General features: G+C 42.2%; 3 protein-coding genes and 2 pseudogenes across 8 annotated transcripts; 2 read left to right on the forward strand and 3 right to left on the reverse strand.

Annotated features, from left to right (window-relative positions):
- Positions 1–18,533: 18,533 nt before the first annotated feature.
- Positions 18,534–27,465, forward strand: Ggct (gamma-glutamylcyclotransferase). 2 transcript variants are annotated; one of them, XM_042695126.1, is made up of 4 exons: positions 18,534–18,729; positions 23,187–23,332; positions 25,347–25,482; positions 26,855–27,465. In XM_042695126.1, the coding sequence occupies exons 1-4, from the start codon at positions 18,589–18,591 to the stop codon at positions 26,993–26,995; spliced, it is 564 nt and encodes a 187-aa protein (XP_042551060.1). In that variant the 5' UTR covers positions 18,534–18,588; the 3' UTR covers positions 26,996–27,465. The 2 variants fall into 2 exon arrangements, with proteins under 2 accessions (XP_042551060.1, XP_042551061.1); XM_042695127.1 differs by lacking the exon at positions 25,347–25,482 and having other exon boundaries at positions 26,855–26,997.
- Positions 27,466–30,830: 3,365 nt separating this feature from the next.
- On the forward strand, positions 30,831–74,311 carry Nod1 (nucleotide binding oligomerization domain containing 1). 2 transcript variants are annotated; one of them, XM_042695135.1, is made up of 12 exons: positions 30,831–31,130; positions 51,166–51,461; positions 53,168–53,342; positions 56,649–58,500; positions 59,230–59,313; positions 60,223–60,306; positions 61,242–61,325; positions 64,221–64,304; positions 65,143–65,226; positions 67,534–67,617; positions 71,857–71,940; positions 73,364–74,311. In XM_042695135.1, the coding sequence occupies exons 2-12, from the start codon at positions 51,264–51,266 to the stop codon at positions 73,434–73,436; spliced, it is 2,886 nt and encodes a 961-aa protein (XP_042551069.1). In that variant the 5' UTR covers positions 30,831–31,130; positions 51,166–51,263; the 3' UTR covers positions 73,437–74,311. The 2 variants fall into 2 exon arrangements, with proteins under 2 accessions (XP_042551069.1, XP_042551070.1); XM_042695136.1 differs by having other exon boundaries at positions 51,166–51,449.
- Positions 74,312–87,337: 13,026 nt separating this feature from the next.
- Positions 87,338–176,538, reverse strand: Znrf2 (zinc and ring finger 2). 4 transcript variants are annotated; one of them, XM_042695073.1, is made up of 5 exons: positions 176,049–176,538; positions 140,189–140,284; positions 107,219–107,324; positions 89,188–89,326; positions 87,338–89,156 (listed from the first exon to the last, which is right to left on the reverse strand). In XM_042695073.1, the coding sequence occupies exons 1-4, from the start codon at positions 176,473–176,475 to the stop codon at positions 89,212–89,214; spliced, it is 744 nt and encodes a 247-aa protein (XP_042551007.1). In that variant the 5' UTR covers positions 176,476–176,538; the 3' UTR covers positions 87,338–89,156; positions 89,188–89,211. The 4 variants fall into 4 exon arrangements, with proteins under 4 accessions (XP_042551007.1, XP_042551006.1, XP_042551008.1 ...); XM_042695074.1 differs by lacking the exon at positions 87,338–89,156 and adding an exon at positions 97,259–97,338 and having other exon boundaries at positions 89,239–89,326; positions 176,049–176,527; XM_042695075.1 differs by lacking the exon at positions 87,338–89,156 and adding an exon at positions 97,259–97,338 and having other exon boundaries at positions 89,303–89,478.
- LOC122120785 lies at positions 103,385–104,617 on the reverse strand (annotated as a pseudogene).
- A 76,296-nt stretch (positions 176,539–252,834) lies between the features above and the next one.
- On the reverse strand, positions 252,835–253,349 carry LOC122120833 (annotated as a pseudogene).
- Positions 253,350–288,358: the final 35,009 nt, after the last annotated feature.

Here is a 288,358-nt window from a genome sequence, read left to right on the forward strand (position 1 = left end):
TTTTTTTAAATTTGTTGGGCTTGAACTCATGGCCTGGGTGCTGTCCCTGAGCTTGTGTTCAAGGCTTGCCCTCTACCACTTTGAGCCACAGTGCCACATCCGATTTCTGTTGTTGTTTTGAATGGTTAATTGGAGGTAAGAGTCTCTCAGGGACTTTTCTGCCTTGGCTGGCTTTAAACTCTGATCCTCAGCCTCCTGAGTAGATAGGAATGAGCCACTGGCTCTAGGCTTCTGTTCTTTTCAAGATGGTAAGAAGACATTGCCTGTCTTTGGGGCAATTTACTGATCACAAGATGCTTATCAAGGGGCTGGGAAGGTGGCTCAGTGGTAGAGCGCTTGCCTTGCATGCATGAGGCTCTGGGTTCGATTCCTCAGCACCACATAAGCAAAAAGGAAAAAAGCCAGAAGTGGCCCTGTGGCTCAAGTGGTAGAGTGCTAGCCTTGAGCTGAAGAGCTGAGGGACAGCACCCAGGCCCAGAGTTCAGGCTCCACAACCAGACCCAAAAAAAAAAAAAAAAAGGTGCTTATCAATGGTAAATCCTTGTCTGGAGCCCAAGATGATGGCAACCTAACTTCAGGAGAGAATGGCTCAGATCAAAGTGCATGGATGAGCGGGGAGCTAGGAGCGTACTTGTGCAGCCAAAATGACTTTTAAGTTGCCTTGTACAGCGGCATGTGGGAAACAAAAAGATTGTGAGTTTGAGATCAGCTTGGCATATTGCTAGATCCATAGATGGAGAGATAGATAGCAAGCAATGTTGCACAAGCTCAGATTTTCCACAGACTTTTTTCAGAATCAAAATAGATGCTCTACTTGTGAGTTAAGTAGAGACAGAACTTGTGAATAAAGTAGAGACAAGGTAAAGGGGCAAAGAAAAATTCTTTTACAACACTGACCATTTGGGGTGTTCTTAGTGCAGAGAGCAAAAGAGACCTGCCCCAGTGATGACAAGCCAGATGAGATGGGCCTTTTTCCTATGTTCCAATATAGACAAGTCCAAGCAGCTGACTGTGTCACTTGTCCCAGGAATCACCTCTGGGGCGACCTCAGTGTATCTCCTTTCCCTCTCCACAAAGTCCATTTGTGTCTCTGAGCTGTAAGACATTTTTTTTGGGGGGGTCGGTCATGGGGCTTGAACTCTGGGCTTGGGCTCTGTCCCTCAGCTCTTCAGCTCAAGATGAGCACTCTACCGCTTGAGCCACAGCACCACTTCCTGTAAGACAATTTTGAGGCAGCAGCCCCTGTAAGCATAAAGAACCCAGCTACACTGCCACCCAGTGAAGACAGTGACTCAAGTGACAATGATTCTAGACAGCTTCATTAGCAACCATCCTTGGGTGGAATGTGGGTGCCATCTTCCAGCTTACCAGGAGTGGCAGGTACAGAAGCTCCTATGGGGTTTGAGGCAGTCTAATTTTATCCATATCCAGGTGGACACAGGAATCAAATTTTCTTGGCATAATCTTCAATCGAAAAACAGCCAGACATTTAATTACAGTTGCATAGACCATTAAGATGGCAGAGATTTTACATGTTTTTACAAGAGCCTCAGTGAAGGTGCTTGCAAGATTAAAATGTTAGTTTTATTAACAAACTATCATTAAGTAACAGATGTATAACTTGGGTACAGTCAAATTGCATATTCCTTTATAAGACATCTCAAATTCAGCCAGGCACCAGTAATACATATAATCTCAAGAGGCTGAGATCTAAGGATCATGATTTGAAGCCAGACAGGGCTAGAAAAGGCTCTGGGTTCGATTCCTCAGCACCACATAAGCAAAAAGAAAAAAGCCAGAAGTGGCCCTGTGGCTCAAGTGGTAGAGCACTAGCCTTGAGCTGAAGAGCTGAGGGACAGCGCCCAGGCCCAGAGTTCAGGCCCCACCACTGGACCCAAAAACAAAAACAAAACAACAAAAGGTCTCACACCTGCCTTAAGTGAAAAAGCTTGAACTCAGACTCTGAGTTCAAGGCCCAGTAGGGGCACCAAAAAAAAAAAAAAAAATTAATTCCCTCATTACCTGACTCAGTCTTGCAAAACTTAATGCATACATGACAAAAAGCTCCTGAGGATGGTAAGGGAAAAACAAAGAAGGAGGCAACAATGCTCGATAGGAAATGGACTCATTACCTTGCTCATGTAATTGTAACCCCTCTGTACAGTATCTTTACAATATAGAAAAGCAGCTGAATGCATCTCTCTGCAGAGATATAGAAGTCTAAGGGAGAGATGGAAGAAGGAATTTCATGACATGACACCCTTTCTTCAACTCACCAGGAATGACGCATGGGAAAGGGGCTGTGAGTATTTGACATTTTCTCACTGTAATGAGTAAAGGAATAACATTCTAACTAACAGCATTGTCCACTGGCATTAAAATCTCCCAAAAGCCCCATTTGTTAGGAAATAAAGACTTGAAAAAAATTATATTAAGTGAAATAAGCCAGGCCCAAAGAAACTTAGGTCCCCTGGTTTCCCTTATTTGCAATAACTAGTATATATCTGAGACAAGCAGAAAAGGTCAGATAAGATGATGTTAAGTGAAATGAACCCCAAAATAAGGACACAAGTGGTTTTTTTCTTTCTTGCTATTGTTTCTAACGTATTTATAAGGTACCACGTGATTTTTTGGTTGCTTTGTATGTCCCTCCCCATGGTATAACCCCTGTTTTCACTGTATTTGATGTTGGTATAATTTGGGGAGTAAAAGGGGGAAAATTTTGTTTAAATAGGGACACAGGTTAATCATTGCTATGTCGAAAAAACAAACTTTACAATTTGTTGAGGGGAGGGAAGAATGTAGTTGTGGAGGTGGGAGGGAAGGGATGGTAGGGGAAAAACAAAGGAGAAGGCAGCAATGCTTGATAAGAAGTGTACTCATTACCTTGCTCATGTGATTGTAACCCCTCTGTACAGTATTTCCACAACAAAAAACTTACTTTAAAAAAAAACTCCCAGGGGCTAGGAAGATGGCTCAGTGGTAGAGCGCTTGCCTTGCATGCCTGAGGCCCTGGGTTTGATTCCTCAGCACCACATAAGCAAAAAGAAAAAAAAAAAAAGCCGGAAGTGGCTCAAGTGGTAGAGTGCTAGCCTTGAGCTGAAGAGCTGAGGGACAGCACCCAGGCCCAGAGTTCAGGCCCCACAACCGGACCCCAAAAAAAAAAAACTCCCATAAGGGAGATAATAGAAGAGCAATCAACCTTATATATCTGACCTGTGTTAAAGTTGTTGGATTTCATTTCATTGACAGAAGATTCAGAGGAACATTTAGTTTAGTGAACCTAGTCTCCAACATTGCTTAGTGATGTTCTAGGAGATTAGAACAAGTGTGTTCACAAAATGGTATACTGAATACTCAGTCTTTTAAGTAGCTAGGATTATAGGTGTAAAATGTATATATTATCTTAAATCCCACTTTGCTATATGATAAATATCAGAATATTGGGCTTGCTTTATTTCCTCTTAAGACTTACCAGGATGTGGGCTGGGTAGAGTGCTTGCCTTGCATGCATGAGGCCCTGGGTTTAATTCCTCAGTACCACATAAGCAGAAAAAGCTGGAAGTGGCTCTGTGGCTCAAGTGGTAGGGTGCTAGCCCTGAGCTGAAGAGCTAAGGGACAGCACCCAGGCCCAGAGTTCAGGCTCCATGACTGACAAAAAAAAAGACTTACCAGAATGTTCAGCTGGTTTTACACAGACAGAGGAGTGGCACTCTGGCAGTTAGGCCAAATGCCTTATTCAAGCACTCATCTCTCATCATATCCCAGAACCATAACTGCTTTCTCACTGCTGAGATGCTAAGTGTGGGAACTCAGAATGTTTCACACCAGCCTCTTCTACGTGGTCTCCATGTACTGTCCAGTGCTGGCCGTCTTGGGAGGCATTTCTCCCTCCTGTAACTGGAGATGGGGATGAACCTCTGTGGCTCTTTCCTCCTGCTGTTCACCTCCTTTCCAGAAGTCTCTGGCAACTTAATTCACTCTTTAGGAATCACCATCTGCCCTCAGATAACCCAGAGAGAGAGAGAGAGGGGAATCACTATCTTCCCTAGATAACAAAGAGAAAGAGAGTCTAGGGAGTTTGGGTCTGCATCTTGTCCATAAACAATCCTTATCTAATGTCAGCATATGTGCTATATGACCTAAGCAGAATTTGGGGAGCCAAAATACCAGGACTAGTCTCCTGTATGAGACTGACTTCTCTAAATATATATGCCAAGTGAGAAGGGAGTGGGCAAAGATCGTACTCAGGAGGCTCCTGCACAAAAGGAAAAAGAGGGAGGAAGCCACAGAAGACAGAAGAACCACCAGACCACATTGTAAGCCAATCATGAGTGTAGAGGGAAAGGCAGTGTGAAGGAAGCCTACTAGCCTGACATATATAATGTAAAGCAGATTCAGCATTCATTGTGGGGTTTCTCCTGATGTCTCTGCTACACACAGATATCAGCAGGGGCAGCTTGGGGAAGGCACACTTGGGTAAAAGTCTTGTCTGTGATCTCATGGATTCAATACACTCCTTGTAACAGGAGGTCTGTGAGGTGTGTTCTTGTATGTCACATCTTCCATCAGATCAATACTTATTTCTGTGTATTTCTGTTTGCAAGTACTCATGCCAGCTCAGGGGCTTGAACTTAGGCCTCATGCTCTCTTTGGCTTTTGTGCTTACAATAGACTTTCTACCATTTGAATCAAATCTCCAGTCCCAGCTTTTTTTTTCTGTTAAAATTGGAGATAAGAATCTCACAGATGTGTTTGCCTGGGCTGGCTTCTAGCCTCAGTCCTTAAATTGGCTACTCAGTCTTCTAAGTAGCTAGGATTATGGGTGTGAGTTACCAGCACCTGGACAGATCAACATTAAACCCAAGTTGAGCCCTAAATGTTCCTTTTCTTTTATTAATGCTTTAATTTCTATAATAGTACTTGATTGCACATTTTCCATTCTGGCCTATAAGAACTGCCAGATGTCATCCATCCTTTCTTCTCTGTTGGTTGGATGTCCATGCAAGGTCCCTGGATGACCTTGTGGAACAATGCCCATTGCACTTCCATTTCTAATAAGCTCTTTGGCATGAGCAGAAAGTAAACTTACATTGCATTTGAGCTACTAGACATTGGGGATTTGTTAAAGCAGTCTGCTTACCTTAACTAGGATACTGGGAATATATGATAATATGGAACAGGTTTGAAGATAACTGGATACTTTTGTTTTTGTTAGTATTTTGTGCTGGTACTGGGGCTTGAACTCAGCACCTGGGAACTGTCCTTTAGCTTTTTGGCTCAAGGTTAGCACTCTACCACTTGAGCCACAACTCTGCTTCCGGCTTTTGTGGTTAATTGGAGGTAAGAATCTCACAAGCTGGGTGCTGATGGTTCATACCTATAATCCTAGCTACTCAGGAGGCTGAGATCTGAGGATCAAAGTTCAAAGCAGGAAAGTCCATGAGACTCTTATCTCCAACTAACCATCAGAAAATCAGAAGTGCAGCTGTGGCTCAAAGTTGTAGAGCACTATTCTTGAGCAAAAAGAGCTCAGGGACAGTGCTGAGGCCCTGAGTTCAAGCCCCATGACAGAAAAAAAAAATGTCTTACAAACTTTTCTGCTTCAAACCCTGATCCTCAGATCTCAGGTTCCTTAGTAGGAGCCATGGGCTCCCAGCTGGATAGGTTTAAAGATGATCGACAAAGATCAACATGACTTTCTAAGGATTTAGAATTAGGTGCCACAGGATCACTCACAGAGCCTGGCAGAGAGTAGTCCTCTGTGAATGGACCAACCTGCTGGCTTCGCTCATACTTCTCTTCCTGTGTTAGGATCTCCTCAGGTTTTGGTCTCTAATAGAAGTTAGCTACCTTTTGGTACCCTCTCCTTTCCCAGTTTCCCACAGGCTAAGGTATGCAATGCCTCCTCTGGTACTCAGCTCTGGTTTTTCTCCCAGACTACATACAGCTCCAGGATCCTGTGCTTTTTAGACTCTAGTGTGGAAAGCAAGGTGGCCATTTCTAGCCCCAGACCCTTCTCTAACTCTGTGTGACCTTAAATAAGGCCTTTCCCCACTCTGGTCTCAATTGCCCACCTGGACAGTGAGGTAAGGTGATCCTGCTGACCTTCTGTCCCCTTTCTGCTCTGTGGGTTTGCGAATTTGCCACCGGGAGTGACTAAATCCTTAAGAAATAAGAGAAGCTCTTAACTCTGTCCAGCAGAGGGGAGCAGCTACCTATAAATCAGCACCTTGGCAAAGTGTGACAGAGCTGGGCACACACTCTGCCCTCCAAGGTCTCAGTGTAGAAAACTTGCCACTCAGCCAGAGTTCTGGCAGAGAAGACTGTCCCTGGAAAACAACTCAGGAAGTCCTCCAAGCCCCTTCTCTGCTCTTATTTAAGATAGCTTACACTCCCTGTGCCTCTCCTACAGGAACAAACAGAGTTGGTCACTAAACCGCAGTGGTGTTTTGCCAGATTGGTAGGAAAGAGAAAACTTAATCAAGGGATAAAATAGACAAAAACATAAATAAGTAAAAGGCCTCCAAAAGTGAAGCATTAATTAAGTTTCCATTTGTATGGACCTTACACTCTCTTTTACAACTTTAATTACATTTCCCACAAATATCAGGCCACTTCAGTGTGACTTTATTTGAGAATGTTCATTGCTAGGAAATTCATACTGAATTAAGAATTCATACTGAAGGAACTTCTCTCTGTAAACTGTTTACACTGCTTAAAACGGCTTCTCAATTTTAGGATTTTGATACCCAAATCTGAAATGGAATTTATAAATTATTTATTTTGTTGCCAGTCCTGGGGCTTGAACTCAGGGCCTGTGTTCTGTCCCTTAGCCTTTCTGCTGAAGGTCAGTGCTCTTCTACTTGAGTCACAGCTCCATAATCAACCTCTAAGTGGTTAATTGAAGATAAGTCTCATAGACTTTCCTGCCTTGGCTGGCTTACTTCCTGATCCTCAGATCTCAGCCTCCAGAATTGTTTAAGATTACAGGCATGGGCCAGGCACCAGTGGCTCACGCCTGCAATCCTAGCTACTCAGGAGGCTGAGATCTGAGGATCACAGTTCAAAGCCAGCCCTGGCAGGAAAATCCATGCAACTCTTATCTCCAATAAACCACTAGAAAACCAGAAGTGGTGCTATGGCTCACGCAGTAGAGCGCTTGCCTTGAGCTGAAGAACACAGAAGTTCAAGTCCCATGACTGACCAAAAAAAAAAGATTACAGGCATGAGCCACTGGGGCCCAGCTGAAAATTTTCATTGTTATGTTATTACAGGAGAAATACAGACCATTTACTGGGCTAGGTATTTTTGTGTGGATTATTTAGTCCTTCCAGAAGTCCTGTGATATATACTCATTTTTACAGATTAGAAAATGGAATTTAAAAACCAGTGAAGTATGGAAGTGGAAAATTTTATCTGGATTTAATATAGATAAAACTCCTTTAGGAATAGAGTTATCAGACATTTTTAAATGTGTGGAATTCTTGGCTTTGTGAAACTATGCCTGAAACGATGACTATGTTAGCAGGAATTTCAAAAATCAAGTTCTGAAAAAAAGCAATGTAATAAAATAAATCTGCAATAGTTATTTTTTAAAAAAGAAACTGGTGAAGTAGTGGAACATTCTATTAGTGTACCTAGAAATTATGCCTTGATATGTTTCTAGTTTTCATTTTGAAAATAATGAACTACCAGATTTCTCAGATATAAGAAATTTCTCTGGGGAGGGCTGGGAAGGTGGCTCAGTGGTAGAGCGTTTGCCTTGCATGCCTGAGGCCCTGGGTTCGATTCCTCAGCACCACATAAGCAAAAAGAAAAAAGCCAGAAGTGGCGCTGTAGCTCAAGTGGTAGAGTGCTAGCCTTGAGCTGAAGAGCTGAGGGACAGCGCCCAGGCCCAGAGTTCAGGCCCCACAACCGGACCCCAAAAAAAAAAAATTTCTATGGGGAGAGCCTGGTATGGTAAAAAGGATCTGACACATCAACCTAACTAATCTGATCACTATTGTTTTTGAAAAAACAGTAGCTCAAATTTGACATGCAGCTTTAATAATGCACTCTTTCTCTGTTTTGCTCTTAGGGTGAGTTCTCAGAGGTATTTGTTTCCAAACTGAAGCTGAACATTGAAAAGGCAAATATAAACTACTGGTAAGGAAAATAGCTATACAACCTTTACAAGAAAGTCAAGGTAGCTATATACGGTGGCTCATACCTTAGGAGGCTGAGATATGAGAATTGTGGGTTGAAGACAGTCCAGACAGGCAAGTCATTGAATCTCTTATCTCCAATTAACTACCAAAAAAACAGAAGTGGAGCTGTGGCTCAAGTGTCAGAGCACTAGCCTTGAGGGGAAAAAAACAAAAAACAAAGCTCAGGGACAGCGCCCCTGGAGAGTTCAAGCCCCAGGACTGGCACACAGGCTCATGTGCATGTGCACATGCATGTACACACACACACACACACACACACACACACACACACACACACACACACACCGATGTAGATCATATGGACTGCTGAAGATGCCTGCAAATATTCTGCAACCAAGAAAATCATATACTGTTCTTCCTGAAGGGCAGCAATTAACCACTCATCGTGCTGGAATGACAATGCTAAGATAAACTGCTTTTCCATTTTCCAACCTCTCTCAAGACATTCCCAGGAAGGAACAGGTAGCATTTTCCTGTCTGGCATAGTCAGGGAACACTCAGGAAGATGGCAAGGAAAGAGTTCTTCCTGTGGGATGCTGGGTGACTGTCCTCTGAGCACTCCACCTGTCTCATCAGGGGTGTGGGGGAGAAAGGGGGGGCTAGGTGGTGCTGGGTGCCAGGCCTACCTGAGCCTCCACTGCCTCTTTTGTCCAATCCCATCCAATAGTCTCATCCCTTCTCCAGTCTGTAGCTTCTCTTCTTCCTCTGATTTTTAAGACGCTGCACAGGGACAGTAGGGAAAGAATTTTGCAAAAGAGGTCACATACACATAATGTAGAATCTCAGCTCCTACAAATATGTTTCCTACAAATATATCCACCGACTCAAATAATAAGGGCAAGGAGTCTTTATTAGCCGCAGCAACTATGCCCTACTCATCTGGTAGTGAAACAGCAACCATGCTCTCTCACTTAGTGATTTATATAGCAAAGAGGCCATGCCCAAGTGGCAGTGTATGGAAAGGGCCCCATGCAGGTGGCAAGTGTACTTGACAAATAACAATTTCCAATAAAACGAAGCATAAGTTGAAAACAAAGACCATATTCTGGGGTTTCCCTTTGTTAGGGGTTTAGCAGATGTTTACCAAAACATGTTCCAAGCTTCCTATTTGCAAAAACATCTTTCACACCTCCCCCCAAAATATCCTATTTACTATGTCTAAGGCCAAAGTACCTTCTCGGTTTCTGTGCTTTTCCTGAGTTCTGCTACATTTCAGTAATCTGGTATCTAACTTCATTATTTCATTCTTTGGGTCTTTACCTCTGGAATTTCCCTTTAATGCTTTCCCCTATTTTTATTTATTTATTTATTCAGTTCAAGGCCAGAGCTCTACCGTGTGAGCCACAGCGCCACTTACGGTTTTCTGGTGGTTTATTGAAGAGTCTCACGGACTTTCCTGCCCGGGCTGGCTTTGAACCATGATCCTCAGATCTCATCCTCCTGAGTAGCTAGGATGACAGGCATGAGCCACCGGCCTGGGGCTTCCCCTATTTTTAATAACTAATGCAGGGCTGGGAAGGTGGCTCAGTGGTAGAGTGCTTGCCTTGCATGCCTGAGGCCCTGGGTTCGATTCCTCAGCCTCACATAAGCAAAAAGAAAAAAGCCAGAAGTGGCGCTGTAGCTCAAGTGGTAGAGCACTAGCCTTGAGCTGAAGAGCTGAGGGACAGTGCCAAGGCCCAGAGTTCAGGCCCCACAACCGGACCCAAAAACAAAATAAAACAAACAAACAAAAAATACATTTGTTCTCTCTCTCTGATTTCACATTTTACCGTAATACCAGCACTCGAGGCTGGAAGAGCCCGAGTTCCAGGCCAGCCTGGGCGCAAATGAAAAGACTTACTCGCAACAAACCAAAACAGCATTTTAAAACAATGTTCAAGAGGAAGTGTACTCATTACCTCACTCATGTTAACTGTAACCCTCTGTATAGTATCTTTACAATAAAAAAAATAGGAGGCAGAGATCTCTATTCAAAGCCAAAAAAAAAAAAAAAAAAAAAACACTTCTTGGCAGGTTTTAGATGTAATTTTATATGTCATGTACACGGAGGCCTGAGGCAACGCGAACGGATCCGCGCCGCTTCCGGACCCGGCGCGCCGCGGGGATTTCCGTTCCTTGGCTTCTCTTTCCTTCCGCCGTGGCCTCAGGCCGACTAGGTCGGGACGGCACCGGCGGAGGCAGTCAGAGCTCTCCGTTCTTGTGCACCTGGGACCTATCTGGGGCTGGTGATTTATACTTTTTTTTTTAAAGGAGAACTCGACAACCACTACCACGACTCGGGCAGACACCAACGAGAACCACGACTCGGGAAGCTGGCAGGAGACCCACCCCTCCGGCTGCCCCAGGGAGTGGCAGCGTATGCGCGCTGCAGCGGCGGTGCAGATCGGTGGCGTCGTCACGTGGGCGCGAGTGGCGGCGCAGAGTAGTGGCGTCATCACGTGGGCGCGGGCACGAGTGGCGGCGCAGATTAGTGGCGTCATGGGGGGGGACAAGCCTCCCCCCCTTTACCTTGATATGACACTCCTCTGGGACAGCTACAAAAGCCCCTTAGAGTGATCTTCTGGGCAGCTGCAGGGCAGCAGCCATAAATCCTAGTCCACTATGATGAAGCCCGTGGTCCTCAGGTCTACACCAGGGTCTCCACCTCCTAGTCCCTTCTAGCCACTCCTAGCCTCAGTAGGTTACATAGGTCACCTCAGACAATAGCCGGTGCTGCTTCTCACTCATTGCTTGTGAGAAGGGGTCTTGCTGGTCCCTTCACCTCAATAAACCTTTCATTTGTTCTTTGTACCTGGATGTCTGGGTGGTTTTCTGGCAAAGTCTAATATACTCTTAACACTTTCCAAAGCATATTGTTAGGAACATATCAGAGAAGATTGTTTATTTAGTACTAACTACACTGGAACACTTACTAGTATTACTCTGAAAATAAGAATATTGGTTGCCTGCCAACATTCTGAAAAATTATGGCCTACCAGGCTTTTAGTACATTGTTTTCTCCTCCAAAACACTGCTGATTTCCTATATTCTGGCATGCTTCTTGACATGTGCCAGACCATAACCTAGATGGAGGTGCAATACAAATGCCAACTATGTCTTCATAAAATTTATGCAGAGTATGCTAACATACCTTATACATTTTCAAATCTTAAGTTAGATCTAAAGGACCATTCTCAGTAAATCAAAGAAGGCCGCGGGGAGGTGGGGGGGGGGGGGGAAATCATGGAAAGGAGGATTTTGCAGCCAGTGTGCAGTAGGAAAGATTTCGACTCTGGACCAATACAAGATGTGGTCCCTGCTTCCCCAGGGTTTTCCATCTCCTGAGAAATCAGTAAGGCACACAGAATGGAGTCAGATAATGAAAGGTTTGCACAGAAGTCCCAGTTTGGTAATGAACCAAATTAGCCTCCACAGGTTTTTACAGACAGGAGGGATATGATAAAAATCAAATGAGCAATGTTCCCACTCCCTTCTAGCCAAACCACTGCCCTGGCTCTGGCTTGCCTAGACCTGCCTATTGAAACGAGCTTGTATCCAGCGCTCTGCTGCCTTTTCAACCATCCTCAACCTAGCCACAAGATTGATTTTTCCAATGCTGTAGAAGGATCCTCCCTCCCAATTAAAAGTGGAAAAAAATGACTCTTTTGGCCAGTATCTGAACTTCATAGCGCAAAATTCAAGGCCCTCCCATAAACCATATCCTTTTCCAAGTGTTTCTAGTCTCCTAATAAGAACTTTACACTCTACTCAAATTTGAATCCAAGCCCACCTTATGTCAACCTCATGTTGTTCTAACCCCTCCTTAACCATCCTTGAATCACTGGGGCCAAGCAGAGTCAGAGACAGCTCTAGAGCTGTTTCAGGGATCTAGCTGTGATGTGACCAGCTAGAGAGAGGGTAGGAACCACTGAATGGAGAGAAGGGCAGAGACAGGGATGCAGAGCTCAGACTGGCTCAGAGGTCATTCTAGGTTTTAGACAGCAAATGCAATACTGTGTGTGTGTGTGTGTGTGTGTGTGTGTGTGTGTGTAATTGGAAATAGTCTCACAGACTTTCCTGCCCAGATTGGTTTCAAACCCTTGATCCTTGTATCTTAGCCTCCCAAGTAGCTAGTATTATAGGCATGAGCCAACCAGTACCCAGCTCATCTCTCTATGCTCCGCCCCCCCTCCCCGCCCCTTTCTGTAACTCAGGCCCTTGAGCTTTCTAGACTGACACTCTATCACTTAAGTCATACCTTTACCTCCTTTTACTCTGGTTATTTTTGAGATAGGATGTCTGAGACTATGATCCTCTTATTTATACTTTCTACTGAAGATGGGACAATGGGAGTGTACCAGTTTTTTTTCTGTTGAGATGTGATCTTCACCATCTCAGCTTTCCAAGTTGCCAGAATTACAGGTGTGAGCTACCACACCCAGAAGGACACTTTCTCAATAGCTAGTTCATATCCTCCTAGTTAATGTGTCATACTGTCTGGAACCTTATGGATGGTTTCTATATCTTCTAGATCATTAATGTATATTTACATATTTATTTTATGCTGTTGTTGTTTGAGACAGTCTCACTATGTACCCCAAGCTGGTTTCAACCTGACAATCTTCTTGCCTCATTTTCCTGAGTGCTGGAATTGTGTGTGTATATAGACATACATATATATATATATAGATATATACATACATATATGAATATATCTATATGTAAAATACATGTCTTTAAACACACTTTACTTTGGGAGCTAGAGGTCTTTGAAGCACCATTGTGGCATTAAATAAATGCATTGTTTCCACTTAAGCTATATACATTTTATAAACATTGTGTATTTCATCAAGTGGAGTTTTGAGGAAAAGACTGGTGAAGATATCCATCAACCAAATGGAAAACTCTGACTGGCTCTTGGGAACAGCTGAAGTGGACACTGAAATGGCTTAGGACTTTTACCCCACTTACCTCTCTACCTCCAGACTGCTTTCTTCTTTGTTGCAGGATCATCTTCCTCCATCATCCATCCACATATCCACATGTCCAGACAATGCTGTTAAAAGCAATAATCATAGCTTACAGTTTCCTAACCCTTTCAGACTCAGTTTCAGTTCTTACAGAGAAAAATACATCTCTGTCTTCCTCAGGCAGTGCTTCCTTCTGAAAAGAAAGCTACTGAGGAGATGCATGGCAGCTAGAAGATAGTTTGGTTCTCAGGTAACCCATCCATAATCCTTCAGCAAGGCTGGTCTGCTCCACTACTACAAAGAACCCACATGGGTCCTTTTCTTCCCATATTCAGTCCCACGGCCATAGTCCTAACATCCAAGTATCAGAACCAGTAGAGCAGCCAGCTCTGTGAGAGTGCGTGCCACCTGACCTCCAAGTACAGTTCAGGCGTGCTAAACTCGTGGTTCAGCAGGATATGGTTTGTCTGTTACAGTTTTCACTTGTATCACAAGTGTACACATTCTGATGTGTGCATCCATCTCATGTGGGTCCAGTCAGGGTGAATCTGCAGGCAAGATTGCATTTCTCAGCCCACTGAGCTAAAAGATAGAATCTTTGTTCCACTGCAATACCACTGTGTCTGGCTGGCTTTCCTCAGTATCAGCTGGCCTTCCCCAGCAGGCACATGGCCTTCTTTTCATACAGTTCATCCAAGTTGCATGATATGTAAATTCTCCCCTAGAAGCACTATTGAAAATGATGAATGCTCAAGTTGGCTATATCAGAGGTACTCAGAATGGAGGAGCTAATGGGTCTGCCAAGGTGTGAAAAACAAAATGTTCTAAACCTAATCTAAAATATTAGAATTCAATCTAAAATATTAGAATTTATTTTCCTGTACTCTGTTGAGTATAATAAGTAAGTTTGCCTAGTAATGTAGGGATTTTTTTCTCTACTGTAACTTTACAGCCCTAACCAGCTGACCATCCTTGTTACAGAGAGGTGTGAGATGTCCTGAAGTGGGAGTGCTTCCTTGAGGAGGGCCAATTCTCATCTACACACCTTTTACTTCTTGAGATTAATTGTCACTTGCCCCTTTCGGGTTAAATGGATTTGCAAAGAATTAACTTTTTTTTTTTTGCTGGTCCTGGAGCTTGGGCGCTGTCCCTAAGCTTCTTTTTTTTCCTCAAGGCTAGCATAGACTTTCTCATGGATTTTCCTGCTCAGGCTGGCTTCAAACCATGATCCACAGATCTCAGCCTCCTGAATAGCTAGGGTTGCAGGCGTGACCCACCTACACCAACAAAATTAACTGATTCTCACCAAATGGAAGCATAATTTAAAAGATTGGTGTAGCCAGGCACTGGTGGCTCATGCCTATAATCCTAGCTATTCAGGAAACTGGAATTTCAGTAAGAATGATGGTTCTAAGTTAGCCTGGGTGGGAAAGCCTGTGAGACTCTTCTCTTCAAATAACCACTAAAAAGCAAGAAGTGAGCTGTGGCTCACAAGGGTAGAGCACTAGCCTTAAGCTAAAGGACAGCAGCCAGGCCCTGACTTTAAGCCTGAAACACATACACAAACACACACACACACACACACACACACACACACACACACACCACACACACACACACACACACACACACACACACACACACAGTGGGGGAGGAAGAGGAGAAGAGATTGGTGTAAAGGAATACATTACTAAATTTGCAAACACAATGAAGAATAAAGGGACAGGCCGGGCGCCTGTAGCTCATGCCTGTAATCCTAGCTACTGAGGAGACTGAGATCTGAGGATCACGGTTCAAAGCCATCCTGGGCAAGAAACTCCGTGAGACTCTTTTCTCAATAAAGCACTAGAAAACCGGAATTGGCACTGTGGCTCAAGCAGTAGAGCGCTTGCCTTGAGCTGAAGAGTGCAAGGACAGCACCCAGGCCCAGAGTTCAAGACCCACGACCAAAAAAAAAAAAAAAAAAGAATAAAGGGACAGACTTGGTATTTTTTAGGCTTTGGTGAAATCTCATCACTTTCAGTATGGTGTGCATAATGATTTTCTAGTAAGATGTGTTAAGGTCAGGCAGACACAGACAATTTACAAAAAGTCTATCTGATCCTCCATTAATTCCTATTTATAATTAATTTTGACCTACATGTATATTTGCCTTAAAATTAGTCCATGGACAAATCACAACAGTTAAAACAGCTTAGTTTTTAATATTTATATATAATACATAATGTATTTTATTACTATACTAATCATATTAACATAATGCTACAAATATGATATAGTACTAAATATGTGTATGTTAATGCATGTTACTATATACATAATTGTACATATACATGCTCAAGAATGCTTAAGAAATTTTAATAATAAAAACCTGAAGACCACTGGGTTAAAAGACAATATTTGGAAGAAATATAACCTCATTATTATCAAGTGATTGAAGACTAGAATCATTATTTTGTAGTATTCCCTCATCTAGCAAAGAGATTGCACCAAAAGTGGGTATTTGTCAATAGTTTCTATCTAGAACATCAGGACACACCAATTGAGAAAATTTGAGAGGCAACACCCAGGTGTGACTCTAGAGATCAATGGCCTGATAGACTACAACCGGAGGCAAGTTATTCTATACCCTGAGCTCCAGCTAATGGAATGGGAGGATAATATCAGAACTTCCTTTGTGAGGACATTTTCAGGATTAAATGAACTGATACATACAAGAGTTTGACCAGTGCCTGGAATTCAATGAACATTCATGGAATGTCGTGGTTTTGGCTACATCTTATAACTTAAACAAAAATATAACTTAACTTTACCATCATACTACCCCTTGCCAGCCAACATGGATCATTACACTACAATTTACACAGAGGAGCTAAAAGAATGCTTGGAGTGGTGAAAGTTTTTCTGTAAAGTTTAAGGAAACACCAATGCTCAACTTCATAAATATTCTGCAAAATAGTGAGAAAAATCAATTGCCATAAAATTAAGCAATTAGCGAGACATGTAGAATTAATACCATTAAAATAATTACATGGATGGACTTGGAGGTACATACTCAAGAGACTGAGGCAAGAAGACTGAGTTTGAGGCTAGCCTCAACATTTTACATATTTGAAAGCAATTTTAGAAGCAGGATGTCTTAAATGATAACATTCTAAAGAAGAGATCTTGAGAATACATGATGAAATCGTGTGTGATTTGCTAAGACAAGCAACTTGCTCCCTGGAATACCAAGGTATGTTTCAATTTTTGCCTTGATCTTGGGGTTGGGTGGAGGTATGAATCTTCCTACTTGCAGATTACATAACATGTAATTATAATGTTATATCAATTGATATTGCTTACTGTGGGCTCAATACTATGTTGACATACAGGAGAGAAATAATACAGTAAACATCCACATATACATCATTCCATTTAACATTTAACACTGTGTTTTTCAGAATTATTTTAAAAGTAATATTTCACCCCAAATGTCAGGATATGGTCTAAATTACATTTTTCTACATTATTCTATTAGTATTATTATTATCTATAACCCGTTTAAAATGTTCAATTTTCCCTAAATTTACTTTATATTTGATTAAACCAGAATCAAGTTATTGTGTTTATTCTCTCAAGTGTCTCTTAAGTCTTCCTCAGTATTGTGTTTTATTTGCAATTACTGTTTTGTTTGAGACAAGTCTCCCTATATATGTCCAGGCTGGCTTTGAAGACTTAATCTTCCTGCTTCTATCTCCTGAGTGCTGGGATTAAAGGCATGTGCCACCATGCCCAGCAAGAATTCACATTTGTTTTGAAACTCTGCAGCCCAGGTTGGCTTCAAAATTATGAGCAATCCTGCCTTTGCTTCCAGAATGAGCCTGACCATTTTCATTTACCTGGCAATGACATTTAAGAGCCTGCGCCATTTTTCAGTAGGATGTCCCAGTTGTTCTGGGTTTTTCCCTTTGTTTCCTTTTGATGTCTTTTTATAGTTGTAGCTCCTCAGGTAGGTAGATTTAAAGGGTTATGCAGAGAGTACAGATTTTGGGAGACATTTACAGATAGATCACATCAGGAGACACACAGTAAGGCTGGCCCTTTTTCACTGGTGCGATTGATCTGGGATAAAGTAGGAGGATTATGTTTTCCCTTGATGACCAGGAGAAATCCCTGAGGATGAGCTGATACCCAGTAAAGATTCCCTTTAGCCTTTTTCATAGATGGTTTCATTGATCCTGGCATGGATCTGTTGTTTCGTTAGGGACTGCAGAATGGAGGCCTTCCATTTCTATCATTTCCTCTGCACCACTTAGTGAACAGACATACTATACAGATGAAACTGTTTCCTTATAACCCAGTATTGGGAAGGCAGTGACCTGGATATTGCCATTTTTCAGAGTAAGAATGGGGGTGATAGTCACAATAGTGTAGAAAGGTTTGCTTTCCCTTTGCTCTTTAATTTGGCTTACTCTTTTCTTGGGTGGAGGGGGAGTAGCCTTTTCATGTACTTAATATGTTTTATCATTCTGCAGTGACTCTTATCTTTTTGATGCTCCAATTGTCAGAAGGCTGTTCTTTCTTGAGATTGACTCCTAAGCTTATGACCAGGCAAAGACATTTCTCCAAGAGGCCCTGGTGCCTTCTGGAGGGAGGGGGATTCAGGGTCCACACCTGAGTGCTAAGCAAAAGGGCCAGCCATTGCCTCCCGGCTCTTTTCAACCAACAGTACAAAGGTGGGCACAATGGTGCAGGACTGTACTACCAGCGTTTGGGAGGTGGGTCGCATGTGGTAGGCCAGCCTGGGCTATCTATGCAGTCTCTGTCTCAAAACAAGACAACACGCACGCAAATCAGATTAGCCACGGAGAGGTGTTTACCCAAGACCCTAAGTTATTTTCAGGCCCCGGTGGTACTCCGTGTCGTGTGCACGTCAAGTGGGGCCTCGAACTCGGCGCCAGCTTCCCCAGGCCTCCAGAGGCAAAGGCTCGGGTGGGGTGCGAGGTGGTGACCGCAAGGAGTCGGTGGGCGAGGGCGCGGTGCGGGGCTTCAACTGCACGGTCATTCCCGCTCCGACAAGGGCTAGGACTTCCCACAACCCGGAAACCGCTTAAGCCACGCCCGTGAGACCCAAGGGATAGACCCTGCAAGTACCCATTGGCCCTAATACCTGCCAGTCAGAGAGCGTTTGGGGAAGGAGGCAGAACATCAGAAGAGCATGTCCAATGAGGAATGAGCCTGGGTCGCCACGTCGCTAGGGTGTTTCCGGGACCTAGCGGAGGGCAGGAGGTGGGTGGGGAGGGACGGGCCAATCAAAGGAGGTGGGTCTCTCAGGTTTGCCGCAGCCAATCAGAAGGGCGCTGTCTCGGCTCCGCCCGCCCCCGCGTAGCGGTCTTTCTCTAAGCCGGGTGGCAGCGGGTTCAGCTGGCGTTGCGACTCTGTCAGCCATGGCGAGCTCGGCCTACGAGGACAGCGCGGGGCAGCACGGGGACTCCTTCCTGTACTTCGCCTACGGTAGCAACCTGCTATCGGAGAGGATCCACCTGCGAAACCCTTCGGCAGCGTTCTGCTGCGTGGCCCGCCTTCAGGTCAGTGCCCGCCGCCCGCGGTGTGCGGGCTGAGCGCACCTAGGCTGGGTGCGCGGCCCGCGGAGGGCATGCTTGTGTCCACGCCGGCGAGGCCTGCAGCGGGCAGGGAGCATCCACCCCGGCCTGAGCGGGGCTTCTGCCCCCCCACCCCCTCTCCGCCACCCGTTCCCATATCCTCCTGGTTCGGGCTCGCGTCTCCTGGACTGGGCTCCCCCACACCTGGCCCCTGGCCCCGCGTCCTCCTAGACCAGGCTTCCTCCACCTGTCCCCTACCCCTTGTCCTGGTCCGCGCTCCCTCTTTCCGGTCCCCAACCCCGCGCGTCCTGGGATGCGGTCGCTTGCCCTCCAGAGAACCCTTCTCTCGGGGAGGGAAGTACTGGCGAGTCCTTTGTTAGAGGATTTGTCAAATCATAGTGTAGAAATTGCTTCCCTCCTGTTAGAGAGGTCCTCCTCAGGCTAGAGACTGGATGGTTTTAACCACTGTTGCTACATCATTGCCCTTCAGTACAACATGCACATCCCATTTCGCACATATTCTTCAGGCAAAGTTGGCAGTTACATTCTAGGTTGAGGACCTCCAGCCTGTAGGAGAATCCTGCGCAAAATCTTTGACACCACTGAATTAAACACACATGATCTCTGCTAACTTTGTCAGAATTTTTAGCTGGAAGCAGCAGAAATTGGCTGATTTAAGGGGGAAAAAAAGTTGAAAGGCAGTTGGAGAGCTAAGAGTGACCAGAAAGGCAGGAGCAAATGCTGACTAAACAAGCTTAAAGGGGTACAACCAGCATTCTAGCACAACTGGCACAGTCAGGATGCCGCTGTGTACCGCTACCAGTGGCAGACATGTCTGTGTCATGATGCATTACCATCACCATCTGTGCTGCACTCCTGTTGCTCCTGAGACTAATGATGCACAGTCAGACCAAAGCAGAGACCCTGATGACCTTGAACACTGACTTCTAATTCAAAACCACAGGTAGGATGCCCTGATCTGTTAAGTCTTGGCCATGTATCATGCCCTGACTACAAGAAAATCTGAGAAAAATCTGGCTTCTGAAGCTTTTGGAGCTTTAGAAATTGGAGTTGGGTCTTGATACTCCATCTCCATCGCCAAGCTCATAAGATAGGAAAGGTCTAAAATGTAGAAGGAAGTCCAAGTGGTTATATCAGAGGTGGGAGAAGAAGTAACACATAGATAATTGTTCATTTATAGGTGTGGTCAATCAAATGAGATATGCAAGGTGCATCAATGTCTGACCAGAGGACCCAACCAGGAAGCCCTCCAGAAATGGGACTCCTCTCCTCCTCCTCCTCCTCCTCCTTCTTCCTTTCTTCTTTCTTCTTCTTTTTGTTGGTCATGGGGCTTGAATTCTGGGCCTGGGCGCTGTCCCTTAGCTCTTCAGCTCAAGGCTAGTGTTCTACCACTTGAGCCACAGTGCCACTTCCGGTTTTTTGAGTGGTTAATTGGAGATAAGAGTCTCTCAGACTTTCCTGCCCTGGCTGGCTTTGAACTTCAATCCTCAGATCTCAGCCACCTGAATAGCTAGGATTATAGGTGTGAGCCACTGGCGCCCAGCTCTTTCTTTTCTTTTCTTTCTTTTCTTTTCTTGTCTTTTCTCTTCTCTCTCTCCCTCCCTGCCTCCCTCCCTCCCTCCTTTCCTTCCTCCCTTTCTCCCTTCCTTATTTCCTTCTCTTTCCTTCCCTCCCTCCCTTCCCCCTCTCTCTTTCTCCCTCTCCCTTCCCTCTCTTCTCCTTCCCCTCTCCCCTCCTTCCCCCTTCCTTCCTTCCTTGCTTGCTTTCCCCAGTCCTGGGGCTTGAACTCAGAGGTTTAAACTCAGGGCCTGAGCACTGTCCCTAAGCTGCTTTTTTTGTGCAAGGCTAGCACTCTACCACTTGAGCCACAGTGTCACTTCTGGCTTTTTCTGTTTATGTGGTACGGAAAAAGTGAACCTAGGACTTCATGCATGCTAGGCAAGCACTCTACCACTAAGCCACTTTCCTAGCCCTTTTCTTTAAAAAAAAATTATTATAAAGGTGATGTACAGAGGAGTTACAGTTACATAAGTCAGGTAACGAGTACATTTCTTTTTGGACAATGTCACCCTCTTCCCTCACTCAAAAATGGGACTTGTTTTTGATTTTTTTTTTTTTGTTGGTTGTGGGGCTTGAACTCTGGGCCTGGGCGCTGTCCCTCAGCTCTTCAGCTCAAGGCGAGCACTCTACCACTTGAGCTACAGCGCCACTTCCAGTTTTCTGGTGGTTTATTGGAGATAGGAGTCTCACAGTCTCTCCTGCCCGGGCTGGCTTTGAACCGCGATCCTCAGATCTCAGCCTCCTGAGTAGCTAGGATTACAGGCGTGAGCCACCAGTGCCCGGCTTTGTTTTTGATTGTTGTTATTGGTTGTGGGGCTTTCTGAACTCAGGGCTTAGGTACTGTCCCTGAGTTCTTTTGCTCAAGCTACTTAGAGCCACAGCTCCACTTCCAGTTTTCTGGTGGTTAATTGGAGATGAGTCTCACCTGGACTTTCCTGCCTCGGCTGGCTTTGAAGTACAGAATCCTTAGATCTCAGGTCCTGAGATTAGCTAGGCCTTGGCACTCAGTGAAAATGGGACTAAAACTTAATATGGTATCTGAATGATTCAGGAGATGGGAAGAAAAGGGAACCAAGGGAACAGTATGTGCAAAGGTCCTAAAGAAAGATGTAAGTGAACTCCATGAGATGTAGGAAAGGGCCATACATTAATAGAATTACAGTGGCCAGTAAGACTTTAGCCTGTCACTTAAGCACAATGGAATGGAAGCAAATAGAATGGAATGTCTTTGAAAGCTCACTCTGGTTGCTATGGAAGATAGGTTTGAAAGGGACAGAGGTGGGTGTGGGGAACCCAGTTGTAAAGTTTTAGTAGCACCCATGCCAAAGATAATGACTGGCACCTTGAAGTAGGGTAGCAGCAGGGGAAGATAGATGGACTTGAGAGATAGGAGATAGCTGGAAAAGCTAGATGATTGGTTGTGAAGTAAGAGACTCAAGGTTTTGCACAACCAGGCAGATGATGGTGATGTGTACAATGAGGAATATCTTTTTGGCAAGTGAAAACTTGTAAGTTCACTTTGAACATACTGAGTTAAATGCTTGCTAGATGGCTAAGTAATAGCACACTATTAGATAATATCTGTTAGGTACCTACTATGTGCTAGGCCATGTCTTAATCACTTTTGAGGCTCAGGAGCAATCTGTACCTATTTGAAAGATGATGAAAGCACTGTGTAGCACTTGAAACTGCTGGCATTTAAAGATCTAGTAATAGAGGAGGAATTGTCAAAGAGGATGGGGAGATCAAGGAGGAGCCTGAAAATCTAAAAAGAGGGCCTGGCAGAAGAGGGTGCTTATTCATATCCTAAATAGCCAAGAAATGGAGCAAGATGAGAAATGAGAGCTGTCTGTTGGATTTAGCAATAGACAGCCAATCCCTGTGTGATTGTAGCTTTGATCAGACATACCAATGTCTTGCCACAGGTGCTTGGTGCTAGAGATAACTCACTGTGCCAGTTCAAGGTCCTGAGCTCTCAAACCAGCCTATTTCCCAAAGTGTCTGATCAGATTTTTGAGAAAACAAATGAGAGGGATAAAATAATAAAACTAAAAAAAGTACTCTAGTGTTATTATTGATTCTAGCCTTTTTTTTTGGTCTATTAAGAGAACTAAGCCCTGGAAAGATGGAAAGAAATCTCCCCACAGGAATTTTATTCTTCCTCTAGACCCTCATCCCAATTGTTCATGTCATGGCTCCAACAGTCCTGAGACCTCAGGCAAGTTGCTCAGTCTTTCCAGGCTGCAGTTTTTCCTTGTTATAAAATAAATAACCAGTAATGTTCAAGTTTTAGCTGCTACTATAGTTATTGTAGATAGATCAGTACAATTCATAAGTATACAAATACTTATTTGTATGCTTATAAATTAAGGATACAGCATTCTTAAGTCTACAGTCTAGAGAAATGCTAGCTCCCTTAGGGAAAATGTGGTGGGTGATAGAGGTTGTTGGGGTGATCTCCAGACATCAAAGCATATTATAACTCATGAGTCCATTACCTAGCAGGTCTCTAAGTAATGTACACACATGTAAGTAGACTGGGAAGTAATTTGCAGAAATGAAAGTAATAGTGTTAAGATATTAGAGTTACAAGATCTTTTTCCTTATGACTTAAAATGTTAAGATGCTATACATATTCAATATACATTTTATTTTTAAGGAAAATATGTCCTTGAGACCTGGGGTCTCTGTCTTTTTTTTTTTTAATCTTTGTATTTCCTACAGCTTCTACACATAGGAGGAACTTGAAAGTTTTTTGAACAATTTATTTACATGGAGTTCAAGGTAAATCCTTTTTATTTTCAGAAGGGAAATTTGGGTTCAAGTGAATATTGATTCTATCACTTTGGTTTCCTTTGTAGGATTTTAAGCTTGACTTTGGCAATTTCCAAGGCAAAACAAGTGAAAGGTGGCATGGAGGTATAGCTACCGTTTTTCAAAGTCCTGGCGATGAAGTGTGGGGAGTGGTATGGAAAATGAACGAAAGCAATTTAAGTTCCCTGGATGAGTAGGTGGCTTCTAATTATAAGTTAACTAATTCAGAAAGTGGATTTTATGGAAGGATGTATGCTTGTGTGTTAGTTTTTCAAAACTATACATTTCTACTTCCTACAGACATACTCTTTATACTTCAGGATAAACAAATCTAGGAAGAAAATATTTTGTCATTCTGATTTGGGGGAACGTTTGTAATCTCTTATGTTAAAAAATGGAAGCCATCTGGGCACTGGTGGCTCACACCTGTAATCCTGGCTACTCAGGAGGCTGAGATCTGAGGATTGCGATTCGAGGCCAGCCCAGGCAGAAAAGTCCATGAGACACTTACCTCCAATTAACTACCAGAAAACCGGAAATGGCACTGTGGTTCAAGTGGTAGAGTGCTCATTTTTGAGCTGAAGAGCTGAGGGATAGCACCTAGGCCCAGAGTTCAAGCCCCAAGACCCATTAAAAAAAAAGGAAGCTGTTATATTTGTTCATAGTTTTAAAAAATTATTTTTTGCAGTTTTTCTTTTTATTTAAGATTGCAGCTGGGTGTTATGGTACAGAACTGCAATCTCACCTACATGAGCAGGATAGGCAGGGGAATCATAATTAGTCCAAAGCTGGCCTGGGCCAAAACTATGATACCCTGCCTGAAAAAAGTTAAAGGAAAAAAAGGGCTAGGGGTATGGCTCACATGGTAGAATGCTTGCTAGCAAGCACAGAGCCCAGAGCTCAAATTCCAGTACTGAAAAAGAAAATGATTTGCAAAAGATTACAGTTGATGCAATTAACAATTAATAAGCAGTTCAGCCAATAAGTAATCATTTGTAGAAGAATGGGCAACATATTAGAATGTGTGGATAGTTTTTATAACTAGAACTCTGAGTTGTGTGACAGAGCATTTAATTCAAAACAAGTTGGCAGAAACGAGTAGGACTTGAGAAGGATGTGTTATCTGACTCATTTCATCCTTGCCTCATTCAAGCAAGAATAACCTGCCCTCGCAGCTTTTCTCTGGGGAGAGACATTCTCTTGCTGTCAGAGGATGCAGTCTACCTTTTATAAGAACAGTGTTTGAGGGCATACAGAGCAATAAATATACTTAAGCAAGTGTTCAGACAGGAGAAATATGCAGATCTATCTTTTAGAAACCCTGAGCCTCTGTATCCACAAGGCCTTGGTTCAGGACACCAAGAGTACTAAAGCTACATAATATGTATAAATAATCTGTGCATATCCTGCTTTGTGTGCTTAGTCATCTCTAAGTCACTTCAATACCTAACACAATGCAAATGCTGTGGGAGTAATTGTTAGACCTTATTTTTAAGGAAATAATGACAAAGAAGAAAGTCTGTATGCATTTGGCTCAAACCCAATTTTTGATCAGAGGTTGGTTGAATATGTGGATGTGGAACCTGTGAATACAGAGTTGACTCTACCACCAAGTCTCAGAGTTGACTCTACCACTAAATTTCAGAGCCAGCTGAACCACTAAATCTAGGACTGACTACCACTAAGCCTCAGAGCTGACTGTACCATTAAGTCTCAGAGTTGACTCTAACACTGAGCCTCAGAGCTGATTGTAACACTAAGCCTCAGAGCCAACAGTACTGCTAAGCCTCAGAACTGATTCTATTAGTAAGTCTTAGAGCCATTTGTACCACTGAGCTTGTATCCCTAAGCCTCGGAGCTTACTGTGCCACTTAGTCTAGGGCCAGCTGTAACACCGAGCCTTAGAACTTATTGTACCACTGAACCTCAGAGCTGATTGTACCACTGAGTCTCAGAGCTGACTGGCTATACTGTTAAGTCTAGGACCAGCTGGACCACTGAATTTCAGGCTCCCCTGCTAAAATGCTAAGTGTGCTTTGGCATGGTATTATTTACGTGTTCGCCATATTCCAAGTTATGCAGGGAGAAATACATCCTTATAGGCAGTTCAATTACTAGTCTTGTACCCCCAACTTGATTTAAGAGATTTGAACCAGTAAACCAACTTTCCTGGATTAATGGTAATTATTTGGCTGTTCTGGTTTCAGACAAGAAGGGGTTAAACATGGAGTATATGTTGTAATAGAAATTAAAGTTTCTACTCAAGAAGGGAAAGAAATAGACTGTCGCAGTTACCTGATGACAAACTATGAGAGTGCTCCTCCCTCGCCACAATACAAAAAGGTAAGCTGCTTAGGTGTTCAGCGAGTCTTAATTTTCATTGAGATAAATTGGAGAATGTCTTGTTTTCCCAAGGCTTTGTCCATTTTAAATTTCATATGATATTTTAATAAAACAATTAAAAAAAAAGATAGCTATTTACTTAAGGGGCATTTCTCAAGTACTCTCCAGGGGCTGGTGATTTGGTTTAGTGGTAGCATGAGTGAGACCCTGGGTTCAATCCTAGCACCAAAATGTGTGTGTGTGTGTGTGTGTGTGTGTGTGTGTGTGAATCTAAACTATATACATTTATGTCTAACAATAGAACTATTTCTAAAACTTTGTTTTAAAAAGCTTCTACTCGGGGCTGGGAAGGTGGCTCAGTGGTAGAGCCCGTGCCTTGCATGCTTGAGCCCCTGGTTTCGATTCCTCAGCACCACATAAGCAGGAAAAAAAAAAAGCCGGAAGTGGCGCTGTGGCTCAAGTGGTAGAGCGCTAGCCTTGAGCTGAAGAGCTGAGGGACAGCACCCAAGCCCAGAGTTCAGGCTCTACGACCAGACCCAAAAAATAAAAATAAATAAATAAATAAAAAGCTTCTACTACTCGTATTTCTTAAAGTGCAGGTGTATGTGTATATTTTAATAGGTTTAGTTTGCAGTTATGCTTTTATAATTTTTTTCCTCACAAAACAGTATTTCATGAACACTGTTTCTTTTTTTTTTTTTTTCTTGGAAAAGTAGAATTACTACTGTCAACATGTTTTCCACCCTACAGTGGAGACGAAATGGTACACTTGAGGGTCAGGGTTAAGGACCACTGGCATTCAGAGTCGGAGAAGCCACCCTTGCATGACCAGGACAGGAATAGGGGACCTCTACCTCCTTTTCAGTCAGGATGCCATTCACAATGTGTAGGAAGTTCCAGGTGTTTCCCAGTGTGCTGCCTATATTTTAATCAATTTAGCCTGATATGGGTCTCCAGTGTGCCCCTAAACCCGGTTGCCATTTACTGCCATGTCTAATTCAGAGCCGAGTAGACCAAGGGACTGAGGTCAGAGCAACTTCTTTCTGAAGAATGGTGGTTTTCCCTAAACGACTATGCAAATTCTGTAACATAAGGTAGATTTTTGTCTTAATCTCAACAAAATCTGAATTGAAGAACTTGTTCACGTTATTAATATTACCATTCTGTGAAGATGCTTCAGGCAGCTTTGAAAACTCCTGTGCTTCGTGTCAAAGTGAGAGAAAAAGTTATGTCTAATTTTTTCCCCAGAATTACTGATTTTGGAATTCTCTGAAAGCTATTATTTAAGGTTCTTACCATGCAAGTAGAATTGTGGCATTCTATTATGTTCCTAACTAAAAGCATTATATTTGTTTGTTTTAACCATTTCTAGGTTATTTGCTTGGGCGCAAAGGAAAATGGTTTACCCCTGGACTATCAAGAGAAGTTAAATGCAATAGAACCAAATGACTATAATGGAAAGGTCTCAGAAGAAATAGAAGATATCATCAAAAAAGGCGAAGCCAAACTGTAGAACCTAACAGAATACAACTGGACATACTCAATGTACTATTAGGCAGTACTTTTAATATTTGGAGAACAGGGCTCTGGGAAAACTTCTGAATTAATCTGCTGATTATTAACAGTGCTGGGAAGGGTGTCTCACTTGGGTGATTCCCTATTTTCTGACTACCTGGGTCTTGAATTAGACAGTTACAAAGGGGTGAGTTCCTGGAATGCATGGGTGCTTGGTGTGGGTTCTCCTGAGAACACCTAGAACAACTATCTCAAGTTGATCATGTCTTCCTGCTTTGTGAGGAAGGGTAGATTTGCATCCCACTGGATGACAGTGCTGGTAAATTGCTTTGCTCTGTCTGACCATTTCTTTAAATGATCAACTTCAGAAGAGTAAGGAAATTGAAGAGACAGTTGATTAAAAAAAAGTTTAAAAATTGAAAATGGCTTACTGTTCTTAGACAAATAAATGTATTTGTGTTTAATCTATTTTCCCTATGAAAGTGCTCTGTTGTGTCATGTTGTTAAACCCAAATCATCACATATTCTGGAACCAGAGGGGTTGGTGCCACAAGAACCTGGTGGCCTAGGTTCAAGGCCAGCGCCACTGCTTCCTGTGAGACTCCAACTTTATTCCTGACTCAGTGTCCTCACCTGTAGGCCAGGGATAATCTAATCACTTATGTTTTAGGATTATTTTGATGGTTACGGGAGTAAATAAATGTATTAAGATTAGGACTGAGGGGCTGGGAAGGTGGCTCAGTGGTAGAGCGCTTGCCTTGCATGCCTGAGGCCCTGGGTTCGATTCCTCAGCACCACATAAGCAGAAAAGAAAAAAGTCCGGAAGTGGTGCTGTGGCTCAAGTGGTAGAGTGCTAGCCTTGAGCTGAAGAGCTGAGGGACAGTGCCCAGGCCTAGAGTTCAGGCCCTATGACCGGACCCAAAAAAAAGATTAGGACAGAATGCTGGGAATGTGGCTTGGTAGTAGAGTGCTTACTTCACATGCATGAAGCCTAGGTTCAATTCCTCAGTAACCACATAAACAGAAAAAGCCAGAGGCGGTGCTGTGGCTAAAGTGGTAGAGTGCTAGCCTTGAGTGAAAGAATTGGGAAGACTGATACATGCAATGGCCTGGTACATCTTTGGAGAATTATACTGCAAGGGAAACAGCTATCCCAGAGTTACCTAGTAGATGATCCCACAGCCTTAACATTCTTGAAATAACAAAATTAGGATTGGATAAGAAGGGGCATGTTATGGGGCTGGGAAGTTGGCTCAGTGGTAGAGTGCTTGCCTTGAATGCATGAGGCCCTGGGTTGGAGTCCTCAGCATTACATAAGCAGAAAAAAGCCAGAAGTAGTACTGTGTCTCAAGTGGTAGGGCACTACCCTTGAGCTGAAGAGCTGAGGGACAGCGCCCAGGCCCAGAGTTCAGACCCCATGACCGGACCCCCCCCAAAAAAGAAGGGGCACATTAGATCAGGGACACCACCAGGCATCTCTGTAGTGCTGGAAATGTTTTGTATCTTTACTATGTTATGCTCTGGTTATAACAATGCAAGGTGTTACCAATGGGGAAAATTGAGTTCAGAGTGGATTTCTGCGTTTCTTCCGAGTGCATTTATAATACCTTAAAGTGAAACCTCTTAGAAAAAAAAATGATTTTTTAAAAAGTGGTAGATTCAGACCCAGGCACCAGTGGCTCATACCCATAATCCAAGCTACTCAGGAGAATGAGAGCTGAGGATTGCAGTTTGAAGCCAGCCCAGGCAGAAAAGTCTGTGAAACTTACCCCAATTAACCACCAAGAAGTTGGAAGAAGAGATGTGGCTCAAGTGGTAGAGTGTTAGATTTGAGCAACCAAGCTCAGGGACAGCACCTAGGCTCTCACGTTGAAGTTCTGGGACTGGCAAAAAAAAAAAAAGATGGATTCATAAAGTGCAGTTCACTAAGAATAGTGGGTCTGGGATACAGCTCACTGGTGGAGCATGTGTTCATGCATAAGCTTCTGCGCTTGATCTCTCCAGCATTAGTTTTAACAAATGAATGAAAAAGCTAGGTGCTGGTGGCTTTCATCTGTAATCTTCAGAGGCTGAGATCCAGAGGACTGAGGTTCAAGGCCAGCCCCAGGCAGAAAACTGGGACTCCAGCTACAAAGTAACCCAGACAAAAGCATGTCTGGAGGTGTGGCTCATGTGGAAGAGCACCAGCTTATCAAACAAGCTGAGTGAGGAAGGGGCTCCTGAGTTCACACCCTACTACTGCAGAAAGGAAAGAAAGAGGAAAAGCAACAACAAAAAGCTAGGATGGAAAACATCTTAGAAAACCCTGTCAAGGTTAAGAACTCCGATGGGTGTGTGTGTGTGTGTGTGTGTATTTCATTCCTACCATAACAAATTATCACAAATTTAGTACCCCAAGACTAGGGGTACTAAATTTCTGGAGGACAGAATTCCAGAGAGTCTCAGTGGGCTAAAATACAAGTGTGAGGACTGCACTTCTTGGCTCATAACCATTTCTTCACCTTTAAAACCACTGGTGGTGTTAAAGGTACTCACAACTAGCCGCTTCTCCATCTTCTGCCTCCTACTTATCTAGACTCTTCTGATTACTTTAGACCCAATCTTAAACCCAGGTTATTTCTCCATCTCAAGGTGAGCAGATAAGCAATTAGAGTTCCTGTTTGCCATGTTCATGGGTTCCAGGGTAGGTATGAACATCACAGAAGAGAGGGCTAGTCTGCTTACTGCAGATTCAGTATCTTCATTATATTAACACAAATTCACACTTTGAAATCTTGAAAGACAGAACTAAAGTTACAGCAGGAGAAACAGGACATGGGAAATACAAATGAAGCTTAAAAGACATGAATCCTGATTTTCAGAAAGAAACCTAGGGCTGGAGTTGAGCTCAGTGACTGCCTGGTAGCTGCAAGTGATGGCTTTCATACCTAGCACTGCACAAATGGTTCTGAATCTTTTCCTTCAGATTTGTGGCAGGGTAAGTGATGAAGCTGAATTCCAGCTCACACATTTGCAGTTGAACATACTTTGTTTTTTCTTTTTTCTTTGCTGGTCGTGGGCCTGAATTCTGGGATTGGGCGTTGTCCCTGAGCTCCTCAGCTCAAGTCTAGCGCTCTACCACTTGAGCCACAGCACCAGTTCCATCCAGCTTTTTCTGCTTATGTGGTGCTGAGGAATCGAACCCAGGGCCTCATGCATTCAAGGCAAGCAGTCTCCCACTGAACCACCTTCTCAGCCTCCCATACTTTGGTTTTTGAGAGCAGGCTTTGCTGGGAAGGTTCCTGAATAGATGTGGGCACATGATTTAATACACTTTTGTGAGAGAAGTGACTTTTTTTGTTTAAACAATTGTAAATATTAAAAACATTTTTGGTCGGGGAGGGAGGCGGTGGATTATCAGTATGTTAAGAGTTCCTTTACAAGGCGTTACTGTAAATGAAAAGCATATGAAGTGCACACTGCCGAGAGGACTTGAGTAGAAACAGAAAGGCTTTAGGTTTAGTTGGACGACTTTCTGCAGTTTTCTTGGACAACTTTCCAGGTCGGGTCCTAGCCTGGCTCTGGCTGGGGTGTTGGCATTTCCCCTGGGCGGGCCTTGGCACCAGTCCCCGAGTGTGCGTCCCCTCCGCCGGCCCCGCCTGGTTTCCCGCGAACCACAGTTGGGTTTGAGGTCTCCCCTCTGCTCGGCTCCGCCGCCGGGCCTGCGCCTCGCCGGTGGCCTGCAGAGCCCCCGCCACCAGAGGGCGCGACTGCCCCGGCTGCCGGGCCAGTTTCCGGCCCTGCCCTCGCCGAGCTGCGGTCGCCGTACTCGCAGGACCCCCGGGTCGCCGCGATTGCTGGGCACCCGCGCTCCCCGGCCACCGCGCTCCTGCGCCCCCGCCATCATCGGGCCACTTCGATTCCCAGGCTGCCGTGCTTCCCGGGCCACCGCGCTCCCCGCCACCCGCGGGCCCCTGCCATCTCCGGGTTTCCGCAGCGCCCGGGTCCCCACGACCCCCAGGCCACCGCGGTCCTCGAGCCCCCGAGCCCCCGGGCCACCACGACCCCTCGGTCCCCGCGATCCTCGGGCTACCGCGCTCCTGGCATCACCCGTCCGGCTCAGTCATTGCAAGTTCTGCAAACTTGGTTGTCAAGTAAGTCCTGGGGTTCTGGCAGGGCGGCCTCAGCTTTCCTGGGTCCCGCGCGCCGCTGGGCTCCGCGGGCGTGAAAGGCGGCGTGGACTGGACCGGCAACCGGGGCTGGGGCTTATTCCGGGGCGGGAGATCGGGGTCGGGGGCGCAGAGTGGACGGGGCCGGCAGCCCGGGCCTGGGGCTTGTTTGGGGGCGGGAGGACGGGGTCGGCAGCCCGAGGCTGGAGCTTGTTGGGGGGTGGTGGTGCGGTGGACGGGTCCGGAAGCCCGGCGTGGACTGGGCCGGAAACCCCCTGGTTCGGGGCCCGAGGCTGCGGCTCTCAATCCCGCCCTCAACTAGAATCACTCTAGAGCACTTCTAAACCGCTGACACTGGACGTGTCCTACACCGAGCCCACCCAGATCTCGAGGGTTGTGTGTTTTCACCCCCTACCCCCCTTCCCCGCTTGATTTCAGTGAGCAGCCGCCCAAACTACCGGCGGATGCGGCTGCCTTTCCTCGGCTTCCAGGGAGGGAGGATCCCCTTGGGCGTCAGGGACCACAAAACAGGGAAAGAAGACAAACACCACTTCTACACAGTGATGTTGACATATTCTGTATGTGTGGTGTGTGTGTGTGTGTGTGGTAAATGACAAATCAGGAAGCCCCCCACCCTGCATTTTGTTGGCATTTTTGTAAAGACATGGATTGTGGGTTTTTGAGATAACATCTTGGGAAGCCATTAAATCCTCAGTAAACCCTGGGCAACTTCCGTCCTTTGTTTTTTAGAATGAAGCCAGAGATGTACTTGCTTGAAGCCAGGCCTGTCCCTCCTCAGGGCTCCCTAAGTCACCGGTAGGGAGAGGGGACTGGGGGGGGGGGGCGGTAAGTCCTGGGACAGTAGCCACATCAGGTTCTCTGTTCCCATCTGGGAAAAGGAACCAGCAGCAGGGGGCTGTAATGCAGGCTTGCAAGGCCATTCCACCAGGCAGATTTGAAATCCACAGCAGAAGTAGAAGTGTTTTAAAGGAAAGAGGAATGGAAACAGAATGTTAAGTTTTGAACCCAAAGCCTGGGTTCCATTGTGAGCTATGTGGCAATGGGCACGTTATTTGGCTTCTCTGAGCCTACTTTCTTACCAGTCTTGAGGAAGATGATGTATACCCACCTGGCAGTCCAGGTGGCACATGGTTCTATCACTGGTAGTTGTTAGATGCAGTACTGGTGATCTGTATCTCACAGTTTTTCATTTAGTACAGCACTCCAAGCCTGTTTCTCCACTCTACTCAGGGCGGGCCTTCTTCCTGTTGGGTCTTTGAGCCTGTAAAAGGCAGCTTTGAGGCTATTAACTCTACCACAACTACCACATTGGCTTATTAATAAGATGCATTTTACAGCAAGAGATAGGAATGAATTTCTTGACAAAATAGAGCTTTCATCTTTCAGATTTTCTCTACCCACTGCCACATACATACAAATATGGCCTCCAAGAAAAATGGGCTTTGATAGAGATGAAGAGAATGGATGTGGGACATTCATGGCTCTCCTACTGAGAGCAGTCTCACATCAGGGGCCTACAGTTGCTGTTTTGCTCCTGGCTATTTCCTAGTGACCAAGAACAGCCAGGAATCTGGGGATAGAGAAGCCAAGCCCTACAAATGCTGATGCCCCATGTCCCAGCAAGACTTTCCCCTGCATGTGTGTTGGGACAATGGCTTTGATAGTAATGTCCTCAGAATATAAACAGAAAATAATGAAGGTATAATGAAGATTGTTTTCAGTTTTTTATTATTATAAAGGTGATGTACAGAGGGGTTACAGTTCCATAAATCAGGTAATGAGTACATTTCCTTTTTGGACAATGTCACTCCTTCCCTTGCTCTCTCCCAGTTTTTCCCTCCTAGCCAATATCACTGCTGCATTTGTTCTCTCCTTGCCCTACCCTTTCTGTGTCTCCCCTTGTCACCACCCTCCTCCAAACAGATGAACTTATAAACAAGACACTAGGTACAGAAAACAAAAACAGCAACAAAAAAAACCCCTCCTGTTTCCATTTCTTGGAGTTCATTTTGATAAATATTTATATGATTATATGCACATAACTATTGAGCCTTTGGGATCTTCTCCTAAGAATATCCTCCTTTGGTCTCACTGTCTAGAGAGCTGCATAATTTATCTTGTCTAACTCTTCTACATTTCTTTTGGGAGATTTTAAGCAAGATGAAATTAGAAAAGCTAAGGTTTGTGCCTGTGCTTGATTTTTGCCATAGTGAGCTGTTCTCTGTGACATTCTGAGGAAGGATGTGGCATGTCCCACAAGGGTCTTTTTTGGTCATCCATAAGGTCTGAACATGTCTCTAGGAAAACCTTTTGGCACACTGAATGCCCATTGAGGATAAATGTTTCTTTGAAATTTGACCTTGTAGGAAGAAGTGAGTAGTTTGCTGCCAGATTTTGCTGGTTTTGCTGCTAATAGGCTGGGCAAAGTATGGTGCCCTGGCTCGGATTTTTATTGAAACTTGAGTTCTATCTGGAACCACCACACACCAAACTGTTGGCAGAGATCACTTTGCATAGTTGGACACTGCAAGCTCACTTGCTGCCACCACCACAACCACTGCCATCCTCTTCACCTTCTTCCCAGTCTTGGAACCCAGGAAGCCAGTGGGTTGCGGTCTTCTTCTGGCCCTCTGAAGGGAAGCTCTTCCTGCCAGAGGTGAGTGTCTTGAGAGACAACAAAGCAGTTTTGTGTTATGTTTTATTAAAGTCAATAGGCCACTCTCTAGGAAACTATCACACAGGAATTTGTTTTGCTGAGAAGTAATTTCCTCTAAGCATAAGGGCTAACAAATGGGTCAAGACAAAGATGACCCTTGGTGATTGTGACCCAGCTTAGCACCAGGTTTTGGTAGATTAATATTTTAATAAAACATGAAATGTCTCCCTGACAGATGTTTGTTTGGAATGTTAATGTGCCTTGTCTTTCTGTGTGCGGTGGCCACCTCAGAGGTTATATCAGGATTGTGAAGGTGTGATGACATATAGATTTTTTCAGAGCCGTGTATGGCAGAGGCAAGGAGTAGTGGGAGAACTATAAGCAGATGATGATTTACTGGGGAGAAGGTTTACGATATTCTGTTTTCTAAAAGGTTAATGATAAGAAACTGCTGTGTTTCATTTTTGCACATTCTCAATTGCTCTTACTTCTTAGACAGCAAACTCTTTGGAAGGAACTGGACATAAAGCCAGGCTTTTCTTTGAGGCTGCCCTAATTCTTAATGGTACAGAACTGATGGCCCTGCCATTAGCAGGATGATTCCTGACTCCATATTATCAGGCCAACCACTTCCCATGGAACATAGAATCAGACATGCTGGTGATTTGAAGTAGAGACAAGATCTGTAACAAATACAGACAGGATTGTGTTACGTGGAAGAAATCTTGGGTTGTGGAGTCAGAGCAGAGATCATACCCTTACACTGTACCTTAACTAACCATGGGCTTCGCCAAGGTCTTCAGCCTCTCCAACTGTGCCTTCCTGTATAAGAAGATAGTTGTAATGATTCTTTCCTTACAGGGTGTTCTGAATACTTGAGCTAATTAATCTGGGTGAAGTGCTAAGTAGCCTCCTGGTACTCAGCAGGTGAGTATTAACGGTGATAATGGCTATGTTGACTACCTTAGTAGCATGGTGCCCATCTCTTTCTGGCATGACTTGGAAGAAGAATTCAGCTTTCCTGAGGCCAAACCTTGGATCTGTAAAGTGGGGATCACAATCCATACAGAAAGCTTAGGGTGAAGAAATGAAATAATGGTGTGTCTGACAAAGTAAACCCTAGATTATAATAACATACACACAGACATAGTGTGCCAATGGATCTATGTGATTCAGCATAGGCTTTTTTTTCTTTTCCTTTCTGTTTTTTTCTTTTTAGTTCCTTGAATCTTCTCAACAACTGTGCAGTAGTTATAATTTCCTCCATTTAATGATGAGCTAGCTATGACTCTGTGAGGTTATATTGCTGTGCCCAGGACTTAATGGGGAGCTCTTCAACCCCTACCCCAGCTGCTCATGGAGAGCCCCTCCCTTTCTGCTTGCTCTGCCTACCTTCCTCAGTGTGCCTGCTCTGTACCAGGAGTGGGGAACCTCCTGGACACCAGCAAGAGGGATGAGGTTCTTGAAATTATTTGGTCTAGTCTTGTCAAGGCAACTGTAAGTATGACTTGGCATTCAGTAAATCTAAGTGCTTTTTTTTCAAGGTGAAATGTGATAAATATAGGACTTCAATTCATTTTTATAAATGTCCAAATGGCTCTTGGTAGGAGAAATGTTCACACTGTGTAGAGCCATATTCCTGGGCACAGGGCTTTGGAGTCCAGAGAACTGCCTGCTTAGAGAGTGGAAAAGGGGGCCTTTCTTTCTGCCTTCCAGATGATGTTTAAACCTCAGCCATTGCTTAGGCTAACTTAATACCATGAAAAACATGAAACATGAAAAAACAGATAGACCTGATAGCAGTATTGACTAATGCTGTTGAGGTAGACTATGATGTTTGAGGTGCTTTGAGGTCATTGCCTGGGTACAGTAAAGCTCACCCTGTCCTGGCCCTGGTGGGGGTGTTTGGGAGCACAGAAACCAGGATCAGATTTCCACAGGTGGGGTTTGAGCATACAGTGTCACTGTTCCTTCACCAGTACAGTGGCCTACTAAGTACACCCCTTTTTGGAGATTCCTTGCTCATCTTCATACAGCTTGCTCCTCTTCTGCAGATCTTCCCAGAGGCCTGTCAGTGGACCTGGGCTGGATACAAAAAAACAAATTCTCAGTTGAGTGAGTTGTGGGTGTTCTACATGTGTTCTAAGGAAACGGCAATTTGCAGGGATGCAGCCAGCAAGTTAGGGAGCAAAAGCTGTTTACACTCTTGGTTCCTTTTGGCTCTTTGGAGCTTCTTCAACATGTTAATTCAGTGAATGTCCTCAGAAGGGTGGCCTTGCTGGGATGCAGCAGTGAATGGAACAGTGCCAGCTTCAGGCCAAGTGATTGGCAGGCTAATGGAGTTTGCCTCTGGAGCAAACTACTGTAGACAGAGGCTTGAACAACAGACTTCTCACGGTTCTGGAGGCCTGGAGCATGAGGTCACAGGTTGGTGGCCTGTTACTCTGTCCTTGTGCAGCTACCAGAGACAGCATGACATCTCTTGGTGTCTCCTTCTAGGAAGCCAATGGTCCCATAGGTTTCATCCTCAGGATCTCATGTAAACTTGGCGAAGGCCCCCTCCTCCAGACACTATGGATTAGGACCTCAGAGCTCTGAGGGGACTCACAGCAGGGATGGGCATGCAGACATATAAGAAAATGTATGATTGTAAACTGTAGTAAGTTCTGTGACTGGAAACAACAGCATCAGCGAACAGCAGATCAGGGCCTATGAGGATTAAGAAAGACTAGAGATGTCTATCCAGAAAAGAGTCTTTTCAGGTAAGACTAGAGATGCACAAAAGGCAAAGTCTAGGCATGGTAGCCCTATAACCTAACCTATTAGAGAAGCATAGATAAGAGAATCATAGTTTGATACCTGCCTGAGCCAAGCATGCAAGATCTTATCAATAGTAACAGAAGCCAAAAGGGCTGGGTGCTATAGGAATGGTAGGGCACCTGTGGAAAAGCCAGCATTCAGACCCCAATACTGCATAAATAAATAATAAATAAATATGTTTGAAGACCAGGGGTGGGGAGGAGGAGCCAGAATGTAAGTAGTGGGGGGTGAGGCTGCTTTAGCAAGGCTGGGCTTGGAAGACACAGAGAAGACAGACATAACAATGTAATCTCAGGTCAAACAGAGCCTCTGGCCTGGGCAGGGAGGCAGGGTTTTAGCTAAAGTGCTGTAGGAAGCTGTTGGAGAGCCTCTTGCCGCTCTTCCCTACCAATTTATTAGGAAGAGACAGCTAGCAGCGTTGTCTTAGTTTGCTATTGATATTGAGTAATTTATAAAGAAATTTATTTCTTACAGTTTGGGAGCTGAGAGGTTCAAGGTAAAGGAGCCACGTCTTGTGAGAGCCGGCTTTCTGGTGGAAAAAGAGGAAAGGGAGCCCACAAGAGCCACTTGTTTTTCAAATTAACAGACCTACTCTTGTGATAACTAATGCAGTTCTTTTTCTTTCTTTCTTTCTTCTTTTTTTTTTAGCAAATTTTTATTATGATTATGTGAATACATAAATTTCACAGTATTGTGGGATAGTGATACTTAGTTAAAGTCACAAACACATTCTAACCATCATGGGGCAAATTGTCTTTATCATGGTCTATAAAGTTTATGAGTTCTATGAGCTTTGACAATACAGTTATTTCTTGTACATCGGGTGATATGTACATTTCTTTCATTTTGCTTAGTGTCAGCTGTTCCTTCTTTCTTGCTCATTCCCTCTCTCCTATCGCTGCCATTGAGTTGCTTAGTTTGTTTTGATCAATGACCAGTACAGCTGATGGGTCCCACTGTTGTATGTTTTTCCCTGTTTCCCTCTGTTTCTGTGTCCTCCTAGTTTCCCTCTGATACACACGCGCGCGTGCGCACGCGCACACACACATACACACACACACACACACACATATACACCATATATGTGGTCATCAGCATGTAACCCAGTTGGTTGGTCAGTTTTCCACTGCAGGTAACGAAACACTTGAGAGAATCTATTTAGAAGGAAGATCACAGAATGTAGTGGGCTAGGGAAGGTGCTTGTCGCATTGTGGCTGAAGGCAATGCAAGATGCTGGGGCCCCAATTTCCTCTTCAAGGCCCATCCCTAAAAGATGCCACCACTTCCCAGTGGTGCTGCAGGCTGCAACAAAGATTTAGCATTTGGGCTTCTGGAGGACATTTGAGATTCAACCCTGAACAACTCTAATTCTTTTTTTTTTTTTTTTTGGGTCCGGTCGTGGGGGCTTAACTCTGGGCCCGGGCGCTGTCCCTCAGCTCTTCAGCTCAAGGCTAGCGCTCTACCACTTGAGCCACAGCGCCACTTCCGGCTTTTTTCTTTTTGCTTATGTGGTGCTGAGGAATCGAACCCAGGGCCTCATGCATGCAAGGCAAGCGCTCTACCACTGAGCCACCTTCCCAGCCCACAACTCTAATTCTTTAATCCTCTAATCTGTGAATGGATTAAATCAACAGGAATTGCATCTGGGACCCAGTCTTCTCTCAAAGATCACCTCCAAATCCCATTAATACACGATATTGGGGATTAAATTTCCCACATCTGTATTCTGGAGAACATATATTCAAACCATAGTAGCTCTTACTTAGCAAGCTTTAGAAATACCATGTTAAAATATGAAACAATTCTGGAGATAGAGCTAATAGTTTTATTTGTTCTGAGACTCTGAACAAAATCAAAGAGGGCAGGATTGGGATTGGGCCCACCTCAGGTGCCTGTGGGCAGCCTGGCCTGCCTGTTCAGGCACTGTCAGGGACAGATGGGTGTGATTGGGTAGGGTTTGCTGGGCTACCTGGCACTCTTCATCATCAGGCTCAATGGATGACCTCTGGGAGTTCAAGTCCATCTTGACTCCTAGAAACATGAACAAGAGGCCCCAAGAAGGGAGGGAGTTGGAAGTGTGGGGCTGGGGGTCAGGATCTACAGTTTCAGAATGCTGGGACTCAAGGCTAAGGGAAGGATTAAGTAAGGAAAGGGAAGGCTGCCCAGAAGTCCCCAATGGAATGTTTTTCTGCCCTGTTCACCCTTGAAAATCGCAATGTATTTATTGACATATACTTTTTTTTTTTCTAGTTCTGGGGCTTGAACTCAGGGCCTGGGCACTGTCCCTAAGCTTCTTTTGCTTTACTACTTGAACCACAAAGCCACTTCTGGCTTTTCCTATTTATTTGGTACTGAGGAATCGAACCCAGGGCTTTATGCATGCTAGGCAAGCACTCTACCACTATGCCACATTCCCAGCTTTGGCATATACTTTATAGGCACAGGTATTTTGCCTTTGGTTTTGTTTTTGCAGTGCTGAAGAATCCAACTTAAGGCCTCCTGCATGCTGAATGTGCACTTTACCAATGAGTTACACCCCTTCCCTCCTGTGTTTGAAAAAAACAAATGATTTAAAGCTTTCTAAGGTCATAGGAAAAGCCTCCAGTGGTATGGGGCCAAGTCTTGACTGTGGTGGCTGGCTTGTTTCCCTGCATCTGCAGGGACTCAGTTCTCTATCATGGCTAATTGGACAGAGCTCCTCCATAGGTCAAGACCTTGCTCACTGAAACTCAGAGAACAGCCTGGCCTATGCCATGCCTTCTCTGGGATGAGGACCCAGACTTTGTACTTTTGTCATTTTCTCAGTGTTATTTCACCCCTCATTGCACAGAAGTACCATGGTGTCCTTTAGCTGAGCTCTGTGACAGATTTGTGCCTTAAATGTTGCTGGCTGTGCACATGTGCTCAGATGGGGCAAGACAAATCCTAACATAAGTTCTCTGGCCAGCAGTCAGCACACTGTTTATTAACTCACAGCCAAGTTCAAGTTCAAGCTTCTGTGGTGACGCATATATTTTGTTCTTGTGAAATGGCTTTCATTTGAGAAGTCTTAGATAGTTTCCAACTAGTCCTAAATGCCTTTCCAGATGCCCTCTGGCTTCAAGATCTGCTCCTCCTATAATCCTGTCTTCTAAAGCCTTAGTCCCTGTGTAGAGTGCCAGGACCCAGATTCTAATCCTGAGCTCTGTTGTAAACTGTTGACTCTGCTTAAAATCTTTTCCTTCACTGGTTCCTCAGAGATGAACACCAAGTACAATGATTTTGGATTTTTGCTTTTTTTTTTTTTTTTTTGGCGGAGGGGTCCAATCGTGGGGCCTGAACTCTGGGCCTGGGTGCTGTCCCTCAGCTCTTCAGCTCAAGGCCAGCGCTCTACCACTTGAGCCACAGCACCACTTCTGGCTTTTTTCTTTTTGCTTATGTAGTGCTAGGGAATCGAACCCAGGGCCTCATGCATGCAAGGCAAGCGCTCTACCACTGAGCCACCTTCCCAGACCATTGGATTTTTGCTTTTTAAAGCCTGGAAAACATCAGTCAACAGCTTATGGGGGCTGGGAAGGTGGCTCAGTAGTAGAATGCTTGCCTTGCATGCCTGAGGTCCTGGGTTTGATTCCTCAGCACCATGTAAGCAAAAAGAAAAAAGCTGGAGGTGGCGCTGTGGCTCAAGCACTAGCCTTGAGCTGAAGGGCTGAGGGACAGCGCCCAGGCCCAGAGTTCAGGCCCCACAACCGGACCCCCCAAAAAAATAAAAAAATAAAAAAATAAAACAGCTTATGAGCCTTATAAGGATGGTTACCAAGCAGGAGGTGATTCGCCATGAGCAATTATGCAGACAAAGCTCTAGAAACAGAGAACTGGGCTCTGGTTAATGTTCTGAAGGCAGCAGCTAATGTGAAAGACGTATAGCAATAGGAAATGCTACCAGGCAGATCTGAACTTGTCCACTAATAAACTGGGCAGGTACCTGTCCCTAAGTGAGTCTGAATAATGGAAATGCACATATCAGTCAGTGATCTGAACACCTGCTCTAAGCAATGTACTAGGCCATTCGTCTCGTATGTTGATCTCATCTCTCCTAAGTGTTAGGATGCAGTAACAACAGGTGATACCATGGCTTTTAGCTAGATGCTGGGCCTCTAAGACAGCAGATGCGGTCCTTGCCTAAACTGCATCTTTAGATTGCTGCCAGTGTTGTTCTAGCACACAGCACTCCTACCAGATAGGTGCTGTGGTTTGTGCATTTCATAGGTAAAGGAAGGTAAGCACAGATGTGGTCATTGTGTAAGTCACACAGCTAGTGATCAGAGCCTTTAGGTTAAAAACATTTTTAACTATAAGGTTAAAAAACTTATTAGCATCCCTTAGTTGTACAAGGTGGGTTTTGTTGTGACATTTCTACATGTGTAGACAATATATACAGATCAGTTGCACCCCTCTGCTGCTTACCCCACTCCTTCCTCCTTGAAATAATTTCAGCAGGTTTCATCCTTCTGTTTTCATACATGCAAATAAACTTCATCAATCAGATTCATCCTTATTCTCCCTTCTTTTCCCCTACCCTTGCCCCTTTCCCATCCAAGCCTGTTTTGCTTTCCTGTCATTCATTTTTTAGAGTGTATGAATTATACCCAGGTGTTTCAGATGTCCTTATCTTATGCTTTGCTCAGAATAACCCTCTCTGTTGATTCTCTTCTCTCTCACCCGTGTGGATCAGCAGCTTTCATTGAGGTTCCTTATGTCTGCTTCATACCTCAGCTTTAGAATATGGTTCATTGTTAGTTTTCATGAAAGAGGATAATCAATTTAGAAAGATAGTGGTAGCTAGGTGCAGTGGCTCACGCCTGTAATCCTAGCTACTCAGGAGGCTGAGATCTGAGGATTGCAGTTGAAAGCCATCCCAGGCAGGAAAGTCTATGAGAAAACTAGAAGTGGCACTGTGGTTCAAGTGGTGGAGCACTATCCTTGAGCTGAAGAGCTAAGGGACAGTGCCCACGACCAGAGTTCAAGCCCCACAGCCAACGAAGAAAGAGAAAAAGAAAAGAAGAAAAGAAGGAAGGAAGGGAGGGAGGGAGGGAGGGAGGGAGGGAGGGAGGGAGGGAGGGAGAAAGGTAGGAAGGAAGGAAGGGAAGAAGGAAGGAAGGAAGGAAGGAAGGAAGGAAGAGAGTGGTAAGGCTAAAGTGCCATGGGAATTCCAGTGGACAGTGAAGGGTTTGGGGAGGGATTCTGCCCTTCCTCTTTTCTGATGGTGTGAGGCCCCTCTGGGAGGTGAGGAGACTAAAGGCTAAGGGCCCTCTCCAGACAGAAGTAAACAAAAGCAATTGTCTCCTTGCCAGGAAGCCTAGGTTCTCATTGTAGCCAGACTTGTCTGTTCTGCTGAGGGGCCTGAGTGGAGGACAGCATCCATTCCAGTCAGAAAGCCCCAGCGCCAGCAGAGTGGTGGTGCTGGTCCTCAGTACGCTCTGGATGGGACATTCTGGCCAGAGGAAGGGGCTCTTGGCTTGGGAACAGGGGCTGCTGCCTGGCTTCTTGGAAAGCCAGCACTGAGAAAGGACATCTGTGCATCATTTCAGACCCACCCTGAGTGCTTACGTGGGCTCTGTCTGCATTCCTTTCTTTGTGGGCAGGGTGGCAGTGTCTATATGTCTGAGGTTCAAATTATATGGTGTTTTCTCCTGAGAGAAGAGGGCAAGGAAAGAGAGAAAAGGAAAGAAAAGGGAGAGAGAGAAGAGAGAGATGGATAGGGGCTGACTCATACACTTAAAGTATATGAGTGACAGTGTTGCTTCAAAGGTCCAGCATGACCTTGGTTTCTTTTCCGTGCTGAAGGGCTGCTGGGGAGATGAACTACCTGGCTTGTTTGCCAGCTTACTGCCTGAATAAATTGATCACAAGAAAAAATAAAATAAAATCTGGGTGTCAGTGGCTCATGCCTGTAATCTTAGCAACTCTGGAGGCTGAGATCTGAGGGTCATAGTTTGAAGCCAGACTGGGCAGGAAAATCCATGAAACTCTTATTTCCAGTTAACCACTAAATTGGAAGTGGAGCTGTGGCCTAAGCGGTAAAGTGCTGAGTCCTGAGTTCAAATCCCAGGAGTGACACAAAGAAAAACCTAAAACAAAACATGGACGCAGCAGAGAAAGTAGCCCATCTTGAAATAACAAGAAGGATACGGAGGGAGGTGGGTGATCCTGTACAGCTTGGGCAGTAGTATGTGAACAGACTCTGGCTTAGTCCAGTTCCCTGCTGGACCCCTGTAGGGATGAGTTAACCCCTTCCTCCCCCCCCCCCACTCCCTGCTGAGAAAGGGTGAAGCCCTCACTTCCGAGTGTCCACACAGTTCACCATACAGATATAGAATTATTCTCATCACTTATAAAACTTCTCTGAGGAGGAAACTATGCACCAAGTTCAAAATAAATCCTATTCAGGACACAAATATTTTCTTAAGAATCCAGGCTTGTTCTTTGGCATTCATGGATATATGCATTCAAACGTGCTGGGGGTTATGGCCAAGTTGGTGGAGCCGGAATGTTTTGTTATTTGCCCTCTGGATAATATTAGCTTTGAGGTGGGTAGGCACCTGAAGTAGCCAGGGAATAATGGTTTTAACTTATTTCAATTCAGAAGTAAATTCCCACCATTTATTCCTTTTTGTCTAGGACTGTGGTGGCAGAATGCTTTGGGAGCTTGTATTGCCTTGATAAGTTCTGGCTGCAGATGTTATTTGCTTGTTAGAGTTTGCTGATATGGTGTTGGTGTAGGGGGTTTTGGGGTGGGGTATTACTTGCTTTTGGTGATACTAGGTTTGAGTTCATGGCCTGAGTTTGCTAGTTTGCTGTATCACTTGAGCTGCTTTTATATGTACACACATGCATGTGCACACACATATACCTATATACACATGCATACACAGCCTAGAGGGTAGTGGAGCTGAGAATGTCTCACAGTGTTTAGACATGTGTGTTACATGGAAAGAAGGGGAAATACAAGGTTGATAAAACATATTGTAGTCATGGAGCATTGCTTCAAAGTGGAATTGCTTGAGTTTCAAGGATTTAAGACTCTCCTTGGAGCCCAGTGCTACTTAGGAGCCTAGCTACTTAGGAGGCTGAGATCTGAGGATCACAGTTCAAAGCCTGGGCAGGAGAGATAAGAGTCTCATAGACTCTTATAGACTTACAGAGAAAGTTGGAAGTGATGCTGTGGTTCATGTAGTAGAGTGCTAACTTTCAGCCAAAGGAGCTCAGGGACAGGGCCTAGGTCCAGAGTTCAAGCCTCAGGACTGGCTTTAAAAAAATCTCCATGGGCTGGACACTGGGGGCTCATGCCTATAATCCTACCTACTCAGGAGGCTGAGATCTGAGGATTACGGTTCAAAGCCAGCCCCAGCAGGAAAGTCCATGAGCTTCTTTTTTTTTTTTTTTTTTTTTGGGTCCGGTCATGGGGCCTGAACTCTGGGCCTGGGCGCTGTCCCTCAGCTCTTCAGCTCAAGGCTAGCGCTCTACCACTTGAGCCACAGCGCCACTTCCGGCTTTTTTCTTTTTGCTTATGTGGTGCTGAGGAATCGAACCCAGGGCCTCAGGCATGCAAGGCAAGCACTCTACCACAGAGCCACCTTCCCAGCCCAGTCCATGAGCTTCTAATATCCAATAAACCACCAGAAAACTAGAAGTGGCACTGTGGCTCAAGTGGTAGAGCACTAGCTTTGAGCTGAAGAGCTGAGGGACAGCGCCCAGGCCCAAAGTTCAAACCTCATGTCTGACAAAAAGAATTTTTTTTCTTTGAAGTCCACTTTGTTAACTTTTGCTCCAAATTATTTCTTTATTTATTATCATTATTATTAGCTTGCATACATTAATTATGCAGGAAGGACTTCTTATTTACATTCCCACATGTGGTGTTCTACATTTTGTGGAGAGATTTTTTTTACTTTCAATTCCTTGTTTTAAACCAGGCTATGAGTTTCTATTTTATACAATAAATCTGTTACAAACTCACCATGTTGACTTTGCTATTTCACCAAACCAGGAGGAACTTGTCAATCATTGACAAGGACTTAGTCTTGGCTCATCCAAGTGTGTATGGTTTTAGAAAACCAGTATATAGTTTAATTGGTGCCATTTTCTTTCAAGGCCAATGGAATCTTTGAGTTGAAAGAGTTTTTTGGTCTGGGAATGTGGCTTAGTGGTAGAGTGCTTGCCTAGCATGCATGAAGCCCTGGGTTCGATTCCTCAGTACCACATAAACAGAAAAAGCTGGAAATGGCATTGTGGCTCAAGTGGTAGAGTGCTAGCCTTGAGCAAAAGAAGCTCAGGGACAGTGCCCAGGCCCTGAGTTCAAGCCCCAGGACTAGCCAAAAAGAGTTTCTTAAACAGGGTGATTATGAGATGCACTTTGCCACAGCAGTGTCTACTCTAGGAACTGGAGCTGGAGAGTAAAGGACAGGGCTGAACAGAGCACCCTGGCAAGATGTCTGCAGTGGTCCTGCTTGCCTGGCATCTCTAGAAAGTTCTCTTACCTTCTGGGCCTCAGCTTCCTCACATACTGAGTGCTTTTCTTGTCTAAAATGGTTGTTTCAATCAAATTGTTGGGTAATGCTGTGCCACAGTGACAGATAATTCATTAAGTCTTGGTCATGGCTCATTTCTTGCTCTCACTCAAGAGGCTCTGCTCATTGTGATTACTTGTGGTGCTCACTGGTGGATCAGCCTCTGTTTTGCATGGTTCCTGAAGAAGAAGATGGGAGCATTCTGATGAATGCTGCTGTTCCAGGCCCACTGAGTCACTCTTCCTCTGTTTCCAGTTAAAGAAAGAGGTGGGAAGGCACTCTGGGTCTTCGGAAGGACTTGAGTCATTTAATTATCAGCATACTTCTACCACTGTGTTGATCAAGGAAGGGTGGGAAAGGCCATAAAAATAATCACCTGGTCAGCAAAGTCCCATTGTCCGTGCCAGTCTTTTCTATGATGTGAAACTGTGGCCTCTTCTCATAGCTTCCAGGGCCCCTGGGCTCACATCCCAAGAAAAGGATGGGTCAGGAAGTGGCGCTGTAGCTCAAGTGGTAGAGCGCTCGCCTTGAGTTGAAGAGCTGAGGGACAACGCCCAGGCCCAGAGTTCAAGCCCCACGACCGACAAAAAAAAAAAAAAAAAAAGAAAAGGATGGGTCAAATGTGGATGGTGAGCTGGATCCCAAAGCTGGCCTGGCCTTTGCCTTTGTATTTGTTTCCCCTATAACAGCAAGTCTCCACAGCAGACAGATTTGCAGCATGGACTAGCTGAATAGAACTCACTGTTTAGAATAAAATGAGGCAACTCTGCTACATCGCTCAAGGATGTTTTCCAAAAGTCTCAGAGTGGTTGGCAATCTTATCTGCTGGTATTGCAACACTGATTTACAGAAAGCGAGGCCACTTGTTTGGAAATACATGGAATCTGAAAAGAATGAACGTTATCCAGCCATTGGTGTCTATGAAAAGAATTAAGACTGGAGGGGAGGTGGAGATGACTTCCCCAAGATTTCCCTTCTCAATCTAGCCCCAACAGATGGGGCTAAATTCTGCCTGTCCACCCTGGGAGGGCGTGGTCTGCTCATACTCCATGTGGGGACCTCTGGCATGGGCCATTGCTTGGTGGTTTTGTATTGCTAACTGGGCTGTGTGTGCTGGTGTTTTCCAGGCTGTGAGGAACAAGGACACACTGAGGTTATTCATTTGTTCATGGAGTTATCATAAGGATACACAGAAGAAAAAAGGTGCCAAGCCAAGCAAATTAGACATCCTAAGAGAGAAGGGCACCAACTGTATCTCCCCACCTGTCCTCCCCTTCCTTCTTTTCTTCCTCCTCCACTTGCAGGGCCCCCACAGGACAGCCTGTCTGAGCATGGTATCTGAACCCAGGGGCTTGAGGATACCTCTGGCTTTCTCGGCTCTGTCTATCTCTCACTGCACTTGGAGTTTCTGGCTTTCCCCAGGTACACTCTTTGAGGACAGGAAGCTGCTTGAATATTATTATGCCTCAGCCTCCTCCTGCTAGCAATGACCTCTAGTGCTTGGGCTGGTTGTGAGGATGAAGAAGACGCACGGATGAAGTGTTTTAACATTTCAGGGGTCTCCAGGCCTGGTCTGCACTTGGGACACATTAGTGTCAATCACTTAACCCTAGCATCAGCAAAAAGAGAAATGAATACAACAAGCTTGCCAGTGAGTGGTGCTCCTGATAATGAGATCTTTGAGGGAATCTCAGAAACAGCTGGTCCTCTGTACCCCTCGCCCTGCAAACTGAAAGGCTCTGGCTCACAGCCCACCTAGCTGGGTCCAGGCAGCTGGAGCTTCTAACTCACTGACCAGACAAGAGTAAATTTAGCTTCTAACTCACTGACCAGACAAGAGTAAATTTAGCTGGGAGGGCTCCAGAGGCCCCGTACCTGCACCTTAGGCTGTCCTGTCTCTTGCAGTGTGCAAGCATTAGTCAAGTGTGAATCCCTACCTTCATGCTTCCTAGGTGTTAGCTTTTCTCGCTTGTGCCCTGCTGGTCCCCCACGCTGGTGGGAACACTGCTCACTGGAGTTCTCTTTAGAAGGAAACAACAAGGTGTGGCATCACGTAGGCTTGTGTGTGGGGGTGTTGTGGTGGAGGAGAGGTCTCCCATTCCTCAGACCACAAGCCACAGGGAGAGTGAAGAACCACTGGCTGATGACAGCTGGCTCCAGCTGCTGAGCAAGGTGTCTAGACTTGCTGGGGGCAGGGTGGTTAGGCCATGTTCTCATTGGGCATCATCTTTGAAGCTCTCGCATACATTTTCATGTCACAAATTTCCTACAGAGATTTTTACTTTCCTCTCATAGTGGAAGAAATATTAAAACAGAAAGGCTCCCCAGAAAATGCCTTCATAAAGTGCTTTTTTTTTGTCTTGGCATCGTTTACGAGGAAATGTACCTCTCCTATCAGGGTGTAGTGGGGTAGTGGCCTGGATAACTCTCTCCTTAGAAACTGTGACTGTGGTTTCTCTAGGGCCCTCCCCAGGAGTGGACCACAAGGCCAGAAGTCAGTCTCCCTCTACAATTGTTCTCCCTTCTCTGTGTGTCCCAGTGACCTCATTGTGGGCTGTGACTCTGCTGAGCAAGCCTGAGATGTCTTCCCTTGGTCTTTGGCTGATAGAGACTACCCTTTAGTGCAGGCTTACCTCTCATCTCATGTGCACTTGTTGGCAGATAATTTGGGATATGTCTCTCAAAACCAAAGTGATAGAAATCACCTGCAATCTCTCAAAAGTAATCACAATCTGAATTTCCTTCTGTTTTACCTTTACCAGAGTTCAGGCCCCATGACTGGACCCCCCCACCCAAAAAAAAAAAGTCTTACAGAATTTCCTGCCCAGGTTGGCTTTGCACTGTGATCTTCAGATCTCAATCTCCTGAGCAGCTGGGATTACAGGTTTGAACCACTGGTGCCTGGCTTGTTTCCTACAAATTTTGATACACTATATTTGTAAGCACCGGCCCCCAGAAAAACCTCTTGGACACACAGTCACATAGAAGAAAGAAGCATTTAATGTCAGCTAGAGGCTGACAGGCCATCTCTTGTGGGATAGAGAGTAGCAAACTTCTCTCAGAACTGTAAAGGTAAATTATAGTATCGGAGTCTGAAGACATGAGAAGTGGCCGGGGCAGGAAATCTTCAGCTGGACAGGTGATATCAGACAGCCATGGCAGGACATTCTATAGCTGGCTTGCAGCCAGGGAAAACTTGCTATCACAGAGATAATATTCTATATCAGACAAAGTCAATATATCTTACAGCTGTCATGTAGCCAGGGAAAGCACGCTACAGCAGAGACAATACATTCTATATCTGGTATCTTGTGATTATACACTAGTACCTGTGTGTGGCCGGGACTGGGCATCCGGACTACGTTGCTGATGCAGCTGGGGCTGGTGGGAATAGACAACTGTGATTGGGCCTGGCTTATGGATGACCCAGGGTGAAGGCTGTCAACCCAAAATAGTGAATAAGCTTACAATATTTCATTAGCACATAGCTCAGTGGGTCGCAGTGCTGGTCTTGCAGGAAGGGCTATGCCCCCATGGAATGGCCTAGCACACCTCTAGTAACATTGCTTCATCATTCCCAACTCTTCAGACCCCTCTGGGGCTAAGATTGTTTATGCAGTGTTGTTGCTTGATCACTCGTTCAGGTCATGAAAGGAAAGTTACTATGTAGTTTCTACCTGAGAATGTCTGTGGAGATTTAGCAAGTTGATAGGCAAAGCTGAGAAAATGGATTAGGAAAGAGCAAAAATTGTCAGAACAACTTGCTGGAAGAAAATGGGAGAAACACTGGACTTAAATATTAATCGGCATGACTCATGAAATAATGATACAGTGTTCAGGTGTCTATAGACTTTCCTTTTTAAATTAATTCTTTTGAGGTATGAAGTTTGATCTCAAGGCAAGTAAGCAGATGCTTTACTACTTGAGCCATACTCTGAGCCTATAGATTGTTTTTGGAGCTAAACAGAAACATTTTCCCCTACACTTTTTATTAGCATCAATTTGTTGTATTTGTCTGTGTACCTTGATTGGACTCATTCCCTTCATCTTTCTCTTATCTTCCTTTCCCTTCCCAAATCAATCTCAGCAAGCTAAACTGGTCCATTTTCACACATGCACATAAAGCATTTTGGCCATATTCACCCCCTTCGGTTACCTCCCTCTCCCATGAGTACCTGGACAGGATCTGTCTTACATTCCTGTTTTTTTTTTTTTCTTTTTCTTTTTCAAAAGTGTATGTTAAGGGCTGGGAAGGTGGCTCAATGGTAGAGTGCTTGCCTTGCATGCATGAGGCCCTGGGCTCGATTCATCAGCACCACATAAGCAGAAAAAGCCAGAAGTGGCACTGTAGCTCAAGTGGTAGAGCGCTAGCCTTGAGCTGAAGAGCTGAGGGACAGTGCCCAGGCCCAGAGTTCAGGCCCCACAACTAGCAAAAAAAAAAAAAAAAAAAAAAAGTGTATGTTAATTGTTCAAAGGTGTTTCACTGGGTTATTTCATACATGTCTACAAATACTTGAATCAGATTGACTCCCCTCGTCAGATAGATAGATAGATAGATAGAATGTGAAAAAGCTTATCTATGTGTTTATCTTTTAGGAATAGAATCCACATAGCTAAAACTTTCCTTGTAGTACTGCCTTTGCTGTCTCATAAAGGTTCTGGTAGGTTGTGTTCTCTGTCATTAGATTCTAGGAACTTGGATTTCTACCCTTATTTCTTCAATGATCCACTTGCCAGTAAACAATGTATTGTTCAGTCCGTACATGTATGAATATTTTCTGTAGTTTATTTTGATGTTGTGGTCTAATTTTACTCCATTAGGGCCTGAAAGAACATTGAGAGTGATTTAAGTTTTCTTATATTTGCTAAGACTTCCTTTATGCCCTAAAATATGATATTTTGAAGAAAGTTTCATGGGTTGTTGAGAATGCTTGCTTTTTCCTGCCTAGACAAAGGATCAGAGGTTTATTTGGGGTCTTTCTCTTTCCAGATGACTCATTCTATACACTTGGATGCTAGAAGTTAGCTAAATGATCTTAGCTTGTACTTGTTGTTACAAGAAAACAAATTAGTGCAATTTTGGGATCCTTCAGAGGAACCAAAGTTACTTTCTAATAAAATAGCTGAGCTCCCTGCTCTGCCCAGATAAGAAGTTCAAGCTTCCTATTCATGGAGTCCTGATGTTGCCACACTGTACTCCTCTGTGCTCACTTCAGGGTATCCATAGCTTCTCCTTTTCCTGAGGTGCCTATGCAGAGCACATTTTGCTGAAGGTGTGAAGAATGCAGGAATGGAGTGGACCATGGCTCAACTCAGGAGGGGCAGTTATGACTGAGGCATTGCTCTCTTCTGGTTCTTCAGCTCTGGCTACTCCAGATGCCCTCCTGCTGGGTGTCTCTCTCTTCTACCCCACCAATTGAGAACAGTTCCTCTGCTCTCAATTCTGGGTGACAGAAACCGGTAATCCAGTCCAGCCTCAATATGATGTAAGGAATACTCCCTCTCCATTTCCATGTCATTTTACATTTGAGGCTCACTTTAGTGTTGTACTTGTGTGGGTATCAGTCTTGGGGGTTGAACTCAGGGCCTGGGTGCTGTCTCTGAGCTTTTGTGCTCAAAGCTGGCATCCTATCACTTGAACCACAGTTCTACTTCTGGCTCTTTGGTGGTTAATTGGAGATAAGAGCCTCATGGACTTTCCTGCCAGGGCTGGCTTTGAACCATAGTCCTCAGATCTCAACCCCTTGAGTAGTTTGGGTTACAGGCGTGAGCCACTGGTGTTTGGCCCACACTTTTGCTTTTTTAAGAATAATAATAGGCCAGGTGCTGGTGGCTCACACCCATAATCTAGCTACTCAGGAGTCTAGGATCTGGAGGATCATGGTTTGAAGCCAGTCTGGGCAGAAAATTCTATGGTGATGGAGAGGGGACCCCTTCCCTGACTCTGCTTAGTTGATGATATCATTTCTCTCTTCAGGGAGAAGCAGAGGTCTGGAGGACTCTAAATCCTTTTGCCTAGAGGATACAAGTGGCTAAAGATGAATTTGGAAAAAGTAGTTCCTCGATGCTTTAGCCATGGAAAAGCAGGATGTTATCACATCACATTCTGACTCCTACATTAAACTACTGAAGACCAATCGAGAGCTGCTGGTCGCCCACATCCACAACACACAGTGTCTGCTGGACAACCTGCTGGAGAATGGCTATCTCTTGGCTGAAGACGTGGAGATTGTGTGTGCCTGCACCACTCAGCCTGGCAAGGTGCAGGAACAGGTGTGGGACTGGTACAGACAGACCTCAGGGGCCAGAAGCAGCCTTTCCTGACTGGATGTGGGAGTTTAGTACAGGGCAGAGTTCCACAGTAGTAGGATTGTGATAGAAGGAAAAAGCCCTGGTTACTGGCTTTCTGCACAGCCAAGCACTTCTGTATGTGGTAGAACAGGTTGTCACCACTGCATGGTGTATAGATCCCAGGCCACCACTTTTAAGTTCACTTTAAATGAACAAGGGAGGACACAAATGGGCACAGCACACTAGTAGCCACTCACTCAGTGCTTCACACCCAGGGCCATGTGGGGTGAGGCTCAGGATGGCCTCCTGTCTAGTTTAGGAACAACAGCTCCTCTGGGTGGAACCACAACGAAGAATTTCCCACATTCCACACAAGCTCAGTGGAACTTTCTAGAAGATGAAGTGGAGATCTGTAAGTCTTTCTTCATGAGACAGACAGGAACTGTTGGTCATGGATGCTGCTGTTGAGGAAGCCCAGTGACAACACTGGAGTGCTTTGTTTTTTCTTCAGTTTTTCTCCTAGACTTCAAAAACATTACTACTATTACCTTTAAGTAGTTGTACAAAGGAGTTTCGTTCAGCATGTAGTTTATACCCATCTTGCTCAGTGTCACCACTTCATCACCCCCATTCTATCTCAGCCAACCCTTCATGTTACCTGCCTCCCCTTCACAGAGTTTATTGACTGTGACCACCATTCCTCTCTCCACTTACCCGTCAAGTCCCAACCTCCTCAGACAAAAGATGTTTTTACTTAGGGTATTCATTTTTTTAATTATTATAAAGGTGATGTACAGATGTTACAGTTATGTGAGTCAGGTAATGAGTACATTTCTTTTTGTTTGGGTTTTTTTTTAACTGTTTTTTTTTTTTGTCTTTTCTTTTTTGGTACTGGGGATCGAACCCAGGACGTTGCACTTACTAGGCAAGCGCTTTGCCACTGAGCTACATCCCAGCCCGAGTACATTTCTTTTTGGACAATGTCACTCCTTCCATTGTTCTCTCTCAGTTTTCCCTTCTGTCTCCACCCACAAGTTGTATAGTTCATTTTAAACTGTCAGGTAATTGTTGAAAGGAGTTAAACCATTGGAATACTCCCCTGCCTGTATCTTCTGTAGTGTTTGGTTGTGTATATATGCATGTGGCCCTGTTATGTGCTTTCAGATATGTTTATATCTTAGATCTAACTTCCACATGTGAGAGAAAACATGTCCCCTTTGTGTCTCTGAGCCTGACTTATTTACCATAACGTTTTGTCCAGGTCTATCCATTTCCCTGGAAATGACGTAATAGTATTCTTCCTGATGAAAGAACATAGATGAGTGTCAGCTGCCCTCTCACTCTGTGGTACCTGCCTGCCAGAGGCACACATGGTCCTGGATGATGCATCCAGGTTGAGAGAGAAAAACAGACAGAACTCCATGGTTGAATATGGCTCCAGTACTGAGTCTCATTTACCTTTTTAAGTTTACAGAAGCACACTAGGGCCATAGCTCCAGCATCATAGAGCCATGTGGTTTTATCTCTCACTGAAGACGTTCATTTCATACATTCTAGGATTTCAACATAAGAACTCATAGCTGGGTACATGGTTAGGCTCATGGCTGTAGAAAGAAGCACCCTGGGTAAGTCTTTCTGGTGAGTAGTTGCCCCTCTTACTATTGTTCTTATGTTCCTGTCACCACCAGGTTCGAAACCTTCTGGACCTGGTACAGAGCAAGGGCGAGGAGGTGTCTGAGTTCTTCCTCTATGTGCTCCAGCAACTCACAGATGCATTTGTGGACCTCCAGCCATGGCTGCTGGAGATCGGCTTCTCCCCTTCCCAGCTAATTCAGAGCAAAACTATTGTCAACACTGACCCAGGTATGAGTCAGCTCAAGGGGAATGAGCAGGGATACAAGCAAGGCGCAGGGATCCAGATCTGCCCTCCTACTGAGGTCCAAGCGGGTATAAAAGAGTGGCTACCACAGCCTGCTCCATCCCAGGAATCAAACCCAAGTATTGCTGCAATTTTAGAAAGGAAGTTGTGGTTCCTATCACCTGTCCAACTCAGATGACTGCAACCAAAATGACCACGTGCGGCTTCCTATTTTTTGAGTATTTTTATTATTATAAAGGTGATGTATAGAGGGGTTACTATTTTATAAGTCAGTAATGAGTACAATTCTCTTGGGACAACGTCACCCTTTCTTCATTCATTCCCAGTTTTTCCCTCCTGTCCCCAACCACAAGTTGTATAGTTCATTTTCAGCCTAGTGTCCAGTGAGTACCACTGCTGCATTTGTTCACCCTTTATCCCTTCATTTCTGTGTCCCTCTTCCCCTTCCAAAGACAGATAAGTGAACAAATAAGACAAAAAGAAAACAAAACAACAGCAAAGAAAAAAATTTTGTTTTCACTAAGCGCTAGTGGTTCATGCCTGTAATCCTAGCTACTCAGGAGACTGAGATCTGAGAATCATGGTTCAAAGCCTAGCGGGGCGGAAAGTCCGTGAGACCCTTATCCAATTAACCATTAGAAAACCAGAAGTGGCGCTGTAGTAAAGCACTAGCCTTGAGCTGAAGAGCTCAGGGACAGCACCCAGACCCATAGTTCAAGCCCCATGACTGACGAAGAAAAGAAAATCTTGTTTCTTTGAGCTTGGGAATGGAGTCTTTTGGGTCCTGTAGATACAAAAGCATGTCATCTGCAAATAGGGATAACTGACTTCTTTTGCTATGTGAACTCTTTGTATGTCTTTTTCTTGCCTTATTGCTCTGGCTAGAATTTCTAGAACTATATTGAAGAGGAGTGAAGAGAGTGGAGATCCTTGTCTTGTTCCTGATTTTAGAGGAATGGTTTCCAATTTTGTTTGTTCATTAGCTTTGGCTCTGGAGTTCTAACCAGAGTTTTCCGCATGCTAGACATGTACTCTACCATCAGCTATAGCTTAGCCCTCTCATCTGATTTCAACAGGGCCTAGAGAAGTGTGGGAAGAGCCTCCATTCTGATTTTTTGCTCACTTCCTACACTGCTGACATATGTAGATAAGCTAATGCTGTACAGATTTGAGGCCGTGTGTGTGTGTGTGTGTGTGTGTGTATGTGTATTTGTGGTGGTACTGGGATTTGAACTTATGGTCTTATAGGTGTTCTACCATTTATTCCTCACCTCCAGCCCTTCTTGCTTTATTTTTCTTCTTTTTTTTTTTTGGGTCAGGTCGTGGGGCCTCAACTCTGGGCCTGGGCACTGTCCCTCAGCTCTTCAGCTCAAGGCTAGCACTCTACACTTGGGCCACAGTGCCACTTCCAGCTTTTTTCCTTTTTGCTTATGTGGTGCTGAGGAATCGAACCCTGGGCCTCAGGCATGCAAGGCAAGCGCTCTACCACTGAGCCACCTTCCCAGCCCATGGGTTCTGCCTTTTTGTTCCAGCTCCCCTGACAGCTATATCCCTGTCTACATTCCCGCATACCTGGGATTAGAGACATGTACTCCCTTCCCCTTTCCCCCAGACTATGTATTTTTTTTTTTTTTCCTTTTGAGATCTTTCCGGGAGGTAGGGATATAACTCATTGACAGAACACTTACTTAGCACACAGGAAGCTTGGATTAAATTATTAGTATCATAAATAAATTAATAATAAATATCTTTTCAGGAGATAACCTTTCAAGGTTTGATTCTAGGTCTGGTATTCTCTGTTACCCTGGTCTAGTCCTTATCTGCAGAGCACCAATGAAAGTACTAGTTAACCATTCTTTATTGGTCTCTTTGATGTACTCACCACTAAGGTGCTGTGCTGAAGGCTAGGGATAGAGGGTGAGCACAGAGGATGGATCCCTGTCCCTCAGGTTGCTCAGTATAGAAAGGGACTCCCACAAATGTGACCTTGCACAAAGTGATCAGCATAGTAGCTGCCCAGGACGGGTGATGAGTGGGTCTACTCTGGGGGAAGGGGTTTGTCTTTCCTTTGGCAACAGCACCAAGGCCCCATTCTCTGAATTTTAAAGAACCCTGGTTTGGCTTAAAGACAGAAGTGAAGGATGTACCCAGCAAGCAAAGCATCTGTTTAGGGAGAGCCAGGCCCAGCAGCAGTGTCAGGACTGAGTTTGTACCTGTGGTCCAGCATCAGCTAGTATCTTGCTCTTACAGGCACTTTCTTTAACTCCAGGAAAGCGAGAGAGTACTCTTTGGTCTTGGGGCTTGAACTCAGGGCTTGGGCACTGTCCCTGAGTTTTTGTTGTCAAGGCTAGTGTTCTACCACTTTGAACCATAGCACCACTTCTGGTTACCGGTGGTTAATTGGAGATAAGAGTTCCATGGACTTTCTTGCCCAGGCTAGCTTTGAACTGTAATTCTCAGATCTCAGCTTTCTGAGTAACTAGAATGACAAGGTGTGAGCCACCAATGCCCAGATATTTGCTAGCTTTTAAAGTATAATTTAGTCTACAAAAAGCTACATGCAAAACACATTTTGAATCGATACCATTTATATAAAATACCCAGAAAAGACAAATTTGTAGAGAAGGAAAGCAGAACAGTAGTTGTCTAATCTCCAGGGTTAGGGCAAGCACTGGAGGCAGAGAGTCTCCAGAAATGTTTGGGAGGGTGGTGGAGATTTCTAGAATGAGACTGTGTTTTAAATATATAAATAACACTTGTAATGAGTAAACACTATGGCATAATTTTCTCCGATAAAGCTGTAAGTGGAATACAGCTTACTTGGCAATGACAAACTTCCTGGGAGAGAGGCTTTCTAAACACTGGTCATCTATTGGCAGAGGAGGAACCTCCAGTTCCCAGTCGCAGACCCTGGAGCACTGGGCTCTTTGAGGTTTGAAGAGGCTGCACTTGACCGCAGGGTCAAGGGAGTGGGTTTGGTTGGTTTGTGCTTTGGCTTCTATTTCTTAGGACCTTCTGTGTGATGTACTTTCTCTTGTCTCTCTCCTTCTCTGCCCCCTCCTCCCTCTGGTCGCTGCTCTCCCCCGTCCCCCTTTCTCCACGTCTCTATCCTACCCCTTGCCCCTTACTCGTCCTTTCCCATGCGCCCCTCTCCGCCCTCCTATCCCCTCTTCGGTCTTCCTTCCCTGTTCCCCCCCCCCCCCCGCCTTCCTCCTTGGGTCTCCCTCCCACTCCTCCCCCCCTTTCTATTCTTCCCCCCTGGCCACCTCCCACCCCCCCCCCCCCCCCAGTGAGCAGGTACACCCAGCAGCTGCGGCACCTGGGGGACTGCGACTCCGGGTTCCTGCCGAGTTACGCACAGGGCAGCGAGCGCGAGCTGCCGCTGGAGGAGGTCTACGAGGACCCGGTCCTGGAGCTGCTGGGCCCCGATGACGAGAGTCTGGGCCCTCTGAGTGGCCCACCCTGGCTGCTGGACCCCGATCCTGGCGTCCTCGGCGGGCAGGGGGAGGCTGTGCTGGTGCTGGGCGACGCGGGCGCGGGGAAGTCGGCGCTGCTGCAGCGGCTGCAGGGGCTGTGGGCAGCGGGGCGCCTGGGCGCCGAGCTCCGCTTCTTTTTCCTCTTCCGCTGCCGCGCGCTCGGCGGGCTGGGCGCGGGCGCTGCGCTGCGCCTGCAGGACCTGCTCTTCCGCCACTGCTGCTTCCCAGAGTGCGGCGCCGACGAGGTCTTCGCCTTCCTGCTGCGCTTCCCGCGCTTGGCGCTGCTGGCCTTCGACGGCCTGGACGAGCTGCCCTCCGACTTCGATCCGAGCCGCGCGCCCGACAGCTGCAGCCCCTGGGAGCCCGCGCCGCCGATGGCGCTGCTGGCGGCGCTATTGAGTGGCCGGCTGCTGTCGGGCACGCGCAAGCTGCTGACGGCGCGCACGGGCACGGCGCTCCCGCGCAACCTCTTGCGCGCCAAGGTGCGGCTGCGCGGCTTCGGCCCGCTTCAGCTGCGCAACTACGCGCGCCGCGTGGTGCCGGACCGCGCCGCGCGCGAGCGCCTGCTACAGCAGCTGGACGCCCACCCCGGCCTGGGCGGCCTCTGCGCCGTGCCGCTGTTCTGCGGCCTCGTCTTCCGCTGCTGCGCAAGCCTTTGCGACACCCGGGAGGACTCCGGCGTGCTGACTCTGACCGACGTCTACCTGCGGGTCGCCGAGGTCCACCTGCGTCGGGCGCAACCTCGCAGCCTGGTGCAGCACCCGGCGCGCTGCTCGGCCGAGACCCTGCGCGCGGGGCGGCACGCGCTGCGGGCGCTGGGCCGCGTGGCGCTTCGCGGCACCGAGCGCGGCCGCTTCGTCTTTGGCCCCGACGAGGTGCGGGTGTCGGAGCTGCGGGAGGGCAGCGCGCAGCTCCTGCCACTGGGCTTCCTTCGGGCCCTGCCCGCGCCCGGGCCCGAGCCGGGCCGCCGCGTCTTCGAGTTCCTGCACCTAACACTCCAGGCCTTCTTCGCTGCCTTCTTCCTGGTGGTGGACGATGGGGTGGGAACCCGGGAGCTGCTGCGGTTCTTGGGAACCGGGACGGGGGCGGCGGATGGAGATGCGGACGGAGATGGGGACTCAGATGCCTCTGCAGGCGCCTGCCACCCCTGCCTTCCGGCCCCGTGCCTGCGCGACTGCATCTCCGCCGGCCTCGTGCCCTCCTCCGGCAAGGACCACCTCCAGTTCACCAATCTCTTCTTGTGCGGGCTTCTGGCCAAGGCCAGGCAGAGGCTCCTGCAGACCCTGGTGCCCGCGGCTGCCTTACGGAGGAAGCGCAGGGCCCTGTGCACCCACCTACTCAACCGCCTGCGCGCCCACCTGCAAGGGCTGCCACGGCTCCAGTCCGGCGGCTTCCGGCAGGTGCAGGCCATGCCCGCGTTCCTCTGGATGCTGCGATGCCTCTATGAGACGCAGAGCCGCAAGGTCGGGTGGCGCGCGGCGCGCGGCATCCGCGCTGACTACCTCAAGCTGGCCTTCTGCAACGCCTGTCCGGCCGACTGCAGCTCCCTGGCCTTCGTCCTGCGCCACCTGCCCACTCGCCTGGCCCTAGACCTGGACAACAACAACCTCAACGACTTTGGCGTGCGTGAGCTGCAGCCCTGCTTCAGCCACCTCACGGTCCTCAGGTGGGGACCTGCCCACGGGATGGGGGGGGGGTGCAAGCCAGGATTCCGGGCCCCTCACCCGCCCTAGGACTGATGACTTCTGGTCTGAAAATGCCTTAGTCTGTATCTCAGGGTGGCAGAGGGCAAGGAACAAAGCAGGTCAGGTGGTGCTAGATCAGCCCCACTGCCTCTCTGTTCCTCACCTAGAGAAAGATGTCCTAAAGCTAGCAGTGCCAGCGCTCATGTGAGTGATGAAGTACCTCTGAACAGAACTTTGCCTGTTGCTCTTGACCCTGTAAGGTGGGACTGCCCTTGTCTCCGTTTGACAAATAAGACAGCTGAGGTACAGAGTTGATGGCCTGCTCTAGGCCACACAGCTGAGACCCAGCATCTCCTGAATAAAATGATTCTGAGGCTCAGGTCTCCGACACGTGGGAATGTTTATCACTGCAGGAAAAACAGCAGGAGCTGATCAGCATTCCTCTCAGGCCAGGCCTGCCACCTCCTGCTTGGGAGGCTAGGAGGGAAGGGAAGCTAGCCTAACTTCACCAGTTAGCATTTCCTGCAGGACACGAGCCTGAAGCCTGGCTCCAGCATATCCAGGCTTTTCAGGGGCTGTTTGGCTGGTCCCAGGACCTCTTTACTGGATGTTTATAACCAAGGAGTCTCCGAGGTCCACAGACTTCTGGATTCTAGAGATGAGAGCACTTTCATATGACATACCTCCTGATACTTTCTGTCCTGTTTCAGACTCAGTGTCAACCACATCACTGATACTGGGGTGAAAGTGCTGAGTGAAGAGCTGACCAAGTACAAGATTGTGACATATTTGGGGTATGTCTTTCTCAAGAATACTGGGTCAAAGAGCCGGAGAGCCCTCAGTGTGGGCAGCTGGCCACTATTTGAGCCAGTCACAAAATCCAATGTGGGGAAAGGTTTTGTTAAGATAACAATACTACCTATGCATTAGAATTTACCATGGTGGGAACCTCCATCTCTTTCCAGAATCCTCAGGCTAAGGTATGGACTTAGTGCCTGTGCTGATGGTGATGTGTTCCCAGGCCTAGGACAGAACCTTAACCCCAAATACCTGTACACACACACACACTTTTAGGGCCTTGCATTCATCTTTGCTTACTCAAAACTGGATCTCTGTCACTTGAGCCACACCTCCATTTCCAGTTTCTTGGTGGTTAACTAGAGAAAATAGAGTCACAGACTTTCCTGTACTGGCTGGCTTTGAACCATGATCCTCAGATCTTAACCTCCTGAGTAGCTGTGAATATAGACTTGAACCACCAGTGCCCAGCCTCAAGAAATTTAATACTTCCATAAAAAAAGAGAGTCTGGGTACCAAGCTGCTCCTGGGTCCGGGAACCTGGCAGTTGCTCAGCACCTTTGGGCCCCAGATTCCTCCAGTGTTAGATGAGACCACTGAAGCAGAGGTTCCAAGCTCCCATCTGCTTCGCAGTCCTGGTTGACAGTGCAGCCCTGAAAACCTCAGCTTAGGTTGTTACTCATCCCTGAGAGGCACTGAGGTTGTCACTGTACTGCAGAGAGATATGGAAGCACAGGACAGGGCCGCAGAGTCACAGGGCTACAGAGTCACAGAGCCCAGCTCCTGTTTCCAGGAGCCTCCTCTCAACTCAGAGAATGAACATCATTAGGCAGAAAATCCCACTTAGAGAAAGGGGTTCACAGCACACCAGACTCATACAGTCTCCACTGTGTTTTCTCTCTAAGTTTGTACAACAACCAGATCACTGACATTGGCGCCAGGTATGTTGCACGAATCCTGGATGAATGCAGAAGCCTCACACACCTAAAGTAAGTAACTGAGGTCAGTGGCACAGGCTCCTTAGTAGCTGCTTTTCCTCTTCAACTCTCCATTTTAAAGAACAATGCTGAACAATTTTAAAGAACAGTTACAGGTGTCTCACACCTGTAATCTAAGTACTCAGGAGGCTCATATCTGAGGATAAAGGTTTGAAGCCAGACTGGGAAGGGAAGTCCATGAGGCTGTTATCTCCAGTTAACCACCAAGAAGTGGGAGTTGTGGTTCAAGTAGTAGAGCACCAGCCTTGAGTACAAAAGCTCAGAGACAGCACCCAACACACACACACGAAAAGAAAAACAATGTACTGCCACAGCTGGAATCCTGGGGGTTCTGCTTTCCCTACACCATACTGGTCAGATTAAGGAGACTTGTGTGGGAGGTGAGATTGTCTTGTGGAATATTTATATGGCTGGGAGTTTGTAAGGACAACCTGTTGGGAGAAGGGGGCAGAGTAATGGCTGTTTGAGTTCTTCACTGACCAGGAAGAAATGCTATGACTAAGTCCCTTTATGTAATGCCAGAAACAATGATCTTTCCCCCTCAAAGAAGCTTGATCCTGGGTCCTGCCAGACACACTCAGCCAAGAGTGGTAGAGAACCTGATCCTAGTCCAGAAATGGAAATATCCACAGTGACTATAGGTAATCAACACGGTCGTTTCTCTGCCTGCCAGTGAGAGAATGGCATTTCTGAGGTTGCTGAAGCCCAGAGAGAGCCCAGAGGCCAAACACCTGCAGAGGCTGGGTTGTCTGGGAGGAGCCTTGATAGTCTGTCTTCAGGGCACATGTCTCTCACTGAGGGCCTGGTTGCCAGATCACACGGCAAGAGGGGCAGGCTGGGAGGTTCTATGGTGAGGGGCAGATGGCTGATTATAGGTTTCTACTCACCTCGGGGCTAAATGTACATGACTGTCTACCTCTCTACAGACTGGGCAAAAACAAAATAACAAGTGAAGGTGCAAAGTGCCTGGCCCAGGCTGTGAAGAACAGCACGTCGATCTTTGATATTGGGTGAGTAGAGGGGGATGCCCAGGTGGGGGCCCATGTCCTGTTATAAAAGGACCCTTGGGGTTTGGAAGAGGCAGCGAAGATGCCCCTGTGACTTCAGCATGGGCGGTGGTGGAAAGTCACAGGAAAATGTTGACTGCCACTGCACAGGCCTTATGTCAGAGGGCAGTGTCTTCACCACTAGAAACTGGAGAGCGCCATCCAGGTTCTGGATGGTCCTGACTTCTGGCTGATAGTCTCCTTTTTAAGAAAATGGTATGGGCTGGGAATGTACCTGAGTGGTAAAGTGCTTGCCTAGCATGCATGAAACCCTGGGTTTGATTCCTCAGTACCACATAAACAGAAAAAGCTGTAAGTGTCGCTATGTTTCAAGTGGTAGAGTGCTAGCTTTGAGCAAAAGAAGCTCAGTGACAGTGCCCAGGCCCTAGGTTCAAGCCCCAAGACTGGCAAAAAAAAAAAAAAAGAGAGAAAAGAAAATGTTATATCCTCTGGAGGAATTGTTTTTCTGATTGGTTTTTATTGGGGTGAAATACACATAAAATTAATCATCTTAACCATTTTTAATTGTGCAATTCAGGGATATAAGTGCATTTATAGCATTATGCAACCATGACCACTATTTGCCCAGAAACTCCTTTCATATTACAAAATTTAAACTTTGTAGCCTTTGAACATTCTCCTCATCCTGCCCCCCCCCCCCAGCCCTAGCTCCTGTAAGAGCCCTATGTGAGTAGACCATATAGTAATGGCTTATTTTACTTTGCATAATATTCTCAACATTTATTCATATCCTAACACATCAACACAATACTCTATTGTGTATATTCACCTCAGTCTGGTTTTTTCATTCATCTGTTGGTGGACATTTGGCTTACTGTGTTTTGGTTATTGAGAATAATGTCAATGTGTGCACATATCTCTTCGAGACCCTGCTTTCACTTCTTTTAGGTATCTGGTCAGAATTGGGATTGCCTGGCCATGTATTAATTCTATTCTTAATCTCTTGAGGAACCACTGTACTATTTTCCATAGTGGATGCAACATTTTCATTGCCCAAGGGTTTCAATTTCACTTTGTCCTTGCCAGCACCTGTTATTTTTGTGTTTTGTTAATAGTAACCAATAGTAACAGGATGGGAGGGTAAAAAGGCTTTATATCAGAACGGTGTTTTTTGTTGTTGTTGTTGTTGTTTTTGTTTTTTGGGGGGAGGCCGGTTGTGGGGCCTGAACTCTGGGCCCCTAAGCACTGTCTGTCACTCTTCAGCTCAAGGTGAGTGCTCTACCACTTGAGCCACAGCACCACTTCCAACTTTTTTTTTTTTTTGCTTATGTGGTGCTGAGGAATGGAACCCAGGGCCTCATGCATGCAAGGCAAGTGCTCTACCACTGAGCCACCTTCCCAGCCCCTCATAAAAGTTTTAGATCGTAATCTTCATTGGATTATAAAAGAGTGTAGATAATTTTACATTGAAACTATGAGATATAATAAAAATCATCTCAGATGGTTAACATGTGTGGTCATGCAAACTGGCTCTGGCTCGTATTCTCTTGCTTCTGTTTGCTTTTTCTTTAACTTGCAGAGGTTGCCCTACACATGCAGGGTTTGTCTTCTGCTTTTCACCTAACCTTATGCCATGAGAGCTTGACACTGTTTAGGCTTATGCCAATCAATGTAGAGTGCATACATCTTTAAAGTGAAGTACTGAAAGCAGTACTTGAGTCTTGAGTCTCACTGGCTTTACCTGGAGGCTGGGTGTGAGTGCCTGCCCTGGGCTGCCCAGTTCTGTTGTGTGTGGGTTGAGCGATGGCGCTTCTCTTTATGACAGAGCCCCCTTGTCCTTTTAGGAATAGTTGACACTTATTACAGGCCAGTGGCCTGTAAGTGTCTCTCACCTATGAACTCAGAATGGTCATGGCTGCCCTATGTGTGTCTCATGTATGAACTCAAGAATTGTCATGGCTGTTCTATGTGGTCTTATGTGTGAACTCAATCATCATGGCTGCTCTATGTGGTCTTATGTGTGAACTCAGAATCATCATGGCTGGTCTATGTGGTCTATGTATAAACTCAGACTTGTCATGGCTGCTCTATATGTGTCTCCTGTATGAACTCAATTGTCATGATTGTTCTGTGTTTTCACATATGAACTAAGAATGGTCATGGTTGCTCTACATGGTCTCATGTTTGAACTCAATCATCATGGCTGCTCTGTGTGAGTTTCACTTATGAATACAGTTGTCATGGGTGTTCTATGTGTGTTTCACGTATGGACTCAGAATCATCATGGGTGCTCTATGAGGGAATGGTCTTTTATTCCCATTTTACAGAAGACACTAAAGTTCAAGTATGTGTCCTATGGGTGGGAGGTGGTGAACATCTTGCCATGCAGGCTGTGTGAGCCCAATATTCTCAGCTACTCCATGGTTAGTGACAGTGTTTTCTGGGGCTGTAGCAGTGGGCAGGGCGTGGCTCAGCAACAGCTTTTCCATGCACCAGGAGCAAGGCTGCTGCCTCAAATCTGCTCCATGTCGGGAGGAGTGGCCCCAGCCCTAATGCAAAGCAGAACAGGGTGGGGTGCAGTTCTGCACTTAGCCTTCCTTTTAGGTCAGTGTGGCCCTTGTCCTCTGCAGGGGACATGTGGGTAGTTTCTTCCAGGACAGTTGTGAGCTGAGGCTTTTTACTGACAGCCCTCCTGAAAGGAGGAAGGGAGGGAGAGAGAGAGAGAGCATGCGTGCAACTTGCTGATCCACATCTATGAGTAGGGTTTCTGCTGCCTTTTTTTTTTTTTACAGCAGTTCCATAAGGGTTTCCTGTGGCCACCTTTTGGCACATGCATCAAGCCTGGGCCTCTGGCTGTTCTGAAGGGCCTGATTGTCACTGCCTTGCTTCTGTCCTCAGGATGTGGGGCAATCAAATCGGGGATGAAGGAGCTGCAGCTTTCGCAGAGGCTCTGAGGGACCACCCCAGCCTGAACAACCTGAGGTAACCCTGCTTTGGGAGCCAAAGGTCTGCCTGTATTGGAGAGGAATGGCTCTAGGGGCCCTGGCAGAGTGGCCCAGCATCCCTAGTTGGGGGATTTGCTTGTGTGATTCTATCTCTTCTTAAAAGGTTTTTCTTGATGTCTAAGAGGCATTCAGGAAGGTGCAATTCTTTCATGTTCAGCTCAGTTTTACCCTCCTACATACCCACACCTCTCACATTACAGTGTGACCACACCCAGACCCCTCCCCCCCCCAACACAAAGTGTCACCACACCCAGATCAAGAAGGGACACTTTCAGCCCCTGGGTCATTGCAGGCTTCTTGTGGGGAGGAGGGATAAAACTGAAAGGATGCTGGCTATCAGATTGCTGCCCCTTCCTCAGAATGAATGGCCGGGACAAGGGACCCTTCTCTGAACACAGCTGCTGCTTTCCAACCCTCCTTAGGCTCCACCTAATCCCAGAACTTTGGGTCTCCTGAGGTGAAAGGTAGTCTGAGGTAGGGGAGGGCACTGGCAGAAGGTATTTTTTTTGTGTCTTTCGATGGGGAACCTTCTCCATGTCTTGTCAGTGGGTCCCTAATGAAACCATCAGATGAGGCACATCTCCCAGATGTCCTTGGTCCCCAGCCTGAATGTTCTGCATCCATTTCTGCCTGGCCTTTCCTGGAGCAGTTTCGTACTTGCTCTCTGCTGACCGTGCAGAGTGCTTCTGCTTCCTGCAGAGGTTGGCCAGGCCAATACCACATCCAGATGGAGACTGCCCAGCTGATTGGGGGTAACACAAAGGACAGATGTGGAGGTGTTTCTAGTAATCCATCTCAGGTGTTTTCCTTCCTAGTCTTGCGTTCAACGGCATCTCCACAGAAGGAGGGAAGAGCCTGGCACAGGCCTTGAAGCAGAACACTTCTCTGGAGATATTTTGGTAATGATCACGGTTATTTTCCAGGGTTGGGTCTGGCTCATAAAACCCTAGGCTGTGCACAGTGAGCATCATAGTCAAAAAGATGCTCTGGGAGGTCTGGCTCAAGTGATAGAGTGCTAGCCTCCAGTGAAAAATGTTCAGGGACAGCGCTCAGGCCCTGAGTTCAAGCCCCAGGACCAGCACACACACACAGGGAACAAAGACTGCCTGCATTTGACGTGTTCTTATGGCATGGTCTCTCATTCTCCACACTTGGCATTTGGTTTGAATATTTTTTTGGTTGGGAATGTGTGGTACATCTGTGGGTGTCCATGGCATCTTTGGCCTTTACTGTTAAATACCAGGAGCCTCCATCCCCCAACTACGACCATCAAAACCGTCTCCAGACTCTGCCATGGGTGAGTGTGAAATGCCTCGGTTGAGAACTGTTCTGCTACATGAGCAGTGATAATGCCTGGTACCCAGACTAGTGAGCACTGCATGTGGTTACCATTCTATATCTTCTGCGTGTGCTTACTCAGTCTCACAACCACTCATGAGGGCTGTGTTGCCACCATTTATATCTAATTATGACTAAGCTCAGACCCAGAGAAACTAAACCTCTCCTGACCCTATACTGCTGACAAGTGCTACAAACCCAGTAAGCCTGGCTCAGCCTCCCAGACACTGCCCTCTGCTGCCTCCTGACTCTGCCTCACCACCTCAGGGCTACACAGAGCCCACAAGTGGATGTTCAAGGTCATGTCTTTTTATTGACAGGTAAATTATTACTCAGATTTTACACTGTGACAGTACACAGTGTGAACTGCAAGGTAGAAATCTTTTTTTTTATTGTGAAAATACTGTACAGAGGGGTTACAATTACATGGGCAAGATAATGAGTACATTTCTTATCAAGCATTGTAGCCTCTTCCTTTGTTTCCCCTTCCCTAGAAATCTTCTTTGAAGCTTTTTTCCTAGTACTTTTGAACCCAGGGTCTTGCAGATGCTGTACAAGCACTCCTCCCCTGAGCTCTATGTCCCCAGGAGCCCCTTATTTTGGCAGTATTGGGACTTGAACTTAAGACCAATGTCTGTTCAGCTGTCTCTACCACTTGAGCCACATCTCGAGCACTGCTTTTTGATGGTTATTTTGGATATGGAGTCTAATGGACTTTTTCTGCTTGGTAGACTATAGAAACTCAATCCTCTGAATCTCAGCTTCCTGAGTGACTAGGAGTATAGGCATAAACCACAGATACCCAGCCATCAAAAAACTGTTGAGACAGGGCCTTACCAAATTGCTCAGGCTGGCATCAAACTTGTAATCACAGAGCCCCTACTTCCTGAGTATGCGGGAATGAATGTGTGGCCACTTGTCCTGTTATACATCTTGCGTGAGTTGGTAAATGTCTAAATCTGATTTTGTCTTAAAATTTATATAAGGCAAGATCAAAGTACCCTTCAGTGAATGCTTTTAAATGATGTTCTTTTATTCTGGTATCCTTGGTTAGTTGTCACTGTACTCAATTGACTTACATCTCCAGCCTAGCATTTGCTGGTTATTTTAAAGTGGGGAGTTATTTTAAAGTGGGGAGCTCAGTGCCCAGGCTCTGAGCTTAAGCCCCAGAACTAGTGGGCATGCATGCACACACACACAACACAGACACACACACAGACACACAGACACATAGACACACATACACACACACACATGAGTCTCTCAAGGACTTTTCTGCCTGAATTGGCTCATCTCCAGATTGTATCCTCCTAAGTAATTAGGCTTACAGGCATGAGTCACAGGGGCCAAACTATTCTGATATTCTCATTTTCTCATCCACTAGAAGAAAAGAGCCCAATGCTTTGGATGTGCAGGGCTTCTTTGCCTTTTCAGAGTACTACTGGTTTTAGATACTGGAGATGCTTCCTGAGCTCTCAATTGTGAATTAGGTCCTTGGCAGCTGGCCTCCGTGCAGTGCTGAACACATTTTGTGCCCTTCCAAGTCTCCAGTCTGATTGCATAGCATGCTCTCAGTGGCATTGAGGTACCTGAGGGCTGGAGACTAGAGATGCAGTCCCTAGCCCTCAAGAATAGATTTTTCTAGCCTTACCATACCCAGTTGCTGTCCTCTGCATACAGAAAGGCAGGATTTGCACTTGCACTGAAGCACATGTCTGCTGCACGGTGGTGAAGCTGGGCTAACCCTGGCTTTCAGCACCTGGGGGTCTGTAGGGCTGGAAAAGCCTGGCCTGGAGTGCCACTTGTGTGAACAAATTTGCAGTCTGCCTGCCCAGCACTCCAAACTCAACACTTTCTCTCTTCTCTAGGCTGACCAAAAATGAACTGAATGATGAAGTGGCGGAGAGCTTTGCAGAAATGTTGAAAGTCAACCAGAATTTGAAGCATTTATGGTAACTTAGGCTGTATTACTTCTAGTTGTTGTTGTTGTTTTGGTCATGGGACTTGAACTCTGGGCCTGGGCATTGTCCCTCAGCTCTTCAGCTCAAGGCTAGAGCTCTACCACTTGAGCCACAGTGCCACTTCTGGTTTTCTGAGTGGTTTATTGGAGATAAAAGTCTCATGGGTGGGTGGCTGGTGGCTCACACCTGGAATCCCAGCCACTCAGGAGGCTGAGATCTGAGGATCACGGTTCCAGGCCAGCCTGGGCAGGAAAGTCCATGAGACTCTTATCTCCAGTGAACCACCAGAAAACGGGAAATAGGGGTGTGGCTCAAGTGGTAGAGCACTAGGCTTAAGTGAAAAAGCTCAGGGATAGTGCCCAAGCTCTGAGTTCAAGCCCCATGACTCACAAAATGAAAACAAAACAAACAAAAAATGTTAGTGGGAGGATGGGAAGGTATGGGAAGGGGAAACAAAAGAGGAGGCTACAATGCTTGATAAGAAATGTTCTCATTAGCCGGGCGGGCGCTGGTGGCTCACACCTGTAATCCTAGCTACTCAGGAGGCTGAGATCTGAGGATCACGGTTCAAAGCCAACCTGGGCAGGAGAGACCGTGAGACTCCTATCTCCAATAAACCACCAGAAAACCGGAAGTGGCGCTGTAGCTCAAGTGGTAGAGTGCTTGCCTTGAGCTGAAGAGCTGAGGGACAGCACCCAGGTCCAGAGGTCAAGTCCCACGACCGACCAAAAAAAAAAAAGAAAAAGAAATGTACTCATTATCTTGCCCATGTAATTGTAACCCCTCTATACAGTATTTTCACAATTTAAAAAAAAGAAAAAAAAAAGTCTCACGGACTTTCCTGCCTCGGCTGGCTTTGAACTGTGATCCTCAGATCTCAGCCTCCTGAGTAGCTTGGATTAAAGGCGTGAGCCATCAGCGCCCAGCTTTCTCCTAGTTTTTGAGATAAAATTTATATACCACAAAATCTGCTCTTTTAAAATATATTTGTAGTGTAGAGGTTTTTCATATATCTGTCAAATATAACCATTAGATTATACAACCATTATAAAACATTTTCACGACTGCCCCCCACTAAAAGCCTGCATGGCTTAGGTAGTTTCCCCCTGCCTTCCCCTTGCCATGCCAATGACTGACCTTCCTCAGACTCTATGTTGGGCATTTCATGTAAGTGGAATTGACGTTTCCTGAGCTTGTTTCTACGTTCTGCTACTAAGTTTCTATGCTCGATCTATATTGTGGCATATATGTGTACCACTGCTTTTCTGCTGGGGAATGATCCTCCATTGAAAGGATATGTGACATGTAAGATATTGGGGTTGTTTCTACTTTTTAACTGTTAGGAGTAATGCAGCTGTGACAGTTCATGCACATATTTTGTGAGAATATGTTTTCATTTCACTTGTCTCTCTCTATACTTAAAATAGACTTCTAGGTGCAATGGCAATTCAATGTTTGTTTAACATTTTGAGGAACCACCAAACTGCTTTCTGAAATGATTTTACTGTTTTATATTCCCATCAGCAGTTAATAAGGATTCTCATTTATCTGCCTCCTTCCATCCATGGTATGATTGTCTGTGTTTAATTTTAGCCACACCTGTGGGTTCTCAGTGACACCACATTGTGGTTTTGATTTGCATTTCCACGGTGCATCTTTCCAGGCATCTGTTATTGCCTTCACATCTTCGAAGAAATGTTTCCACACCCTTTGCCCATCTTGCAATTGTGTTGTCTTTCCATTGCTTCATTGTTGGCATTCTTTGGACTACTAGACTTTTATTAGGTTTACATATATTTTCTTTCTTACTGTGGCATTTCCTCTTTCTTGATATTCACCTCTGAAGTACAGCAGCTTTGGCCTGTGAAATCTGATTTACCTACTTTAGCTTTGGGCTTTGAAGTCTGATTTTTCTTCACTTGCTTGTGCTTGTGGACCTTCCCTAAGATTATCATGTTTAATCCAAGATCACAAAGATTCACACCTAAGTTTGTGGTTAAGTACTTGGAGCTGATTTTGTGTGTCATTCAGAGTGAGAGTGTGGCCCATTGCTTAGCACATGGATGTGCAACTTGAAAAGACTCTGTTGGGTGAGCTTGACACAAAAATGTATGTCCAGACTGTATTCTAGTTGTTCATCTATGTATCTTATTACAAGGGTACACTTTGTTTTTCTGACAGGAGCTTTCTTTGTAGCCTAGGCTGGCCTTGAACTCATGATTTTCCTACCTGTACCTCCCAGCTGCTGGGATTGCAGGTGTGTGCCATCACACCTACCTGATTTGTCTTATTATTGCTTTGACATCAGTTTTGAATCCAGGAAGTGTGAGTCCAGATTTGTTCTTTCTCATGATAGTTTTGGCCTTTTTGGATCTCTTTCATTTCCACGTGAGTTTTAAATGACCTTGTCGGTTTCTGCAGAAAAAGCCAGATTGTGCTGCTTTTCTCTTTCTTCCTTTTCTGTTCAGTCTGTGGATATCTTCTCTGCCCTTCCCCAGGCACTAGGCCAGCCGCTCTTGGAGCAAAGCCTGAGGGGCTGGAGAAGTTCTGGCTACTTGGTGCATGCCCACTGGATGAAGTCACGGGGGAGAGGGAGCAGAGGTGCCGGGCACTGCCTGACTTCGCAGGCAGCCTGCCCTACCACCATTGAGGTATGGGGCTGGCAGTGGCAGCTACGGTGAATATGGTAACTAGAAAACAGGAAAGTCTAACTGGATGCAGCACTCCATATCCACTTCTGTGGCCATGCTCATTGGAAGGCTATCATCTCTGCCACTGAGGACAGGGGGTGAGGTGGGACATGGGTCCCACAGCAGTCCAGCTACCTGTGGTCCTGTATGTGGGCAACAATAGTAGGATGGCAGGGAGGTGGATTTGCCAGAGTGCCCTGTGTGCATGTGTGTGCAGGTATGGAAATAACAGCACAGATAAGCTCTTCATAGTACAAGTGGACACTAACTAAAAACAACAATAGCAACAACAAAAGAGCTCCCTCCATTGGGTCCTGGGCTCTATGTTTTTGCTTGGCTTTTTCCCTCAAGGCTGGTGCTCTACCATTTAAGTCACATGTCAGTTCTGGTTATTTTGCTCTAATTGGAATAAAAGTCTCTGAGATCTGTCTTCCCAGGCAGGCTTTAAACTATGATCCTCAGTGTCGGCCTCTTGAGTAGCTAAGATTATGGGCATAAGCACAGGTGACTGTCTTTGGGGTTTCTTTGGTAGGGAGTTGTTTTGTTTTTGAGACAAGGTCTTGCTTTGTAGCCTGGCTGGCCTCAAACTCACCTCAAACTCTTGCTTCAGCCTCCCCAGTGCTGGGATTAAAGCTGTGCACCACCATGTGGGGCTTTATGCTGCCTCTTTGAAGCAAAGCCTCTCACCCTGGTTCTGTATCCCTATCAGTCACAGTTGCATCTCTACACCTTCCTGGCAGGGCTTCTTCTAGGTCAGTATAACTTCCAAGAGCCAGGTTTGGTGGTAGCCTGTCCAGTAGACAGCTGGGAGTGAGGAGCACTCACTCCTTTACAGACACCTGGTGGACCTGGCCTGCACCTGCTCTCAATTTGGGTTAGGGCTGTTGTGCTCAGGTCAGCTCCCAGCAGTCCTTCCCAGCCACATCAGAAACCTGGCCCCATTGGATTGGGGTCATACAGTGGCACCTGCACTCTTAAGAGCCCCATGCTCTGCCTTCCTACTGCATCCTAACAACTGCAGCAGAATCATTTTCAAGTCTTGGATGTAGAAGTTGGGGGATGTGATGCAATCTTAGAAGCTTTTTGGTACCACAAAGAGCGGGAGGAGGCAGCAGAGCCTGTGCCCTGGTGACATGTTCTGGAATTTGTGATTCAGTCTGCACCTTCTGTCCTTAAGGACACACACACACACACACACACACACACACACACACACACACACACACACACACACGCGCGCGCGCGATTACAGCCACACACACACACACACACACACACACACACACACACACACACACACGCGCGCGCGATTACAGCCAGCATAGGAATCTTGGTATATTCTGCTCACTATAAAGATTTGAAACATTTTAAGGGCTGTTATTCTCGTGTACTTGAGAGATACCCTTATCCTGGCAGGGTCATGAGCATTGGTCCCCGATTCCCACCCCCTCTCTTGCCCCAGCAGGCACGACCTTCCCCTGTGGAAGAGGCAGAGGGGACTCAGTGTTCCATCTTGGACACAGGTCTGCTCTTCTTTCAGGCTCATCCAGAATCAGATCACAGCCAAGGGGACTGCGCTGCTGGCAGAGGCCCTGCAGGAGAATAGTAGTCTCACGGAGCTTTGGTAAGGCCACCTGCCTGTCAGAACCACAGTGACAGTGGACTTTGCATGGTGCCAGGCACCCCACAGGGCTGCTCATGACAGATAGAGAAAACAAGGCTCAGACTAGACCAGTAAACCTTGCCCAAGGTCAGGTATGAGAGCAGAATAGAATTCACCTAGCCTGCCAGCATCCTGGTGGGTAGCATGGGAACACCAACGTGTGACGTGTTCCTGCTGTGAGTTGCCTGGCTATGAGCAAGAGGGCCTATGCAGGCCTGTGGGGATGGGCCTGGCTCTGCTCTGGGCATTCTGGGGTGCAGAAGTCTCCCTCAGACTGGGGTATATGTGTAGTTCTGGAGTTTTAAACTCAGGACATTACATTCTACTACTTGAGCCAAACCTCCATCTGTTTTGGGGTTTTGTGGCAGTTTTTTGCTTTGGTTATTAGTTTTTCTCTGTCTAGTGACCTTTGTCCAGGCTGCAGTTAACTGTGCCTGGAGACCTGTGCTTGGCTTTTGCAAACACAGACTGAGTATTCTAGTTAATTTCATTCTGAAGTTTATTCCAACCTCATTTCCCCCAAAGAGCTTAAACCCTGAGTCCTTGGTACACTGTCTTCTAAGTGGTATCTGTGGCAGTCATATGTAAGTCCTCCAGGTGTTGTGTCCTCATTCTTTCAAGCAACTCGGTGCCTGAATGCCAGGTCCTATGATGGCACAGAGGACAAGTACTGAGCGCTATGGCCTCTGGGGCTCACCAGCTAGACAGGGAGCTGCATAGTAAGGGGATGCAGACGTTTGCAAGATGACTTAGTTGTAACCATAGAGCTCCATATAGGAAGGTGAGGAAGGGCTCCCTGAGGAAGGGGTAGTAAAACAGAGCCACAGAGCCTGCATGAGAGGCCCTAAAGGGGCTCTGGGGCTTTCCAGGACTTGCCAGATAGAACAGAACTTTGTGTTAAAAGGACGCTGAGGATGGAAGAAAGGCATATGGGTGGACTCTGGACACCATGACAGCCAGATAAAGGGAGACCAGAGTGTGGGAGATGTCCTAGGGGAAATGTCCCAAAGGAAACTCGACCCCCTGACCTGCAAGTATCAGAGATGAGAGGTGAGAGGTCCAAGCCCTGAGGGGGATAGACAGGAAGCTGAGTGAGCCTCCCGGTGTACAATGCCAAGCTGAGGGAAGGAGGTGCTTCAGGGAGGAGGCAGGACAACCAGATAGATGCCTGGGGAAGTCCAGAGGAAAGAAAAGATCTGAGGAAATGTCATTAAAGCTTGCCTGGCAGAGGCTGTTGGTGAAAGAGATGGTGGCTGAGGACCAGTGGCAGCCCCTGAAGTAGTATCAGAGTACTCATGAGCTGAGGAAGCCCTGAGGCCACCACCAGGAAGGGACATCTGCCAGCCCCTAATGCTTTGTGTAAACAATGTGTTTTTCCTTCCAGTCTAAATGGAAATTTGATAAAGCCAGAAGAAGCCAAAGTGTTTGGAGATGAGAAGCGGCTCATCTGCTTCTGAAGGATGTTTCGGGCTGGATCTCAGCCCTGTGTCAGCCAAAGGCATCTTAGCAGCCAAAGGCACCTTGTGCAGTCTGCGAGGTGGAGTGGAGCAAAGAGGCCGTCAGGAACTCCTCTGGTGGCTTGGACTGATGCCTGCCCAAGTTTCATGGGCTGTTGTAGTCACTGCACAGCCAACAGTACTGTGTCTTATTATACTGTGAAAGGTGCACAGTGTGTGTCTGTGATTATTTCCCCAGACGCTGAAGAAGGAAGACCACAGAGAACAAAGAGGCTGAAGAAGGAAGACTGTGGAGAACAAAGAGGCTGAAGAAGGAGAACTGTGGAGAATAGAAGAGGCTGAAGAAGATTACAGAGAACAGAGACTGAAGACAACTTTGGAGAACAAAAGCAGCCTCAGGCACACAGCACTTGGCCAACCTGTCTATAGGAAAGTGTGAACATTGGGTGCAGAGCCAGGCTACTTTGTTAGAGGCCAGGTGCTGAAGAACAATGTCAGTTCCTCCCCACTGATGGCTGATGTTTCTGTGACAGCTGAGGTTGGTGTAAGATCATCAGAGGCATCTAAGAGAAAGGTCAATCCACTCTCTGCCCTGCAGGAACAAGGCCTGGTTGGCTTGAGGGCCCTGGCATCAAAGGGAAATCCTCTCCCTGCTTCTGAGAAGAGAGGTCTCTACTTCCCCCAGACATGGGGAAGCTGAACAAAGCAGAGACTTAGGGGCTGCTGAGAACTTGGCCCTTACAACACATCAGACATCCACTTTCATAGTTTGGGGGGGGGGGTGTCCAATGGTGTGGGTGGTGATAGTATCATAATGCTTGTTTCTTTGCAATTCATTTGTTAATAAAATACTGCAAATGCTTACTTTTTTCTTTTGTTGGTCCTGAGGCTTGAACTCAGGGTCTGGGCACTGTCCCTGTGTTTTTTCATTCAAGGTTAGTGCTCTACCACTTGACCTACAACTCTGCCTCTGGCTTTTTAGTGCTTAATGGGAGATGAGGCTCATGGACCTTATTGCCTGGGTTGGCTTTTGACCATGATCCTCAGATCTCAGCCTCCTGAGTAGCAAAGATTACAGATGTGAGCTACTAGTGCCTAGCTAATACTATTTCTAATGGGATTTTTTGAAGGAACTTGTCTGTGAGCTTGAACCCCACTTTAACTTGCTGCACAGGGGCTCTTGGGAAGTGATTGGATCATGAGGGCTCTGACTTCATAAATACATTAATAAATTGATGTTTGTAATTTAAAGGGACATTGGGAAATGAGGCAGGCTCTAGGAGGCAGAGCCCAATTTGGAGGAAGGTCATTGGTGCATGAACTTGAGGGGTATGATCTTGAGAGGATCCTGTTCCTCTCTCCTGCTCCTCTGTCTTGTCTTCTGTCTCTCTGCCTCCCTCCCTCTTCTTCCTCTTCTCTAGCCTTCCTGGCAACTATGAGATGAGCAGTAACTCTGCCACAATGTTTTGCCTCACCCCAAGCCCAGAAACAACCAAATAACCATGGACTGAAACGATAAACCAAAACAGCCCTTTTTTCTTTAAGTTGATGATTCCTCTCAGGCTTCATGTCACAGCGATGGAAAGCTAATATAGCTGCTAAAACAGGAGTGTGAGGTTTGTTGGCATGTTGGTCCACATCTATTTTTGACCATACATCTTCTACTCCCAGAACGAGTCTGGAGCAAAGGAGGTGAGTGGGTTAACTCCAGGGAGCGGAGGTCATATGGGAGTGAATTTTCATTATGAGAGCAGCAGATATCCAGTCCTTAATCCATTACATGAAGTAGCCCAAAAGAGTTGGCGGGCATGGACCCTGAAACGTTGAAGTAAGTTCAAGCCAAAGCATACTGGGCTAATAACCATGTTATCTTAAACCCATTCATCGATGAGCTAGATGTTATTTAGGGCACAGACATGAGTGAGGCCACAGACACTATAAGATAGTATTTGTCATGTTCTCTAAGTTTGAGTGTCTGGGTGCAAATTCCAGTGCTACTATGACTGTGTGACCTTGGGGAGATGACTTAGCTTTTCTGTACTTGTTTCCCATCTCTTAACATGGGTTGATAAAGCAATGATCCTGTGCAGAGTTCTTTGAGTAGATGAGTTTATAGAGTGTGAAATACTTAAAACAGGCTCTAGAAGCAGCAACTCATGTTACCTAGATGGATCTTTCCCCTCCAGCCATGCAGAAGGGAAACTCAACTCACCACCACAAGGAGGAGGAAATGCTCGCTCCTAATGCCTCAAGACAATATCACTGCTCCACATGGAGAGCAAAGTCCAGCCAAGTCCAGATGGCACACCCAGCGCATGGGGTAGGCAAGCCAAAGCCCATTTGCATTTGATGGTGGAATGTATGATAGTTTAACTTCTTCCTTCCTTTCCTTCCCGTTAATGTCCTTTTCTTGCCTTATTGCTTTGGCTAAGGATTCCAGAACTATATTGAAGAGGACTGGGTATCCTTGCCTTGTTCCTGATTTTAGGAGAATTGGTTGTTTTTCCCTGTTTAGTATAATATTGGCTATTGGTCTGTTGTATATGGCTTTTACTAAGTAACATTCCTTCTATTCCTATTTTCTTCAGAGCTTTTAACATGAATGAATGTTATATTTTATCAAAAGACTTTTCTGTGTCAAAATAGAGATGATAATGTGGTTCTTGACCTTGAATCTGTTATGATGGATTACATTTACTTATTTACGTAGCCTACTTGCTCATACTGTATGATTTTTTTTGATGTTTCTGGATTCTGTTGGCTAACATTTTATTGAGGAGCTTTGCATCTGTGTTCATCAAGGAGACTCATCTATAGTTCTTTTTTGTTGTATCTTTGCCTGGTTTGGGGATGAGTGTGATACTGGCTTCATAGAATGAGTTTGGGATTGCTCTCTCTGTTTCTGTTTCTTAGAAGAGCTTGAGGAGTATAGGCATTAGTTCCTCTTGAAAGGTTGTATAGAATTCCGTAGTGAATCCATCTGGTCCTAGGCTTTTTCTTGTTGGAAGTCTTCTGATTGATTCTTCTATCTCATTGTGAATTCTTGGCTTATTTATTTCTTCATTCAGTTTGGGCAATTTGTATTTCTGTATAAATTCATCTATTTCTGTTAGGTTTTCCTTGGTAAATAGAGATTCTGGAAATAGTTCTTTATAATTGTTTGGATGTCTTTTGTAATTTTTCCTGTAGCATCTTATTGATTCGGGTCTCCTCTCTTCTTTTTTGTTTAATCTTGCCAGAAGTCCATCAATTTTGATTTTTTCCCCCCACAAAAACCAACCTTTTGTTTTGTTAATTTTATAGTTTTCTTAGTCTCTCTCTCATTAATTTCAGCCCTTATCTTGGTTATCTAGCTCCATCTAGTAACTTTGGGTTCAATTTTTTTCTTGCTTTTCTAGCAGTTTTAGCTGCATCGTGAGCTTACTTGGTCAGTCTCTATTTTCTTGATGTGTGCACTGAGAGCAATAAATTTACCCCCTCAGGATTGCTTTTACCATGTCCCACACGTTTCTTTTTTTTTGGTGGGGGGGGGGGGTCCGGTCATGGGGCCTGAACTCTGGGTCTGGGCACTGTCCCTCAGCTCTTCAGCTCAAGGCTAGCACTCTACCACTTGAGCCACAGCGCCACTTCCGGCTTTTTTCTTTTTGTTTATGTGGTGCTGAGGAATCGAACCCAGGGCCTCATGCATGCAAGGCAAGTGCTCTACCACTGAGCCAACTTCCCAGCCCCCCACACGTTTCTTGTAAATTCATTTTCATTGAATTTAATTTCTTTAATTTCTTCTGTGACCCAGGTGTTGTTCAGAAGTGTGCTGTTCAATTTCCATGTATTTGAGTAATTTCTACAGTATGCTTTGTCATTGAGAATTAGCTTGATTCCACTATAGTCGGATAGAATACAAGGGCTTATGTTGATCCTCTTGCATTTGTTTAAATTCTTTGTATGAACTATGATACGATCTATTTTGGAGAAAGTTCCATGGGCTGCTGAGAATAATATGTACTGGGTTGTTGGGTGGAAAACTCTATAGATGTCAATTAATTCCACTTGAGATATGTCATCATTTAACTCGGAGTCTTGTTTGCCAATCCTCTGGTTGGTAGACCTGTCTTTTGGTGAGAGTGGAGTACTAAAGGCTACTAGTATTGTATTTCCATCTATTTCTTCCTGTAAGTCTGAGAGTATTTGCTTAACGTATTTGGGTGCTCCAATGTTTGGAGAGTATAAATTGATAATGGTGATATCCTTTTCTTGGACTGTTTGCTGTATTAATATGTAGTGTCCTTCTTTGTCTTTTTTGTATTGATTTTAATGAAAAGTTTATTTTGTCAGATATCAGGATGGCATCTCCTGCCTTCTTGCTGGGAACATTTGCATGTTAGATTTTATATCTTTGGCTGTGAGATGGGTCTCCTGAAGACAACAAATGGTTGCATCTTGTTTTGTGATTCAATCTGCAGTTCTTTTTCTTTTGATTGGTGAATTGAATCCATTAATACTTATGGTTTTATAGAGGTGCAATGTGTTCTGTCATTTTCCTGCTTTCCTAAGTTTTTCTTCTTTCCTTTCCTCCTTTGCTTGCGAAGTTGGTCTTCTAGTGATATCTGTCTGATGTGAATTCCCAGTCTTGTTTTCTTCAGATTTTAATCCCCCCTTAATATTTTTTAATAGTATGGGCTTATTGTTTATGAATTCATTTAGTTTCTCTTTACTATTAAAATTTTTAATCAATCAATTTACATCAAATGTGAATGCTAGCTTCGCTGGATATACCAGTCTGAGTTGGCAGTTATACTGGTTCTCAGGGCTCAGATGGTACTTTCCAATCCTTTCCTTGCATTGAGTGTTTGTGTGGTACAATCTGCAGTGATTCTGATTTTTTCCCCATTGTAGTATAGCTCCCTTGTTTTTGCCATGTGCAAGATCATGTCTTTATTGTTCAGATCTAGTGTTTTTACTATGATGTTTCTGGAAGTGTTCCTCTTAGGTCCTGTTTGCTAGGTGTTATGTATGCTTCTGTTATGTAGGTAAGACTTTTCTCTTTTAAGATTGGGGAAATTTTTAGAATCTTATTGAATAAGTGTTGCATCCCTCTGTTCTGGTATTCCTCACCTTCGTTGACCCCAATTATATGAAGCTTAAATTTCTTGGCACTGCATGTTCTTGGGCTTCTCTTTGGCACAGTTTAAGTGTTTTTCCCATATCTGTGACTTTTTTTTCCCTATTTGCTGCATTTCATCTTCCTTACCTGATATTCTACTTTCCATTTCATTCACTCTATTAACTATGGCTTCCATTGAGTTTGCATGGAAAAAATGGAATCTTTATGCTTTTTTTTTGTCAGTCATAGGGTTTGAACTCTGGATCTGGGCGCTGTCCCTCAGCTCTTCAGCTCAAGGCTAGCACTCTACCACTTGAACTACAGCGCCATTTCCAGATTTCTGGTGGTTTATTGGAGATAAGAGTTTCACCGACTTTTCCTGTCCGGGCTGGCTTTGAACCACTATCCTCAGATCTCAGCCTCCTGAGTAGCTAGTATTATAGGCGTGAGCCACCGGCGCCTGGCACCATTTATGATTTCTATGTCAGTTCTCAAAGTATTAATTTCATCTTTTAAGGAAGTATGTACTGCATCTTTTTTTTTTTTGGTCGGTTGTGGGGCTTGAACTCTGTGCGTGGGTGCTGTCCCTCAGCTCTTCAGCTCAAGGAGAGCACTCTACCGCTTGGGCCACAGCACCATTTCTGGTTTTCTGGTGGTTAATTGGAGTTAAGAATCTCATGGAAGCCGGGCGCAGGTGGCTCACGCCTGTAATTCTAGCTACTCAGGAGGCTGAAATCTGAGAATCGTGGTTCAAAGCCAGCCCGGGCAGGAAAGACCGTGAGACTCCTATCTCCAATAAACCACTAGAGAACCAGAAGTGGTGCTGTAGCTCAAGTGGTAGAGCGCTTGCTTTGAGCTGAAGAGCTGAGGGACAGCGCCCAGGCCCAGAGTTCAAGCCCCATGACCGACCAAAAAAACCAAAAAAGTCTCATGGACTTTCCTGCCTGGGCTGGCTTTGAACCAGGATCCTCAGATCTCAACCTCTTGAGTAGCTAGGATTACAGGTGTGAGCCACCAGCACTCGGCTGCATCTATTTTTGAGTGCATATCTTATTTGAAATCCTAGATCTCTTTTGATAATTCATTTCTTTGTTCTTTAAATTTCTGATCCATTTCTTACTTTAATTCTTGGGTCACTGACATTCTTGGCAGGGCATTCTTGGCATTCTTGGCAAACCCAGGTGGGCTAGATGTATTCCACCAGTTGCTGAAGCCTGCTCACAGCCAGATGCTTGAGCTGCTCGATCATCAACTTGGGATATTCTATTTGGGCTACTTCTGCCACTGGCAACTGAGGTCCATGAGTACAGGACTGGCTGTTAGAGCTCCCTCCAGGGGCACTCTTGGTCAAGCCTGGTGGGCTGGGTGTGCACCTGTTGCTGGAGCACTTACACAATTCCCAGCTTCAGTGGGAGCAGTAGCCCAGGTGGCAGGGGGAGGGGTCTGGGTCAAGTTCTGGGGGTTACCACCAGCACTGGTCTCCTATGGTGGTGGGCATCCCCCATGGGGTAGTCCCACGTGGGGTACTCACTTATCCTGAAGCGGTTGGGGGCTGTCCAGCGGTGCTGTGGGACTGAAATCTAGTGACACAGGCCCTTCCCTGATATTAGCTGACTCAAAGCCTTATCGGGTGACACAGGCAGCTGCAACCATAAACCTTAGTTAGCCCCACCACAACAAATCTCCTGCTCTCATACACCTCACAAACTCCATGTCTCACACAAACTACAGTGTACGCCCCCTCCCCTCCCCCCCCCCCCCCCCCCCCCCCGCAGCCCCTAGTAAAATTCTCCACCTCCGGCCCTAGCCATATAAACACCCTTGCTCAAGGATAAGTGTTGTCCCTGCCCAGCAGGGTTAACCTGTCAGCTTGCTGACAAACTTTGACAAACTTTTGTGTCATGTGATTTTTCTGGGGTGAGACTTTCACATACAATGTCTACCACCAACCTTACTCTCTCCCTTATCCTCCCCTCTTCTTGAAACAATTGCAACAGATTTTGTTATTCCATTTCTATACACACATATAAAATACTTCAACCGTATTCATTCTTATTCACACTCTCCTTTGGTCCTTCCACCTCCCAAACAGAACCTGATTTACTTTCATATTCAGCAGTAGAGCATCTACCTGGCAAGCATGAGGCTGAATCAACCAAGAACAAGTATATTTTTCTTGTTATGCCTATAAGCTTCTCTAAAGCTAGAATTGCCCTCCTCCAGTCTTGCCTTTCATTTTATTACTGCTCTTGTTTTGTTCCAGGCAGTGTTGGGCTATATAAAATGGTCCAGGCAGGCCTCAAATTCCAGATCCTACCTCTATCTCCCAACATGTTGGTACTGGGGCTTGAACTCAGGCACAGGCTGTACCACTTCAGCCACACCCACAGCCCACTTTTGCTTTCCTTTTCAGATAGTGTTTCATGTCTTTGCCCAGGGCCATGTGGCTGGGATTAGTACCTGGCTCTGGTTAGAGCCTTTATTGATCAGCCAGAGCCTGTTCTGAAATGTAAATAATTCAACAGGGGTGATGCCACTAGTTTTATTGTATTCTGAATTAGTAAATTCAGTATAAGGTCCTCATAGTTATCTGAGCTTCACAGTAATTGCAGGGGGTGGGGAGGGGAAGGGAGGACTGAAATGGGAAGTGGGCAGCCTGTGGCACAGAAGCCTGGCTTTCATTTCAGAAGGGAAATTTTGGACATCATGTTCCTCTTGGAGGGGACAGGGGAATCCAGGAAGTGAGAAGAGGAAGTGGGGCAAAGGCTGAAGCTGGGGGCACAGCAGGAGAGAATCTATGAGATGTTTTGGGCTGGTGAGCTTCTGAGGATGGTCTTCTCCTCCCTTCCACATTGCTATGTACCAATCTACTTGTTAAAAAGGATGTTAGGGACTGGAAAAGTGGCTCAATGGTAGAGTGCATGCCTTGCATGCATGAGGCCCTGGGTTCGATTCCTCAGCAGCACATAAGCAGAAAAAGCTGGAAGGTGTGCTGTGGCTCAGGCTTGAGCTAAAGAGCTGAGGGACAGCTCCCAGACCCAGAGTTCAGGCCCCATGACCACAAAAAAAAAAAAAAAAAAGGAAAAAGGATGGTTGTCATTATGTCACCAAGTTGGGAACAGATACTTCATTATGCAGCAGAAATAATCCACAGACTAAATACTATATTACCAAACCTAATGTACGAGCTGGGTATGGGACCCATATAGTAATCCCAGACTTTGGGGGACAGAGTCAAAATGACCCTAAGCTTGACGCCAGCCTAGAGGACTACTGAAACCCTGTATTTAAAAAAAGCTGAGTTTATTTTGCTGTTGTTGTTTTCAGATGTAGGTCTTGAACTCTGGGCCTGGGCTCTGTCCCTCAGCTCTTCAGCTCTACCGCTTGAGCCACAGTGCCACTTCTGGTTTTCTGGGAGTTAACTGGAGAGTCTTACAGATGTTCCTGTATGGGCTGGCTTTGAACTGTGATCCTCAGACCTTAGCCTCCTGAGTAGCTAGGATTAGAGGTGTGGGCCACCGGCACCCAGCAGGTGTATTTGCATGTGTCTGTATGTATGTATGCATACACAACATGTACATACATCTAAATGATTAAAATCAGACACATTTAAATAACTTGATCATTTTAAGCAGTAAAGAGGTAAGATTACATGGAGCAACATACTTAGATCTCAAAAATAAATGTGGGGGGAGGATGGGATGGGAAGGGGAAAAATAAAAGAAAAAACGAACAAAAAATTTTTTTTAAAGATTTAAAAAAATGGGCTGGGAAGGTGGCTCAGTGGTAGAGCGCTTGCCTTGCATGCCTGAGGCACCGGGTTCAATTCCTCAGCACCACATAAGCAAAAAGAAAAAAGCCGTAAGTGGTGCTGTGGCTCAAGTGGTAGACCGCTGGCCTTGAGCTGAAGAGCTGAGGGACAGCGCCCAGGCCCAGAGTTCAGACCCCACGACCGGGCCCAAAAAATTAAAAAAAAAAAATGTATAGTGAAAATGGTCAGAATGAGATAGATAACATTTTAAAAACATACTCAAGATATATAAAACTCAAAGATATCCTATATATTTTTCAAATATTCATAAAGGCTTAATCACATGTAAGATAAACATAAAAATACAATGTAGGATATATGCCTAAAGGGTTGGGAGTAGGACTAAAGAGATAACTAAAAACAAATAAGCTTGGTACCAGTGTTCATAGCTACTCAAGAGGTAGAGACTTGAGGACAAAGTTGTTTCAAAGCCAGCCTGGGCAGCAAAGTCCATGAGACTCATATCTCTAATTCACCAGCAAAAACCTGGCAGTGGAGCTGTGCGGCTCAAGTAATAGAACACAATCTTGAGTGAAAAGGCTCAGGATAGCACTCAGGGCCTTAAGTTTATACCCTAGCACTGGCACATGTATGCACACACATATACACACACAAACAAAACTGTATATTCAGGCCTTCTTATGTGCATACGACAATTTTCCAACATTGTGTATAGGTAGGTATGGCCATATGGTTTAATTCTAAGCAATGAATGTAAGAAATGTTATTTTCATCCATGGTTTCTTAGTAAGGAAAAAAAAATGGCTGTCAACTTTTAAGACATCAGGGTAGATCAGATCCTAGTCTCAGCCATTAGATAACCTTTACCACCCTTAAAAGCATCGATATTGCTACAAACCAGGTAGCTGAGGTCCTTCTGCTCCACCTGCTACAAACTCAATACTACAGCATGAAAACTGCTTTAAAAGATAATTTTTTTTAAACCACAGTGGATTGTTACTGAATTCAAATGAAACTTGTAAGTTTTCTAATCATAAAATTTAGTTTTTGGTTTTTTTAATCAAAAACTTCTTAGTAAAGAAGATAGTAAAAAACAAACAAAGCCGGGCACCAGTGTACCTACCACACCTGTAATCCTAGTTGAGATCTAAAGATTGTGGTTCCAAGCCAGCCACGGCAGTTAAGTCCATGAGACTTATCTCCAATTCATCACTGAAAGAGCCAGAAGTGGAGTTGTGAAGTATAATGTCATCCTTGGACAAAAAAGCTCTGAGACAGTGCCCAGGCCCAGATAGAGCCCTAAGACCAGCAAACAAACAAACAAAAGCAAACAAACAAAAAACCACAAAGAAAAACACCACAAACACCTCTTTGTCCATTGTTCCTAAAGTCATTTCTTAAGCTAATAATAATTAGTAAATTTTGGATTCTATTTTGTGACAATGGGTATACAGCAGCTAGGTATTTCTCAGTTTTATTATAATGTCAACTTAATAGACATATGGTAGGATAGGACAACTTTCCTTGAAAGCATTCTTTTATTTTCTAAGACTAAATAACAGGATAATTTAACAAGATCACTTGGATGTGTAATTAAAATATCAGTAACAAATTTCCCATTTAATTTAGAACATACAAGCTATACCTAATACATTTTCTCTATTTCTTGCGATTTGTTTGCAATATCGAATGTAACAGACATTTTCTATTAAGGGAAATTGAGAGGTATTACAGAAGAGTTTTGGAAACCATAAATAAAGCAATAGAGGTAAACATTACCCCTATGATTTTCAAGCTTTGAAACTTGCCAATAAATCTAATGAGCTGGTAATATCCTAACATGCCTTCTGTATCTCCCTGTAGACTCCATTAACTGCATTATGTGCATTCAAGTATTTGAAAGTTAATTGGTAACAAAACTGTTTTCTCCTTTTGTAATACTTACTACATAGCCTAGGCTAGCTTCAAACTCACCACCCCTCTGTTCCAGCTGTCTGAGGGCTAGAATTACACATTTTTATAATAAAACATTTTTAAGACTCTACTACCAGGCTTACCACAGAATATAGGCAGAACTCTTTTTTTTTTTTTTTTTTTTTTACTACAAATGAGTTTACTACAAATGAGTGCCCAATACCTATTGAAAGGAGAATAGTCATTTGTAATGTCAAGTCTTGAGGTCCTGACAAGTGCTGTCTAGGGCACAACTAAGAAACACAATAGGTTACTAGATAGTTTAGTATCACTTAACAGTTTTTCATTTATTTGGGATATTTGTTTGTTATGCTGTTCTTTGCCTCTCTATAAACAATAACAAATTGTAGTATTATCCATTGGCCTAAACTGAGTGAAAATAAACCAACTACTCCAAGTACAATAGTGGTAGGTTCTTAACCAAAATGAAATATCCACATATCTGATTTCTTCAAGGTTCTTATTCCACAGAAAAGCAACTTAGGTGAACAGGTATTTCCATTTAATACAGGAATTCTTTAATTAAAATCTCCTAGTTTAAACAGATTCACAGGATATGGCAATCAAAGCATTTTTATCAACTGTTTCTGAATAGGGATGGCTGCCAGGATATACCAAGTAGTTATTTCCTGTAAAGAAAATGAGGCAGCAGCAACTTAGTTTCAGGATGAAGAGTTGAGAAGAGCTGGACATTGGTGGTTCACGCCAGTAATCCTAGTTACTCAGGAGGCTGAGATCTGAGGATTGCAGTTCAAAGCCAGCCTTGGGCAGGAAAGTCCATGAGACTTATCTCTAATTAACCATCAGAAAACTGGATGTGGCACTGTGGCTCAAAGTGGTCAAGTACTAGCCTTGAGCTGAAGTGCTCAGGGACAGTACCCAGGCCCAAAATTCAAGCCCCACAACCCCCCTCCCCCCAAAAAAAGTTGAGAAGACACTAATAGTGAAATAAATTAACTGTTATTCATAACCAAGAAAATATCAGACATTACATATTCCAGGAAAAAAAAGAAAATGTACTGACATGTTACATTTTTTTTTAAACCTAAGAAAATATTTGCACAACAAGGGATACTGAACAAGCAACACTTCACACTTAATCACCACTGTCAATATATTCTGAGTTTGCCTCAGGATACCAAAAGTGCAAGAAAATGGACCTAATAAAGTAAATGTCTAGCAATGAACAACTATCCACCTATTTAATAAGCACCATTTTCCTTTAAGTAGTTTTACATAGTTCCTAGCAATCCAATTTATATGAAGACTTCCTCTGAAAGAGGTGAATATTATTTACCAATGCTTAATGTGGGTATCAATTAAATTTCACTAATTAAACCATTCTTGAATTTATAAAAAAAAAACGGTATTATGCTTTGTTCAAATGTAGCTTATTGCTGGGTAAAGGCCCTTCTTCAGTCAGTACATAAAAGCAGATAATATTTACACTGAATTTACAGTCTTTTCCATTTAAAGAAGTATTTCTATGTCTTGCTACAATATATTAACCTAAATGATTGTTCTTGAACTTCATTATATCCGAACTTTGAAACACAGCTGTGAATCAAATAAGCTTTGGAAAGGATTTTGCCATTTCATTAACTCATTCAAACTGGAATCTTTTTGAAATACATACTGCAGATATACTCTATGTGGTCTTTATAGTCGTTTTGGGGGTGCATTCCAGTAAAGTGTACAGAGTAGGAACACTGAAGTAATCATGTAACATTTAAAAGAAATGTAAGATTTGCACTAAGAAACTGAAACAACAGCTACAACATGAATTCTGTTGTTTCTGAGACCACACACACAAACCAGTTGTAGAATTCACTGTTCAGTGTCAACCGTAATCTATAATCTGAATTTGAACTAGATCTGAAAAACATAAATGACTGAAAATGGCAATAAATCCATTATAGAGTGGCACCAAAGTCATTTATTATTTTCTGTATACTGTATTATTTTCTACATACTCACAAATGACCTTTTCTGGAGATGAGTATTTGCAAAGATTCTTAGAAGCTACAACCAACTTCCTATGAAGGCTGTTTTCAACCTTTGTTATGACTCTATAAAACCTGGTCACCAATAGTTCCAGCTGAGTATTTAAATGCCTAGTATGATTTCATGTCCTATACTACTATCAACATACTACTACAGATTTATAACTATTATAAGTAATATTATATAAAATATCACTTACAGTATTTTCCAGAATAGTACTTTTTATGTTTGTGTGCTGGTTCTGGGGCTTGCACTCAGGACCTATGAGCTCTCCCTGAGCTTCTTTTTGCTCAAGGCCACAGCTCTACTTCTGGATTTTTAAGTAGTTGTTTGGAGATTAAGAGTTTCACAGACATTCCTGGGCCAGTTCTGAACTGTGATGCCCAGATCTCAGCCTCCTGAGTAGCTAGGACTGCAGGCATGAGCCACCAGTGTGCAGCTCAGAATAGTATTTGAATTGAACAAAAATGAACATTTCAGCTTTAAAAACTTTTTTCTTTTTGGTGCCAGTACTGGGGTTTGAACTCAAGGCTTGGGTACTGTACCTGAGCTTTCTCACTCAGAGTTAGTACTCTCCCACTTGAGCAAACTTCTGTTTTTTTGGTAGTTAATTGGAGATAAGAGTCTCATGGACTTTCTTGCCTGCTGATTTTGAACCGTGATGCTCAGATTTCAGCTTCCTGAGTAGCTAGGATTACAGGCCTGAGGTACTGGTGCCTGGCTAAGCTTTTAAGTTTTTTTTCAAGTTCAAATTTTTTTTTTTAATTATCAGGGACCAGATTTAAAGTAAAAATGCCGACTTTGTTAATTTTAACAAAACTTCAATAAACACTGTTTTAGGCAAATATAATATGTAGTACCTGACACCTACAAACACTGAACTTTCTTTAAAACCATGGGAACTTCTATTGTAGCAGCTGTAGCACAGGGTTCATGACAGAGTGAGAGTCAGAGGAAGGCAGGGAGAGTTAACACATCACCTATCTCAGAAAATCAACTTCTAGGAGAACATAGTTAATTACGATAGCTGTAATAACTCTCTTAAAAGAATGGAAGACAACCAAGTAATTTTTAATCACAATATACAGTAGAAAACAAATTATTCACATTCCAAGAGGTTTTTCCTTCAGGAATTATGAGAAAGGGGTAAAAAGCTTGTAAAACTGAAAATGAGTATGAAATAAAACAAATTCAAATGATAATTTCATAACTAAAAAATTTTAAGGAAAATATATTTCTCTTGAAAGAATAATAAATTTCCATAACTGTTTTTTTTTTTTTTTCCAAAAAAAAGCACCTAAGAAACTGTGCTGTCAGCTGTCACAATGGAGGTTTTGGATTCTTTCAGCAATTGCAGTGTACCAAAAAGCATTTCACAGCATAACTTCAGGGAAAATGTTATCTAAATCACAAAGGAAATAACTAAAAATTCCATTAAGAATGATTATGAAGCATTACATAAATGTGTCCGGGTACAGCTGCTGCTTCTGTACTTACATTGTAGGAAACAGAAACAACAGCAGGGGGAACAGGCTGGGGGTTTGTGGTGTAGTGTGGTGTGGTGGATGGTATGTGTGTGTGTAGCAGCTTTAAATCAAACAGCAAATACCTCATTATGTTGAGGGAGCCAGCATGGTGTAACTGTCAATCACACCAAGGGAGGTGCCTAAATGCTCATGGATAACATTTTCCCTATGTTGAAAATGTGAAATTGACTTCTTGGAAATATTTTCATGTTAAAAAAAAATACATTCACTATCATAGCCCTGATAATCCTTTTCCAGTATTCTTAACCATTCAGATGTATTTTGTGGGAATATTTATTCACATAATTTTAAATACATTTCCATACAAGACTCAATTTAAAGTCTTTGTAATGTTTTCAATTACAGTAGTAACACATTAATAAATTATAAATTAACAAAACCTTTGTATTTGCTTTAAAAATTGTTTTAAAAATACTAACTTCCAGATTATCTGGAAAAATTAAAGATGCAAATTTGCTATAAATCTGGCATCTCAATTAAATTCTGATTTTTAAAATATATAAAAATCCCTCCAATTATTCCAAGTTCCACTCCAGAAAAGTTTATTTTACCCTTACTATAAGTTGTGAAAGTTATAACATGCTAAACCCAAATGTGGGAAAAATGCCTGGAGATGCAAAGCAGAATAATAATTACATGAAAAGAACAAACCAAAAAATACCCGTTAAAGTTATTATAGCTGGCAGCACTTAAAATTGGTAATTTATATCTTTTTTAAAGTTGCATAGCTCACGATGATTCAATGCTAATTAGCTGTTGAGCAGTTTTATTTAAGAGGAAACAATATATTTCATAAACTGCAATTCAGTAGACAATTCTACATTTAATTAAAATGTAATTATGTAACTTGATTTATTCTTTGGATGGCATTCTGGTAATATTAAGCCTCTAATGTAAAAATATTAACATTTTAGCTTTCTTATGCAGAAGTCTATTTTCCATACTTGGAGAAAATGGAATAACTTGAGATCATGGTCTCCATCCAGACAATGTTTTACTGCTTGATTACACTTCTTGGTTTCACATTGAAGACTTTATAAGGAGTAAATTACGTAGTTTTCAATTTAAGGAGATGAATGCAGAAACATCATGTTGGGGAAAATAAAGAGACCCCAAACTAAGCAAACAAAACAAATGAAAACACAGCTAGTTTTGAGCCCTAGAGAACTTAAAAAGTAAATCAACTTTTAAATCAGTTAACTTTGGCGTCTGAATACAAAATGTTTATCAGGATTATTGGTGTGGATGTCTGTTAAGGGATGTGCAGCATTTTCAAAATCCCTGTGTGTCCTTTTATGCAAGTTTGGTGAACTGAGTTCTATGTGACCGTCCCTCTACTCAGCAGGATATTTTCCTGTGCCACTGTCCATTTTTGTATTACCCACTTTCACAGAACTCAGAGTTCTGGCTGAGTAAACCTGCAATTTTGTTTGTCCAGAGACAGATCTTCAAATCCTCTATATTTTCAAGCATCTTGAAAAGACAAGAAAACCTGTGCAAAAACAGATAAACTTATTTTAAGTCATGGTCCATAATAATAATACAAATTAAAACCTAACATCCAAATTCCCAAAAGCATTATTTTCATTACTGTAAACTTTCATATCCTTATTTACTGTTCCAAAAGCTCACAGAATCAGTGTTCTGCAAAAAAGCACATCAAGACACAGAAGGGCTTAACAATGTCATTAATATATACAACATCACTATATATTTAAATATATATATTATATACATATATATGTGTCATTCCTTTCGTAAAACAAAAAGGATATGAGTAAGTATCTTTCTTTGCTAACACTGAGGATTAAAGCCTAGGGCATTACACATGCCAGGCAAGTACTGTGTCAGGTGAGGCATGCCCCCAGCCCTTTTATTTTTGTGTTTGAGACAGGGTTTCACAGCTAACTTTTACAGGCTGACTTGGAACTCACACTTTTCCTTTACTCCACCTCCTGAAAAGCTAGGCAAACAGGTTTGTACCAACATGTCTGGCTCAATTTTTAAAAATCTCCCCGTAAAACTAAAAATCCCAAAATGAAAATAGTAAACAACACTTGGGTCCTGGTGGCTCATGCTTGTAATCCTAGCTACTCAGGAGGCTGAGATATGAGGATCATGTTTCAAAGACAGTCTCAGTAGGAAAATCAGTGAGATTCTTATCTTCAATTAACCACCAAAAAGCCAAAAGTAGAGATTATAGCTCAAGAGGTAGTCTTGGAGGGGACAGGAGAAAGCTATTCAAGGACAGCAACTAGGCTCAGAGTTCAAGCCCAGAACCAGCAACAAAACAAAAAACAAAAAGACCTGAGACACAGATGTTATTCTCTATTTTGGGTTGGTAAATTAAAGAGCTAAAAGTATTTTTAAAATGCTGGCCCTTGTTATATACTGTTTTAAATGTCTTAACAGCATTGAATTTTCTTAAAACCCATATACTTTGTGTAGGACAAAAGGACAGAATTTACCATTTGCTAAGTAAGGGCAGTCAGAACAGAAGCAAAAGATTTAAGTGAAGCTATTCCATATCTATGTCCTTTCAGATAAGTCAAAGAGACAGAATCCATTGGTTCAGCTTTCTATAAACAGCTGGTGGGATTCTTCAACCTGTCCTATGTAGGTTAATTTTAAAACCAGGTTTTCTATATAAAAGGTCCTACAAAGATAACACTGATATGCAGTGTAACAAAACACATGCTAGTTAGGACTAACAGAAATGTGTTTCATCTGGCCAACTAACTGAATTCAACAACTAACAAAAAAAAATAATACACTATGATCAAACAGGATTCATTCCAGGGATGCAAAGCTGGTTCAATATATGTTAAATCAATTGATGTAATTTAACACATCAACAGAAACAAGGACAAGAACCACAATCTCAATAGATGCAGAGAAAAAGCATTTGACAAGATCCAACACCTGTTTAAGATAGAAGCTATGGAGAGGCTAGGAATCCATGGAATATTCCTCAATATAATAAGAACTGTATATGACAAGCCTACAGCCAGCTTTATACAAAATGGTGAACAGTTAAAACCATTTCTTCTAAAATCAGGAATAAGACAAGGATGTCCACACTCTTCACTCCTCTCTTTAGTATAGTACACATAATGGAATACCTAGCCAGAGCAATAAGGCAAGGGACAAACATAAAGGGGATCCAAATAAGGAAAGAAGTAAAACTATCCCTCTTTGTAGATGACATGATCCTGTAATTTAAAAACCTTACAGAGCAGGGCATTGGTGGCTCATGCCTATAATCCTAGCTACTCAGGAGGCTGAGATCTGAGGACTGCAGTTCAAAGCCAGCCCAGGCAAGAAAGTCTGTGAGACTCTTTATCTCCAATAAACCACCAGAAAATCGGAAGTAGCGCTGTGGCTCAAGTGCTAGAGCACTACCAGAGTTCAAGCCCCAAGACCGATAAAACCAAACAAAAAAACTTATAGATTCCTCCACATTACTTGAGATAATCTGAAACTTTAAAATCAGTAGCTTTTCTGTATGACAACTATGAGGATCATAATGAGGAAAGCAACTCCACTTGTAATAATCTCACAAAACAAAACAAAACAAAAACAAAAACAAAAAAAAAACCAAAAACAACCTAGGAATTAAAGATGTGAAGGATCTTATGGAAACAATAAAAATCTGAAAAATGAAATTACAGCATATTTAAAGAAATGGAAAAGCTTTCCATGTTTCTAGATTGAGAGGATTAATATTGTGAAAACAGCAATACTGCCCAAAGCAATTTACAAATTCAATGCAATGTCCATCAAAATCCCAACATCCCAACAACATTCTTCAATCCAAAAAATATCATATGAAATAATAAGACTATGACTAGCAACAGCAATTCTTATCAAGGAAGAACAGTGCTGAAGGAATATCAATACCAAACTTCCAACTTGGTAACAAAGCCACAATAATAAAAACAGCTTGGTACTGGCACAAGAATAGGCCTGAGGACCAATGGAACAGAAGATCCAGAAATGAACTCACAAACCCATAGGTACCTAGTATTTGATAAGGAGCAAAAAACACAGGATGGAAGAAAGAACCTCTTCAACAAATGGTGCTCGCAAAACTGGCTATACACATGCAGAAAAGTGAAACTAGATCCTTGCACCAGAATCCATTCTAAATGGATCAAAGACTTCAATGTAAGGCCAGATACCATGCAGATTATTACAGGAAAGCACAGGTCAAAACTTCCTAAGAGCCAGGTGCCGGTGGCTCACGCCTGTAATCCTAACTACTCAGAAGGCTGAGATCTGAGGATCGCAGTTCAAAGCCAGCCTGGGCAGTAAAGTCCATGAAACTCATCTCCAATAAACCACCAGAAAACCGGAAGTGGCATTGTAGCTCAAGTGGTAGAGCGCTAGCCTTGAGCTGAAGAGCTGAGGGACAGCACTCAGGCCCAGAATTCAAGCCCCACGACCGACAAAACAAAAACAAAAACAAAACAAAAAAAACAAAACAAAAAAAAAACTTCCAAAGATCCAGAATCACAACAAATCAAAGAAAGACTGGATAAATGGGACTGCATCAAACTGAAGAGATTTTGCATGGCAACAGACATAGTTAACAAGATAAATAGCCCACAGAACAGGAGATTTTTACCAGCTAAGCATCAGACAAGGATCTCATGTCTAAAATATACTTAGAGCACAAAAAATTAACCCACCTCTTAAAAAACAACAACTCAATAAATGGGCTAAGACTTAAAGAGAGACTACTCAGAAGAAGTAAGAATGACCAACAGACACATGAAGAAATGTTCAACATCTCTGGCCATAAAAGAAATGCAAATCAAAACATTGAGATTCCACCTCACCCAAGTTAGAATAACCATTATCAAGAAAATGAACAATAATACATGCTGGCAGGGATGTGGCCAAAAGGGAATGCTACTACACTATTGGTGGGAATGTAAAGTTGTTCAACCACTATGGAAAGCAGTATGGAAGTTCCTCAAGGAACATAGCGTCCCTATGGCCCAGAAATTCCAGTCCTGGAATTTTTTCAACAGATCACGAAGCAAGCCACACTAAAGCTTCCAGCATAACCATGTTCATTGTAGCACTGCTTACCAAAGCCAAGATACGGAATCAATCCAGATGCCTCTCAGTGGATGAATGGATAAAGAAAATGTGGTAGGTAATATATACACAATGGAATTTTATGCTTCCATCAGAAAGAATATTGTACAATGAATTTGTAAGGAAATAGGAAGACTCGAAAGTGATTTGCCAGTAGTACTTTGGCATATAAAATTCCAAGATAAAAATTTCCTCCATTGTTCTTTCTACTCTCTTCCTAAGTCTTGCTATCTATGTAGCCCAGACTGAACTCAAATTCCTAGGTCTCCTGACTCAGCATCCTGAGTGCTGAATATCTGGATGATAGTCGTCCTACTGTAATTTGTGACCACCAATCAAGTCTATCACAATTTTATTTTATTAGTATTGGTTTCTAGTATTTCTCTTAAAATACATTTTATAATTTAGCCAGAATTTTACTTTATTGGCTCAAAAACAAGGCAATACTGACAACATCTCATGGCATCCACCCCTAAACTCTTTCAAGAACTAGGGGTGCAGCTCAGCAGTAGAGTGCTTTACTAGCATGTCCGTGGCCCTCAATTTGATCGCTAGGAACACAAGTGAACCACCAAAATCTTTTCCACTGTGGGGCTGGGAAGGTGGCTCAGTGGTAGAGCGCTTGCCTTGCATGCCTGAGGCCCTGGGTTTGATTCCTCAGCACCACATAAGAAAAAAGCCAGAAGTGGCGCTGTGGCTTAAGTGGTAGAGCGCTAGCCTTGAGCTGAAGAGCTGAGGGACAGTGCCCAGGCCCAGAGTTCAGGGCCCACACCCAGACCCAAAAAACAAAACAAAACAAAACAAAAAAAAAACTTTTCCACTCTGGAACAGAACATATATGCACACCCCTGTACCACTATACTACTCTTAACCAAACTTATCCCAATTCCTATTGTAAATGTGCCAAAGGGAAAGAGTAAAAAGCTGGGAGTCTTTTAGTACCCTATACTTTAGCAGGCTTTCCTCTGTTATATACAATCCTACTTTTATGTAAAGTTTTCTGCTGTAGCTCTCATTTCAGTTGATATGGTTCAATTATTCTTCTATGTCAAAATTCTAATCTACTATGTTTAAGTTACACCATCAACAGAGTAATTGCTTGGTCACATTTTCAACCTCAGGACCTATACTTTTTTTTTTGTTGATCGTGGGGCTTGAACTCTGGGCCTGGGCACTGTCCCTTAGCATTTCAGCTGAAGGCTAGTGCTCTACCAATTGAGCCACAGCACCACATCTGGTTTTCTGACCGTTTATTGGAGATAAGAGTCTCACAGACTTTCCTGCCAAGGCTGGCTTTGAACTGTGATCCTCAGATCTCAGCCTCCTGAGTAGTTAGGATTACAGGTGTGAGCCACCAGTGCCTGGCTTGAACCTATACTTTTAAATCACTTTTTATTGAGATTAAGTGATTACATAAATTTCACAGTATTGCAGGATAGTGATACTTAAAAGTCACAAACACATTTTAACCTTCACAAGGCAAATTGTCATCATCTTGCTCTATAAAATTTGTGAATTCTACAAGCTTTCACAATACAACTATTTCTTCTGTGTTAGGAGATATGTACATTTCTTTCCTTTTGTTTTGTGTTAGCTGTTCCCTCTTTCCCTCCTATTCCCTCCCTCCCATGGCAGCCCTTGAGTTGCTTAGCTAATTTTCATCAATGTCCAGTGCAGCTGATGGGCCCCTCTGTTGTATTTTTTTCCTGTTTCCCTGATTCTGTGCCCTCCCCCTAGCTTCCCTTTGATACACACACACACACACACACACACACACACACACACACGCACACACACGTGCGCGCGCGCACGCACGCACGCACGCACGCACGCACACACACACACACACGTGAGGTCAAGAACATGGAGTCATTTAGAAATTATATGACAAATTAAGTAGATGTCCTGTTTCTCGAGTCCTTTTTACTTGGTCATATCTCCTTGCATTTTAGATTTAACATCCACATATCAGGGAGACCATATGCTGACTACATCTCTGCTCTTGGCTTACCTCGCTCAAAATGATTTGCTATAGTTCCACTTCCCTGCAAATACCATTATTTTGTCCTTTCTAATGGTTGCATAATATTCCATTGTATGTAGGTACCACAATTTCTGGATCCACTCATCTGTAGTGGGGCATCTGGGTTGTTTCCATATCTTGCCTATTGTGAATAGTGCAGCAATGAGCATGGAGGTGCATTGTGTCCTTATATCCTAGTTCCTGTTGCTCAGGGTAGGTGTCCAGGAGTGGGGTATGGCTGGGTCATGGGGAAGGCCTATATTGAGCTTTCTGAGGTACCTCCAGACTGCTTTCCAAAGTGGAAATGCAATAGGAACCTATACATTTTTTTTGGGGGGGGGGGCGGCGGGGGATCGTTCATGGGGCCTGAACTCCGAGCTGTTCCTCAGCTCTTCAGCTCAAGGTTAGCAAGCACTCTACCACTGAGGTACAGTGCCACAGGGCCACTTCTGGCTTTTTCTGCTTATGTGATGTTGAGGAATGGAACCTAGGCCTCATGGATGCAAGGCAAGCACTCTACCACTGAGCCACCTTCCCAGCCCTGGGACCTATACTTTTAAAGAGCGAGAATTATTGAAATCAAAGGGTTATGATTCAGGACATCACTACTGGGCTGACTTTGAAACATGATCCTCAGGTCTCAGCCTCCTGAATAGCTAGGATTACAGGTGTGAACTAACAGTGCCTGGCTGTAAAACTTGATGTTGATGTTGATGTTGGTCGTGGGGCTTGAAGTCATGGACTGGTGCTGTCCCTGAGCTTTTCACTCAAGGCTAATGCTCTACCACTTTGAACTACAGCGCCACTTCCAGTTTTCTGGTGGTTAATTGGAGGTAAGAGTCTCATGGATTTTCCTGCCTGGGCTAGTTTCAAACCGTAATCCTCAGATCTTGACCTCTTGAGTAGCAAGGATTAAGGTGTGAAGAATCACTGGTCCTGGATATAAAACAATATATTCTTAATTTGATTTTTAAACTAAATTGTTTTGCCTATTATATAAACAATAACATGGAGAGAATCCAAAGGTGAATGATAAACGTGATTAAGTAATACAGCCAATGATGCAACTTTTAGAAGAAAATGCTTCTACAAAGTACAGAAAAACTGATGAACAAACAAAACTGTCTTTAGAGAAAGAATTACCTGTCTGTAGTGGAGTTTAAATCCCAACTCCAGGGCTGGGAATGTAGCTTAGTGCTAGAGTGTTTGCCTAGCATGCATGAAGCCCTGGGTTCAATTCCTCAGTACCACATGAACAAATCTCAACTCCACCAACAAACTAGCTCTATGATCTCAGCAAGTAGGACTGAGCTCAAAGGTTGTTTTGACTATTAAAAGAGTAAAGAGGGCTGGGAAGGTGGCTCAGTGGTGGAGTGCTTGCCTTGCATGCATGAGGCATGGTTCAATTCCTCAACACCAAATAAGCAGAAAAAGCTGGAAGTGGTACTATGGCACAAGAGGTAGAGCGCTAGCCTTGAGCCGAAAAGCTGGGGGCTGTGCCCAGGCCCAGAGTTCAGGCCCATGACAGACCAAAAAAAAAAAAGTACATAAAAGGTATACAATGTTCTTAAAGCCTTGCACACATTGCTCAGTGAGAGGGGACCATGATTTATATATTTACATAAACTTCAGGTTTTCTTCAGTATTAAACTATAATAAACAAATGTGTTTTAAAGTGCTAAGAATGTAGTATTCAGAAATCAAAAAGCCTATTTTGTATTGTTTTCTGAAGATTATTTTTGGTTCTGGGGATTGAACAGAGCTTTGTGTATGTTCAGCATGTGTTAAACCATTGAGCAACACCCTCAGCCCCTCCAATGTAATTTTATTCATTTAGCAGTACTGAGGATGGAACTGGATAGGTTGGTACTCTACTACTTAAACTATGCCCCCACTCTTTTCGCTGTCACTACTTTCTAAACAGGTTCTTACTTTTTATCTGGGCTGGCCTGGACCATAATCCTATTTATGTTCCCAGATTTTTATGACTTGAAATACATCTTGACCATTTTTTGTCTAGATTGGCCTTGAACTGTAATCCTCCAGATCTTAGCCTGCAAGTAACTAGATTTAACTAGAATTGTAGGCAAGAGTCACCACATCCAGTTCTTCAGTACACTTTAAAATATGAGTTTCTCTAGTCTAAGTATCTGTAACATACACATATAGATACATTTATATACACAGGCACATGAATGTTCCTCAGTGAAGTGAAATAAATGAATACATGGCGGCTTTAAGTGTATATTTCAAAATAGTATTTTTTAAAATAATCAAAACAAATGGGAAAAGTACCTTTCGAACAGGAATCTGATGCTTAATCTGAAGGGTGCTCAGGGCAAGATCTATTTACTTCAAACCATTCATCTATACAGCTAGAAAATAAAAAAATAAAAAATCATAAATGCTTATGTCTAATTGTCTATATAATTATAGCCATAATAAAATATTTATACCTGACTTTTACATCTTAGGAGCTAAAAAGCAAATATGCATTTTTTTTTTTTTTGCTAATCCTGGGGCTTGAACTCAGGGCCTGGGCACTGTCCCTGAGCTTCTTTTGCTCAATGTTAGCAATCTACCACTTGAGTCACAGCACCACTTCTGGCTTTTCTGTTTATGTGGTACTGAGGAATCAAACCAAGGGCTTTGGGCTGGGAAGGTGGCTCAGTGGTAGAGTACTTGCTTTGCACGCATGAGGGCCTTGTTTTGATTCCTCAGCACCATATAAACAGAAAAGAAAAGGCTGGAAGTGGTGCGGCTGGAAGTGGTGCTGTGGCTCAAATGGTAGAGCTCTTGCTTTGAGCTGAAGAGCTGAGGGACATTACCCAGGCCCAGAGTTCAAGCCCCACAACCGACAAACATAACAAAACAAAACCAGGGTTTCAAGCATGCTAGGCAAGCCACTAAACCACATTCCTAGCCCAAATTCTTTTTTTTTTTTTGGTCAAGGGGCCTGAACTCTGGGCCTGGGCGCTGTCCGTCCCTCAGCTCTTCAGCTCAAGGCTAGCAGTCTACTACTTGAGCCACAACGCCACTTCCAGTTTTCTGGTGGTTAATTGGAGGTAAGAGTCTCACAGACTTTCCTGCCTGGACTGGCTTTGAACTGTGATCCCCAGATCTCAGCCTCCTAAGTAGCTGGGATTACAGGTGCCTGGCCCAAATCCTTATTTTTAATGATCACATTTTGCATATGTAAGTATTGTTTGTTATGTTTCTATTATTCTAAGGTTTCAAGGGGAAAAATCTTTGTAAAATTATTCTATAAAGTACTTTTAATGAAGGGCTGAGAAGTTGGCTCAGTGATAGAGTGCTTGCCTCACATGCATGAGGCCCTGGGTTTGATTGCTCAGCACGACATCAGCAGAAAAAAGCCAGAAGTGGTACTGTGGCTCAAGTGGTAGAGCGCTAGCCTTGAACTGAAGAGCTCAGGGACAGCACCCAGACCCAGAGTTCAGCCACTACCAACTTAAAAAAAAAAAAAAAGGGACTTTTAATGTTAATGTTTAAGTAGAACACTATTTCCTAAAGACAAACAAGAACTATTACTTAATATTCAAAATTAAAGAATAAATTTGGAAAATGTTTTTCCTAAAGTACCTTATACATCAACAAATTCATGTCACCTTATCAATGTAACAAAAATTGCTTAAAATTTCCAATACTTAACAACATTCAATCACATATTGTATATTTGCTCTGTAATCGATATACATATGTAAATATAAAGATAACATCATCCACATGCACTTACAGACTTTATCATGATCTAATTTTATTAGAAATTAAATATCAGAGATTAGTGTAAACCTGTAATCCCTAGCACTTGGGAGGCAGAGGCAGAAAGAATGAATTTCAGGACAGTCTGAGACACATGGATCATGTTTTAAAAAAATTAAACGTTAGGATGCAAATAATTATCCTTAATGTAAATCTTCACTGTCTAATGCAGCAGGAAAGAATCACGTGTTTATATATAAAACTATGTTAAACTGTTTTAATACAGTTTTTCAGTCACAACCAGCACATTTGAAGTGTTCAAAAGTGACACTGAGGGCTGGGAAGGTGGCTCAGTGGTAGAGTGCTTGCCTTGCATGCATGAGGCCCTGGGTTCGATTCCTCAGCACCACATAAGAAGAAAAAAAAAAAAGCCAGAAGTGGCTCTATGGCTCAAGTGGTAGAGTGCTAGCCTTGAGCTGAAGAGCTGAGGGACAGCGCCCAGGCCCAGAGTTCAGGCCCCATGACCGAATCCCCCCCCCCCAAAAAAAAAACTTGACACTGATAGTGGCTACACCAGGCAGCAGAAACCCAACATTTCCATCTCCATGGAAAGTTCTAATTCATAGTATTGTAACAGAAGATAAAATCAATGTCTTGAAATGTTAAGTAACTTCCCCAGCAGTTAGTCTGTGACCAAAATAGGATTCAAACTACTGAGCATTTTCACTGGTAACACATATCAAATTTGCACACACCACAAAGCAAGAAAGGTTAGATAAATGTGTTGAAGGGTAAAGCTAGTATTTATCACTCTTATATCCCGACAGGTTGGTTTGTTAAGTGAAAATGTCACAGAAAAAAGGTAAGATACCAGCCAGGCGCAGATGGTTCACACCTGTAATCCTAGCTACTCAGGGGGCTGAGATCTGAGGATCACGGTTCAAAGCCAGCTGGGGCAGGAAAGTCTGTGACTCTTATCTCCAATAAATCACCAGAAAACCAGAAGTGGTGCTGTAGCTCCAGAGGTAGAGCGACAGCCTTGAGCTGAAGAGCTAAGGGACAGTACCCAGGTCCAGAGTTCAAGCCCCATGACCGACAAAAAAAAAAAAAAAGTAAGATATCTCACTTACCCATTCTCTCAACTATCTAAAACACTTTTTGTTACTATTAAGAATGGTTCTTGAGGGCTGGGAAGGTGGCTCAGTGGTAGAGCGCTTGCCTTGCATGCCAGAGGCCCTAGGTTCGATTCCTCAGCACCACATAAGCAAAAAGAAAAAAGCCGGAAGTGGCGCTGTGGCTCAAGTGGTAGAGCGCTAGCCTTGAGTTTAAGAGCTGAGGGACAGCGCCCAGGCCCAGAGTTTAGGCCCCATGACCGGACCCCCAAAAAAAAAAAAGAATGGTTCTTGATGCTAAGTGAAATGAACCCCAAGATATGGACACAAGAGGGTTTTTTTCTTTGCTGCTGTTGTTTATAATGTACTATGTGATATTTTTTTTTGTTTGTTTCTTTTGTACGTTCTTCCCGCTATGGTAAAACCCTGTTGTCACTGTATTTGATTCTGGTGCCCTGCTTCTTGTATATATATTTTTCTAATTTGGGGAGGGGAAGGGAAATAACAAAATGCTGAAATGTTGACTCATTTTAACAATAAAACCTAGAAGACACTATGTTGGAAATGAACTTTACAACTTGGGGAAGAGGGAGGAATAAAACCTACAAGACACTATGTTGGAAATGAACTTTACAACTTGGGGAAGAGGGAGGAGCTGTGGAGATGGGGAGGGGAGGGATAGTAGGGGAAAAACAAAGGAGGAGATAACAATACTTGATAGGAAATGTACTCATTACCTTACTCATGTAACTGTAATCTCTCTGTACTATATTAAAGAATGGTTTTTAGCCAAGTGCTGGTGGCTCACACCTGTAATCCTAGCTACTCAGGAGGCTGAGATCTGAGGAAAGTCTGTGAGACTCTTATCTCCAATAAGCCACTAGAAAACCGGAAGTGGCGCTATGGCTCAAGTGGTAGAGCACTTGCCTTGAAGAGCTGAGGGACAGCACCCAGGCCGAGTTCAAGCACCATGACAAAAAAAGAAAAAAAAAAAAAGAAAAAGGAAGTTCTCTACATGTATCTGATTTGACGTATAACAGTTTTCACTCTGTTCATTATTTAGCTCTAGAAGTCCCTGGATCTATGAGAACAACATTAAAACAAGTATTGAGAACTGGATAAAATACTCCAGGTGTAACTAATTCATGGTGTATCAGAACGTATGTTATCTAAAACAGCTATTTATTGTACAACCACATGGTATTTAAAACCTCAGGCGCTTTAGTATAAAGTGGTACCATTACCTTACTCATGTAACTGTAATCTCTCTGTACTGTATCTGTACAATAAAAATAATATTAAAGAATGGTTTGTAGCCAGCTGCTGGTGGCTCACACCTGTAATCCCAGCTACTCAGGAGGCTGAGACAGGAGTGTGGTTCAAAGCCAGCCCAGGCAGGGAAGCCCGTGAGACTCTTATCTCCAATTAACCAACAAGAAACCAGAAGTGGCACTGTGGCTCAAGCGGTAGAGTGCTTGCTTTTGAGCTGAAGAGCTTAAGGACAGCACCTAAGCCGAGTTCAAGCTCCATAACTGATTAAAAAAAGAAAGAAAGAAAAGATCATATTCTCTTTCCCTAGCTCCTGACAGGAAATCTCACTTCTGTATTTGGTGCTTACACATTTCCTAACTCCACAATATATATAGTTGTTTTTTTTTTTTTTGAGTCCGGTTATGGGGCCTGAACTCAGCCTGGGCGCTTTCCCTCAGCTCTTCAGCACAAGGCTAGTGCTCTACCACTTGAGCCACAGCGCCACTTCCAGCTTTTTTTCTTTTTGGTTATGTGGTGCTGAAGAATCGAACCCAGGGCCTCAGGCATGCAAGGCAAGCGCTCTACCACTGAGCCATCTTCCCAGCCCCAATATATGTAGTTTTTAACTCAGGCTATTTTTTTTCTTTCTTGACACCAGCATTTGGATTCAGGGAATGGTGCTTACAAGGTACGTAAGCCATGCACCCAGCCCTTTTATTTTTTTTGCCTGTTCTGGGGCTTGAATGAAGGGCCTGAACATTATCCCTGAACCTCTTTGTGCTTAAAACTAGTGCTCTACCACGTGAGCCACAGTGCCTCTTCCAGTTTTTTTGAGTAGTTTAATGGAGAAAAGAGTCTCACAGAAAGCTGCGTGCTGGTGGCTTATGCCTGTAATCCTAGCTATTGAGGAAGCTGAGATCTGAGGATCAGGGTTCAAAGCCAGCCCAGGCAAGAAAGTCCTTGAGACACCTATCTCCAATAAACCACCAGAAAACTGGAAGTGGCACTGTGGTTCAAGTGGCAGAGCACTTGCCTTGAGCTGAAGAGTGCAGAGATAGCACCCAAGCCCAGAGTTCAAGTCCTACAACAACAGCAACAAAAAAAGTCTCACAGGGACATTTCTGCTCATGACCCTCAGATCTCAGTCTCTTGAGTAGCTAGGATGTGAGCCACTGGTGCCTGGCTTACCCAGCCCTTTTTGCTTTAGTTTTATTTACTTGCCCCCACCTCTTTAGACATTTCTGCTCAGATTCACATGGACCCTGGTCCTCCTATTTATGTTTCCCACACAGCTGGGATAAACAGCTATGCACCACCATGTCCAGTTTATACTGACTGAGGTGTGTGATCTCTTTTTTGCCTGGGCTGGTCTCAAATGGCAATCCTTATGATCTCTGCCTCTGTAAGCCACCATATCCAGACAAAACTTTTTTTTGGAGGGGTCAGTCATGGGCCTTGAACTCAGGACCTGGGCACTGTGTCCCTGTGCTTCTTTCCCTCAAGGATAGCACTCTACTACTTGAATCTCATTCCAGCTTTTTTGATGTATGTGGAACCGAAGAATCAAACCTAGGGCTTCATGCATGTTAGGCAAGCACCACTTAGGCACATTTCCAGGCCCCAAAACTATTTTTTTTAACTCACTTTTTTGGTCCACTTTTGAGATTCTAATTGTTAATAAAGCCCTCATTTTTATATTCCCACTGTGTAGAGCAGTCTGTTATATAAACATACTAATAACCATCTATAAACGTATTGTACCAATGGACATTTTCAATGATCTATGAACATTCTTTGAATTTCTATTTCTGGGCAAACATAGTGCACAATTTCTGAATTGCAGCATGTATACTGTTCATTGCTGCTGTCATTATCTACCAAATATCTCACTTCATGTTTCTATATTCATGGGCTACTTGGGGTTTATTTTAATGACGGACTAAATTTTTGCAAAATTTTCTCTGTTGGTTTGTCTTTTTCTTACGGATATTTACAATGCTATTATTCAGGTACTTCATTGTATTTACTTATTTATTGGTTGACTGATTTATTTATTTAAGGTTTTCTGAGATATGTAGCCCAGGCTGGCTTCAAACTCGCGAATGCTAGAATTACAGGTGGTGCCATCAGGCCTGACAATATTTATGCTTTTGATAAACTGTGCTTTCCACAAGATTGAAGCAAAATGGAATTATGGGGGGAAAACCAATTTAAAGGCAGTCTACTCAAATCATACAATTTTACAACCAGAAGCAAGCATATTAATTTCTTACAAATGTTATTTCAAATACATAATTGTTAAAAAAAAATCTGAGAACAATAATATGTGCCTCTAATCTCAGCACCCAAGAAGCAGAGTGGGGAGGGCCACAAGTTCCAGGCCAGCAAACTCTCCTTCCTCCATCCCTTCACCCACATACCAGTGGACAAAGGCACACTTGGCATACATCAGGACAAACTTGTGGTCCAGGCGAGCCTAGCAATGGCTGTGGTGTTGCTCAGCATGCATATATAGCTTGCTGCACCAGGAACCACAGTGGGAGGCTGGTAATTGATGCCAACCTTGAAACCAGTGGGACACCAACCCACAAACTGGATGCTGTGCTTGGTCTTGATGATGGCAATGGCAGCATTGACATCTTTGGGAACCACATCACCACAACCACAGGCAGCAGGCCATGTATTTACCATTGTGAGGGTCACATTTCACCATCTGACTGGCTGGCTCAAAGCAAGCATTGATGATCTCCGCTACAGAAAGTTGCTCATGGTAGGCTTTCTCAGCAGAATGACAGGGGCCTATGTGGCCAAGGGGAAGTGGTCTGGAATTTTATCAGGTCAACATTCAGTACCCCATGAAACCTCAGAGAAGCTATGATGGAAGACTCGATCTGGCTAATAAGGTGGTTCAGGTTAGTGTAGGTTGGGTGCTCAATATCGAGGTTTCTACAACAGATGTAATAGCCTCATTGTCCACCATGAAGCCACAAATCAGAGTGTTCCAGTGTGGTGAGGATGGAGTTGTAGGGCTCAATTACAGCTGTGGACACCTGGGGGGCAGGGTAAATGGATAACTCCAGCTTGGACTTCTTGCCATAGTTCACAAGAGAGACGCTTCATCAGTAGGGAGGTAAAGCCAGAGCCAGTTCCCCCATCAAACCTGTGGAAGACTAGGAAGCCCTGAAGACCTGTGCACTGATCAGCCAGTTTTCTGATCTGGTTTAATACGAGGTCAATGATCTTCTTGCCAATGGTGTAGTGACCACGGGAAGTATCTTCCTTGCCTGTGCCTTTCTTGCTGCTCAGGGTGGAAAAGTTGACAGTAGGTGCCAATTTGAACCTCATCAATGACTGTGGGCTCCAGGTCTACAAACACTGCCCAGAGCACGTACGTGCCAGCACCTGTCTCACTGAAGAAGGTATTGAAGGAGTCATCTCTCCCCTGATGGTCTTGTCACTTGACATCTGGCTATCAGGCTGAATGCTATGTACTAGGCAGTAGAGTTCCCAGCAGGCATTCCCAATCTGAACCACCAGCCTGGCCCATGTGGATGGAGATGCATTCATGCATGATGACTGTGGATTTGGTGGCAAAGGTGACAGGAGCAGGAGCAGGCACCGCAAGTCCCAGTTACGTCCCTGACAAGCTAAGAGTTGAGGTAAGTAACGCACTCCAGAATTTAAGATTTTAAACATAGTTTTTCATGGATCCCTAGAAAAATTTACTGCCTCAACTGTCTATGAAGTCATTTTTAGAATTTTCCTTTTACATATTAATTTTGCAAGGTTAGTCTGAACTACTTATAATAGCTATTAGTCAATTTGGATTTTCAATTTCTTTTTGAATAACTTTTGATGACATTCCCTATATATTGGTTGGGTGTGGGGCTTGAGCTTTTTTGCTGAAGTCTAGTGATCTACCACTTTGAGCTAGACCACCACTTCCAGTTTTCTAGTGGAGTTGAGAGTCGCACAGATTTTCTTTTCCAGGTTGGCTTTGAACTGCAATCTCAACCTCCTGAGTAGCTAGTGAAATTATATGTTTAAAGATATTATCCATTTATTCAAATTCCTAAATATGGAACTTTCCAATTGTTTTAAATTTCTTTTTCTTTTTTTTTGTCGGTCATGGGGCCTGAACTCTGGGCCTGGGTGCTGTTCCTCAGCTACTCAGCTCAAGGTAGGCACTCTTGATCTACAGTGTCACTTCTGGTTTTCTGGTGGTTAAATTGGAGATAAGAGTCTCATGGACTTTCCAGCGTGGGCTGGCTCTGAACCATGATCCTCAGATCTCAGCCTCCTGAATAGCAAGGATTGCAGGCGTGAGCCATGGGCACCTAGCTTTTTTAAAACTTTTATTGTAAAAGTGATATACAGAGGGGTTATAATTATATAAGTCAGGTAATGAGTAAATTTCCTTTTAAACAGTGTCATCCTCTCCCTCATGTTGAATTTCATATTTTATTTGGACAGATTAGGTATATAAAAACAGAATTTTATATATTTCTTGTTATATAGTAACTACTAATTCCTGGTAGTGCTTTCTGCCATTAAGTTCACTTTTTCACTTTGTCAGTTTTCTTTTAGTACTAGACTTCTAATCCTTTCCCTTTCATATTTGCCTGTTATCTTTAAGGGTGTTTTTTTTGTTTGTTTGTTTGTTTTTTGCTAGTCTTAGGGTTTAAACTCTGGACCTGGGTGCTTCAAGGCTAGTGTTCTACAACTTTGAACCACAGTGGCACGTCTAGTTTTCTGGTGGTTAATTGAAGGTAAGAGTCTTACAGACTTTTTCTGTCGAGGCTAGCTTCAAATTGCAATCCTCAGATCTCAGTCTCCTGAGCAGTTAGAATTATAAGCATGATCCACTGGTGCCCAGCTTGAGTTATTTCTTTAAACAACACAGCCAAACTTTTTGATCTGTTTGTTGATGGCAAGCTTGTTCTTCAATTTTATTATAATCACTGAAATATTTGGATTTCTTTTTGCCTCCTTATTTTGTATTACTCTAATTTCTCAAAGCTCCAAGTAAAATTCTACCTTCTTTCATTAACTTTTCATTAACTCAAATAGCTTTTTTAGTTTTTTAAAAATTATTTTCTTGGGCTGGGAAGGTGGCTCACTGGTAGTATTTGCCTCGCATGCATGAGGCCCTGGGTTTGATTCTTCAGTATCACATAAGCAGAAAAAGCCAGAAGTGGCGCTGTGGCTCAAGTAGTAAAGCGCTAGCCTTAAGCTGAAGAGGTGAGGGACAGAGCCAAAGCCCAGAATTCAAGCCCTACAACTGACAAATTATATATATATATATATATATACTTACTGTTACTATAAAGATGATGTATAGAAGGGTTACAGTTACATAAATCAGGCTATAAGTAAATAAATTTCTTTTTGGACAATGTCACCCCTTACCTCACTCTCTCCCAGTTTCTCCCTCTCATTCCCATCTACAAGTTATATATTTCATTTTCAACAGTGTCTAGTAATTACCATTACTGATTTGTTCATCCTTTGTCTCTCCCAAAATAACTTTTAAACCTAACCCTTTTGTTACTGCTCTGTAAGCAAGAAGAATACACAAGTCAAGCAAACTACAAAACTTCTGTAATCAAAGCTCTGCCATTTATCAGTAATGCAATCTTGGAGAAGCTCTTTTTTCTCAACTGTGAGTTGTTACAAGGTTTATGTGGCTTAACCTACGTGAAAAGTGCTACAGTAATGGTAGCCATTTTTTTTCCCCCCTCAAGGAGAGGGGCTTGAACTGAGAGTTTAGGCGCTTGTCTGTCCCTCAGCTTTTCTTCTCAGGCATAGCACTCTATCTTTTGAACCATAGCTCCATTTTCAGCTTTTTGGTGGCTAACTGAAGAGTCTTATGGATTTGCTTGCCTAGACTGGCTTCAAACCAGGATGTTCAGTTCTCAACCTTCTGAATGGCTAGCAGTACAGACACGATCGATCCTGTGGCTCCTGACTTTAAAAATAGTAACATTTCGAATACAATAGATTATGGGTTCAATTTGTATCTTTATAGGAAAAAAAAGTCCATTATTGAAGCTGTAAGTTGAAAGGAAGAGTTTTAAAAATAAGAAACTTTTCAGCCCAAATTACAATGTTTGAGACCATGAGAGCTATCTTTTACTGTAGTATCACCCAGTTAACATAAAGACACACGTACCCTTTATGATATATGCACAGGCAAGGCAGTCGTGCTATTGTGTCTCCCTGCTGTAATTCTTCAAGGCATATTGCACATTCCCCAGTGTCTTTACTCAGCACATCCTCTGTAGAGAAATAACGAATTCAGGACAAAAAAATTAGCCATTAAATTTTTTAAAAAAGACTTTTTAAAGTTTACAGTGTAGCAATCCCAATGTACTTTGCATATTTTACCATAAAACTCAAAACTCAGCAAACTGTATTTGAAATATTATTCACAATTGAGTGAATAGTGTTTCCCGTACTTTGTGTTATGCATTTCCATCTTACTGAGGCATTACAGGAAGTAAGAAATAGGCAAAATCTCCTATACGTTAAGGATTTTCCTCTAAAACCAGTAAGTAAACCATTTGCAATATGTAATTCATTTTGTTTTTCCTACTAGTCATTATCGGTTTGGTGTTCAAGATAGTTCAGAAAAGTTGAGTATAAAATGATTGAGAAGACCTGAAAATGCTATTATCCCTTTCAAAATTGTAAAATACAAAACAAAGCATCCTAAATATGAAACTTCTAAAAAGCTACTTAACTCAAGAAGCAGAAGACAAAAGCTTTTGTATAAATTTTGAAAGACTTTGGAAGGACCGATGATGGCACTGGCTGTAGTGATTCTTATAATCCTTTTCCATGACAATACTAAGCCCACTCCAGACAGCACAGAGGCTTCAGAGAACGCCCCAAGGTATTTCAAAACTCTGTGGTGTTCAAAATACTCCCAGGGAAATTCTTATTATAAAGCAAAATTTCCTTAAAAGAAAGTTCTCAATTCTTGTTTTATACTGATTATTTGAATGTTCTGTATATTTTACTTTTTTTTTTTTTTTTGTCGGTCGTGGGGCTTGAACTCTGGGCCTGGGCGCTGTCCCTCAGCTCTTCAGCTCAAGGCGAGCGCTCTACCACTTGAGCTACAGCGCCACTTCCGGTTTTCTGGTGGTTTATTGGAGATAAGAGTCTCACGGTCTCTCGTGCCCGGGCTGGCTTTGAACCGCGATCCTCAGATCTCAGCCTCCTGAGTAGCTAGGATTACAGGCGTGAGCCACCAGCGCCCGGCTTGTATATTTTACTTTTTAAAAAGATCTTGCACTATAATAGAGGCAAGGCAGCTAGCTAGCTAGCTTTTGTGACTTTTAAAATGCAGAATAACCAAAACATGCAGTTGCTGAAGAGTATGAAGAAGAAAACTGTTTGAGAAGGTATAGTTCCTCATCCCATTGTTCACTTTGAGACAGTAAATTTAAAGGAAAGATTTCTATCTTGACCACAAAAGAGAAGGTACTATCTAGAGGTGGGAATAAATGGACAACTTCTACAAAGTAAGAGAAGTCTCCAGAAAAGAAGAGTTTATACAACCAAGCCTTGAGAATATTAGGAGTGAATTTTTTAGCTTACTACCGGGTAGCTCACAGGCTAATATATTAGAGACTTAAGTAGGAAAATAATTTCTGGATAAACAAAACTGTATAAATGTTCAACACTGTTTATTAGACTTTCTTCAAGTTCCCTTTCACATTTTTTCTTCTGTTGACCCTGGAAGGTCTCATATACTATTCCCACCAGACACAGGATTCCAAGCAGTGAGAACAAAAAGAAAATGGAGCCTTGCATGGCGGTCCATACCTTTTAAAAACAGCTGCTCAGGAGGCAGAGAGGAGGATGGCAGTCGGAGGCCAGTCCCTAATTAGTGCAAGACCCTACCTGAAAAACAAACTAAAAAGCAAAAGCACTATGTAGGAGTAGCAGGTGATAGAATACTTGCCTCATAAGCACAAAGCTGAGTTCAATCCTCAGTATTGTCAAAATGTAAAAAAGAAAAAAAATACTGGAAAACTATATTGTATGAATATAATTTCTGTAACAACTTGAAAAAAAAATCCACTATTATCTTTCAATCTAACTCTAGACCTAAGATGCTACATTGGTTTACAAATCACTAAGAAAATCACCCTCTAGGAAACCATGATAAGTCAACTTTTAAGGTGTGTGTGTGTGTGTGTGTTGGTCTTGAGCTTGAATTTAGGGCCTGGTGCTGTCCCTAAGCCTTTTGTTTGTTCAAGGCTAGCACTCTACCACGTAAGCCACAGATCTACTTCTGGCTTTTTGGTAGTTAAGTGGAGGTAAGAATCTCAGACTTTCTTGCCCTGGCTGGCTTTGAATTGTCATCCTCAGATCTCAGCCTCCTGGGTAGCTAGGATTATAGGTGAATCACCAGTGTCTGGGTAGCTAGGATTATAGGTGTGAATCACCAGTGTTTAGCTATATACATCTCATTTTTAAAGTTGCTGAATTTTTACAAGAATATCATAAAACTCATCCACTAGGCTACATTTTCCACCCTTGGGAATACATTAACAACAGATTCAGATTTGTCTCAATAAATTGTCAAATCCCATTTACTATAAATTAAGAGATAAACCAGCTTTCAAAAAATAAATAAGATTGCCATTTTTTGTCACATAAACCTAAGTAACACATTCCCACTACTAAATAAAATGAAGTAGAAATTCAATAAATGCAGACTTTACATATAACTGTTAAGAGAAAAATTACATTAAACGTTTAATATTTAAAAATTAAAACACCTTGCTAAATTTAGTATTTCTGAATTTTCAAGTATTTCTGAAAAGATTAAATTCAATCTATATAATTAACACAGTTTAAAAATAGAATGCTAAACTGGGGGAAGAGTGAGGGAAGGGGTGACAAAAATGAAAATATATATAATGCTATTTTAAAATCAACAGGGGCAAGAATTATCCTTCAGAGAATTTGCAGGTACTAGGTTAAAAATTTAGCTTAATGTTTTTAGCTTAATTCAGAACACTGTATTAAAACCAGTCATTTCAGTCAGAAGTTCTTTTAAGAAGGAAGGAAGAAGGAAGAAGGAGGTGGAGAAAAAGAAGGAAGAGAAAACAAGGAGGAAAGTATACTTATAGACAAAAATAGCCCAAGATACCAATTCCAAACAAAAACAGCTAATATCCACAGTAAATAACATCTAATAAAATTATCTCTGCTGAGAAAATTAAAAGCCAAGGTTGCCAGGCCCTGGTGGCTCATGACTGTAATTCTAGCTACTCAGGAAGGTGAGATTTGAAGGTCAAGATTCAAAGGCAGCCTGGGGAAGAAAAGTCCATGAGACCCTTATCTCCCAATTAACCACTGAAAGTGGTTGTGGCTCAAGTGGTAGAGCAGAATCCTTGAGAAAAAAAATAGAGAGAAAGCCAATGTTAACATAAAAGCCAATTTTAACTATGGGTTGCTCAATTACATTTACATAAAATACCTTAGAAGGTATTTTATTCATATTATAATACTTTATGATTATTGCCTCAAAAAGCAAATGCTTTTTTTTTTGAGGGGGAGGGGGTGCTAGCCTGGGTCATGAACTCAAGGCCTGGGTACTTTTGTGCTCAAGGCTAAAGCACTACCATTTGAGCTACAGCTCTATTTCCAGCTTAGCAGATCTAACAACCACTGTTGGCTAGTCTGGCAAAACATGCATTAGAGAGAAATAAACAGAACTGCCACAGTTGGCTACTCTGGATTTGCCCTTCCACAAGCATGCATCAGTAAACAGTCCTAAGACTGGAGATGAAAGTGTTGGTCACCATCCACCTAAACATCTATGGCAGTAAAGTTAATTATCTTTAATTAGAAATGGCACTAGAATCACCTGGAAGGAATATTTGCCTCAATATAAAATAATAAAACAAGGAAACTACGTACCTAGAGACTTTACATTATATGCCTGACTCAAGAAATGAACTTGAGGGCTGGGAATGTGGCTTAGTGGTACAGTGCTTGCCTAGCATGCATGAAGCCCTGGGTTTTATTCCTCAGTACCACATACACAGAAAAAGCCACAAGTGGTGCTGTGGCTCAAGTGATAGAGTGCTATCCTTGAGTTAAAGAAGTTCAGGGATAGTGCCCAGGCTGAGTTCAAGCCCAGGACTGGCAAGAAAAGAAAAGAAGAAGAGGAAGAAGAGGAGGAAGAGGAGGAAGAGGAGGAAGAGGAGGAAGAGGAGGAAGAGGAGGAAGAAGAAGAAGAAGGAGAAGGAGAAGGAGAAGGAGAAGGAGAAGGAGAAGGAGAAGGAGAAGGAGAAGGAGAAGGAGAAGGAGAAGGAGAAGAAGAAGAAGAAGAAGAAGAAGAAGAAGAAGAAGAAGAAAAGACAGAAATGAAATGAACTTGAGGGGATGGATGGGATTGGGAAAGATGGGGCAGAACAATGGAAGGAGTGACATTGCTTAAGATGCATTGTACATATAATCTGACTTAACTGAATTGAAACCCCTTTGTACAACTACTTAAAAGAAAAAGAAAAATTAGATTGCTCTTAAAAGAAACAGAAAGAGGGCTGGGAAGGTAGCTCAGTGGTAGAGTGCTCGCCTTGCATGCATGAGGCCCTGGGTTCGATTCCTCAGCACCACATAAGCAGAAGCCAGAAGTGGGTGCTGTGGCTCAAGTGGTAGAGCGCTAGCCTTGAGCTGAAGAGCTGAGGGACAGCGCCCAGGCCCACAGTTCAGGCCCCACGACCGACCAAAAAAGAAATAAGAAAAAAAAAGAAAAAAGACAAGAAACAGCATGCTTATAATCCTAGCACTCGGGAGACTGGAGCAAAACTTTTACAAGTTCAGGGGCAGTCTGGGCAATGAACTAGACTATCTTAAAAAACAAAACTCAAAAAAGGTTTAAAGTTGAAAACGTAAGATTTTCATTCTCACTAATATTTAACTATATAATCTCAAAATTGTTAGTATATGAAATGTCCTTTTATCCTTTATATATGCATAAATATTCAAGTTATTAAGAGATGGCGTTGAAATAACTATATAAACATATTTTACAAGCTACTATATTAAGCATAAGATTAGTCTTATTTTTAGGAAGTACTTTTTGGGCCTCTTCAAAAACAAAAATGATTTCTTCCTCTTTCTTTTTTTCTCCATCCTGTTAACTCTAGTTTCAAATTTACATGCCAAAGAAGTTACCATGACCAGGACCTCCTAGGAGGCACCTCTGACCTACTATTTCCATAGGAACATTACAACTGTCTAGGAACAACTCCATGTAAATATTGTGGCTTCATTCCATATTTTAAAGCATTTCAAGTATCTACTTTGTTATGCCCTTTACATAAGGAAACAGGCTCAAGGAAGTTAAAAAGTTATCAGAAGCTACTAAAGTTCTGGAACCAGGATTCAAATTTAGGCTGGCTAAGTATGTTGTTGGCTTTTGTCTATTTTATGAATTTTGCTACAAGAAATAATTTCGTTTTGAAGTTTCATCAGTACGGATGCAAATGAATACGTTGCAATGACTAGCTAGGGATCACTAATTTCGTTTTGTTTTGAGATACTAGGGAATGAACTCACACAGAGATGACAACGTATTTTGAGGAAGAATGCTCAAGATTGGTCATGTTTTATGTTTTATCTTCTGGAGTTCTTAAACTTTTATAAAAATTGGCTGTAATCCTAGCTACTCAGGAGGCTGAGATCTGAGGATCGCGGTTCAAAGCCAGCCCGGGCAGAAGAGACCGTGAGACTCCTATCTCCAATAAACCACCAGAAAACCGGAAGTGGCGCTGTAGCTCAAGTGGTAGAGCGCTCGCCTTGAGCTGAAGAGCTGAGGGACAGAGCCCAGGCCCAGAGTTCAAGCCCCACGGCCGACCAAAAAAAAAAAAAAAACTTTTATAAAAATTGGTATCATGGTCAGGGAGGAATGACTCATGGCTGTAATCCTAACTCCTTGGAAAGTTGGAATAGGAGGGTGGCGTGGGTAAAAAGATAGCAAGATTTATCTTGAAGAACAAGCCTGGTGTGGTGGCTCATGTCTGTAACACCCAATTCAAAGGAGGTAAAGGTATAAGGACTGCAGTCTGATGCCTACCTGGGGGCTTTAGGAGAACCTGAAGAAAAAGCAGAAGAACCTATCTGAAAAATACAGTAAAAAACACTGAGGCCTGACTCAAGTGGTAGAGACTTGCCTGGGCAATTACAAGGACCAGAGTTCAAAATCACTACCCCAAAGGAACTATTATCAAAAACCAGTTTACTTAACCCTCTGTGTAGTTTAAACCAGTCTTGTACAATGGAATGCTGAATTATAGAAGAAACAGTCTTCTACCTGTGCTGTCTACAATGTGGCCAGTGTAACAGAGCAGAGTTTGCAGTTTTACTCAATTTGGCTAAAATACGAAACCTTAAAATACATAGTAAATAATACTCATTTATAAACGAATTACAAACGTCTATAAATTAGTTTATTTATAGCCTCAAGCTTTTAAGTTTGCATTGTCCAAAGAAATTACTTAAAATTCAAGCAGCCAGATGTGCAAAATTAAAATATTTAGCAAATCCAAGCACATACCCATAGTTATTGCAGATCAAGACAACAGGGAAAAGAAAGCGGATAGCCAGAATTCTTTAAAAACACAATAAAAACAAACAAAACAAACAGATAAGACTGAATTTGTTATAGAGGCAGCCAGGAAAACTCCATGCAAACATTTCATGATCATCACAACTTTATTTTTGGATCAGGCATCCACACAGGGACATGGATCTTTTCAGCAAATACAATGCCAAGCACTATCATGGATCAGGCATTTTACCTGAAGACTTATTTTTTGTTCTTGAACCCTCAATGATAGCAGTAGAAAACAAAAGCAGCTGAAATGTGAAATAATCCCTAGAAAAATCAAGAATTAAAAAATGTACAACATTAGTAAGAAGCAATTATTCAAAGAATGGAAAGTCGGGGTTTACAAGGTTTATTAAATATACTTTCATATATTTTCTCTTAAAGGTATAAAAGGAGTTAAAACTAATATCCTAGATTTCAAGCACATAAGCTATTATTTACACTCAAGTACCATAATGGGTTTTTAAATGATACTTAAAGCTGCCATATTATTACCAGCTCTAAGTTTCTGAAATCTAGCCACACTAGGTCTTTACTCCCACATAGTAACTGGCCCTTTACATAGTCATAATAAAATAAATAATAAAAATGTTATGGAAAACATCCTCTGACCATTTATTATTCAGCAAAACCAGGGCGGGGGGAACTACCTTAACATTAAATATTCAAAAACATTTAACTCAAACAATTTTTAACTTAAAGAATATCTCACCCAAGCCCTTTTCTCTTTGAATATGCTATTTTTTTAAAAAAAATAACTGAATCTGTATATATGTGTAGACACATGTCTTTCTTTTACTAACTGGGTAAAAAAAAAAAGTAAAACAGAGTAAGATAATTTTATATAATAAAGAAAAAAGAAGTATCTCCCATATACAAAGTCGTTCAAGTAGTGATGACAAAAACAGCCCTTGTCAGAGCTTATGGAACAGAGCTAAAACATTTTCAAAGAAAATCCCATAACCTTGTGTAATGTAAGAAAGGGAGGGAGAGAAAGAAAGGAAAGAAAAGGAAAAGGAAAAGAAAGAGATAGAAAGAGAAGAGAAGGAGACGAGAGGAGGACAAAGAAAGGAAGAAAATAAATCAACTAATATCACCATCAGAATAAACTCAGAAAAGGCTTACCTAAGTAGAAGAAATTCTTGTTAGGCTGATAATAATAAGGGTAAGGAGGTACAGACACAAATAACAAATTAAGGACAGATTAGGAAAATAATCACAGAATGGTAGAAAATAATCCATGAAATATTACTTTTTACTATTGTCTGTAGTAATGAAACAAATAATTTTCTAGAAGGAATTAAAAGATGGATTAAAAACAGAAATCTTTTGAGGAGATTAATTTCCATAGGAAAGTACGAAATTAAAAGTATATAGCTCTAGACGCTTTGGAAAAAAAAAATACTACTTAGCTGGATGGTGGTGACTCACGCCTGTAATTCTAGCTACTCAGAAGCCTGAGTTCTTAAAATGCAGTCCAAAGCCATCCAGGTCAGGAAAGTCTGTTGATTCCCTGATCTCCAATTAGCCACCGAAAAGCCAAAAGTGGGCTTGTGGCTCAAATGGTAGAGTGCCAGCCTTGAGCAAAAAAACTCAGGAACAGCACCTAAGCCCTGAGATCAAGCTGATCAGTATATATAAAGACACAAAAAGAATACTAGACAAGTGCCGGTGGCTCAAGTCTATAATCCTAGCTACATAGGAGGCTGAGATCTGAGGACTGTGGTTTGATGCCAGGCCAGCCAGAAAGTCCATGAGACTCTTATCTACAATTAACCATCAGAAAATAAGGAGTGGTAGAACACTAGCCTTGAGTGAAACAAACAAACAAAAAATACCTAAATATTTTAAAAGCACACAATTTAAATGCTATTTATGTTTCAAAATAGATAAGAACAGAAATAGTCCCCTAACTTTCTGAAGCAAGCATAATCCCACTTTTAAGACTTGAAAGAGAGATAATCACCAACTTATCCAACCTCACCTTTCAGAAATACTAACAGAGCAAATATATTTCAGTACTATACTATGGGTAAAATACTGGAATGCTCCCAATGAAGTAAATAAAAGGTAAGAGTAGTAACAATTACCCAAAACACTGTTCTGGAACTATAAGCCAAAATGATCAATGAAAGGTATAAAGAAAGTAAGGCCAGAGGAACTTAAAGGATCACTACTTGCAAATGATATGATTATATACTTGGCAAACCAAAGACTACAAAAAAAGCTAACAGAGAGGTTAGGTAGATTATTAGTAAGAGAAATCAAAGGTCATCACAACAATCTGTTAAGATTGTTGGGAAAAAACTAAGTGAAACATATAATGCTCTTCTATAAAGAAACCTTAACAGTAGGCCCCAATGGTTCATGCCTTAAATTCTAGCTACTCGAGAGGCTGAGACCTGGATCATCTTAGCTTAAAGCCATCCTCAAAACCACATGGGACAGAAAACTCCAGAGACTCCATCTCCACTTAACCAGCAAAATGCTGGACTAGAGGAATGGCTCAAGTGGTAATGTGCTAGATATCAGCAAGAAAGCCAAGTGAGAGCTCAAGGCACTTAGTTCAAGCCCTACTGACAGCACAAAAAGAAGAAAAGTAGGAGAAAAAGGAAGAGTAATCTAGAACACAATGTAATTTATTAAAGAAAGCACCAAGAAGTCTTACTATATGATCCAGCATTGTGCTATGTGTTTATCAACTATCAGCTGCTATCATACTACTTAAAATCTAAGCTTACATAAAAATCTGCACTTGAATATTTTAATATTACTTATTAGTAGGGGAAAAACAAAGGAGGAGGTTAACAATGCTCAATAGGAAGTATACTCATTACCTTACTCATGTAACTGTAACCCCTCTGTTCAGCATCTTTACAAGAAAGAAAACCTAAAAGTATTATTTATAGCTGTCAAAAGCAGTGGAAGCAAGAAAGATTTCATTTCATTTAATAAGTAAACATATAAACAGACTGTTGTATATCTGTGAACTGTGGGAGATGAAGCAATATTCGGAGATAAAAGTAAATGAAATACCAAAAACAGAAAGCAATAGAGAGGCAGCTTAAATACAGGCAATGATATGAAGAAAGTCTGAAATAGCTCTTCACAGTATGACTTCAATTGTATCATGTTCTGCAAAGGACAAAAACTAAAGAGAACCTGAAAAATAAGTGGCTTTTGGTGGTTTTGGAGAGAGGGATGATAACATATACAAAACTGTATTGCAAGATGATGATTTTATTCTGTAGGATTGTGGATATGTAGTACAATGCTTCTTTGAAACACACCGAAATTTACAGCATGCAAAGTAAAACAATTTTTTACAAGATGGTGAAATTATAGAACTGAATATACATATTATAAGGTAATTTAATTGTATTATAAATGTATGGTACAACCTTGTCAAAGGTGTTGAGACAAATGAGTTGACTATTAAAGTAATTTTGGAAATGAGAGGAGCCCATAACTAAAGGACAAATGGTACATAGTATGGGGAAAAGAGCTCTCTTTTTAATTTTTTTAAATTTTATTTTCTCGGGCTTGAAAGGTGGCTCAGTGGTAGAGCGCTTGCCTTGCATGCCTGAGGCCCTGGGTTCGATTCCTCAGCACCACATAAGCAAAAAGAAAAAAGCCGGAAGTGGCGCTGTGGCTCAAGTGGTAGAGTGCTAGCCTTGAGCTGAAGAGCTGAGGGACAGCACCCAGGCCCAGAATTCAGGTCTCACGACCAGACCCAAAAATAAATAAATAAATAAAATTTATTTTCTTGTAAAGATGCTGTATGTATAGAGAGGTTTCTTTTCATTTTTAAAATTAGGTAATTCTATAGCTTATTGGAAAAATAAACCAGCACAAATAACCAGAAACATTAAGAAAATAAAGAAGGAGGAACACAGAATGCTTGGGTATTAGATGTAGTAAAATAAACTTGATGATAAAGATGACACCGGAACAGGATACAAAGTGATCAGAAACATTAATGGAAGCAGAAAAGAAGTCCAAAACAGTGACTCATGCCTGTAATCCTAGTAATTCAGGAGGCGGAGATCTGAGGACTGAAGTTAGAAGCCAGCCCAGGCAAAAAAGTCTGTGAGATTCTTAACTCCACCAAAATAGCTGGAGGTGGAGCTGTGGCTCAAGTGGTAAAACACTAGCTTTGAACAGGAACAATGCCCAGGGCCTAAGTTCAAGTCCCAGGACTGACGTGTATGCGTGTGTGTAAAGAAACAGATACCAGTATTTGTGACAATATGAGCTATGATAATTGTTAAGAGATACAAAAATAAATAAATAAGAAATGTATCCATATAAATATTTATATACATTCAAACGATCAACAACATTGTAAAAATGTATCTATAAAAAACTGGTTAAAAACCTGTGGTAAAGTCACTGATAAAATATAGGGTAACTGTAAAGAAGAATGATGAAGCAAATTATGACCAGCAAGCAAGGAAACTTCAAGCAAGGAAGCTTATGCACAAATGAGGCCCTGGGTTCTACCCTCATCACCACAAAGAAACAACAAAACAAAAAAACAAACCTCACACCCCCTAATAATCACTAGGAAGATCGCACTGGATATCCTTTCTATCTCTGCTTTGGAATCATGCAAAACATTATCATCTATTCAAAAAGAAGACTGAAATTAACTTAAAAGGAGTAAATATGGTAGGTAAAGAACAAGTCAATTAGGTGAATTTTGTGTTTGGGTTGCTTTTTCTAGGATGTCGTATGACAAACAGATTAGGAAGACAGAGACAATGTCCCCTGGAGCAAAGTCAGACAAGCCTACTTCTCAAGAAAAAAAAAAAGGGAGATGGGGCTGGGAAGGTGACTCAGTGGTAGAGTGCTTGCCTTGCATGCATGAGGCCCTGGGTTCGATTCCTCAGCACCACATAAGCAAAAGAAAAAAGCCGGAAGTGACGCTGTGGTTCAAGTGGTAGAGCGCTAGCCTTGAGCTGAAGAGCTGAGGGACAGTGCCCAGGCCCAGAGTTCAGACCCCACAACTGGACCCAAAAAAAAAAGAAGGCTCCCTGTCAGAGGGCTTCTCCTGTGTTGGCAGTTAGTTCACAGAGTATGCAGGTGGAACCTAGTTCTCCTCACATGACCATGTAGGAACTGAGGCTTCAGGACTGACATTAAATAAAAAAAAAAAGGGGGGCTGGGAAGGTGGCTCAGTGGTAGAGTGCTTGCTTTGCATGCATGAGGCCCTGGGTTCGATTCCTCAGCACCATATAAGCAGAAAAATCTGGAAGTGGCACTGTGGCTCAAGCGGTAGAGTGCTAGAGTGGAAGAGCTGAGGGACAGTGCCCAGGCCTAGAGTTCAGGCCCCATGACTGGCCAAAAAAAAAAAAAAAAAGGCTAGCCAGGCAAGAGTGGCTCAATGCCTGTAATCCTAGCTACTCAGGAGGCTAAGATCTGAGAATCACAGTTCAAAGCCAGCCCAGGCAGAAAAGTCCATGAGACTCATCTCCAATTAAGCATCTGAAAACCAGAAGTAGTGCTGTACCTCAAGCGGTAGAGTGCTGCCTTGAGCTGAAGAGCACAGGGACAGCACCCAGGCCTGCCCAGAGTTCAAGCCCCAGGATGGACCGAAAAAAAAAAAAAAAAGGCTACCCTGGCTATTGTTATTTAATAAATAAAGTTCTTTGATTCTGATTCAGGCGTTTTTCATATTTTCTGCTAGAATCTTTGCAGCTATAGTAAGCTCAGTTACCTTAACAGGTTAGCTTGTTAGGGTAAGCAAACTCTTTTTGTAAGTCAAAATTACATATTGGTGGACTGCCTGCTTAGCATGCACAAGGCCTTGGGCTGGACCCCCAGCATGAATAATAATTGTAGCAGAAAAAGACTAAAAGCCTTACAAAGGTCAGAAAAGAACATAAGAAAGGTTCCATCCAAAAAGGAAAATGTCACAAACATTCATGCAAATAACATAGTTATTAAATATATAAAGCCAAAATAAAACTGCTGTAAGTCAAATATTACCGAAACAACTTAAGAGATTTTAAATATGAGGAAAACTGATAAAACCACAGTCACAGTGAGGATATTTTTGCTAATTCCTTTCTAAGCTGTCAGATTATGTAGATCAAACATCGGTCTCTAAACAAGGACAGAATTTTTCAATAATATGACTGAATTTACATATTAGAAAACTGCAAAAGAAGTACATTTCTCACTTGATAGAAAACACATATGCTTCCCTCATAGTTTTTAGAGAAAGCAATGATATATTTGGCTACAAAGACATCAATGAATTTCAAAAAACAGAGGTATATGTGGGAAAATTCTCTAAGATCAATGTCAAAGTAACTTCCTATTACAGATGATCTTTGAAATTATGAAACACCTTCTATAAGTAATCTCTACATCAAAGAGAAAATTAAAACTTAAAATGGTAATGTACTTTTAGTATTACAATTGAAAGGCTGAAATAAACTAAACAGCTCTATTTAGTACTTAGCACTAATAAATTTTAATGCTTTATCTACAATTTATCTACTTGAAACAGGTTAAATATTTTAACTAGCCTTTTGTACAAAAGTAAAAATAAATGAGAAAAAAGCATTACCAAAACATGTACGATTTTTAAAAATTATAAGAAAATGTTATGTGAAATGAATGTTTTAGCAATTAATCAGGAAATTTAGAAGAAAAGGATTTTTTTTTTACTTCTCATACGTCTCTTTTTATTTTTTTTTATTGTAAAGATACTATACAGAGGGTTACAGTTACATGAGTGAGGTAATGAGTACACTTCCTCTTGAACTTTGTTAGCCCCTCCATTGTTTTCCCCTTACCATCCCCTCCCTCCCTCCCTTCCGCGAGGTTCTTTTTTTTTTATTGTGATTAAGTGATTACATACTTTCCGGAATTTCACAGTATTGTGGAATAATGATGCTCATTTAAAGTCACAAGTTCATTCTTACTTTCCTGGAGCAAATTGTCTATCACAGTCTGTAACATATAACGGTGTTCACATGTTATATACCATATATGTGATCAGCAGCATGGGGATATTTAGTAGTGGTTCAACCAGATGAGTGGGAGTTCTTTGTTTCTTAAGTCGTGTTAGTTTTGTCGTATCACCTAACATTTTGGATTTAGCATCCACTTATCAGGGAGACCATGTGCCGTTTGTCTCTTTGTTCTTGGCTTACCTCGCTCAACATGATTCCTTCTAGTTCCATCCATTTCCCTGCAAATGCCATTATTTTGTCATTTCTAATGGCTGCATAATATTCCATTGTGTATAGATACCACAATTTTTGGATCCATTCATCTGTGGTGGGGCATCTGGGTTGTTTCCATATCCTAGCTATTGTGAACAGTGCTGCAATAAACATGGAGGTGCACGTGTCCTTGTATATTGGTTCCTGTTGTTCAGGGTAGATGCCTAGAAGTGGTATGACTGGGTCGTAAGGGAGGTCAATCTTTAGCTTTCTAAGGACCCTCCCGACTGCTTTCCAAAGTGGTTGTATAAGTGTACATTCCCACCAGCAGTGTAATAGGGTTCCTCTTTCTCCACATCCCCTCCAGCATTTGTCGTTGGCTGATTTGTGGATGTGGGACATTCTGACTGGGGTAAGGTGGTATCTCAGGGTTGTCTTTATTTGCATTTCCTTCACCACCAGGGATGATGAACATTTCCTCATGTGTTTCTTTGCCATTTTTATTTCTTCATTTGAGAAGTCCCTCTTTAGTTCCCTTGCCCATTTAGTAATTGGTTTGTTAGGTTTGGGAGGGATTAGTTTCTTGAGTTCCCTGTATATACAGGATGTTAACCCCTTGTCTGATATATTGCTGGTAAATATTTTTCCCAATTAGTTAGTTGTCTTTCTAGCTTAGTTGCGATAGATTTAGCTGTGCAGAAGCTTTTTATTTTAAGGTAGTCCCATTTGTCGAGTCTCTCTCCAACTTGTTGTGACCCTGGTACTCTGTTCAGGAAGTTCCTTCCTGTGCCTATTAGCTCAAGTGTCTCTCCTACTCTGTCCTGCAGTAGTTTCAGAGATTCAGGTTTAATGTTAAGGTCTTTAATCCATTTTGAGTTGATGTTGGTGCATGGTGATAGGCTGGGGTCTACTTTTAGTTTTCTGCATGTGGCTGCCCAGTTTTCCCAGCACCAGCGGTTGAAGAGGCTGTGTTTCTTCCATTGTATGTCTTTGGCTCCTTTGTCAAATATCAGCTGGCTGTAGGCCTGTGGATTTATTTCTGGATCTTCTATTCTGTTCCATTGGTCTTCAGGTCTGTTTTTGTGCCAGTACCATGCTGTCTTTGTGATTATAACTCTGTAGTAGAGTTTGAAGTTCGGCATGGATAGCCCTCCCATATTGTCTTTATCCCCTAGAATTGTTTTGGCTATTCTAGGTCTTTTGTTGTTCCATATGAATTTTTGGACTGTTTTCTGTATTTCAGTGATGTACGTCATTGGGATTTTAATAGGAATTGCATTGAATTTGTATATTAGTTTTGGAAGTATTACCATCTTTACTATATTAAGTCGGCCTATTCAGGAGCATGGGAGTCTTTCCATTTCCTAGTGTCTTCTGCAATTTCTTTCTTTTTTATAGTTCTCATTAAATAGTTCTTTTACATCTTTGGTTAGGTTAATTCCTAAATATTTTATTTTGGGGGAGGTTATTGTGAATGGGGTTGCTCTCTTTATTTCCCTCTCTTCTTGGACATTGTCAGTGTACAGGAAGGCAACTGATTTTTGTGGGTTTATTTTGTATCCTATTTTGCCGAAGTGATTTATGATTTCTAAGAGTTTGGGGATGGAGTTTGGGATTGTGAAGGTATAGTATCATGTCGTCTGCAAAAAGGGATAGTTTAACTTCTTCTTTCCCTATGCGGATCCCTTTAATGTCTTTTTCTTGCCTTATTGCCCTGGCTAAGGGTTCCAGGACTATATTGAAGAGGAGTGGAGACAGTGGGCATCCTTGCCTTGTTCCTGATTTTAGGAGAATTGGTTGTAGCTTTTCCCCATTAAGTATAATATTGGCTATTGGTCTGTCATAAATGGCTTTTATTGTTTTTAGAAATGTTCCTTCTATTCCTATTTTCTCCAGCGCTTTTAGCACGAATGAACGTTGAATTTTATCAAAGGCCTTTTCTGCATCTGTGGCGATAATCATGTGATTCTTGACCTTGGCTCTGTTGATATGTTGGATTACATTTATTGACTTACCTATGTTAAACCATCCCTGTGTCTCTGGGATGAAGCCTACCTGGTCATAGTGTATTATTTTTTTTATGTGTTTCTGGATTCTGTTAGCTAGAATCTTGTTAAGGATCTTTGCCTCTGTGTTCATCAAGGAAATTGGCCTGTAATTCTCCTTTTTGGTTGGGTCTTTGCCTGGTTTGGGGAAGAGTGTGATATTGGCTTCATAGAATGAGTTTGGGATAACTCCCTCCTTCTCTGTTTCTCTGAAGAGCTTGAGGAGTATGGGTATTAGTTCTTGTTTAAAGGTCTTAGAGAATTCTGCTGTGAATCCATCTGGTCCTGGGCTTTTTTTTGTTGGAAGACTTTTGATAGCTTCCTGTATCTCGTTATAGGATATTGGCTTATTTAATTGGTTAACTTCTTCTTTGCTCAGTTTGGGCAACTTGTATTTCTCTAAAAATGCATCCATTTCTGCCTGATTTTCTTCCTTTAGAGAGTATAGCTTTTGAAAGTAGTCTGTTAGAACTGTTTGGATATCTTGGGTACGTGTTGTGATGTTTCCCTTGGCATCCCTAATCCTATTAATATGGGTTTCCTCTCTTCTTTTTTTAATCTAGCCAACGGGCCATCAATTTTGTTTATTTTCTCAAAGAACCAGCTTTTTGTTTGGTTTATTTTGGTTATGGTTTTCTGATTTTCTAATTGGTTAATCTCTGCTCTTAATTTGGTTATCTGGCTTCGTCTAGTAACTTTAGGTCCCATTTTTTCTTGTTTTTCTAGCTGTTTTAATTGCAACATGAGATTATTTACTTGGTCTGTCTCCATTCTCTTGATGTGGGCACTGAGGGCAATAAATTTGCCCCTCAGGACTGCTTTTGCTGTGTCCCACAAGTTTCTTTGTGAGGTGTTTTCATTTTCATTGAGTTGTAGGAAATGCTTTATTTCTTCTTTGATCTCTTCCGTTACCCAGGCATTGTTAGAGAAATTTCTGCGGTATGCTTTGTTATTGAGAGCTAGCTTGATTCCACTGTGGTCAGATAGGATACAGGGATTATGTCGATCCCTTTGTATTTGCTTAAGTTCCTTGCATGAACTATGATATGGTCTATTTTGGAGAAAGTTCCATGAGCTGCTGAGAAGAATGTGTACTGTGTTGTTTTAGGGTGAAATACTCGGTAGATGTCAGTTAATTCCGCTTGAAGTATGGCCTTACTTATTTCGGTAGCTTCTTTGCCAATCCTCTGGTTGGTAGACCTGTCCTTTGATGAGAGTGGTGTGTTAAAGTCTCCTAGTATTATCGTATTGGGATCTATTTTATTCTGTAAGTTTGAGAGCATTTGTTTAACATATCTGGGTGCACCAATATTTGGGGCATATAAGTTGATGATGGTTATATCCTCCTCTTGGATTGTTCCCTGTATTAATATGTAGTGTCCGTCCTTGTCTTTCTGTACTGATTTTAATGAAAACTTTATTTTGTCAGATATCAGGATAGCTACACCTGCTTTCTTACTGGGGGCATTTGATTGGTAGATCCTTTTCCACCCCTTCACTCTGAGTTTGTTTGTATGTTTGGCTGAGAGGTGAGTCTCCTGAAGGCAACAGATGGATGGGTCTTGTTTTCTGATCCAGTCCTCAGTTCGTTTTCTTTTAATTGGCGAATTCAGCCCATTTATATTAAGAGAAAGTATAGAGAGATGCATTGTTGTCCTGCCATTCCGTTTTCCGAAGTTTTTCTTCTTTCCTTTCCTCCTGTGCTTGCTCAGTTAGACTTTGAGTAATGCCTGTTTGGGGCAGGTCCCAGTTCCTGGTTGCTTTCTTCAGGTTGTGTCCCCCCCTCCTAGAATTCTTTGTAATGCTGGCTTAATGTTTATGTATTCATTTAGTTTTTCTTTGCTATTAAAAGTTTTCAGTTCTCCATCGAATGTGAATGCTAGCTTTGCCGGATATATCAGTCTGGGTTGGCAGTTATTGGCTTTCAGGGCTCGTATGGTGCTTTCCCAGGCTTTTCTTGCATTCATTGTGTAGAGAGATCTGCAGTGATTCTATTTTTTTTTTTCCCGTTGTAGTATAGCTCCTTCTTCATTTTTGCTGCATGCAGGATTGTTTCCTTATTATTCAGATCTATCATTTTTGCTATAATGTGTCTAGAAGTGTTTCTCCTGGGATCTTGCTTGTTGGATGTTCTATATGCTTCTGTAATGTAGGTAAGATGGTCCTTTTTGATGTCGGGAAAATTTTCACTGATTATCTTGTTAAATGAGTGTTGCATTCCCTTGCTCTGGAATTCCTCACCTTCGTCCACTCCGATTATGCGAAGGTTAAATTTCTTGGCATTATCTGCTTGCTCTTGAATTTCCCTTTGGTTTAATTTGAGTGAATTTTCCATATCTGTCACTTTTTGGTCCAGTTGGTGTATTCTGTCTTCTGTATCTGACACTCTACCTTCCATTTCATTCACTCTGTTGACCGTGGCTTCTATTGTGGTTTGCATGGAGGAAATGGATCCCTTTATGGATTCAATGTTGGTTCTCAGAGTACTGATCTCAGTATGTATTACCTCTAATTTGGCGTTTATCTCACTTCTTACTGAGGTTTGTGCAGCTTCTATCTTTGCATCCAACTCTTAATATCCTGTATCTCTTTTGATAGTTCATCCTTGTGCTCTTGCAATTTCTGATCAATTTCTCGCTTTATTTCTTGAGTCATTGCCTCCAGCAACCCTTGGATGTAGCTTTTGTCTTCCATTCCTGCTTTGCTCCCACTGGGGCTCTCCCCTGCGTGGCTGCTGGCTTTTGAGGTGAGCTTGCTGTCCTGGGCGGTGGTAAACCTTGTGATTTTTCTCTGTGATTTTCGCATGGGGGTTCAGGAGACTGCTCTGCAATTTTGTTTTGGTGTGTCTGTCTTTGCTTGGTTGCTGATTCTGTATTGGTAGAGAGAGTTTGTGCCTGATCTGGGTTCTGTTGGGAGCCTATTTCCAGCTGCTATTCTGACCTACTTAGGATTCTCAGCTCTCTGCTGTAGCAATTCCCGCCTTTGGAAGGGTTGAGCAGCCTAGACTGCTTGTGTTTGCTCCTACGGGTGCTCTTGGGAAGATCAGATGCTCTGGATGCACTCTCCCAAATACTGGAGTCTGCTATGGGCTCCTGATGTGTTTTTGTTTGTTTGTTTTGGGCTGGTTGTGGGCTTGAACTCTAGGTTTGGGTGCTGTCCCTCAGCTCTTCAGCTCAAGGCTGGCACCCTACCATTTGAGCAACAGCACCACTTCTGACCCTTTTTGCTTTTGTGATGCTGAGGAATCAGATCCAGGGCCTCATACATCCAAGACTATCACTCTACTGCTGAGCCGCCTTATCAGCCTGAGTTCCTGCTTACTATCAGGTGCTGGCAGCCTGTGTTGCCCAATTTCCAGCCTAGGGTATATGGGTGGAGTTTTGGTGGGGTTTGGGCTTCTCTTGTCCTGAGCCTCCAGGTCTTTTGTTGTCACAGGCGTGCTTCCCGGGGAGTGCTGTTTCCTGATTTTCTCCCCTCTGTTGAGGCGTATGCTCAGCTTTTTACTTCAGTTGGGAGGAGTTGGTTGTGTTGTTCAGGTGCCAGATCCCCGGGCCTGGTTCCAGCCCCAGCCTGGAGTGCGCTCGTTAGGCCTGTGCTGATGTGTATACCACCTCGGTTATGCAGCCTGGAGGACACAGTTCAAATTTCTTCTACTGTTGGTAGTCTTGACCCAGGGGTGCTGTTCCTGGATTGGGCATTTAAGCTCCCTTCCAGGGGTACTCTTGCTCTGGCCTGGCCAGCGGAGTGTGCTCCACCGGCTGGTGGAGCTCTCGAACAGTTCCCAGTTTTAGTGGGTCTTGTGGTCCGGGTGTTGGGGTAGGGAGTCTAGGTCAGGGTCTGGGGATTCCCTCCAGCTCTGGTCTCCCTTGAGGGATACACTGTCCCCTGTGGGGTACTCACCCTGGAGCTGGTTGTTTCTGTGTGGTGTATGTCCTCAGTTGTTGTTGAAATCCGAGTTCAGTTGTGGTGGTTGTGGGCTGGGCTGCGCAGTGGTGGCTCTGTGTGATTCTTTTCTGTCTCTGCCTCTATGGAAGCTGTCGAGTCCACAGTGTCCACGCTCAGGCGGCTTCTTCGTGGGTTGTAGAGATCCGGTGGGTCTGACGCCGATGTCTCAGGCGGCTTCTGTGCGGGTGATCTGCAGGAAGCCCCCTGTGCCTCTGGGACCTGGGCGGCCCAGCCAGGTTGTTGAGATTGTGATCAGGCGGGTCCGGTGTCTCAGGCGGCTTCTGCGCGGGTAATCTGCAGGCAGCCCCCTGTGCCTCTGGGACCCGGGCGGCCCCTGCCGGTCGTTGCAATCGCGATTGGGCGGCTTCTGCGTGGGTGATCTGCAGGCAGCCCCCTGTGCCTCTGGGACCCATCCTGCGATCGCAAATGGGCGGGTCTAGTGCCTCAGGTGGCTTCTGAGCGGGTGGTCTGCAGACAGGTCCCTTTGTCGCGCTGCTGGTGCCAGGTGGCTTTGGCGGGATGGAGCCTCTCTGCTCAGGTGGAGAGTGAGGGGTGGAGGTGGGATCCTGGTGGAGACTCCCGGCTGGTAGGTTTCTCTGTTCCTGGCGATCAGTTGTTCTGCAAAACGGTACCTCAGGCGGCTTCTGCGCGGGTGATCTGCAGGCGGCCCCCTGTGTCTCTGGGGCTCCGGCAGCCCCCGCCGGGAGGGGTCTTCGCTCTTCTTTGTTCTGAAATTCTTCTTTTCCTCTCTTTCTTTTTTTGTTATTTTCTACCTCCTGTTTTTCTCTGAGTGTTCGTCTTTTTGTTGTCGGTCTCCTGGGGAGATTAAGCGTTGGAACTCCAACTCTCTTTTTGGTTGGGGAGAGCTGTGGCGTTTCCCTACTGCCCCGTCGCCATCTTGGTCCCCCCTCCAAAAAGGATTATTTTGTAGTAAAAACAAATCCCCCAAATTTACTCAGGAAACTTTTAAATCTGAATACACTAATTAAACTGTCAAAGGTTGATCTTCAAAAGGATAGGCAGTTCTATAGTTGTGTCATATCTGATGAAACGAAACAAAACAGAGGTTCATAAGTTATTCAAATTATTTCAGAGCAAAGATGGAATTCCCACTTCATTTATCTGCATAACATTTTCCTATGTATGCATACTTATGGTATGTAGCATGTTTTAGAAAGATAATAGGGCTGGGGAGATGGCTCAGTGGTAGAGTGCTTGCCTTGCATGCATGAGGCTCTGTGTTTGATTCCTCAGCACCACATAAACAAAAAGAAAAAAAGCCGGAAGTGGTGCTGTGGCTCAAGTGGTAGAGCACTAGCCTTGAGCTGAAGAGCTGAGGGATAGCGCCCAGGCCCAGAGTTCAGGCCCCACGACTGACAAACAAAATAAAAAATAAAAAAAAAAAAGATAATAGATCAGGATCAAATAGTTAAAAGCAGCAACATTACAAATACAAACAAACTAGAACATCAGAAAATCTACCAAATTAAGTCAACAAATAAAAAAAGAAGAAATAATTGAAAAGTCAGAAAACACTGGATGCTAATGGCTCATGCCTATAATCCTAGCTACTCAGAAGGCTGAAATCTGAGGTGCAGGAAATCCATGAAACTCGTATCTTCAGCTAACCATAGAAGCACTAGAAATGGAGCTATGGCTCAAGTGTTAGAGCACTAGCTTTTAAGCACAAAAGATCAGGGACTTTTCCCAGGCTCTGAGTTTAAGAACCAGGACCACCACAAAAAACAAAACAAAAAAAACCAGCCACGAAACACACACTTCCATAGGCTGAGGTAGGAGAATCTTTTGTTCAGAGCCCATAATGACAATTTAAAGCACTTAATAAAACTAAGCTGTTTTTTCACTTTAAGGGAAAGGGAAGAAAATGACACATATCCAATTAAAATGATTGTCAAAAGTCAATGCAAGCAAGCATTAGACCAAGAAACACTAAACACACAGGAACAAGTATAGATTAACATCATCACTGTTACTCTACAACACAGGAAGACAGCTCATGTCATCATCACTTACTCTACAACACAGGAACAAGACATGCATATTCCACAACATCACTGTTACTCTATAACATAGAAAAAAGACAAGTATAGCTTACAATCTCACTATTACTCTACAACATAGGAACAAGACATGCACATCCCACATCACTGTTATTCTACAACACAGAAAAAAAGACAGGTAGAGCTCTACAACACAAGAACAAGACAGGTATATCTCACAGTACCACTTTACATTGTTTGTAGATTTCCTCAGGTCAAGTGACCATGGCTAAAACCTCTTAAACTACAAACAAATCTTTCCTCTTTTAAGTTGATTTAAAAAAAATCATATAGCCAATAAGCCTTTTTTTACTTTTTAAAGATAATCTTGCTGCTTTTATTAGTGGTGTACAGAGGGGTTACCATTTTACAATTGAAATACTGTGTGCATTTCCCTTTTGGACAACATCACCCCTTCTTTCACTTTTCCCCAAATTCCCCTTCATGTCCTACCCACAAGTTACATAGTTTATTTCCTACATTTAAACTGATTTTTTGGTCAGTTGTAGGGCATGAATTCAGGGCTTGGGGCACTATCCCTGAGTTCTTTTGCTCAAGGCTAGCACTCTACTACTTGTAGCCACAGCATCACTTCCAGTTTACTGGTGGTTAATTGGAGATAAGAATCTCATGGACTTTCCTGCCCAGGTTGGTTTTGAACACTGGTCCTCAGATCTTAGCCTCCTGAGTAGCTAGGATTACAGCCACAATTACCAGCTTAAGTTGATTTTTATTAGGTATTTTGTTATAGACATAGAACACTGACACAATTAGCAAAAACAGTTTGAACTTCAAATGACAAAAACTGGCCCTTCTCAACAGCAACTGTAGAAATAAACACTGAAGATGCATATTCTATATGAATCCAAGCAAATGTAGAAACAAATCATGTTCCTTAATTAAAAAAAAAAAACTTAAAACTTAAAAAGTTAATTCACATTTTCCCTCTAGAACCTGTGGGAAGATAAAATTACACTACCATTTTTGGTGAGGCTTACAAAAACAACTCTTAATCCCTAAATCCCTTTCATCCACTATTGTGATATCAGATAGTAAACTAGGATTATGTGGCTCAAATTTTACACATTCTGTATAGAATATATGTGTAGACTCAGAGAGCTGCTCACACAAGACCTTAGAAAATTTGGGGAGAAAAATCCCTTTATACCAAGTGAAAATGCTATAATTTAAAACAATTCAAAGAAACACGTAGTTTCCTCTTAGGAATAAGGATACAGGGCTGGGAAGGTGGCTCAGTGGTAGAGTGATTGCCTTGCATGCATGAGGCCTTGGGTTCGATTCCTCAGCACCACATAAGAAAAAAGAAAAAAGCCAGAAGTGGCGCTGTGGCTCAAGTGGTAGAGTGCTAGCCATGAGCTGAGGGACAGCGCCCAGGCCCAGAGTTCAGGCCCCACAACCGGCAAAAAAAAAAAAAAAAAAGGAGTAAGGATACAGGCTATGCTCTTACTTTTCTGTATAGATTCATTCATTGGTTCATTTTATCAGTAAGGACTAGGTCTGTTTTTTTGTTTTTGTTTTGGTCAGTCGTGGGGCCTGAACTGTGGGCCTGGGCACAGTCCCTTAAGGCTAGTGCTCTACCACTAGAGCCACAGCGCCACATCCTGCTTTTTCTGCTTATGAGGTGCTAAGGAATCGAACCCAGGGCCTCATGCATGCAAGGCAAGCACTCTACCACTGAGCCACCTTCCCAGATGAGGTCTGTTTATTTCATACTTTGGGTTGCAATACACTACCATGTTATTGCTCAAATGGTTCCAGCTTTGGCCAATGGGAGCTCTTCTGACTTGGTTCCAATGTCCCTGCATGCCTACATCCTTTGGTTTTTGGATTATGTACTTCCTTTCAGACAGCAGGGTACTCCAGGCTATTTTTTATTTTCTCTGTCCTAGTCTTACAATCAATCAGCTGCTTCCCCACAGAACCAGCCATTTTAACAAAAATGGTATTTAGAAACCAAGCTCTGAATGTTGGGTGTCAGAAACTTAATTTTGTCATGTCTCTCATACTGAAAAGCAACACAAGGGAAAGCTCAGACTTGGAGAGAAACATTAATAAGTAGAGTTAAAAGGATTAAGATAAAAGGAGACAGAATTATTACTAAAGCCACAAAGCCTGGAAATTCCAAAATCAGTGTAATAAATCAGTATAATATTATAAATTAGTACAAATGTACTATAAAGGAATGAGATAATCTAGAATGTTTTTCTTTATGAATTTTCTATTACCTTAACACATTTAAAATACTAAGAGTTAAACAAGCTGGGTAGTGGCTCACTCCTATAATTCTAGCTACTCAGGAGGCTGAGATCTGAGGATCGATCATGGTTTAAAGATAGCTCAGGCAAGAAAGTCCATATGACTCTTATCTCCAATTAACTACCAAAAAGCCAGAATGGCACAGTAGCTCAAAGTGGTAAAAGCACTAGCCTTGAGCACAAAAGCTTAAGGACAGTGCCCTAAATTCAAGGCTCAGGACCAGCACCAAACCAAACCAAACCAAAAGTTAAATACAATTCTCCTCAGAAATTATTAATTTCATTTTCTAAAACTGCACTACTCTCAAGCAAGCACTCTCAAGACTTCTTCAAAGGCAAATCCAGGGCAACAGAAAGGGCTCTCATTGGGACAAAGGTCACTTTAAAGGGGACACACTATTCAGTTTTATACAATAAGTAATTATACAAGCAACATTCTAATATTGCTTAATATTCTCAATCTGCACAAAATATTTACTGCTTCCCTAAAATGGCATTTCATAATTTTTGCATTTGGCAAGATTATGTCCCTGGCACATTTACAGCAGCTAGGTAGGTACTCCTTGATAATCTCTTTACCCTAAACCAAGCCAGTCATTTTCAGGTATTGTTTTTGTTTTTCTGGGTGCTGTCCCTCAGCTCTTCAGCTCAAGGCTAGCGCTCTACCACTTGAGCCACAGCGCCACTTCCGGCTTTTTTCTTTTTTCTTATGTGGTGCTGAGGAATCGAACCCAGGGCCTTGAGCATGCAAGGCAAGCACTCTACCACTGAGCCACCTTCCCAACCCATTTTCAGGTATTGTTAAACTCAACTAGTCCCTTCTCTGATACACCTACCACATGGTCTCTTTCCTCTCTCCAGTGTATAGCCCTTATAAATTACTGTACACCAATGTAAGGTACTATACTATTTACAAATGGGTCATCTTCTCTGTTTTACTGACAAATATTTCTGCATACTAATACAGACTAATCTTCCAAGATCCCAAACTGTTTTTGAAAGAAAGTCATCATACAGCCTAATTTATTTTTTTGCCTTCAATTCTCCCCAACTAGTTAATCCTAAACTTGCCCTCCTTTTCTAAATCTTATTCATCCTCATTGACTAAGTTAAATGCCTAAGTAAATATGTTTTATATGTTACTGCATACATACACACATACATATACATTTGAAAATGTATCTTTGAATCCCTTTTAAATGTCTGAAAGGGCTGGGGATATAGCTCATTCCTGGGCATGATCCCCAGGCACTGCAAAAATGTGAAACAAACCAAGAGCTATACATGATATTTTCATTTGATTCTCAAAATAATTCCATGAAGAAAGAAGGGGACCACGTCTACTCCCACTTTTACATGAGAGAAATCCAAGACCAAGACCACACAGTTGCTAAACTATTGATTTGGAATCTGAATCAAGAACTGAACTCAAAGCTTGTACTTTGTACATTCACAATATTTTAAATACATCAATACCACTTTTGAGCAACTATGATTACAAAAGGGCAGTAAAACTAGATTGCATGCCATATAAAATGGGCTTATAAGCCCGGCACCCAGTGGCTCATGCCTGTAATCCTAGCTACTTAGAAGACTGAGATCTGAAGATCACAGTTCAAAGCCAGCCCAGGCAGGAATGTCCATGAGACTCTAATATCTCCAATAAACCACCAGAAAACCAGAAATGGTGCTGTGGCTTAAGTGGTAGAGTACTAGCCTTTTGCTGAAGGGCTCAGGGACAGCACCCAGGATCAGAGTTCAAGCCCCACGACTGACAAATAAATAAAATGGGCTTATGAAATTATGACTTGTGAGACTGTAGAACAAGGCAAAATTTCTTTTTTTTTTATTTTGAAAATACTGTACAGAGGGGTTACAATTACAAGGGCAAGATAATGAGTACATTTCTTATCAAGCATTGTAGCTTCCTCCTTTGTTTCCCCTTCCCAGCCCTTCCCATCCTCCCCCCAAGGCAAAATTTCTTATGTAACAATTTCTAATCCATTAGAACCTTATAATGTTACATCTGTTAAATTCAAATTACTCCATAAAACAAAGCATTTACAAATGTTAGCACAAACGAATCAAGATAAATGATTATTGTGGGTGCTATTTTTATCACTCTCTTTTTCTTTGGTATTTGATGTATGGTGTTTCTTCACATGGATTTATTTGTGGCAGAATCGCTGAGCTCTTTCAATCTGAGAATTACTAATTTTTTCCAGTTCTAAGAGTGTCTAGCAGGGCCAGGCACTGGTGGCTTATGCCTGTAATCCTAGCTACTCAGGAAACTGGGATCTGAGGATTAAGGTTCAAAGCCAGCCTGAGCAAGAAAAGTCTGAGAGACTCTTATCTGTAATTAACCACCAATAAAACAAGAATGGAGATTTTGGTGCAAAGTAGTAGAGCCTTAGCCTTGAGCAAAAAACAGATCCAGGATAGTGCCCAGGCCAAGTTCAAGCCCAACCAACAAAAGAAAAAAAAAGTCTGTCATTTCTCTTCAAATACTGCCTCTGCCAATTCTCCTCCCACCTCTCTTTCTTATTATATGTATGATAGATGATATTACTCCAGACTCCATGCCATGTACTGCTCACTTCTCCTTACATCTCTAATTGGCTGCCTCAATGTACTCACTGAAATTTTAATCCAATCACTAAATTGTAAAGAATTAAATTCAAGCCCTTTTCAAATCTTATGGGTTTTTTCCTATTCATCCTTTTATTTATCTTCTATTTTTTGGTCCGGTCATGGGGCCTGAACTCTGGGCCTGGATGCTGTCCCTCAGCTCTTCAGCTCAAGGCTAGCACTCTACCACTTGAGCCACAGTGCCACTTCCGGTGATTTTTTTTTTTTTGCTTATGTGGTGCTGAGGAATTGAACCCAGGGCCTCATGCATACAAGGCAAGCGCTCTACCACTGAGCCACCTTCCCAGCCCTACTCATCCTTTCATAATAATACTTTAAAAACATATTTGTAGTCATTTTTTAAATTCTTAAAAGCCAAGAGCCAATGGTTCATGTATATATTATTCTAGGTACTCATGAAGCTAAGACCTGAGGATCACAGTTTGAAGCCAGCCAGGGAAAGGAAAACTCGTGAGACTCTCATCTTGAATTAACCACCAAAATGCCAGAAGAGCTATGCCCTAAGTAGCAGAGTGCTAGCCTTGAGCAGAAAAAGCACCCAGGTCCTGAGGTTTAAGCCTTAGAACTGGCACACAGGTATAAACACACATGGATGCACACACATACACAATTTCTTAGGAATATAGATCTAGCTGAATCTGATCTCATTTTTACATATAATTTTCATCACAAGTTTACCTTTAATAAACACTGCATTCTCCTATAGGAATTGTGGGTTTCATTTTACTTGGTATAAGATTAGGAACTTGACACATTCTACCATCTTTAATTTCAGTCCATTGTCAGTAGTCAATTTGTAGCATAAAAAATAGTTCTTCTGGGCTGGGAAGGTGGCTCAGTGGTAGAGTGCTTGCTTTGCATGCCTGAGGCCCTGGGTTCGATTCCTCAGCACCACATAAGCAAAAAGAAAAAAAGCCGGAAGTGGCGCTGTGGCTCAGGTGGTAGAGCACTAGCCTTGAGCTGAAGAGCTGAGGGATAGTGCCCAGGTCCAGAGTTCAGGCCCCACGACCCGACCCAAAAAAAAACACAAAAAAACAAAACAAAACAAAACAAAGCTCTTCAGGGAGTGGCACTGTAGCTCAAGTGGTAGAGCGCTCGCCTTAAGCTGAAGAGCGCAGGAACAACGCCCAGGGCCAGAGTTCAAGCCCCTCGACCAACCAAAAAAAAAAAAAAAAAGGTAGCTCTTCACTTCAGTGCTGCCTTATAATTCTTATAAAGTATTTTAAAACTGCAATTAGGGTTCCATGTTCTAAGTTAATTCTCCAGTATAGAAACCACTAACACAAAACAAAGAGACAGAGAAAAACATAAGGGGGGATAGCGAAGAGAGAGGGTACTAACAAATCTATAGAAGGCAAGGTTCACACTGCCCAGGCAAGGTGACAGATTTCTTTTATTTTCTTGTCAGTCCTAGGGCTTAAGCTCTGGGCCTGGGTGCTATCCCTGAGCTTCTTTTGCTCAAGGTGAGGGCTCTACCACTTGATCCACAGCACTACTTCTGGCTTTTTAGTTTTGAGTAACTAGAATTACAGGATGAGCCACAGGTGCCCAGCTTTGACTGATTTCTTTACAAATGCCCTTGGTGCTATGAAACACAACTAGTTGGGTTTTTTGTTTCCTTTTGTTTTTGTTTTGGAATACTCAAGTTTGGACAGAGCCTCAACCATGGTAAGAAAGTGTTCTACAACTGGGCTATATTTTTAAGCCATTTTTTCCCATTTCCTGGAGTTCATTATTTTATATGATCAGAGGCACATAGACATTATCCCTTTGTGTTCTTCCTCTAAACAGTATCCTCCTTTGGTCCCACTGTGTGCGATGCCTAGAGTCCTGTAAAGTTTATCAGGTCCTGGTGTATTTTAGAGCTAGCTTCCACAAATGAGGGAAAACATGTTTTGGTTGTCTCTCTGAGCTTGGCTTTCCTTGTTTTTTGTTTTTTAAATCTTCAATTGTAAGAGACATGCCAGTTTTAACAAAATATGTTGAACTTGCAAAGACAATAATTTCAGGGCAAGATATGAAGAGCAGAAAATGTAGCATATAACGGCAGAAAGTGTTAAACTTAAACCTGAGAACTCTAACTGTTGGAAGGCAAGGTTATACTACAAAGGAAGAAAATATGTCTTTTGTAAAAACTTGCATTTGGGAGTCTGACTCATTAGAATCCTGTCTGAGCAAATGGTGTTAAGGTGCTCACTGCCTAATACAACCCATGGGAAAGTCTGATAAGAAAAAGCCAAGCCTAGTAGTGGTGGCTCATGCCTATAATCCTAGCTACTCAAGAGGTTGAGATCTAGGATCACAGTTCAAAGCCAGCACGAGCAGGAAAGCCCAGGAGACTCTTATCTCCAATAAACCACTCAGAAAACCGGAAGTGGTGCTGTGGCTTAAGTGGTAGAGCACTAGCCTTGAGCTGAAGAGCTGTGGGACAGTGCAGAGGCCCAGAGTTCAAGCTCCACAACCAACCAACAACAACAACAACAAAAAAAAATCCAAACTGCACTGTCCTTTTCCTCACTGTCACAGCAGAAAAAGTTGCCTTTCAATCAAATATGGTTCTTTGACAAAGTAATAGTCAAGCTTGCTCAGGACACTTTCTATGACACTGAACAGTTCTGTTTTGATTAAATGAGTTTAAATTTTAACTCTCAGATGATAGTTTGAAGTTGCACATAGCACAAAATCTTGGGTTTGATCTCTAGCATCCCCAAATATAAAAAAGGTCAATTTTATTATCTTTTATCACAGAAGTCTCAAGTAAAAGCCAAAATTTATATGATATAAAATGCACTATAATCCAAAGTAGTTTGAAGACCAATACAATCAACACTAATTTGCTAAGGATATTCATATTTTGGTTTGTCTTAAATGTTTTCAAAGATGCTGAACAAGACTCTATACTTACAAAACTTCCATTCAGTTCAAAGAATGCACTTACCAGATGGATAAGCTAAACAAGGAAGTATCTGAAAGAGGAGAAGTACATATACAACACAGGCAGGCCCCAAGTTAAGGGAATTGATGTTAACAATATTCATTGTGGTAGTCTAAAGTTTTTTTTATTTTGTCAAAATACCAGCAGTGACAGGCAACAATGCTCAGACTGTTCAGGATCCTTTCTCGCCTTAACTGTCCTGGGCCTCTCTCCTGATCTTCTGTTAACCCAGCTGCCTAGGACTGACAGCTCCCACAGACCAAGCCAATTTTCTTCTTTGCATACTAGATTAAAAAAAAAAAAGTTGTTGTAGCCAGGTGTTGGTAACTCAGGAGCTTGAGACCTGTAGGATCATGGTTTGAAAAAGTTTGCCAAGCTCCATCTCCAATTGGGTGTGCCACAAGTGGTACAGCACCAGTTGTGAGCAAGCCAGTCCAGTAAGTGTGAGGCTAAGTTTAAATTTTGGTGCTAACATGAATGAATGAATGAATGAATGAATGAATGAAAAGTTGTGAGCTAGTCTGAAAACCAAATCAATATCTGAAACATTTCTGTGAGAATAAATTAGCAACTCCAGGTTGACAACTTGGGGAAGGCTGTCTATAAATACAGCAAACCTGAAAATGAGCCTGTTTATTCTCTTTGCTAATTGTGTTTATAGAGTTTAATATATACTTTACAATAAATTTCAAGCTGGATGCTGATGGCTCACGCCTGTAACCCTAACTACTCAGGAGGCTGAGATCTGAGGATTGAAGTTAAAGCCAGTGTAGGCAGGAAAGTCTGCGAAGTTATTTCCAATTAGCTATCAGAAAATCGGAAGTGGAGCTGTGGCTCAAAGCGGTAGAGCACTAGTGAATGAAAAAGCTCAGGGATAGTGTCCAGGTCTTGATTTCAAGCCCTACCACCAACAAAAATTTAAAAAATTCAAGATTTCAGGAATGGCCCCTACACTTCAGCCACATCTCTCATCTATTTTTGCTTTAGTTATTTTTTAATCAGCGTCTCCCATTTTTGCCATGGACCACAGTTCTCTTACCTATGTTTTTGAGACGAGGTCCCACTATGTAGCCAAGACTGGCCTTGAAGTCAAAGCTCCTTCATACTAAATTACAAACATGAACCAATATGCCTGGTTTGAAGTTTGTTTTCTATTTTTAAATATTTGGAGAAAAAAATTCCCTTTTTCCTTTTCCCTTATATTACTGTATTAGTCAAGAGGAACCTATTTGAGTCCCCCTACTCACCAACTTTATTGTAAAGTATGCTAAAACTGCACTAAAGATCTTTCCTAGGGCCTTAAGTATCCAATGATTTCTGATCAGGATGGAATTTTTACTTGTCTTTGGTGAAAAAAACAAAACCAAACCAAAAGCAACAGATGCACATGGCATAGGTGAAGTTCTGACTTCGCTCATGCATTTCTTCTATTAGCTGTTGCTTTATTGTTCTACCCTTTTAAAATTCATTAGGTATTCCTTTTGTTTTATAGTACTAAGGTGTGAACTCAGGGTCTCCTACTTGCTATGAAGGCTGTCTACAGCTGAACCATATCTCCAACCTTTTTGTGCCCAGTTAGTTAGAATAGGACCTTGCTTCCCATGTTGGTATGAGTCTGGATCATTATCTGTACCCATACTTTAGGTTTCTTGTAGTTGCCAAGATGATAGGCACATACCACTACATCCATCTTCTCCCATTGAGATGGGGGTCTCCTGGCCTATATTGCCCAATCTGGCCTCAAATTTCATCCTCCCAATCTAAGCTTCCCACATGGATTAGGATGGCAGACATGGACCATTGCACCAGCAATGGGATAAAAAAGGGTCTCAAGAACTTTTCTGCTTCTCCTGGTCTCCAACTAATGCCCTCCCGCTTTTTTTTTTTTTTTTGCCGGTTGTGGGGGCTTGAGCTCTGGGTCTGGGAACTGTCCCTGCACTCTACAGCTCAAGGCAAGCACTCTACCACCACTTGAGCTACAGTGCCACTTCCGCTTTTCTGGTAGTTTATTGGAGATAAAAGTCTCATGGCCTTTCCTACCCAGACTGGCTTTGAACCATGATCCTCAGATCTCAGCCTTCTGAGTAGCTAGGATTACAGGTGTGAGCCAAAAGTACCTAGCTGCCCTCCCATTCTTAAGCCTCTTAAGTAGGATTATTGATATGAGAGCCACCAGCACCTAGTTTATTATGCATTCTTAAGAACAAAAAGTTCTACTTTAGCCACACATATACTTACTTTTGGAAATAGTCATTACAGGGCTGGGAATGTGGCTTAGTGGTAGAGTGCTTGCCTAGCATGCATGAAGCCCTCGGTTTGATTCCTCAGTACCACATAAACAGAAAAAACTGGAAGTGGCGCTAAGGCTCAAATGGTATAATAGTAGCCTTGAGCAAAAGAAGCTTAGGGATGGTACTCAGGCCCTGAGTTCAAGCCCCAAGGTTGTCAAAAAAAAAAAAAAAGAAGAAGAAAACAAGAAAAGAAAGAAAGAAAAGGAATAGCCATCACAGGCATTTTTTTCTTACTTAAGCCAGACCTCAAAAGGTTTTATCAGTGCAGCAGTTCTCAAAGTGTGGCCCAAAGGAGGCTTCTGGATTAGAGGAAGTGATGGAATCTTTGAGATACCTGAGTTTCATAAGGTAAAAGCTATTTTTATAAAGCATTAAGGTATCATTTGATTTTCATTACTATTCTTTACACTGTACCAGTGAGTTTTCTAGGACATGATATACCATTATTACAACAAATAGAATGCAGATAATGTGAAAATTCTGTTATCAAGGTACATGTTAGTTTACAACAGAAATAATATGCCATCTATGTCACTAAGTATTTTTTTGCCTTAGAAAATTTACTTGTTTTTCATTAAACATCATGCAACATAAGCATATTTACTTTGTTCAAAAAATTATGGAAAGATTACAGAACTTCTAATTCCCAATATAACAAATGCCAATAGATACAATACATTTTTTTCAACAATGTCTTAAATGAGTAAAGGCATCCTAAGACCATTGTTTGAGAATAACTGCCTTTATGGTTTTTAAGGGACTAGTAAAGATTGAAACAAAGTCCTCCTTAACATTCAAATTTTACTTGAAACTTAAAAAATGTAAGGCGACTGTAATTTAAATTATTACTCTAAGCAGGTGCTGATGGCTCATGCTTGTAATCCTAGCTACTCAAGAGGCTTCGATCAGGAGGATCACAGTTCAAAGCCAGCCATTTCCAAAATAACCAGGAAAAAATAAGCCTGGCTAGAGGGGTAGCTGAGTACCAGCTGAACAAGCAAACTGAGCAAGTACAAGTACATGAGTTCAAGCCCTAATACTGTGTGTGTGTATACACACATATATATTATATAGATACCTACAGATAGATAGGTAAGATAGATATAATATATAGCATTGTACTTACCATTATAGGTTATTCTTGGCTTTGTTAAACACATCACAAGATGTAAATCCATTTCATCTGAGGGTACAAATTTTGAGCATACAGGGCACTTAAATCCTAAAAAATAAACGGAGCCCAAGTTAACTATTAGAATAATCAAATATGGTTTTTAAAAAGCATGAAGATGAAAACACATGGCAAAGTTCAATATTGCAGCTAGAATAATAAATCAATTATGTGCAGTTGGGAAAAAGTTTATGAATCAGACATACCATTCAACCATCAAATAAAACAAGTTCAAAGAACATACACAACACTATAGAATTTCCCTATTCTTAATGTACTAACCAAGCAATTCATGATTCTGACTTCATATTAATCTCTACTTAGAATTTTGTGTTAATGTATACAACAGCTTTTTGTTTTAACCATCTGTGGGAAAATTACCTTCCTGAACTGTGTACAGTACACAAGTCACAAGGTTTTACAGACACAGTAGCTAAGAACTATTCTTTCTAGTATTTTAAATTTTTACCTGATGAAGAAAGTGATGGCTTTCAGAACAGCAAAAGTATATTTACACTGCTTCTGTGTATCCAGGTCATAAACCGAAGACTCCTGTTTTCTACACTAGTGATTGCTATGTTTTGGACAAAGTTTGAGTTTGCCACACAAGAATTCCTGTGCTGGCAGCTTCACTACCAGATTAATGGTGGTGAAGTGATGGTAACTAAGAAATGAGGGTTATACTGAAGAAAAAACAAACTTTCAAGACTTGAACATCTTTGGATGATGCATTTTAGTAAATCCTATTTAAATGTAATAAAATGCTGTTGACAAAAGAAATAAAGAGGAAGAGAGGAAGGAAGGAAGGAAGGAAGGAAGGAAGGGAGGGAGGGAGGGAGGGAGGGAGGGAGGGAGGAAAGAAATGAGGGTTAGCTAGATACCAGTGGCTACTAGCTGCTCAGGAGGCTGAGATCTGAGGACTACAATTCAAAGCCAGCCCAGGCAGTAAAGTCCATAAAATTCTTTTATTTCTAATAAATGACCAAAAAAAAAAAAAAAAGGTGGAAGCAGAGTTGTGGCTCAAATGGTAGAGTGCTAGCCTTGAGCAAAAGAAGCTCAGGGGCAGTCCCCAGGCCCAGAATTCAAGTACCAATACTGACACAAACAAAACAAAAGAAAAAGTGAGGCTTACTATGGATATCCTTAGGTCACTGATGGCGTGCTCTCAAAAGGGATTAAAATAAAACCTGTGTGACAGGCTCATGCCTGTAATCCTAGCTACTCAGGAGGTTGAGAGCTGAGAATCATGGTTTGAAGCCAGCCTAAGCAGGAAAGTCCTTGAGACTCTCATCTCAAATTAACTACTGGGAGTGGAGCTGTGGCTCAAGTAACAGAGGGCCAACCTTGAGCACAAAAGCTCAGGGACAGTGCCCAGGCCCTGAGTTCAAGCCCCAGGACCAGCACCAAAAAATGGGGTAGGGGGAGATGAGGGATTAAAGGAGTTCTTGTAGGACTTTAGTGTAGGTTCTTGCAAAGGAAGCTCGTTATCAAGTCTCAGCATGAGCCCTTCATAGTTTTCTGGCTTCCTGACAATGTGATCTCTCACCCCAAAATGTGTATCTGTCTTTACAGTGCCTACAAGGAGGTCTTACCACAAAACTGATACAAGCAACATGCACTAAAGCCTCTAGGACTGTGAACAAAACAGCTTTTTTTTTTTTTTAATCAAGTTCCTTAGCCTCAGGAATTTAATTATAGTAACAAATATGAATACAGTGGTCTTTCTGTCATATCATGTCATTAAAGACATGGGGCATCAAGGGGCTGGGAAGGTGGCTCAGTGGTAGAGCACTTGCCTTGCATGCCTGAGGCCCTGGGTTCCATTCCTCAGCACCACATAAGCAAAAAGAAAAAAGCTGGAAATGGCGCTATAGCTCAAGTGGCAGAGCGCTAGCCTTGAGCTAAAGAGCTGAGGGACAGCGCCCAGGCCCAGAGTTCAGGCCCCACGACTGGACCCAAAAAAAAAAAAAAAAGCATCAAATCAAAGTACAGTTGCCTAAATAGTTTTGTTTTACAATATCCAATCTGCACTATTTGCCTGAAGTACTTTTTGAAGGACAAATCCTATTAAATTAGAGACTACATACATCATATGCTAGCTCTGCCTGTCCCCCAAGTACAAAAGGGAACTATTATTATCTCTGGCTCCTTACTGCTTAGGATTTCCCCACCTCAACTCTACTATTTCACTGCTAGCAAGTCTTTCTGTCATCTCCAGCACTTGAAGGTACTTGAATAGAACTGGGAAATTTTCATTGCAGACAGCCAATTCATAGTTAAGGGGGGACAAATTGAAAGTGGACCAAAACTAACTGTGAGTTAGAATAATCAGATTTCTTGGAAGAATAACTAAGAAACAGTGAGAGACTATACTGGGCAGCAGAAAGTTCAGTAACAAACAGGGGTATTCACGAAGGCTGAACTTAAAACAAAAATTGTAGGCAAAAAAAGAAAAGTAGCGCACCTGAAATGAATGTATATAGAATGAATACACCAGCAGTGAAACAGGCATTCTGTAACTCTGCAGCTGTAGTACATGAGGGAACTGTCCCCCTCCATGGTGACATGACTACAGGAATAGTTCCCCTCCATGGTGACATGAAAACAGGGATCATCCTCCTTTCTCCATGGTAACATGAATACATGTATCATCCTTCTCCATAATGACATGAATGCAGGAGCCATCCTCACTCCATGATGTCATAAATAAAGGAAACACCTTCCTCCATGGTGACATGAATACAGGGACCACCCTCCTCCATGGTGACATAAATACAGGGAGTTTTCCTCTGTGGTGACATGAACAGGAACTTCCATGGCGACACAAATACAGGGCCAGTCCTTCCTCTATGGTCACATGAACTCAGGGGCTATTCTTCTTCCAAGGTGACATGAATACGTGGACTATCCTCCCTTTAATACAGGGACTGTCATCTTCCATGATGACCTTAATACAAGGACTGTCCTCCTCCATGGTGACTTTGTAATACAGGGACTGTCCTTTTCCATGGTGACTTTAATGCAGGGGCTGTCTTCCCTCCATCATGAGGTAGACGTCAGTGGCAACCTAATGAGCTAGACCAGAATCCTATGTCATACATAACTTCATAAAGCATGGGAATAAGGTTTTAGCATGGTTTCTCCACTCATTCAATTTCCTATATGAAAGACAGGATTTTGAAGCCAGACATCAGTGGTTCACGCTTGTAATCTTAGCTATTCAGGAGGCTGACATCTGAGGATCACAGTTCAAGGCCTGCCCAGGCAAAAATGGCTCTGAGATTCTTTATCTATAATTAATCATCAATAATCTGTTTATAGCTCAAGCTCGACTAGTAAAACTAAGGGGCAGTACCCAGATCCTGATTTTAAGCCCTAGTACTGGCATGCACACATGTGCACACTCACAGCTATACACACATATACAGTTACTGCGCCCATGAAACAAGAACAGAAGACTATAAAACAGTAGAACCAAAAGAAAGCTATGAAGTAGTAGTTTCATGTGGTTATAAAGCTAGAAACTGACCACAACAGAATCCAAGCAGGCCTTCTGGCTGTAAAACCTGAGTCCTCAACCATTTCTCTGCACAGCCTTTTCAATTTCCCAGAAAGTAGTACCAAAAGTCAAGGAAAGCAGGTGACAAAGTCACATGACCAATCCAGGAGTTCTAACACAGACTCAACTATAAACCACAGAATTGAGAAAAATTACTATAATGTACTTTCCTAAACTGTAGTTCACAAATATAAAGGTTGAAAGGAACAAATAGATAAAGGCAAAAGAGGGCAGTTGAGCAACAGTCCTAGCATCTTGCCTCACAGGCAGACCAAAGTGAACACTTCCTCCATTAGAACCAAGAAGTCGGGACTGGTAGTTCAAAGGCCTGTTTCCATCAGCACCTCACAATACACTAGTGAGCACCAGTGGCACATAAGAGGGCATCAATCAGTTGACATAAAGTAGCACAGAATAGAGTGACCACTGAAGGCAGCTGCAGCACTGACCAGCTCTGCCTTGGGGACCATCCAATTAACTACACTGCACCTACTGCATCACAGAAACCACCCTCAAGTCAAGAGTCCTGACGACCAGCACAACCCTGACTCTAGCCACAGGTGCATCTTGGGAATCTCAGCATGTACCAAAGTGGTATGATTACAAGGACTCAGCAAATCAGAGCCCAGAACTACAGTCTGACTTGAGAACTATTCATGTCTAGTGAACAGACTGTCAGTTAGTGGGGGGACCCAGGAGATGTGGAGAATATCACAGGCCTTAGGAGGAGGGAAACAGGAGGATGTACATTTAGGCACCTAGTCCCTTGCCTAACTTGCAAGCAAAACTTCAAGTTTATGTTTCTGTATGGGAGCCAACTTAGACCCAAACTCAGTCAATGAGACAGCCCCTACTACTAACCAGTTCAGGTTAAAAAGTTCTAAGAGCAGGGCGCTGGTGGCTCATGCCTGTAATCCTAGCTACTCAGGAGATCTGAGGATCACAGTTCAATGCCAGCCCAGGCAGGAAACTCCATGAGACTCTTATCTCCAATAAACCACTAGAAAACTGGAAGTGGTGGTGTGGCTCAAGTGGTAGAGTGCTCACCTTGAGCTGATGAGCACAGGGACAGCACCCAGGCCCAGAGTTCAAGGCCCACAACCGACCAAAAAAAAAAAAAAGTTCTAGGAACAAAGGCAGCCACCTTCCTTTCCAATGATAAAGTACTGTTTTTGTCTTTGTCTTTTTTGGTTTGACATGGGCATTTTTCTTCCTTCATTTCTTTTCTTGTACCTTTTACTTATAGCCAATGTGAGCCACAACACATCTTTCATTTTCTACACATCTTTAAATGTTGTTTTTAATAATATCTTCTCTGATTAAATATACTCCTCCATTTCTACTTTCTTTTTCCATTTCCTGGAGTCCATTTTGAGAAATATGTACATGATCAGAAGCACATATTGAGCCTTTGTGCTCCTCCCCAAGGAGACCCCTTCTTTCTTGTAATTAATTCTTATCAGATTGTTAAGATTGCCACACTGGTTTTTGTTTGTGCTGCTGTTCTTTTTCACTTCTTTTTCATAATGATATATTAAACAACAAACTTAAAGAACTACAATAAGAATGATTGGGTCCTGGTGGCTCATGCCTATATTCCTAGCTACTCAGGAGGCTGAGATCTGAAGATAGAGGTTTGAAACCAGCCCAGGTAGAAAAGTCCATGAAATGCTTACCTCCAATTAACAACTAAAAAGCCACTTGCACTCAAGTGGTGGAGAACAAGCCTTGAGCAAAAAAACTATGAGACAGTGCCCAGGCCCTGAGTTCAAGCCCCAGTATTGGACAAAGAACAAAAAAACGGGGGGCGGGGGGGGGGGGAGAGATGGGAAGGGACGGGAAACAAAGGAGGAGGCAACAATGCTTGATAAGAAATGTACTCATGGGGCTGGGAAGGTGGCTCAGTGGTAAAGTGCTTGCCTTGCATGCTCCTGGGTTCGATTCCCCAGCACCACATAAGGAAAAAGAAAAAAAGCCGGAAGTGGCGCTTTGGCTCAACTGGCAGAGCGTTAGCCTTGAGCTGAAGTGCTGAGGAACAGTGCCCAGGATCAGAGTTCAGGCCCCATGACCAGACCCAAAAATAAAAAAATTTAAAAAATTAAATAAAATAAAAAGAAATGTACTCATTATCTTGCCCATGTAATTGTAACCCCTCTATACAGTATTTTCACTATAAAAAAAATAGAGGAAAGTATAACATATATAAATATATAATGGATCTGGAAAGTTTGTTTCTATATGAATTAATTGAAAACCAATAAAGTATAGCATATATTTTTTTAAAAAAGAACAAAAAAACCAACCACTAATACATAAAATCAGATAAATCCCAAAACAAAATTAAATGGCATTGCAAATAGACAATATATTCATTCAACTGCTTCATAAACACATTATTCTTTTTTTGGGGGGGAGGGGTCTGGTGGTGGGGCCTGAACTCCTCAGCTCTTCAGCTCAAGGCTAGCACCACTTGAGCCACAGCGCCACTCCCGGCTTTTTTCTTTTTGCTTATGTGGTGTTGAGGAATCGAACCCAGGGACTCAAGCATGCAAGGCAAGCGCTTTACCACTGAGCCACCTTCCCAGCCCCATAAACACATTATTCTAATTAGACCAAAGATTTTCCCCCAAAAAATAGATGATATTCTAAGATATAAAACAAGTTTTAACAAATACTAAATACCTAAAAATAGGCAATAATTTTCTTATTAGAAATATAATTGCCCAGGAAATAAGAGCAAAAAGTAACACTGCTCCCTCTTTTCTATACTAAAGAATTCTTATATTGTCACCTTTACATTGTTATCCTTTAAGGTGATGATGCCTTTTTCCAAAAATCTTTTTCTTTTTTACTTTTTTTTTTGGCCAATCTTGGGGCTTGAACTAAGGGCCTGGGCACTGTACCTGAGCTGCTTTTGCTCAAAGCTAGCACTCTACCACTTGAGTCACAGTGCCACTTCTGGCTTTTTCTGTTTATGTGCTACTAAGGAATTGAACCCAGGGCTTAATGGATGCTAGGCAAGCACTCTACCACTAAGCCACATTCCCAGCCCCAGAAATCTTATTCTAAATGCTCTACTCCAAAGCAGATTGAATCATTCCCAACATTTGAGTTTCTTTTGTGTTTGGATAGTACTTTCAATATTCCAACAGAACAAGTGGATTCTTTATTTACCTATATTCTTACTGTAAAACTATGTGGTCTGGCTGGGTGCCAGTGGCTCACACCAGTAATCCTAGCTAATCAGGAAGCTGAGATCTGAGGATCACAGTTCAAAGCCAGCCCAGGCAGGAAAGTCCATGAGACACTTATCACCAATAAACCACTAGAAAACCAGAAGTGGCACTGTGGCTCAAACGGTAGAGCACCCGCCTTGAGCTGAAGAGCTGAGGGATAGCGCTCAAGCTCAGAGTTCAAGCCCCATGACTGACCAAAAAAAAAACAAAACAAAAAAACCACGATGTGGTCTGATACCCAAAAGACCTAAGTACAAACCCTACATGGGAAAACTTGGTAATGCTACTTGCACATCAGCAATCTGGTAAATATTAAGGATTATTATATATGAAGTGCCTTAAGCATAGGTGTTCACTAAATAGTCAGCATTTACTGAATTTTTAAGGTAAACCTTTAACAATTTATGGCTATTTGATCAAAGTTACTTGATGCAAGCCAGCCGCCGGTGGCACACGCCTGTAATCCTAGCCTCTCAGGAGGCTGAGATCTGAGGATCGAAGTTCAAAGCCAGCCCAGGCAGGAAAGACTGTGAGACTCTTATCTCCAATAAACCACTAGAAAACCAGAAGTGGCGCTGTAGCTCAAGTGGTAGAGCACTCGCCTTGAGCTGAAGAGCTGAGGGACAGCGCTCAGTTATAGTGATGGATTTAAAAAAAAAAAAAAAAAGTTACTTGATGCAGTAAAATTAACCATCAACACATGTAAATACCAAGTGCTTTTTCCACTGTTGGTGACTAAGGCAAAAAAAATTTATTATTTATTTTTTTCTTTTTTGCCAGTCCTGGGGCTTGAACTCAGGGCCTGGGCGCTGTCCCTGAGCTGCTTATTTGTACATTGTTTCCTCCTAGAAATCAACCAATCATAACTAAAAGTTATTCTAAACCTTAGTCTGATAAATATAGTTATTACCAAGAAAAATATGGTAATTTGTTCCCCTAATGGTAGAGAACTTGCTTTTACCATGTATCAGAATCTGTTGGAGATGACAAGAAAGCATTATTATTATTATTGCTGTTGTTTGTGGTGCTGAGGATCAAACCCAGGCAGGGCTTTCAATGTGCTAGGAAAGGCCTCTACCACTTATTAACCCAACTTTAAGACCTTATAAATTTACATATCAAAATCACCATTTCAAAACTGCATCATTTCATTTAAGTGCAACTTGCTTAATCATAAGATTCCAAGAGCTAAAAAATAAAAAAAATACTAGAATCACATCAAAGAAACTGACCCCTCAATATTACTAGAGTCCAGAGAGAAAGGAAAACCAGATACTATATTATAGGCTGCCTCCTGTAGAGATGGAAAATAAATGCCAGTTTTCCAGTTTCTTCCAACTTTGAGCTTTTATAAAAAGCCAAATATTTCAAACCACCCCAAAGGTCATTAATACACTATATATCTCCATTATTATCAATGTTCCCTACCCAAATCTGGCAGTACATGCTTCCCCCAAATCAAAATTATTTCATTGCATTGTCTCTAAAACAAAGCTCACTCTATTCCATCTAATCTAAATTAGATAATTTAACTGACTAATAATTCTAGAAAAGAATTGATCAATGAGTTTAAAGCTCCCTTAAGTATTTATGAATTGAGTATGTCAATGAACAAATTAATGACAGACAAATGTGTCCAGAGGTTTTTTGGTTTTTGTTTTTGTTTTTTGGTCAGTCGTGGGGCCTGAACTCTGCGCCTGGGTGCTGTCCCCTCAGCTCTTCGGCTCAAGGCTAGCGCCCTACCCACCTGAGCCACTTCCTGTTTTTCTGCTTATGTGGTAATGAGGAATTGAATCCAGGGCCTCATGCAATCAAGGCAAGCACTCTACCACTGAGCCAACTTCCCAGCATGTCCAGAGATTTTTTAACAGCATTTTTATATTAGGCAATACAGAACTCCTGAGGTATTAAAAATGTCATTTCCTGTCTTCAGTAATGAAAATAAAAATAGTAAGCAAAAGAAGCGTAAATATTCCATGGTTTAGCTGGCGCTGGTGGCTCACACCTGTAATCCTAGTCACTCAGGAGGCTGAGGTCTGAGGACCACGGTTCAAAGCCAGCCTGGGCAGGAAAGTCTGAGAAACTCTTATCTCCAATAAACCACTCGAAAATCGGAAGTGGCGCTGTGGCTCAAGCAGTAGAGCACTTGCCTTGAGCGCTTGCCTTGAGCTGAAGAGCACAGGGACAGCTCCCAAACCCAGAGGTCAAGCCCCACAACCTACTAAAAAAGAAAAAAGAAAAAAAAAAAGATTCCATGGGTTTACATTGCTGATAAAGAGTAAAGATTTGTAAAAAGAAACAAAGTGATAAATTCAGTTCTTATGAGTTCCAAGCTTCCAAGCTTTCTCTAGCATCTTAGCTCAATTCATTTTTACATCATTGCACAGTATTTATACCTCCTTTCCCAAACTAGGCTTCTCAGATTGCCTCCAACATTATCATAAAACAAGTTCAGTATAGCCATTTAATTCTTTTATTCCAACAGCATATGTTCATGAGATCTCTATGCCTTTTTCTTTCAATTAAGCCACTGTACACTTTTCTTCTTTTATTGGAAATCTATTCTTATCACTTCAAGCACAGATCAGGCCTCACCATCTTACTGAAGTTTTTCAAGACAACTCCGAAATACCCTTCTCTGACCTACTTTCCTTTTACAGTTAGAACTTACAATACAAATCATTAATACTTCTGATCTGTGAAAGCAAACATTGTATTCATTTGCATCCACCTCTATTCATTCTATCTACCCTGTTCATCCAGCTAGTTCAACAGTCAACACTGAGTGTCAAAATGGAGGGATTAATACATTATGTCTTTGGCATGAGTTCTAGAGGCAATTAAAGGCAGATTAGGAAATTCCAATGTCTAGTAACCACAATTCCATTTATTACGGCCCTAAGCTTGATTACAGAAATGTAAAAGTTCTGCAAGTTCATTTTATAGGTAAAATTATTTTTAATAAACTAGTAAAAAAAAACCAACAATTTTCACATGCAAAGAAATTTTGAGTATAGAATACATAATGCGCAGGCAGCAAAAGGTCTGAAACTAAACTGAAAACCGACATTTCAGGGTTATCTGCTAAGAAAAATTTCTCCAGAAAATGCAAACTAACTAAATAGCCATAAACAAGATCAACAACAGATTACTTATATTTCCTCTAAACTATTATGGTTGTTGTTGTTTGTTTTTTTTTTTGGTCCGGTCCTAGGGCCTGAACTCTGGGCCTGGGCGCTGTCCCTCAGCTCTTCAGCTCAAGGCTAGCACTCTACCACTTGAGCCACAGCGCCACTTCCGGCTTTTTTCTTTCTGCTTATGTGGTGCTGAGGAATTGAACCCAGGGCCTTGAGCATGCAAGGCAAGCGCTTTACCACTGAGCCACCTTCCCAGCCCCAACTATTATGGTTTTTAAAAATGTTTTATTATAAAGGTGATTACTGAATGGTCTGACTTGGGAAGGCAGAGCAGACTTCTTCCTCTGGGCTAAGTCTCAGCCCAGCACCTGTGTTGCCTAGATAACTGGCACACCTGGAGGCTGTCATCTGCGGCTCCCAGGTCACATCCTGGGCCACCTCCAGTCCTGCCTCTCATCTGACAGAGGGAGCGACCCAGACCCTGAGGTCATATCCACGTCTGGTGTGGCCACGCCTCCCCTCACCTGGCCTACCTTCTCCAGGCCCCTTCCCTAGTGTAAGGTCTGCACAGGGACACCTCCCTACCTCTTGGCTAAGTTTCTGCCCAGTATCTGTTACTTAGGTAACTGGCAGACCTGGAAGCAGTCACCTTTTCCTCCTGCTGGGTCACATCCTGGGCCACCTCTGGTCACATGCCTCTCATTTGACCTTAGGAAGGTCCCAGACCCTGAAGTCACATCCAGATCCAGTGTGGCCACACCTTTCCCCCACCTGGCCACATCTCTTCCCATGCCTGGCCTAGATAAGTCCTGGCCCAGGGGTGGGTTGCCCCTTTCCATTTCAGCCATGCCTCTCCACCATGCAGGGCGGGGACAGCAGTTCGGTAAATAAACTTCTTTTCCTGCCTGTATGGTGTTCTCTTCATTGGCTACCTAATGAAACCTACCTATTTAATATACCTTACACCTAGTTAAGGCTGCGCAAACCAGCCCTCAGACCCTTCGGCCATCTACTATGCAGGTGGAGGCAGGCAGTTTAAAATAAATTTTCTTCCTGCCTGAATACCACGTGGTGTTGTGTTCTCTTTATTGGCTACCTAATTAAATCTACTTCAATTTACAGTTACATGTCAGGTACATTTTTTTTGGACAATATCATCCTCTCTTGCTCTCTCCCAACTTTTCCCTCCCATCCCCACCCACAAGTTGCATAGTACCACTTATGGTTTTATAATAGGTACAACTTCTGCTATGATGGTTAAGAGACCAAAGAATGGGGCTGGGAAGGTGGCTCAGTGGTAGAGCGCCTGCCTTGCATGCATGAGGCCCTGGGTTCGATTCCTCAGCACCCCATAAGCCAAAAGAAAAAAGCTGGGAGTGGTGCTGTGGTTCAAGTGGTAGAGCGCTAGCCTTGAAGAGTTGAGGGACAGCGTGCAGGCCCAGAGTTCAGGCCTCATGACCGGAGCAAAAAAAAAAAAAAAGGAGAGACCAAAGAAGAAACCACCTAAGTGAAACTTAAGCATTAATAATGTATTAGTGTTTGCCAAGCACCAGTGGCACATAAGTGTAATCCTAGCTAACCAGGAGGCAGTTCAAAGCCAGCTGGGACAGGAAAGTCTGTGAGACTTCATTTCCAACTAACAAAAAACCTAGCAAAAACCTAGAAGTGGAGCAGTGGCTCAAGTGGTAGAGCACCAGTCTTGAGAAAAAAAATTAAGGAATAACAAGTCAAGCCCTAGTGCTGGCTCAAAAAATTAAAATCAAAACACCCTCCTCCCAAAACAAAACAGAAACATCTCAAATTTTAAGTGTAGCTGTTGGGTACCTTTGTTTACATGGATAAAACTACCCAGTTATCTGAGTCAGTGCTGCTAGTAGTCTAATGTAACTCATGCATAATTCATCTAGAACTGAAGGACAAGATCTACAAAGTTTTCACATGCAAAGTATGAACAGTTAAGCTCATTACTACTCTAGAACCCAAATCCACTTTCATAACACATTTGTATTTAGTTTAACGAGTTATTAACTCCCCCCCTTCCCTCCCCCAGGCTGACCTCTGGGAGAAACCACTTTTTATTGGTATGTGTTAATTACCTTCTTGAAGGTTCTTATGGGAATTCTGCATTAAGTATCTCCCTAGCTATTGCTGGGTGTACTGGGAGAAGGGGAGAGGGAGGATGAGGGAGGGAGAGAGGGAGGGAAAGAGAGAGGGATGGGGGGAGAGAAAGAGAAGGGGGAGGGAGGAGGAGGGAGAGGGAGAGAAAGGGGAGGAAATGAGTTTCTGTCTTTGGGGCCCCCCAGACTCACAAACAGAATAAAATACTACACTCTAACCTTTAGGGCTATGACTATAGGAATGAGAGGAATTAACATCTCACATACTATCTTAAATGTTCCTTGTAAATAAATGCACTTGTGGCAATTCTGGAGTCAGTGGACATCTTTAGAAAAAAAAAAGTCATTAATTGTAAGCCACCAATGATTTTGACTAAGATGTGAAGTTCAGGGCAGGGCTGAAGAACAATGAAGACATTCCAGTCAAGCCAGTGTTATTACTGCTCCCTGGAGCCACACCAACCTAGGATTTATCTGAGAATGTCAATCCAGCCACTTCTTTAGTCATCTACCCACCTCAGTTTAGGTGAGATTATTACCTTCTGCCCTACCATGGAGCCACTGTGTACATCTGTAGTCTTCTCACACTATTTTTACAGGTTACTTCAAAACATATATCTCACTGACACTGGTGGCTTGCACCTGTTGTTTTAGCAACTCAGGAGGCTGAAATCTGAGAGTCCCAGTTCAAAGCCAGCTTGGGCAGGAAAGTCCTCAAAACTCTTATCTCCAATTTAATCACCCATCAGAAAGCCAGAAGTGGTGCTGTGACTCAAATAAAGCACAAGCCTGGTGAAAAGGAGTTCAGGGACAGCACCCAGGTCCCCAGATCTGACAAAACAGCCCAACTCTCACAAAAACAAATCTTACTGAATAAGCTCTACTTAAAATACAAACATGCACACTCACAAAAATATTCATTGTATACACTTGTCTTTTCCAACTCTAATTTGCCTCCAATTCCTAACCTAGTTATACTTTATTATACTATATATTACACACAATGTGTCTACTTCCTAGTCAGCATGATTTGTATTCAACTGAATCACTATAATGCCAAAGAAAAAATTACTTGAGTACCTTTCTGTACTGCTGTATTAATTTTTGCCTTCCCAGGTTTTTTGTTTTTTCCTTGCAGTCCTGGGCCTTGAACTCTGGGCTTGGATGGTATCTCTGGTCTTTGTGCTCAAGGTTAGCATCTACTACTTGAGCCGCATCTCCACTTCAGTCTTTTTTGCTAGTTGCTTGGAGATTAGGGTCTCATGAACTTTCCCACCTGCCTGGGCTGACTTTTTGAACTGTGATCCTCAGATCTCAGAATTCTGAGTAGGTACAATTACAGTGAGCCACCAGTGCCCAGCCCACTTTTTAATTTTTTTTTTTGGTGGTACTGGAGGTTTAACTTTGTAGTATATTCTACCTCTTGCCTTCGCTCCTTTTTGACATTTTTCAAATAGATCCTAAAGTTTATGCTTGAGCTGACCTTGAACCTCAGTCTTCCTAATCTCTGCCTACAACATAGCTAGATTAGACATTAGCACTGGAACTTACACTTTCATTTTTATCCAATAAACAACACTGTGAACTCTTGCAAAAAAAATAGTTTGAGACATTATAAAACACTGTGTTCTTAATTCAGCTGCAGTCTGTGTGTTGATTTGAGATAATGAACTAACCACAACTCAAAAGCAAGCCAGTGGCAGATTTGAAAGATTTTATCTGAGTTTTCAAAGAGTGCTTCAAAGAATAGAGAGACCTTTCAGCAGTCTCCTTTGGTAATGAGCAGAAATTATCACATGTTGGATTTTATCGAAATGATATAGTTCTAAGAACCCAAAATACTGTTACTCCTAAAGATAAACCTGTGTTAAGCATTTTAAGAACCCAAATTTCTGAATCTGTTGGTGAAACATCTAGTATGATTATCTAAGTTAATTCATTAGAAGAGTTCAGAGAATGTTGCAAGACTTTAATTCAAAACCTCCTACTCAGGATGAAAACGGCTTATATACTCAGCCTTGTCATCATTTTAGACTTTCTACATGTCTTAACCTGATGCTACTCATTGTAAAAAAAAAAAAAAAAAAAAACCTCTCAGCAACTAAGACATCGTCCTCATTGATAGAAATGACACATATTTTAGTAATCACATTCAAGTATATGGTGGTGAAATGATATCTAATATGTGGCTTGACATAATTCAGTAAATAAAAACAAAAAAAAACTATTGAATGCTGATGTGAAGCTTACTAATTCATTGTACTACTGAGTATATTTGAAATTTTTCTAATAATATTTTTTTTAATCCTCAACCAATTTAAGTCAATTCCTTTAGTACATCTGAAAAGGCAAAATTAAGCTGTAGTTAAAAAAGAAATCAGGAGGGCTGGGAAGGTGGCTCAGTGGTAGAGCGCTGCTTGCCTTACATGCCAGAGGCCCTGGGTTCGATTCCTCAGCACCACATAAGCAAAAAGAAAAAAGCCAGAAGTGGTACTGTGGCTCAAGTGGTAGAGTGCTAGCCTTGAGCTGAAGAGCTGAGGGACAGCGCCCAGGCCCGGAGTTCAGGGCCCACAACCGGACCCCCCCAAAAAAAAAATCAGGAAAAGATTCAAATTCTAATTTTAAAACTTAAAAATGAACCTTGACAATATTAAGCCTAGAGGATAAAGAGAAAAGGCAGACTCTCAAGTACCACCAGTATTAAGTAAAAGTTGATACAACGCCAATGAGAACACCATTTGATAACAGTAAGGTGCAATTTCACTGAGGGTATATATCCCAAAGCAAAATGAAGCAAGTTTCATTTTCAGAAGGTTGCTTCAGTTTCTTGGACCTCATGCCTGGACTGTGACAAGATGAATTTCCATTCTCTTTTTTTGTTTTCTGGTCAGTCGTGGAGTTTGAACTCAGCCTGGGCGCTGTTCCTCAGCTCTTAAGCTCAAGACTAGTACTCTACCACTTGAGCTACAGCACCACTTCGGTTTTCTAGTGGTTAATTGGAGATAAGAGTCTCATGAACTTTCCTGCCCTGGCTGGCTTTGAATCCTGATCCTCAGATCTCAGCCTCCTGAATAGATAGAATTACAGGCGTTAAGCCACTGGTGCCTGAATTTCCATTCTTAGCAAGAGACATATGCATTTGCATTTTTAACAAGTTCTCAAAGAAATACAATATAAATGTTGATTGAAAGCCACACTTTGAGTAATACTATCCTAAAGAAATTTGCACACATGTATACCAGGATACATGCCAAAAAATATTCATTCATTGGGCCGGGAACATGGCTTAATGGAAAGAGTGCTTGCCTGGCATGCATGCAGCCCTGGGTTCGATTCCTCAAGTCCCAGGACTGGCCAAAAACAAAGAAAAAAAATCCAGGGCTGGGAAGGTGGCTCAGTGGTAGAGCGCTTGCCTTGCATGCCTGAGGCCCTGGGTTCGATTCCTCAGCACCACATAAGCAGAAAGAAAAAATCCGGAAGTGGCGCTGTGGCTCAAGTGGTAGAGCGCTAGCCTTGAGCTGAAGAGCTGAGGGACAGCGCCCAGGCCCAGAGTTCAAGCCCCACGACCGGACCTCCTCCCAAAAAAAAAAAAAAAAAAAAAAATCCACTCAGCAGCAGTGAATTTGGAAGCAAAATTATATAATTCTGGTGGACTCAAAGGGAATAATTTGAGGCTCTTAAACCAAAGATGGGAAACTTTTTTTCTGCTAAGAGCCACTGGATATTTATAACATTATTTAAAGGCCATATAAAATTAGCAATCCAAGCAGATGGACCACAGGAAGCCAACAAGAAGAATACATAGGTGTCTGTCTCATCATGTACTAAACAATTTTGTGGGCCTTACCCGGCTTGACAGGAGTAAGGACAGTTGCAGTATACAGCAGTTATACATTCAATAAATACATTCAATAAATCTTGCAAACATAATTTTGGGAGCAGCATAATAAAGAGACCCATAATGAAGAGTCTAATTCCAGCCAAGTGGTGGTAGCTCAAGTCTGTAATAGTAGCTACTCAGGAGGCTGAGATCTACAGTTCAAAATGCTAGCCCAGGCAAGAAAGTTCATGAAACTAATTTCTGAGTAACCAGCAAAAAAAGACAGAAGTAGAGGTTGTGGCTTAAGTGGTAGAGGGATGCACAATGTACAGAGCCTTAAATTCAATCCTAGTACTGGTACATGCACGTGTGCGTGCACACACTCACACAAGAGTATAATCCCATTCATAGTAAAGAAGCAAAACTGAACATGCTAGTTTAATTGCATATAAAAACAATTTTAAAAAGCAAAGAAATAACTATCATAAAGACTGCCAGGCAATGGTGGCTCATGCCTATAATCCTAGTGACTCAGGAGGCTGAGATCTGAGGATTGAGGTTTGAAGCCAACCAAAGTGGGAAAGCCTGTGAGACTTCTATCTCCAATTAACCACCTGAAAACTGGAACTGTGGCCCAAAGTGGAAGAGCACCAGCCTTGAACATTAAAGCTCAAGGACAACACCCAGGCCTGAGTTTAAGCCCCACAACTGACCAAAAAAAAAAGGTTAAGACTCTAAGAAGATGGTTTCATAAAGATGGGGGAGGTTTCCTGGGGTGCAGACAATGTTCTATTTCCACCTACAGAAGATAGTTGCACAGCTATTCACTTTGCAACTATTTTCTTGTTTTATAAGTTTAGTTACATACATGTAACTAAAAAAGTCTTAATGACATTATATTTGATTGATAGAATTCTGTCAAAGTGTTTTCCCAGTGTTCACTATTTAAAGTTTCTTTGTGTGCTGGTCCTGGGACTTAAACTCTGGGCCTAGGCACTGTCTGTAAATTTCTTTAGCTACAGCTCCACTTCCGTGTGTGTGTGTGTGTGTGTGTGTGTGTGTGTGTTTAATTGCAGAGTATCTCACGGGTTTTCTTACCCTGGCTGGCTCTGAACCCCAATCCGCAGATCTTAGCCTTCTGACTAGCTAGGTTTCCAGGCATGAGACACAGGTACCTGGCCACTAGTTAAGTGTTACCACTAAATCTAGTCCCATTTTCTTCATCTATTTCTTTTCAACTATATTTCATAACCTAAGTTTAAAGAATATATTAGGCATGGTTGTAAATGCAAATCTCAATAAATGGAAACAAAGTTTGAGGGAAACAGTGTAATGATAAATCCAGAAAATGAATTTTATCATTTTAAATGCTTAAAAGCAAAACATCAACAACAACAACAACAAAACCTTTAAAGCTTCCAGTATCTTGAAATTTGAAACAAGATGTAATGGAACACAAAAATTGATAGAAAATTTAAGAATTAATAGACAATGGTTTAAGGAGCAGCATTTACTGAACTTTGGGCTCAATCAATAATTCTGCTCAAAGATATTAGCAATTATACTTGCAATGGATACAGAACATTGTCCAGAAATCTGGATGGAAATATTTGTAAAAAAGTCCAGATGCTACAGAAAAAAGTACCAAAGGTGTGAAAAAAAAAAATTTCTCCTTTGCACTCCAACTTTTCTACCTTCACCTTACTCCCCTAGAAAAAAAGAGAAAAGGAGCCAGGCACTGGTGGCTCACACCTGTAATCCTACTCAGGAGGCTGAGATCTGAGGATCATGGTTCAAAGCCAGTCCAGGCAGGTACATTCATGAGACTCTTCTCCAAAAAAACACTAGAAAACCAAAAGTGGCACTGTGGCTCAAGTGGTAGTGCACTAGCCTTGAGCTTAAGAGCTGAGGGACAGTGCCCAGGCCAAGAGTTCAAGCCCCATGACCAACAAAAAAAAGGGGGGGTAGGGGAGGGAAGATCCAAGAAAAGTATCACTATGAAACAAACAAATAGCTGGGAAGGTGGCTCACTGGTAGAGCACTTGCCTTGCATGCCTGAAGCCCTGGGTTCGATTCCTCAGCACCACATAAGCAAAAAGAAAAAAGCCGGAAGTGGCGCTGTGGCTCAAGTGGTAGAGCGCTAGCCTTGAGCTGAAGAGCTGAGAGACAGTGCCCAGGCCCAGAGTTCAGGCCCCACGAGCAGACCCCCCCCAAAAAAAGAGCATTAAGAAACACACAAATAATGGATCCCTCATGTGACAAAGCATGCAAGGACAGGAGGACCCCAGAACTAAACTTTTATCAGTCTATATACACAAGGCAACAATGAAAACCTGGGAACAACAGAGTCTACAAAGTTTTCATCAAAATAGGAGAGACTAAAAAAATTCTCACTAGATCAAAAATTTTGTAACTCATATAAATACTTACCATTAAATTACTGGCTCCAGAAGAAGAGGTAGCAGAGTAGAAAATTTTAAAAAAAGAAAGAAAGAAATCCCAATCAATACTAAGTACAAAAAGTGACAACTCAATATCAAATCTAGAGAGGCCCAGAATAAAACAGCAAACTGAAAATGTAAAGCTAAGCAGCCAACTTTCTAGCAGTATAAACAGTTTCTGAATGCTTCTTTTTGCTTTATTTCTCCTTTATTCATGTCAATATAGAGCTATTTAACAGGTATTCCAAAAGCAGACTTGGGAAGGCAAAGAAGGGAAGGCCTGTAATTGTAAATATAACAGGTTCCACTAAGTTAGAGGTCCAAGAATCTATAAATTTGTAAAATTTTGTAACTAAATTCTATAGCATTTGAGCTATCCACTATTTTCAGAAAATCTTGTCTACATATAGCATCCTTGCAGCTAAAAAATAGCTGTTTAATATTTAAGTGAGATGGCTTTATTATTTGCTGATATACCTGACACCTAACCTTTATACGGGAAAAGAAGGAGAAAGAGGGAGGGAAATGAGGAAGGGAGGGGAGGCAGAAAGACTAGTCAATCTGTAGATAGAACATACCATTTCGATAATAAAGACTTTTATTTACATTTGAAAAGTTTTACTATAAACTAACATTTTGCCAAATGCTGTATTAGTTCATCTAATTTTCAAAACTACTGAGAGGTTGGTATTATTATCACTTTAAGTGCTGCCATGATGCAACAGGTGAAAAATCCCTTACTTCATGACATATCACAAAATGTGGGTACATTAAAAGATACCAAAATAAAATAACCTTGAGTCAGTAATGGTGTCACATGACTATAATCTCAATAGGAGACTGAAGCAGAAGGACTGAGAATTCCAAATCAGGTGGGGTTACAACAGGAAGATCCTACTTCAAAAATAAACAAACAGGGCTGGGAAGGTGGCTCAGTGGTAGAGTGCTTGCCTTGGACGTATGAGGCCCTAGTTTTGATTCCTCAGTACCACATAAGCAGAAAAAGCCAGGAGTAGTGCTGTGGGGCTCAAGTGGTAGAGTGCTAGCTTAAAGCTGAATAGCTCAGGGACAGCGCCCAGGCCTGACTCCACGACTGACAAAAAATAAATTAAAAAAATAAAAAAATAAACAGATAAATAAAAAGTGGAACATAAATGAATTATGTGTTTAGGCTAGGTTTCTTTCCTCTATCTGTAAGGTACCACTGTGTGTGTGTGTGTGTGTGTGTGTGTGTGTTTGTGTGTGTGTGCGTGTGTGTGTATGTGTGTGTACATCCTAGAATATCTAAATTTCAAAACACACTAGTCCCACTGTGTGTGTGTGTACATCCTAAAATATCTAAATTTCCAAAACACACTAGTCTCAAGCATTTCAAAAAAGATGCTCAACCTGTAAGGACAAGGGACTAGGATGTAAGTTTTGAGTACTTACTACTTTTGGTTTTTGTTTTAAATACAACTCCCCCCGGCCCCCGCCCCCATACAGAGATTTGAACTTACTGCTTTGTGCTCAGCACTTGAGCCACAACTCCAGCCCAGCTTCTTACTTATTTTGGAGATGGAGTTTCTTAGACTTTTCTGCTGGGACTGGCTTCAACCCTCAATCTTCCAGGTCTTTGTCTCCTGAGTTGCTAACATTGTAGGCATGAACCAATGCTTTGGGAGGGTGTGTGGGTTTTTTTTTTTTTTGGAGGGGGGGGAGTGGGGGGTAGGCCAGTCCAGGGCCTCAACACTGTTCCTGAGCCTGTTTGTGCTCAAGGCTAGTGCTCTACCACTTGAGCCACAGCACCACTTCTGACTTTTTCTGAGTAGTTTACTGGAGAACTGTGATTCTCAGAACTCAGGCTCCTGAGTAGTTAGGATTACAGGTGTGAGCCACTGGTGCCCGGCTTAAAATTTTAATGATAGCTGTTAACAGCTGGCTTACTGAAGTCTGAAAATTCTATCAATTCCAAGCAGAGCTGTCCTAGCACACTACCAGTACCTGAACCTCATCCTTTCTCATTTATCATTTTTTCTATTTTTGCGGCATTTGTAAGTCATGTTTTCCTCACTCTGATGTCTTAATTTCATCTAAGATTAAAAGTCCTTCAACTCTTGCTGTTCAAACAAGGCCCAACTTAATAATAATAAAGCTGGTAGCATCCATTCATATTTTTTCTTATTTCTCTCAGGAAAATAAAAGCAATGACCAGTAAATTTGATGCAAATATACTTCCTTCTGCCTATTCTCTCAAAATGAGTTTTTCTGCCTGACATACATCTTTTTAAGGTTTTCTATAGTTTACATTTACACCAGTACTATTATAAGTGTATTATTTGGGATATGTCACTATTTTTCTGCTAACCTAACAACCATAAAGTGCTATTATACTTTAGTTTGCATTTCCCTGGAAGAAAATCTGGCAAAAGTATTGAATTTTAATAATAAAGAAAGCTGTTCTAAGGATATAGTGAAATAGGTACTTGAATTACCTGCTAAATAGAAACAATTCAAAATTCAAGATTAAAAAACAAATCATATCTGGGTGCCAATGGCTCATGCCTGTAATTCTAGCTACTCAGAAGGTTGAGTTCTGAGGATCAGGGTACAAAGCCAGCCTGGGCAGAAAAGCCCATGAGACTCTTACCTCCAATAAACTACTCAGAAAAAGCCAGAAATGGTGCTGTGGCTCAAGTGTTAGAGCACCAGCCTTGCGCACAGACAGGCTCAGGAACATTACCCATGTCCTGTGTTCAAGCTCCAAAACTGGCACACCCGTTCTCCCCCCAAAAAAGTCTTAAAAACATTAATGAAGTAGCAAGAAATTATGAATTCTTAGATTAGAAAAGAGAAGACTAGAAACCTACACAGATGAAATGAATTTTAGTAGAAAGCTTTTGCCTTCAGTAGGATGTTCTCAAAGGGTTGCAACCTTCAAAGTAAACTAGAAAGAACGGCCCTTTCTTACAACTACCACAACCATCCAGGCAAATTCAAGGAAAATTTGTTCAAGGTTGACACTTGGTAGGGAAAATCACCAGGAGAATTTGGAACTAACAGTCAGAGTATCTGTGGCCTTTGTATTCTCAAGTTCATAATTCCTTCGGTAGTTTTTTTTTTTTTAATTGTGAACATACCGTACAGAGGGGTTACAATTACACGGGCAAGGAAATGAGTACATTTCTTATCAAGCATTGTTGCCTCCTCCTTTGTTTCCCCTTCCCACCCCCCACCCTCGCCTCCCCCGCCCCAAAATTGAAAAGTTTGTTTTTTGTCATAACGTCTTGTACATCTCATTGTTGCAATGGGTCCACCTGTATCCCTATTTAAACAACTGGTTTTTTCCCTTCCCCACCACAAATTATACCAACATCAAATTCAGTGAAAACAGGGGTTATACTGTGGGGGAGGGACATACAAAGCAACAAAGAAATCATCTTATAAATATGTTAGAAACAATAGCAAGAAATAAAAAAACATCTGAATCCTTATCTTGGGGTTCATTTCCCCTTAGCATCAACTTATCTGACCATTTCTGCTTGTCTCAAACATACACTAGTTATTCCAAATAAGGGAAACCATGAGTCCTGTTTCTTTGGGCCTGGCTTACTTCACTTAATATAATTTTTTCCAAATCTTTCCATTTTCTAACAAAGAGGCAATGTCATTCTTTCTGATGGAGGCGTAGAATTCCATTGTGTATATATACCACATTTTCTTGATCCATTCATCTACTGAGGGGCATCTGGGTTGAGTCCATATCTTAGCTATGGTAAATAACGTTGCAATAAACATAGTTGTGCTGGTAGCTTTAGTATGGTCTTGTTTGTGATCATTTGGGTAAATGCCCAAAAGTGGGATTGCTGGGTCATATGGGAGCTCTATGTGGAGTCTTTTTTTTTGGGGGGGGGGGGTTCTGGTCGTGGGGCCAGAACTCTGGGCCTGGGCGCTGTCCCTCAGCTCTTCAGCTCAAGGCTAGCGCTCTACCACTTGAGCCACAGCACCACTTCCAGTTTTTTTCTTTTTGCTTATGTGGTGCTGAGGAATCGAACCCAAGGCCTCATGCATGCAAGGCAAGCGCTCTACCACTGAGCCACCTTCCCAGCCCCATCTATGTGGAGTCTTTTAAGGAACCTCCATACTACTTTCCAAAGTTACACTCCCACCAACAATGCAGTAAGGTTCCCTCTGTCCACATCCCCTCCAGCATCTGTTATTAGAGTTCTTGATTATAGCCATTGTAACTGGGGTGAGGTGGTATCTCAATGTTTTAATCTGCATTTCTTTTATGGCTAGGGAGGTTGAGCATTTCGGAGCATTTCTTCATGTGTTTGTTGGCCATCCTTCTTTCCTCTTCAGAGAAGTTTCTCTTTAACTCTTTAGCCCACTTATTTATTGGGCAGTTGTTTCTTTGAGGATTTGTTGTTGGGGATTTAATTTTTTGAGTTCCAGGTATATTTTAGATATAAGACCCTCGTCCATTGTATGTCTAGTGAAGATCTTCTCCCAATCCGTGGGCTTTCTATTGATCTTGCTAGCTATGTCATTTGCCATGCAGAAGCTCTGAAATTTCATGCAATCCCATTTGTCCAACCTTTCTTAGAATCCCACGGATTCCACTTCCAAATTACTCAAGCTGAATCAAAACTTTGGCAAAGTAGCAGGGTATAACTTTAACCCTCAAAAATCAATGGCTTGGGCTGGAAAGGTGGCTCAGTGGTAGAGTGCTTGCCCTGCATGCCTGAGGCCATGGGTTCGATTCCCCAGCACCACATAAGCAAAAAGAAGAAAGCCGGAAGTGGCGCTGTGGCTCAAGTGGTAGAGCGCTAGCCTTGAGCTGAAGAGCTGAGGAACAGCGCCCAGGCCCAGAGTTCAGGCCCCACGACCGGACTCCCCCCCAAAATAGAAAATCAATGGCTTTTCTGTATCCCAACAATTAAAAGAGTGTGGCTGAAATCAGGAAAGCAACTCCATTCATAATAGTGCCACAAAAAATAAAATACCTAGGAATTAACTTAACCAAAGAAGTGAAGGACCTCTATGATGAAAAGTTTAAAAACCTGAAAAAGGAAATCAAAACAGAACTTAGAAAGTGGAAAAAGTTCCCATGCTGTGGATTGGAAGGATCAACAACGTGAAAATGGCAATACTTCACAAGTCTATCTACAAATTCAATGCCATACCTATCAATATTCCAACCTCACTCTTAAAGAAAATAGAAGAGGCAATCCAAAAATTCATATGGAACAATAAAAGACCTCGAATAGCAAAAACGATCCTTAACAGAAAGAACAGTGCTGGAGGAATATCAACCAAATTTCAAACTCTACTACAAAGCCATAGTAATCAAAACAGCTTGGTATTGGCACAAGAACAGACCTCAGGACCAATGGAATAGAACTGAAAACCCAGAAATGAACCCACAGACCTATAACCATCTAATCTTCCATAAGGGAGCTAAAAAAAAATAGAATGGAAGACAACCTCTTCAGTAAACGGTGCTGGCAAAATTGGTTAATCACTTGTAGAAAACTACTAGTTATATATCACCCTGCACCAGAATCAACTCCAAATGGATCGAAAACCTCTGAGACAAAGCAGACACTCTGAAAACATTACAGGATGGAATAGGAGAAAGCCTAGGTCTCCTTGGCAGAGGCTGAAATTTTCTTAAGAGACCCAGAAACACAACAAATCAAAGAAAGATTGGACAAATAGGTTTCTTGGGTAGTTTTAAAACCACCAAGCTGATAAAGCTTCCATACTTGGGCATCTTCCAGAATCATGCGGGGATCTATTAAAGGATAGACTGGTACTGCCCCCTCTCTGACACTAAGATTTCAGTAAGTCCAGGTTGTGTTCAATAATCTGTATAACAAGCTGCCAGGAGATGTTGATGCTGCTAATCTCTGGGACTACACTGTGCCAGAACCACTAATGTACTGATACAAATAGCTAAGGCTTCTAGGAAAACATTTCACAATTAGGACAGCACTGCAGATCAGAAGTTCATAAATGGTGTTGGGATAAGTGGCTATTGACATGGAAAAAAAACCAAGCTGAATCCTATACCTATTACAAAAATCATATACAAAGATATACCATACACAAAAATCAACTCCAGGAGGATTAACAAATGCTGTCACTGTAGTTATTTGAAGAGTAAACCTTTAAAGAATAGAAGGGAAACATTTAAAGAATAGAAAAAGTGAAAAGTATGTTGAATAAAGGACCATGTCCATAAGTGTCCACTGGAAATGACATACTTGAGACTTGCTTTGATTAAAATATCTCGGAAAAAAGGCGGGGGGGGGGGGGGGGATGGGGGGGAGATAATACAAATATGGCAAACAACTTAATTAATGCTGCAAAGTGTAATAAATGTTTTCTACACAATTTCACTACCTTTGTGCCTATTCCTTGTAAGCAAAAAATAAACACAACCCAGTTAAGATACCTGGAACATATATAACTTAGAAGAAAAGTGCAAATTATACAGAGAATCATGAACTACTAAAAATAAATAAATAAAAATACAAAAGATACAGGTTCAAGTGAAGAGCACCAGCACTGATTGAAAAAGCACAAGGTTCTGAATTCCAGCCTCAGTAATTGCACAAAAAACAATTACCACTCAACCCAGAATGCCCCTGTTGGAAATTTATCCTATACAGATAACAGTGTATGAACAAGGAATTTTGTTTGTGGTAGCCAATATTGATAAATAATTATAGTTGATAAGTTGTTCAATACCTCTACTATGAAATATCATGTAGCCATTAAGAAGAATTACAAAGCCAGACATCTGTGGTTCACACATGTAATCCTAGCTATTCAGTAGACTGAGATCTGAGGGTCACAATTCAAAACCAGCCCAGGCAGGACTTCCATGAAAACTCTTATCTCCACTAAAAATTACCAAAAAAAAAAAAAAAGTTGGAAGTAGAACTCAAGTGGTAGAGTGCTAGCCTTGAGCACAAAAGTTCAGGGACAGGGCCCAGACCCAGATCCAGAATTCAAGCCCCAGGACTTGGGGGGGGAAGGGAGGAGGAATTGTAAGTATTCTACTTAAAGAATTTCTCACAATATTTTAAGTGAGAAAAATAAGATGCTGACAAATCCTATTTCTATATAAAAACTATGTATTTGAATGCTATTATATCCATGTACATACTGCACAAAGGATCAAGTTTATCCAGCAGATGAATAAAAAAATCAAAATGCAATTATGCATTATGTGTGTAAAGAAATATGCTGAAGGGTTACCAGATGTCAATAGTATTTTTCCTAGGGAATAGATTTTCAGGTAATTTTCATTTATGGGCTACCTCAAGATTTTACAATACCATAAATTATTTTGTGGTTAGCAAGCACCAAGATTAAATTACTGCCAAAGTATTTTTGGGGCTGTAGAATATGTAACATCAATGCAGACACAGCCCCGGGTAAATCAGATTATAAACTGATTCACAGCAAGCCATGCACTGCACCATCCCTGAGTAACTTCTGTAACTTGTGTGCCACATCTGTGCTCTTCACAAGTAATGTGCACACAAATCACAGAACATTTCTGAAATGCAGGCTATTTCCCTGAGTGTGAGTTATGATTTGAGATTCTGTATTTCCAACCAGCTTTCAAATGAAGGTAACACCACTTTATTCATTTGATCTTGATTAGTAAAGTAGTGAGTACTTGGAATGTACAGGCCCTGTACTGTACATATGGTTATCACTTCATCCTTATTACAGCCTTTTAGAAGAGAAATATGTTACCATTTCCACCTACAGTTGACTCAACTGAAGCTCACAGGAACAGAAGAAAAATGTGTCAGAAGGAAATAATACTACCAATGGTAATTTGGTTAATGACACCTCACCCCCAATCTAGGCTTTTTCTGAGCAATGCAATTATTTCCTACTTTTGTCCTTGAATCAGGATCTTGCTATGTAGCCCTGGCTGATCTTGAACTCAGCTTCCCAAGTGTTGGGCTTACTTATAGACCTGTACCACCACACTTGTCTTTCCTACTTTTAAGATAGCTTATTTGGGGAGAAAACACTAAGATTAGAGTGTATAAGGAAAGTTCTAAAAGCTTACGCCTCAAGCCAAATAAAACCTGAGTCACATAAGGAAGAAAGTAGGAGTTGGAGAAATAACAGCAACTTGTTAGAAATGCAAATTCTCGGATTCTACTCCAAATTTACTGACAAGACACACTAGAAGAGGCCCAGCTCTGACAGTCATGACCAGTAAAGGTAGAGCAATGACCTCCTTGATCAAGATGCATTGTACTCATAAACTGACATTTTGAATTGAAACCACTTCATACAACTAAGGTAATTTTTCAATGTTTGAGAGCTGAAATACCAAAGTAGAATGAGAGAGCAAGAGAGGGAGAGGAGGAGGGAAGAAGGGAAGGAGGAATCAAGTGACTGTACAATTAATTTGGGAAATACTGGATTAAAATGAGTTACCAAATGACAAGACTTGTAATAAGTTATACATTTGCTTGGCTACCAAAAGCTTCCTTCCAGGGGACTCTAATGAGACCAACAGACTACAACATAAACTTGCAGTGATATCCCAGATAGATTTTTGTTCCTTGATAGTTTTAATGAACAGAGCTGGGCTCAGTTAAGAGCTGACTATAAATTTAAGGCCTGAACTGGGAGAGCAAGGAAGAGGTGGCATCATCCAAAAGAAAATGTACTGACTTATGTAACTGTAACCCCTCTGTATATCACCTTTATAATAATAACAATTAAAAAATTAAAAAGCAAAAAAAAAAAAAAAATCTGAGGCCTGGAAGCATTAGTAGTGTTATCTTCTTGTCTTTGTGAATATACATACACAGGATTTGGAAACAAAATTAAACACATACCATTTTTTATTGTTTCTTTTTGTTTTGTTTTGCTAGTACTGGGTTTGAACTCAAAGGCTCAAGCATGAGAGGCAGGGCTTTTACTATTTGAGTCACACTTCTCAGTCCTGAAATTATTTCTTTTCAATGCTCTATGCATTACAGTACACCTGCTCAAGGGTCATTAGCCGTTTTCTTCATCTTTACATTCCAATACCAAAAAGCACACTTAACCAATTGCAGCACTGATTGGACAAAGCAACAAAGCATAAGCCAGATAGGTAGACTGCAACATTCATGTCTCCTCCATGCTCAATTTTAAGTGAGCTAAACTCATAAAAGAATAGCTAGGCTCTGTACTATGTTTGCTTGTCACAGTCCTCTATCCCACATTCATATGCAGAGTTAGGAATATTTTTTTCCCAGCCTTTGCTACACAGAATTTTTTTTAAGTAAGCGAACACATAGCTAAAGAATAAATATACTTGGTGGGATGGTAGACCATTTGGTCTTGAACAGACTTTTTTTTTTAATGGAGAAAACTTGTCAGACCTCTCAAATTCCTCTAGAGCACACCTGACTTAAGGATAAAAACTGCTTTCTGAACCAACACCAAGGAATGAAGGTGACAGAACTAGTTTATTACTCCTCTGAGGGTGTGGGGGAAGTGAAACTACTTTCTTCTAAGAACAAGTAGTAGCATGCCTTCTACCAGTTTCCTTCTGACTTTTTATAAGTGGACATACTTCTCTAGATTGTTACTTTCATATATTTTTGTTTGGCTGGGGTTTTATGTACATGTGTGTGCCAATACTGAGGTTTGAACTCAGGGCCTGCACACTGGCCTTTTTTTTTTTTTCGGGGGGGGGGGGTCTGGTCTTGGGGCCTGAACTCTGGTCCTGGGCGCTGTCCCTCAGCTCTTCAGCTCAAGGCTAGCGCTCTACCACTTGAGCCACAGTGCCACTTCTTCCTTTTTTTTTTTTTTTTAAACTAAAAGTTGTACTCTTACTATGTGAGCCTCAGTACTACTTCTGGCTTTTTGGTAGTTTATTGTTGATGATGCTCACATACTTTCCTGCCTGGGCTGACTTCTAGCATCTCAGCTTCCTAAGTAGCTAGGATTACAGGTATAAATCACCAGTGACAGCATTTTTTTTTTTTAATGGGCTAATACTTGCACTATGCCTTGGTCTTTTTCTTAGGCATTTTTCTGATAGGATCTTCATTTTTGCCCAGAGTTTGCTATGGATCACAACCCTCCTATTTAAAAGCCTCCCAGGGAGCTGGGATGACATGTGTACATAACTATATGTCTCTATTACTGGATAAAATAGGTTCTCGTTAGCTGTTTTGCCAGAGCTGGCCTTGAACCATGATTCTTCTCATCTTTACCTCCTGCTTAGCTGAGATTATAGGCATTAGCCACCATGCTAGCTAGAAGTGAGGTTTTTGAACTCAGGGCTTTGCACTTGTCATAAGTGCATTCTATCTCATGAGCCACACTTCAGTCTGTTTCCTACATGTAATTACCTTTGGGGGGGGGGGTATTATTGCCTACAATTGTATATTTAAACCCAAGACATGGATTTTTTTTTGAAAAAAGCTTTATTATAATTCACCCAGGACACTGAAGCCCCAACATATGTAAAATGAAAGGTCATAAAGCTAGTCTGATTGACTTTAAAGTAGATTGCTCTTACTATCTATCAGTCCTTCTTCTTCTTCTTTTTTGTCAGTTATGGGGCTTGAACTCTGGGCCTGGGCTCTGTCCCTCAGCTCTTCAGTTCAAGGCTAGCGCTCTACCACTTGAGCCACAGCACCACTCCCGGCTTTTTCTGCTTATGTGGTGCTAGAGGAATCGAACCCAAGGCCTCATGTATGCGAGGCAAGCACTTTACAATTGAGCCACCTTCCCAGCCCCTATCAGTCCCTCTTCTAAATATACTTAGTACATAAAAAGTGAGTGTAGCTAACCATGTCCCAGATTATTTTAAGGACTTTGAGTCAATATACTTTTTTCAAGTTTTCAAATAAGCATTCTCTTCCCCACAGATATTTTTAAAATCAGGCCTTCCTCAAATGAAGACCAGGAGACCAGCGCAGCACCTTCCCCTGCTCAACCATCTCTGTGGAATTCACACAGTTGGTACAGTCTGTCATCTCGTATCACAGCCAGCCATTAAGGCTCTCTTTTTTCTAGTTTTAAGTTTCAGCCCAGCTGAAACAGCCCAGCTGTTTTTCAGATCACAATTAGGTTGTACACAAAACCCGGTATCTTTAACTCATTTATATTTCCTAAGCTTCTAAATGAAAACAGAAGGCATACTACAGAAAGAAAACTGTGTAACTAGCCATTGATTACCCAATTTTGAAAGAATTAAGTCCAAAATTCATGAATCTTTATCTTTGTTCAACTATGTTTCTACATTCTTTGGGCAAGTGGAACTTTCTCCCATACTTAGAAACACTGGCCCTAAAAATAAAGTTCCCTGAACTCTGTTCTTTCTCTGAGGATTTACAATTTACAAATAAATCAACTACTGTGCTGCTGCAGTAGCCACTACCTAAAATATTCAATATCATTCAAAACTTCTACTAATCAAATTTAAAATGACAAAGTCAAAATTGCATGTGAAATTTTAGCTGAATTGGTCTAAGAGGTATTATTCTTGAGACTACAGTTAAACATGTTGGATTTAGTGCTCACAAATTAGTGTACAGTGTCTCTGTACAGTGACTGGTGAAGGGGTAGATATTCAAAAGTTATACTATGGCAGGCAGAATGGCCTCCCAAATATCCCTATGTGCTAATTCTTGGAACCATTTTATGTTACAAAAGAAAGGGTAATTAAGGTGGAAGATGGAATTAGTTTGCTTAATCAGTTGCTCTTAAAATAGATTATCCTAGATTATCTGCATAAACCTAATGCAATCACAAGGGTCCTTAAAATGTAGGAAAGTCTGGCAGAGGAGTTAAAGCCAATGGCAGTGTGAAAAAAACACTTGACCCAATGTTGCTATCATGAAGACTGAACACGGCCATAAGCCAAGAAATTCAGGTGGCCTCTAGAATCAGGCAGGGTAAGTAAACAGGCTCTTTCCTGAAATCTCCAGAAGCAGCCTAACAACGACTTCATTTTAGTTCAGAGAGTCAGTCTACTGTAAGCTTTTTACCTCTAGCACTATGGTCATGTGATCTGAAGCCACTACACTTACAGCGATTTGTTATAAGCATCTGTAGGAAACGTAATACCCATGGGGGAAAGAAAAGAAAAAAAGCTTTGATCAGTCAGATTTCCCAAAGTGGGCACTGGTGACTCACACCTATAATCTTAGCTACTCAGAAGGCTGAGATAGGAGCACTGAGGTTCAAAGTTAACCCACACAACAAAGTCCACGAGTCTCCCATCTTCAATTAACCACCAAAAAGTTAGAAGTGGAACTAAGGCTCAAGTGACAGCCTTGAGCAAAAGAGCTAAGGGAAAATGCCCAGACCCTGATTTCAAGCCTCTCCTCACCCACCCCCCTCCAAAAAAATATCCCTTAATCCTGGTTAGAGTTGTATAGAGCTGAAAGGCTGGGCACTAAAAAAAGGTTCTCATCCAGATACAGCTATGAATTCTATGGTGCCTCCTGGCCTGATCAGCACCCTGCTTTAAAGCACAGCTGCATAAAACGCTGAACTCTATATAACCCTTCAATATCTGACCCAGTTTTCTAAGTGCACATCACTTCCCCATGTACCCAACAACCTAGACATATTTAACTTTGTAGTATACAATATCAAGATCCTAGGCTTTTGTGGAGTTTTCTGAAGGGTGTTCTACCTACCCTTCTAAAAATTCTCAACATTTCAACATAGTTCAAATGTCATTTCCTCCATGAAACAGCCTAACAGTGGAAATATTTCACTAAACAGTGTATGAGCATGCTAGTACTGGGATTTGAACTCAAGGCCTGGGTGCTGTCTCTGAGCTTTTCTGCTCAAAACTGTAGCTAACCACTTGAGCCACACCTACACTTTTGGCTTTTTGGTAGTTATCGGGAGGTAAGAATTTCTCAGACTTCTGCCTAGGCAGGCTCTGAACTGTGATTTAGACCCTAGCCTCCATTAGCCTCCCAATAAGTAAGATTACAGGTGTGAGTCACTGTTGCCTGCTTGTTTTCATTAAGCATTTTGTTTAAATTACAATTATTTACTAACTAAACTTCAGGGTGAACTAATATTTTAATCTTGCCAATATTCTCTCCCTTGAGTGTGAACTAGGATCTGAAGTGTTTCTAACAAATGAAATACAGAATAGGCAAAGTGCTGGGTTTAACCATCACATAACACGGGCTTAGGCCCATGTTGCTAGTCTTGCTTTTGCTGGCTTAAAAGCTGCTATTAACCTAAGCACCACATCACAAGGAAATAATTCTTCCAAACAACCTGAGAGTTTGGAGGCAGATTCTTCCCCAGCTGAATGAGTCTCTAGAAAATGATGCAGTAACCCTGTCTAACACCTTATAGTTTCACAAAGAACCTATCTATGCTGTTTCCCATCCTCCTGACCCCAAGATACAAACAAATGTGTGCTCCTTTAAGTAAATTAAATTTCTAGCCATTTGTTAATGAGCAGTATAGAGCTAAAAATATTTCAGAACCCTTTGTTCACACAAAGGGTTATGTTTTCTTCAACTTCTAAATATATAAATGCAAAACTAGTTAAGTACACGCAAAATTAAAAGGCTTACAGTTCAGTTAAGTAATAGTGCTTAGGAATATTTAAACAATGATGTAAATCTCTTCTGCCACTGAACTCCTCCTCAAACCCTCCAATCAAATAAAAAGCATCTGGGAGTAGAGCAAATTATAATACCCCATGTTTTGGCACTTGATAGAAAAAGTAATGACTAAACACAGTTCAGTAATGATTGAGATCATCTAAGCCAGAAAACCTCACATCTGTGCTTAAAATTGATAGAATAAATTTTCCTAGAAACACATATAATTAGTTACAAGAAGCACCTGAATTACAATTCAACTACTGAAATCTCATGGACAAATCACCTAAGCAAACTCAAAACAATTTGGAGCCAAAAGCAGCGTATTACTATAGGCTATCTTAAAATAATTCACTTTACACTTTGACTACCAGACTCCCAGATTTATTACACAAGTCCACACAGTTTTTCTAGAAATAATCTCCATTAACATTGGCATACTTTTAGTTTAATTTAGCTCATCCTTGCTGCATCATGAAGGATTTTGCTACTCCCATCCACTACTTTTATAAACATTAACAGTGGAAGAAAATAAACACAAAGCTAAGCAAATTCTAAGATATCACATTAAGACTTAAATACTAGACTATACATTTAAATACCAGTTTTACCTGCTGAAATACTTTTTTAAGAAGGGAGCAAGAGATAAGGGACAATGACAGAGCCTAGGTGAGGTTGTTTGGGATTCTATACATGTGTGGAAACGTTGCAAGAAACCCTCTGGGAAGACTAATGTATGCTAATAAAAATAAAGATAAGTTTTTAAACAAAGCTGATGGATAGTATGAGGAGTAATCACAACAAGGCTTCTGTTCAGTTAACAAGGCTTCTCTAGTCTGGAAAGAGTAACAAAACCCTGAAGACCTACTTCATCTAAAATGCCTATTAAAATTCTAATCATATTCTGATGCCCAGAAAGTCTGTTCAAACTGAAATATCTCAATTAGGCGTCTCTCTTCCAATTCTCTACAAGACTGTATACAGGCTGGGTGCTGGTGTAATCCTAAAGAGGCTGAGATCTGAGGATCATGGTTCAAAGCCAGCCAGGACATGAAAGGCCATGAGAATCTTATCTTCAATTAACTGCTACAAGTGGGGCTGTAGCTCAAAGTGGTAAAGAACTAGCATTGAGTGAAAGAGCTCAGGCCCTGAAAGCCCAAGCCCCAAGATGGACCAAAAACAAAAAAAACAAAAAAGTAGTACTGTGTAGGTCTTCATTTTCTACAACCTACATGACAGCCTACAAAGAACACTTTTTAATCTTACTAGGAAACAGTAATAACGGTTTTATAAAATCACCTTAGGAATGTCCCACCAATTCAGAAATACTCATTTTCTCAACTTTCAGATTTAGACCATTACATGTGCTTATTTGTACAACTAAATAAATGTATTAATATTGCAATACATAATAAAAATGAGGCTGAAGTGAAGTGTAATCAAATCTAACTTTTAAAATAAGATCCATCATCTAGCTCCCTAAGTCTCAAAATGATGATTAACATTTACTGTATTCCTGAAAAATCCATCCACTGAAATAAAAGGTCAAATCTCATTAAGGCAATGTTACTAAGAGGTAAGTTTTTACTCAGTTCTATTCCATGTCTCTGTCTCAACAAGGATTTGAAGTCATGTCACTTTACTCTAATTCTCTCAGGGAAGAACAGGTAATTGTTCTCATCTTTGTCTAGTCTTTGTTAATGAAAGTTTCTTACATAAATCAGTGAATGTTTTCTTGAGACAAAACTGGATTTATTCTAAATACAACAGAGGAAAAGCTAAATTTCGTGGCACATATGAACTTAAGACAACAATGCTCTATTCTCTACAGAGACATGTTCCAGCAACTGTCACTTGCTCATTTACTATATGATTAATATGAATATCAACTGTTTGCCTCTAGTTTAGACAGGGTGTATTTGCTTTTAACAAAGTAAAGCCATACGAATATACTGACTCTTGTGGAAGAGAATTATCAGCCCTTAAAAAAAAAAAATAGGGAGCTGGGAAGGTGGCTCAGTGGTAGAGCGCTTGCCTTGCATGCATGAGGCCCTGGGTTCGATGCCTCAACCCCACCTAAGCAAAAAAAAAGCTGGAAGTGGCGCTGTGGCTCAAGTGGTAGAGCGCCAGCCTTGAGCTGAAGAGTTGAGGGACAGTGCCCAGGCTCAGAGTTCAGGCCCCACAACTGGACCCCCCACCCCCCCAAAAAAAAATATAGTATTGGGGCTGGGAAGGTGGCTCAGTGGTAGAGCGCTTGCCTTGCATGTCTGAGGCCGTGGGTTCAATTCCTCAGCACCACATAAGAAAAAAGAAAAAAGCTGGAAGTGGCCCTGTGGCTCAAGTGGTAGAGCGCTAGCCTTGAGCTGAAGAGCTGAGGGACAGCGTCCAGGCCCAAAGTTCAGGCCCCTCGACCGCCCCCCCCCCCAAAAAAAATAGTACTATGACCTCTCTGTACACTACCTTTATAAAAACAAAAATAATAATAGTAAATAATAGTAAATGCAGCAGTGGTACTCACTGGACATCATGTTGAAAATACTACTTGTGGGTGGGATTGCAAGGGAAGGGGTGACATTGTCTAAAAAGAAATGCACTTTTTGCCTGACTTATATCATTACAACCTCGCTCTACATCACTTTTGTAATAACAATACAAATATTTAAAAAGTAATAAACATTAACTGTTAATTTAGCAAAGCTTTTTTCTATCCCCTCTAGCAACTTCTACATAGTCCTACTTCTCATGATCATAACTGATAAAGGAAAACTTTTTAGATAGTATTTTAAAAACCACTTATTCTTGCACCAAATCTTAAATGTTCTTTGGCAACCATTTCACAGCATCTTCAACTGTGTTGTGATCAAATCACAGAAAAAGGTATCCTAGATTTTTCCTCAAAAACAGATTTTTAAAAGATACTCAATTTTAGGAAACGTCCATATTTTTATTTATATAGCAAAGATTACTATAAAACAAGCCATTAAAATAAGGCAGCTAAAGCTGATGTGCCTCCCCTACAGAATGTGCAAAACAGCATTAAAAAGATGAGAAAAACTAAATGCAACAAACTTACACCAGTATGAACTGATAAGATAGAACATCAGAACAAAATTCCATTTTGAATACTCCACTTTGCCAACTTACTCAAAGTCCTTAAATTTATAAATACATGAAAAAAAGGGCCGTTAAAATGGAAGGATGTTTTTCTCTTTCTGTGCTCGGTTGCGAGTGTTATCTGCTACCCAAATACACAATGCAAGAGTGGAATGTTCATCCTCCATAAGTCTATTTCTCTCAGAGAAAGATGGTTTCATACACCTTGAGACACTGAGGTCGAGGTCATTTTCCTTGTTTCTACCTAAAAACACATCATTTCTTACTAAAAAAAAAAAAAATCCACTTTTCGTTACTTCCGTCAACACTGCTCTTCAAAAGAACCAGGTCACTCACTTCACCTTGTAAGCAGAGGAGTGGTCCAAAGTAAGCAGGAGTGACATAACTATTATATAAAGCAGCTCACCGGGGCTAAAACATTTTAACACACCCTCCAAGAGTGGACTCGGGGAGGTGAGCATGCTGGCTAACACTTTTCAACTACAGCTACGTGTTAAAATGAAGTGTTCAGGGTCCACCGGAGTCCCTTTAACTCCTGTCCTGTCCTCTACAGCAGCTCGCCGCCCAGTCCCTGACAAAGCACCTAAAGGAGCCCTTGTCTCCCGGCTCCCACGGCGGCTGAGACCCCACGCGGGCTCCATGTCCGCCCGGACCGAGCGCCTGCCGTGGGGCGCTGGCGGCAGCGCGGGGGGACACGCGCCCCGCTCGGGCCGGGTTCCGCCGGCCAAAGACCGGTAGAAATAAACGGGCGCCAGGGGCCACGTGCGGGGAGGGGCCGTACCTCCAAACATGTGCGGTGAGAGGTGCGCTGGGAGGGAGCCGATCACCAGGCGCGGCCCGCCGGGGCCCCCACCCGGCGGCCGGTCCTCCGGGCTGCTGTGCACCGAGTCCTGCGAACCGTAGGGGCCGCCGCCGCCGCCGGGGATGCTCACCGAGGAGTGCGCGGCGCGGGCTCCCGCAGCCCCGCTACCCGCTGCCCCGCCGAGGGAGCGACTCCGCGGGGCCGCCGCCGCCGCGCCGCCCGAAGCGCCTGAGGGGTGCGCGCCTGACTCTGGGGCCGGAAACCTGCCCGCGGCCCCGGCCCGAGCCCCGCCGGCGCCGCCGGCGGCCCCGTCAGCTCCTCCACCACTGCTGGAAGGAAGATCCGAGCCCGAGTAGGCGCGGGTGCGGCTGTTGGCGGCTGCCGGGCCGCTCTGCTTCGCGCCCATGTCCGCCCAGCCCCGGGCCGGGCCCGCGCACCGCGCCCCGGGCGCCGCGAGACGAGGGAGGGAGAGGAGGGCAGGGCCGAGGCGCCGCGGCCGGCCCACAGGGGCCCCGCACGTCCAGGCCGCCGGCGTCCGAGAGCGGTGGGCGCCCGGCTCGCGCCGGTGGCGGGAGGCGGCCTGGCGGGCTCCGGGAGGCCGCGGGCTCCGGGGGACCGGACAGGACGGGGCGCAGGAAGGAGGCCGGGCTGCGGGCGCCGCTTGCCCGTACGCGGAGGCCGCTCTGGTGGCGGTCGGCTCAGGTGGCGGCGCGGCGGCCGCTCGTTCCGGTTCTGGGGCGCCGCGACGGGCCGCTGCCGCTCTCTGCCGCCGCCGCCGCGCTGGGCGCCCCGGGCCTCGGCACCGCCTCCTCCCGGGCGGTCGCTGCCACCGCCGCCATCCTCAGGCTCCCTCGGCGGCTCGCGGGTGAGTGGGAGGCGCCCGCCCGGACTCCGCCGGGGCCGCCTTCCCTCCTCCCCGAGCCACCGGCTGTTAGAAACGGAGAAAGAGGACTCGGAGAGACAGCGCGCGCTTCCCGGCAACCGTCGCCGAGCTCAGTTGCGCGGAGGAGGGGCGATGGGGGGGGCCTCGAACCGGAAGGCCGGGAGCGGCGGCACAACCGAGTGCGCCGGGGTCGGTATGTTTGGGTCGGGCACGGGGGCCCGCCCCCTTCTCGTGAAGTCCCGCCCTCTTCCCGTGCACCGCCCTGTGGATTGGCTCCCGTCACTAATTCCCCGCCCCCTCCCCTAACACTGCCCTTTAGATTGGCTTCCGCTCCTCGGGTCCCGCCCCCTTCCGTGGACAGTCCCCCCCCCTCCTTCTGGGCCTCCCTTGGATTGGCTCCTGCTCCTATGCCCCGCCCCCACCCAACGCAGTACCACCCATCCCAGGTACTGCGGCGTGGTAGGTGCAACTACTCTGGCTCGTTGATGGACAGGTCGGTAGCTCTGCCTTGCCAGAGCTTATTCCTTCCTCTACTGCGTTGATTGGAATGACAGCGTTCCTAGCGGCACCAATCAGAAACCAGCCCCTCCTTTCACACGTGGCCTTGAGACGTAAAAGGTTTGTCACTTCACTTTTTCCTGGCTTAGGGTTATCAGGTTGCGACGTACTCGTCGTGGTCGTTGTTGGCACTCGGCGATTAAAAAAAAAATTCTGCAATGCCTTGGATAAAGGACAGCACCAGCCCAGGCGCCGGGGACTGTAATCCTACCAGTTAAGAGGCTTAGATCTGGTGATCCTGGTTCAGAACCAACCCGGGCAAGAAAATCCGTGAGACTGTTATCTCCAATTATCACCAAAAAGCCAGAAGTGACATTGTCCAAAAAGAAATGTACTCTTTACCCGACTTACATAACTGTAACCCCTCTGAACATCACCTTTATAATGACAACAACAAAAAGCCAAAAGTGGAGCTGAGTTCAATCCCCAGGATGGGGACACACACACACACACAAGCGTGCACTCAGCTAAGATGGCTGAAACCTTGAAGCCAAATTGATCCGAATTATATTTATCCAATAGAAAATAAATATCAACCCGGTCGCCTGTGGCTCACACCTGTAATACTAGCTATTCAGGAGGCTGGGATCTGATCGCGGTTCAAAGCCAACCCAGGCAGGAAACTACTAGAAAACCGGAAGTGGTGCTGTGCCTCAAACGGTACAGCACTCACCTTAAGCTGAAGAGTGTAGGGACAGTGCCCAAGCCCAGAGTTCAAACCCCATGACAAGAAGGAAGGAAGGGAAGGGAGGGAGGGAGGGAGGGAGGGAAAGAAGGAAGGAACAAAGGAAGCAGAGAGAGAGAGAGAAAGAAAGAAAGAAAGGAAGGAAGGAAGGAAAGAAAGAAAGAAAGAGAAAGAAGGAGAAAGAAAGAAAGAAAGAAAGAAAGAAAGAAAGAAAGAAAGAAAGAAAGAAAGAAAGAAAGAAAGAAAGAAAGGAGAAAATATCGAAAGAATAATGGATTATCCAGCCTAACTCAAAAATTTGAGGGGCAAAGAAAAGTTCACTTGATCTGAGACCTGATCTTTAGGCTTAACATCAATCTCTGTGTATAATTAGTCTACCTTTTTGGATCTTATTTCCTTTACTTGGAATGTTTATATTAATCCCTAGAGCACATGCAACTTGACAATCCTGTAGGCTCCCTCAATGAAATTTAACTAAATTCTCAGTGAATTCCTAAGGAAAGTATCTTGGCACAAGCATAATTTAGAATGCAGAGAACAGCCCACTCTGACCCATCTTGAAAAGGCCTGGAAAATAACAGCAAGTGATGTTTTTGTACAAACTATAGAAATGAATGGTGGGGGAGGAGATGTAGTTGTAGTAAGCCAGTTACTAGTGAGGTGGGAGGATCACTTGGGCAAGTAAGTAGACTCCATAGCCAGAAGGGAGAAGGGGGAAGGGAGAAGGGGAAAGGAGAAGAGAGAAAGGGAGAGGAGAGGAAGAGGGAATTGAGAATAAAAATATATATTGTATATCCATACCTATACAATATATATAATATGTGTGGTATATATATTTGTACAATACACAAATACACAAAGCTTTTTATAGAACATGTTTAGGCCGGGCGCTGGTGGCTCACGCCTGTAATCCTAGCTACTCAGGAGGCTGAGATCTGAGGATTGTGGTTCAAAGCCAGCCCGGGCAGGAGAGACTGTGAGACTCCTATCTCCAATAAACCACCAGAAAACCGGAAGTGGTGCTGTAGCTCAAATGGTAGAGCGCTCGCCTTGAGCTGAAGAGCTGAGGGACAGCGCCCAGGCCCAGAGTTCAAGCCCCAGGAGCTGAAGAGCTGAGGGACAGCGCCCAGGCCCAGAGTTCAAGCCCCACGGCCGACCAAAAAAAAAAAAAGTGGAGCCTCTACTCCATCTTCACCCCACTCCCCAATACTGATGGTGTACTTCAATATTTCAGTGCTGTGCTTTTTTTTTTTGGGGGGGGGGGGCGGTCCGGTAGTGAGGCCTGAACTCTGGGCCTGGGTGCTGTCCCTCAGCTCTTCAGCTCAAGGCTAGCGCTCTACCACTTGAGCCACAGTGCCACTTCTGGCTTTTTTCTTTTTGCTTTTGTGGTGCTGAGGAATTGAACCCAGGGCCTCGAGCATGCAAGGCAAGCGCTCTACTACTGAGCCACCTTCCCAGCCCCCAGTGCTGTGCTTTATGATAATCCTTGCATAACTCTGAACATGTGGTTATTATTGTTAGACTTCTTGCTTGCCACTTCCTGATTGATGGCTCATTATAGGTGGCTCATGAACTTCTATTCTTATCATCTGCCTTGTAATGTGTCCCTTCCATCTCCTCTCCCAATGAACCTTTTTGTTCCTTTCTCCACAAAGATTCTAGAGGTGTGAAATGTTGGCTTTCTCTGTTCTTTCCTTGGCCCTCTCATCTTCACATCCAAATCCTATGAAAACAACTGTTTTGTTGTCAAATTCTGACTTCACTTAAAATGTATAGTTTTTCACTAAACCCTATCAATTCTTCAAAAATTAAAAGTGCACTTTATCCAAATGAACACAAGTCCAAACACCCGTACAAACAGGAAGCAGGATTTACGAGCTGATACCTCTCCTACATGGATGCCTCCCCTTCTTTATTCTACTTCATGTCAAAATGTCCACTGCATTGGTTTCACAGCTCAGTAATGGATTATAATCTTCAGTTTGACAAATGATGGCCTAAACCAGTGTTTTCTAATTTCAGTGCACAAAAGAATCCTTTTGAGACTTGTTGTCATTCCATAGCTCAGAGTTGTACCTTCAGAATTTGCAACCTAAATGGCTTCTACCAGTTGTTGGTGTTGGTGCTTCTACCAGACTACTGGCCAGCTTTAGGGCAGCATTGTCCTGAATGATGCTGTCCTTAAACAGAACTATTGCCTCTGTGATTTTTCAAAAGGCCAGAATCCAACCTTTAAAAATTTCTGATACTTGGGTTGGGAATGTGGCTTAGTGGTAGAGTGCTTGCCTAGCATGCATGAAGCCCTGGGTTCAATTCCTCAGCACCACATAAACACAAAAAGCTGAAAGTGGCACTGTGGCTCAAGTGGTAGAGTGCTAGCCTTGAGCAAAGAGAAGCTCAGGGACAGAGCCCAGGCCCCAAATTCAAGCCCAGGACCGGCAAACAAACAAAAACAAAAACAAAAATTTATGATATTTGAAGCTTTTTTCCTGCATTTCTTGGTTGTGGGGGTGGGGGGATGAATCTAACCCCGGGGCTTGTGCATGCTAGGCTGATGCTCTACCACTGAATTACATTTCCAGCCCTGAAATTATTTTTGTATCTTTAAAAATGTTCACTTGCGGGCTGGGAAGGTGGCTCAGTGGTAGAGCACTTGCCTTGCATGCCTGAGGCCCTGGGTTCGATTCCTCAGCCTCATAAGCAAAAAGAAAAAAAACTGGAAGTGGCGCTGTGGCTCAAGTGGTAGAGCTCTAGCCTTGAGCTGAAGAACTGAGGGACAGCGCCCAGGCCCAGAGTTCAAGCCCCACGACCGGACCCAAAAAAAGAAAAAAAAATGTTCACTTGCCAAGCATTGGTGGCTCAAACATGTAATCACACTACTCAGAAGGCTGAAATCTGAGCATCGTGGCTCAAAGTCAGCCCAGGCAGAAAAGTCAATGAGACTTTCATTTCCAATTAGCCACCAGAAACCAGAAGTGCATTGTAGCTCAAATAATAGAACACTAGCTTTGTTCAACAGCTCAAGGACAGCACCCAAACCTGGAGTTCAAGCCCTATGACTGACAGAAAAACAAAAATAAAAAAGTCCACTTGTGTATTTCCTACTTATAGTTTTGTAAATTCCTTCACTTAATATTTTTAAAAATCTCATGACTAAGAAGTAGGGAGAAGAGTTTACATATTAATTTTGTATTTAGCCATAGTGTCAATCTGTTTTATACTTATGTATATTATCTGAACAGTGTACTATTTTTATTTCTTCCTTATGTATTAACTTATTTTTTCTCTTTCCCTGATAATATTACACTAAGCAAAGCCTGCATGTAATGTGAAATAAAAGTTAATTATGTTGAACATTATTAATTCATTGTATTTTAATTAACATGCAGCAATTGTATAAAGTAAGGGGTTTCATTATGGCATCTCCATATATGCATATAGTGTATTTTGCTCATATTCACCTATTATCTTTTCTTATCCTTCTGTTCCCTTTTATTTTCATGTCCTATCCTCTACATTCCTCATCTGAGACAATAAAACATAGTACCTGTTTTTGTACGATTGGCTTATTCATTTAATATGATCCTATTTATATTCATTTTCCTGCAAATTACACATTTTTCTTTCATATAAATAAAATTCCACTACACATGCTCTGTTTTCTTTATCACTTATCCATTAATGGATACGTAGGCCAATTCCATAATTTTGTTAATGTAAATAGTACAACGATAAATGTAACTGTATAGATATTTTGAGTCTTTGGAGGCATATACACAGAAGCAGTATAGCTGGGTCTATTTTTAGAGTTTTGAGGACCTTTCATGCTGATTTCTACAGATAGTTGCAGTTCACATTTCCAGTAGTGAATAACCATTTCTCCATCCACCAGCATTTTTTTTTACTTGATGATAGCCATTTAGTTGGAGTGAGATGGAAATTTCAGTGTAAATTTTGATTTGCATTTACCTAATGACTAACGATGTTGGAGATGTTTACTCTTCTTTATTTGACAAATATTCAGTTCATTTGTCCACTTACTGACTGGATCACTTGCTCTTTTATTGAATATTCTCAGTTCTTTACATTTTCTGGATATGAATCCCATGTCAGATGAATATATGGCAGAGATTTTTTTTTTCTATTCCACCGGCTGTGTCTTCAGTCTACTGATTGTTTATTTTACTGTGCAGACTTTTTTTTTTTAATTTCATGCCACCCCCCCCTTGTCAATCCTTGTTCTTATTTTCTGAGCTATTGGAATCCTATGGAAAAAAAATCTGTCTATGCTTAGATCTTGACCTGTTTACTCTACATTGGCCTCTAGTAGTTTCAAACCACTGCTGACTGGGAGTTGTTACTTACAGGAGACTGAAACTTAGGTCATCAGGTGATGAAAGTCCCCAGGGGGCCTGACAACAAAAATTTCCTTGTTCCCATTGTAATGTATGTCATGTTAAAACACCTATGTGATCAGTTGGCTGTTGCCTAATTTTAGCTTTACTCTTTTTTTTTTTTTTCTCTTGCTTTTCTTTTCCCAATCTGTGCTAAGTCAGATCTTTGAGAAGTGGGGTAGCAGATCTGCACAGGGCAAAAAGACTTGTGGCATCCATTAATTTTGTCTCCCAAAAGACTCTCCTCAAGTCAGCACCAGCCCCACACCTCCTGCTAAAGTCATTGCCATCCACTTTTTCACCCATTGTCTTAAAAAAAAAAAATACCAGGTGCCAGTAGCTCACTCCTGTAATTCTAGCTACTCAGGAGGCTGAAATCTGAGGGTCACAGTTTGAAGCCATCCTGGGCAAACAAAACTACAAGATCTTATCTCCAATTAACCAGAAGAGAAAACAAAAAAGCTGAAAGTAGAGATAGGGCTTACGTGGTGGAATGCCAGCCTGGGGTGACAGGGAAGCTAAGCAAGAACATAAGACCCTGAGATCAAATCCCAGTACTTGTACCCACAAAAAAAGTATTCAGAAACAACCAGTGTTTTAATGCTGTATGACCTCTTGAACAAAAAGAAGTACTATATGTATAATTACCTTTAAAATAGAGGGTTCTTTTCCCTATTTTTGAAGAAATAAGTGGAACATATAAACATTAAAAATTATCTTCATATATCTTGAAAAAACATTGTTTTGTATTTTAGTGGTGATTAGAAAACGTTAAAACTAAAATTAGAGTTTTTAGGAATCACATTATTGGGTAATTTTTTAGAGATTATTGATAGCATATCTAATGTTCTCTCTACCCTGAATTTCCATTGGTTCTTTAATGAGAGGCAAAGGACAGAAGCCAATCAGCAGGGGATTAGTAGCACACACCATGAAGTAGGTGAGTTCAAGCTGAGGTTAGGCCCTGGCTCTGTTTAACACTGGCTACAGAGATTTGGGGCAAGCCACTTAACCTGGCTAAACCTGTTCCCCATGTAAAATGCACATGATCATGACACCAATCTCACAGAATAGCTGTGAGTCTCAAAAGATTCAATCTCTATTTAAAAGTAATTTGTTAATACATAAATTTTAATTTCCATGTTATCCTAGTAGCATATAATTGCATATTGCCTACAGAAGGTTGTAAGACTGTACAGTTTAATAGATGTCAATTTTCCTTAGAAAATTGATTTATTATCTTGTATAAATTTACTATATTATCAATAGAAGCCCTTATTGATAGTAATTGTTTTGTAACCAGTTACTAATAAGTATGTATATCATTGATATTAAAATAGTGATGAGGGCTGGGAAAGTGGCTCAGTGGTAGAGTGCTTGCCTTGCATGCATGAGGCCCTGGGTTCGATTCCTCAGCACCACATAAGCAGAAAAAGCTGGAAGTGGCACTGTGGCTCAAAGTGGTAGAGTGCTAGCCTTGAGCTGAAGAGCTGACAGACAGAGCCCAGGCCCAGAGTTCAGGCCCCATGACCTACAAAAAAACAAACAAATAATATAGTGATGAGCCGGGCACTGGTGGTTCACACCAGTAATCCTAGCTACTCAGGAGGCTGAGATCCGAGGATTGCGGTTCAAAGCCAGCCCAGGCAGGAAAGTCTGTGAGACTCTTATCTCCAATAAACCACTAGAAAACCAGAAGTGGAGCTGTGGCTCAAGCAGTAGAACGTTCGCCTTGAGCTGAAGAGCTGAGGGACAGTGCCTAGGCCCAGAGTTCAAGCCCTACTACTGACAAAAAAATAAATAAAATAGTGATGACACGAGTGACCATGATGTCTTTCTACTCTGGAATGTGTTTTATAACATGTGAAATTTGATAAGAAATATTATTAAAAGACCAGCTATTTGAAATCTGTAATACTGGAGCTTTTTAATTCATTTCTCTTGATTTTATGGAGTAGTTAAAACTTTGAAGCGTCTTTAGTATCTTAAAGAGGCTTAAATGTGTCACAAAAATAGGCTTAAATGTTTCATGTTTATTAGTTGATGATCAGAGTCCTGTGCTGTTAAACATAGATTCTAGAGTAAGTTTTCCTTCTGCAAACAGGTGAGACACAATGTCAATACCTAGTAATAAAAATAACTCATTTCTTGCTTATCAAAATGGCATCAAATATTAGTAAGAGACTATGTATATTATGTTTCTTCTCAATTTACTTAGGCTTGCAAGTAATATGTATTTTCAAAAATGTCCTTAAAAGCCTTTACTTAAAATCCTGAATACAAAACAACTAATACCTGGAATGAAACTTCTCAAATTCATTTCATAATGTTTGGAGCAAATCTCAGATCTTTATTAGGATATACAGTCAAAAAGACATAAAATTTAGTGAAAGGAGGTCACAAAGTCAGTATCAAAGAGATTTCCCCAGCCTACTGAGGTAGAAACTAGCTTTGAGAAAAGCAGCTCTGGGCTCAGCCACGTAATGCTTGTGTCCCTCCAGTACACTTGTGTGGTCCAACCTCCTGCCACTGCCTAAATTGCTATGGTTGTATATGAATGTTTAAATGCCATAGAAGATATTTCCCCTTAACACTTCCTCCTCAAGGGTAGCAAAAGCCCCAGTAAAGGCCAGCCTCATAACTTTAGACCTAGATTGTGTAAGCCTCCCAAGTACAGGAACTCTGTTTTATTTTTAACTCTCCACAGTGTCTGCTTCTAGAGTGTTCCAAGACAGCCTGCAAGCTGAAGACAGTGAGTAACTGCTGTGAGTCACTGTGCAGGTAATGATGGATGATTAATACATTTCTCAGATAACCTCTGACTCCACACCCTGTGGTGACCAAGATTGACTTCTACCTTCTGCAGCCTGAGCAGTCATCCTATGAGAGTTGGTCAGTTCCATTTGAGAAGTTAGAATGGACTTTGCTCTTCAGCAGAGCCACTTGGGAAAGAGTAGGTCCTAACTGCAAGACTACCTTCTCCAGGAACAAAAAACAAACAAACAAAAAAACAGCACAGTAAGAACTGGTGGTGAATTTATCCCACCCTCTGCTTGCAGAATAGAGTTGGGTTGTGGCTGAACTCCAGGGCTACAAGTCTAAACCAGATAAATTTTGGAACATAAACTGTAGCTAGGTCATCCCTGGTGCATTCACACATCAGGATACTTTTGCACCCACATTGGAAATGTCTTAAACAAACACTAGCTGTGCATTTGTAATGTGCTTTGACACTGGGGATTCAGAATTAAACCAAACAAGATGTCTGACTGCAAAAACTTTACAAAGCAGAAGGCAGTAGGATCACTGGTTTGAGGCCAGCCAAAGCAAAGTTAGTGAATCACTATCTCAAAAACAAAATACAAAACAAAAGTTCTGGGACATGATTCAAATGGTAGAATGTTTGCCTAGCAAGTTCTAGGTCCTGGGTTCAATCTCCAGTACCACAAAACAAAACAAAAGAACCTTATGGCTTAAAGTCAGCAGCCTAGATACAGAGAAAGAGAAGATTTACAAGCAGTAGGATAAGTGCATGCTGGCACTGGGAGAAAGGACAGGGATCTGGTAAAGGATAAAGGAGCATCTACCAGGCTGAGTGTTCAGTAGCCTGAAGCAAGAGAGAAATATGGGCATTTAAAGAACTGCAAACTGTTCACTCTGGCTGTAATAAAGAGGAGGATGGAAGGAAGTTTGAGAGCTGCCTGGAAAGGAGGTTGGGACAGTCTAACTGGCTTGGTGTGCTGGGTTATTAAGAAGTTTCATTGGCTCTAACAAGCAAATGGGAACTGCTTTCCTAAACATTGGTAGCAGGATCTTACATATGGTTTGGAAGGATAGCTCAGAAAGCATTTTGGAGAATGAATAGGAGGAAAGAGAGCACTGTGGAATCATCCTGGGAAGAAGTGCAGAGAAACTCCCCATCATTCGAGCAGCAGTCAGGCCCTGAAAGAGAGTAATGTCTTGAGGCTTTGGCTATCAACAGGTTGTTTACACAGCCAAGAAGGAAGAGGCAAGGGTGACAGATAAGCTTTCTGGTCTGTGGTGCTCTACTAGGTAGAAATATAAAAGCACTTTTGAGAAAAGGAACTGAATCTAACTTTTTTTTAAAGCAGAGGGAACCTAGTTCTTAGGTTGCAGCAAGGTTTGAGGTTAAGTTCTGTTTTCTTGTTAGTTTGTTTTTTCAATTCTGAAGATTAAATCCAAGGCCTTGTATATGCTAGGCAAGTATTCTACTGCTGAGCTATACCAGCCCTGCCATTGGTTTTGCATGGGGAGCACAGAGGTTATTTTAGTCTGGTCTCCCCAAGCGCTTGTTTTCATATGCATCAGGAGATGCATGTCCTGCTCTGTGTGTGCTTGCCCTGTGCCAACTCTGTGTCGTTCTCAGGATAGACATACTGAAAGTGAGGATCACAGGGCAGGAAGTTAGTGTACAGTCAGATTGGAGGGTGACCAAGTATTAATAGTGGGTGTGGAAAATTTATTTTCTTCATAGTTAGCATTCCATGAGTGAAAATAAAACCTTAGGTCTTGTTATTTTCCAGAAAACCTTCTGTGAAAATAGCAGTTGCCTATGCCTCTGAGTAGACTACTAAAAGTTCATCACCTGACAAAAAGCATTAGATATTATTTTTTAAATAATGACTGTCGGTGTACAGGTCATAGAGAATGATGAGGGGGTTGAGATTGATTGGAATATATTGAAATATGTGGAAATGTCACAATGAACCTCCCCCTATAATTAATATAAACTAATTTTTTTAAAGTAATGACTGTGTACTCATCTCTAGAATCTGTATATTATTTTATGTGGCAGGAAGCTAAGGATCTTGAGTCATACAGATTGTTCTGGATAACTTGGTGGGACCAAGTTTCTTTATAAGTAAAAGAAGGAGACGAGAGGCAGGGCCAGAGTGGTATAATGAAAGACTTGATCTACCATTGTTGGATTTGAAGACAGAGACACAAGCTGATGAATGCAAGTGGTTTCTAGAACTAGAAAAAGGTAAACAAAGGTGTCTTCTTCTAGGGCCTCCAGGAGGAATACAACCCTGCTAACCAATAGCTGGTTTCTGCCAGAGAACCAGCAACATTTAAAACCATAGATTAAAAAGCAACTAACTCCATTATAATGGGTTAAATCATCCAATTTGAAACTAACACAGTAACTTTTATTTACGGGTTTGGAAGTCTCCTGTTTTAAACTGTGCCCAAAATCAAAGGAAACCACAAAAACTAGTATTCAGGGCCATTGAATCCTTATGTGTCTTTCCTAACTCCACTGGTGAGCCAAGGTGGAGTAGGGGGCCCACAGTTCCTCAAGCTAGGCCAAAAGGTATTTGGCTTGCTAAGAGCCGGAAGTGGAACTTTCCATTGCCTGTTTTGTTAACACCCTTGCAAGGTTGTCTTTCAAATGCAAACAAGCATTGAGATTAGAAAGTCTACACAGTGTTAAAAAGAAGAACCTTTGGTTCAGAGTTTCTGTTTGTATTTCTTTCTTTCTTTTTTTTTTTTGTTGGTCGTAGGGCTTGAACTCTGGGCCTGGGCACTGTCCCTCAGCTCTTCAGCTCAAGGCTAATGCTCTACTACTTGAGTCACAGTGCCACTTCCGATTTTCTGGTGGTTAATTGGAAATAAGTCTCATGGACTTTTCTGTCCAAGGTTGGCTTTGAACCGCGATCCAGCCTCCGGAGTAGCTAGGATTATAGGCGTGAGTCACTGGCATCTAACGCTTCTGTTTGTATTTCTTAAAACCCTGAAAATTCAAAATATGTGCACAGACAAAATAGTGAAACTGCAGTCCTGAAATTACAGCCCTGTTTGCCAGGGCCTGAGGTCGAGCCAAGGTACAGTCCCTCAAGGTCCTGCAAAGAGAAAAGGTGGTGGTTGAAAGTCCACACTGACATCTAGTGATTCAAAGCTGCACTGCCAAAGGCTGCAGAAACCAGGCCAGTGGGTTCCTATTCTTGGCACCTACTGCTGGGGAGCAGAGGGCACTCAGGACTCAGCAGGCACCAGGCCCAAGCAGTTACGATTGTTTGCATGTGCCCGTGCAAAACTTGGTGGCTTGAATGTTTTATCTCTTGATTTTTTTTGAGGAGGAGAGGGGTGTCCGGTTGTGGGGCCTGAACTCTGGGTCTGGGCGCTGTCCCTCAGCTCTTCAGCTCAAGGCTAACGCTTGAGCCACAGCGCCACTTCCGGCTTTTTTCTTTTTGCTTATGTGGTGCTGAGGAATGGAACCCAGGGCCTCATGCATGCAAGGCAAGCGCTCTACCACTGAGCCACCTTCCCAGCCCCTCTTAATTTTTTTTGAAATGATGATTTCCATATATTTTATATTTTATTTATTTGTTTATTTTTGTCGGTCGTGGGGCTTGAACTCTGGGCCTGGGCACTGTCCCTCAGCTCTTCAGCTCAAGGCGAGCACTCTACCACTTGAGCTACAACACCGGTTTTCTGGTGGTTTAGTGGAGATAGGAGTCTCAAGGTCTCTCCTGCCTGGGCTGGCTTTGAACCGCAATCCTCAGATTTCAGCCTCCTGAGTAGCTAGGATTACAGGCGTGAGCCACCAGCGCCCGGCAATTTCCATATATTTTAAAGTTAAAGATTTCACTTCTAAAAGTGCTTGTGGTGTATTAAATCCTTTAATGCCAAATAAGTTTCTGAAGCATTTATATTTTTGCTATGTTCTCAGAACAGTTGTTTGAACAAGGGAGAACTGAAATCCAGAGATAGAGCTTCTATAGCAGGTACTCACACCCTTCTTTGACCTGAGAAATTGGTCTGCAACTCTAAAATGGAAAGCATGGAAGAGGTGGCTCCAAATCTGGTTTTTTGGTGGTTGGAGATAAAAGTGTCAGGGACTAACCTGCCTGGGCTGGCTTTGAACTATGATGCTCAGATCTCAGTCTCCTGAGTAGCTAGTGAGTCACCAGTGCCTGGCTGGATCTATCTATCTGTGTGTCTGTCTGTGTGTCTGTCTATCTATCTATCTATCTATCTTATCTAGATATCTATCTAGATATCTGCCAGTTCTGGAACTTGAACTTGGGGCCTGGGCACTGCTCTGAGCTTTTTCATTCAAGGCTAGTAGTGTACTACTTGAGTCACAGATCTACTTTCAGATTTTTTGGTGGTTAATTGGAGATGAGTCTCATGGGCTTTCCTTCCTGGACAAGCTTTGAACTGCAATCTTCAGATATCAGCCTCTTGAGTAGCTAGGATTATAGGCATGAGCCACTGGTACCTGGCTTTCTATTTCCTTTTTTTGTGTGTGTGCTTCATGGGTCTTGACCTCTAGGTTCTGTCCCTCAGCACTTCAGCTCAAGGCTAGTGCTCTACCTCTTGAGCCACAGCGCCACTTCTGGTTTTTCTGGTGGTTTATTGGAGATAAGAGTCTCACAGACTTTTGTGTCTGGGCTGGCTTTGAGCCATGATCCTCAGATCTCAGCCTCCTGAGTAGTAGGATTACAGGCATGAGCCACCGGTGCCCAGACACATGAACAAATTTTATACTATTAGAATATGAATGCCAAAACATTCCTACTGCTTTCTCATTGAAACAAACCTAAGCATTATGAAATTATCAGCTTTTACAATGAACTGTGTTTTTCTCCATATATTTTAAAACATTTTCTTGGGCTGGGAAGGTGGCTCAGTGCTTGCTTTGCATGCATTAGGCCCTGGGTTTGATTCCTCAGCACTACATAACCAGAAAAAAGCCAGAAGTGGCTCTATGGCTCAAGTGATCGCATGCTAGCCTTGAGCTGAAGAGCTGAGGGACAGCGCCCAGACCCAGAGTTCGGACCCCACAGCCAACCAAAAAAAAATCTTTTATGATGTGAATGTCAAAATCTTCAAGCAAAGCTGGGCTTTGGTGGCTCATGTCTATAATCCTAGTTACTGGGAAGGCTGAGATCTGAAGATTGAGGTTTGAAGCCAACCTGGGCAGAAAAGTCCCTATGGCTCAAGTGTTAGAGGACTAACCTTGAGCACAAAGAGGCTCAGGGACAACACCCAGGCCCTGAGTTCAAGCCCCACAACCAACAACCAACCAACAAACAAAAAATACCCTTCAAGAAAATTATACAGATGGGAAATAAAATATGCTAAACTAAAACACATAGATTAGTGAGTGAATTTGCAAAAAGAAAGTCCATGAAACATATGTGATTGAGTTTTGTCTGTCAGAAATATCCAAGAGAGATACAAACATCTTCAGAATTCAGTTACTTATGTGAGGCAAGCCACAAATAAAAATATAGCTCAACTAGGGAGGGGATGTGGAACCCCAGCCTGTCCCCCTATCTTCTGTGACTGGCCGTGGGATGGGTGGGTTTCCTCCTCCTCCACCCCAACTTGCCTCACACAGCCTGTGACACAGCAATGGAGCTGGCGATCATGTGCACACCTCCACCACTGTGAGCCAAATAAACTTTCTGCATTGTAAGATGAAAAATATATATATATAGCTTAGGCCTATAATCTCAGATACTGGGGAGGTGGGGACAGAAGGATAACTTTCCAAGGCTGATTAGGATAAAAGCCTAAGGCCCTGAGAAACAAAAGTGAAAAAGCTAAACTGGGCACTAGTGGCTCAAGACTGTAATCCTAGCTACTCAGGAGGTTAAGATCTGAGGATCATGGTTTAAAACCAGCCTGGGCAAGAAAGTCTGTGAGGCTCTTCTGATCAATCACAGAAACCCAGAAGTGGAGCTGTGGCTCAAGTAGTAGAGATTAGTCTTGAGCTTAAAAGCTCAGGAACAGCACTCAGGCCCAGAGTTCAAGCCCAGGACCAGCAAAAACAAAATGTGAAAAAGCTGTGAGTTTGGCTCAAGTGGAAGAGTACTTGAGGAAAAAGAAGGAAGAGGAGGAGGAGGTAAATAACTTTTTAGAAACTATTCCAGAAATAACTTTTGCAAATGACAAATATAAAGACTTGGAAATAGTGACTTTGGACTTTTTGGAATTTGTTATAAATTGATATTGTGAAATTCCAGGGAGGTATTTGATGAGATCTGGAATTTCATTTAAAGGTAGCATTCTATACAATGTGCAAATGTACATCTACCTGGTTTTTCCAGCATATCTTGTAACAGATGGTATACTAATAATAAATCTCTGTTTCTTCAATAGCCACCCTCCACCCAACACCAATTACTAGGCACAGAAGTAGAAAAACCAGTTGACTAGTATTGATTAAGCAAATGACAGATAGTTTTCATTTAACACAGCATGCTTTTATATTGAAGGAAATGTCAGTATATCCTTAGTTATTAACAATAGCTCATTACTTTCAGTAGCAAAAGAATTTCTTTAGGAACTCACAAAGAAACTTAGGAAGTGCAATTTGAAAAATGCAAATCAAGCCGGGCGCGCCTGTAATCCTAGCTACTCAGGAGGCTGAGATCTGAGGATGGTGGTTCAAAGCCAGCCCCGGCAGGAAAGTCCATGAAACTCTTATCTCCAATAAACCACTAGAAAACCGGGGGTGGCGCTGTGGCTCAAGCGGTAGAGCGCTCGCCTTGAGCTGAAGAGCGCAGGGACAGCGCCCAAGCCCAGAGTTCAAGCCCATGACCAACCAAAAAAAGAAAAAGAAAAATGCAAATCAGCTGGAAGTGGTAACATGAAATGACCTAAAGCTACTCAGAGAGCCAATTTTACATCAGATTATTTGAACCCAGGCGTTCAAGACCAACCTGGGTACCATTCTGAAAATGTATTTAGCTAGATATATTTGGGCTTCAGAAAACAAAGGTTTTGGAAAGCCAGTCCATTTATTTTAGTTTTCTTGTAAACCCACTTATTATTACCTTCAATGCACAAAGCTAAAATGATAATAATCCATGGCCAAATGATGATAACTATATAAACTAAATTATGACCGGAAATGTCTTGTTTTTGTATGTAATGTAATCTAGTTAATGGTTTGTATGATTTCCCAACCTACTTAGTGGAGTTTTTTTTATGACTTAATTATCTTCCATATCAAGCAAAGCATAAAGCACCCAAATTTTCTCATTTGATGGGTGAGCAACTTTAGGGAGAAGTTTATATCTGTTGGAGTAGTAATTCCAGGCATTGGTTTACATACCGGCACTAGTCTGTAATCAAATGCTCAGAATGAAATAAGAAAAATTGAGACAGTGCAGTACTTGGTTTGTGATATATGAAAAGTTAGATGCATTCGGCATATGTGATTATCTTTAGCCTAAGATTATTATAGCCTTTCTTTGATGATTGCTATTGATGGCAACAAATCTGATGTGGTTGATGTTTTGTTTTTGTGGATTCTTTCACTTTTTAAATACTTCTTACTTGGGACAAAGGAATATTGGCATTCTGATACTGATTCCTAGACTCTTTTTGAAATTGTACTGACCTGTGAAATGTAAAATGTGGGAAACCATTAGTGGAGAGATCAATATTTCTCACCTTTGTTTTTCTGCCACGTCAAACATACTAGAGTGCTAGTGTACCCACCTGGCTAAACCTCACTTTTATAATGAACACTGAACTTGCCCTTCATCAAACCAATCACCATTCCTAAATCTATGAGCTTCTCTTTGTTCTTCTTTTTTTTTTTTTTGGTCGGTCGTGGGGCTTGAACTCTGGGCCTGAGTGCTGTCCCTCAGCTCTTCAGCTCAAGGCTAGTGCTCTACCACTTGAGCTACAGCGCCACTTCCGGTTTTCTGGTGGTTTATTGGAGATAAGAGTTTCATGGACTTTCCTGCCAGGGCTGGCTTTGAACCAAGATCCTCAGATCTCAGCCTCCTGAGTAGCTAGGATTACAGGTGTGAGCCACCAGCGCCCGGCTCTCTTTGTTCTTGATCCTAAATTCCAGTGTGACATCTTCCTAGCCATTCTGCCTTCTCAAGCAGATTGGGTGTAGCTCTCTTGAGTGTCCATCCTTGCTTGGGGCTTCCTGACTCTCTGGATAGTGCTGTACCCAGTATTGCCATGTCATTTGGCAAATTTTTGCCCATCATCCCCACAATACTTCAGTGTAGCTAGCAGCTCATGAGACAGGAATAGGGAAAGAAAGAAGCAGCATCTGTGTTAAACCATGTGCCAGAATTTTCTCCTGCCGGCACCCCACACAGGCTGCAGGCTATGGAGATGGATGACGGAATGGAACACTCATCTCACTCTATTTCAACATGCTGTACTTCAACAGCAGGTCCTGTTTTTATTACCCCCATTGAGTTCACTTAGGCAGGTTTTGGCAGCAGCAATTAGTCTCATTATTTCACAGATGAAGAAGAAATAGACTTATCTCTGACTTGTTGGATTTTCTCAAGCAAATCTCATATGGAAGATAAAGCTCAATTCCAATCAGAGTCAAGTGAAGGTACACCTGGCTTTATCCCCTCTTTGAAAAATGCTTCGAGGACATGAAGGGTCCTTGGTGTGGTACCATATTCAAAGTAGAAGACATGGCAGAGGTTTGGAAAAATTGCTATGAGGAGAGGACACTCCTGACAGGAAGGAGCTGACAGGAGATGCTGTTTCACAGAAGTGCTAGCTTGGTTGAGCTGTGGAGGAAAAGGTGTTGACAAACAGACAAGTGTTCAGAAAGAGAAAGCACCATAGGCCAGATGGCCTCAAGCTCAACCCTAGCCACTTGGGAGGCAGAAATGTGGGATCATGGTTTGAGGCTAGGTGGGACATAAAAGTTCATAAAACTAGCCAGGTGTCAGTGGCTAAGCCTATAATCCTAGCTATTCAGGAGGCTGAGATTTGAGGATTGCAATTCAAAGCCAGACCTGGCAGGAAAGTCTGTGAGACTCTTATTTCCAATTAATTATAAAAAGCCAGAGGTGGAGCTGTCACTCAAGTGGTAGAGTACTAGCCTTGAGCTAAAAGGCTCAGGGACAGTGCTCAGGACCAGCACTAAAACAAAAAACAAAACACAAAAACAGTTCATATAACTTCATCTCAACCAATGGCTGGGCACTGTGGCACCTACTTATCATGCCCAGCTACATGGGGAAGCACAAGTGTGGACCACTGTAAATATTATGCTCACCTTTGGTCCTCAGCTCCACCCACACCTGGGCCCCCTCCCATTCCTGGAGTTTCCTCTATACAGCTGGCCCCTCCCTCTCTCTGCCCAGACCCACCTCAACTCCCATCTACCTCACTTCCTATCCCCCAGCCCTGCTACCCATGTGCTCCCTCTTGGGGAAATATGGCTCCTCTAATAAACCTTATAATAATCTTTCTCTTGTGCCTGCCTGCCCCTGCGTGGTCCACTGGGATGGATGTATCCGATCCTCTTTCAACCACAATCCAGGATGGGCTGGGCATAAAGAGAGATTTTGACCTCAGAATAACCAAGGCACAAAAGAGCTAGTCATAGTTCAGTTCTTTAATCACTAAGGGGTGGTAAGAAGCGGGGGGGGGGGGGGGGACACGGGGGAAGGGGGGAAGGACAGAAGGAGGGAGAGAGCTCATTTGAATAAGCATCTTTGGAGAGTGAATGGACGTACTTACTGTAAGGAAACGCCTTAAGAGAGGTGCAGACACCTCTCTACCTCTTGGCTAAGTTTCCACCTGGTATCTGTTACCTAGGTAACTGGCACACCAGGAAGCAGTCACCTTCACCTCCTGCTAGGTTACATCCTGGACCGCCCCTGGCCTTCCATCTGACAGGTCCCAGGCCCCAAGTTCACATCCAGATCCAGTGTGGCCACACCTTTCCCCCACCTGGCCAGGCTTCTTCTTGTCCCAGGCCTAGATAAGTCCTGGCCTGGAGGTGGGTCTCTCCTTTTTCTTCCTAGCCTCTCCCCAAAGCACAGCAGAGGCAGCAGGTCAGTAAATAAACTTCTTTTCCTGCCTGAATAGCAAGTTGTGTTGTCTTCATTGGCTAACTAATGAAACTTACCTATTTATTATACCTTACAGGGTCCTCCTGTCAGGGACACAGCTAGAAAATCATGGTTATGGGGAGGAGAGACAGGAATGGACTTGTTTTACAGATGGTTTGGACATGGAGACAGGCATCATGATGAGATGGCATTTCCAGGCTGGGTCCTGTGGGGACTAGGAAAAGTCAGAAGAAGCAGGTCTTGGGTGTAAGAAAAACTGTATTTTCTGTCCAAGTTTGTTACTTAAAAGTTGCTGCTTTGGCCTGGTGGCTTGGCACTGAAAGGATCAATGAAAGGATCCATCACATCCATGCCAGGGGGCCATGCGGAGGCAGGTAGGCACAGGAGAAAGATTATTACAAGGTTTATTAGAGGAGCCATATTTCCCCCAGAGAGAGAGATATGGCAGCCTCTGCTATAGGTAGCAGCAGGGTCTGGGGGATACGAAGTGAGGTAGATAGGAGTGTAGGTGGGTCTGGACAGAGAGAGGAGGGGCAAGCCGTATGGTGGGAACTCCAGGGCAGGGAGGAGCTCAGGTCTGGGTGGAGCTGGGACCAAAGGTGGACATAATGCTTACAGGCACTTGTTAAAAAAAAGAGGGGGCTGGGGAGATGGCTCAGTGGTAGAGTGCTTGCCTTGCATGCATGAGGCCCTGGGTTTGATTCCTCATGTACCACGTAAGTAGGAAAAAAAAGCCGGAAGTGGTCCTGTGGCTCAAGTTGTAGAGCACTAACCTTGAGCTGAAGAGCTGAGGGACAGCGCCCAGGCCCAGAGTTCAGGCCCACAACTGGACCCCCCCCCCCAAAAAAAGAGGAATTGCTTTGGGATAAGGAAGGGTTTTAGACCCTTTTGTCTTAAGCTGGTTGGTTTCTTTTCTTTTTTTAAAAAAACTTATTATTATTATCTTTAATTAGTTGTACAAAGAAGTTCCCATTCTATAAAACAGTATATGAATTCAAGATACAAAGTGTCTGACAACATTGTCACCCATCACCCCTAACCCATCCCTTCTCTCACTTTTATTTTTTTAAATTGAGATTAGGTGATTATATAAATTTCACATATTCCACAGTATTGTGGACTAGTGATACTTAAAGTCACAAACACATTTTAACCTTCACAAGGCAAATTGTCATTATCATGGTCTATAAAGTTTGTGAATTCTATGAGCTTTGACAATACAATTATTTCTTCCACATCAAGTGATATTTACATTTCTTTCCTTTTGCTTAGTGTAGGCTGTTCCCTCTTTCCCTCTCATTCCTCCCTTCTCATCACTGTCTTTGGGTTGCTTAGTTCTTTTTCTTCAATGTCCAGTGCAGCTGATGGGCCCCTTTGTTGTGTGTTGTTCCATTTCCCACTTATTTGGTGTCCTCCTCCTAGCTTCCCTCCCTTGCATGCATATATATATATATATATATATATATATAGGTATATATATATATATATATGGTCAAGAGCATGAAGTCATTTTGCAATGATACCACAAAATGAGTAGCTGTCTTTTGTTTCTCTCGAGTTCTGTTTACTTTGTCATAGTTGCTTGCATTTTGGCTTTAGCATCCACATATCAAGAAGACCATGTGCCATTTGTCTTTCTGTTCTTGGCTTACCTGGCTCAAAATGATTCGTTCTAGTTCTATCCATTTCCCTGCAAATGCCATTATTTTGTCCTTTATAATGGCTGCATAACATTCCACTGTATATAGGTACCACAATTTTTGGATTCATTTATCAGTAGTGGGGCCTCTGGGTTGTTTCCATATCTTGGCTATTGTGAACAGTGCTGCAATAAACATGGAGGTGCATGTGTCCTTGTATCCTGGTTCCTGTTGTTCAGAGTAGATGCCAAGGAGTGGTATGGCTGGGTCATAAGGGAAGTCTATATTAAGCTTTTTGACTTTTGACAGACTGCTTTCCAAAGTGGTTGTACTAGTATACATTCCCACCAGCAATGCAGTAGGGTTCCTCTTTCTCTGCATCCTCTCCAGCATTTATCGTTGGCTGAATTTAGAATGTGGGCCCTTCTAACTGGGATAAGGTGGTATTTCAGTGTTGCTTTTATTTGAATTTCCTTTCCAGGCAGGGATGATGAACATTTCCTCGAATGTTTCTTTGCCATTTTCATCTCTTATTCTGAGAAGTCTGGTTGGTTTCTCTTCAGGATGGAAATAAGGGCTGGGAAGGTGGCTCAGTGGCAGAGTGCTTGCCTTGCATGCCTGAGGCCCTGGGTTCGATTCCTCAGCACCACATAAGCAAAAAGAAAAAAGCCGGAAGTGACGTTGTGGCTCAAGTGGTAGAGCACTAGCCTTGAGCTGAAGAGCTGAGGAACAGTGCCCAGGCCCAGAGTTCAGGCCCCACGACTGGACCCCCCCAAAAAAAAATGGAAATAAGACATACCTCAGATTATTCAAGAAATAGCATGGGGTGTGGGGTATATTTTGAGATTACTTATGTACTGTTAATTTTATTTCAAAGTCATCTTATTTACCATATTTATCTTATTTACCATATTAAAACTAGCCAATCACAAGCAGATTGTGAACCTAAGCTCAACCAATCTGAGTAAAGGGGTGGTGCCTGCTACATTAGGGGTAAATAGGGGAGCAGCCTGTTGCTTGTCAGATTTTTGGCTGATGGCATACCCTTATGCAGAAGCAAATTTTGCCTTCCTGAGGCAACTCTTAATTTTTGTGTCTATCATTGTTACTCTAGTGGTTTGGGGAATGTATTTATAACATGGGGGAACAGTTTATATAATTTGAGACATGCAGAGTTAGAGATTTTTGCTAAGTATTTGTGTTAGTATCAGTAGGAAGTTAGAACTATCCCTATAGAAGTCACAAATGGGGATTTGAGATACAGATTAGGTTTTTATGCTGCAAGGAAAAAGTTGCAAAGACAAGTTGCAAGGGGAAGAGGAATCAAACTGGAAACCTAAGGAAGACTTCTCAGAAATGGCTAGGGGAACTGCTGAGAGAAGATAAGCCAGTGAAAGCAAAAGCCATAGTCATATTTGTAGGTGGAAAAATAGGAAGAGAGTATCCAGAAGATAATGGGAAAAAAAGAAAGTTTTAGGAATGATTTACTTGGTATTGTCAAAAGTAGCAAACAGGTTCAGAGTGTTGAAGACTGGCAGGAGAGCAGTACCAATATTCTTAAGTGATAGGGGAGGAAGTTAGGATACTGCCTACCACAGGCCACAAAGGGAGGAGAGGGATAGAGCCAGTAGGCAATTAGAGACCACTCTTTCCAGAGCATCACAGCCCCAGGCAGGAGAGGGAGTGTGTGAAGCTTAACCAGAGTCTAGGTTTCTCTGTTTCATTTTCCTCAGGCTGTTTGCTTAAAAGGCAGCTGAATCTGCCTCAGGTTCCTGGATCTCACATTTACAGTCTTGAAAGCAGAATCTGAAGTGTTTTTCACAGTCATGATTGCTGAACCAGTGTGATGGAAGTGTTAAGCAATTATATGGAGAGTGTTTTACAGTTTCTAGTCTTTGATATCTTGGTTTGTATTCTGACATAGTAGTGAATGGCTCTGTTAAGACACTGGTAGTGTATAAGGCTTTTTACCCATTAGTGTTTTAGGCTGTAGCTTTGATGGTTATAGGTGTTATCAATTGTAAAAGATCAATTCCTTCTACCTTCATTGAATGCATGAAGGGAAGAGTGAAAATTGTTAAGATTAAATACCTTTCCTAGTTGTAAAGTATTATTAATTACATTGATAACAGCTCTCCTTTCTTTTTTTTTGGGGGGGGGGTCTGGTTGTGGGGCCTGAACTCTGGGCCTAGGCACTGTCCCTCAGCTCTTCAGCTCAAGGCTAGCGCTCTACTACTTGAGCCACAGCACCACTTCAGGCTTTTTTTTAATTTTTGCTTATGTGGTGCTGAGGAATGGAACCCAGGGCCTCAGGCATGCAAGGCAAGCGCTCTACCACTGAGCCACCTTCCCAGCCCAGCTCTCCTTTCTTATCTGTCTATACTTTCCATTTGCTTGTAATTCTGTAAATTTTTAGGGTCATCTTCAGTCTTCAAAGTATCTCTACCATTGTTTTCCATATTGGCTAACACAGCCTCTTGCCATCACCTGTCAATCTTAGGTAACTCTTTCACAATCAGCAGCTTTAGGTACCTGGTTCTTATCCCATATCATATACTATCATCATCCTGGAGAATTTCAATCTCCATATAAATACCTTCACATCAACCTGGTTTTGTCCTTTGTCTGATCCTCCACCATAGCTATCACTTCTGCTTGCCCTCCACTCCAAGTGTCCGTTTCCCTGGCCCAATCCTGGATTCTGTTATCACCTGAAACGACTCACACTCTGTTTTCTCTATCACAAAATAATAAAGTTCTAAAAAAAAAATTACCTCTTTTTTCAAGAGCAACAAGAAAACTGGCAAAATGCCAGGATTAGCTGGGTCCTAGTAGCTCATACCTGTAACCCTAGCTACTCAGGAGGCTGAGATCTGAGGATCACAGTTCGAAGCCAACCTGGGCAGAAAAGTTCATGAGACTCTATCTCCAATAAACTGCTCAGAAAAAGCTGGAAGTGGTGCTGTGGCTTAAGTGTTAGGGTGCTAGCCTTGAGCACAAAGAGGCTTGGGGATAGCGCCCAGGCCCAGTTGAAGCCCCATCACTGGCAAAAAAAGGTCAGTATTAACTTTTTTTTCTATTTTCTATTGTTATTATAAAGGTGATATAAAGGGTTACAGTTACCTAAGTCAGTTAATGAGTACATTTCTTTTTGGACAATATCACTTCTTTTCTCGCTCTCTCCCAGTTTTTCCCTCTAGTTTCCACCCACAAGTTGTATAGTTCATTTTCAATATAGTGTCTAGCAACAGGATTACCTTTTATAAAGCTCTGTAAATCAATACAAAAGATGTTTATTAAAAAAAAAAACAGTTGGGTCTTAGTGTTAACAGCAGTAGCTTGCTGGCTGTACCTTTCCCTGAGTTTCTCCATTTTGGGTACGAGTGTAAAGGTAGAATGCTTTGGCATCATGTCTGTACAGTTAAAAAAAATACCTCTTTTACCACAACCATAAGACACAAATGAAGTGGCCATTCTCTGTGGGCTCACCAGACACCCTGGTTACACTTTAATGTGACAAATTCATCCAAAACATGCAAGAGACAATCAGACTACAGCTTGGCACACCAAACCACCATTTTTTCCTGGGCAACTTTATTTGTCTCATGGTCTCTGCCAACTTCCAGCTGTCCTCTGGACTCAGCTCAGTGCAATCCTCTTTGCCATTGAGGATGCCTACTTCCCCTCCAGACCCTAACCTGAGGAGCTCAGATCTGCTCATTACCCCACTGCTTGACCATAAACAATGATTTTTACCACTATTGAGTCTTTACATTGACTCTTTTAAGTCCTATAGCCTCTTTACCCATTCTCAGCCTTTCTATAACCTATATATACTTGCTTGAAATATAATATGTGATTTGGGGATTATAGATATTAGTAATTAAAATTGGAATAGTGCTAGATACAATGGCTCATAACTGTAATTCCAGGTATTAAGGAGTTGGAAATAAGAACACTGTGATTTTAGGCCAGCCTAAGCAAAAAAAAAAAAAAAAAAAATTAACAAAATATTATCTCAAGGAAAAGACTGGGAGTGATGATTCATGTCTGTATACAATCTTAGCTACTCTAGAGGCATGGGTAGAGTATAGTATTTTGAGGCCCCGAGAACGGCTAAGATTTGCTCTAGTAGCTTTTTCTTTCCATTTTTGTCGGTGAACTCTTGGCCTAGGTGCTATCCCTCAGCTCTTCAGCTCAAGGCTAGCACTCTACCACCTGAACCACAGCACCACTTCCAGTTTTCTGGTGGTTAATTGGAGATAAGAGACTTCTGGACTTTCCTGCCTGGGCTGGCTTTGAACCGTGATCCTCAGATCTCAGCCTCCTGAGTAGCTAGGATTATAGTTGTGAGCCACCAGTACCAGATTCTAGTAGTATTTTTGAAAATCCAGTTCTTAGACAGTCTTTGCTTGACTTGATTTGGAGGTTCCCCAGTACGAAAATCCTCTTCCCTGGAGGCATTTGTTGAAGATATTTGGAACCAATTGTTTAATTTCAAGGCTGCCTTCAGTAGTAGATAACAGTTGCCAAACAATAGACTGAGCACAAACTTAAAGGAAAACTAAAGAATCAGGTGACACTGGGTACTCTGAAAAGCTGTGATGTATTAGGAGGCCACATGCATGCACAGAGCTATAGAATGAGCATGGGGCTGCATGCTCACAAGGAAAGAGCTGAGAAAGTCTGAAATCCTCACTTCTGTGCAACCTAACCTTGAAGACTTATGCAAACAGGCACCAAAGGCTGGAGCAGAATTGCTAAGTCCTGGCCGAATACAGAAAGAAGGTAAACCCCAGCATACTTAAGCCTCTTTGCAAAGACTAGGACACACTGGTTCTTGATATTTAAGGAAATCTATATCATACATTATCAACAATACTGAAAAGATTTCAGTAGCCAAACATGACCATGAATACAGATTTTAGAAAAGTCTCTGAAGTAGAAAATAACAACTATCAGCAATGACAACTAACTTTAGGGAGAGAGGAGAACTTAATTTCCACAAGTACCATGCTACATTTGGCCCTCTGTATTCATGGATTCTGTGTGTCAACAGATTCAACCAACTGCAGATCAAAACTACTAAAAAAAATTGCATCTGGTCAAGTGCCAGTGACTCATACCTATAATCCTAGCTACTCAGGTGGCTGAGATCTGAGGATCATGGTTCAAAGCCAGCCCAGGCAAGAAAGTCCATAAGACTCTTATCTCCAATAAACTACCAGAAAACTGGAAGTGGCACAGTGGCTCAAGTGGTAGAGTGCTAGCCTTGAGCTGAATAGCTGAGGGACAGTGCCCAGGCCTAGAGTTCAAACCCCACAATGACCCAAAAAAAAAAAAAATGCATCTGATGAATGTGTGTATACCTTTCCTATATAATATTTTCTATAGAATATTTCTTTTTAGCCGGGCGCTGGTGGCTCACGCCTGTAATCCTAGCTACTCAGGAGGCTGAGATCTGAGGATCGCAGTTCAAAGCCAGCCCGGGCAAGAGAGACTGTGAGACTCCTATCTCCAATAAACCACCAGAAAACCAGAAGTGGTGCTGTAGCTCAAGTGGTAGAGCGCTCGCCTTGAGCTGAAGAGCTGAGGGACAGCGCCCAGGCCCAGAGTTCAAGCCCCACGACTGACAAAAAAAAAAAAGAATATTTCTTTTTTTGGGGGGGGTGTCAGGTTGTGGGGCCTGAACTCTGGGCCTGGGCGCTGTCCCTCAGCTCTTCAGTTCAAGGCTAGCGCTCTACCACTTGAGTCACAGCGCCACTTCTGGCTTTTTTTCTTTTTGCTTATGTGGTGCTGAGGAATGGAACCCAGGGCCTCATGCATGCAAGGCAAGTGCTCTACCACTGAGCCACCTTCCCAGCCCTAGAATATTTCTTATAATGCTAAACAATATTCTATAGAAATCATTTACATACCATTTACAATGCAGTAGGTATTTAAAGGAGCTAGAAATGATTTAAAGTATGTAGAAAGTATTTGAAAGTATGTTTAAAGTATGTTGAAGTAGTAGAATGCTTGCTTTGTGTGCATGAGGCCCTAGGTTTAACCCAACACTGCTAAAATTTTTGTATGAATAAGTGATCAAATAGATGAGCTGATGTATGTAAGCTGCATATAAATACTAAACCATTTTGTTACTTGAATCAAATGTCCATGGTGCCTCCCACTCTCAGAGTGACCAAAAATATGGAAGAAGGAAACAAATTTTGCTCAAAGCCAGCCCTGACAAAGAAAAGGGAGCCCATAGAAGAGAGAGAGAGAGAGTGAGCTCTATCTTTATGGAACTAAAGCCAAAGTAGTGGAGCAATAAGGGAGTGTGTGGCCAGTGACTTGTCCATCCTACTTTCCAGCAATTCAGCAGGACACAGCTGGGAACACCAGTAGGTTTGCAGATGTTTCTAGAGAGCTTGGTGGTGATGAGAATTGCTTGTGTTCACACAGTCACGATTCATATTTATCTACCAAGTGGCCAGTTAAAGCCAATGGCACATATCACAGATCCTGCCCCAGTCCTGGTCTATACCAGAGGATCTGAAGTGGCAGTTGGTTCTGAGGCACAGAAGACCATGATATGCTGGGCATCTATTGCCAAGAGGGAAAGAGCCAATTTGTAAGGTTTTCCTTGCTTATAGTTTTTGAGACATATGATAAGTAGCATTTACTGCTCACTTGCCCACATACCTTGATGAGTTTCTGCCTCAATTATTGTTAAGCTTTTATCTGGCCAGCATGCAGATAGCCGTATGTATTCATGAGGAGAGAGGACAGGCAGATATTTATTTCTGAAAGGAAAGATCAGCAATGAAAGGCCAAAGTGTTCAAAATGTATATCCATGCCATTGAGGTCAGGACTGACAAGTATGTCACATGTTTTCCTGAGCCATGAGAAGATATCAGTAATTAGTCTCTGGGTGTGATCACTGCAAGATTGTCTGTGACCTCAGATACAGTTCCAGCTCAGGGATTCAGGAAGCCACTACTTATCCTTCAGATTTGACTGTTTTTCTCACAGTTGGAGGTGCCATACTAAGTATTGTTAGCCTGTTCTCTCTTCTTCCTCCTGCCACCCTGCCTCAGGCTCCAGCATTCCTTTATCTGGATAACATTATATCCTCTACCCTTTGTAAACCTCCTTGGTTCAAAAACCCTCAAAGGTAAATTTACCTGGCACAGTCAAAAGCAGGTCATTGCATTTAGCAATAGATTTGGCCCAGATATTTATCAACTAGAATGCCTCCTTGCTCACAACCAGCCATAAAGACAGCTTTCAGAGACAAGGTGGGTATTACCTTGCAGAAGCATGGCAGCCTGCCAGAGGGAGCATTTTCAGTCAGAGTTGGAAAGATATACTGACTTCTGTACTTGATAAGAACAGAACTGTCTGGAAACTCCAAAGATTGACTACTGTGGCCAGATTTATGGCTTGGATGCTGACAGGGCCCAATACCTTCCTGGTCCTTGTGATGGGGATTCACAAGGACGACCTCTCCAGGATCAGTAGGATTGCTTGGTTATGGCCTCTATTCTGCCCCACCCTCTAGAACCTTCCACGGGGGAGGATTCTTCTCTTTGGCCTCTTTTATGTTAAAACATTATTCAAAAGGAGAATATCTGGAGAATTGTGCAGTTCCCTACCAGCGTGTAGGGTTTAAAAGGTCATTACTGGCTGGGAATGTGGCTTAGTGGTAGAGTACTTGCCTAGCATGCATGAAGACCTGGGTTTGATTTCTCAGTACCACATAAACAGAAAAAGACAGAAATGGTGCTGTGGCTCAAGTGGTAGAGTGCTAGAGTGCTAGCCTTGAGCAAAAGAAGCTCAGGGACAGTGCCCAGACTCTGAGTTCAAACCCCAGGACTGACAAAAAAAAAAAAAAGGTCATCACTTCAGGCAGAAAGAAAAATAAAGGAAAAAGACTCCATTTAGCAAATGAATGATTAGGTGCCTTTTGAGGGAAGTGCTAGTGACTTAGGACTATTTCCCAGGGTATATTCTTGGATCTTTTGCCTGCACTCAAACCCCTGGTTTGTTTCCTAATTCACTGATTTCAGGTCACTCCCACCACTATATTGGAGCCTTTAGTCTGCAAACATCAGGCTTAGGGATTTTTCCATTGTCCTGCTCAAAGACTGATTTCTTAACAGGGAAGACTTGAAAATTCAGAACAGTAGCTTTATTTGGTCACTTCCCCAGTAGAATTTAGTCACAGAGAAAACAGACAAGAGAGAGAAATAAATACTGGTCCATGAATTTTTACATACAAGGTTGATTGTTGGTTACAGATCTGCAAGACAAATGGTTCATTTGTTTCTATGTTGTTGGATTAGTGTTAATTACCCCTATAGATGGCAGGGGAGCCAAGGACAGAGGACACCAAGGAAGAAGACATTACCCAGATTACTTTGCAGTTTGCTCTGGAATGCACTAGAGACCACAGTGTGACTTCAACTCCTCTGATTGGTCCTGGACAGGAGCTCCCCTTGGGATTCTACAAACTCAGCAGGAGGCCCTGGAGTGTGGACTAACCATCTGTCCTCCAACTCCCTTACAACCCTCCTCTTGCACACAGTGAGTTCCTGGGCCTCTGAAATCTAGTGTTTGCTTTGTTGGTATCAGGCTTGAACTCCCAGCCCACAGATGACCTTCCATTGACAACAAAAATTATATTCTAGATTGAAATATGTGTTTTCCAGTTTCTCTGAGGAACCAGTCTAGCTAAGTTAAAAGACTGCAGAATTTGTGCTCAGGTAAACAGTTCAAACTCAAATCTTGCTTGTAAACCCCTGCCTCTCTCCCCCCACCCCCTCCCAACATCCAATCAAGGGATTTATATCTTATGAGTTTCCTATTTTTTCCCATTTCAGATTTTTCCTATTTTGAATCAGTGTAGTGCTTCTAGTCTCATGGAGTTCCTGGCACCCAGCCCATGAACCCTTAGCAAACCTTGATGCCCTTCACATCCAATGGGTAAATTTCCAACACAGCATTATCTCTGCAAGCCAAAGTCAGTTAATCATTGACTGACAAAACCAAGTCACTGGAGACCTAGAAGTAACTGGCTGTCCTTTATTTCAGTGTTTCCAGGCAGAATTTAGAATTTACCACATTAAAAAACAAAAACTCAACCAAAACCAAAACAAGAAGAATGTGCTCCCAGAAGAAAGACTAAAGAGGACAACGTTCACATGCTTGGCAGATACTTGTAATGCAGGACAGGGATTGGACTCCGTCCTTTGAGGAGCCACTGCTCTGGAAGTTGTCAGGCCACTGGAGAAAGTAAGCAGCTAGGAAAAATGTCAGGCCATGGGGGGGCGGTGGCGGGGGAGGAGACGGGCTACTGCCGAGAAAGACCAGGTCCCTATCAAAAACACCGTCTGACTCAACCATTCTTCGAGAGCACTGGCCTAAAACCGTTCAAACAGTCGAAGCAAGCTAAGTGCTACAAGTCCAGGCTCACTACAAGTTCTGCTTTTACTCTGCCTATAAAAGCTCTGCTACAACCAAACTCAACGCAACCTCTCTGATCTCAACCAGGGAGTTCTCCTGGGAGCATACCCCAATAAACTTTCCTGTCAATCTTTTTATTCCTCTCTGTGTGGTCCTTTTCTCCTCTAAAACCTTACAGAAAGGGCTGGGAAGGTGGCTTAGTGGTAGAGTGCTTTCCTCGCATGCATGAGGCCCTGGGTTCGATTCCTCAGCACCACATAAGCAGAAAAAGCTGGAAATAGGCGCTGTGGCTCAAGTGGTAGAGCATTAGCCTTGAGCTAAAGAGCTGAGGGACAACACCCAGGCCCAGAGTTCAGGCCCAAAATCCGACAAAAACAAAAAAACAAACCAAAGAAACCCTACAGAAGTTACCCCTGGCCAGCCACTGAGCATTGTGAGCCAGCACCTCCCTCCTGGAGCCTCCGGTGACCAGAGGTAGGTATAGAAATCTCTGTTGAGCCTGTATCTCTGCATTGCCCAGAAGGTGCCCACCTCAGGAAGTAGTATGGCAACAGTCTTAAGTTTCAACAGCCTGTGCCAAACTTGAGACAAATATAGAGCCAGGCATTTTTCCTACTATGTGAAAAAAAGAAAAAAATAACTAAAGCTAGAAGGGGTCAAATGAATTTTTTGATTTACTGTAAAGAAGTAGTCAATTCAGCATGAAAGTCCAATTTTGAAAGACTTGAAGATGATTTGCCCAGGCATGCATTCATTCTATTTTTTTTTTTTTTTTGGTACTGGTACTGAGACTTGAACTTAGGGCCTTGTGTTCTACCACTTGAGCCACATCTCCAGTTCTGGTTTTTGCTGGTTAATTGGAGACTAGAGCCCAGGCTGATTTCAAATCCTGATCCTCAGATCTCAACCTTCTGAATAGCTAGGATTATAGGCGTGTGCTACTACTACTAATACCCAACCCATCCATTCTTTTTTTTTTCTTCTTTTTTTTTGGGGGGGTCCAGTAGTGGTGCCTGAACTCTGGGCTTGGGCACTGTCCCTCAGCTCTTCAGCTCAAGGCTAGTGCTCTACCACTTGAGCCACAGCGCCACTTCTGGCTTTTTTTTTTTTTTGCTTATGTGGTGCTGAGCAATCGAACCCAGGGCCTCAGGCATGCAAGGCAAGTGCTCTACCACTGAGCCACCTTCCCAGCCCCCCCATCCATTCTTGTAGGATTATTTACTTATCTTTTTGAGCCAGGTTCTTTAAATGTAGCTCCAAATAGCCTTGAATTCTCAATCCTTTGTCTTGGACTCCTGAGTTCACAAAGGTGTGCCATTGTGCTCTGCTCTGTCCATTCTTTAGGTAAGACCAGAAGAATAAAATAGGCAATTGTAAACTGCTAGTATCATTCTTGATAACAAAAATGGCATGAGTTAAATTCCCAAGAATATGGGTTCTCTATAAGCCAATTATTTAGAGAAATGTTCACATGGGAGTGATATTTATTTATTTTGCCAGTCCTGGGGCTTGAACTCAGGGCCAGGGCACTGTCCCTGAGCTTCTTCTGCTCAAGGTTAATGCTCTATCACATGAGCCATGGCTCCACTTCTGGCATTTTCTGTATATGTGGTACTGAGGAATTGAACCCAAGGCTTCATGCATGCTAGGAGAACACTCTACCACTAAGCCACATTCCCAGCCTGGAAGTGATTTTTTTTTTTAAATTTAAGTATGAAATGAGCATAACAAAATTTGAAAGCTGATAAAATCACACATCACATAATCAAAAAATATTATACTTCTATTAATCCATTGACATATATATGAAGGCTTTGGCTTTCCTGATTCCAAAAAATTGCCTGGCATGGTTGAGCATATTGAGAGGCAGGAGGATTGTTCAAGAGGGAGGGCAGCTTGAGATACATAATGAGAGTCTGTCTCAAAAAAGTGAAAGTAAAAAAGAAAAGAGAAAGAACAGTTAGATATAAATCAAGCAGTTCCAGTGTCTACCGGGAGTAGAGAGACTGATTATGTCTATCTATAGAGAAACTGAGGTCCATGCAAGTGAAGGGACTTGACTGGCTTTGTAGTTTGGATTTGGTTTGTTCCCCCTTAAAAACAGTTAAAGTTTGATCTGTGTAGGTGGTAAGAGGTGAGGCCTTTCACAGGTGACTGACTCAGGAAGACTCTGCCTTCACAAAAGGTTGAATTCATTCATAGATTAATGGGTTATGTAGGCGGTACATTTGTTACAATGGTGAGCTCTCCCTGGCCAGCTGTTCTGACTTGTTCTGTGATGCCTTTTGCCTTGTCACACTTATTATGAGGCCCTCACCAGATACTAAAACTGTGTACTTGGACTTCTCAGCTTCCACATGTGTGAACTAAATAAACTTCTAGTCTTTATAGAGTGGCCAGACTGCAGTATCTTTTTTTTTTTTTTTGGTTGTTTGTGGGGCCCGGGTTGTGGGGCTCTTCAGCTCAAGGCTAGTACTCTACCACTTGGGCCACAACACCACTTCCAGTTTTCTGAGTAGTTTATTGGAGATAACAGTCTCATGGATTTTCCTGCCTGGCTGGCTTTGAACTGTGATCCTCAGATCTCAGTCTCCTGAGTAGCTAGGATTACAGGCATGAGCCACCAATGCCCAGCTGCAGTATCATATTATAGCAATAGAAAACAGACTGAGACACTGGCAAAAACTTGATTTTGGTCCTTGTTTTGTTAAAGATTCATTCTGAGAGAGCAGCAAGTCTCAATTTGCCTATCTCAATCTATCCTTACACCATTGTACTTCATAGTCTAAAAACTTCCACCACTAACCAGCAAAACCAAATGCTTTGCATACCTGTAAAAGAAGGTGAGTCAGAGCGTTCCTGTTCGACAGTTGTGGGTCAGTTGATACAATTTAGAGTGACAATGTTCTCTGCTGCTGCTGGTGTCTCTCTTTCAAGAGCCAGGTGAATAGCCAGGAGAGATGAAAGACAAATCTTACCTGTTCAAAATATCTCTCCATATCGCTTCTGTCAGTGCCTGCAGTCCCCACCTTTGCCTCCTCTTCAGATACTTTCACATGAGTGTGCCCCACAGTAACCCTTGCCTTCCTCCATGCTGGACAGTAGTGTACGATGGGAACTTAGAGAACGAAGAGTTGGTGGAGTGCTGAGTGGAAGCGAGAGCTCTGTTTGCAGGCAGCAGCCCTGGTCATCTGCCAAAACCAGACAGTTCCAAGCTTGGTAATGACGCCTAGGAATTTCCCCAAGCAAACCACTCCAGAGGGTAAGTCATGAGAAACAAATTGCAGACTATTTGGTAGTTGAAATTGAAATAGAAAAAAAGAAAAAGAAAAATATCAGGTTAAAGTCTGTGAGACTCTTATCTCCAATTAACCACTAGAAAACCAGAAATGGCACTGTGGCTCAAGTGGTAGAGCTGAAGAGCCGAAGAGCTCAGGGACAGCACGCAGGCCCAGAGTTCAAGTCCCACAATGGACCCCCCCCCAAAAAAGAAAGGAAATTGAAATAGAAAAAAGGGTATTAGGAAAAGGGAGAGTGATGAAGAGGGTAGGTCTAATCAAGGTTCATCCTATGCATATATGTCCGGGTCTAAATGCATCCCCCGTGTACAATAAATTGATGATACTAAAAATGTTTAAGAAATTAAAAAAAGGTTGTCATGATGAAACATAAAGTAAATAAAAGAAAAATAAAGTACTGTTATAATTTAAGAGCAGTAGATTGAAAGCTTGGATGGTACATACATACATTACCTCAGCATGCAGGAGGCTGAAACAGGAGGATTGTAAGTTCAAGGCCAGCCTGGCCTATCTAGTGAAACTCTGTCTTAGGAAAAAAGAACATTGATTTTTACTAGAAAAGACAGACCATGGATAATGTGGAATGAACGAACCTAGTGGCTAGGCTTAGTGAAGGACTGACAAAGGGTAGATTTAAAGAAGGCAAAAGGAGAAGGGAAGGTATAGGAAGAGTACTTTTTGGTAGGAGCCCCACTTCATCTGAGCCAAGCAGTGGGCAGAGACTGTGCTATCCTGATGAGAAGCCTGAGGATGTCAGGCCATCCCCAAGATGGGGCTGAGTCATTTCCTAGACTTAGAGAATTGCCAAGGCTGCCTACCTAATCAGCTTGGAGTTCAATTGAGCCTAACGCTGAAATTAAATGACAGCCATAGTGTCTCGGAGCTGAGGTTAGATTGCATGGCCCAATTGAAGGAAGGGAAAGCCCGCAACTGGCACGGTGAATTCCAAAGTCTGTTTCTTGACTCTCTGGTCCTTTATGACCTGATCAGTGACCATGACCTTCTCCACATAGCTGGAGTGAATTCTCAAGGGAAATGGGTCACATAAGGTCAGATAGCTGGTTCCCAGGAAAAATTTGTTGAATTTAATTATTTTTCTGCATCTAAGTTTCCTTTAGTTTCTTCTGCTTTACGTAGATTGAAGACTGATCCAGACAACCATTAGTCTCACACTTATATAAACTTGTGATTTATCAGTGCACTCCCAAGAAATTGCTGTTTTTCCATTTAAAAATAATATTTTAGATTGACAATAGTTAAGAAAATTAAATATGCAAAATTTGTCATACCAGTGAAAGAAATTAACTATAATTGGAAATAGGCTTCTTTTGCTTTTTTTGTTTTTTGAATTTGGCAAGGCTGGGGATTGAATCCAGGCCTTGCCATGGTAAGCAAATACTTTGCTGCTGAACTACCCCTTAGAGTCTGGTTTCTTTTAAAATTAAATTTTAGCTATTGAGGTCTCAGTTTGTTTGCTTAAGGAATGGGAGAAAGGGGCTGGGAAGGTGGCTCAGTGGTAGAGCACTTGCCTTGCATGCATGAGGCCCTGGGTTCCATTCCTCAGCACCACATAAGCAAAAAGAAAAAAGCCGGAAGTGGCGCTGTGGGTCAAGTGGTAGAGTGCTAGCCTTGAGCTGAAGAGCTGAGGGACAGTGCCCGGGCCCAGAGTTCAGGCCCCACGACTGGACCCCCCCCCCAAAAAAAAAAAAATATATATATATATATAAAGGAATGGGAGAAAAATTGAAGCTAAGTAAAGGAGCAAATAATGATTTATTTCACTTCCAGAAGAAATTGTGTTAAAGAAAACTCCCAAATCTTTATTTCTGATGATAAAACAAAAGATATTATTGATAATTATTGGTTAGTAGCCATCAGCAAAATGTTGGCTACAAATGTATGTTTTTATTTTATTTATTTTTTTTGGTCGGTTGTGGGGCTTGAACTCTGGGCCTGGGCACTGTCCCTCAGCTCTTCAGCTCAAGGCGAGTGCTCTACCACTTGAGCTCAGCGCCACTTCCGGTTTTCTGGTGGTTTATTGGAGATAGGAGTCTCACGGTCTCTCCTGCCCGGGCTGGCTTTGAACTGCTATCCTCAGATCTCAGCCTCCTGAGTAGCTAGGATTACAGGCGTGAGCCACCAGCGCCCGGCTAAAATGTATCTTTTTAGAAATATAAAGAACACAGAAGTAGCTGGGCGCCAGTGGCTCACACCTGTAATCCTAGCTACTCAGGAGGCTGAGATTTGAGGATCATAATTCAAAGCTAGCCTCCGCAGAAAAGTCCGTGAGACTCTTATAAACCACTAGAAAACCCCAAGTAGTGCTGTGGCTCAAGTGGTAGAGCGCTCACCTTGAGCAAGGCTGCAGGGACAGCACCCAAACCCACAGTTCAAGCCCTCCATGACCAACCAAAAAAAAAAACAAAAAAAAGAACACAGAAGGAGAAGGCACAACTCCACATTTCCTGGGGATTATATTAGTATGCGCGCTGTGTGTGTGTGTGTGTGTGTGTGTGTGCGTGCTTGAGCGTGGGCTCATAAGTAAGCATGCCCTAACTCAAGAACACAGTGCTGTTTCCATGACAACAGGGGAAGGGGCTGAGCTTTGCATAAAGCAATCTTAGATTCAAACACACTTATAAAGATTCATGTATTGGAAGCTGTAGGGGAGATATTTTGAAATCAAAAAGGAAATCATTCTAATCTTTGAGATGAGTCAGGTGGCAACCCTGCCTCCTGCCAGGCTGTTGAGCTTCCCCAAACAAAGGTCAGGTGCTTTCTTTCCACTTGGTATGGTTGTCCTAACTCAGCCCCACAACAATCTCAGTCTACCATCTATGGTGTCCCCTAGGGGGTTTTCAAACCTTTGAGGACAATGATCATTTCACTTTTTTTTTTTTTGTCAGTGTGGGGCTTGAACTTTGGGCCTGGGCACATTCCCTCAGCTCTTCAGCTCAAGGTGAGAGGTCTATCACTTGAGCCACAGTGCCACTTCCAGTTTTCTGGTGGTTTATTGGAGATAAAAGTCTCATGGACTTTGCTGCCCGGGCTAGCTTTGAACCGTGATCGTTAGATCTCAGCCTCCTGAGTAGCTAGGAATACAGGCATGAGCCACTGGTGCCTGGCATTTCACTATTATTGCTTCTAAAAACAGGCTTCTAGGCACTTATTAAAATTTTGTCACTAATTTGTGTGTATGTGTGTGTGTGTGTGTAAATGTATAAGACATGAAACATCATTGTATAGTTTTAATGATGGAAGGAAGCTGATCATATACCCATGGTTCTTAAACCATTGGCCCTTAGTCAACAGCACCTGACTTCTTTTTAAGATAGTTAAAAAATAAGGAAGTCTTAGTTCTTAAGCCTCCATTTTTATTGTTGGACATAGGGTTCTCCAAACTTTCCCTCTCTTCTGATCACAGTTTTTGATATAAATATAATATAATAATAAATGTTCTTTTTGCTAATTTCTGTGATTTTGCTAATCTGGGAATGATGTGATTTGTTTTGAGATGGTTCGTTACTGAACCTTTATATGTCTAAAGATTCTTATAAATAATTATAATGGTGCTCACTTATTTCATTACTTGTCTCTTAGTGGCTAGAGCTTCCAGAAAGATTAACATCGACTAACAAGAATAGTTTCATTGTCTAAATATATTTTGAAAGGAAGAAGGTTAGAAATTTATCGACAGCAGTTTTCTCATAGAAAATGCTTGTTATCTGCTTCTTTAAGTGGGAGTCTGACATTAGCTGTACAATGTTAAGCCAGGCAAGCGGGATGGTAGATATCTAAAGTAGTTTTCAGACACTCAGAACATAACCTGGTGTCAGAGCCCAGAGCCCATTTTTAAGAGTAAACTCCAGAGCTGGGAAGGTGGCTCAGTGGTAGAGTGCTTGCTTGTCTTCTATGCATGAGACCCTGGGTTCGATTCTTCAGCATCATATAAGCAGAAAAGGCTGGAAGTGGCGCTGTGGCTCAAGTGGTAGAGTGTCAGCCTTGAGCTGAAGAGCTAAGGGACAGTGCCCAGGCCCAGAGTTCAGGCCCAGACAAAAGAGTAAACTCCAAACTGGATACTGAGGCATACAACTATAATCTTAGCAAAGCAGGAGGCAGAGGAAGGAATGAGTTTTGAGGTTAGTTGGGTATGAACTTGAGACCTTATCTCAGTCAATCACTAAACATGATGACACACATGTCTGTCATCCTATCTATATGGGAAGTGAAAACAGGCAGATAATGATCAAGATTGGACTGGGCATACATGCTCCACTGGAAAACAACAAAGGCAACGAAAGTCTACAGTATGGCTCAAGAGGTAGATTGCCTGCCTAGCAAGCTCCAGCAAGCCTTGAGTTCCACATCTCAGGACTACCAAAAAAAAAAAAAAAAGTGAGCTCTATTGAGGGGAAGGTGATATTGCTATAAGATTCTCAGCCTGCAGCCAGCAGTCAACAGAACCTTCATTTAGCTGTGAGCACTGATTGTGCCTGTCCAGCTGAGTGAAAGGACTGTGAACTGCACACAAAGGTGAGTGAGGCAAACAGCAGAGTGCTGGCATGCAGAAGTTGGTCAGCACATAAAGTTCATGCTCATGTCCTGCTCACACACAACCAAGGTGAAAGGTCAGATGAGGAGCCACCCTTTCTAACAGCCAAACACTTTTTGTGTAGTATCCTAGAGAATAAAAGCAACAAGCCAAGGACCATTACCTTCCTCACTCTGAACCACTCATCTTCCTCTCAGGAGACAAGGATGCTAATCCTGTTCAGTTTTTTCCTTCTGAATTTTCATTTTAGTATGCAGTCTATGAGAAAAAAAAATCTCCTTTGGATTCTCATAATCACACAATGTCTATAATTGTAGGAATTGAGAGCAGTTCATCCGTACCTGCATTCTGTTGCTTCCCTTTCTCTTCTTGTTTATACTTTCCAATGGATTAAAATGGAACTTCTATAGTGCTGTTAGTTTGTGGACTATAATCATGGTACAATAAGTGATAAATGTTGTGGCTTTGCCAGTGAGGCTTGCTTCCTTTGAATGAATACATTGAATGAATTTAATGAGATAAGGAATACAGACAAAAAATGCATTTTTTTCTGTAATGCTTCCTGTTGGGTCATTCCTAGCTAGTGCTGTTTCTTGGTATTTTAAATCACTATTCAAGAGTTCCTATGCTTTGTTCCTATGAGATGAATGCAGGTCTCTTTAATCAGTTTAATAATTGGGTGCCCACAGTGTGACTCTACATTTGAATGCATGCAAAATCCAATCACTTCTTACCATCTCCACTGCCACTGCTGTGCCCAAGCAAATGATGTCTCCTATCTGGATAGTTGTGGTAGTCTCTAAACTGGCTTCCTACGTCCCTCCTTAGAGTCCATTTCTCAAAGAAGCAGCCACAGTCAGAGCAGAGCGTTCTTCCACCCAGAAGCCTTCTAGTCCTTTTCATCTCACTCTGTGCTAAGGTCAAGGTTTCCAGTGGCTCAGGAGGCCCCTGGGAGCCTGGAGGTCAAGACTCCCCAGGGAGCTGGCTCCCTATTAGGTGACAGTATATCTGCTTCTTCATTGCTTCAGTTTGGGGCTTTGTATGCCACTTTCTCAATGAGACCTCTCTTGACCACCCTACTTAACTATGTGTTAGCTCAGTGGAAAAGCACTTAACTAGCCTTGGACCCAGCACTATGCTCAAGTTTTCTTCTCTTATTGAGCTTTACTATTTTCTAACATACCATATTACTTCTTCAAATTTTAACTGCATCTTATTTATTCTGTGCCTGCCCCAGTGATTGTAAGCCCTGGGAAGGCCTGATTTGTTTGCTTATTAATACAGCCCCAGTACAAAGGAGTACTTGTCCTGTAGGAAATATCCAGAAAATACCAAAGTGTTCTGAGTGAAGAAATGCTTCTTCAGGGCCTAGAGCTATTCCTGGTCCACGGAAAGCTCTAATACCTGTTGAATGTCATGGAGGGGATGTCTAAGGATGAGGTCCAGGCAGTACAGCTCAGTGATTCGCAGGACTGTGGGCACTGCATCAGCTGGCCTGGAGCCTTGGCTCCAGGTTGACCTCTTGGTGTCAACTTGAAAACTTACTTAACCTCTCTGAGTCTTGGTTTTCTTATCTGAAATTGTAGACTGTAAGTATTGCCCTATTAGGTGGTTATAGGGATTTTTACTTTTAGGGTTTTTTTGTTTATTTTTATTTGGTGTATGTGTGCTAGTACTGTGGCTCGAACTCAGGACCTTGCATTCCCCTTAGCTTTTTTCATTCAATACTGGTACTCTACCATTTGAGCTACACCTTAACCTCCAGCTTCTTTGTACCTGACACTTTTGCTTATTGGCTAGTGATATACCAACTGAGCCATGCCTTCAACCCACTTCCAGTTTTTTGCTGGTTCATTGGAGGTAAGAGTTTCATGGACTTCTCTGCCAGGTCTTGTTATGGTTTGAAAACCATGATCCTCAAATCTCAGCCTCAAGAGGAGCTAGGATTATGGGTGTGAGACACCAATGGCTAGCAGCTATGGGAATTTTGGTAAGTGCTCAGTAAATTTGAGCAATTACTATTCTTATGAGATCCTATTATTCTTTTTCAGGGAAATAATTTCCACATTCTTTCCTAACCCTCAGGATTATTGGGAGGCCAAAAGATAAAATACACATATACCTATCCAGAGAGAAAAAAATGATTGTAACTATGGAAGTATTTGAAGGGTAAATAATATTGAAATAGATCATGTCTACGTGTGAAGCTGACATAGAGAATCTGAAAACTGTTGAATAACAGAGGGGCAAGAGCAAGGAAAGACAAAGCAATAAAGGGAGATGAAAAATGAAGAGCATGAAGGAAAGTGAATATGGTTGAATATGTATATATATATGTATGAATATATATATATGAAAATAAAAATGTGATATCAAAGGGAAGAAATACTGTGCAAACTACACACCACTCTGCAGATTCCAGTCTTCTGAATTCCATAATATCTAGTACCAGGCTAGACATACATATACAAGGTGCCCAGTAAATGTTATACACTGGGGACAGGGGATGTTACCAGGTTGAAGGCAATGAACTGTGTGCAAGTGGATTATTTACAGAGTGTCTCTCCCTATAACAGCTGAGAGGTGACCATTCAGCCCATTCACCCTAAGTTGTGCTGTCTTGTGCTTTCTACCAGCCTTGGTTGCTGACAGCATCTGCCTATCCCTGCACTTCTGATTCTCTCCAATCCTATAAGAGAAACACTTTCACTTACACACCAGGAATGAAATAAGGTTACTGCTCAAAGCTAACAACCTTTCTCTGAATGGTGTCAGATGCAGACAGAAAACTGAATGTGCTATTTCCTAGATGATGAATAGTCATCTCTCACACAAACTTTTGACACAGGGAGGATAAAGGTGTGATTGCCTTTGAATTTTCTTTGCTATATTTCTTTGCTGAGAAAACAGCACCTAATTGGACCAAGGGAGAGAAAGAAGCCAGCTGCTGCTTTCATGATTATTTAAATACCCATTTACTGTCAAAAAAGCTTTATTGTCTCATTACAACTGAAATCTGATTGCCATTCTGTTTTATATTGGCCTCCTTTCCATGAAAATTAGAGAGAAGAAAGGAATTAATAAGGCACCAGAATGCATTTGGTTTCTAAATATGTTGTTTTCATATAGACAGCAGCAGCCTGAAAAAAATCACAGCAAGAATGCCAAACAGACAGCACTGGTTCTCTATTGTTCTCCCTGAAAACACCAATTTTAACACACTCACAAAGACAAGCAGAATTCTGTGTTACCAGAACTTTGGGAATATACCAGTAGCATGAGGTTGGATTGTGGGCAGTGGACATTGCTGAAAAAACCACCTCTGAAAGAGTTCAGTACATATATATATATATATATATATATATACACACACACACACACACACACACACATACATATACATATATATGTATACATGTATGTATATACGTATATATATATATATATATATATATATATATATGACTTGAAAAAATGTTCTTACTTAGTCTGTTCATAGTCCATGTTTGGGCTAGGAATTGAGTGGTACATAATGATTTGTACAGCTGTTTATGGTTTTTAAAGTCTTTCTGCCTCTGGTATTGTATAATGCTCTCAAAGAACCTTGGAGGGAGGCAAGGAGGTATCATTCTAAGAGAATGAGAAAGCCAGGTCTCAGAAAGCTGGGGCTCACTGCTGACAATGGGGTTTAACTCAAAGATTGTCACAGAACACACCCATCAGGACATTCACCCTACAGTATAAGTTTCTCATCTTTCCATGCTTGCATCAAGTGTTTTCCCCATCTATAAAGTTTCCTGGTACTTTTGATGCTTTACCAGTACAGAAGAAATGGTTCATTCTCCAGCAGCATCAGTGAAGAAACCATTCTGTGTGTTGGGAGGAGAGACCTCAGTGATGGCAACATCACCTTTGGGCCTCAGCACAGAGGTGTGGTTAGTCCAGTGATGGCTATGTGTCCTCCAGGCCCTCCTATGAGCTGGCCAAATTATTTTTGTTTTGTTTTATTTTGTTTTTGTTGGTTGTGGGGCTTGAACTCTGGGCCTGTGCACTTTCCCTTAGCTCTTCAGCTCAAAGCAAGCACTCTACCACTTTTTTTTTTTGTCGGTCATGGGGCTTGAACTCTGGGCCTGGGCGCTGTCCCTCAGCTCTTCAGCTTAAGGCGAGTGCTCTACCACTTGAGCTACAGCGCCACTTCCGGTTTTCTGGTGGTTTATTGGAGATAGGAGTCTCAAGGTCTCTCCTGCCCGGGCTGGCTTTGAACCCTGATCCTCAGATCTCAGCCTCCTGAGTAGCTAGGATTACAGGTGTGAGCCACCAGCACCCAGCAAGTTGGCCAAAACTTGTAGAGAATTAAGCAGGAAGATCTGGCACATGGTGGTGAAATTTATCTTTTTTTTCTTTCTTTTTTTCTTTGTCAGTTGTGGGGCTTGAGCCTGAACTCTTCAGCTCAAGGCTAGTGCTCTACCACTTGAGCCACAGCTTTTTCTGTGCTGAGGAATGGAACCCAGGGCCTCATGCATGCGAGGCAAGCACTCGACCACTGAACCACCTTCCCAGACCCTGAAACTTAATCTTTTCTTACCAGTGAAGTACAATTGGAGGATGTTGCTCAGTGGGAGGACAGATGGGCCAGGTAAGAGAAGACCCAAATGACCAAGCTTGTGAGCTTGACAGCGAGAGGAAGAGCCTGGAGACATGAAACACTCTTCAAAGGAATGCATACCTTCAGTGACTACTTCCTCACCAATTTCCCCCTTCTTCACTTTACACCATCTCTCAATAGTCCATCTAGTTATGAATCCATCAGTGGATCAATCTTTCTGATCCAGTACTTCTCCCAAGCCCCACCTCTGAATACTGCATTGACCAAGCCTTCAGAAACGAGTCTTCAGGCATTATTTCATGTTCAAACCACAACAGCCCCCAATACCTCAGTCACCTCTTAAAGACTTCACTACTTTCTGTCAGCATCATCAGATGAGGACCAAGTCTTCACCACATGAGCTTTTAGGGGACATTTAAAATCTAGTCTATAATGTGATGTGTTTTGGGCCATAAGTCTTTGCTAGAGACTGTCTATGAAATGGTAGAAAGCCACTCACACCTGGACAGAAAACTTAGGCCAGTCTATGACAAGAAAAGAAGCTGAACTGGGCACCAGTGTCTCATGCCTGCATTCCTACCAATTTAGGAGGATGAGATCTGAGGATTGTAATTCAAAGCTACTAGGTGCAGGAAAGTTTGTGAAACTCAAATAACTACCCAAAAAATTCAAAACAAAATAAAATTTAAAAATTGGAAGTATACCTGTGATTCAAATTGTGGAGTGCCAGCTTTGAACAAAAATGCTCAAGGACAGTGGCCAGGTGCTCAGACCCTGAGTTTAAGCCCCAGGACTAGCAACCTTCCCTTCTCCCATAAACTTCCTCCCCGCCCTGAAAAAAAAGAAAAGAAAAGAAAAGAAGCTGATAGCAAGCATCTTGAACTCTATGGCAACATGATTCTGCTGGTACCTCAGGTGGTGAGTGGGTGATGACCATTTAAATGATGTGAACTCATGGTGTCTGATAGCGAGTTGCTATCAGTCTATAAAAGAAGAGGGCTGGGAAGGTGGCTCAGTGGTAGAGTGCTTTCCTCGCATGCATGAGGCCCTGGGTCCCATTCCTCAGCACCACATAAACAGAAAAAGCCGGAAGTGGCACTGTGGCTCAAGTGGTAGAGTGCTAGTCTTGAGCTGAAGAGTTGAGGGACAGTGCCCAGGCCCAGAGTTCAAAGCCCCACAACGGACCAAAAAAAAAAAAAAAAAAGATGAAAAACTTGATCTATTTCAGTTTCCTTGGACACAGGCAAGGGGAAAAGTGGTCCTCCAAATGCTTGGAGACTTTTACAGGTTCTCTGTGCTGTTGACTGGCATATGCCTCTGGCAGCTTTCCCTTCTGACAGCAGAGTGAGGAGCTCATGCTGGATTTGCTTTGCAGTCACTTCAAACAGTGGCACATTTTTACACATATTTACTACTAGAATGCAGTTTTAACACCTCTTCCTCCACATAGCAAAATTATTTCCAGGAATAATTGTGTGATGAACAGAAATAAACACTTCTTTAGTCTTTTTTAGTCATTTACTTAAAAAACATACTTTCAGAGTAATAATTTGCTTTTAAGAGATTATTCTGGACTGGTGGGAGAGGGTGTAGCCGAGGGGCAGAATATCTGCTTGATCCCTCTACCTTACCCAAGGAAAAAGTCACTCAAATGTGATCAGATATACCATTAATGAATCAAAAAAAATCTACAGTATTGCCCTCTTATCCATGATGCAGTGTTACCCTCAGTCAACTATGGTCCAAAAATATTCAATGGTTCATTCTAGAAATAAACAATTTATAAGTTTAAAATACCTTTTATTATAGCATATTGTTATAGTTGCTCTATTTCCTTATTAGCTGTTGTTTAATCTTGTACTGTGCCTATTGATTAATTTCACCATAGGTAAATATTATATTTATTGTTACATTATACTGAATACCTGAGATAAATCAATGCTTAAAAAAGGAAAAATTTATTTTTGTCCGTAGCTTCAGACATTTACATTAAGGACCAATGGAATCTTTTGCTTTGTGCCTGGACCTTATAGCGGAAGTGCACAGTGGGAGGCCTGTTGATCTCATGGCTAGGTGGCAAAGAAAGAGGAGGGGTGAGGCCTCATTGTCCTCTTGTAACCCCTCATGACTGAAGGGGTGAGGCCCTATTGTCCTCTTGTATCACTTCCCCTACTGTGACCTGAAACTTCTCACTAGGTCCCACCTCTTATGTGTTCCACAACGGTTCAGTATGCCAGAGGTCGTGAACTAAGCGTTCAACACATGGGCCTCTGGGGGGGACCCTTGCCCAAACTATAGCAGATGCACAGAAAGCAGAGCATGGATAAGGTTTGGTAGTATCTCTGATTTCAGGTCCCTGCTGAAGGTCTTGAAAATAAACCCTGCAGCATAGGGGAATTATCATGGTGATGGTTTGAACTTGTGTGTGTGTGTGTGTGTGTGTGTGTGTGTGTGTGTGTGTGTGTGTGTCTCGGTCGTGGGGCTTGAACTCTGGGCCTAGGCACTGTCCCTCAGCTCTTCAGCTCAAGCGCTCTACCCCTTGAGCCATAGAGGCACTTCCAGTTTTCTAGTGGTTTATTGGAGATAAGAATCTCATGGACTTTCCTCCCCTGGCTGGCTTTGATCCATGATCCTCAGATCTCAGCCTCTGAATAGCTAGGATTACAGATGTGAGTCACCAGTGCTGGGCGGGTTTGAATCTTAAATATCCCCATAGTCTCTTGTGTGAAAGGTTTGGTTGCCAGCCTGTACACAATCAGGAGTTGGTACAGTCTTTAAGAGGTAAAAGCCAGAGCAGTGAGGAAGTTAGTGTGTCCTAAAAGGACTTTGTTCCTTGTTTGCTTCTTGGCTCCCACACAGGGGTTGAAGAGACCACACACTCCTGCTACTGAGATTCACTGTGCCATCCAGGGCCCAAACAGACAGAATCAAGCAGCATGAACTGAAACCTCTGAAACCATAAACCAAAATAAAAATTTCTTTTTCTTTTGTTTTCTTTTTGGTTGGCTGTGGGGCTTGAGCTCAGGGCCTTGTTGCTGTCCCTGACCCTCTTTGTGCTCAAAAACTAGAACTTTATCACTTGAGCCATAGTACTGCTTCCAGTTTGGGAGATTAGAGTCTCATGGGAACTTTTCTGCGTGGGCTGGCTTCAAACTGTGATCCTCAGTGTTAGGAAAATGGAGGAGAAAGGAAGGAAACAGGCCCGACTCGATCTTCCACCCACAAGGACTGTTTATTGAAACATAACAGCCAGGGGCACAGTCTTCCCTCCGGCTCGGAGACTGTGCCAAGAGCTGGGTTCAGGAATGGGGTTTTATGAGCTCAGAGCAAGGAGGCAGAGGTTAATGAAAAAGCCTTTAGGTCTAGGAAGGTGGGGGTGGGGCCCTTTTCAATTGGGCCCACAAAGGAATGCTTAGGGCCAGGCATAAGGTAGCTTGCCCTGCCTGTGTCTGGCAGTCTGCACTTATCTTTGGTGGCTTGCTTGTATCTGTATGCACCTGGGAAAACAGGGTAGGGGAGCAATTCTCCCCTCAGATCTCAGCTTCCAGAATGGCTAGAATTATAAGCGTGGGCTACCAGTATCCAGCTAATATTTCCTTTTTCTTTTCTTTTTTCCTCTTTCCTTTCTTCCATCCTTCTTTCTTTCCTTTCTTTCTCTTTCTTTTTTTGTCAATCGTGGGGCTTGAACTCTGGGTCTGGGCGCTGTCCCTGAACTCTTCAGCTTAAGGCTAGCTGATGTCAACAAAGGACTGTATGTAGTGGGATGGTCCTGTTACCCAGGCTACATGGAGTATATAAAGAAGTAGGATCATAGTTCAGGCCACCAAAGCAAACATTTGAGAACCTATTTGAAACAAGTAAAAAGGGCTGGGAGCAGGGCTTAAGTGACAGAATGACTGCTTAACAAGTGTGAGACACTGATTCCAAACTACACACACACACACACACACACACACACACACACACACACACACACATCCCCACCCCCACCCAAAGTCTAGGATTTAGCTCAGTGTTAAAAGAGCTTGCCTAGCTTGTGCAAGGTTTGATTCCCAGTACCACAAACAAAAACCAAAGAGCAAAATTTGAGTTAGATGTGGTATAATCCCAGCATGGGAGGCAGAGGCAGAATTTTGAGTTTGAGGCCAGCCTGAACTATTTTGAAAGACTGAACAGCAAAGAAACAATCTCTGAGCTGGGCGCTGGTGGCTCACACCTGTAATCCTAGCTACGCAGGAGGCTGAGATCTGAGGATCGCGGTTCAAAGCCAGGCCGGGCAGGAGAGACTGTGAGACTCCTATCTCCAATAAACCACCAGAAAACCGGAAGTGGCGTTGTAGCTCAAGTGGTAGAGCCCTCGCCTTTAGCTGAAGAGCTGAGGGACAGTGCCCAGGCCCAGAGTTTAAGCCTCACGGCCGACCAAAAAAAAAAAAAGAAACAATCTCTGCAGACAATAGACCTCTTGCCTGAATCCAGAGCTGGCCCTGCCCCAGCTCCCAACTCAGGAATGGACTGCTGCTTTCATTGCAATAGGTTTTATATTTTAAAAGATGGAAAACACCTTGGTTTTAGAGAGTTTCTATGGCAATGCACCTGTTCTTTTGGGTCAGCAGTTTAGTTCTGGCCAACAGAGAAAAAAATGCAATCAATATCAGTAATAGCTAGCACTTACAATGCGTTTACCCTGTGCCAGACACAGGACTGGTGATTTATACGCATCCTCTCCTCTTCCTGATGCATTTCTGTGAGACATGTTCCATTATTATATCCAGAGAAGGGAACAGAAGCTTAGAGAAGCTGAATAGCTTCTCCAAGGTCCCACTGCTAAGGCAGCTGCCACTCTCAGCTTATCTCAAGCTAAGCACAGTCCTCCTTTATGGGCCGGTTCTGGTGCTTAGTGCCAGATGGCTGAGTCTCTAGCAAAACACTCAGCTCTGGCACACAGCATCCGTTCAGGGGTCAGCCAATGCAGAGTACTGCATGAATAGATGTTAACAGGCCCTGCTTGTGGAATAGAAGCTGAGTAGCACCAAGGGTACCTAGAAGCCAGGAGGGAAGACATGGTACAAGTAGATGTGATCAAATAGCAAGAGTTAGGGACAGCATACCTGTGCTATCAGTTTCTTGGGAAGTTGCCAGCTTGGGCAACATAGCAAGATCCCAGCTTAATTTAAATAAAAAGAATGGAAGAAAAGTAAGGGAAGAGAAGGAGGAAGGAAGGAAAGGAGGAAAAAAGAGGGAAGAAAGAGCGTGATGAATGAATGAATGAGCAGGAGCCAAGAAGCTAAGAAAAAGAAAGTCGAAAAGTTATCTGACAATGGGTAATCTTACTCAAAAGTTATCTGGTTAGGATAATCTTAACAATGGCAGAACTTGGTTTCAGTGTCTGCTCCATGGTGGTAGGTTACCATGAGAATGGCATGCACAACTTTCTGAAGCTTAATTCTAAGCTATTTCACTTGCTAGCTATAGACACCTTGTTTCAGCTACCTGACCTCAAATCTGCTATCAGTAATACTAATACTACTAATAACACTTACTTCATGGACTTGGTGAGACTCGAAGAGGGAATTCATGTAAAACACTAGCAACTGCTAGCCATAGCTGGGTCATTCCTTTTATTATTGATTTTGTTTCTTTTCATTTGTTTATTTGTTTCTTTTCTTTCCCTCTTGATCCCCCCAGTGCTGGGAATCAGGCTCTGGGTTTCAAACATGCTGGCCAAGGACTCAGCCACATGAGCGCCCAACCTTGTTTAAAGATCCTAACTGGTCTTAATTGCAATTCTAGAATTGGTCAAAACTTCATTCCATAAATGCCAAGCAGACCATGCTGGTTTTATAGAGAAAGACTGAAAAAGGAAGAAACAACAAAAAGCTTATTGGTCATTTCAAAATCACTTTCCTTATAAGGTGGGGACAAGGAGACCAAGTGTTAGCCCAAAGAGCTCCCTTCCCATAGTGTAGTAAGCTCCTTTCCCTTTCCACAGGCAAATCGTAGGCCCAAGGTAGTAAATAATCAACAAGCAGATAATCAGCTGCGAACCCCCTCTACCTTGGGATGGCACTTCTCTGGGGCAACTACCACCATATAAGGCAAGAGGAGCCCATCCCTTAGAGTGACCATCAGGTCTGGGCAGCTGCAGGACCCCTTATCTACTATTTGGGCAGCAGCCATAAATCCTAGTCCACCATGATGAAACCCCTGGTCCAAACTAGGATCTCTGCCTCCTACCCACATCTAGCCCCTCTTAAACCTTCTAGGTTAGATAGGTCACCTCAGACAATAGTTGGTGCTTCTTCTCACTTCTCCCTTGTGAGAAGGGGTCTTGCTGGCCCCTTTCCTGGCAATAAACCTTTCTTTGTTCTCAGTATCTGGATGTCTGCATGGTTTTCTGGCAAAGTCTAAAATAATCTAACACCAAGCAATGGAAAAACAATAGGTTAACATCATATTATTTTCTATATGTAATGCCTGTTAGCAGAAAATAATCTCAACAGACCAGACGAACTTTTAATGGAAAGTTGAAGAGGAATGCCATATTGACTTAAGGAGAGTCAGGAGACAGGAGGCATGGCATAATGGGGGCAAGAGTAGAGGCACTTAAGTATGGGATGGGTGGGGGACAGGGTCCCTGATAGACGGAACATTCAAAGAGTTTTGAGAGTTGGTGGCACAGGTCTGGCTCTAGGAGCTTAATTGTTTGAGCAAGTCTCTTACCCCATCTCTCAGACACCTATCACCTGAAAGGGTGGGGAAGTGGAATTTCATATTTAAAATAAAATTCTGGCCTGGGGACTGGACTGGAGAATTTGGGGAAGATCTCCTGGTGGAAAATAGTCATTGGGCCAAGCCACAGGAGCAATATTGAATCATGAGAACCAAGTAGATTCCCATCAATGCACATAGAAACAAGCCTGTTCGGGAAATTTGGCTTTCTCAACTTCCTAAAGGTCAGATGACAACTTAGTTTGGATTTGGTGACAAGGAACTTCAGCATGGGTGGCTCTATTTCAATTTTTCCTCAGATCTGTTGGGGCCTTGAGCAAAACAGTGGCTCTTGTATGCAGTAACACAGGCCATGTTTCATATGCTCAATAGCGACACAGCTGTGGGCACCAAACCACACAGTACAGCTCTGGATCCTCACTCTACAATGTGACCTCATGACCAGCTACAGTTGGCCAAACCTACTGAATTGGAGTCTACATTTCAGCAAAACCCCCAAATGATGTTAATATGGGGTTATTACAAATGCAGGCAGGGAACTGAGGCTTATACAACTTGCAGGTAGCAAGTTAAACTATTAAACCAAAGCCTACCTGATAACAAAATGGGAAAGGGGCTACAAAAGGGATAAAGGCATAGAAAGACATTGGAGCAAAGAAAAAAGAATAGAAGGGCTGAGAATGTGGCTTTGTGGTAGAGTGCTTGCCTCGCATGCATGAAGCCCTGGGTTGGACTGCTCAGTACCACATAAACAGAAAAAGCCAGAAGTGGTGCTGTGGCTCGAGTGGTAGAGTGCACTTAAGCAAAAGAAGCTCAGGGACAGTGCCCAAGCCCTTAGTTCAAACCCCAGAAGTGGCAAATATATATATATATATATATATATATATATCTAGATAGATAGATAGATAGATATAGATAGATAGATAGATATAGATAGATATAGATATATAAAAAAAAGAATGGAAAAGTGAACAGGTGTTCAGGGAATTTATGGTCTATGACAGATTAAACAAACCTCCTAGTGACAACAAAGTGGGGGCAGGTAGCTACAGAAGAAAGAGAATAAAGGGCAGATAGTCTGAAAGAAGATAATTAGAAAGAATAAAAGAAGAATGAGAAATTAAAAAGGAAAAAAGAATGAGGAAATAAGGACTGAGTACTAAATCTTACAGGACACAGAAAGGAGACCTATCAATCAGAAGGCCATTCAGTTCTCTCACTTTTGAACCCAAAGCCAACCTCTGTAACAAAGGAAGGGTGCAGGAGATGGCCAAGAGACAGACATAAGCTAAATTCCTACCTTTTTCTGTTGTAGGGAACTCAGAAGCTGAGCTGTAGGGTTAGAGATTGGAAGGGGTTAAGAAAGGGTTAAGAGGTAGGAAGGCTGCACTATCAGTACTCAAAAGGCTAAGAACTAGACCCTGGAAAGGTCAAAACAGATAAAGTAGGATAGTTGTCTAAGTTATGTCTGAGTTGCAGTCTTCATTCCCCAAAACAATAAGGGAGCCATTATTCAATATGTACACAAACTGTTTCATGTCAATGATTATAATAACAAAATAGATTGATATTTTGTTTTCTGCACATACCTATGGCAACCTTCCCTGTGTTAAACTAAATAAGTAAGCTTGCTTATGGGAACTCGGTGTTCAAGAGCCAGTGAGCCTTGAACCCCCTGGTTCCTACTTGTTGTACTCTGTGTTTGTTCTCATTTCTTCTGCTCTGGTATCTGGTCGTGCTGTTCCAAGTTGCAGGAAGCAACACTCCATCAATTTCTCTTCTAGTAAACGTTCCTATTATCATTACTTATATTTGCATCTTGTCTGAATTCTTCTCCAGACCGATGCAAGAATTAAGGTTGTTTAGCTGTCAAAAGACAAAACAGGGAATGGCTCTGGCTCGGAGTTCTTGATTGAAGTCAGATAGCAGAAGGAAGAGTAGAACAATGGATTTAGTGGCAAATAGCCTCTGAACTGGAGGTCTGGAGAGGAGTATTGTCAGAGAGGGGAAAGAAAGAGGGAAGTTCCCAGTGGTCTAACAACTGAGTTTATCAGTCAAGTCAATATAGTCCTAGGTCAAGGTCAAGCTTCCCTTATGTGGCAGTGAGGCTGTTAGGTTCAAGGGCTCTGGGTCACATTCCAGCTGCTGTTCAGCTATAGTAAGCAGGAGGGATCCAGTGGCTCTCAGACAGCTTCTAGGGAGGAAGAAAAAACAAGAAGGGAAGGGAGGAGGAGAGAGAGAAGAAAGCAAGAGAGAGAGGGAGAGGGAGAGAGCATCCCTTACAAAGACAAGAGTCTTCCAGGGAGCACTGTTCCTGGTCAGGAAACTGAGTCATGAGTGTTAGGAAAGATCAAGTAGACGCAAGGAGAGAAAGAAGGCAAAGACCTCAGCAGATCAGAATAGACAGGTTTTAATCATGGCTGCAGCTGGACTCCCTGTAACACTGAGCAGGATGTGTGGGAGTTTTAGGTTTTATACATTTCAGGATGAGATCCTTCTTTGGAATGTCTTTGTCCTGTCCTGTTGGGGATTTGTGGTAGGGGTATCCTTCTGACAATCCTGCACTTTCAGATAAGGTCAGGGGTAAAGTTTCCCTGATAATCGGGGGGGGGGGGGGGGGGGAGGTCCCTGGTGGAGGGTGGCCATGGGAGCAACATGGAGTTATGAGAACAAAACAGATTCCCATCGGTGGCTGTGACCTTTCTGCTTTATTGCTCGCACAAGAAGCATGTAGCAGACGTCTGGCTGCCTGATCGGGATGTGAGAACCTCACCTCCCACACCCCATCCAGCTGAATGGGGTACTGCCTCTCTACCTACCTTGCTCTCTCTCTCCTGTGTATGACAATCCTGTGGTTTGCACATTATTCCTAGCATGCCAACAGCAGCTTGCCCTTGAAGATGTCCTGCAAAGGGGCAGAGTGAGACTACTGTGGCTGGTGAAATGGATCCTTGGAGATAAGGGTCTGATAAAGATGCCCCTTCTTTCCTCATTGCTGTGCTCTGGCTCTGCAAAGCCCGTCTCCTTGAAAAGTTGCCTCCTTTGGCTGTGTGACACCTAAGAACAAATACAAGCATGTTTCTCCAAACAGCTTCTTTGTGAAAGAACACATGGAGCTGGAGGGAGAGAGATGGATGACCAGGAGAGCGATGGATGATCTGGGGAGGGCCTTGGTAGCTGATACCAGCCACAGTACCTTTCCCATCAGTGGATGCTGTCAAGGTAAGGGAGACTTGTGTAATTCTGTTCAAAGGCGAGTGAGCAGCAGGGGCAATGAAAACTGGAGCTTCCTGTGAGTCAGCAGCAGAGGAAGATGACAGAAAAGGGAAGGACTACCAAAGAAGTAATTATGATGCTGGTAAGATGGCTCAGGTGGGTGATCCCTGTTTTTAGCATTGACATGTGCTGAAGAGCTCTGAAATTCCACAAGAGACCTGGCCATTTCTGACTCAAGCCTGGCACCAGGAACCCCGCACCAGGAACCACATATTTTAGACAGATCCAGGATTTATGTTGCTGCAGTTGAAGAGGCCTGACCATTGGAGAACCTGTATAATGGACTGAATGGAAAAACAAAAGGACTGAAAGGATCAATATAAAGAAAAAGTAGCAAAATAGCAGAAAATATGGAGAACTTAATCCAGGTACTCTTCTCCCCCTTTTTTATGGCAGTACTGTGATTTGAACTGAAGGCCTTGCTTGCACTTGCTAGATAAGTACCTCAGCCACATACCTGCTCACCCTCCTTTTTTTTCTTAGTTATTCTTTACATATTCCTCACATTTATCCTTTATGATCCTTCTATGTAGGCCTCCAAGTAGCTTGGATTACAAGTACAAACCACCACCAAGGGGCTGGGAAGGTGGCTCAGTGGTAGAGTACTTGCCTCACAGGTATGAGGCCCTGAGTTTGATTCCTCAGTACCACATAAGCAGAAAAAGCCAGAAGTAGAGTGCACTAGCCTTGAGCTGAAGAGCTGAGGGACAACACCCAGGCCCAGAGTTCAGGCCTTATCACTGACCAAAAAAAAAAAACCAAAACAAAAAAACAACAAAAAATAAAACCACCATTATGCTTGGCTTGTTTGTTGAAATGGGTCTTACTTTTTGCCCAGTTTAGTTTCAAATAGTAGTCCTCCTGATCTCTACTTCTCACATAACTAGTTTTACAGGCATGAGCCATCCCTGGCCAGTATTCCACACCCTTAAAGGAGATATTTCATTTGGAATATGCTTTCCTAGGTTTGCCTACCCATACATGTTTGTTCAAAATTTTCAGCATGTCTAGAATCTTATAGTTGCTTCTTCCATTTATTTATCCCTACATCAGAAAAATTTCTCAATGTTTTTTTCAGACTCTTCCTATCCCTGATAATTTATTATAAACTATTTTGCCTCACGGGTATATCATAACTTACAGAAGCATTACTCTCTAAGTAGGTTACTTTCATGTTTCAAATGTCTATGTTGAAGTGTAATTAGTATAGAATAAAATCTACCTTTAATTTAAGGTGTATAATTTGGTAAGTTTGTATGTGTGTGAACTTAGGAAATTATCACTACAATTAAGATTAAAAAATATATACCCATTCCCCCATTACTTGCTGTCTGTTGTGATCTCTTTGGGTGATGTCTGCTGAGGAGATGATTATTTTTTGGTCTTAGTGACCCCTTGTATTATGCACTTATGCCACCTCTTCTTCTTGTCTTATTTGGTTTTAAATGAATGAGGTAAAAGGTGCTGTTCCAATTTTCTTTGTTAATTTTTATTTATTCTCCAGAATTGTTTTTCTTTTCTTTCTTTCTTTTTTTTTTTGTTGGTTGTGGGGCTTGAACTCTGGGCCTGGGTGCTCTCCCTCAGCTCTTCAGCTCAAGGCAAGCACTCTACCACTTGAGCCACAATACCACTTCTAGTTTTTAGTGGTTTATTGGAGATAAGGGTCTCATGGACTTTTCTGCCCAGGCTGGCTTTGAACAATGATTCTCAGAACTCAGTCTCCTGAGTGGTTAGGATTACAGGCGTGAGCCACCAGCACCCGGCCAGAATAGTTTTTCTTCAAATCTTAAGGATGAGGTCTCAAGAACTATCTTCCCGCTCCTCCATGGATGGTCTGAAACTATAATCTTCCCCATCAATACCCCCCAAGTAGCTCAGTGGTGTATACTGAGCTACTGGTGCTTGACGCCCTTGTGGGCTTTAATTGGACATTATACATCATTCATATTCTCTACTTCCTAGCATATCAATTAATTTAAAAAGTTATTTTTAGTGGTTGCCCCAGAGTTTGGAATGAGAACTTATAACAGGGCAGGAGAAATAGAGAGTTATTGTTTAATGGATACAGTCTCAAATTGGGATGATTCAAAAATTCTCTAACAGGCTGAAGGTTCAGCTCTCATAAAGTGCTTGCCTAGCACTCATGAGGCTCTAGGTTTGATTCTCCATCACAAAAACAAACAAAACAAAACAAAAAAACTAACATAAATATACTTAATACTCCAGATTGGTACCCTTAAAAGTTGTTTAAAATGATAAATTTGACCTCTGCCAAATAAGAAATAAAGGAAGCCAGGCGCCGGTGGCTCATGCCTGTAATCTTAGCTACTCAGGAGGCTGAGATCTGAGAATCACGGTTCAAAGCCAACCCAAGTAGGAAAGTCCTTGAGACTCTTTTTTTTTTTTTCTTGTCAGTCATGGGGCTTGAACTCTGGGCCTGGGCACTATCCCTCAGCTCTTCAGCTCAAGGCTAGAGCTCTACCACTTGAACTACTGCGCCACTTCTGGTTTTCTGGTGGTTTATTGGAAATAAGAGTTTCATGGACTTTACTGCCCAGGCTGGCTTTGAACCTTGATCCTCAGATCTCAGCCTCCTGAGTAGCTAGGATTACAGGCATGAGCCACCGGCACTTGGCTTTCCTTGAGACTCTTATCTCCAATAAGCCACTAGAAAACCAGAAGTGGTGCTGTAGCTCAAGTGGTAGAGCGCTGGCCTTGATTGAGCTGAAGAGCTGAGGGACAGTGCTCAGGCCCAGAGTTCAAGCCCCACAACCGACAAAAAAACCCAAAACAAAACAAAGGAAGAAATGGAGAGAGGGCAAAAGAGAGAAAGAAAGAAGGAGAAAAGAAGGCAGGTGCACATCTAGGAATGTGCCTGTTTTCTATCACAGCAGCAAAATTTGGTGTTATAACAATCTGTAAAAAATCAAACCAGCCAGTCTTAGCTTCGGAACTGTGAATTCTCAGCTGAATAAGGAAGTGTTTCATTTGGCTAATTTGCATATTAATGTGATGCAAATACCAGAAAGGAAGGAACGGCTTGGGGGAAATGCCATAAGCAAGAAACACTGGAAGAGTTGAACTCAGTGTGTCTGTGTGAAGGGCCTAAAATGAGGGCTGAAGAGACATAATGTCTAAGACTTAGAGTCATTTTATTCCGAAGATCTAAGGACAGACTGGGATGTGACAACAGATGCATGGCAGTAGGCTAAGTGGGCGTGAAGACAAGACAGTCTTTGAAGTTCATTTGAAATTGGTGTCAGTGGAGCAGCATGCTGGGAGAAGCAGGGACATATTGGCAGGGAAAGTGCTGAGGTCTTTGTCTGCATGCTGACAGTCAGGGAACTACAATACACACAGATTTCGTGTTCCCCTGTTCGGGGGCTGGCTGCAAATCAAAACATATTCCTAAAACTTACCCTACACCTGTTCTGTAAAACTTACCCTGTTCCTTGCTTCTATAGATAGCTTTGTAGAAGATTGGAGTGTTGTGTGGTTTCTTTTTTTTCCTTAAAGGAAAAACAGTGTCTTTTTTTTTTTTTTTTTTTGTCACGGGGCTTGAACTCTGGGCCTGGGTGCTGTCCCTAGCTCTTCAGCTCAAGGCTAGTGCTCTAGTGGTTTATTGGAGATAAGAATCTCATGGACTTTCCTGTCCGGTTTGGCTTTGAACCATGATCCTCAGATCTCAGCCTCCTGAGTAGCTAGGATTACAGGCATGCGCCACGGCGCCCTGCTGTTTTGTTTTGTTTTCAGAACTGACTCTATCTTAACACCAAATCAAAGGAAAGGGCTGGGGCATAGCTCAAGTGGTAGAGCCTACTGTGGGGCAGGCCTTGGGATCAATCCCAAGTAAGAGGCAGTGAGGGGAGAGAGAATATTAGGATGGTGGGGGAAATGTTTGGTTTTAATATGAGGAACTACACTCTGAGTTATGAGGACATAGAGTACACTGTTCTTCAGACTCCTGAGTTATGGAATTCACCCCTACCACAGAAGGCTACCACTGAGAATTCTTAGCTCTTGCAGTAAAAAAATGCAAATGAAATAAAATATTCCTATACATTCAAACAAACCTGGTTTGATCATATTAAGAGATGGGGTCTTGGGCTGGGAAGGTGGCTCAGAGCGCTTGCCTTGCATGCATGAGGCCCTGAGTTCGATTCCTCAGCACCACATAAGCAAAAAGAAAAAAGCCGGAAGTGGCGCTGTGGCTCAAGTGGTAGAGTGCTAGCCTTGAGCTGAAGAGCTGAGGGACAGCGCCCAGGCCCAGAGTTCAGGCCCCATGACCAGACCCACCCCCCCCCCCCCAAAAAAAGAGATGAGGTCTTTAGGAGGTGATAAATCATGAGAGTGGAACACATTAATGATGTCCTGTAAGGGATTCACAGAGCTGTTCCAGGCATTTCCAAGGAACACATCCAAAGTTATTATCTTAGAAGCAAAGACATGGACTCAGCAGACATGGAAACTTCTGACACCTTGACCTTGGACTTCCAGCCTCCAGAATGTGAGAAATAGATTTGTATTATTCACAAATTATCCAGGGTGTAATGCTTTGTTATAATTGCAAGGCCCAGGAATTCCTTCATGTTTCTAGTGACTCTGACATTTAGTTTTCTAAGTCTTGTTTTATTCATCTGTAAAATAAAAGATGTTTCCTCCTCTCCTCAGGTTGAGATCTTGGGCAGTCAGTGATGCTTCTGGCAGGGGGCTGGTTAAGTGTATAGGCAGGTGATGCTCCTGGCAGTGGACTGGTTAAGAGGGCAAGGGGCCATGTGTCCTTACATCTAAAGCTGGAGGCAGGAATCAATGTCCTCCTTTTCTTAGGGCCTATTTCTTACTCCAGAGACAACATTGAGAGTTCTTTTCTCTAGGCCTGGAAACCCTTGCTCTGCTTGGCCTTCTTTCTAGAGCTTCACTCCCAGCTGCAGTCTGTTGGCTCTGTTCCCTTCTCCCTATCAAACTTGCCTCTCCTGTAACTGTGCCCTCTGTTGCTTACTCAGGCTAAGACACTCTTAGTCATTGCTTTTTAGTGGCTGGGAAGATGCTTCCAGGGGACTTCCTAATGCATGTATTTTGTGATAAAAAGCCTTCCGTGATAACAGTCTAATCTTGTCAAACATCTATGCTTCATAGAACTCAAGTCCTCTGGCTAAGGATGGCAAACTGGCCTCTAGACAGATGGTGGTGGAGGTGATTCATGAACACTTTCAAGAGGTAGCACAGAGACAGGCCTCTACTTAGTGTCAGGCAGGACCAGCCCTAGAGAGAAGACTTCTTCCTCAGCCTGGTATAGACTGGATTTGGTAAGAGATGGCAGCCCCATCTTCTGACTGCTGTGGAGCAGAGCAGACATGTTCGTGGTTACTTAGCAGTGTGCTACTGGTTTAATTTTGAGGAGTTGCTAGCTTCTGTAAGTCCAGAGTCCTGTGTATTGTCCTGCCTTAGAGTAGTCTCTCTCCACCACACCTTGTTAGTATGAGCCTGGGAAGAAAAATGTTCTGCTTTGGGTTGCTCAGCAATTCTCAGAGAAACATTTTAAGGGCCCCCTTCTCCCCTTGCCTTGGTAACACTTCCCTCTGGACTTTCCCCAGCAGATCCCATTTGACCTCACCTCTCATCTGTTCCTCTTTGACCCCCAGCCTCATGTCTGTCCACTCTTGGTAGCTAATGAGGGAACTGGAGGCTGTGCGCACTGGGTATGTGGCTACCGACACTTAAGAGCTACACACAGTGAAAAGGTTGGGCTGTGTCTGTCTCAGAGGATTGATTTGATGTCTAAGGGAAGGTGGGGTTCTGTGTTCTCTGGCTTTGGTTTTGTGCCTTTGCTTCTCAGAAGTCAAGGTCCTGAGCTGATCCTCTGATCATCATCAATCTGATCTTGTGAGTGGACACAGGAAAGGGAGAAATGGCCACACATTACACTCAGGGGTAACTTTTCATTCGAATGGGTGATTCCCAGAACTACACACCTACCATTCTCTGGCACAGATGATTGATCTAAAATGTGTAAATAAAAGAAATTCAACATCTAGCCTCATCCTTCTTCCTCCTTTAGTAAAACAATGTAAAAAAAATCATCAGTGCTTTGTCTGATTGGTTTCCAGGGGCCCATGTCTTCATTTTTACTACTAACCTCTGCTTCTCGTGGGCAGTGTAGATTAACTCACTAGTGTGTGGCATCTTTTGTGGGGTAGAGGGATGGTGATGGTTCTCAGCTACCTTGGGCCTGCAAAGGCCAGGAAGGGCTGTGAGCAGTAAGTGTGGATTCTTTGCCTTGATGAGGCCACCTCTAAGAGAAAAAAAAAACAAGCAAAAAAGTATATTTGCCAATATTTAAAAAATCCTCTAATTTATTCTGTGTGTGTGTGTGTGTGTGTGTGTGTGTGTGTGTGTGTGTGTGTGTGTGTGTGTGTGTGTGTGTGTGTGTGTGTGTGTGTGTGCTGGTCCTGTGGCTTTAACTCAGAGCTTCAGCACTGTCCCTGAGCTTCTTTATGCTCAGGCCCTACTACTTGGAGATAGGAGTCTCATAGATTTTCTTGCCTGGGCTGGCTTTGAACTGCAATCCTCAGATCTCAGCATCCCAAGTAGCTAAGATTATAGGTGTGAGCCTCCAATGCCCATCTTTCTTTCTTTCTTTTTGTCCAGTCGTGGGGCCTGAACTCTGGGCCTGGGAGCTGTCCCTCAGCTCTTCAGCTCAAGCCTAGTGCTCTACCACTTGAGCCACAGCGCCACTTCCGGCTTTTTTCCTTTTGCTTATGTGGTGCTGAGGAATTGAACCCAGGGCCTCATGCATGCAAGGCAAGCACTCTACCACTGAGCCACCTTCCCAGCCCCTTTCTTTCTTTCTTTCCTTCTTTCTTTCTTTCTTTCTTTCTTTCTTTCTTTCTTTCTTTCTTTCTTTCTTTCTTTCTTTCTTTCTTTCTTTCCTTCTTTCCTCTCTCTCTTTTCTTTTCTTTTGTTGGTTGTGGGGCTTAAACTCTGGGCCTGGGTGCTCTCCCTCAGCTCTTCAGCTCAAAGCAAGCACTCTACCACTTGAGCCACAGCGCCATTTCTGGTTTTCTGGTGGTTAATTGGAGATTAGAGTCTCATGGACTTTCCTGCCAGGTCTGGCTTTGAACCGTGATCATCACAGCTCAGCCTCCTGAGTAGCTAGGATTACAGACGTGAGCCACCAGCGCCTGGCACCCTAGCTTTCTTTACTTTGGAAACAAGGTGTCACCAATTCCAGGCTGGCTGGAATTTGTAATCTTCCTGCTTACATGTCTAGAGTTCTAGACATGTATCATCATACCCAGCTCCCCCTACCCCCGGTGAGTGTGTGTGTGTGTGTGTGTGTGTGTGTGTGTGTGTTCATAGGAAGATGGCACTTTAGGCTATCTCATCCATCTTGCCACTTCTTCAGGGGTCCCAGAGACTGGCCTTGAGTTAAATAGGGAGAATTGGAATTCTTGAAGCTGGATTTCTGATTGGCAGGTCTCCTTTCTGTTTGTAAGGTTTCAGCACAAAAGATTTAGTGTACTATCCTAATTTCCTTATACTTTGGTCCTTATTTCTTTGTTCTTTTGCAGCTCTCTTCTCCCATTTCATTGTCAGGCAGGGTTTGGATGATCAGTTTATTCTGCTATCTGCTACTTGTATAGGCTTCAGTTCCCTTACTGCTACTAACTCCTATCAATAGAAACATTTCTTAGGTCAGAAAAATGAAAGAGAAAGACATTACATGACATAAATCTGCCAGGAAAAGACAGCACTCTAGCTCATCATCAGCCACCCCCCATTTTCTTTAGCTGACTTCCTGCTGGGGTACAGACCTTGACCATTGGCTAAACAGGGAGACTTGGGGTCAGGGTCTATGAGAAGGTATGGATGTTCAAAGAGTCTGAGTCATAGGCTGTCTCAGAAGTGGCCAGCCAATCTTTGTGTCCAGACTAATCCAGTGGGACCTTGATATGATGACAAAAGCCATTAAAACCTGGCAGTCTGGCCTTTTCTGGATTCCAAGATGGATACGAAGTGACTGCAGAAGAATGGTTCAGGAGTGTAAAGACATGTCTCCCCATCCCCACCAGCCCCTGGGCAATCACTGTCACAAGCCAGGGGGACTGCTGAATTATAAATGTAACTCACTCACTGGTTTAGGCAGGTATTACAGATCATGTCTTATAACTATTTGTTGACCTATCTTAGGCTGGAAAGAATCTCCTGGCTAACTGCTACCTATATCCCTGGGCTTACCACTGTGTGCCTCCATGTCTAGGATGATTCCTCATTTATGTTGTTGTTCAGCTTTTTTGAACTAGCCTGTGAGGCTAACCATTATTTATTGGTGGATTATTTATTGACTGGTGAGGAGACTGCTAAGAAGGTGGAACATAGGCTTTCTCCCTGATACTCCTAAGTTAGCCTCCTCCTGTATGGGTGAGTACATGGGATGCAAATGAGTAGTACAGCTCTATCACATGCAAGGCTGTGGGGCTCAGAAGTTCCTGCTAAAAACAGATTCTGTGATGCACAGCAGAACTGGAAGGAAATAACACTAAATTCTTAACTGACTGAGTGATGATATCATTATGAGAGATTTCAATTTTTGAAATGTATTGGTTTTGACATAAAAATTGGTTTTGACTTCTGTGGGGAGAAGGTACAGGTTTCGAGGCGAAATGGTGAAAAAATGCAGCGGTGGAGCTCACTGGACACTGAGGAAAGTAGACTATACAACTCATGGGTGGAGACAGGAGGGAGGGACTGGGAGAGAGTAAGGAAACAGAAGACACTGTATGAAATGTACTCATAATCTGACTTACGTAATTGTAACCCCTCTGTATATAACTTTTAGAATAACAATAGCTTAATTAAAAATTGGTTTCATATATAAATTGGTTTCAGATGAAAGGAAAGCACTCATCCAGTCGGGAAGGACAAGACTATAACACACAGCCATCTGACATGGTTTCTTCCGTGTACCCCAATGTGAGAAGACATTAGAGGCTACAGATTGGATGTGGAGTAAAATGTGTGCCATGGTGAGAGATGGAGAAGGTTTCAAGGCATTTATTAAAAGCGTAGGCAGTGACACTTCTTTGTTTGTTTTTTTTTTCTGCTTGACATACATTCAATTCTGAGCACATATTCCTCATGGTCGCTCCAGGCCCAGACTCTTTATCTGCCCTTTCTCCTGGGATGAGACAGGAAGCTTAGGTGGCTCTATAAATATCAGTGGAGGCTGTTCTTTAATCCATGGTCCTGGGTGTGTTGCCTGTTCTTCTGCCTATGCTGCTGCATATGTCATTTGGACATTCTTGGAGGGCACTGCTCCTGGAGGGCTGTGTATATGATACCTCTCTGCTGACCCACAGAGTCTGCCTTGAAGATCTTTGTGGTGTTAAGGGGTCCTCCTTCTCCTAGATAATACACCACTTCCCCCTGGAACCCCAACCACTACAGATCCCTTCCTCTCATTGGGATCACAACCTTCCCCAGCTCTACAACCTCAAATTTCAAGGCTCAGCCTCTCTTTAACTTGTAGGGAAACTCCTGACTTTTCCTGTATAGGTCTAGAAGGACCAGATAAAGACCTGGGTTGTTGGGGGTCTTCTAAAGCAGCCTTTACAACACAGAAAAGCAGATGATTCTCCATGGGACAAGAAAGTGCAGAAATTAAGAGTGCAGAAACCCTGCCGGTGTCTCACGACTGTAATCCTAGCTACTCAGGAGGCTGAGATCTGAGGATCATGGTTCAAAGCCAGACCAGGCAGCAAAGTCTGTGAGACTCTTATCTCCAATAAACCACTAGAAAACCAGAAGTGGCACTGTGGCTCAAGTGGTAGAGCACCGACTGACAAAAACAAAAAGAATGCAGAAACCCTGTCTTTTTTCTTTGAAGGAAAAGGAGGGAATTGCCATTTATCCTTTTGCTCAGGAGCCCAAAGTAACAAAATATATTATTGTGCTTATATGCCAGGAAAATATTTTACTAAATTAATTACCCCAATTGCAAGTAACTGTGATGGAAAAGTGGCTATATATATGCCCCCAACATTCTTCCAATGTGTTTCTTCAACATTAGTGTGTGTGTGTGTGTGTGTGTGTGTGTGTGTGTGTGTGTGTGTGTGTGTGTGTGAGAGGGGGGGGGGGGGAAGGAGAGAGGGAAGGAGAGAGAGAGAGAAAGAGAGAGAGAGAGTGTGTGTACTAGCCCTGGGGCTTGGACTCAGGGCCTGGATGCTGTCCCTGAGCTTTTGTGCTCAAAGCTAGTATTCTACCCCTTGTGCTATAGCTCCACGTTCATCTTTTTGGTGGTTAACTGAGATAAGAGTCTCACAGACTTTCCTACCTGGGCTGACTTTAAACCACAATCCTCAGATCTCAGCCTCTTGAGTAGCCAACAGCATTCAGCAACATTTCTTTCTTTCTTTCTTTCTTCCTTCCTTCCTTCCTTCCTTTCTTCCTTTCTTTTTTTTTTTTTTTTTGTTGGTAGTGGGGCTTGAACTCTGGGCCTGAGCGCTTTCCCTCAGCTCTTCAGCTCAAGGCGAGCACTCTACCACTTGAGCTACAATGCCACTTCTGGTTTTCTGGTGGTTTATTGGAGATAAGAGTTTCACGGACTTTCTTGCTGGCTTTGAACCATGATCCTCAGATCTCAGCCTCCTGAGTAGCTAGGATTATAGGCGTGAGCCACCAGCGCTCGGCTAACATTAATTTCTTAAAGCAAAATATATACAAATTAACTGTTACAGTTTAAATTTGGAATGTTCCCCACAGCCTTGATTGGGGGCTGGCTTGCAGGTTGCTGTGCTACTGGGGGAATGATTGGCTCCTGAGGGCTCTGAGCTATCAATGAGTTGATAATGTATTGATGAGTTCATAATGTGATGGCTTTATTGGATGGTGGTAAAAAGCAAGAAGTGAGTCCTTGCTGAAGAGGTAGGGGGCATGCCTTGTAAAGTTGAATCTTGGCTGCAATGAGATAAATGGCCTCTTGCCTCTGTCATAATACTCTGCTTCAAACCAGGGCAAGCAAACAATGTTCTGCTTCAAACAAATCAGGACGAGCCTGATGTTCCTCATTTAGGCTCAGCAAGGATCATCTGCCAGTCATTTGTAATGTCCTCAGTTACAGATAGAGAAAACACTAATGGTGGCATGAGTGTGGCAAAGTCAGACAATGTGGATCATAATGCAGCCCAGCATACACTGCTGCCTGATGGAGCTTCGTGGCCACACTGCTGTGATTGCAGTATTGGGAGGTGAGGACAAGACAGGCTTTGGCATGAAGGACCAGAGGAAAGGGCAGGTCTAAGAAGCATTCCTTAGCAGATGGTTGCAAGTGTGCTGATAGGGCTGGGCTGGAGCCCTTGGCAGTGTGACTTCTATTGAACCTTCAGTTCTCCAGCTCCTTGAAAGCACTGATATCAATCCAAGTCTATTATTGCTGCACATTTTCATTTCCTCCTTTCTCTGTTTATGCTTCTTGTTGCCTGTGCTAATTGCAAGTGGCTTACCTGCCATTTGACACAGAAACAACACACATATTTTTAACCACCAGTGAGATCATTTCCCAACATTGTTAAAAGGCCTTTGTTCATTTTGAGTAAGAGGGAAAACTACAAGTTTTTCACATGGATCTCAATAAGAGAGTCATTTTATTTTTTCCTTTTGTATTTATTAAGCACTATCCACACTCACATTTCCAGATGATTTTATGGAGTGGTGGATGGAAGGAATGTCCACTCTTTACTTCTTTTTATACTTAGCCTTTTATTGTTCTTTTTTCATATGACTTCCCTCAAAGAAAGTTACCCAATTATAGTGCCAAAATTCACAGTGGACCCTATGTGAAATGACTTTATAGGGCTGCTGTCTTACTCAAGGGCAAATCTGTCACATGTTGCTAGTCTGTTTTCCTCGCCTACATAATGAGGCTTATCATTTGATACCAACAAGCCTAATTTCTGTCTTCCTTGGATGACTGTGCTGTGTAAGGGCATAGAAACACTGCTCAAAAGTTCCCAGTGGTAGGAATGAAGAAATAAAGATGCTGTCTTTGACAGTGAAAAAAGAAGTTGAGGACCTGGTGTTATTGACTCTAATGTACTGGTGTGGGTGGTACCTTTTCATCCCTTACCTAATAGTTCCAAGCCTGCATCCTAGCCCTTTTTTGGACAACTTGTCTTGAGATCAGTTCATTGTTCTTATTACTGGTTTTCCAAAAATACCAACTTTTCAAGAAGTTCACTGAAACTAAGCAGAGGTGAATATGATCTGGCTGCCTGGAAATCTCTTACTTATAGCTCCAAACTGGGGCAGGTGTTCATTTCATTCACCTCCAGTAGGTCCTTCTAACTATGTGGTTACAATAACATTTTCTAGAGTGTAAATGGGTGAAAAAAATCAGACAGGGCTGGTACACTAGATATGCAAGAATAAAGAATTTGCCTTAGGCAACCTTGTGTGTTCTACAGTGGGGATTGGTACTGAGTAGGGGGTATTGTTTAACAGTAAATTGACTTTTCACCTGAAAGGAATCATACTTAGGTGAATTCACTCTCTCTTCTAAAATATTGGGCCAGGTGCTAGTGGCTCAAGCCTGTAATCCTAGCTGGAGGCAGAGGTCTGAGGATTGTGGTTGAAAGCCAGCTCAGGCAGAAAAGCCCATGAGAGTCCTATCTCCAATTAACCAATGAAACTTTAGAAATGATGTTGTGGCTCTAGTGGTAGAGTGCCAGCCTTGAGCAAAAAGCCAAGTGAGAGCCTAAGGCCCTGAGTTCAAGCCCTAGCCCAGCCGTGCGCGCACACATGCACACACACACACAACACAACATAAAATATAAAATAAAATATTGAAGTTTGTTGTGTTTACACAACAAACAAAAAAGAAAAGCATGGGTTGGGAAGGTGGCTCAGTGGTAGAGCGCTTGCTTTGCATGCATGAGGCCCTGGGTTCGATTCTCTAGCACCACATAAGCAAAAAAAAAAAAAAAAAAGCCGGAAGTGGCGCTGTGGCTCAAGTGGTAGAGCGCTAGCCTTGAGCTGAAGAGCTGAGGGACAGTGCCCAGGCCCAGAGTTCAGGCCCCACAACCGGACCCCCCCCCCCCCAAAAAAAGAAAAGCACAAGTGAAAGAAACAACTTAGTCCTTAGACTAATAGTAACAAAGTTAGAAAAAACTCAGCTCTGAAATGAGGCATGGCAGTAATCTAGACATCGATTTCTTACAATCTGGAAATTCACAGGAATGATGAGCTCTCTCAATGGTGTTCCAGACTACTGGTTCTTAGTCACTTAGATTTGACCAAACTAATATTTTCTCTAACCCTAGACCACAGCAGTCAGCACTGCAGAGCTAAGCACTGTGACATGAGAGGAGGTTGCTGCCATAGCAACCCTCTAAGTGCAGCCCACCTAGGAAAAGCCCCCAGAGGAATCAATGTCAGCATTTTGTGGCCCTGAGAATTCAGTAACATCACGTTTCAATTAGCTTCATCTTGGGTATTTACAATGTACAGTTGTGTATTAAAGACTGAGATGTTTGCCTGCTAAATATATTTGATCACCAAATCCATTTCCATACAGTATCAACTATATTTGCACAGAACCCCCTTTAGAAATACTGCTCCACACTATGCTTCACTGATAGCACTTTCTCCTTTTTAAATTTCTTTTTGTTCTGGAGTTGGAACTCAGAGCCTCTACTTGCCAGGCAGATGCTTTATCACTTGAGCCTCATGCCCATCTCTTTTTTTTTGTTTGTTTTTAAAAATTCATGCCTGGGCTGAATTGAACCTTGATCTGCCTATTTATGCTACTATATAGCATGGGATAATGGGATAACAACTTTGTCCAGCTCTTACTGGATGAAATGGAGTCGAGAATTTCTTGCTTGAGCTGGCTTCAAATAAGTATCTTCCTGATCTCTTCCTAAAGAGCTGGAATTACAGGCATGAACCACCACATCTAGATTTTTTTAAAATGATCAGTATAAAGTAATTGTACAAGAAGTTTCATTGTAATGTCTTCATACGTGCACATAATGTGATTGGATCAGATTTACCCTGTAAATACTCTTTTATCACTCCCTTTCTCCTCTCCACTGCTAACAGTTTTAGTGGTTTCCATTATATATTATATATATATATATATATATGTATATGTACATGTACTATAATTACCTCTCTCTTTTTCTTCCTTACTTCTGGTTCTTCCCTCAAACAATCCCACTCCCCCCCTTTGTTTTTTGGGTCCAGTTGTAGGGCCTGAACTCTGGGCCTGGGCACTGTCCCTCAGCTCTTCAGCTCAAGGCAAGTGCTCTACCACTTGAGCCACAGTGCCACTTCCGGCTTTTTTCTGCTTAAGTGGTGCTGAGGAATTGAACCCAGGGCCTCATGCATGCAAGGCAAGTGCTCTACCACTGAGCCACCTTCCCAGCCCAAAAGAGTCCCCCTTTTAGCAACAACAACTTCTTCTTCTTCCTCCTCTTCTTCTTCTTCTTCTTCCTCCTCCTCCTCCTCCTCTTTCTTCTTCTTCTTCTCCTTCTTCTTCTTCTTCTTCTTCTTCTTCTTCTTCTTCTTCTTCTTCTTCTTCTTCTTCTTCTTCTTCTTCTTCTTCTTCTTCTTCTTCTTCTTCTTCTTCTTCTTCTTCTTCTTCTTCTTCATACTTATATATGATGCAGGGATTTGCAACTAACATATATGTGCCAGAAATGGCACGTGAGCCTCTGGTTACTAGTATAACTTACCTTCTCCTAAGAAATGATGAACCTGATCATCTGTCATAAGACATGGTCATGCACTCTGCAAGTGAGGCTGGGTATGTAGACCAGAAAAAAATGGACTGGAAGAAGCAGGAAATGGGAAGTTTGATGCATAGTTTTGTATAGGCTGGTAGTTTTGGAATGGAGCTGCCAAGCCTGACTTGGGTGGACTGCGTACCTCCTTCCTAGAGGCATAGCAATATTATGTTGGTTAGGCCAGTCACAAGAGGGTGGCAGCCCTGGGAGGCCATCAGACATGGACATCAATGGCTGATCTGCAAACATTGGAGTTGAGAGACTATTTATGGTATTTCCTGACTCTCAGGTAGGTCCACAGCCTGCCAGACTAGATGGAGAACTATGAAGTTTTCACTATGAAATTTCAGTGTTCTCAGAGGTTACATAAGTTTCAAAGGCAAGCATATATTCTGGATCTTGGCATATGAATTAGGTACCAGATTCTCCTGGTGTGCTCAGGTCCTCAGTGATACATTTTCTGACATGGTTCTCTTCTTTTTTTTTTTTTTTTTTTACCCTGTGTCCTTCCCCATTAGTCATCTTGGTATCTTCACTTCAGGGACCAGGAGATACTAAAGAAAGCTGAGGAAATGCATTTAGAAATGTATGTTGATTCTCAAAAGTCTAAGTTCAAGGCAGTCCCAGGGCAGGGACCACAGGATGGGAAGAGGTCCCTGGAGAAGGGACTACTCCAGTCCCACTTTCTTATCCACACAGAGGTTTTCCCAAACTACAGAGCTGAAGAATAGGGAGGTATTTCGGGGTAACAGTGGGCACTGTACCATACTCCCAAGTACAGACTAAGACTCAGAGAAGGCTAGTGTGATACAGGCACCCCGGATGTGTGAGGCATTAATAAAGTGTGGGGGAGATTTGAGGAAGTGGCAAGATGGCAGAGATATCTGCAGATTTTATTGACTTCTCCATGGGGACAGGCACACCCCAGAAGCTGATGAGCAGAGCTAAATAAGCACAAGAGAGTTGAGACTGAGAGAACAAGAGCCATTTGGCAATGAGTCAGCCACCCAACAAACAACAAAACAACCACAGTCCAATGACTGAGAAGGTACATGGGCTCTGTACATGAAGAACAGCATCCTAACCCTTCCCAGCCTTGGCCTGGAAGGAGGCCCTGGCTTCCTTGTCTTCCAGTGTGCTGGTTGGTGGCAACTCCCATAGATGCTCACAAAGACCAGATGTTTCTTTCACACACTGTACACGTGAGTTCTCCAGAACTCAGACAGTTCTCAGGGAAGAGAGGTAGGAGAGAAAGGAACACTGAATTCATTGAGCTCTACCTGCTGCTACTCATACTCCAGAAATGGTTTGAGACACCCTGTATCCAAAAATAAATTTAAGAAGTAAAAAGAAAGTTAATCCACATGAAACATAATTAATTTGGTGGCGATATTTTGCATGGGAGTCTATTTGTGTTTGTTATGATTTTAGCAGCTGAACAAACTTACACAGTACCCCTGCCACAACAGATCCTCCGAGTGAATGAATGCCTGAAATACAGCAGGAGGTGAGGGGAAACGAAGCCTCCAGCAAGGGTTCTTTTATATCAAAATCAAGAAAACAGGAGCCTGGGCATGTGGCTTAGTGGTAGATTAGCATGCATGAAGTCCTGGGTTCGATTCCTCAGTACCACATAAACAGACAAAGACAGAAGTAGCACTGTGGCTCAAGTGGTAGAGTGCTAGCCTTGAGCAAAAAGTTCAGGGACAGTGTCTAGACGCTGAGGTCAACCCCCAAGACTGCCCACCCCTCCCCCCCAAAATCAAGAAAACAACATTGCCATCCTAGAAAAACTGAGAGACAGAAATGGGGGTAATCTGTTATTTCAAGTATTTCATGATTGATTTAGATGGTTAGCTCTCTATTACCAGTTACAGTTCTTAGAACAATCGTTACTTTTGGTCATGCCCATTGAACTTGTTTATTGAATTTATCTTCTATAAGCTCCAACAGTTTCAAGGAAAATGGTTGTCTGCCCTAGGTCAGAAACCCATGTCACTAATGTCTGTTAAATCAGGCAGCAAGAAATTTTCTTATAGTCTCTAACAGTAGGTAGTTAAAATCCATGCTTTGGCCATATCAAAAATCCATGTTGACAGGAAGCAGTTACAGAAAATTACCACCATCATCTTTGTTTTCCTTTAAGAATAAAGGAGACAAAAATCTCTCAGTGCAGAATGAAACAGTTAGTGACCACTGGAAGAAGATTTAGGCAAATACACTTCTTGGTTATTAGCTCGTTACCAATTAAAAAGTATAGCATGTGTTTCTGTTTATCCTATTGTCATGTTCTTTGAACATCTGCAGTAACTTGAGTACTTGAAGGCCTTTGGGCAATGTGATGTCTGCATTAACGCTTGCCCAGCCCAGCAAATCAATACCAGCTTCACTCTCTTGTTTCTGGGATAGTAGCCTGGTCTCTTTTGGGCAGTGCTGACTCCTTTCTGTTCACAAGATGAAGCCCCAATTAAAGACCTGTCTATATTCCTGCATCACTGGCTCAACCTCATTTCTATTGTCTATGTCCCAAAGACTGAACAATCTTAGGAGGTTGGTGAAATTACTGTAGTTTTACATGGCTTATTGGAATGCAGGAAATAAGTTGTCCAGGGTCACACAGGAAGCACTGGTCCTGGGAGTCAACATAACACAGGCTGATTTCAGAGCCCTCTGTCAGAGTCTGGGTTCTCCACAGGTAGATCTTAAGATCTTAAGATGAGAGTTTGGGTGCAAATCCTAGGTAGAGGACTGGAGTTAGTGACTTTTCTCATTGTAACAAAATACCTGTCAGAGACAACTTAAGAGGAAGAAGAATTTATTTTGGCTATGGGTTCAGAGGATTCTATCCATGGTCATTTGGCCCTGTAAACTTAAGCAGCCTCATGGAAGGTGAGTGTGATGGAGGGAAGCATAGGAGAAAGGAAGCAGAGAAAGGATAGGGGCCAGGATAAGTTCCAGCCCTTAAGGATGTGTGACCCTCTTCCTCCACCCTTGCAAGAGTTCCACCACCTCCCAGTGACATATTCAAGTTTTGAATGGTCAATGGATTAAACCACTCTTTTGGAGAGAGGCCATGTGATCTAATCATCTCTGAAACAGAAGGAGAAGAGCCAGTAAGATACATATTTGTGGACAATTGGGGTGAACCTACCAGGGTCCGAGAGCTGTGCAAAGCATACCTCACAATTTTCCACCTAGGAATCAGGGAGTTTGAAAGGTCATGCTCTAAGTGCAGCCCCTCCTAGTTTGAAGGTTGATTCTAAGTCCTCTGCACTCTGGCCTAGCCTGTGCTGGGCTGAGCTCATACCCACAGAGATGCCTGAGGAATGAAGCTGACGATGTGCATGGAGATGATGCCACAAGAGACACCTAGGATGGATGAAGAGGATATGAGTCAGGCCAGCAGTATCTGCTGTGCCAGGCATTACCCAAGATCCTCACCTACCTCCTTGGCTTTGCTGTGGAATCATGAAGTAATCACATCTTTAAGGATGTGATTCATCCTTAAGCAAACCCCAACTTCAATGAATGGAAATTAGTTTTTTTGGCTTATATAAGTATAAACCATTATTTTCTTCCCATGTAAGAAGGGGTGCAGTGGGACCGAGGAGCTCAAGCAGCACAATGTTTTTGCATTGACTCAAATTTCAGGGAGGCTTTTTTCCATTCATAGCATCTTCAGTCTTACAATATCCTCATCCTGCTACTTCAGGTGTGAGAGTACATTCCTCTTTAGTTCCATCGAAGTCCTGGGGGAGGATTTCAATGACTGAACTCAGGTCACATGACCATTCTGAACCCTAGTTATATGGTAATGTGCTCCTAGAGCCAGGGAGGTGAAGTCTGCTTCATTGGAGCCACACTGACTCTTAGAAGAATTATTGCTATAAAGAGATGACAAGAACTGGGCATGGGTGGCTCACGCTTGTAATCCTAGCTACTCAGGAGGTTGAGATCTGAAGATCACAGTTCCAATCCAGCCAGGGCAGGAAAGTCTGTGAGACTTTTTTCTCCAACTAAACACTAGAAAACTGGAAGTGGAGTTGTGGTTCAAAGTGGTAGAGCATTAGCCTAGAGCAAAAGAGCTCAGGGACAGTGCCCAGGCTCTAGGTTCAAGCCCACGACCACCACTTACCAACAAAAAGGTAAGCAGCTAAAAGGCTCCGCCATTCTTCTCTTAGGGGCCAAACTATACTCTCTTTCAGGGTAAGGACTATGTCTGATGTCACTTGGTATTCCCAGCTCCTTGTCCTGTACATGGTATATGGAAGCTATTTACTTAACATCTATCGAATGAGTAAGAGAATGAGGCTGTAGCCTCTGAAGACAGCACATCCACAGAGCACGCATTAGGAAGTTGTAATGGAACATCCTGAGGTGAGGACTCTTCTTGGGGTTTTCTCATCCAGCACAAATGTCCTTGAAATCCAGGTCCTGCTCTGTCTCCAGCCTTAGGCCAATGCCCCTTCTTGTCACAGGAGCTTGTTGCTTGCCTTCTCTTTGCAAAGATGACTTTTGTGGATCCCAAGTCTCAGCTTGAGTAACTTTTCCTTAGGGACACTTTCCCATCTCTCAGTGAGGTGCAGTTACTCCTACTATAGGCTTCCAAGGCAACTCCTTCCCCTCATCAAACCCGTGATTGTGCATATTATCTACCTTCTCTGCGATATTGTAAGCTTATTGAGGTGAATGATACCAATCAATTTTCTAATGCCAGCTGGATGTACAACAAGTGAATTCTTACCCAGAGTTAGTGGACAGCCCATAGTTAGAGGTGTCAATCCCATGAAACCACTCTCACATCAGCTGCTACTCACAAGTCCAAGCCACCCATATTTCTGTCTGACTAGTTATAAATCAGGAGTTCCAATGACCCTGACTTCTAGAATCACTCACAGGACTCAGAGAAAACACTGGATGTACACGGACTGGCTGGTTTTAGGAGACACAAATGTCTAGCCAGATGAAGAGGCACATGAGCACACATTCCAGCAAGGTTCTCAAAGTACAGGAGCTTCAGTCCCAGTGAAGCTGGGATTTCACCATGCAACCCAGGCTGGCCTTGAACTTGAGATCCTTCTGCCTCAGCTTCCCACATGCTGGATCACATACATATGTCGTCTCACCTCACACTTGCCAGCACTCATACAGACACCAGTCTGCAAGAGATTTTATAAAATGATGATGCCCCCACCATCTTCCCTCCTCAGGAGTTAGTAGGTGGGGTTGAGAATTCCAGCTCTTGTCACTTGGTCTTTTTAGCCACAGGTGTCATCCTTATGCTATCCCTGGAACTCTCCCTAAGTTACTTCATCACCATGAACTTGAATTGGACCCAAAGAGGCTCATTATGAATAACAAAAGACATTCCTATCATGAAATTCCCACTAGGAACCAGAACAAAGGCAGACACATTTCTTATTGAACCACAGGAGTGCATTGATCAAGTTCATGGTAGTCCCACGTCAACACAGTGCCTAGAACGTGGCATATAGTCTACATTTGCCCAATAAGTGAACATTGGCTCTGGGACCCACTTGACAATTGCAAAGGCCTCAGTTTTCAGGAGTGCCTTGGGTAGGTCTGTAAGAGTGTTTCTCTCCATTACAAGAGAAGCTTCTTGTTAGCTGCTTCTAATGGCTCTCTGGGGGATGCGGCTGTCTGTGGGGCAGAGGGGACAAAGGCTATCTTGTTTCCATTCCTGCTCAGCAGCTCTCCCTCCTCCTTCTGGAAAGGCTTTGTTTATCTCAGTGCTGGCAGCCTGAGGAACCGCCTAGTAACTTAGTTGCTGGAAAAGAGATTTGAGTCTACCTGGAAAGCAACATTGGATGGGACTGCGCAGGCTTGATTGAAGCACTTCTCCCCACTTATACCTCTTCCCCTGTGAAAGAGATTCCTTGAGATACTGGAGTTAGAACGGATTGGTACAATTCCAACTAGAGAGCCTCTTTCAGGATAGAGGGATATTGGGTGTGATGGGGAGATAGATGACAAGCAGCCAATAAGTGATTCTGTTCAGTTACTTTCCCATCTGTTTCCTAACTTTAAAGAAGATATTAGCTGGCCACTGGTGGCTCATGCCTGTAATCCTAGCAACTCAGGAGGCTGAGATCTGAGGATTGTGGTTCAAAGCCAGCCTGGGCAGCAAAGTCTGTGAGACTCTTATCTCCAATTAACTACCAGAAAACTGTAAGTGGTGCTGTGGTTCAAGTGGTAGAGTGCTCACCTTGAGCTGAAGAGCTGAGGGACAACGCCCAGGCCCAGAGTTTAAGCCCCACAACTGACAAAAAAAAATATATATATTGTTTCTATTGTTACCTAAACCAAAAAATATCGTTACCATAATACATGAGAAACTAGTATTTTATTTCATTGATGGCAATGCTCAAAATGTTATAAAAATAGATATAGCAATCTTCAAGTTGTATGGAATTTTAATCTTTTCATTCAATTATATGAATAAATGTTAAAAGTACAAGAATTAAAAGTATGTATGTATGTATGTATGTATTTATCTATCTATCTCTTCCAAAAATTAAATTGTGACTCACTCCTGTATTCCTAGCTACACAGGAGGCTAAGATCTGAGGATCACAGTTCAAAGCCAACACGAACAGGAAATGTGTGAGATTCTTATCTGCAAGGAACCAAAAAGCTGGTGGAGTGCCATTCTTGAACAGTAAAAGCTAAGGGTCAATGCTCAGGCCCTGAGTTCAAGCCCCAGTACTGGCACTGACAAATTACACATAATACATGTATATAGAATGTTCAAATCAAAAGAATCTAAATGAAATAATTTACAAAAAGTAACTATTTTAATATTCAATGCTCATCTAGTTGCCAATATAGAAAACATGTTACTGTTTCATCAAGACCTACAGAAAAATTTAATTAATTTGAGTTGTTTAATATTGTAGAAGTCACTTGTATCCAGACCCACAATAAGGAACTGAAACTGGAAGAGAAGCAAGAACAAGGAAGTCAGACTTTGGTTTTAAAGAATGAAAGTTTGTGCTGTTTAAGAAGGATTTGACAAATTAATTCATTATTTCTCTTTTCTAAGGGCTAATGTTGCTTAAACTTTTTCATCTCTCACTAAACTAGTGCACAATTGCCAAAAACCACAAACCTTTCTGGCATCTACTAAAGTCCCTTTTTGTCTCTAATATATTGTAGAATTGGAGCCCTTTAGAGCAGGAGTCAGCAAAACTTATTAATCCTGGGCTGGGAAGGTGGCTCAGTGGTAGAGCGCTTGCCTTGCATGCCAGAGGCCCTGGGTTTGATTCCTCAGCACCACATAAGCAAAAAGAAAAAAGCCAGAAGTGGTGCTGTGGCTCAAGTGGTAGAGCACTAGCCTTGAGCTGAAGAGCTGAGGGACAACGCCCAGGCCCAGAGTTCAGGCCCCATGACTGGACCCAAAAAAAAAAAAAAAAGAAAAACTTATTAATCCTCTAAGTAAGCTAGGGTGGAGTTTTGGGCATGAAGGACACATGGTCTCTATTGCAACTATTAAATTTCTATTACAACTATTCAATGTGCCATTGATGTACAAAGACAGCAAAAGATAATTGGAAGTAGCTTTGTTGCAACAAAACTTTATTTTCTGAAGCTGTCTGAATTTGGTCCAGTTGGCCAGTACGTGTTATAACTAACACAAGATCTTGACAGAGTCTCTTCTGCCAGGATGGAAAGGAAGTCTTGACTGTTCCTGTCTACCATCTTTTTTAAAATATGTTTTTTATTGTGAAAATACTGTACAGAGGGATTATAGTTACATGAGCAAGGTAATGAGCACATTTCTTATCAAGCATTGTTGCCTCCTCCTTTGTTTTTCCCCTACCATCCCTTCTCTCCCACTTCCACACTACACTCCCTCCCCCTCTGCCCCCTGCCTAAATTGTAAAGTTCATTTTTCAAATGTCTTGTACATCTCATTGTTACAATGGGTCAACCTGTATCCCTATTTAAACATTTTGTTTTTTCCCTTCCCCTGTCTACCATCTTATGATTTTAAGCCTTTCTAAACAAGAAATCTGAAGCTTTTGGCATCAGCCAAACTCTACCCAAATTCCATGGCTGTGATAAGAATTCTGGTCTTTAGAGTTGTGTGACCTGGGCAGGTCATTTAACTCCTATGGCTAAATATTAAGTGCGATGTGAAAATCAGTGGTTTTTTTTTGTTTTGTTTTATACTTGTCCTGGGGCTTGAACTCAGTGTCTGAGCACTGTCCCTGAGCTTTTGTGCTCAAGGCTGGTGCTCTACCAAGTGACCCATAGCTCCACTTCTGGTTTGTTTGTTTGTTTTTGGAGATAAGAGTCTCAATGATGTTCCTGGCCAGGCTGGCTTTGAACTATGATCCTCAGATCTCAGCTTCCTAAGCAGTTAGGATTATAGGCCTGAGACTCTTGTGCTCAGCAATCAGTGGTTTTTGAAGCAGTATTTTTCTATTGTGAACTCGACTCTCTGGATTCTCATTTTCTCATTATTTAAATGTACCACAGACATTAGACTTTCTCTCATAATACCATGGCACATTTGAGTTATTACTGAACAAACACCCTCTATTCCTGTATCTTAGATGCTGCCAATATGAATAAAACACATGACAATTTTATTAATTTCTCCCCATATGGGCTTTTTCGTTAGGTTGCCAACAAGGAAGTCCATTGCCAGCTCAGCAATGAGCTACACAGATACTGCTTCCTATTCATTGCACTCCGAACCTCCCCCCCCCCCCCCCACCAGCAATAGTTCATACTGGCACAGGTGCAACTCTAAGGAGGGCCTCCAGGAGACTTCCACACTGTTGGGGCTCAGTGATCAGATTTGACACACCCTCATTTGTTCTTCATAACTGTTTTTTTTTTCTGCCATCAATAAGAAATTTACTTATTTTTTAAAAAAAAATCCAAATGCTGGCATTGTCCAGAAAAATTCAACAGATTTATAATTGTTATAAAGTTGAACTGCTGAAACATTTTGACTTGCATTAATGCTTTATATCCTCACAGTTATATTAAAAATTCACACACAAATGAAATTGGAAAAACTGCCAATACCTGATTTCTGTCCCCTATTTTGCCACTGGTAATCATATACTTAGGTACCTTTTGACCCCATGGGGGAAAAAAAAATCTAACATTCAGAACTACTGATAACAAGAAAAGGGGATGGGGAGGGACTTTGAGAATGAAATGCCTCCCATTTTAGTGGATTCTTAAGCATGTTCTCCACGTATGCGGCGTGCTAACTGGCTATCTTTTGGCATAATAGTCACCGGCTTGGCATGGATAGCACACAGATTGGTATCTTCAGAAAGGCCAACGAGATAGGCCTCACTTGCCTCCTGCAAAGCACCAACAGCTGGGCTCTGGAAGCGCAGGTCTGTTTTGAAGTCCTGAGCAATGTCTCGCACCAAACGCTGGGAAGGGAGCTTGCAAATCAGAAGTTCGGTGCACTTCTGGTAGTGCCACAGCACCAGGCCTGTAGCGGTGCAGTTTCTTCACCCCTCCGGTGGAGGGCGTGCTGATCGCCAGCTGCTTCCTGGGCGCCTGGACCCTGGTGGACTTGCGGGCGGTAGGCTTGGTGCGAGCCATGGCGGAGCGGCCACAACCCCCGCTTCTCCTTCGGCTGGAGCTCTGCGAACAAGAGACAGCGGCTGCGAATACAATTCTGTTCTTCATAACTGTTTACCAAATGATAATCACTTTATGTTTTCAGATTCCAAGTCAAATCCAATCTCTTTCATTTCGGCGTAATTGCAATTTGCCTAACAATTTGTCTATTGGAAATGGACTACTTGAGTTCTTAAGTTTATAGATGTTTCATATTTTCTTTGTATTTGTGCTAAAGAGCATAATAAGAATTATGTTGAACACACATGAGAAATTTTGCTTTGTCTGTCTTGTTCAATCCTATAAGCTCAATGCTTCCTTCTATTTTCTTCCTTTCTTTCTTTTTGTCAGTTCTGGGGCTTGAACTCAGGGTCTGGGCACTGTTTCTTAGCTTCATTTGCTCAAGGCTAGCGCCCTACCACTTGAGCCACAGCATTACTTCTGGCTTTTTCTGTTTATGTGGGGGTACTGAGCAATGGAACCCAGGGCTTCATGCATGTGAGTCAAGCACTCTACCACTAAGCCACATTCCCAGCCCATTCTATTTTCTTTTAATGATCCTGTTACAGTTCTTACTTCTTTTCATATACAGTTGGCAATTTTAATCTCATAAAACTATGCTACCGAATACAGTAGCCACAGACCACACATGGATGACTTTAAATGAATTAAACTTGAAAAGTCACTCTTTTAGACAAATTTGAAATGTTCAGCATATCTGAGGCCACTTACTACATTGTACTGGACAGCACAAATACAAATATTAATGATGATGGGCTGGGAAGGTGGCTCAGTGGTAGAGCACTTGCCTTGCATGCATGAGGCCCTGGGTCCGATTCCTCAGCATCACATAAGAAAAAAGAAAAAAGCCGGAAGTGGCGCTGTGGCTCAAATGGTAAAGCATTAGCCTTGAGCTGAATAGCTGTGGGACAGCGCCCAGGCCCAGAGTTCAGGCCCCACGACTGGAGCAAAAATAAAAATTAATGATGTTAATGGACCTAGAAACTAATTAATTTGTTAATTAATTTGAAAACTGTTCTTTAAAACCACCCCTATTAATAATAAACCTACCATGAAGAAGATGGACAGTAATAACAGGAACCATATATACCATGTACAGAGCTAATTCTTGGTATTCAGGATCTCATCAAAGCTTTAAAACAAGCTCTTCATAAGTAGCTCAGTGACAGAGTGTTTGCCTAGGATGTGAAAGGCCCTGGATTTGATCATAGTGCCACAGGAAAAAACGGCAGTAACATTAATAAGTTCATATTACTGTCAAGATTTATTTAGAACTGGAGGTTCATATAGTAAGCTCACATATGAGATGAACTCAGGTCTTTCTTGTTCCAGATGTGAAGCTCTTAAACACTGTGATAATTCCGTCTCTCTTTCCTTCAGCACCCATTCTGATGTGGGCCTGGTAGGGCAGCCTGGGCACAGGGCCAGGGCTGTGCTGAATGCCATGTGGTAGGAGAGACTGCCAAGAGGATGGCAGAGCCGCACATAAGTAGACAGCATGAATAATGTTGGTGGGGATAATTCAGTAAATCAACTTTGTACCAAAATGAAAACATGTGTCCTTTATAACAAATTGCTAAGACTTTTCACAAACTAGAATTTGGGTATTTCCGAAATACTCAAATTAGAGTAAATATTAGAGGCTGTGTTAGAACCGGTGAATAAAAACTTGACATTCACAAAAGAATTGAACATGTGACTGCTGCTCTTCCTCCTGGACTTCTTCTTCCTCCTCTTTTTTCTTCTCCTCCTTCTCCTCTTCCTTTGTGCTTCCTCTTCCTCTCCTGTGTCTCTTCCTCCTCCTTACCCTTTTTTCATTTCTTCCTCATGAAAGCATGTATTGCATCCAACTGTCATGAAAGTCTTTCCAAAATATTCTGTGGGCCAGCTCTGGAGGACAGTGGGCTGTTGCCACTTCTTCAAATCAAACAGCTCATATAGCTATCCGATTGTTGGGTTTTTGAAGCTTAAAGTTAGTTTTGCTTTTAATTAAACAAGGCTACAGATTGGATAGCAGAAGTGTGCCATTCAGGGGGGCTAAGTCTATAACTTTTCTTCGGCTCACTGAAAACATTGTGTTTCCTGCAATCATGCACGTATTGCGATAGCCCTAACCCTCCACTCCTAGTCCCTCTGTTTCTCTTTTCCTGTTTTCTTTTTTCTTTCCTTCACATAGTTCCATGAATCATGGTTTCTTGAAACTTCACTTTACAAATGGTAAGGTTTACCCTACTGATTACTATGCTTTTGGACAAATACTGCTTTGCCAGAATAAAAACATGCAATTTGGAACAGTTCTGAGAGTTTTTCTCATAAATGAATTTTTCACAGAAAACATGCTAAGCCCAGGATTCAGAGCAAATTTCCTTAGAATCAAAAAGAGTCAGCTGTGTGCCAGTGGCTCATCCCTATAATCCTAGCTATTCCAGAAAATTAGCTCACGGTTCAAAGATCATGGTTCAAAGCCAGCCCAGGCAGGAAAGTCCTTGAGACTATCTTCAATTAACCACCAAGTAGAATCATGGCTCAAGTGGTAGTGCACTGTTTTTGAGCAAAAACAAAAACAAAACTCAGGGACAGCACCCAGGCCCCAAGTTCACACACACACACACACACACACACACACACACACACACATACACAAAAGTCATATGATCTTCGATCTTTGGAATCTAATTCTTCCTCTTTAAATCTCTTCAAAATGTAAACATGCTGATGGCAGGATGGAGAACTGTGCAACCTCACACTTAAAACCAGGTTCCTTTGAACTTAAATATGTTGTTTCTGATCCAGGCATTACATCATTCATTAAACAGCTGACTGGCATATCAGACACATTGGGCAATTAGCAGTAATGAGTAATAATGCAAGAGCAGACCAGTTTAAAGGCTTCCACTGATTAGTCATATTTGCAAGTTACCAATTATTAAACCAGCCAAATCCTGTCCATAGTTGAGAACAAAAAACCATCTATTGACAAGGCAGGGTTTTGGCATCATGATGTCAGAAAAGAGTTTTATTGCATGAGTCAGAATGGAAATTTATCAGGTCAACAGACAGAATGAATAATATAATGTTTCAGAAAAGTCAGAACCAAAAGGTCTGGGACAGAAGAGATTTCATGGTTTGGGCAAATTATTACTCAATGCAGAATGTACCATAAACTTTGAGGACTCTGAGATGTGTCTTTCTTTGGTTCAAACTGTGATCCTCAGGTCTCAGCCTCCTGAGTAGCTAGGATTACACGTGTGAGCCACGGGTGCCCAGCCCTCTCTGCTTTTTTTTTGTTGTTGTTGTTGGTGGTGGTGGTCATGGGTCTTGAACTCTGGGCCTGGGTGCTGTCCCTGAGTGCTTCAGCTCAAGGCAAGCGCTCTACCAATTGAGCCACTCTCTCTGGTTTTCTGGTGGCTTATTGGAGATAAGAGTCTCACAGACTTTCCTGCCCCGGCTGGCTTTGAACCTTGATCCTCAGATCTCAGCCTTTTTAACTAGCCTAGATAGCTTCCTTGTGAGGTTTGGCTGCCATCAGCTAGGCTTGGGAAGCTGAAGGAGCCTAGGGTAGGCTGGATTGGGGCAAAGAAGGGTAACCTGACTATGACTGTAGCTCTGCATAGGCCATTTTTGCCTATTTTACTGCCCTTGGCAACTTCATTGCTCCAAAGACACAGGCAGTCATAACAAAGTAATAACCCTTGTTGCCTTTTTCTTACTGAGTCTGCTGCATTTACAGTCTATTGGTAACAATATGTTTTTCAAAATCCCAACTTAAGACTTCATACTATTCCTGGATGTGGTAGCCTATGGCAAGAAATGTGGAGAGAGAAGTCAACTTATCTGAATCCCACTAGGCCTGCTATCTATTGTTAGTGGCAGAACAAAACCCTTGTTGGCCAGAGATTCTCAGTCCTACCCTTTGTTGTCTGTTAGAGACTCTGCCCTATGTAGCAGGCCAAGGGCACTGTGTACACCCAAGGAATGCCTTCTCTATAAATAGAAGTTGTTGGTAAGCTGCCATCCTGCTGGCAGCTTGAACAGCATTAGCACTGCATTCTGCATTCTGCACAAGACCAGCTGCAGGCGTGATGGGGAAAGATAATACCCAGAGAGGAGCTGGTACTATTAGGAGGCAGCTGTTCCAGTCTAGTGGCCAGCAACCATCATAGACCATACCCACAGCTGCATTCAGTTTCACAGGAAGACCAGGTAAGCCAAGGAATGAATTTGATTCTCATCATTACTCCAGATGTAAGACCCATCTTGGACATTGAGTCCATTTGTGTCTTTATATCACATTAAAATGACTTGAGGAACTGTAACCCTCTGTATAGTAGCTTTACAATAAAAAAAAATATTAAAAAATAAATAAATAAATAAAATGACTTGAGGATCTGAGATCAATGTAGAGTTTGCTACAAAAAGGTGCTAAAAGTAAACTACAGTCTCAATTAGAATCTAATCCAGCTAGACATGGAGAGAGTATCAAAAGCAAATGCAGTTTTCTCAAATCCAAATTCCCATTCCAATTTTTGAAATGAGAAGTTTTGAAATAAGAGAATAAATAAATAAATTTTGAAATAAGAGAATGCCACTCTATATTCCCTGGAGTCTGGAAGATGAAGAACCATGTTAGGCGGTGTCCATGTCGTGTAAGGAGAAAGCAAGTGTGTCTGAACAGTACTGCACAGAAAGCATGAACCTGGAAACTAGACACAGGTACCAATTAGGATTATATAAACCCAGAGTGTTCCTATAATTCTGAGAACATATGTCTGGGAGGCTGGATGTAGATGCAGGTGACTTCATTTGAACAATGCTGCCTGCCTGTCACTACTGCCTGGAGATATATAAAATAGCTTCCTGCTTCCAGGCCACTGTAATGGAGTAGTCTGTTTCTGACCTTTGCTAGAAGCAACTCTTTCCACCAGGCAGTGCCTACTCTAGGTGGGAAATTATACAGCAAGCAGGAAGGGGCCATCGCATGTGTTATTTTGCCTCATGTGCTGCTGTGACCCGCGGTTTCCTGTATGCTGATGATACTTCCTAAAAAGCCATCCAGGGGTGGGGGCAGGGAAACTGCACCATCTACCCAGTCCTGTTACTATTCCCTGGGAATAGTAACTACTCCCTGGGAATCTATGAGATTGACCGACAAATTCTGGAGAGGTGAGGACAAAGGCAGGAAGCATGGGCCCTTGTGAGGTAGGTGCTCCAATTTGTATTGCTTGCCTCTCAATACATGAATGAATTATTTAAGCAAAGCAGTTTATGCACACTCTTGAGGAAAAAGAGTAACATTGTCTTTTTTCTCTCCTCACTTCACTCTTCATTCATTCCACATAGGTTTCTGGAAAGCCAAAACTGTGCTAAGCATGGGATAACAGAGGAGCAGGACAGGAAGATATTGTCCCTCGTGCAGTTTATGGTCCCCTGGTACACATATGTAAGAAACAAAGAAACAAGCACATCCTGATTTATTATATAATGAAATCTGCTTCTGTGGTTTGGTAGTGAGATCTTCCACTGGCCAACTATCTCATGGAAAATGCAGTGAAGTTCCTGGAGTCTAGATTCAATCTGAGGAATACTGGGCCCTTTGCAATACCTTTATTTCTTTCCTGTGACCAAATACACTTGACATCTCCTATTATTGCTCCCCATATGTCACTAGAGCAAATCCTGTGATAAGAAGCCAGGATTTGGAATCAAGAGAAATTTGCTTCTGTCACTTGTGTGTGTTTGGAGGAGTGCCATTTGTCCTCCAAGTCTGGAGATGTCAGTAGGGATAAGCTAACAACTTCATAAGATCTTCTCTTTGTAGAGTAAAATTTAGTAAGATCAGAAAGGCTTTTCCCAGAATGGTACCCAGCAACCTCAGGAAGAAGCCTGGTCCTGTTTGGATATGGTGAGTCTGGAAGTTGTGGAAACCCCAGGGTATCTCCAAGTATGGTCCATTGACTGCCTGCATAAGAGCCTCCTGGAAGTCCCTGTAAACACAAAGCCCTCAGGGGTGGGGCCCAGGAATTTGCATGTTTCACTAGTTTTCTAAGTGTTTTTTAAGAGCCCTATAGTTTTTGCAGTCTGTTGGTCCATAACAGTCAAGTACTGCCCTGGCTTTTGTTACTCTGAAGGCCAAGAAATCACTTTGTACCATTCAAATCCAACAGCAGAGTATTTTTATGTGGAGAGTTAACTGATCTACATCTACACCAAAAGACATTTGTATGAAGTAGGGTTCTGTATCATATTGCTCATTATGGTCTGATGTGCTGTAATTCAAGGAAGTGTGCAAGTGCTATTTTAAAATCAGCTAATTGGGGGAAGTTGTGAGAAAAACGGTCTTTTCTATCAAAGTGTGTTGCTTAAAAGTTCCTGTTTTGCCCGGTGCCAGTGGCTCATGTCTGTAATCCTAGGTACTCAGAAGGCTGAGATCTGAGGATCAAGGTTCATAGCTAGGCCTGGCAGAAAAGTCTCCCAGAAAAGTAGTCCCTGTAAGACTCTTACCTCCAATTAACTACTCACCCCCCAAAACAAACAAACAAACAAACAAACAAACCTGGAATGGCATTCTGGCTCAAATGGAAGAGTGCTAGCCTTGAGCACAAAGAGGTGCAGGGACAGCCGAGGCCCTGAGTTGAAGCCCTATAACTGACACACAAAAAAAAAAGAAAAGAAAAAAAAGAAAAGGGGCTGGGAAGGTGGCTCAGTGGTACAGCGCTTGCCTTGCATGCTCAAGGCCCTGGGTTCGATTCCTCAGCACCACATAAGCAAAAAGAAAAAAGCCAGAAGCGGCGCTATGGCTCAAGTGGTAGAGCGCTAGCCTTGAGCTGAAGAGCTGAGGGACAGCGCCCAGGCCCAGAGTTCAGGGCCCACAACAGGACCAAAAAAAAAAAAAAAAAAAGAAAGAAAACTTTATGCTATGACCAGGTGGTGTGACTGTACTTTAGGAAAAGAGAAACTGCTTTGGGATAACAAAGGATTTTTGAAACCTTAGGTTCGTCTTAATCTGGCTTTTCCAAAATGGAATTAAGACCCACCTTAGGAGACACACCTCAGATTGTTTAAGAAATTGCAGAGGGTATGGGCGCATTTTGAAATTGCTTGTGTAATCGTATTTCAAAATCTTTTAATGGTCACCTGATGCAAATACATCTTACCTTATTCAAACCAGCCAATCATGGCCAGAGAGTGAACCTGAGCTCAACCAACATAAGCAGATGGGCAGGGCCTGCTCTGTTAGGGACAAATAGGGTAGCAGCCTGCCTGCTCTGTGTGCTTGCTGGCCAGAGTTTTGGCTGATGGCGCACTATTCTGCAAAAGTAAATTTTGCTTTGCTGAGACAAAGGGGGGAAAAGCAGCTTAGTTGGCTTACATGTAAATTGTCTCCCATTCTGTGAAAGCACTCAGGAACTGAAGCTTCTTTCACATGTGAAGACACTTCTGTATGGGCCCAATGAGCTATAATGCAATGAAGCACGTAACTACTGTTCAAGGAACACTCTGATTTGCAGGTTCCTATATGTATTTCTCTTTATGGGCCTACCGGTAATTCAAAGAAGTGTGTAACTTATGTTCAAAACTAACGGAGTTACAAGTTATAAGGAGTTTTATTCTCAAATGGGAGCACTTTGAGACTAATGAACCTTTCACCTGCTATAAATATTTTCTCTCAATTTTTATTAGTTTATTGTATTTGAAAAGTTTTTGTTACGGGGCTGGGAAGGTGGCTCAGTGGTAGAGTGCTTGCTTTGCATGCATGAGGCCCTAGGTTAGATTCCTCAACACACATGAGCAGAAAAAGCTGGAAGTGGTGCTGTGGCTCAAGTGGCAGAGTGCTTGCCTTGAGCTGAAAGAGCTGAGGGACAGTGTCTAGACCCAAGTTCAGGCCCCACGAACAACAACAACAACAAAAAGTTTTTGTTAGCATAATGGGTTTTAGTCTGTTCCATCAGGGTTCAGGTCTGTTTTTGTGCAAGTGCCATGCTGTTTTTGTTACTATGGCTCTGTTGCATAATTTGATGTCTACCTCTAGCATTGCTGTTTTTGCTCAGGATTATTTTTGTTACTTGGGATCTTTTTGCTTTCATATGAATTTTAAGATAGATTTTTTTCTATTTCTATAAAGAATAACATTGGAACTTTGATGAAGATAGATGCAAAAATTCTCAATAAAATACTTGCAAGCCAAGTTTAACAACATAGTAAACATAGACAGTGATTAAGGGAAGGGGTGGTTTAATGTGCATGAATCAGTAAATGTAATATATAACATAAACATAATGAAGGACAAAAACATATGATCATCTCAACTGATGTAGAAAAGGCTGTTGACAATATTTAACATCCTTTTATGATAAAAAGCTTTGAAAAATTAGGAATAGAAGGAATCTCAGCAAAATAAATATTATACATGACAAATCTATAGTCAATATCATACTAAATGGAGAAAACTGAATCATTTTCACTAAAGTAAAGATATGACAAGAGTGCCTTACTCTTATTCAACATCGTACTGGAATTTCTAGCCAGAGCAAGAAGGCAAGAGAGAGAATAAACAGACCTAAATAGGAAATGAAGCAGTCAATTATTTTTCTTTGCAGAGCATTTGATTATACATATAAAAGACTTTAAAGATTTCTACCAAAAACTCCTAGACCTGGTAAACATGTTTGGCATCATACAGCAAGCTATAAAATCAACATTCAAGTATCAGTAGCTTTTCTACATACCAATAATAAATAGGTGAAAGGAAATATGGAAAAGAACTTCATTTATGATAGCCTAAAGAAAGTAAATATAAACTTGACAAAGGAGTTAAAAGACTCTCACACTGAAAGCTATAAAACCTAAAGGAGACAATAATTTGAAGAAGGCACTGCAAAATGGGAGGGCATCCAGTGTTCATAGATTGGCAGAATTATTATGAGAAGGAACTATTGTTTTCTTTTTATTAATTTTTATTTTTATTTATTTATTTTTTGTCAGTCATGGGCCTGGGCGCTGTCCCTCAGCAATTCAGCTCAAGGATAGCACACTACCACTTGAGCCACAGCGCTACTTCCAGCTTTTTCTGCTTATGTGGTACTAAGGAATCGAATCCAGGGCCTCATGCATGCAAGGCAAGCACTCTACCACTAAGACACCTTCCCAGCCCTCTTTTTATTAATTTTTTAAAAGAAGTTATACAAAGGAGTTGCCATTTAATAAAGCAGTTTGAGTATATCTAGATCAATGTCAATCCTTTCAACATTCTCATCAACATCCCTCCCCAACCCACACCTTCCTTCTCTAAATGTTGTAGGATATACATTGGATTCTTCATTGCAAGAGAATGCTATACTATTAAAAGCAATCTCAACTATACAACAATCTCTTTGACAAACATAGGTACAAATATGTTCAATAAAATAAACACATGCTAACAGAATTCAACAAGTAATAGAAAGATCGTACAACATTGTCAAGTTGATTTCATTCCAGGTATGAAAAATTAGTTAAACATATATAAACCAGGGCTGGGAAGGTGGCTCAGTGGTAGAGCGCTTGCCTTGCATGCATGAGGCCCTGGGTTCGATTCCTCAGCACCACATAAGCAAAAAGAAAAAAGCCGGAAGTAGCGCTGTGGCTCCAGTGGTAGAGTGCTAGCCTTGAGCTGAAGAGCTGAGGGACAGCGCTCAGGCCCAGAGTTCAGGCCCCACGACCGGACCCCAAAAAAACCATATATAAACCAATAATATATATCTGTAGTAATATACTACATTAACATAATCAAGAACAAGAATCATATAATCAGTGGGGTGCCTGTGGCTCATCCCTATGATTCTAACTAGTTAGAAGATTGAGATCTGAGGATTATAGTGGTTTAAAACTATCTTGGGTAGAAAAGTCCATGAGACTCTTGTCTCCAATCAACCAGCAAAAAGCCAGAAGCGGAGGTGTGGCTTAACTGGTAGAATGCTAGCCTTGAGCAAAAAACCCCGGTCCTGTCCTTATACAGACCCCACTTCCCAAGAAAAATGAAAAGAATAAAGAAAATCCTATGGTTATCTTAATTGAGGGAGGAAAAGTCTTTGATAAAAATTCAGAACTTTTGAGCCAGGTGCTGGTGGCTCATGCCTGTAATCCTAGCTACTAAGGAGGCTGAGATCTGAGGATCATGGTTCAAAACCAGCCTGGGCAGGAAAGTCCATGAGACCCTTATCTACATTTAACCACTAGAAAACCAGAAGTAGAGCGGGGCGCCAGTGGCTCATGCCTGTAATCCAAGTTACTCAGGAGGCTGAGATCTGAGGATCGCGGTTCAAAGCCAGTCCGGGCAGGAAAGTTCGTGAGATTCTTATCTCCAATAAACCGCTAGAAAACCAGAAGTGGTGCTGTGGCTCAGCCATAGAGCGCTCGCCTTGAGCCGAAGAGCACAAGGGCAGTGCCCACGACAAACAAAACAAAACAAAAAACCAGAAGTGGTGCTGTGGATCAAAGTGGTAGAGAGATAGACTCGAGCAAAAAAGCTCAGGTACAGTGCCCAGGCTGTGAGTTCAAGCCCCACGACTTACCAAAAAAATAAAAAAACAAAGCAAAATCTCTAAGAATGAACTTAACCAAGGAGAAAGATCTCTAGAATTAAACCTATAAAACTCTGAAGAAAAATTGAAGAAGAGACCAGAAAATGGAAAGACCTCTCATGTTAATGGATTGGTAGAATCATTATTGTTAAATGGCCACACTGCCAAAGATAATCTAAAAATTCAATGCAATATCTATCAAAATTCCAGTGTCATTCTTTACAGAGATAGAAAACAAATCATAAAATTAATAGGGAAGCATAGAGCCATGAGTAGCCAAAGCAATCTTGAGTTTTAAAGAAAGCAATGTTGGAAGTCTCACAATACTGAACTTCACTCCCTGTTTATTGCAGCACTGTTCACAATAGCCAGGATATGGAAACAACCCAGATGTCCCACCACAGATGAATGGATCCAAAAATTGTGGGATCTATACACAATGGAATATTATGCAGCCATTAGAAATGACAAAATAATGGCATTTGCAGGGAAATGGATGGAGCTAGAAGAAATCATGTTGAGTGAGGTAAGCCAAGTACAAAGAGACAAACGGCACATGGTCTCCCTGATAAGTGGATGTTAAATCCAAAATGTTAGGTGATACAACAAAATTAACAGGACTTAAGAAACAAAGGACTTTCATTCATCTGGTTGAATCACTACTAAATAACCCCATGCTGCTGATCACATATATATGTGTACACCAGAGGGGAACCAGGAAGATGGCACAGAACTAGAGGGAATCAGGGAAAAACATAAAATAGTGGGACCCATCAGCTGCACTGGACATTGACCAAAATGAACTAAGCAACTCAATGGCAGCGATGGGAGGGAGGGAACAAGTGGGAAAGAGGGAACAGCTGATGCTATGCAAAACAAAAGAAATGTACATATCACCCAATGTGGAAGAAATAACTGTTTCGCAAAGCCCATAGAACTCATAAATGTTATAGACTGTGATAGACAATTTGCTCCAGGAAAGTTAGAATGTGTTTGTGACTTTAACTGAGAATCACTATCCCACAATACTGTGAAATCACAATAAAAAATTTGAAGAAAAAAAAAACTGAACTTCAGATTATATGCTACATATGACAAGCCTACAGCCATCAGGGTCATAACAAAAATAGTAAGGTACTGACACAAAAACAGACCCAGATTAGAAGACCCAGAAATGAATCCATACACCAACAGATACCTGTTTTTTTTTTTTTTTTTAACAAAGTTGCTCAAAATACATGTTGGGAAAACATAGCTTCTTCAACAAATGGTGCTGGGAAACCTGGGTATCCACATACAGAAGACAGAAACTGGACTCCTGTCTCAGAGATGTTAGTGTAAAACCTGGAACTTTGAAACATGCACAGGCTAGAGTGAAGAAAACAGTACAATTTATTAATATAGGCGGTAACTTCTTGAATAGACTTCTACTAGGTCACCAAATTGAAGGAAGGATTGACAAATGAGATTGCATCAAGCTAAAAAAGCTTCTGCACAGCAAAGGAAAAAAAAAATCAGCTATGCATCTAAGTGCCTAATAACTAAGAGTTTACAGGGGTTTAAGAGTTAGGTTTGTGCCAGACGCTGGTGGCTCATCTATATCTATCTATCTATCTATCTATCTATCTATCTATCTATCTATCTATCTATCTATCTATCTATCTATCTATCTATCTATCTATCTATCTATCTATATCTATATCTATCTATCTATCTACACACACATACAAACACACACACACATACATATACATATTCCTAACTACTCAGGAGGCTGGGATTTGAGCATTGAGATTTTTTTTTTTACCCATCCTCACAAGGAAAAGACCCTGTGAAACTCTTATCTCCCATTAACCAGAAAAAAAGCCAGAAGTGGAAGCACCAGCCTTGTGAACAAAAAAACTAAGGGAAAGGTCCCTGGCCCTGAATTTAAATCCACAGGGGCACAAACAAGTTTGGATTAAATAGCCAATTTTGATCATAAAAATAGAGAAGTAGACCAATGATTTAGAGAGAGACATTATTCTCTTCAGGAATAGTAAATTTTGGAGAAAAAAGAGAAATTAGGTTAAAAGATCAAAATATGGATTTATAACATTTAATTGGACCATTGAAAAACAACAAACCAAAAAAAAAAAAAATCCTCTGTAAAAGTAATTTATGTTGAAGAGCATTGCCCTCTGCTGACAAAAAGCAACACTAGCCTCACATTTGATCTTTTTTCCCTTCTTGATCATTTACTCACACACATCTGTCAATGCATGTAGATTAAAATCTGTATCTGTGAGATGTAAAAATTTCCAACTTATTTCCATTCTTGTCATGCCTTTGGTTTGTTTTTGTTTTTCCTTTTTGCCAGTTCTAGGGCTGGAACTCAGGGCCTGGGCACTGTCCCTGAGCTTCATTTGCTCACGGCTAGCATTCTACCACTTGAGCCCCAGCGCCACTTCCAGCTTTTTCTGCTTATGTGGTACTGCAGAATTGAACCCAGGGCTTCATGAATGCTAGGCAAGCACTCTACCACTAGGCCACATTCCCAGTCCCTTGTCATGCCTCTGGAAGTATAACTTTAGGATTAAGACTTATTTTGGAAATCATCAAATTGACATTCTAAGAAAAAGTAGCTGTATGTGTGTGTGTGTGTGTGTGTGTGTGTGGGTGTGTGTGTGTGTGTATATGGTGGTGGTACTAGGGTTTGAATCCAAGGCTTTTGTGCCTGTTAGGCTGCAATATACCACTGGGCCATATATCCAGCCAGCCCTGGGTCTCACTGATTACTTTTAGGATAGACTCCTGCTTCCTGGGCACACACTTGAGCTATAATCTAGTTTTAATAATTAGTTGCTAGGACCATATTTATATTGTTATTCTGTCCAGTTTCCCCTATGGAGATGAAATCTCTTAGACTTTTCTTTCCTAGACTGGCTTGGCACTTAGATTCTCCCAATATTAGCTTCCCACATTACATTGGCTGACAGGAATATGGGGAAAATAAATTTTACCAGTGGAGTAGATAAGCAATTGAAAAGTAGGAAAGAATTAAACATCACAAAAGAACATAATGGAATTTTTACATACCTTCCAATAATAATTCTGAGTGCAAGTGTCTCAATTATCTGACTACAATATGCCAGCTGATAGACTGGAATAAATAAAAAAAACCTAACCAAACCATTTATTGCCACAACTTACTGAGAAAGACAAACACAAACTTAAAGTAAAAGAATGGTGCCAGGCAGCCATGGCTCATGCCTATAATTCTAGCTACTCAGAAGGCTGAGATCTGAGGGTCATGGTTCAGAGCCAACTCCTGCAGGAAAGTTTCTGAGACTCTTATCTCTAATAAACCACCAGAAAACTGAAGTGGTACTCTGGCTCAAGTGGTAGAGTGCTAGCCTTGAGCTGAAGAGCTAAAGGTCAGCATCCAACCCAGAGTTCACGCCTCATGACTGACCAAAAAAAAAAAAAAAAATAGGTAAAGATTTTTCTAAGCAAATTCAGATCAAAAGCAAGCCGTAGAAGCTACACTCATATCTGGCAAAGGAACTTCAACCCTAAATTAAAATAAACAAAGAAGGTCATTTCATATTGATAAAGGAAACAATTCATCAGTAGAATCTTCATAGACACACATAAACACATGCACTTTCTATAAAGGAAACAGAATTAGACATAATCAGACAGAATCTAACACAGTAATAGTGGGTGACTTTGAAACTTTACTCTTACCAATAGAATGATCATGCAGACAAAAAAGTCAGCTACTAATTGGTATTATCAATAAAACTAATGTAGTAGATATCTATAGAATATTCCATGCAAGAGCTTCAGAATACACAAGTTTTTCATCAGCTCTTAAAACTTTGTCCAAAATAAATAGGACATAAAGTCTGAACAAATACAAGAAACTTGAAATAACTTTATTTATTTTATTTTTTGCTGGCCCTGCGGCTTGAACTCAGGGTCTGGGTGTTATCCCTGAGCTTCTTTGTGATCAAGGCTAGCACTTGAGCCACAGTGCCACTTCTGGATTTTTCTGAGTAATTTATTTGAGATAAGAGTGTCATATCGGGGCCGGGAAAGTGGCTCAGTGATAGAGTGCTTGCCTTGCATGCATGAGGCCCTGGGTTTGATTCCTCAGCACCACATAAGCAGAAAAAAAAATGGAAGAGGTAGAGCCGTAGCCTAGAGCTGAAGAGCTGAGGGACAGTGCCAAGTTCAGAGTTCAGGCCCCATGACCAACAACAACAACAACAAAAAGAACTATGATCCTCAGATTTCAGCCTCTTGAGTTGCTAGGATTACAGGTATGAGTCACCAGTGCCTGGCTATTGATGTTTTCATCAGACCATAATTGTATAAAACTAGAAACTGACAGTGAGAGAAACTACAGAAAATCCTTTAACAAATGGAGACTGAAAAATTCACTTTTGAATAATCACTGTGTCATTGAAGGAATAATGGTAAAAATGAAAAAAATTCTAGAAGAAAAGAATACAAATACAATTTATTAGACCTTTGGAAGATAGTGAAGGCAATGCTGATCAACATAAGTGCAAAAATTCTCAACAAAATAGTTAAAATCAAACTTTAAGAACACAGTAAGATGATCATGCACATAATCAAGCTGGCTTCATTCAAGGAAATTAGATTGGTTCAGCACACAAACAGTTAAGTATAATATAGCACATAGACTAATGGGCAAAAAAAAAATCACAAGATCAACTCAATGGATGTAGACAATTCCTTGAGAAAATTCAATGTTATGATTAAAATCTTGAGAAAACTAGAACAGAAGGAAACATATACAGTATCATATATATAGTATCCTCTTTTTCTCAAGTTTCTTGATTTTATTTTTTATTTTTGTCAGTTGTGGGGCTTGAACTCTGGGCCTGGGGCTGTCCTGAGCTCAAGGTGAGCACCCTACCACTTGAGCCACAGCACCACTTCTGGTTTTCTGGTGTTTAATAGTCTCATAGACTTTCTTGCTAGGCTGGCTTTGAACTGAGATCCTCATATCTCAGTCTCCTGAGTAGCCAACGGGGCCCGGCCAGCATTTTATTTTGTTTCTTCTGTAAAATCAATTTGAAATTTTATGCTATAAATGTTATATTATTTATTATACACATTTAGGTGAATTACAATACACTCTCTAAATACATCATCATTTATTTGCATTTCAGTGGTTTTTTTTTTAAATCTCATCTGTTCAGACATCCTACATTTGTTCTTAATGGTCCTGTCCTTTTTAACTTCCTATAAGGTAAATCCAGATTTCTAGAGTGGCTTAATATTCAAAAATCTGTGCAGCATCATCCCTTAAGCCAATAGGTGGCAGCCTTTCCATCATCTTTCCTTGGTTCAGCATGAGGCTATATCCAGAAGATGCTTTGATATTATTCTTTTTTTTTTTTATTGGTTGTGGGACCTGAATGCTTTCCCTCAGCTCTTCAGCTCAAGGCTAGCACTCAACCACTTGAGCCACAGCACCACTTCTGGCTTTTTCTGCTTATGTGGTGTTAGGGAATTGAATCCTGGGCCTCATGCGTGCAAGGCAAGCATTCTACCAGGGAGCTACCTTCCCAGCCCCACTATTCTTTTAAAATGTACTTCTTAAAAACAATATTAACTTTAAATAAAACTGAAATATGAACAGGACTAGCCACCCTGAGAAATTCCTCCTCAGTTTGCCTTTATTATTATTCACTAACATCAATTAGTTGTGCAAGGAGGTTTCATTTTAACAAGTCCATTTATATACAAAATACTTATTGATCATAATCATCCTTCTAACATTCTCCCTCCTTCCTTCCTAAACTAGATTCAGCAAGTTGCCTTTTCCCCTGTCACACACATATATAAAACTTTTATCTATATTCTCTCTTCCTCCCTTCCTCACATATTTGATTCCTCATATTAATTAAAAAGATAAATGATTGCCGGGTGTCGGTGGCTTGTGCCTGTAATCCTAGATACTTAGAAGGCTGAGATCTTAGGATTGCTGTTCAAGCCAGCCTAGGCAGGAAAGTCCATGAGACTCTTATTTCCAATAAACCACCAGAAAAGTGGAAGCGGTGCTGTGGCTCAAGTGGTAGAGTCCTAGCCTTGAGCTGAAGAGCTAAGAGACAGTATCCAGGCCCAGAGTTCAAGCCCCATGTACACACACAAATCCACATTCTAGACAAGAAATAGTTCAATGACCTATCATTCCTTTTTGTTAAAGTGCATGTTAATTGTTCAAAGAGGTTTTGTCACAGTGAAATTAAAGTTCTTCAAGTAAAGAATGCTCCTAAGTCTTATCTTTTCTAGTCCAGACCATCCAATTGTCTGCTCTGCCTACTGCCAAGATGTCCCAGATTGATGTAGGAAATTTTACAAATGTTCATTGGGTCAACTCTCACCTGTATCAAATTTGATGCTAAATAATTCAAGTTTCAATTCTGTCAGAAGTCCCTCCCATTCCCACAATGCATTTATCACTATGTTCACAAAGATTTGACATCGGTTCTTTTAAAATAAATAGAGTAATATTTAAATTTTTCTGGCAAACATTCTGACTATCTTATTTACCATTAAAACCTCCTTCTCAGGCATAGGACTTACTTGGTGTATGTTAATTTCTGAGGAAATTTTGTCATTGTTCTCATCAATATACCTAGTCTCAACAAAAAAGGATATCGTGAAGAAAAAAGTTACTAAAGCGCAACAAAGAACTATGTCTACCTAAAATGCATACCATTAAAATTATGCAGACCATATTTTTTCACAACAAAACAATAAAAACTTTTTTTGTAATGTGATTAAGTTACATTCACTAGAATTCGTTTTTCTCATAATTAACATACACTGATTCATTTCTCTTCAGAAATTTTATTCTTCTGTATGGCAGGCTACATTTGGAGACATTACACATTATTATTATTATTATTATTATTATATTTTGTGATTGTCCTGGGGCTTGAATTCAGGGCCTGGGTACTTTCCCTGAGATTTTTTGCTCAAGGCTAGTGCTCTATCACTTGAGCTACAGCTCCCTTCTGGTTTTTTGGTGGTTAATTGGATAAAGTCTCACAGACTTTCCTATCTAGGCTGGCTTTAGCCATGATAAACAGCCTTCTGAATAGGTAAGATTTCTGGCATGAGCCACCAGTGCCCAGCTTTTCTTTTCTTTTGTTGGTCGTGGGGCTTAAACTCTGGGCCCGGGCCGCTATTCTTCAGCTCAAGGCTAGCACTCTACCACTTGAGCTACAGTGTGCCACTTCTAGTTTTCTGGTGATTTATTGGAGATAAGGACTTTCCTGCCCAGGCTGGCTTTGAACCATGATCCTCAGATCTCAGCCTCCTGAGTAGCTAGGATTACAGACAGGAGCCACTAGCACCTAGCTTCTTTTCTTTTTTTGTTTTAAATGAAAATACATGAATTTAGTAGTACTCAATTGGTAGTTACTTGATAATTCACTTGATGTGAAAATACCAATATAAATCTATATTTTATTTAGAATGATCTGGCTTCTTGATTTTAATTATATATATATATATATATATATATATATATATATATATACTTGATATACACATATATATATTTGATTAGATCTTTTTTTTTTTTTGTCAGCCGTGGGGCTTGGACTCTGGGCCTGGGCACTGTCCCTCAGCTCTTCAGCTCAAGGCGAGCGCTCTACCACTTGAGCTACAGCGCCACTTCCGGTTTTCTGGTGGTTTATTGGAGATAGGAGTCTCAGGGTCTCTCCTGCCCGGGCTGGCTTTGAACCGCGATCCTCAGATCTCAGCCTCCTGAGTAGCTAGGATTACAGGCGTGAGCCACCAGCGCCGGGCAACATATATATATTTGATGCATATAAAATCACAGTAGTCTTGATTTTAATTTGGTATATATTTATATATATAAATATATATTTATATATTTAAAGATTATATATAAATATATATAATTTATATTCACATATATAATATATAAATTTATATATTTTATATATATTTATATATAATATATTTAAATATATTTATATAAGTATAAATATATAAATACATTTAAATATTTATTTATATATAAATATATTTAAATATTATATATTTATATATCTAAATATATAAGTATATATATATATACCAAATATATATATATATATACCAAATTAAAATCAAGACTACTGTGATTTTTGTTGTTGTTGTTGTTTTGTTGGTTGTGGGGCTTGAACTCTGGGCCTGAACTCCTGAATAGCTAGGATTAGAGGCGTGAGCCACTGGCGCTGGGCTATGATATGTTTTATGTTGTATAATTTATCTATTCTTACATAGAGCCACACTTCAGCTCGTTACTTGAAAAAGCATTGTTTCCTTTCACCCATATAAATTTAAGACTAATTTTCTTGTAGAAAATTGTCTAACAAACTTACTAGAACATGCAAAATCTACAAAAAGGTCTTGCTACAAATATGTGGTGGTTTCTGATGACTTTTACAATTTGGTAGGATTAAATTCTTGTATTTTCTTTACTTTATCTAAATCTTTTACAAAATTGTGGAAAGTTTGTTAATGATACCCTAATGTGATTACATTTGCCTAGATTGGAATCCAAGTTAAATGTTCTATATCTTGATTATACATTTCAGTTTATTATATACTTCTTGTTCTGGAATTTCCCAAGCTTCAATTGGAGCCTAGTTTTAGAGAGTATCATGAATTCACAAATGTGGGAAATATAGAGTAACTATTGAATATGTCATATAGATTTCACATAATAAGGTGGGGTGGGAGGGAGTGTGTGTATGTGCACGTGCTGTGTCTGAGGCTTGAACTCAGGGGCTGGTCTCTGTCCCTGAACTTTTTTGCTCAAAGCTAGTACTCTACCACTTAAGCCACAGCTCCACTTTTGAATTTTTGGGTGGTTAATTGAAAGAGTCTCATGGACTTTCCTCCTGGGATGACTACAAACTGCAATTCTAAGGTATCAGTCTCATGACTAGTGAGGATTACAGGCAAGAGCCACTGCAGTCTGGTTTACATCCATTTTGATTATTATTAGTATTAGAGAAAAATTTGTCAAAGAAGATAAAGATGTCATTAATTTATCCACTACCTTACTTTAAAGTAAAAATAATTTCCTGGAGTTCATTTCAATAGTATTTTATATGATCAGTGGCACATAGGCATTGCACCTTTTATTCCCCCCTAAAAATATCCTCCTTTGGGGCTGGGAAGGTGGCTCAGCGGTAGAGCGCTTGCTTTGCATTCATGAGGCCCTGGGTTCCTAAGCAGAAGAAAAAAAAAAAGAAAAAAAAATCCTCCTTTGTTCTCACTGTGTGTGTATGCCTAGCGTCCTATATAATTTATCATGTTTTGATGTATTTCAGATCTAGCATCTGCATATGAGAGAAAACATCCTCCATTTCTCTCTGACCTTCACTTACCTCACTTAACATGATTTGTTCTAGATCCATCCATTTCCTTGCAGATGACATAATATTATGCTTTCTAATAACTGTGTAAAATTCCATTGTGTATAGGTACCACATTTTTTAATCCACTCATTTATTGTAGGGTATCTGGGCTGTTTCTATAATTTGGCTATTGTGAATAGTGCAGCAATGAACATGGATGTGCAAATATCATTATGGTATCCAGTACATTTTAATCCTGGAAAGTATCATTTAATCTGAGAAGCAGGATTATTTTGAATATCAATATTTTGATATATCAAAATATATTGTGATAAATTGATATTGTGATATATTGTGATATCAATTTATCACAATATATTTTGATATCAATATTTTGAATATCAATTTTCTCTGAATGTTATATCACAAGTACTACACACAGAAGACATACTATGCCAGCCAAACTTTTTAACTTAAATTTTTTGTTTCAACTATCCTTCAAGAATGTGCCATCAAATCTTAAACAAATTAGAATGGTGACAGGAAAGTGAAAAGAAGAGATAGTGTTAGGCTGTTTTTTTTTGTTTTTGTTTTTGTTTTTGTTTTTTGCCAGTCCTGGGGCTTGAACTCAGGACCTAGGAACTGTCCTTGAGCTAATTTTTCTCCTGACTAGTGCTCTACCGATTGAGCCACAGCCCCACTTCTGGCTTTACTGTATATGTGGAACTGAGGAATTGAACCCAGGGCTTCATGCATACGAGGCAAGCACTGTACCACTAAACCACATTCCCAGTCCTAGTGTTAAGTATTGAGGAATCAAATTCCTGACTTAGAAGCAAACAATGTTTGAAGTCAATCTCCTCAGAGGGTCAAACACAGCATAGATGACACTCTAATTTTCATTCAGTCTTCTTCACTCTGTACTTCAATTTGTTATCCATAAATGCCTAGCCTTTTTTCCTATTAACATTCACTCTCTTCATCCACCAACCATTTTTTATCCCTCCATTGTTTAATCAATTCTCTTAATCCTTTCATTTCAGAAATACTTTTTTTGAATAGGTACAATTAAAACTCAAGAGAATGAAACTACAATGGAATTCTGGAGACCAATTAATTTAAAATAGATACAAAAGTACTAATTCCAAATATGCTCACAACAATCTCAAAAACATATCATGAATAACTCAGCTTTTATCCAGAAATAACTTTTCAACCTTATTTAAGAACATAATAACAAAATAAAATGAGGACTGGGAAGGTGGCTCAGTGGTAGAGCTCTTGCCTTGCATGCGTGAGACCCTGGGTTCGATTCCTCAGTACCACATAAGCAAAAAGAAGAAAGCCGGAAGTGGTGCTGTGGCTCAAGTGGTAGAGCGCTAGCCTTGAGCTGAAGAGTTGAGGGACAGTGCCCAGGCCCAGAGTTCAGGCCTCAGGACTGGAACCAAAAAAAAAAGAATAAAAACCAAGTGTTATTTCTACCATTCTTTGAAAAAAAATTGAGGAATTAAGACATATAAGGATGGTTCATTTTCATTTCAACAAACCATTTCAACAAACCAATCCAACCAATCAAAGATAAACAAATTCCAAGTGAAGGGATGGAAAAAGATCTTTGATGCAAATTCATCCTTCAAGAAGGCTGGAGAAGTCATTACTATTATCTGATAAAATACACTTCTCACTAAGATCAGTAGAAAGAGACAAAAGAGATTATTACATATTAATAAAGAGAATGATCCATAAAGAGAAAACCATAATGGTTAATACTTATGGGCCAAACAATAGAGCATCTAAATACATTAAACAAACACTCTCAGACTTATAGAACATGATAGACCCCCAACACAGTAATAGTGGGAGGCTTTAACACTCCACTCTCACCATAGGACAGGTCAAACTGAAGAGTCTAAGGCTTACAGAGGCACAATAAAGACCTAAGTAACTCCATTACAGACTAGCAACCATCTTGTGAGGTATGGATTATAAAAATAACCATGAGGGGCTGGGAAGGTGGCTCAGTGGTGGAGCACTTGCCTTGCATGCCAGAGGCCCTGGGTTCGATTCCTCAGCACCACATAAGCAAAAAGAAAAAAGCTGGAAGTGGCGCTGTGGCTCAAGTGGTAGAGCACTAGCCTTGAGCTAAAGAGCTGAGGGACAGCGCCCAGGCCCAGAGTTCAGGTCCCATGACCGGACCCAAAAAAAAACCCAAAAAACAAAAAATAAAAATAACCATGAGTTTGACCCAGAAATGATATAAAAAGGAAAATAATTCCCAGGCAACTGAGACATAAATAATCCTTGGGCAAGCCACAGGAATTTTCTCCAGATGCATCGACCAAACACTGGGTGACCATGTGGGACACAGTGACCCAGTGGCCAGATGGTACCCGTCAACAACAAGTCAGCATTAATAATAACCAATTATGTATGTGTAGCTTAGTTTGCTTAAAATATTAGCCAATCATGTAACTTCTCATGTAACACTTCCTTAAGGTTGTTTGTTCAATACTATAAAAACTGTACTGATTCTATGCTCCGGGCCTCTTAGCGTCACATGTTACCGAGTGCGTGGAGGACCGATCTGGAGCTTGTAATAAATGACTCTTTTGTAGTTTGTATTAGGTTTTTAAAAAGAGGTAGCCGAGTAAGAACAGCAGCACGCACATGGTATTCAGATAAGGGGTAGGTTATTCAGTAGACCTGCTGGGACCAGGCAAGGTTGGCACTCCACGTGGCTGGGAAAGGCCTGGGAATGAGAGAGAGCTGGGAAAGAGAGGAAAGAGAGAGGAAAGAGCTAGAAAAGAGCAGAGAGCAGAGAGAGAGCAGAGAGAGCAGAGAGAGAGCAGAGAGAGCTAGAAAAAGAGCAGCAAAAGAGTGTCTGGGCCTGGGCTAGGCCTTATCTAGGGTATGGGCGGAGAAAGGTGTGGCCACATCAAGTTCAGATGTGACCTCAGCGGATGCAGATGTGACCTCTTCCAGGTGTCCCAGTTGCCTAGGTAACGCAGGTACTGGGTGGAGACTTTGCTGCGAGGAGGGTGGAGTCTGCTTGCCATCCAGGAGTGGACCTTACAGTTTGTATTGGTCGTGGTCTCTGGTGGTCTTCCGGGGTCTCGAGTCCAGGTGTAACAAAACAAACAAAAGATAAGCAAAGAAGTCTCTGAATTAAATGACTTAATAGACTTAATGGACTTAATGACTTCTACAAAGTATTTCACCCAACAGCCACACAGTTCACATTCTTCTCAGCAGCCCATGGAACATTCTCTAAAATTGACCATATACTAGGACACACAGCAAGCCTGAACAAATACAAAAGGATCGAAATAAATCCTGGTATCCTATCTGATTACACTGGAATTAAACTAGCTCTCAATAACAAAACATACTGCAGAAAATACAAATACATGGATACTGAACAACACACTGCTGAACAACATGTGGGTAACTTAAGAAATAGAGAAAAACAGAAATGACTTAAAATTCAATGAAAATAAAACTACATCATATTGGAACCTCCGAGATATTTCAAAAGCAATGTTGAGAGGAGAGCTCACAGCCTATGTATCCACATAAAGAAAACAGAAACAATGCAAATAAATAATCTCATGATGCATCTAACGCTGCTAGAAAAACAGGAAAAATCCAAATCTAAAACTACTAGACAGAGAGAGATAGTAAATATTAGAGTAGGAATTAATGAAATAGAAACTAAAAAACCTATACATAAAGTCATTGAAACAAAAAGCTGGTTCTTTGGGAAAAAAATCAACAAAATTGACATCCCACTAGCTAAATTGATGAAGAGACTCAAATCAACAAAATAAAAGATGCCAAAGGAAACATAACAACAAACCTCCATAAAAAACCAAAAGATTATGAAGAGCTATTTTCAAAACTTATACTCAAATAAGATGGAAAAATCTCACAGAAATGTATAAATTTGTAGAGAAACACAAACTGCCTAAGTTGAATCAAGCAGATATAAACTACTTAAACAGGCCTGTAACACACAATAATTTGAGGAAGTAATCAGAAGTCTTCCAACAAATAAAAGCCTAAGTGCTGGTGGATCCATGGCTAAATTCTGTAAGACTTTTAAAGTCTTAAAGTATTCCTCAAAATTTTCTGTGAAATAGAAAAAGAAGGGACTGGGAAGGTGGCTCAGTGGTACAGTGCTTGCCTTGCATGCATGAGATCCTGGGTTCAATTCTTCAGCACCACATAAGCAGAAAAAGCAAGAAGTAGTGCTATGGCTCAAGTAGTAGAGCACTAGGCTTGATCTGAAGAGCTGAGGGATAGCGCTCAGGCCCTGAATTTACACCACATGACTACCACCACCACCACCACCAACAACAACAAAAAAGGATTAATTCCAAACTCATTTTATGAAGCCAACAACACATTAATTCCACAAAACCAGATAGAAATTCATAAAAGAAAAAAAAGTAGAACTATAGAGCTATAGACCAATCTTTCTGATGAACATAGACACAAAACTTCAGTAAAATACTAGTCAACCAAATCCAGAACTGATTTTAAAAAATCAGATATTATGATCAAGTGGGTTTTATTCCAGAGATACAAGGCTTGTTTAACATACATAAATCAAAAAAGGTAATACATTGCATTAACAGAGCTAAAAACAAGAACCACATGATCATCTCAATGAATACAGAAAAGACTTCAACAAAATCTAATATCTATTCATGTTAAAAGCTCTGCAGAAAGCCAGGTGCCAGTGGCTCATGCCTGTAATCCTAGCTACTCAGAAGGCTGAGATCTGAGGATCATGGTTCAAAGCCAGCCCAGGCAGGAAAATCTGTGAGACTCTTATCTCCAATAAACCACTCAGAAAACCAGTGCAGTGGCTCAAATGGTAGAGCATTAGCCTTGAGCTGAAGAGCTGAGAGACAACATTCAGACCCAGATTTCAAACTCCATGACAGAAAAGAAAAAAAAGCTCTGCAGAAGCTAGGACTAGAAGGAACATACCTCAAAATAATGAAAGCTATATATGACAGACCAACAGTCAACATCATACTAACTGGTGAGAAGCTAAAATCATTTCCTCAAAATTCAGGAACAAGGCAAAGATATCCATGCTCTCCATTCCTCTTCAATAGTTCTAGAATTCCTAGCCAGAGCAATAAGGCAAGACGAAGACATACAAAGGGATTCACACAGGGAAAGAAGTCAAACTATCCTTGTTCACAGATAACAGTATGTTGTATCTAAAGGTCTCAAAATACTCCATCCCCAAACTCTGAGAGCTGTTTGATAACTTTGGCAAATTAGCAGGATACAAAATTAACCCACAAAAATCAGTAGCCTTTCTGTATACTAATAATATACAAGCAGAGAGATAAATCAGGACAACTCCATTTGCTATAGCATAAAAAAATAAATCTGGGAGTAACCAAGGAAGCAAAAGACTATTGCAGTGAAAACTATAAAAACTTGAATGAAGAAATGAAAGATGACATAAGGAAAAGGAAAGACCTATTTTCAGTAGAATTAACATTGTGAAAATGGTCATACTTTCAAAAGTGATCTAAAAAATTTTTTTTTTGCCAGTCCTGGGGCTTGAACTCAAGGCCTGGGCACTATCCCTGAGCTTCTCTGTGCTCAAGGCTAGCACTCTACCACTTGAGCCACAGCATCACTTCTAGCCTTTTCTGTTTATGTGGTACTGAGGAATTGAACCCAAGGTTTCATGCATGCTAAACAAACACTCTACCACTAAGCCACAGTCCCAGTCTGTGATCTAAAAATTTAATGCAATCCCTACCAAAGTCCCAATGAAATCCTTTACTCAGATCAAGAAAACAATCCAAAAATTCATATGGAATAACAAAAGACCTTGAATAGCCAAAGAAATTTAGGCAAATAAAAAAAATGCTAGTGGTATCAAGCTCTACTACAGAGCTATAATAACAAAAACAGCTTGGTATTAGCACAAAAATAGATTTGAAGATCAATGGAATAGACTAGAAGACTCAGAAATAAAATCACATATTTACATTTATATTTGATACAGTTTGTATTTGATAAGATAGCCAAAGACATACAGTGGAAAAAAGATAGCCTCTTCAGTAATTGTTGAGAAAATGGGGCATCCTTATGCAGAAAACTAAAAACGGATCCATTTGTCACCAGGCACTAGTATCAACTTAAAGTTGACCTCAATGTCAGACCTGAAACGTTGAAATCACTACAAGAGGGAGTAGGAGAAGCATTAGAATTTATAGCATAAGAAGAAACTTTTAAAAAAGAGTCCCAAGAGCACAGCAGATAGGAGACAGACTTGACAAATGGGATTGCATCAAAATAAAAAGTTTCTGCACAGCAAAGGACAGATAACAGACTGGGAGAAGATCTTTACCAGCAATACATCAGACAAGGGCTTAAAATCCAAAATACACAAGGAGCTCAAGAAACTAACCCCTCCCAAAACTAACAAACCCATCACTAAATGGGCACAGGAGCTAAGAAGAGACTTCTCAAAGAAGAGATAAAAATGGCAAAGAAGCAGGAAATGTGCAACATCCTTGGCCATAAAGGAAATGCAAAACTAACAACTCTGAGATTACATCTCATTCCAATTAGAGTGGCCAATATCATGAATTTGAGCAACAAATATTGGTGGGGATGAATCCTACTGCATGGTTGGTGGGAATGTAAGATACTACAACCACTCTAGAAGGCAATTTGGAAGTTCCTTAAAAAACTAAACTCAGATCTTCCCTATGATCCAGCCATACCATTCCTGGGCATGACTCAGAAGGTCACAAGCCAGGATACCATAAAGACACTTGCTCATCCATGTTCATTGCTGTACTATTTACAATAGCCAAGTTATGGAAACAGCTCAGATGCCCTAAAATAGGTGAGTGGATAAATACAGCCAATAGAAAAAATAATATTATGGCATTTGCAAGGAAATAGATGGACCAAGAACAAGTCATGGTAAGTGAGGCAAACCAAGCTCAGAGAGACCAAGGGTGAATGTTTTCCCTCATCTGTGGAAGCAAGATATAAAATACACTGGGACATGGTAAGTTATACTGGACTTTACTCATTCACACACAGTGAGATCAAAAAAGGATATTCTTAGGGGAGGAACACAAAGGTGCAATCCCTATGTGCCTCTGATAATATAAAATAATATTTATTGAAATAAACTCCAGGAAATGGAAAGGAGGTTTTCCTGGTTTTTTTTTCTTGTATTTTTGTTTATCTGTCTTGGGAGGGTAAGGGGGAGAACATAGAAATGGAGGTACAAAGGGTGAACAAATGCAGCAGTGGCACTTACTAAATACTATGTTGAAAATGGATTATACAACTTATAGGTGGGGATGGGAGGAAAAACTGTGAGAGAGCCAGGGAAAGGGTGAAATTGTCTGAAATTAACTATACTCTACCTGGCTTATGTAACTGTAATCACTCTATACATTGACTTTATAATAACAATAAAATATTTACCAAAAAATAAATAATACTTTCCTTAGAAAAATTAAACTACTAGACAAGGTGGGAGATGAACAATTTTCCAAATCCAAAAGCACATCCATGGGTAAATATGACAAGAATCCTTCCTTAATATGTTGGCAATATTTTATTTTATTTTATTTTATTTTTTTGTTGGTCGTGGGGCTTGAACTCTGGGCCTGGGCGCTGTCTCTCAGCTCTTCAGCTCAAGGCAAGCGCTCTACCACTTGAGCTACAGCGCCACTTCCAGTTTTCTGGTGGCTTATTGGAGATAGGAGTCTCACGGTCTTTTCATGCCCAGGCTGGCTTTGAACCGCAATCCTCAGATCTCAGCCTCCTGAGTAGCTAGGATTACAGGCGTGAGCCACCAGCGCCCGGCTTGTTGGCAATATTTTAATGACTTACATAAAACAAGATATATAAGATGTGTCTTTATTGTGACTCATAAATAAAGACAACAAGACAAGAGTAAATGGAAAGAAATCCAAACCTGAGTGATTTAACACCTGAGATGGCTCAGTCCTACAAACACAAATAATGAAACTCACTATTGAGCTTCTACCAGTTCTTCCCTAAATTCACATATAAATTCAACATACTGACTTGCCAAAATCAACACTTTTTATGCATTATATTAACAGCCAATTCTAGAATTCTAGACAACATGAGAAAGAAGTTCTACACAATATCTTCAGCAATATTGCAAAAGGGAAATGTGACAATAAAAACACACGACCATTTATCCAAAAACATTGGTATAGCCATATGAAAAGCATGGTACTCCTTCAAAAGGAAAAAGTATCTTAGGAGATTTGTATCCACAGTGACCAACAGTCAGGAATTTAATTGACTAAAGTAATTGGAAAATAAAAATGGGATGAATACAAGGTAAAACAAACCATCACTTAATCAAATTTATGTAGAGATTATGGGATTTTTTTGTAGGTTCAATAGAAGACCAAAACCAAAACAAACAAACAAAAATAAAACATCCTGGAAGTGGTACTGTGGCTCAAGTGGTAGAGAGCTAGCCTTGAGCTGAAGAGCTGAGGGACAGTGCCCAGGCCCAGAGTTCAAGCCCCACGACCAACAACAACAACAACAACAAAGAAAACCAACAACAAACGTCCTAAATAAAGAGAAGGAAACAGGCATAGTGGCTTCTGCCTGTAATATAAGCTATTTGGGAGGCAGAGATGGTAAGGATCATACTTTCAGGCAAAAAATAAGTGAGAACCCCTATTATCCAGCATGTTAGGCACGGTGGCACTTTTTTGATACCCCAGGGAGGTGGAAACCTTTAGATTTTATATCGTATACCATAATCACATATTTAAACTCACAAAGGCTTTTTACTTCAAACGTGTTTAATCTCTGACCACATGCAGAAATTCCTATCTGGCCTAAATAAAATGAGGTAGCCCTTAGGGGCAAAGATACAGAATAGTAGCCCTGCACTGGAGGCCAAGCTGGAGAAGACCTCGATGGCCATCCTGACTTTCCCCTTGTGCTGTGGTAGACAGGGAGGAAGGTGAGCCAGACACTGTAGGACACCAGGAACGTGGTCTTATTGAAGGAGTCAGGCAGGTTCCTGGCTAAGAACACCACAGTGATACTCCGGAGAGCTAGGGAGCCTAGGAACCCCAGGACATAGCAGAAGGCAGTGCGAGAGCCCTGTTGCATACGATGATCAGGACACCATGTTCAGAGTGTGCATCTGTGTCAATAAAGGGAGGAGAGGTTCCAATCCAGACTCCACAGAGCATGATTTGGATCGGGCAGCAGATGGGGATGATGGAATTAGAAGCCCTTGATACCAGCAACTGTCTCATCCTCCTCCCGGCAACAGTAGCTTTAAAGGCCAGCACCACAGTGACAGTTTTTGACATGAAAGTGGAGACAGCCACAGTAAACACAACTCCAAATGTGGTCTGCCTGAGGATGCAAGTGGTCATGTCAAGATGGCCAATGAAGAGCAAAGAGCAGAGAAAGCAGCAGATGTGGGAGATGAGTAACATATAGCTAAGGCCTCCGTTATTGGCCTTAACTATGGGAGTGTCTTAGTGCTTCACAGAGCGTGAGGACAGTGAGAGTCAGGGCAGTGTCTGCCAGGGCCTTGCCCAAGGAGTCGTCATAAACCAGGAAAGTCATAGATTTTCGGATGCAGCAGTCATGTTGAGTGTTTGCATACTGATGATCTGGGCACTTCACACCGTGTTCCATATCTGATGAGAAAGGCAAATTGTCTTAGCCTTTGTTTGAACATATGAATGTTTCATAGTTATGCCTTTGTATGGGATTATATCTTCTTTTGCAAAACTTATTAAATATTAAATGTAATATTCTCCACAAAGAACTAAACTGAATCATGTACTGTATTGTAATTCGGAAAGTTATCATTTTTAAATAAATGGGAAGTAAATTTCAATTTATTTATTTTTTGCTGCTCCTGGGCCTTGAAATCTGGGCCTGGATGCTGTCCCTAATCTCCTTTTCTTCAAGGCTAGCACTCTACCATTTGAGCTTCAGCACCACTTCTGGCTTTTTCTATGATTAACTGGAGATAAAATTCTCATGGACTTTCCTGCCTGGGCTGGCTTCAAACTGTGATCCTCAGATCTTAGCCTCCTGAGTAGCTAGAATTACAGGCATGAGCCACCAGCACCCAGCTTTCAATTCTTTATATAAGCAGATGAGATATAGTGCACATATATTATAATATATTGTTTTATATAGGGTAATAATTATATAAAACAAAAGAAAGGCAAATTGTCATTACTCTCAATTTGCTATTTCTCCCTTATCTCCAACACTATTAATGCCCAAAGCTCCTAAGACTAGTTCATCTAATTGTCCTCCTGGGTTGCTCTTGACACCAAGTAGAATTACGTTAATTCATATTAATTTCTCATGAATAAAATCCATTTTCTGTATAGTTCACCTAAGCACACTATTATCTCTTCTCATTATGTATATGTAACGAGAGCATTGTTTTTGCACTCATGAAACATTTAAATTATCTGTAGGCCTTCTTAATTTACTTATATTAATGGTGTTCATTCAATGAATAGTCAATTATTGAAAATTACCCATGAGCTATATAATTTTCTATAGCCTAGAGAAATAATACTTCACATCAGGTAAGTAAGAAATTCCATATATAAAGAGTAGATTTCACCATAAAGTATAGTCAAATTTGGATTCTAATAGAACTTGAAAGTGCTAACATTCTATCGTTGAGACTTTCTTTTCATGAATAACTTCATCCTACCAATTATTTTAGTAATATCATTATAAGTGCTTCTCTATAATTATTGGTACATTGTTTATAAATATGCACACGATTTTCTCTAAATATTTGAAATACTTAAGACATACTAAATATAATCTTTATGACATTACTTTTTTTTTTGGTCAGTCATGGGGGTTGAACTCCGGGCCTAGGCTCTGTCTGTCAACTCTTCAGCTCAAGGTGAGTGCTCTACCACTTGAGCCACAGTGCCACTTCCACCTTTTTTTTTTCTGCTTATGTGTGCTGAGGAATCGAACCCAGGACCTCATGCATGCAAGGCAAGCACTCTACCACTGAGCCAACTTCCCAGGCCTATAACATTACTTTTAAATGATTTGAGAATAAATATATTTAGTAAGAAAACTATTACTTATTCCACATGAAATCATTTTTATTAGTTAATTTATCTGTATTTTGTAATTATTACTCTTATTTGAAAACAATAGTGGTTGTATATCTTTTGCTTCAATAAATTTTTTATGTTGTTGATTTTCTAACAATATGTCACCAGCCAGAACCCCTAAAAATGTATCTATTTTCAGAATTGAAGGTAAAATCATGTGACCTTTGACTCAGGTACACTTTTAAAGGTAAAACAATTTCCTCTTCTAGTATTTGTTTATTTATTTATTTATTATTTTTATTTTTTTGTTGGTCGTGGGGCCTGAACTCTGGGCCTAGGCACTGTCCCTCAGCTCTTCAGCTCAAGGCTAGCGGTCCACCACATGAGTCACAGCACCACTTCCAGCTTTTTCTGCTTATGTGATGCTGAGGAATTGAACCCAAGGCCTCATGCATGCAAGGCAAGCACTCTACCACTGAGCCACCTTCCCAGCCCCATGTCTTCATCATTGTTTATTTGTAAACCAGAGGCAGATCTCGAATTTATTATAACTTCTGTAGTTATGGAAACTATTTCTCCTTGTACGCTGTTTTACGGCACATAAAGCAAATTTGCTGATAATATAGCACCCTAAAGTATATAACAATTTGGAATACAACATGCAAATTTTGTTTCTTGAAACTGCATTGTGTGTTAGGAGACTAAAGTTTTCCACATTAAAGAAAATAGTTTGGGGCTGGGTATGTGGCTTAGTGTCTAATATACATAAAGCTCTGGGTTTGATTCCTAAGTACCACATAAACAGAGAAAGCCCAAGCCAGAAGTGGTGCGGTGGCTTAAATGGTAGAACACTAGCCTTGAGCTCAGGGACAGAGCCCAAGCCCTGAGTACAAGCCCCAGTACTGGCCAAAAAAAAAAAAAAAATAGTTTGGGTTAATCATTCAATATTGTATAAACTAAACTGCTTATAAAGTTCATATGTTAAAATTTTAGTCAACATAAAATTGTATGAAACTGCTTAACTATGTATACAGCATTATGCACTGACATATTACCATGTTTCATTTTTTCTTAAGCACTTTTGTATATTGTTTTCCTGTGACTGTAAGTTTTATCTAAATTTTCGAATGGTTTGATGTACATTTATTATCATATATTTATGTATTTTTCTTTATCTGAGAAAAGAACCCACTTTGAAAATTTTCTCTCTTTTTCATTACTTAAAAATATTAACAATTTTTTTTTTTTTTGGTCCAGTCGTGGGGCCTGAACTCTGGGCCTGGGCTCTGTCCCTCAGCTCTTCAGCTCAAGGCTAGCACTCTACCACTTGAGCCACAGTGCCACTTCTGGCTTTTTTCTTTTTGCTTATGTGGTGCTGAGGAATCAAACCCAGGGCCTCAAGCATGCAAGACAAGCGCTCTACCACTGAGCCACCTTCCCAGCCCCGATATTACCAATTTTTTTATGTGATAATCAACATTAGTTTTATTAGTCTTCTCTCTGTACATCAGTTTGCTACAGACCTCCTGTCATACCATTTTCTGTCTTCCCACTATTTTTGTGTTTAATTTGTTTATCATTTTCTACTTTCACATAAATAATAGACAATACTACAACATACACACACTCATATATATACATACATACATATATATATATATATATATATATATATATATATGGTGGCATATATTTTGATTCTAAAGGCAACTAAGCTTCACCCTACAGTAGTTGATAAGACTGTGATTCTATTATCTTTGTACTTTATTTTTTTTTTGGTCCGGTCGTGGGGGCTGAACTCTGGGCCTGGGCGCTGTCCCTCAGCTCTTTAGCTCAAGGCTAGCACTCTACCACTTGTGCCACTTCCGGCTTTTTTCTTATGTGGTGCTGAGGAATCGAACCCAGGGCCTCGAGCATGCAAGGCAAGCCGCTCTACCACTGAGCCACCTTCCCAGCCCCTATCTTTGTACTTTTTGTGTAATCTTTTCTCTATCCTATAGCCTAGAGAATTGGTATAAATGTAGGAATTGTTGTTGGTGTCATGTTTCCATTTGTGCTAGTAGAAAATATACCTAATTATACTATATTCTCTTTTTGTATCATAGATACATACATATGTATATTTCCATATACACATATGAAACATGGTACACTTTCTTATCAATTAAATGTAACAAAAGAAAAATTAAAACCATACCATGTATTATGAAATTAAGCCAAATATCAATGAAAAACATCTTTGAAAAGGGAAAGTAGTAATTTGATTATAACATGTCATTGCTTATTTTTGAAGTTGTGATTAGGATACAATAATATCTTCAATAATATCTTTTTTGTTTTATGTTCCAAACATCACATTTCTATTTTTAGTATTTTGATAATAATAACCCTCATTATACTAAGTAGGTATGTGCTATTTTCCACTTCTAATATTAACTGTAGTTTATTCTGCTACTCATCCATCTGCTATAACCCTAATCTTACTGTCTCAAGGTTCAGCATAGTCTCAGAATCCGTGGTATTATCACCAGTGCAAACCTATTGATTTCTCTACATATCATTATTCTAAACACATGGGACTAAATTTAATTCATATCATATTTTATCTCATTTGTTCACATGAACTTTCAGAATAGACAGGCATGTAACCTACTAATTAAGGTTATACTGTATATAAACATGCTGTTCATCACAGACATCTCTGTTTGTTAAACCAAATTTTCTGAGCTCTTGTACCATATAAAGTGCTAGGCACAGGCAGATAAGTTTATAAAAGATATAACTTTTGGATCCTGGCCCAGTGATAGAGTGCTTGCCTTGCATGCATGAGGTCCTGGGTTCAATTCTTCAGCACCACATAAGCAGAAAAAGCTGGCAGTGGCTCAAATGGTAGAGCACTCGCTTTGAGCTGAAAAGCTGAGGGACAGCACCCAGCCCCATGACCAACAAAAAAAATACATATATGTATATACATATATATTTTATTTTATAGATATAATTACATAGAAGGTTATTTTTTGCTTTTCTATAATAGTGTGTGTTAAATCTTCAATGTTAATTAGAAATTGTTGGGAAAAAATAGAAAATGCTTCAAAAGAAGAAATGCTCAATGTGTGTAGAAACCAGAATCAAATTATGTAATCCAAAGGAAAGTGTGTTATTGGTAGGGAAATAAAATTGAATAAACAAACTATTGTCTAAAGGAAGGAAAAATTCATTTTATTCTTCATTAATTTTTTCATTGCTTGCAGCAAGGGGGTTACACAAAAGAGGGAGAGTATGAATTTACCAGTCTGATTGGCAATCTCATTCTCTGGACCAGGGATTGATCCAGGATTACAACTCTGGATTACAACTCTCCAATTAATCACCAAAAGAGCTGGAAGTGGAATAGCAGTTCAAGTAATAGAGTGCTAGCCTTGAGAAAAATTGCTCAGGGACAGCACCCAGGTGTTGAGTTCAAGATCCAGGATCAGTACATACCACAAAGTATATTTAAATTGACATGTGAATATTTAAATGCAACACTTGAGGGCATTGCCTCAGGAAGCAGTTGGGTAGAAAACTCACATAATGATGTTGGTTATTTAATGTTAATTATGTTTATATGATTAGGTCAAACTTACCCCTGGAATTCCTGTGGCCCACTGTATCATGTCCTCAGATGTGGAGAACTGTTGACCAGGGGGAACATGTGGGGAAAGCTGCCCTACTTTCACTCTAAGTCTAAGACCTTCTGGAAAATTAAAAAAGTTGAGAATGTGGTACTCTGTTCTCCTGCAGGAGTGTTAAATTGGATGTTCTTCAGAAAAGGATGCATTTAAAAGACATATCATCTAGTGATGAACTGAACTCCAGTATAAAGATGTAAATCCAAATAA

Source organism: Dipodomys spectabilis, unplaced genomic scaffold (genome assembly GCF_019054845.1).
Source record: "Dipodomys spectabilis isolate Male_0828 unplaced genomic scaffold, ASM1905484v1 ptg000178l, whole genome shotgun sequence".
In the NCBI taxonomy this organism is placed as follows: domain Eukaryota; kingdom Metazoa; phylum Chordata; class Mammalia; order Rodentia; family Heteromyidae; genus Dipodomys; species Dipodomys spectabilis.

Coding starts and splice junctions, on each gene's coding strand:
- Ggct (XM_042695126.1), top strand. CDS start 18,589: ATGGCGAGCTCGGCCTACGAGGACAGCGCGGGGCAGCACGGGGACTCC. Junction 18,730..23,186: donor GCTGCGTGGCCCGCCTTCAG/GTCAGTGCCCGC, acceptor TTTCCTTTGTAG/GATTTTAAGCTTGACTTTGG. Junction 23,333..25,346: donor AATTTAAGTTCCCTGGATGA/GTAGGTGGCTTC, acceptor TTCTGGTTTCAG/ACAAGAAGGGGTTAAACATG.
- Nod1 (XM_042695135.1), top strand. CDS start 51,264: ATGGAAAAGCAGGATGTTATCACATCACATTCTGACTCCTACATTAAA. Junction 58,501..59,229: donor AGCCACCTCACGGTCCTCAG/GTGGGGACCTGC, acceptor GTCCTGTTTCAG/ACTCAGTGTCAACCACATCA. Junction 59,314..60,222: donor AAGATTGTGACATATTTGGG/GTATGTCTTTCT, acceptor TTTCTCTCTAAG/TTTGTACAACAACCAGATCA.
- Znrf2 (XM_042695073.1), bottom strand. CDS start 176,475: ATGGGCGCGAAGCAGAGCGGCCCGGCAGCCGCCAACAGCCGCACCCGC. Junction 140,285..176,048: donor CTCACCGCACATGTTTGGAG/GTACGGCCCCTC, acceptor TTTATTTTTTAG/GATTTAAGTGCCCTGTATGC. Junction 107,325..140,188: donor GCCAAGAATAACCTATAATG/GTAAGTACAATG, acceptor ATTTCTCTACAG/AGGATGTGCTGAGTAAAGAC.